Source organism: Cardiocondyla obscurior, linkage group LG01 (genome assembly GCF_019399895.1).
Source record: "Cardiocondyla obscurior isolate alpha-2009 linkage group LG01, Cobs3.1, whole genome shotgun sequence".
Classification (NCBI taxonomy): Eukaryota; Metazoa; Arthropoda; class Insecta; order Hymenoptera; family Formicidae; genus Cardiocondyla; species Cardiocondyla obscurior.
The window spans coordinates 5,488,746-5,743,135 of NC_091864.1; the positions used below are offsets into that span (position 1 = coordinate 5,488,746).

General features: G+C 41.9%; 10 protein-coding genes across 12 annotated transcripts; 4 read left to right on the top strand and 6 right to left on the bottom strand.

Annotated features, from left to right (window-relative positions):
• Nucleotides 1-43,823: 43,823 nt before the first annotated feature.
• Sfl (N-deacetylase and N-sulfotransferase sfl) lies at nucleotides 43,824-137,874 on the top strand. Its single transcript, XM_070656021.1, has 13 exons — nucleotides 43,824-44,019; nucleotides 74,079-75,870; nucleotides 100,082-100,279; nucleotides 125,914-126,166; nucleotides 127,422-127,613; nucleotides 130,802-131,145; nucleotides 131,663-131,951; nucleotides 132,320-132,448; nucleotides 133,765-133,947; nucleotides 134,023-134,243; nucleotides 134,321-134,599; nucleotides 134,716-135,013; nucleotides 135,086-137,874. Exons 2-13 carry the CDS (start codon nucleotides 75,695-75,697, stop codon nucleotides 135,194-135,196), a joined length of 2,673 nt encoding a protein of 890 aa, XP_070512122.1. The 5' UTR covers nucleotides 43,824-44,019; nucleotides 74,079-75,694; the 3' UTR covers nucleotides 135,197-137,874.
• LOC139102269 (signal sequence receptor beta) lies at nucleotides 137,874-140,732 on the bottom strand. Its single transcript, XM_070656056.1, has 3 exons — nucleotides 139,657-140,732; nucleotides 138,803-139,595; nucleotides 137,874-138,710 (listed from the first exon to the last, which is right to left on the bottom strand). The coding sequence occupies exons 1-3, from the start codon at nucleotides 140,365-140,367 to the stop codon at nucleotides 138,286-138,288; spliced, it is 1,929 nt and encodes a 642-aa protein (XP_070512157.1). The 5' UTR covers nucleotides 140,368-140,732; the 3' UTR covers nucleotides 137,874-138,285.
• A 60-nt stretch (nucleotides 140,733-140,792) lies between these two features.
• Nucleotides 140,793-189,716, top strand: Mcu (mitochondrial calcium uniporter). Its single transcript, XM_070656103.1, has 7 exons — nucleotides 140,793-141,045; nucleotides 157,577-157,760; nucleotides 184,209-184,385; nucleotides 184,506-184,624; nucleotides 184,831-184,977; nucleotides 185,620-185,823; nucleotides 185,964-189,716. Exons 1-7 carry the CDS (start codon nucleotides 140,956-140,958, stop codon nucleotides 186,294-186,296), a joined length of 1,254 nt encoding a protein of 417 aa, XP_070512204.1. The 5' UTR covers nucleotides 140,793-140,955; the 3' UTR covers nucleotides 186,297-189,716.
• Jv (javelin) lies at nucleotides 159,464-178,260 on the bottom strand. The gene is made up of 6 exons (XM_070666287.1): nucleotides 178,225-178,260; nucleotides 165,778-166,031; nucleotides 164,303-164,609; nucleotides 162,772-163,560; nucleotides 161,279-162,258; nucleotides 159,464-160,872 (listed from the first exon to the last, which is right to left on the bottom strand). The coding sequence occupies exons 1-6, from the start codon at nucleotides 178,258-178,260 to the stop codon at nucleotides 159,825-159,827; spliced, it is 3,414 nt and encodes a 1,137-aa protein (XP_070522388.1). The 3' UTR covers nucleotides 159,464-159,824.
• Nucleotides 189,717-190,305: 589 nt separating the features above from the next.
• Nucleotides 190,306-191,298, top strand: Pomp (proteasome maturation protein). The gene is made up of 5 exons (XM_070656140.1): nucleotides 190,306-190,461; nucleotides 190,534-190,634; nucleotides 190,759-190,819; nucleotides 190,882-191,057; nucleotides 191,131-191,298. Exons 1-5 carry the CDS (start codon nucleotides 190,459-190,461, stop codon nucleotides 191,216-191,218), a joined length of 429 nt encoding a protein of 142 aa, XP_070512241.1. The 5' UTR covers nucleotides 190,306-190,458; the 3' UTR covers nucleotides 191,219-191,298.
• Nucleotides 191,299-191,437: 139 nt separating this feature from the next.
• Cdk7 (Cyclin-dependent kinase 7) lies at nucleotides 191,438-193,754 on the bottom strand. Its single transcript, XM_070656114.1, has 5 exons — nucleotides 193,176-193,754; nucleotides 192,942-193,001; nucleotides 192,754-192,862; nucleotides 192,174-192,619; nucleotides 191,438-192,041 (listed from the first exon to the last, which is right to left on the bottom strand). The coding sequence occupies exons 1-5, from the start codon at nucleotides 193,227-193,229 to the stop codon at nucleotides 191,694-191,696; spliced, it is 1,017 nt and encodes a 338-aa protein (XP_070512215.1). The 5' UTR covers nucleotides 193,230-193,754; the 3' UTR covers nucleotides 191,438-191,693.
• Nucleotides 193,755-193,809: 55 nt separating this feature from the next.
• On the top strand, nucleotides 193,810-198,957 carry LOC139102257 (uncharacterized). 2 transcript variants are annotated; one of them, XM_070656044.1, is made up of 5 exons: nucleotides 193,810-194,045; nucleotides 194,701-194,930; nucleotides 195,524-195,806; nucleotides 195,993-196,176; nucleotides 196,261-198,957. In XM_070656044.1, exons 1-5 carry the CDS (start codon nucleotides 193,810-193,812, stop codon nucleotides 197,827-197,829), a joined length of 2,502 nt encoding a protein of 833 aa, XP_070512145.1. In that variant the 3' UTR covers nucleotides 197,830-198,957. The 2 variants fall into 2 exon arrangements, with proteins under 2 accessions (XP_070512145.1, XP_070512136.1); XM_070656035.1 differs by lacking the exon at nucleotides 193,810-194,045 and having other exon boundaries at nucleotides 194,788-194,930; nucleotides 195,326-195,806.
• A 94-nt stretch (nucleotides 198,958-199,051) lies between these two features.
• Nucleotides 199,052-200,166, bottom strand: Atpsyndelta (ATP synthase, delta subunit). Its single transcript, XM_070656125.1, has 4 exons — nucleotides 200,016-200,166; nucleotides 199,689-199,817; nucleotides 199,427-199,624; nucleotides 199,052-199,343 (listed from the first exon to the last, which is right to left on the bottom strand). Exons 2-4 carry the CDS (start codon nucleotides 199,806-199,808, stop codon nucleotides 199,176-199,178), a joined length of 486 nt encoding a protein of 161 aa, XP_070512226.1. The 5' UTR covers nucleotides 199,809-199,817; nucleotides 200,016-200,166; the 3' UTR covers nucleotides 199,052-199,175.
• A 1,184-nt stretch (nucleotides 200,167-201,350) lies between these two features.
• Prdm13 (PR/SET domain 13) lies at nucleotides 201,351-205,357 on the bottom strand. Its single transcript, XM_070656835.1, has 3 exons — nucleotides 203,453-205,357; nucleotides 202,963-203,256; nucleotides 201,351-202,497 (listed from the first exon to the last, which is right to left on the bottom strand). The coding sequence occupies exons 1-3, from the start codon at nucleotides 203,699-203,701 to the stop codon at nucleotides 201,505-201,507; spliced, it is 1,536 nt and encodes a 511-aa protein (XP_070512936.1). The 5' UTR covers nucleotides 203,702-205,357; the 3' UTR covers nucleotides 201,351-201,504.
• Nucleotides 205,358-208,264: 2,907 nt separating this feature from the next.
• Rsph3 (Radial spoke head protein 3) lies at nucleotides 208,265-214,474 on the bottom strand. Of its 2 annotated transcripts, XM_070656070.1 has the most exons (10): nucleotides 213,340-214,474; nucleotides 211,896-212,935; nucleotides 210,754-210,835; nucleotides 210,502-210,675; nucleotides 210,291-210,419; nucleotides 210,017-210,220; nucleotides 209,704-209,866; nucleotides 209,480-209,566; nucleotides 209,147-209,371; nucleotides 208,265-208,642 (listed from the first exon to the last, which is right to left on the bottom strand). In XM_070656070.1, the coding sequence occupies exons 2-9, from the start codon at nucleotides 212,678-212,680 to the stop codon at nucleotides 209,184-209,186; spliced, it is 1,812 nt and encodes a 603-aa protein (XP_070512171.1). In that variant the 5' UTR covers nucleotides 212,681-212,935; nucleotides 213,340-214,474; the 3' UTR covers nucleotides 208,265-208,642; nucleotides 209,147-209,183. The 2 variants fall into 2 exon arrangements, with proteins under 2 accessions (XP_070512171.1, XP_070512180.1); XM_070656079.1 differs by having other exon boundaries at nucleotides 209,167-209,371; nucleotides 211,896-214,474.
• Between the last annotated feature and the right edge of the window lie 39,916 nt (nucleotides 214,475-254,390).

Genomic DNA, 254,390 nt, shown 5'->3' on the forward strand with positions numbered 1-254,390 from the left:
TTTCACGATGGCACTCGTTAACGTCACATACTACATCATATCGGTTACGTGTCTATTCTGTCAAGATGATTCTCGCGCCCGCCTCTCTCCGAATCGACAGGTACAAGATTGGTTTCCAGAATGGTAACAGAAATCTTGTACGTGTGCAAACAACCGAATACCCTGAGCATATATTTTTCCGGCGTACGATACTTTCTATTATTCTTACGAATACATTTCCGCGCTCAACGCCGTGAGAGCGTATACTTGGATTTTCATATAATATTCGCAAAAAGCACGCGCTCGAAAGCGATCATGAATCACTCTTGGATCGAGTATTGTCGCGACGGCCTGTCGTTCTTTTACTCTGCACCGTCAACGAGCTACGAGAAATTCTGCTCTTAAATGAAATGAGAAATACCTGTAGGAAGATGTAAAATTTAACGTCGTTCAATTCGACATTGTCACCCCTCGCCAGACACTCGCTCGCGCTTTTGTCGCGCGGCGTACTCGTGAGAAGCACGGTTCAAGCGTACCTCTAAAATTGAACAAGCGCGATCGGTGTGGAGTGACAGACAGCCCTGGGCCAATGACGCGTGTCGCGATTGTAAAATTGAGTCGATTCGATTTATATGTGCGCCATAGTTATACTCGATACAGTCGATATTAGGGCGAAAGGACGTCGACTGATGGGCATAGTAAACCCAGAATCGATCGTATCTGGGAGGAACAGCGCGAGCGGGCAACGAGTTTGCTGGTAGTTCCGGGTTGTCCGTTCGTAACTACCGCGCCGACACGGCCAACAGGGTGATCCAACTTCTCTCGGATGCAAGCCCGGAGGCGGTAGTCGAGTTATAAGTAATAGCTAAATTAACATCTTAGTGCATCCCCGGAGCGTCATCTGCTATCTACGGGCCGTTAGTGCCGTAGGAGAGTCGTAAGATGCATCTAAGCGCATCGCGTACACGCAAACGGTGTCCGGTGAGCTCGCGCGGTAAAAGCATCGCGAAAATGCATCCCCCGTGGTATTATCGTCGATGTAATTCTCGCCCGTATACATTTCAACCTGCCGCCGGGCTCGTAAAGGATCTGTACCGCGTGGAATAATACACCTGATTTACTTTATGAAAACTTCAGGGCGGCTCGGAGCTGCATCAGTCATTTATTAAATCACTTTGCCGGCTTTTTTTTTTTTAGACACACATTTATACGAAACGGCAAGCACGTGACAAAATAAATGTTCTTTAATATCAATAGAACCGCGCGTGGTGTAAAATAAATTTATTTTACGCGTTACTTTTTCTGTCATGCAAGAAAAAAAAAGACAAAAAAAGATGAAAAATAAATACAAATAACGTTAAAAATTTTTTTAATTGAAACTATGCGTGTAGCAATGCGAACGATTGACGAGATAAAGCATGATTTTATGGATAACTAACTTTTTTAAAAGACAATTGCAAGGTTGGAATTGGACAAATTCACATACGAGTCTTTACGTGAAGAAATATTATTTTAAATTTACCTAATATTCTCAAAGATTCGTGAACAATTGCTGTAATTTGCTTTGCCCCGCGTCTGTTATTAAATTATCCCATTTTATTCCTTTAATCCTACGGCTACCTTCCTTGAAACGCCTCAATTAACTTAGTAAAGTCACTCTAGCGTTCCTCAATCAAATTAGAATATCGTTAACGCGAGATTACAGATCGATTTCAGGTTTAATGTCGCTCAGTTTATGGCAAGTTTCCAGACACCAACAGGAAACTGCTTTTACTAATTATACACGACTGCATTAGGTGTCGCGGCGCTTTGTGAATACTGCATAACGACTTCGCCAGACGGTATGCAAAGAAATAAATGTCAAGAGTTAATGAATAATACCAACAGACTTATTATTTTCCAGTTAGAAGCCCAAATGGAAAGTCAGTTCGAAAGCGACGTATAAGTGAAGGCACTTCACTTTGTACAAAATATTTTTCAGCGAATTCTCTCGGTGATTATTTCGCGACTCCAGCCGGCGCGAATTCCTTGGCGAATATCTCCGGAATTTTTTTTAAGGCGGGAGGACAAAGTTATTTGCGTAGATGATTTCGCAACGATTAATTAAACGAAGACAATAGGCACCGCCACGGTCGGGTATGAATTGGCAGGTCGTTATTCATCGAGGCGCGCCTAAATTAATTTAATAATTCCGCGATTTAATACTCTCCCGATCTTTCCCTCCGCCCCTTTCCTATTTTCCACCGCACTCGGAGCACTCCTTTGTACTCCGCCACGGGACATACTTATTGCGCATTGTTCTATTATCAATAAAGGCATACCTGCCTAATTAATTCGTGCCTACCTCAATATGACGGAAGTGACTAATTAACTGTGAAAATAAATTCAGGCGTCTTCGCGGGATCAGTTGGTGCAAAACTTAAACGATTACAATTCGTGTCGCTGAGTAATTTATTTTGGCAGCGATTTATTATCGCGATACTCGTCACGGTAATGCCTAAATTGCGTACTATTCGAAAACTTTGCTTGAAAGATCGCTTACCGTACGCGCGTATGCAATTCGGAGCGTTCGAAATCGAGATGCGGTAAGAAATAGTACGCGGCCTCATAAATAACAGTTTCGTACACGTGTGCGCTCGCACACGTACCAACCTCCCTCAGCGCGTACTCTTTTATCACGCGCGCTCATTTTCTTCATTCGCTTTCATGGCGCAAATAATGGTACCGCAGTCCTGACAGAAACCGGTACTTCAAAAGGAACCTGGTCGTACGATATTTTATTTTTGTGCCGGCGAATAATTGGCAAAGTCATGTGAAATATCGTGCAGCAGATCTAATTCAACGAGTCACTTTACTCGTAGCTAAAATATACACGTACGTACGTCGGTCGTTGGGGCAGAAAGAACCGTCGCTGATAAAAAGTTTGCTCTGTCGGATACAGACACGGAGCTCGTGCTGACAAATTGTCGTGATTGTAATTTCTCCTGCCGCGAGAGAGAAAAGCGTGTGTAAACTGTGTGACTTTCGTGAAACTGTGCATATCGTAGGTATTTCTTTTTGATAAAATAACAGCGTTTCAACGATCAAGAATTCGACTCGTAGGCGTAAAAACTTCAATTTGACGCAGTATCTTGAAGGCACTAAAATCTTTATCTGGCAGACAATAACGTTTGAAAATACATATTGCGATTCCGCCGCGTGAATTCGCCGCGGATAAAAGAAGAACATTAATCGCACGGCTTACCGATGTACTTATACATAAATTTCTACTTGCGGTAAGAGCTTTCTGTGCTCCGCCAGGCACCTTTCTCGGTTCCCAATGGGGCATAAATTATTTTCTTAATTACTGCCAAGCCGCGGATCGCGTAGAGGATAATCTCGGTAACTCTTCACTCTTTCACCTCTGTTGTGATTTAGTTCGATTTTCAGTGATACACTCTGATTTTAAAAAATTCCACGATACAAATTATTTTAATAAATGTTAACGAAATCAACTCAAAATCCTGAAATTATCATCGATGGTATACATTTATGTAACGTGTACAAGATTTATTACGTTTTACTTCCTCAAACTTTATGGAATAAAGGTTACTTTAGTAAACGATTTAATTTATTATAAATTATCCCTACTTTGATTCAAATAATCATTTTTAGAATATACAAATGCAAAAAAAAAATCACTTTTCAAATTATTCTCGTTAGACGCATTTAATTACTCCAAGAGGTTCAATCTCGGACTCAATCTCAGGCTTTGCGTCCTAAAAGTGACACGATGGTATTAAAGGTTAATCTTTCTGTCCCTATGAGAGTCATATGTACGTGTAAATTTTCATTTTGCTTCTATAATAGCATCAGTTAAGTACAACGCTACAAAGGGAATAAATGACGTCGGAAATTGGTTACAAAATTGCCGTACAAATACGTCAAATGTAAAAGGGCGAGCGCTATTAAGACGATAATCTCCTCATAAAAAGTTTCAAATTTATAATCGTTTATAATTCATAACAATTCAAATATAGAGTTAAATATATTTTACGTGACATGCTTTTTTTTTTTTTTATTAAAAAGCAATTAATAAAAATGAGTTTTAACGTTCGTTATTCTCTTCTATCAATGCAAGTTACCGTTTCCCTTAAATTGTATTTTTCCGCTGGTTTTTCAAATATTCCATCAGAATGTTATACACGTAGTTCCACAAAGTACGAACGACGGGTAAAATTACAGTAACTGGGAATTTCAGCTGCCGTCGAGCCTGCGCTAAAGCCTTACGAGCCGCAAGCCACAACCGCGCGTCATTTGCTGAAACCCATCGTGACATATCAGTGCACAAAGGGCAATGCACCTGTGCCGTGAAACGTGAACGTCCAACGACTTATCGATCCCACCTTCCGCGTAAGACCCGCCGGACGTTTAATAAAATACGAAGGGGGTTCTCGCGCGAGCGATGCACTTTCACGCTACCGGTCGAACACACCATCAAGTGCATCCATGTGGGGCAATGTACCGCATCGATCATTACATAAAAACTCAAGGGGCACTCGACGGGCTTCGGCTAAGGAGAAATATTCAAAATCCGGGCCGCGACTCCGGCAGTTTCGGCTCCTTGTGCTTGCGAGGGTGGGACGCGACGTAAAGTAAAATTCAAATGTGCGCAGCGCGGTAAAATCAATATCGCACGAAATCCCGGTTTTAAAATTAATTAAATAATAACAATAATTTAACGCGCCTCTCGATTTAATTGTAATTCAGCGATTACATTATCGTTAAACATATTAGCGATTTACAGCGTTATAATTATTGTCGTGGATAAGCGACGACGATAAATCTGTTTTTGTTTTGCTTTTTTCTTTTTTCTTTTTTTTTTTTACGAGATAACTGTTATAAAAAATCGTAGTAATGAAAAATCACGAACGTCACCGAGCGTAACATTTTTATCGTAGGGTAAACAAGAGTGTCCACGGTGAATGTAAACCGCTTTAATTAGGTAAACGTGTATTCAGACGCGGGAAACGAACCCACGTTCCAGTTAGCCAACTAACCGGAGACAGAGCATCCCAGGAGCACGACGGAAAGGCGGCTATATAGGACAAATCGAAGAACTGGGTCAAGTCGTAGCTTCCGCTATCGTAACGACGTACCGAAGTACGATAGAACCGACGAGAATGATATTACCGTAATGACGTTAGACGTAACAACGTCGATTGTAATTTTTCGCGACCAAAAGATCGTCCGAGGCCCGTCCGCGAAGATGAAACTCTCCGCAAACTTACGCGAAGACACAAGCGAATAAATGAAAATCTAGCGAATGCGGCTAAATCATGAGAGAAAGAGAGAGAAAGAGAGAGAGAGAGAGAGAAAGAAAGACTCGCAGCTATAAATACATTAATATCCCTTCGCAAGGTAGATTGTTCTCGGATGGGGGGGAAAGAGCGGAGTAGATTGTCGCTAGATTAAATTGTACGGGTTACGCGATGCTCTATAGAGAACTCGAGGGATAGCTCGAGGGTGGGAGGTGAAAAAAGGGTCAGAGGGCGGACAGTAAAGCGGTCGCAGTTACGGCCGGAAATTGGCGAAACTTTGCGGAAGGTAAATTAGCGGTAGTAATAAAAAGCGGCTTGGTGTTCTAGCCGAATTTTCTCGTCCTTTTTTTTTCCACGGGACAGGCTTTATTGCGCGAACCTCCAGCCTCATCCCGCCGACCACTTCCACAATGCACAACGAGAGCCCGGCGGGGAACGGTTGGATGAAATTATGACAGCGAGTTTCGCGAAGAGGCGTAAGAAATTCTACCTATTCCTGGATCTTTCTTTCTCTTTTCCTATTCTTTCGGCATTTAGTTGAAAAGAAAAAAAAATGATAGAAAAACAAAAACAATTTAGCTAATGCTTTCTATATCCGCCTCTGATAGCGTCGATAAGACGACTGGAAACCACCGGTGTTATTCCCCTCCGCTAAATCGAAAAAAGAGATCATCCTCTCGTAACGTCGTTGGATTTACATTTAGAAAAGAACGTTTAGACATAGGTACAGTTGAATATGAAGTATTACTGTTCGCAGCAATTTCTACCGCTCTCTTCCCTTTTCTTTCCGCGAATTAAAATAACGTCCAGCATATATTTATAAAAGTGGGCCTCGCAAAGTTAGGCGAATAAAACTTTTAGACCTCAAGTTATAGTAAAAATTTACTGACGTGTCATTTTTTAAAAAATAAATTTAAAAAATAAAAAGTTAAACTAAAATATTTTCGCAATAAGATATCTACAGCTGCGAGCTTTCTTTATATTTTGATTCTTAATTAAAAGTGCGTGCTTGAACAACATTTGATTATAAAACAGCCGGTTTGACAAGTTTCGTGAAATCACGGTGAAATTCAACAATATTCGGGCGAGATAAAATTTAAATGCATCCACGTACACAAACGTATTCGTATAATATACATTGTATAACATTATTATATCAATCCGAAATTTTGTATCGGGGCGAGATTCCAATTAGAATATATTCAGTGTATTTCCGCTTAAAACAGATTAAACTCATTTAATTCCAATAATCAGTTTGTAGTAATTATAGAGGAAAAGGAGAGGGAGGACGAGCATATTTGGTACGCGACACCCCGGGCTCTCTTTCAATTCGGATCGGTTCAGAGGTCAACTACGAATTAGGTTTAATCGCTGTTGAATTCTTGTGATCAATCTACTGTCAAATCCCTCCCAAGTGTGCACTTAATTAAGGTGAATTCAATTTCGGCCGACTCCCGCCATCATCAGCCCGTATTGTTCCGCGCGAGGCAGTCTCGGCGTTACGTTTCTTCTAATAAATGTGCCGCGGGAGTTACCGTGAGTAGCGAGATATACGGTTCGCGGAGCGAAAAATGAATTGACTCGTCGGGTCGAAAATTTTCATGTAGCCTCGTTACCCGGCAGAAGCAGCCGCACATTTTCTCGATTTCCACGTGGCCGTGTGCAGCCTGGGCGATTTATTCGCGAGCAGCTAACCCGCGGCTGAAAATTGCACTCGATACCGCCGCGCGACACGCCCGTATTGGTAATACCTATTACGTCGACGCGCATTTCGTCATTAAATGTCCATCAGAGCCCGCTCGACGGTCAGAATTGAGTATATCGTGTCGACGTGCGCTCTTCCGACGTGGAATGCAGTCTACTAAATTTGATTAAAAGGCCACTTGCGCTTGCGTGCGCGCGCGCGTGACCCAAGTGCGGCAATTTATAGTCCAAGTTCCTTTAATTAGTGCCATGAAGTTATTTAATACTTCGATATAGCGTTACCGAAAGATCTATCTCAGCGATTTCGTGCCGCGCCTGCTCTCCATTCGACCCATGAAGAGGATCGATCGCGCGATAGTTCCTTGCATAGTTTCGTCAATCTGACGAAGCTAAATGTCGCCCATCTCGCGCGTACTTAAATTTCTAACCCGTCCGTGCAGAGTCCTGTAATTCCAGCCCACAAAATTTCAGAATCTCCAGCTTGCAGCCCGCGCTCGTTCCCGCCCGGCGAAACGCTTCCCCGTTTCTGTCGCGTCGTATCACCACTTGAATTGGCGATTTACGGTATACTACGCGGGTAGAACGAATAATTGTGTTGAATCGTTTCTCGAGCGATCGACCGCGCGAGATTCACGTCGACCCTTCCGCCCGACGACGGGCCGCCGACAACGAGGAATAAAATGATCGTAAATGAAAACGACCGGACGTTATACGCGCGCGAGCGCTTGAAATCGTGCCAGATCGCATCTAATTACGAGCCTGTCGATGCTCATGCCCGGAGAAAAATCTTTTCGGTTTATACGGCCACCTCTGCCTGCGGAAAAATGCGCCAACAGAAATTTTCCACCTCTCCTCTCCCTCGTCCTCATAAACCACCTAATACTACCTTGAGCCTCCCTTTCGTTCCCTTCGCTCGCTCCCTCGTACCCTCCCTTGACGTATTTTCCGTGGAAATGCAAATTCCGGGTCACCGACATCGTCTCTCAAACTGGCGATATATCGCATCGACGACGTCGAAGGGAAGTGGATGTACGTGTGCGGAAAGATAGAAGCTACATCGTGAACGTATATCTCGTAGCGAATTTTTCCATATCCCCGCCGATGTCCTCGGGTAATCTCAACAGCGAGGGGGAGGACCGATCTCGCGCGCGCGATAAGGAAAATTCATCGTTAATCCGCCGAGAGACTAAAACTCGATACGGGGCTTCAACTTCGCAGAACAAGCACGGGGGAGGCTGCGCGGGTGGGAGTGTAGTTTCGAATTTAATAAAGCCGAACATCCAACTCATCCGGCTAATTATACACGTCTTCTTAACTGATAATGGGGCAAATCCATAAAACCGCGAGTGTAGTTGACGCTGTTGAATTCAGGCATTACCGGAAATCGATCGTGAAAATCGGCGCTACCGTCGCGGCGTTATAAATCACGTTCGACAAATACTGCTCATATAACTGTCTTTATCTGCGCCGGCAGCGGCTCTTGCCGAAAATCGCTATTCATGCCTTGGCAACCACCTGTCTTAGTCGATCGGCGCAATCCTCCTCCATCTCGGCCGCATACTCCCGGCTCATCGTCAAATGGACAACCGCGTCGGTTCTTGCAAATGGCATTTGAAGATCGCGTATGGCTATGAAAGGGATTCGAGGGTTGCGCCGGCCCTTCGTAGCGGTCTAGCGCAACCCCTTGGCGCAAATGCGGCGCGGTCTGCGAGCAGAGAGGATCCGGAGGCGCATAGAAGGGAGGAAATTCTTTCGGTTAACCGCAACGATAATCTCGACATCGATCCGCTGCGCGGAAAGGGCTTCTCAGTCTAATTCGGGGCGACGTGCATCTCGTGGTTATCGCGTTGCAACTGCCCGGAGTGGCCAATCGGAAACGCCGGGAACTACTACTCTGAGAATAGTGCTGAATTACAAACGCATATCCCCGTCGCGTTCGACGCTGCTGAGAGATGTTTGGCAATGACAGTCCCCGCAATTCCGAGATGAGCGTCGAACTTAACGTTTGTAAGAGTCTTCGTTATGCCGTGGAGACGCGGAATAAGAAACTGCACACTTCAACTTTCGAACGAAAAGTTTGCAACCAACGACTCAAGTTTTTTTTTTTTTTACGAAGTTATTATAAAAAAAAAAAAAACGTAGAAGTACCTGCTCCGAAAAGTTAATATTAATTTAATTGCAAGAGAGACGTAGTTTTGAAACGTCTCCGCACAAGTGCTCAAAGAAATTGCAATCGATACGATTTTAAGTAGAATTATGTTTAATATACTTATGAAAGCTATTAAGAGGAAAAAAAAATAGCGTAGTAAAACTTAAATAGATGAACAAATAGTTCATCTATATTGCAGAAGAACAGCCGCGTTTAAATCGTAATAACAATAAAATCATGCTAATCAGTACGCGGAAAAACTATTCTGCGAATTCAAGTGTGTCATTATCTTCACTAAGTCAAGTTTAAATAAAACATCAAACGAAGTTAATCGCGGCTCCACAAACGAATAATAAATTAAACGAGACAAGATTCGCAGCCCGAACTTTTTCCACGACTGCCATAATATTTTCAGGAAATAGAGTAACGTTAATGCTTATTTTTGTAGATTAACCATTAAGTTTTCTAGCCCGTAACTGGCGTCGCGGCGGAAGAAGCATGGCGACAGCGAAGCACGATGGAGCCATTCTTCTTTCCTCAACAACAAGAAACGGCGCAAATCTTGGAGAGTTAAAAAAGAATAAAAATTAATTACGCCGTCCGTTAATTACGGAACTTCCGCGGAGTAAGGGTGAAACAACAGCCAGTTGTCTCGCGGCAACTTCGGCTGAAATCAAGTTTCATGAACTTGATTACCCGCCCCGCGAGTAAATTGATAAGCCCGACGCTGAATTGTAAGTATCGAATATTGTGGAAACGAGTTACTTTGAGACGAGGTCACGTCGGTGGCGGCTACGCGTGGAAAAATAAATCAAGAAAAGGAAAGGCGGAAAGGAGTCGCGATTCCTCCTTCGGTGCCGCTTTTCGCTCCCCCAGCTTCCTTGTATCTAGATTTTCTTTGACTTTCAAATGGAACGTGACGTCGCGATATTCGAAAGTCTTTCAAAGTTATTATAGTTTTCTTCGGGACGGTGACGTTTCCCGTTTTTGCAATCTAATTTGTACGTAACATTGGAAACTAACTTATTGAAATTTGGTATTTTACATGTCTTTTAAAATAAATTTTAAACTTGTCTAAATAAAAAAAAATACGTACAACAAGTTTATAAATTTAATATACAAATTACAGATTAAAAGAACAAAAATATCACGTTTTGCTTCCGGATTTGATTCGCGAACTGATATGTGTAGCGGGCAATTAATCGCTAAATGCGCGAATAAAAAAATGGCGAACAACGAATTTGCGACCAAGCATAATGTAAATGGAAGAGTTATGTATAAGCTAAATGAAGGGTAGAAGTCGAGAAAGGAGAGCACCATTTACTCCCCTCTCGAACTTCTCCCTCGTGCGACTTTCTCCTAAGGAAAAGCGACTTCGAGAGGGCTTTCATCTTGTGGCCGATTCGCTAAGAGGAAAGTTCGCCGTATGAAAAATATAGCAAGTAGACGATAATCAAGTAGACGCTAGATAGTATTCTTTCCTAAGATTGCATCTCTCGCGAAAATGGAGAAGATTGAACGAGGATAGTGTCCACGATTTCCTAGCTGCGTAAACTTTTTTTTTTTATTCAATTGCTGTCTTGCTCTGATACTCTTATATTTTACATAAACTATTTTTTTAATAATTTATTATATCGCGGTCACAAGTTTGATTTAAATTATTATCGCCATTAGCATCATCGTAAAGTTATTATTTTTGTTATAAATTTCTCTTTTTCTCTAAAAAAAAGAATGGTTAGGTCAATTACGTATTGAGACGTATCAAGATATTGTTGCGTCCTTTGTACAATTTTTTTTTTTTTTATAGAACTATATAATAAATAAAAGTATACGATTCTAAACGGAAATACGCGAATAAATTTACACGAGAAAACGTTTATCTTGAATAAAAGGCTTCATTCACGTTTACATCGCGTATACAACGTAACGCATAAACGAAACTTTTTACATCGAGGCGATAGCGATGCTGAGCGATAGCAGAATCCCGTTTCTCAACAAAGAAGTTTTCAACAGGAGAAGGAATCACCTTCAGATTTGAGAATAAACACTTCTCACAAGATTAATACTACTATCTGAATGCAACTTAACGTGGGATCTAAGCGGTTTGCGAGGAAGAATTAAGTATCGATACAAAATACGAATGGCGGCGTCAAACGCATCGAGTATATTCGAATTGCATTCTGTAATTTTAGAGATCTGTAAACTTGAAGTAGAAAGTAACACCTTATTTAATGAAACATTTTCAAGTCGCTATAAACTGCAGATATTAAGTTACACGGTTTAATAATGAACTGCGCGATGGTATCGTATTCAAATTACTGCGCTGAACTCGATCAGGAAATTAAATAAAAGAACGCGGGAGGAAATTGGGTAACAGTTATTTTGGCTATGTGCGCAATTACAATAGGAATACACGTTCGTAACGTTAATCGAATTTGCGTGTCAAAATTCGAAAATGTCCCTGCAATATCAAATGTTGAAAGTTACATCTACTTGGAGTTCCATCAATTGTAGCACTCGATTCGCGTGAATATCTGGTTCTCGCGTGCCTCAAAAACTCTCAAAAATACACCTGCGAGTTTACGTATCCTTTTTATTTTACAATTCAAATTCATAACGATATATCGATCTTCCGTATTTCTATTTTTTTCCTCCTTTCCCCTTTTCTCTTTTGGAATGCAACATATGCACACGAACGATTCGCGCTTTCGTTCCTTCGATTGTATAAAGAAGCGATATGCATGTATCGATCAATGACGATCTACGGGCTATTCAATTTAGTTTTCACAATGCTTGCGTGCACGATTTATCTTGCTTCCCTTTCTGTCTGTCCTTGAAAAATGTATATTTTTAACAATTTCGACACGGCAATTATTCAATGTACCAAAGTTTTTTTTTTTTTAATTTGCGATAATTGACACTAAATAAAATAATAAAATGTATCACGTGTAATAATTTTTCCACGATTTAAAAGTTGTTCGTATGCACCGAGAGTCTCTAAAACAGTGCGCAATCTGAAAAATTCGCGATTGCATCCTACCCAATTTTTCACATAAAAAAAATAGAAAAAAGAAACGCGCGAGTTTCACACTTTCTGGTTGTGCAGTTCGAGCACATTTCGTCGATGATTTCGCATCCGTTACGAAGAGAACTGGAGGAAAGAGGGAAAGAGGCAAACGCGTCGGTGTATGAAAACGATGTAGGTTCGTGGCCGCCGATCGAGGACGATCTACGCTATTCTCACGATAGATGCACCCGCGCAATGCACTTTTATCCCGCCGCCGCGAAGTTAGATCGATAGATATTATTTCCGGCCTGTACGCGACACGCGCTGAATTCGCAATGCGCTTCCGCGTGCACGCCGTAACGCACCTGCCATAATAATGTCTATGCGCATTTCGTGCGCAGAGTTACGTACGTACCTGCGTGCAGTCCTCTCAAATTTTTTCCAAACGCATTTTTGCAAGCCCAGACGCGAGACTAAAACCTGCTAATCGCTTTATCGCGCTATCCCCTCTGTACACTGATATGAGCCGCAGGCTGTAAGATTATTTATAGCTTGGCGATTTAAACTTTTCCCGACCTCCCCGGCATTTTATAGAGGAGATTTATCATGTGACATTTTCGAATTTCTCGAAAATACGAGCGCGAACTCTGTTAAAATGATAGAGAAGTTAGTTTTCCGAAAGGAATACGATGTATTCGTCTCCGGCGAAAATGGATCTAACTTTGCTCTCGGTATAGCCTTAATCCTGCAGGGAGTTGACGAGGTTCGTAGTTCGCGTCTTCCATTTCGATTAGAAGATCTGAGCGCACTCGCCGTATTAGGTCGCAAAATTAAATAATCCTAAAATCGAATATGCGAATTTGTTCCCTGGGTAAAATTTGACTTTGACGACGTTTTGCGCAAAACGCGTAACAAAAAAAGAGAAAAAAATTTTTACTTTGATAAACTAAACGTACGCTTTGCACGCGCGTGATTACGTAATGTTCGTCATTTATTTCCGAATGCATAATAGCCATACCGCCGTCGTTTCCACAATTTCCACTTCAATTTCCAAAACCGACAGCAAACCGACAGCCGTGTCCGAGTCTATCTATTTGTTTGAAAAACTCATTTGCTCATTTTTAACTAGTTTTCCTCTCCAAACAAAATTTGTGCTCTCGAACAAAACGAAAAAGTAGTCCTTGCATTCTTCCTCAAAGCATCGTTAGGGTGGGTGAGATGCAATTATATCGACGGCGCTCGGCGAGACTGAGTTTGCTAGGTGTTTAATAAAATACCCGATTGCCGGCAATAATTTTGGAATCGCGAATCGTTAAAAACAAGGGCGCAAAGGGGGAAAGAGAGCGACAAGAGTCCCGCACGTCATTACCGCTGACAAATCGGCGTGCGAGCCGATTCGAAAACACTCATCAATTCTCGAAGGAGCCGCATATAGCAGGCCCCGCTCATCGACGGTGCCATCGGGAGCCATTAAGTTTCCCCCGGAATAGCCGAAAAGCATCCCGCGATACTCCGGCGCGGAGAACGGCGGAGGACGGTATGTACCAAAGCGCTTAAATTTAATCGGAGGGTGGAAATTCAGGGTGCAGCGTGCGAGCGCATCGATGGCGACATGGGAATAGGCGGCGGGAGCGGCGCGGAGGGGGGGATGGTAAAATTTATTATCGCGTCAATTAGAAATTGATGGAACGTTGGACGATAATCGATTTAGGATCGAATCGGTCCACCTCGAATGGCCCTGTTCCGCTCGCTTCCGGGGATAGTTATCGTTCCGTTGTTCAAACGCTCGCCAAAAATATGAAAACCGCGATAAACGTTCCTTCCGCCCCTTTTCCCGCGAGTTAAAGTCCAATTTCGAAGGGGAATGATATTCCTAACGTGTTTTCTAACGGTCGGCCATAACCGAACTAACTTTCGTAGTGTTTGTTCGCACTTTTTTTTACAACGAACCGTCGACGTATATAGCTGATGGAGCACAAATAACAGCCACCAAAGTTCGATTTAAAAAAAGAAAAAAAAAGTGTTTGCGAAGCGGTATTCTTTTTTTATATTTTTTTTTTAATATTATTGAGAAACATTGAGAAAATATTGTCCCTTGCAAATATTCATCTCATACGAGATCAAATAGCGGCAATTATGTTATGAATGGAATTAATTATTAAAAAGTAGTTTTTTGATAAATTTACAATGTCTTGGCTATTACGATATAACTTATGAACATAGTTGATTTCAGTCATTTATCATTCCTAACCATGTACACTAAGTTAGGAATATCGTTAAGGCTGTCACGTGGCACGTTAATTTATTACAGCTCCATCTCACAAAGAAAATCCTACTGCGCAGTCTGTTAGAAAATACATTTGTAAAACCGATCCGCCTGTATCCAGGTTTACCTCTCTTTATGTAAAAAAAGGCCTCTCTTTAAAATCATGTGTAACGAACCGCAACTCGCCGGTTATTTTCTATCGTGACCATTAATCACCAACTTTTTATCAGCTAATGTAAAATACACGCATATTGCACATACGTACATATCGGCACGGCCGATGTAAATCGAACCGAAGATCGCATTTGAAAAACGAAACAAATGGTGAAATTTCAGTTCTCGCGTACGCGCGTATTAACTACACATTTTATCATAACCTTTTGTCGTAACAAAATCTGAAAAAAAAAGAAAAAAAATGTGCAGCAGATTATAAAAATCCCTGAACGCGTTTTTGCTGCTTTTTTTCTGTCAAGAGCGGTTAACTACTGCAGATTAAAATAAGCATATCGACTCTTTTTTCCGTTAAATTTAAAGATATCCGTAGAGATTCTTCTTTCTCTTTCTTTCTCTCTCTCTCTCTCTCTCTTTTTAATCAATGAGTCGCTACAGAACTTACAAAATGACGAATACGCTATGGCATTTGGATTTATTTAAATTCACAGGGATCGAAACTTAAGCGGAACTCCATTGAGGTTCGGTTAATCTGCTCTGTGCTCCGTTCTTCGAATCAGAGTATCAAATTCTGCATTCTATTATTTTCCGACGCAGAGAGACCTGTTGACTTTAATTGCGCACACGAATATCAAGCTATCGGAATAATCCTTGCCGACCGCGGGCTTTTTTCTCTCCACCGCGACGGTCGGTCGAAACTTCGTACTTTAAGAGAATCAGGCGTGACGCTAAATGATCGGCCGAACGAATAATAAAGGAGAGAACAAGGAGGAGTAAGATCGTGAGGGAAATCTTCGAAGTCAATGAAGCCAACTTTACGACTTCCACGCGGCTGCGAAGAGAAAGACGAGACGCGGGGAGTAATCCAGTGCCGAGGAGACGAGAAACGGAGGGCGGTCTCGCGCGTCCGAAGTTCTCTACGTAGGACTCAAAGGCGTGCCATTCCTATTTTCTCCATTTTGAGCTGTCGAGAGGGCCGACTTCGGCTCTACCCGGGGGGCACCATACTAATTAGAAAACTTGGAAAGTCCCTCGGATCATAAGGATGACAGGGGAAGAAGGTTGAGATGAGAGGACGTGAATGGCGAGACGCGCGGGACGAAGTCCTACGTTCGCCAAAGTAACGAGAGACTTCAGTGCAAATATTTGCTCGCAACGAGCGCGCGTTCTGCGCCACGCCGCTCATAACGCACACGGCAAAGAAATTAAATTGTTAGTTAAATATCGCGCTACGCTGAAACGCGCGGGCGTAAGCCCAGCCCGTAACTTATCGTTACTTTTTCCTACGCGACAAAGTAGATTAAGCTGCGAGATCGATGCCCGTATACACGTCCGGTGGATTACCGTAAATAATGCGCTTTCCGATGCGCGGTTAAAGAACGCTGCACGGCGAATGCGAGCCGGCGAAAATAAAGAAGGTAAGAATGAACGAATGGAGCCGCGGGAGTATCAGATGTGCGCGCGTTATCGTACGGAAAGAAATGCGTATCGACGGGAATAAAGCGTCCCGCCTCCACCTCGGGGGAAACGTATTCGCATTACTCACGTTCGAAGGCTTGCTTTCACAAAACCAAATGACGTACCTTCCACGAGAACGATGTATCTGTTTGGAGAAATACAGCGGCGGGATACTTTGACGAAACAAAGATGTAGCGAGCAGCGTTTTGTAACGCAAATATATGTATAACGTAAAAGTTCATTCTTTATCGGGGAAACAATAAAATTGATCGAACGATTTTTCGCCGGACGATATAAACGTAAGCTGATACTTGTATGTATAAAATTCAGATGTGTTTCTAATTAAATACGTAACAAAATTAACTTAAAAAAAAGGACCCCCAAGTAATTGTAATAAATATAAAATAGCGATGTTGATGCAAATTGATGCAGTGAGCACATTTTGAAACAATTTGTAGACACTTTTGTCTTACGTATCACCCGGAAAATAACTCGAATTATCCAGCCACCGTAAACGCTTGAATAAATCTCCTCTATTTTAACAACCTGCTTTATCACTTGACATAGCAACGAAAGTTACTGGTTACGTCGGTTCGCATTTTTTGTCTGAATAAAATTATTTTAAACTTCCTCTTAGGAGAAAATATACACGATGCTCCAGGCGCTTTTTATAAATCTCCGCCTGCCAGCAAAAAAGGTATCTAACTTGGCACAGAGCCAACGTTTTTTTTTTTTTTTTCTACGTACGTACAGAGAAATATTCTTGGAGCTCGATAGAATATGTTGCGCCTATCGATCTTTTTCGTTTCTCTCATCCTTTCTTAGCTTCTCTACTGGTTTCGTAGTTATTTTTCATCCTTTATCTCGTCATCAACCCAAAAAACCTTATTCATCGCATTAAATAATTGCATAATTCCGATTTATTCATGCGATTTATGGAATATTTGGAACAATGCGAAATCGAGTGCCGAAATAATTGACGGATTTACTCGTCCGCGTAACTCGTCGAGGGTTGCCGCGGAACATTATCAAAATCGGTCACGCTTAGCGCGAGCTCCCCGCCGTGCTTATCTCGCAAATGAGCGGTAACGAGAGTCGACTGCGACAATTTATCAAAATGCTAAGGTAGCAATTAATAACCCGCTCGCGGGGCGCCGATGGAACTACCTGGCGGCAAGGAGAAAAACGAACCGTTGTTACGTATCAACGTGCTGACGCCGAATTAAGGAACTCAATTAGGAAAATTACAGCGTGGGTTATTAATATTTTGCAACGAAGCTTAAAGCATTTGATTTGATGACGAGACACTTGCGATCTCCGTCCGCGTGATTTGCACACGACTCGACGCCACCGAATCGATCCCCCAGCCCGCTATTTCGCGTATCTTCGGTCACGACAATAGCCACTCCTCGATTGTAGTCCCCACTCAAAGTTAAGCCCCATTGTAACCGAGTAAAAGTGAACACGGTAATTGGAGATTGACGCCGTTCGCGTAACGGCAACGATATCAACGTTCCGATGCTCTTCACTTCGATCAACACCGGCATCCCCGAGACGCTATCAACAATATCCACGTTCCAGCCGCTATAATATTACAAACAGGTTTCCTGGCCGCGTTTCAAGGCGCGCTCGCGTATCCGAAGAAGCGGTATCACGGCGCAAATTTATGAAACTATGCATATGTAATACCTACTCGGCGATGCGGCTTCGAGAGGGTGAGAGCCGAGGAGCGGAGCGCGTTAGCGCGGGGTTGGGGGCACGCAAAACCGTTCGTCGTTTTTGCCGACGCCGCGATATACAGTCTGCCCGCAACCGGAGAATTCCGCGGCATAAACAGACATGCAATTTTCTCGCCCGAAAAGTGGGCAGAATTCGTGCGCTCCTTCGCGGTCGCTGCACCACCTTCGCCTATTCGACCCCAGTTCGCTCGCCGCCACCCCCGACATTTCGCGGCGCGTTGGCACGCGAATCACGTTCACAGTTGGCGCTGAAGCAACATGCGGCAAAATCTGACCCGTTGTCGAGTTAGAGATCGCTGGGCGTTTGAATCGCGAGGAGAAACCGGCCGAGACGTTGCTCCCGAAACGGCTCGTCCGCGCGTGACTACGTAGCAGATCAAGTTTCACGTGGTCCTGTCGAAATTCTCGTTCCCGATTTCCGTCCCGAAATTATTAATTGTGAAACTTGCTGTAACGATAAAGAAGCAAAAGAAAAGTCCTACTAGAAACGCGCGTTTTGTAATCTTTATTTATTTATTTATTTACTTTTTTTATAAAAATAAAATACGAAACTTAAATAATATTAATCGATGTATAAATTTGTACGTCTAGAAAAATTTTTTAACGCTTAATAAATTTCTCGATTCAAAGAGGAAAATGTACATTTATTACGTACGGCAAACTTTTTCTTTCGACACCGAAAACGTGAGTCGCCGCACAATGGCGGGTGCATTATCCGCCTTCTATATGTTTTCACGCATCGTAACGTTTCGGCCGCTCAAAATTTCTTGCGCTACGGTGTCGCGAAAAATGAAAGAAACTTTTATCCTCGCGTTTCCTGTTCGAGTAAGTCGGACGATCCATCCTTCCTTCGCTCCTTACTTTATCCGCGCTTCCTTTCGGCGGGGCGCAAGCTTGCAACTCCCGAGCAAACTCTAACGGAGGCGCGAGTAAATTTCAAGGGTGGCTTTTGTAAGCGTACCGTGCCGGAAAGACGTCCCGTGTTCTCAACGCCAACGGATCAATTAGCAAAAGAGAGAGGACGATCCGCCTTTAAGGGGAATTTTACGGCGCCCAACAGCGTTCCTGCAAACGTTACTGCCGCGGTGGTCGTTACTTTTATCGTCTATATAAGGCCGAAACTCGGGAACCGACCGAGGATCACGACGGAGGCGTATCACGTTTTGTTGGTCTTGTTGCAATTTTTTTTATTTTATTTTTTGAAAAATTCCGATATCAGTCGAGATTAAAAAAAGTATTCCTACCGCGCGGCAGGTGCAAAAATTCGCACGGATTTCCGTGCGTTTCGCGACATTGTAAATCGAATATGTCGCGCGTATCGTCAGGCCCGCTTAAATCGAATTTTATGCGCTTCGCGTCGACTGCGTCGCGCAAACTTTAACCCGGCATAAATAATGCAAAGGCGTCCATGTAAAAACGCAACGGATAAGGGCAGCGGCCCGAGCGCAGGCTATTTTTCTTCTTATCTGAGTTAAATTAATCCCATCCTCCCTCGAGAAGTATCGATTAATTCGAAAGTCGCGACGATCATCCATCTTGAAGTCGCGCGGCGCTCATCCCTTCACGCCGAACTCCGAGCGGCCTCGATGGGACGGCAGATTGCTTTGACAAGAACCGGGAAATTTATTGGGCATTAGTCGCGTGAAAATAGCGAAAGCTTGTACCGACACGCTTTTCCTTCGGCTCTTTTAAGTGAGAGAGCTACCTGTCCTTCATGGGTTATCAAGAAAAGCGAACCTCGCGGATTTACGACGCCGAAAGAAAGAGAGAGGGGTAAGACCGTGCTCCGGGTTGATTTCGAAAAAGGCCACAATAATTCCCCGATTATTTCTCCGCTAGCTGGACTGTTACAACTACTCGGTGCAATAAGCATTTGTAATTCGCGAGTATGAGCGCCGAGGTGAGGGGGATAAAGCCGGATTAGGAGCTATTCCGACAAGCAACGCCTGGCTACTTGGGCGCGAGCGCTAAAAGCTCGCCGAGGGAGGGAAGGAAAAAAATCAGTAAATCTCGCCGGTTGTTTCGCCGGCGAAGAAATTAACGATGCTTCTTTCTGCGCGCCTTGAATGTTCTTCCGCCACGTAAACACCTACGCGCCCGGCTTCAGCGCATATTTGTTTAAAATAAATGTATGCGCCCGTAATTGATTTTCGTATGAGCGATTAAGCACAAATATTTATGTGCTCGTAAATACTTCGAGTCCTCGCACGAATTTTCCCATTTCGGTGCAATACGCACGTGATTGCCCGCGCGGTACGAATACCTCCAGCATCCGGTTACATTTTCGCGTATGATGCACACGAGAGCACCGTGTACACGTAAACACCAGCAGTGCGCCGAAACAACGGCTTTCTCCGAGGAGAACTTTACGCGGCGCACACCACTTATAGAACTGGCAGAAGGGAGCAGAGAGGCGAGCAATTACGAGCAGCTGCTCTCGAATCTACGTACATACATAGTGCGGCGAGTTCTAGAGTGGCTTTCATAAGCTCGACTTTAATCCTTAAACGCGTCCCACCGCTCGTCAGCGCCGGTAATACCCGTTAACGTATATCCGGGGGATCGTTAGACGCGACGACGAGGCGGTGCCGCGAGCGTTAAGACACGATTTGCGAACTTTTTGCCCGTCAAACTGGTCGTTGGCGCTCTTTATTTCCGAGCGTGCCACCCGCCGGCGCGCCGAAATACTGAATACGGAACGACGGGGCTATCGATTGTCGGCGATAAAATAAACTACAATGCGGACCAATTCTTGTTTACCCGTGCAATAATTTATTGCCTTCGAAAATTTTTAAATGCAATATGACTTTTTTTTTTTAAGCGCTTCAAAAGGCAATTACTTGTTGAATAAATGTTCACTATTTAATATCGCCGTCCCGACGTTGTAATATTATTATCCAGATGTTTATGATAAAGCAATATATATTCATATTGGATTAGTCCTGTAGAAAGCTTTTGCATAACGCGCATGCTAATTTGTTAGTCATTTAGACGAACAGACAGCAGGCGTGATTTATTTGCCCTAATTATTAATGTATGAAGTAGAAATATTAATTTTATTTAATTCACATGCCGTAGATCCTCCTATCTAAAAGAAAAAATTTGTAGCAAAAATGGAATCGCTTTCATTGTTGTCGCTCTTATCTCTAAATATTGTTACCGCTTTTTTGCGCTAAATAAATAAACAATTACACTGCCGACCAAGAGGACGCAAATGCCTACAAATTTTTAATTGCCTTTTAAAATGTCGGTTACACGAATTACTTGAGCCGCCATATAAAACAACATTTCTCGTATTACGAGCGCTATACGCGGCGAACATCCAGTCGGTGGTTTCTTGCGCCCTCGTCAGTTTGCACATATTAGCGTGGCTTTTGTCCCCTGTGGTTGGTTGAATACACCAACGAGATAGACACGCTGCGAATGGGCGGGCAAGCTGCTTTGATACTCTAACAAGCGCGAACAGCACCTCTGATTTATGTGTATTATACCTATCTGCATAATGTTGACTCTTTGTGCTCTAACAAGATGAAATTATGACGGAAAAAATATGCGCTTGACACCACTTGTGCAGTGTTTCTTTGTATAATTAGGAGAAGTCTGCGCGGTAAGTTTATATCAGGTGCGTTTTAACGATGAATAATAATAATGATAAATTTTATCGGATGCATAAACTGATCAAATTTTAAAAAATGCGTTAATGCGTTTAGATAAAGGTGATCCGTTCTAGATAAAGAAGCTACTACGGTCGCAAAATTTAATTCAAAAATCCGATTTTTTTTTTTAATAACGTGATAATTATTCGCATCATTGAGTCCGAAGTAATTTCTAGTAGCTACACGTCAGAAATTAATCTCGGATAACTTTCGCCGTTGGTGTTGCATCACGCCATTATAAACTGCGCCCTCGACAAGGATAACATAATTATATCTTAATTACACTACGCGTTCCCAAGAAAAGCCAGTTGATCGCTAAACTACTACTGCTAACCTCGTTTCCATAATACCGTAGTTATACACACCGTGCGAGCATTAATCTCTTTGTGTAGCAAAATAATAGCAACCAATATCAGTATCGCATATATGCACGTACGAAGTACAGAAATTAACATGTGTCAATCTTCCAAATGTGAAATCGTGCAAATTTTTTTTTTTGCCGCAAACATTTTCTGTTACGTATTTAAATGCAAAGAAGATAGAACGAGAAAGACTTAGAAGAAGTCTGCAAAAAAAATTCTCGCAAATATTATTAATGCCAATTTTGCTTTAAACTTTCGTCATTATTATTAAAATTTTATTTTGCAGATCGATATTTTTAATACGAAGAAACGGGATCTTTTATCATTTATCGGACGAAAATTGCGTATTTGGGATTATATCAAATGTTACATATCATTTTTACGCGATATAGCACGACTTTGATGTAAGCTGGGCTGTGAATACCCGGAAATTTTGTATGTTAGAAGGTGACAATAATGTGCAACCGATAGCACGAAAGTGGAACCGTGCATCCTGTTCGAAAACCGATAAACCGGTGGGTGAGACTATCGCCTCTTTCTCGCCGTCTGGAGGCTCAGCGGCGCCGTACCGTTTCTTAACTCTCTTTTCACTCTTTCTTCTCGCTTAGCTTTTTCACCTACGGTGCCGCGCAACGTCTATTTACCATAAAATAGAGTTTCCAGCTCTCTAGGCAGCTAGACTTGCATTTGCCGCCGCGCCGTTTATTTCTTTCCCTTCTTATCGCGCCGCGAGCGACATAAGGAAAGAATTCCAGAAACTCGCAATGGATGAAATCTCGAGTACATCTGACATCAGCTGCGCGGCAATTGAACGGACATTTTCGAGGGCGTCTCTAAACAATCGCGTTTGAATTTTCTCATTTCTTCGCTATCGCTGTCGCCATCTGCGAGATTCCGTCGTAAAATAAAAAAATAATAAAAAAAAAAAAAAATGAAAATATCACGAGTTCCTTTCTCGCTTATTTAATTTGCGCTCGCGAAATTAAATTAATACGAATTGCTCCGTAGAAATTACGGGTTATTAAATATCGACGTAAAAGATTAAAATGAATTTTTCTGTTGATACGGTTTCCTTGTGATATTTATTGTTGTAATGCAATTTGCAGCCGAGGAAGTTATTAAATACGCTAGTGCGCGATAAACGCGGACAATCCTCTCGTGATTTATTACGTGAGATGGATTTCTCATGTGGCAACAAACATTTTCAAATTTAATAGTATTTCCTTTTATTTCACCCTTTACCGGGGCGTCAGCGGGTATTTCCTTTAACCGTGGTCGCAATTTATTTTCAACGCGCTACCAGTGAATTGTAAATGGGGCACGAACGTGGGCGTAATCCCTTGTAACGGCAAATTGAAAGCTTCGTTCAGTGTCCTCTCGATGGGGGCTTGTGCAACGGGCTAGCCCCGATGATCCGCTTTATATACGATATATACTCGGCCGTCTCTTTTTCCATACACCTCTTAGCACGAGACACGTCTATCCGCACCTTCCGGTCGTATCTTCCGCTTGTGGAACGAAAGTCACCGCCTGTCTTATATCGCGTGATTTCTAGAGACGCGCGTAATCAAGATTATCACGCCCCGAATAAGTCGGACGAATAATCACCGTAAGATAGCAGCGTTTTATTCCGCCGAGAGACTCGCGTAGACGTCGCTATTAGCGATAAGTCTTACAGCGCGCACATAAATTTCTGAAACTGGGTGCCGACTTTATTTTCAATATCTACGAAACACCCTCGTAAAACTTGCGCGCCGCCCGCCCATCGCGCGAATATCACGCGCGCTTTTTAGTAGCCGTTTTCTGCCGATTTTATCTCCGACAACGTATCGAGGAGCAATAGACGAAACCTGTTCCACCCCGCATCGAGGCATCTCCTATGCACCCCCGAAGACGAATAAACAACGACTGTCGCGCACGCTCGTGAATTTGGTAGCGATCGGCACCGACCCGCGACCCAGCTACTCAACTCTTTTTGCAGTAAATACGTGACGAAATAAATTCTTTTCCTAAGCTTCGGGAAGAAGACCGGCGGAAACGCTGTGTCCCAATTCACGTTCAGGGTGACTGCCGGCGTATATATCGGGGACTCGCTCGTGTTTAGTCGACTTACCGCTTCGATGTGCTTACACGACGAATTACACGTCTCTCGTGAGAATTGACCTCAAAAGTAAAAAAAATAAAAAAATAAAAAAAAAACTATATATATGTATATTTCAGAACTTGATCGCAAAAATGGACATGCTGCATCATTTATTTATACTTGACATCGCTGACAGGATACCTTCTCGACTATTTCGCTCTCTCGCGGTGTTGACGGAGACTGATTCGTTTATTATACCATAAATAGCTCATACGTTATCTCTTACGGTGGGCATAATAATAAGCAGAACATAATATGCATATGTATTATTTTGCATCGTTGAGACGCGCATCAGGTCGCATTTATTTTCTTTTTATCTCAAGAAAGCTGTATTACATCGAATCGAATTTATTGTTATTCCCGCTTTTCCGCGATACTAATTTATGTCATGACAGTAAATGCTAGCTCGAACTATTATTATTCCGTCAATTTTTATTGTTTTATAGATTTTAATAATCATTTTTACGAGTACACTTTTTCCCCAAAACGCATATTGTAGAAAAAAATTATTTGACTTACCGATCTGCATGAGCATCAACGGAGTTGAAGATACTGGCGGTGACTGTAACATAAAATAAAAAGATATTAATGTAGAGATGCTGAAAATAGTTAATGTTTAAACAAAGAGAATTACGTGTGTGTAATAGATTTTTTAAATATTAAAAAAATAAAAATACAGTTAATAAAATAACAATTTTATTAAACAAAAAAAATTAATTCTTACCTAAAAGTTGCTCCGTTGATGCATGTTGCCCATCCCGAGCCTGCACTTCCTCTCAGTTGGAACGTGTCGAGTCCTTCTGCGCACTAGATACTCGCGAAACTCGCGACCGAATGAATTTACAGTTTACGCGACAACTAATTATTTAACACTTCTTTTCGTGCGATACTATGCGGTATTCCCGTTTTGAAAAAACATATGAATTTACTCAAATCGACCGACGAACCGGCTGCGATTCGTTTAATCATTATAGCGGCGGTGACGGCACTTCCTCCTGCGGATCTGTAAGTTGAATTAAAACTAAGTTAAAAACACACAGTTTTGTATGTAATTTATATTAATATTGTTGTTAAAATAGATATTAGTGGTTACAGATTATATGAATAAAGTGTCTTTATAAATTATTATGTATTAATGTAAAAATGTATACGTCCTTTTCAGTAATTTATTTATCTGTTAAAAAGGAAACATTGTCGATGGTGCATTTCAATTTTCAAATAGTAATAGAATACTATGCCGCGTAAAATTTAGCGAATGGGTTTGTTTTTCTCAAAAGAAAAGCACATCTCCCTCTCGGGAAGGCAAAACTTTCTGCGTGATATTTAACATGAAGTACGGATTTATAGTTCGCTCAGATCGTAACCGTTCCGTACGCGAGAAGTCGAAGAAAACTATATGCGCAGTGTTTGAAAGTTTTCATTTCTCGCAGCTATGGGTTTCAGATAAATAATCGTTTAGGCGAGAATAGAATGGCATTAATCGCCCGGGCTTACTTTTACGAGAAGCAATACGAAACTTTGAAGCGTCAAGAATGGAAAATAAATTGCTCGACAACAATCGTGCGAGATATGTGACCTGTAGGCGCCATCAGGTGTGCGCAATTAATATCACGTTCAAAATAAAATAAAAAAAGAAAAAAAAAAAAGAAAAAAAATTCCACTCATCGTAAAATTGAATTTCTGCTAGTCAGCATCAACTCAAAACGAACTAATAGCACGCGAGATTGCATTTACCGTCGTTCGCAAGCGGCCGCTACCACATTGGCAGAAATTTCGGTTAGAATTTCGATTGTGCGGCCGAATAGTTTGAATTCGAACGGCGCTATTATGTACACGCTTGCAGCTGCTAAACGCGCGCAAATACCGGCAGTAAAGTCGAAACTCGAAATAGTAAACGGAACCGAGCTTCTTATGAGTATAAATTTAATTATATTACGCGTTAAACAAAGGGAAATAGTTTGGCTTCAAGTATTCGTTGGAAGCGACACGTTGTTTGAACTTAATTGTTCGCATATGAGATTTTCACGTTTGCCCGTTTCTTGAATTTTTTGGTTATCTTAATTATTACTACCTGTTTACGTTTTATCTCAAATTATTATATAAAACTGATAACTTGATTCTTTGCGTCATTAAAAAAAAAAAAAAAATTACGTTTGACCTTAACCTGTTTCTACATATATAATATAAATATACAATTTTTGTTTTGCATTGCCGTTAAATAAACGTGCGTTGCAATAAAAATGTTACCCTCTATAACGCAGTTTGTCCAATTTTCGTTCGGTTACCGTGTAAATCAAGTCTCGATAAAATTTTCCGAACAGTTCGAAATCACTTCGCCGTAACTGTTTTGTGTTTTGATTCGCGTCGCGCGATACGTGTGCCGGGGGCTGCGAACAGTCTTGGCGTGCGGCGTCTCGCACCTACGGTAAGGTATTCCGTACTACGGAAAAGAAACTCTAACTCGAACGAAGTCTGGGCTACTTCGATATCGCCGGAACGTTACACTTTCGGCATATGCGCCTGTAGCACGCAGCTGCGCGATTCGGTGCTCCGGGCACGTATCGGTGTCGCGCTTGTCTGTAGCATGCACGACCGATGCACCGAACATTTACCCTCCCTCCCTCGATTCCTCGAGGCCGGTCCTCGCAAATGCTCCGTAATACGCTCTCGCGGGCTCTCGCCTTCGCCACCCGCTGCCGCCTTCTTCGCGCAAATTCTAAACGTTCGAGACTGTCGAACGATATAATAGCGAAGCTACCAGTGTACTCGTTCTATCGAGCGGACAGGGAGCGTTGACGGCGAGGAAACGTTCTCGCGGAGGCGAGAACCATGTGACGGTAAGGTGTATACGGCGCGCACCAGTCCGGGTCGCTGGCGTGAATTAACTGGGTGCAGCTGCAGCTTGCACGCCCGTCCGCCTCGTTTTAGTTTCACCGGCGAGGATAGTGAGTAAGGGCGAGGGGGAAGTTGTGAACGATCAAGGATGCAATCGCGTTAAAAACGGACGCGCGCACCTTCAATGCGATATAATTCGTTCGCGCCGCGACGCAAGACCCGGTAATGACTTGTTACCGCGACGCGCGAGGCCTCGCCGAAAGAGCGGCGGCTTAGCTCCCTTAACGACCGCTATAAGTTCCCCCGGGACCCGCGGTTCAGGACGGGAGAGAAAATATTGCCGCCGGTTATAACTTATTTAGCTCGTTATTTGCAGCAACGCGAGATTTATAATGGCCAGTTATGCGCGTGCGATAAGCTATAAATACGTTTAAGGGCATAACGAAACTCTTGCATTATGCTAATGAGTTGTGCTCGTGAAGGCGATTTCATTGAATAATGATAGCCCTTCCGTCTTACTGCACTTTGAATAATCGAATTCATTTCTTTTACAATGAAATAAGTGTTGTACACGTGTGTAGGGCTACCAATTTATTTAGGTAACAAACTGTTGATTATTTTTACGAATTATTTATACTCGGGTCTTTAAGCGGTTGGTTGAGACGGTTTATTTAGTTCAATTTTTAAAATAAAGACGTACGATCAATTAGAACCGAGATTAACTGGCGCGAGTATAAAACCGGCTTTTAATAGGACAGAAAATGCTTTTCGCGTGTAATTATATTCGGCAGCGGCAGCGGCGTACCGATATAGTTCATTTATACGGCGCGATAAATAACGGCACTATCTGCTTCTTTCTGGAATCACGCACCCGACTGTAAGCACAAAAATACCCGGGGCGAATTAAAAATAAAGCGAAGTCGCGAGACCATCGGAAACAGCCGCGGTCGATGTGCGACACATGAACGCGCTCCTTTCGGCCGTAACGTTTGTAAATAGGCAGCGTTATAAGGTGCAGAACGAACGGACAATTTGCGTCGGGTTGACCAGAAATTCGGCAAGTAAGTTATCGAATCGTAGATTATCGAGCTGACGTGCCCCGCATGCCGAGAAGTCCCCGACTTACCCCACTCAGGGTTATTGGACATTCCTTATCGCTCTCACGTCCATTGCAAATTCTGTAACCGCGCGCGACCTAAAACCACTGATTACTCGATTAATTTCATTATGCATTTTGGCCCGACGGTTTTATTGCGCCAGCATGAAACAAGTAACTATACTACCCGACCAACTTGCGTTTTCGCAATTGTGCTTTGTCACTTGTTACCTCGAACAATGGCTATTCTGTTCTTACTTGAAAAAGAGATATAGAAATTTCGTTGCTGCCCGATTGCTGCTTTTTCGCGGATGTAGTTCGGTTCACTTCGTGCCGCGAGAATAAATGTCAGTTTAACGAAAAACAAACAAGAGTAAGAACTCGCGCGTTAAATAAATTATAGAAATTAAAAAAAAAATACATGTACAATTTTTGCAACCTATCTGTTTTTAACTTGATAAAATATTAATTTTGCGTTCAAAGGAACTTGTCCTAATCGCAGTAAAAAAAAAAGAAAAATAGAAAAAAAAGGTACAATTATTTAACAGTATCGTGAAAATGGATTCAGTACGTGATGTCGTTTGAAGGAACGCGCAAAGCAACCCGCCGCGAGAAATTCCACGCCCTATTCCCAAAAGATTGTTGAATCTATCGAGACGGCGATTCTCCTAGAGGGGTATAGGAGAGTTCTCGAACTCGTAGCACCGCGGGGAGTTCTAGAGAGCCTTCCGAAGTCTCAAGACGCGCGTATCGTCCGAAGCGCGACGGCAGGGGCTTCCGAGGCTTACGCCTTTTTTCGCCGGTGGCAAGATTTTTCTTCCGAACCAATGACACGGGGGCCAATGCAATTTCGCCAAATTGTTTTTCGCACAATTTCACAGATCGTGCGAAAAACAAAGTAATACAGGGAGCGACGATCCATCAAAGGAGATCCTTTTAGCGCGCGGAACACGTAGCTGTCTCTTATCAAACGCGTGTGAGAACATTAACGCGGTGACACCTCTCTCTAATACCGTTTACCGAATACAAGAGTCTAATTACCAAAAGAGGTCGGTACCGATGTTACGGATAAGCGATTATGAGCCGAGACAAAGAGATCGCGAAGTGGCTGCCACACACAGGGGGCAGCTTTTGTCCGTGCGGCCACTATTCAAGGCATTCACGCTTTGTCTACCATTCATCATCCCATTAGTGACCGTATCCCCGTGATGCCGAACAAACGAAAGGTGCGAATGAGTCACTCCACCGTGGAAGTAAAGTGCATTCGTCATTAGGGAAAGCAATCTCCCATTATACGTTTCTCAATCAATTTTTTGGGGGATTTTGATTTCGACGTTATTACCTCGAAAATAAAATGTTCGCGTAGAAAGGCATCGACATTCTGACATAAACGACGATCTTCACGAAATAACGAAACGTAATGTTAAGGAGAAATATTTATTTTCAATTAAATCAAATCGCGCAGTTTTTTGCGCCACGCTCGGTACCCGCGTTATTACGATTATTCATGAAGATAGCATCGTGGAACAGATGACACGGTGGCTGTTCAGCAATTTAATTTCTTCGGAATCAGTCGAGTATTCGCCACGTGATTTAAAATCGGCGGAGCGCCCGGGAGAAATTACGACGACGAAGCACGTCGCGACGAACTTGCACGTCCAACGTTTATACGTCGGTCCGTGTCCGGATTAATTTAATGAACCGCGATGTTTGCATGCACGCCTACGTGCGTTTAATGCCGATTCCGATAGCTAAAAAGAGATGGAGAAAAAAAAAAGAAAAAAAAAGAAAAAAATTTGCAGCAACGAACGTCGACCGGCGCGGTGCATACGCGTGCATGCATAAATATACACACGCGCACGTGGCGTATACATACGTTCCAGCGCACACAGTCGTGACACTGCCGTGTGGCGATTATCAGATTTATAGTTTGCTCGCGGGCGGAATCGTTCGGGCGAGTAACGTCACATCGTGTGCAGAGGGGAGGGAAAAGGTATTTAGACGTATAGCGGCACGAAACGCGATGGCGGCAAAATGAAATATTTGCCGATATCGAGTCTCGCGCGCGCCCGCGGATTTATAAAATATAAATATCCGTGCTCGAACGTTGATTGAATTAATCATTCGTCAAATTGACCGTAGATCGGGCCGTTTGCTTGCCGTAACGATGATGGGCCCGTGAACAGCTCGTCTGAAACTTACGTGGCGTTATTGAGCGCGATCCTCAAATCGTGTTTCATCGCGTACACTTAACAAGCCAATGTTTCATTAACTGATTAATTCGGCGAACGTATCGACGAGCCCTCCGAATGTAACAATCCCTTCGCGAAACGTACTATCGAGCGAAAGCGTGGAGAGTGCGCGGGCACCGGTTTTTCTATTATTTCCCCGAGATTGTCGATTATTCCTTCACGTGACTACTGCTCCCCGGAAGCGGGGGAGGGGGGATGGGAGAAGGAACGGAGGAACCGAAACCTTTCCTACGAGCAAACACAATTTGCCTCTTACAATCAATCCCGCGGGTCGCCGGAAGGCTTGTTTTCCGGGAGATTGCATGCGATGAACAGCAGCGATGAGTTTGCTTTTCGCGGGGATGGCGGATATCGCGGTCGAGGGGAGGTCGACCTTTCTGCGGAATAAACACGAGCGCGGATGTGGAAAAGTCGCGGGAATGGAGCGCGACTCCGACGCGAGACGAAGGAAATTGCGGAGAAAAGGCGAGAGGCGACGGAAAAGGCGAACGAGCAGAAGTACGCTAGCACATGTGGCCGATTGCCTGTTATCTGACCGTCCGGATGCAGCCTCATTAGCCGAAACAAGCGTCGACTTTATCGGAATTCGTTTTAACAAAACCGGTAACGTTGCGCTACGAGGCTCGCAAGCTTGAGAATTGCGCGAAAATTAGGCTGCGTTAATTTTAAGTTGGATTATGAAGCCGCGAGGCGAGGACCCTCCACGTAACGCACATTTCCAGATGAGCGCCGTCGTAAATATGATTAGCCTTATCATTGCATTCTTGTTTGTTAATTAAGATTGTTATACTATAATTAAGACTAACGTGATATGAAGACGAGCGGCGTGAAGCGGCAGAATGAAAATGGAATGAGAATTTTATCCGTCCGATTTCCGCGCGCGTTCGCTCGTGTTTTTTTGAAAATTGTTTTACGCTATTCTTATACAAGTTTCGCGCAATACGCCTGGCACGTGTTATATTTTCATTTTCACTGACGTATTGTAGTTGCAGCGACGTAAATATTTTCGTACTGGAAACATTTCGCCTGAGCCACCCCCTTCCCGTAAGCTAATTTCGCGCAAGTCACACACGAGATTTCACAGAAATTCGCCAGATTAATTTAAGTATTACGTCGCAACGTCTGCGGTGCTCGCCGGGGAAAAGAAGGGCATTGTCCCTGAGAAGAACGGTGAAGTTACTCCGGAAACGAAGACGCGGACCGAGGAAAGAACAGAAACGCACATACATGAGCACAATACACAGAGACAAGAAAACTCCATTACGTTATGAAGCTGCCTTGTTTCATAGAACGATATGTCTGGCACGCAAAAGCTGTGCATTGTTGGCGTACGCTAATTATCCGCGCGCAATTTTGTACTCGCGTTATAAAAAAAAAAAAAAAAAAAAAAAAAAAAAATATATATATATATATTATAAACGTATTTTAAAAAAACCTGACAACGGTTAATGTTGCGAGACTTTTCCCTGCGGGGATTTTATTCGATTAGCTTTTTCGCCGATAAAAAATCAATCTTACAAATTGCAGAACGAAACCGCGGCACGTTCCGGTTTATGACGAAGCTTGAAAATTGCATACTAAAATTAACGTGCTATTACGAAATGGTACTCGGCTCATGAGACTCGTGAAGCGTTACAAACTTGGTCTGCGCGAGCTCAATTACTCTGATGAATTACGCATACCCATCCTACCGCGCGTACTCGAGAACGAATTCATCTTCGTCATACTCGCTGGCATACGTATCTGCCGGATAAAGTGGCATTTTGCTAGGTAATGCCGCTCGAAAATTTCTGCGCTCAATAAAGTGAGAGGTATATCGTGCGCCCGTTGTGCATCTCAATTACACTCGCGAAACGCAGACTGCGCGCGCCTTTCGCAGCGAGCCTGCTACGTCGAAGTAATAAACTAATTATTGTCGGGGCCGGGCCATCCCACTTCGCAAGGCAAACCTTTTCTCCGATTTTAATTACGTGCGTTTCTGCCTTCAACAATTTCGCGAGTAAGTCGGAAGCTTTGTATCTCGCTCTTGGCGTAAACTTTTCGTGCCACTTTTCCGTATTGGCCGCGCATCGCTCAGAATAATTTAAGCACAAACGGGAACGGCGAAATATATTTCTATCAACCTCCCTTTTCTCTCTCTCCTTCGATATTTTCTTACGGCTTTCAGCGGGCCTAATTGAAGCGGACGATCCGAGGGCTTTTATTAAGCGGAACAAAGAGCACCCGCGCCAAAGTCCGCGGGACACAGAACTCTCATTGCGGAGCAACGGCTGCGCCGGTAAAAAGCCTGATGAGAAATTCCGGAATAGAAACGATCGACTTTACTGCGGAAGAGTCTTCTGGGCCTCAGGGAAACGTGCGAAATAAAAGCAGCGTAGCGCGAGGGCACGAAGAAATATACGGGAAAGAATTTTAGCGCCGTCGCTGTTGGCGATACCCAATATTCCGCTTTGACACCGGGGTGCCACGACGATCGCGTCCCGCGTCGTTGTCGCGCGAATACAACGAATTTCCCAACCGGCGGGGAAACACCGCGGAAATTTCGTAATACGCCGGCGTGAAAATTTCAAGCGTCGCCCTCCTCGCCGTAAACAGCCAGGTGTGTTCAACTTAGCGCTACGGCCGAAACCGGAAATTTTTATACCGTCGAGAAGTCAAGAGTGCACGAAACCCACAGCATATCGCGCTCGCCTTTTTCCCCCGAAACGAAAAATAGGAGCATATTAAGAACTCGTTTAGAAATTGTTGTAACGCGTACGCGCAACAAATACACTCTATTAATTATGCAGAACGAGAAAAGTAAGGTGATACTTATTGTTAGTGCGCCATTGTTAATTTAAGCGGCCAACTTTCTGCCGGAAAATTTATGTCACATTGCTAACTAGTTACGTCCCGCCGTAGGAGTAACTCCGTCGTAATTACAAAGCGGGCGTGCGTACAAAAATAAAAACGACATCCCAGTCGCGTTTGTAAGTAAATAAAATCAAAAGTTCAAAATGCACGCTGCCAGCGGAGTACGCGGAATAAACGCGCGAACTTCGCCGCTCGCGGCAGGTACTTCCGTTTCAGCGGCCGGGACGGAAAAATTATTTTCTAACGAAGCATGTGAGAGATCGATACACAATAAATGTTTAAAAACGCGTAGAATGCATGATAATTGGAGTAGAATACAGTAGAACAAGGGGGAAAAATAATAGAGAATATTTTTCATGAAAATAATTTTTTACTCTCAGATTCCTTCAAATGAAAATATCGCGTTACGCATGCAATTGTTTCCTTATAAAAAACCCAACTTTTGCAGTTGCAAATTAAAGTGTGATGTGTAATAGTGAAAACAACGTATGGAAAGTATACTGTAAAAACGGCAGGTAAGTCCCGGCGGGTTAATTAAATATTAATCGCGTTTGTATGCGCTGTATTTTTAGCGTGGTTTAATATTCTTTTAGGTAAATACAGCGCGCAATCTATATATATCCTATTAATTACATTATACGGAGTTTGTCGCAACGACCCGTGCGATATTTTAAAATAATGTGCCCCATAAAAGATAAAAATTCTAACAGAGACGTACGATATCCTACAATAAACCCTAAATAACAAAAAATTTTAATTACTACAAGAAACAATGCGCTCACAGTTTTCTAAAAGATCCCCAATTCGCACAGGAAACAAACGTCGAATGTCGCATACCGTTGAAATAATGTTTGACGTGCTAAAATAATGTAATTGAATATTCCACTTATTGCATTTTCAGTTAATTATTAATAAACAATTGATGTGCCGCAGCTTTTCGTTATTTAAATCTGCCGATTCGGTGGCTGATATCGTATTTCAAAACGAAGATGAATGAATTACGTGGATTAAATAATTCGATGGATTAAAATCGAACATCACGCGACATGAGATATATACAGTGCTCGAGTAAATTCCAAATGTTGTCGCGAAAATAATTATTCCGAGAAATATATCATAATATCATTATTTCAATTTAAGCTTCGATTCTTTTAAATAAGTAAATTACATGACACGTACGACATTTATTGTGACGAACAGCCGCATTGACGCGCCTACCAATCGTGAGAATTAATCAGTTGTACGTGTTGAGAATCGCTGTCCATAGAAAATGATTTTCTCATTATATATATTGCAATGGCATCCGGAAGGATAATAACGCAACGGTGCAGTGTCTCGCATTGTTTCCTGCTTAAGACTCATCGCGCAAATAGCATAATGATTTTACATCCACAGTGAAACATTGTTACGTATTGAATATTTAACATTTATGAAACAAATTTTATTTTGCCGAGTATATTTGATTTTATTTTATTATTATTTCTTTTTTCTTTTTGAATATAATTACGAATAGATTTCCTATCGCGTGTTAAATCTATTATTTATTTAATGAATAACGTTTTGTGTCGATATCGACGATGTACAATGGGGAATATTGAAAGAATTGAAATAAATCAGGTTTGAAATTGGATTGGTAAGTTGGAAGATCCATAAACGAATGGGACGATCGTTGAAAAACTTTTCGAATTAAGATAATATGTGCGCGCAGAGACTAGAATATTGCGCGATCTAACTTGGGCCATCAATTTCTGTAATGTTAGACCTGTGTCGGACGTGCGTAGCCCGACGGCACCAAAGTATTTTTCTTTTTTTTTTTTTTTTATTGATAAAATATCCGACTTGCAACAATAATCCGCATAATAAAAGAAATCTAGTATGTAAGCGGAAGTAAGTTATTCCATATATAACTGGAAATCCGGCGCTCTCGAGCATCTTCGTTTACATTTTGCGATCGCCGGCGAGAGAGCTCGGCGGAACTATATCTGTCTATCTATGAAATTCTGCACACTTGATTCCGGAGAAATTGGACACTCGTGGCATATCGACGAGCAAGTGAGGAGAAAGAGAGAGAGAGAGAGAGAGAGAGAGAGAAGGAGAAGAAGCACACTGGTCACAACGCGGCCAATTCCGTTTCCGCCCTAGATCGCTGTGACTTTCGTACCGACGCGCGTAGACCGACCTAATTTTGCACGCCTCGGGAAAACGACCGTCCACGGCCAATTCCACGAACGACCGGCACTGCATCACAGACTACTGGTAATATCGCTTTCGATGGCGGAAACGCCGTTCGATTACCCTCGTCTACGACGAGGAACGACGCGGTACAAATCCTCCACCGGATGGTGTGGGGCGGAAATGGCTGTACGTGCGGCGGACTCGCGCGAACAGCATCCAGGTCCCGGAGTCGAGGATCGCCTTAATGCCGCCGGGGAAGCACTCGCTGATACCCTATTAGCCCGATTTCTTATCCGAATCTTCATTTTAAGCATCACTCGAGGGGGAACGTAGAGTAGTGCATCACCCCCGCGCCCCTTTCCGCGAAAACGTATGAGTTTGCTCCGCAACGAGGCAATAGGAACCGCTCGCGAATCTGATTCACAGCTTCCGCTAAATGTTTTCTTGCGGTGAATCCTAGCTTACGGTTGTTGCACCCTTTTTACTGATTCTCTAAAAGTCGCGAAAATTGCGGCCTTTTCTATCCACGCGGTTTCGAGATTTTGTAAAATAATTATTGTTTATGAGAAACAAAAGATATTATCGAATACTCTTTAATTATTTAACGCGTATTATTAAATATCGCGCTTGTCTTATTTCAAGATAAATTTTATTTGTCGTTTCGAAATAATAATAAATATTTCAATAAGGGTCAACATTTTCACGACGTAACAGTCACCGTGAAAAGACTTTAAAACATTTCGTTACTGCAAGTTGATCGTGCGTTTCCGAATCCCTCCGGATTCTCTAATGAACATTCGTCTTCGCTTGTCTGCTGATTTTCACGGTAAAGGGATAGTGAATTCCGGCTCCGTTCCCTCGAATCTCTACATTTGATTTCCCTTTAACCCTTCGTCTCTGGATTATTTACGCGCACACCTCTGTTCTCGGAGGTCGGGGAGCAACACGGGCACCAGAAATACTACTTTCGGAACTTGGAGAACTTCTGACGGAAACCACCACGGGCGCAGTAGGGCGGAAATTTATGGATTTTGTTTGGTACCTTCGTTCCTGGCAGGGCTGCGTTTTGATTTACGATCGAACTACGGCGCGATATCGGAGACACGACGACGCGCACATCGTCGAAGAACGAAGGGCAGAACGGATGCAGACGGAGGAAGAGAGAGAGACAGGAAGAGACAAAGGGCAGGAGGAAGGAAGGCACAGGAGTAGAGTCGAAGAAAGACGGTTGGCATGCAATCACTTTAGCCGTTTCGCATTTTGATCTGATCGTCTTCTCTCTCTCTCTCTCTCTCTCTCTCGTCCCTTTTTTTCCAGTCTTGAGATCACGCGATGCAGCGTGTGTCGATTTTTCATCGCGTCTTGAACTGCAACTGATACACTACGCGGAAACGCGGTGCGTCGCCGTCGTTGGCGTCTATCTACCGCTAGACGAGAGATCGGGAGTCTTGAAAGAAGCGTGCGCGGAAAGAAGCTTACGGCACGCCCGGCGGGAGACCAATGTGACACGGTGATGCATGAGAAATCCGTTTTGTAATAGAAATCGTTACCGCGACGTATCGACGCAGTCGCTCGCGGGACTACCCGGAGCTACGGATTACCATCCTCCGTCGAGGAATTTCGCAGCTCAACCTAAGAATTTGCAACCGCGCATCGGCGTGCATAAGACGCATCGCAAGGTTTTTTTTTTTACGAGAGCTCTACAATCTTCCAATTTTTGCTATTTTTGCGAGGAAAAAGAAGGACGGACTTGCGCCTTGCAGAAAGATACTTTATTTAAACGTACGCAAGTGTAGAAAAAATTTCACGTAAGAAAATATAATCTTACTATTGTTATTAATTATTATTATTTTTCCGAATATAAGATTGAATTATCCATTGTATTGTATAAAAGAAATATATCACCGCGCCTTTAAAATATTTTCGAATCTTTAAGTCCACGATTTATTACAACCGGTTTCCTTTATCGATTTAATTTGCAACTGTTTCATCAAGATCTCGGCACCGCGAGAGCTTTGTCATCGATAGATCATACATCTCGTCAGCATGATTGGAAACAAGCTAAGCTTCGCGGTTAACTTGTCTTGTCATTGATCTTCACTAACGCCACGTCAGAGGGACTTAATTAAATCGCATGCTAACTAACATAATCTGTCTCCGCTTGCCCCGATCGCCGGATAGCGACGGCTGAATTGGCGAAGCTGCAGAAACGCCGGGACTGCTAGTTTAAGGTAATTAGTTAATGTTCCATTGCCAACGGATTCTGTCCGCGAACCGCGCGCGCGATACGTACACAGTCACACGTACACGCACACAATCTGCCGTAGTCCATTTTCATCTCGCTGCGACTCACCAGTTAATTTTCAGACGGGGGCGCGCCATGGGTCCGTTGATAAATCAGACGCGGGCATGCATCTACGCGCGCGGGATATATAAACATTCGCGTGCGACCGTGTTTAATCGATCGGCGCTTAATGACTACGATACGTTTCACTCGGGATGGCTATAACTCCGCTAGTCGTAAATCGAAGAACTACCATTGTACGTTAGACCTGGTGCGTACCACTCTTCCTCCCGCGGCGCGAAAGATCCGGCAAACGATTATTAATGGTGCTGACGATGGAAACGAGCCGTTACTCGGCGGACGAATCGCCGGTAAATTTAGGAGAATGCAGGATTTGGATCCAGGCAAACAAGGGTCTCGAGCGCCCCCGGAGCTCTCTGAAGAAGCGCGCAGCTGATCGGCGACGTTAATCTCAGATTACATTAGAACGTATATCGCGAGATTTAATTCTAGGATCCGAGAGACGAGCGGTTTCATTTATAATAATACTTCCTTGTGGTGCGATTGCACAAACGGATAACATCTATTTAAGATGCGTCGCGTCGCGGCGCGCAGATTCATCAATGTTCAACTAACGTAAGCGAAAGCTATATTGCAGAAGCCGCGTAATAGTATATGAAACGTGACGCATCCGCGACACATTTGATATTCTAGCGTAGCGTCGCATTTGTATCTCTCCCTCCCCTCATTGTACCAGCGCGTAACTATCGATCGATATTACCAAGTGTTCATCCAGTGTGGAGATGCTTCACGGACCTTGCATCGCGTTAAAGGGCGTATTTAATTAGCACCTATAGTGTCCTTCGATGCGTCAAAGCTTGCCATACCTGTTTGATCACACATTTGCGGTATCCACAACAGGTGTGAAATGTATCGATTAACGAGTCGATAGGAACGGATTATCATCGCTTTGCCGGGGGCGTTAATAACGCATATTTAATGCTCGGGAAGTGCTCGCGGTTAATAATAATAAAAAAAAAAGTTACGTAAGAATGTGAGCGAGAACATAATGCTTACATTGTACAGACATGTAACATGAGAACACGACGATGTCTCCAGCGTTCTTTCCCTATAAAAATTGCAAGTACTACAAGAATCACGACAACAGGAGATATACGTTATTAGAGAGCAACCCGAAGCAAAGCAGGGAAAATTGAATCGCTTGCGCGGGAGGGAGCTTGGCGAGCGGAAGAGATGAGAACTCATCTGCGACGAAGCGCGGCGTTTCGTCGGCGCACGGCCGCGTCTTCGCGCGCACCTTTCGCTTTCCGATAGGTACTAGGAAAGTGCCCGGACGTCGTGGAATGTCAGCTCAAAGAGACAAGACAAACAAAAGGACAAGGGAGTTGTTTACTGACAAAGCCGTCAGACGCCGGTACGGACTATGTGTACACGGACGCGCGATCGCGGACCGGTCTGGCGTACCGTTGGAATCCATCGGAGGCAGAATTTCATCCCGGCTCTACGTGTCATTTCCACTTTTTTGCGCGATTACCAGGCACGGTGTCACGTAGCGCGCGCAGCCAGAAAAAAAAAACTGTTAGAAATGACAAATGAACTTGGAAAATTCTTCGTCGAACCTTTATAGACTTTCGCGTGTTTCTACGCCACCGGCGGTATTGGCACTTTTGATATTAGAACAATCACATTACTATTGATTACGATAATACGGTATAATTGATCAACGATTTTGCTTCTCACGCGTCGAGAAAAATACGACCTGCCGAACAATAAATTATTAGAAATATGCGGAACGAGAAGTGAAAAATCGTAATTGTTATTAACGCGTTAATTCTTCATCAATTCGTCACTGAATACTTTGTGCGCAAATCAGAGAGAATATATGTAGCGAGTTCTCATTTCTACCGTCGCGCTCGAAGAAACATGATTGTACATCCGAAGAGCGAATAAAGGAATTTCATTTCCTCCTGCAAACTTCAGGAAAGAAAAAGCTGTAATGCATACTTGCGTGTTTTCAGCAAACAATTTTACCCGACGCAACTAAACAGCATTCAGTGGCGTCGTAACATTAACAATTTAGACACGCTCTAAAAACGCGATAAATACGCAAGTATCTCGGCAATTTTTCTCTTGCTGCTTCATTCATTCAAGATTGTTTGAATGTTTCTGCAGTCATTAATAAAACGCTGCTTTGAAATTAAATAAGTCTTGCTTTGATAAAAGTTAATCGTACAATTCTAGTGCTATCTTTATTATTTTTTTTTTTATGCATAAATGTGCGTTCTTCTATTTTAAATAAAGCCAGAAGCAATTGTTAAATTTCTCGCCCGAGTTTCGCAATGCAACGCGAACTTATGAAGATAGGAAAATAATATTGTTACAACAGCGTCTATACACATACATAAAAGTTTGGCGCGGGCCGTTAGGTAACGCACCAACTTATGCAAAGCGATTGAAAATGCCTTTTCTTTCGGTAATAAACCGAATTCGAAGAAACGAAGGGCGAGAGCGCAATTGAGAAAAACGATGTCTGCATCGTGATTTTAATTGGCCATGACGATAAACGTAGCACTCGGGAAAGTAGGTAATAACGATTAAAAGTCTAATCGGCTGAAAACTTGTTAACTTTCGCGAAACTACCGGCATGGGATTCCATCTCACGCCGTGCGTTAGCTCGCATAATAAAAGAGAGTTTGGGGGCGCCGACGAGAAAATCGGGAATATATTCTAAGGCAGGAAGAGATGAATTGAAATCAATCGACCGTAGATTGGCGTAACGCGGAAGCGGCTTGTTGAAGGAAAAGTTACTTGCGCGCCGAATCGTCGTGACTAAATCTCTCGTAATTGCACAGCCACGTGCGCAATAAATACATACAATTTTCTACTTTTCTCGCAAACATGAGAAACAAATATGTTCTTAATACTGCACGTTAACGCAAAGATAAATTGAAAATGTTTTACGTGTACGTTAGAAAAATGTTTACACATTGGAAAATCGCGATAAGAGGAACGATGAGATACAATATCCTGAACGCCATACGCGAATTCTCTTTCTCTCCTCGCATTTTCCGCCCGTATGAATTCCCAAGTATTACTATGATCTCTTACCGACGATTCGCGCCAGGCATCTTGATACTCCGAAATTCAAGAACATAATCCGAATCCCGGGAGCACAATTTGAGATCCGGCGACTCGTGTTCGCGAGAAAGCAGGCGGGGGATAGACGGCGAGACGAGGTTCCTCTCGCGGCGGTATAAAATGCCTTGCACTTAGCGTCTTGCGCCTCGGCGTTTCTGCGATCTAAGAGAACGGGAGAGTCGCGGGAGACGTATATCGGATGCACGACGGGAGACGGCGTGAAAGGTCGAGGTTTTAGCGAACATCTGCCGGGTGAGCTGATTTCCAGCCGACGATAAGAACCTCGAAATGCAGCCGAGGCGAGTAGCAACCGCGCCGGAATTCATTAGTTAACCCCGCGGGTCAGCATTTTTGCAGACTCATTTCGTAGCGCAGCCCCGCACGTAGCCACGTATACACGAAATTGCCCCGTTGAAGAATTTGGGAAAATGCGAACGGGAGAAAGAAGAAGAGAAAGAGATTGCGACTATCGGCTTGAATACCAAGAGAAGCGCGGTATTCCTAGGTGCACGGCGAGGGCACGGCTCGCTGCGAGAGCAGATATCGGCATAATATCGATGCAAAAGATGCGACAATCGTTCGTGAACTTTAAATTGCCTCGTGTTGCGCGAGATAACGCGAAGTTAAACGGATAAGAGCGTGACATATGAAATTACACCATCCAGCGCGGTGTATAGATCGGCCTCTCCACGTTGCGCTCGAATTTGTAAACCGAACGGCTCGCCTTATAAAAATATCGAAGAGTATATTCACCAATTTCTGTTGCTCGGCGGAACGCGCATTAAAAAAAAAAAAAAAGAAAAAAATATCACGTCGGATTGCATTTCGCGGAAACGTCGCGCCGTTGAAAATCAATCGAATGGCGCTCGAATTGCTTGGATTTAGGAATCCAGGCCAATCACATTCGATTGGTGTTCATCCATTTTCTTCGCTGAAAGCGACCATTGATATACGCATGCATGTATGTATAAGTTATACGCTCGGAGAATACGCACGCCGGCTGACTTTTCAGAAAAAAAAAAATTTTGCCCCGGCGAACTTTATCTTCCGATGAGCGATACGCGCGCAGAAATAAAGAGTAATCGAGCGAATGCGATTATAACTGCCGAGCTGCAGAGGGTGTATATCGGCGCGTGAGAATAATGGGCGTGGAGTTATCTCACACTTCCTATTCGAGACGGCTCGGTCAGCTGGAATAATACACGAGTAAAACTCGCTCGAAATATAAGGCGGGTATGTATGTATGTATATCGCAGCTAATGCGCCATCGAATCCGTGATCCTGATTATATCGCCAATAAAGGAGCTTCTTCTCGAGCATCAAAAAAAAAAGTTGAATTAACCACGCTCTTCCCTGAGCTTACGTTCGAGATAATTACTGGAAACTCACGAAAACGGCAAGACACATTTATCTTTCAAATTGCGGAAGCACGTATTGGACCGTTCGACAAATTTTCGACATTTTAACGCGAGACCCTTCGCCAAAATTGTCATCGAATGGAAAGAAAATCGTACGGGCTGTCTATTTTAATTTTCACGTGAAAAGGAAATGTCTCCGCGGATTCATCGACTAGAGCGTTACTAAAATTATACCTTTGTGAATGTTTAACACTCATTACTTTTTGCGAAAGTAAATATAAACTTTCCTGATAAAAAATAATTTTTTATTTCAGGCAATTTCAGAAAATCTTACGAAAATTTAAAGAGCCGTCGATTAAAATGTAGCCGACGAAATCAATTTTCTCTTGCTGCTGATTAAACCGTCGCATATATACATATATGTATAACGTGCCACGTGCACGCGCGCGCAACCTCAAGCTGGCGAACGTGATAAGGTCGCCTACCCGGCTCGACGTAACGCGATACGCGGGTACACTAGGACGATCCGGTGACTCCCCTCGCATTCGCGACGGCCGCAATCGGCTCGCCGCGAGTGCAAGAGCGTAGTACATCAATATGAGGATCGCGAGGCGATGCGTTTGGGCGCGACCGCGTGCCGAGTTGCGCGTGCGGCGCAAGCGCGCGCATTCCGCTCGCGCGTTGTCTCTTTCCGGCCGACGAGAGAGCATCGCGCGGTAAATCTTCATCGTGACAACGAAAGGAGCGTCTTCTCTCCTCTCCGTTCGACCACCGAGTCTCGCGCGAGGCCCTCTCGACCCGACCATTCTCCCTCTCTCTCTTTTACTTACGCCATCTTCGTTCGGTCAATCGCGCGCATCCCTCCTCGCGGAGTTCTCTCCGTCGTAAAACCGGCCGTGGTCTCCATCCTGCTAAGCTCGTCACCTGCCGTCGCTTCACTCGCTCTCGTTCGTCTCTGTTTCACTCATACGTCACTTCGCCACGCACTACCGCTCGCGTTCTATCTCGCTCGTGGGCCGTTAACGGTGAATATTTGTCTCTTTGTCTCCCTAGTCTCGACGCCGCGACAGTGTAGCGGGGGAAAGCGTAGTCGTCGGAGAACGCGAAGGGTCACTGTGTGAGTCTCGAGTGGTGGTGGAAACTGGCAGCCGAGCGCCTGAGTGGGGACGATTGCCGCCGAAGGGAATGGCGAAGTGGGGGGGAACGACGGCGCGCGGTGAAGGAGACCGCCAGTCGACTGAAGTGCGTGGTAGAACGTAGTGCGAGCGAGATGGAGACAAAGCGTGCGCGCGCGATCGCGAAAGGGGAGGTCGACCCCTCTAGCCGGGCGATGCCACTCAACTGAATCCCCGCTCCGTTTTCGCGGCCAGTCCGACGCCGGTCGCGCAGTTAGTACGGCTGGATTTTCGTAGCAGTTTTTCGCCGGTCATCCCGTGCAGCGGAGGGTTCCGGACTTTCTCGTGCAACAACGTCGCACTCGCGTCGCCTTCCGTACGGTAACGTCGATCACGCCTTTGCTAACGGCCCTCGTCGTCGTCGCGTGTGTGGTGCCGTCCGACTTGCCGCGTATAACCAGGCACGAGAAGCCCCGAGAAAGGACGCCAGATGCCTGAACCTAACCTCCAAGCACGAAGACTGCCCCGAGGTAGCACGCTGCTCGCAGTTCGCGACTCGCGTCCGACGTAGTTTCCGTCCTGCTGATTTCGTCGCGTCGCGCGGCTAACTTTACGGCGATTCTCGCGACCGTGCACGCCGACTTAACCTCTGCCGCGGTGGCGCGAGCAAAACAATTGAAGGACGGCCGAGCGCTCGAGCTCAGCTGCATCCTCGTCACGTTGCGAGAGGCATCTTTCCCGTGTTCGCAAGGGGACGAGGGGAGGGGCGGGGGGGAAACGAAGACGAAGCGCGTAGAGTGACAGTGCAGTGTGAGAACGGGCTCGTGGACAGAAAGAAAGCTTTCGCGTCGAGCTGTTAATTGCGACCCTGGGTGGAGAGGAAAGATCCCCGCGTCCCCGGAATTCTTCCCTTCGTCTTGAGCGAATTGGTGGTCGGGCGCTACGGAATTCTCCCAAGGTAAGGCTTCTTGTTTTTTTTACTCCTTCCGTCAAAAATCGCCCCGAGGCTGTGCGAAGGCACATAAATAATGGCGTCGATCGTAAACAAACCGCTACACTTTTCAAACACGTGACTACTGGCATATCAAGTGCGCGCGATTGCAGACACGACTAACAAGTGAAGACGCCAGATGTTAGCCGTGCAGTTACAAACAGGATGGATAATTTATTTCTCGGCAAGCATAGCGATCTGTCATTCATTTCATCGCGCCCGCGATCGCCTAATTTCTCCTGTCGTCTCATTTAGACGCCGTCGAACGAGTACGAAGCTGCCGTTTAATGTAATACGACGCGCCGAAAGTATCAAATACAAACCGCTGATTATCTGCTGTTTATGGAGCGTAATCTCTCTTTTTCTCGCCTTCTCTCTCGCTCCGCGAGAGTCGACGCACGTGTCTCGGATGCTCGCGTCTTTTTACGACTGATAAGTTCGTGCGTTTTATCTCGAGAGCTAAGATAACGAAAATTAGCTTTATTTTTGGTGAATTATCGCTCGTTCCTCGCAAACGTCATTTCGCCAAGAGCCTTAAGTCTGATACACGCTTAGCGGGGGCGTCATCGTTGTCGAGCGAGCACCGTCGGTGCCGTTCGTCGCGCATCATAATTTCGACGAACTCTAAAGCGGAGGCGGCATTATTAAGCAGCCTCGCCGCAGATTCTTGGATAACGTCGACCGCGTCATCGGATCGGCAGGCGACCGAACGCGATAACGAGACCGTAATTCCGCAACTGATTCGCGGTATTCGCGGCGAGCGCTCCCCGTCTTTGTCGCGATGAATTTAATTAGCCGTGACTCGCGTAATTAAATATTCGATTCTACAAACTGAAAACGCGCGTATCTCCTGGCAAACACGTGACCAAAAGGGGGGAATTCTCGCGGACGTATAATTTCGGCACGCGCGTCTTACGCCTCGGCGATTTATTTTTAAGCGTGAGAAGAAAAAAAGAAAAAAAAAAAGAAACGTTTGAACGCGAACGTGGAAATTGCAATTTATTTTCAATTACTCACTTGTCGTTGGCACCGCTCGGCACGAGCTGCGCGATCGCGGGGAATAATAAATCGCGAATTGGCACTGATGACGTCGCAATTAGCTTCAAATGGAAACGAATAACGAAAATCGTTCGCTATCAATGGCCTCGAATTGGTTCTACAAGCCAAAGGGAGAGCTCGACGTGATAGCGTAAAAATCAGATCGGTGTCGAAGCGATAGGGAAAAAAAAAAAAAAAAAAAATACGCTCGCGCTCGATAATAGATCCGCGTTTTACGCGACGCCGCGCGCATCCCGCTATAATTAGATGCATCTGCCGACGCGGTTTTTACTTCGCTCGCTCGCGACGGTTTACCGGCGACGTATTATGTTCCGAAGCTCTCCCGGCTGCGCGAAAGTATCTTTTCCGCGCTGACGTGCTCACCTTTAAACGCCGCTCGCCTTTAATGCGACGTCGTACGAACCCTCGTCAGGATCTACACCGGCGGGGATGTCGTAAAAATTCCACGTTTGTAGAGTGGTTTCCAGGGAAGAGGCGCGGAGAAAGAGGCGGCGAATAGGTTGGAAAAAAGCTGGGCAAGGAACGTCCTACACACAGCGGGAGATTCTAAGGCACTGTTTTCAGCCGGACAAAACGCGGACTCGGCCCGCAGCTTGTTTTCCTGTCTCTTCGTTTCGTTAAGTCACGTGTGTCGCGTGTCTCTTACTGTCTCGGCGAAACAGAATTAAAAATTAATGATACGCGGAGCCCCGTCGGAACTCCGCACGAGTACCGGGAAACCGAACGATCGTGTGTAAACGCGATTAAATCGTCGAAAAATTTGCTCGTTAATTCCACCGCCTCGGTCCCATTACGAGAGAATTTTCTCATTATCACGGCCGCGGCTTCCGAATGTGAATTAGTGACGATGCAGAGAATTTCACAATGCAATGTCAATCTATTTAAGCAGTTGAGTCATGCCGCCTCGATATTATGATGTAACGCTCGCACCGATCGTCGCGTTGAATTGTAACGAGCTGATGCCAGACGTTTTATTTGCACGATACAGCTGCCGATGTTCAGGAATGCAAGCTTCGACGCCGCGCACCCGCGCTACCCAAAAATATTTATCGCCCGCTTAACGAAACGTACCTCGACATCGCCGTCAAACTCGGAACTCGCTTATCGACTCCGGTGCGCCGATCATTACCTAAAACTGTTCCTGTATGCAAGAGAGTTCGACGCCGCGTCTCGCGCGCTGTCGACCCCGAGCACGCCGCGGAGACGTAGAAATTCCGGGAACGCCGATCCCCGGCTGGCGAGAGCCGTTTTCGTGACATTTATCTCGCGGCAAGTTCGTGCTAACATTGCACACTTCTTGCCGGAGTTCGGATGCAACGCCCGGATAATTCGCATCGGGCTAGAAAAGAGAGACGGGGAGAAAGAGGAACGGAGCGGAATAGGACGAACGGGCGAAACGTGGCGCGGGAAACTGAGGCGAGAAGGCGAGCGGGAGAAAGAGGGAGGAAGGGTCGTTCTTTTTCGGGTTTTGATACGAATTACCTGAGTTTGCCTATCTTGCCCTCAAGATTACCCCTTTTCACGGTCGCCTTCGGCGCCGGGGACGCGCTTCCCCGCGTGATGCGAAAAGTTTGAATGGCTTTCGTTACCGGATTTTCCGGACGACGCGCCTCGCTACATGCAAATTCCGAGTATTTTCCGCGCGCGCGAGCGACGGTCTTTAGGGACTTCGCGAGGCGCTTCGAATTGGGTTCGCGAACCCACGGGATTTTAACGGCGGTAACAAGGTACGGCGCGAGGATCGTTGTAATCCGCATTATCCGCATCGATCTGCCCTCAGCCGTCTCGTCGGGCATACGGCGCTCTACCTACCTACTAATCAAACGACGCGAACGAATCCCGATGTACGTCTGACCCCGACAATTTCTGTGCAACGCGATTCTTAAGTGCAGCCTGACCGGCAACGCGTACTATTAAATAATTCATCGTGCCTTCTTCGGGATCACTTAGAATTCTGCATCCGCGCTACGAGAAACGATGCGGCTTGGTACATTGGTTACATGATTGGACTTTAGGCTAACCCAGTGAACGTTTAGTTCAAAATAAACATTTTATAACGTGCGATTACGATCTTTTGCGATTATGAGCTTTTAACTGAATAAAAAAAAAAAAATGCTTTAGAAAGATCGAATTCTTTAGCTCAAATTACAAAAGATAGACGTATAAATTGAGTAAAATTATATTAAAACAAATGTTTTAAGTACCATTATGAAGTTCATATAATTTAGGATTGATATATCAATTTATGACTGAATAGTTTATGAAACTTATGAATAAAAATCTGCTTTATAATTTTAACCACTCGGTATAATGATAATTTAATCAGGAATTAATTATTCTATTTTATATGATTAGTTATCACGTGTAATAAACTGAGAATCTTGTTACAGATAATTATTGCTAAGAAAATTAAATTTAAAATAACGATAAGAGAGAGAGAGAGAGAGAGAAAAAAAAGAATTTAAGATATTTTAAAGAGAAACCTTTTTCAAAATCGCATAGTAATGTCGCCCAGATTTGCTTATCACGGCGCGGAAATGTAACAAGGTGTAATCGCTTTATTCGCAAAGCGTATCGCTCGGAATCGGTAGTAGAAAGTACGCTCGAATAAAGGAGCAATTGTCCGTCACGAATTCGATCGGCGCGTGTCATTATGCCGCACCGATCCTGATTAGCGCTTCATACGTCGCGCTAATTGGTTCGCTGTCGAGTCGTCCACGTCCGCACTCGTTCGATCGGTTCGATTGTCAAATCCCGCGGCGAGTTATCGTCATGTCGCGTATTTATCCGCTTCCGGATTCGCGTACGATAATTGAGCGCGCACTCTGCCAGTTTGTGCCGCCGCTAAAACGACGAGTTTAACCCGGCAATAGCGCACCGCTGCCAACTCGCCGTCGATATCCGTATAATGTCGCGGATACAGCTATACACGCTCGTCGGCTCAAGGAGCGTAGGCGATGAACTCCTTCACCGCACCCACGGTATTATCTTAAGCCGGCACCGATATACGCGTGAATTCATTGCGCTCGTCTGTTGTTATGCGTTTCTCGTGAGCCGATCCCGTGAGGCTTGCATTTATGATTGCGAATCGCGACGCATCTCGTGTTTTTGTTCCCCCTCGTTGTTCCTTTTTTTTTCTTTTTTTTTTTATATATATATTATGGTGAGGTATTGAGCGTGAACAAAAGAAATATTTTTTAAATGAAATCTGTTCGGGACTGACGTCAATTAAAACTACGTTGTCAATCATATCACCACTCTCAAGCGAGACGCGATCTCGAGTTCTCTTCGCGTGAAAGAGTGCTCGAAGCGATAAATCAAACGAAGGTCTTTCTTCGTCCTTACTTGCCGCCGCGCCGCGAGTAGTCGTTTGCAATAAAAGAAACCGTTGCTTTTCGACAACGGCAACTAAGTACGTGTCACGACGCGGTATATAATTTTCCAATCGTCGAGCTCGTTGGGGTACGCAAAAGGACCGTTCGCATGAAGAGCGCCAGGGACACGTAACTAGAAGGCGCGCGCGATGAAATATCGAGATTCTATCACGTCAGGTCGGTCCGTTTGGCTGGCCGGGTCCTTCGGAGAGGTAACCATCTCGCGCGCGGCTCGGTCGATCGCCTCTCGATCGGGAAGTAAACGAGTTCCCGGGGCGAACGGTCGCTCCGTTCGGTCGAGCAAAAGCGAGAGGGGGACGAAAGGGAAGAGAAAAAAGAACGCGACGGTAAGGAACGATGGGACGAGGGCCGAGAGGGCCGCGGGAGAAACACGATGGCAGCACGCATACCTGGCGTGCATCGACTACCTGCCTATCCTGGTTAACTCGATTGCCGCGATTGCCGTAAAATGTTGATACAACACGGCCGGCGTTTGTCATCCACGAGTTCATCGACCCAATTAAAGGCGACGCTTAAAGAACCGCGACCGGTGTCGTCCGCGCATCATTTAGCGTTTCTCTTCCCTCCGCGTTTTTCCGCAAAAGATCATAAAGCATCTATTTCGGTGGTTCGCGCGGCGAAAGCCGGGCGAACAACGGCGGTTATGGAAAGGTCTCGGCAGGGCTGCAGCCGCCCGTTATTTTTAGAAGTCCGCGGTACGAACATCTAACCTGGCGGTTAGACGGGATTCTTGAATCAATTATAACGTATCAAACAGACGTTCATATCAATTATTTCGCCGCGGCACGTTGTCTCTGTTTGCGAGTTATTGTTTTTGCGGGATATTATAACTTATTTTTTATTACATTATTTTTTTTTTTTTTGAGGGGGCAAGTCTATAAACTGATATGCAAGTTCTGAAATGTAACGTAATTTATTCACAGTCGCGGATAATTATATACACCTACTTGTAGAACTCGCTTTATATATACATATAACTCTCTGAATCGAGGCGCCGTTCGGTTTCTTGATACTAATTTAACGAATCCGGGTTTGTAATCTCGCGAGAGTGATCTGAGAAGGGTTGTCGACCCGCGGGATTTTCGATGATGAAAGTAATACGGTTACTGTTTAAATTTGGAGTGCGGCGTTACCATCTCGGCTACGGAATACCAGGCGCGCGCGGTACATTTTTGCTGCTGTACATATCTAAATCTGCACGTCAAAGGAAGACGGGGAAACGCGCGCCCGACGTTAACGGCGCCTTGAAATAATCGCGCTGTTATAATTGCGAATTGCGCCGAGCATTGAATAATGGAAAGCCAGTGGGATACCATCGCATTCTTGACGTATCGCGAAGATTTACAAATCGAAACATGGAGATATTTCCTCAGTCAGTTCGCCAACGGAAATGTTTAATGCTTTTTTGAGGTGGGAGGAGGGCGGTAAGCAATAATCATGCGTGTTATTTGCATTGCTCATTACGCAGCTGCGCCGCGTACTACAATAGAGTTCGCGAACGTAACCGAAGGATGAGCCCGGCCGATTGAATTGCAGGAAGGGTGGTCGTCTGGGTTATAAATCATAGCCATTGTGTAATTTAATTACGTTTTCGGTAATCGGCAGCTGCAATCGATTGCGCTCAGCCGAGTGTAATTTGCAAACCTAATCGCCTGTTGCGGTTCGCGCGTAAGATATAATACCAGTTTGTCAACTATATTACTGTGTTTGATAAAGTTCATGTTAACGTGTCCATTAATGCAAATCGCGCTTCAAACACCGCGCGATGGAAGGAGACGGCGGTGTTGTTGGTAAACTCCAATTAAGGCGCGTTGTTAAAAGCTAATCTAGGGGTGTCATTCACCGACGAACGACTTTTACGCTTTTATTTTACAGCCGTCCACGGTGGAAAAATATATTTTGCCCCCCGCGAACGATGAATGCGTGAAACCTATTAAACCGCAAAAAAAAAAAGCGTTTCTCAATTATCTGACTTCTTAATCGGCGAGCCCGTTAAAGAGCGCGCGAATTTATCAAATTATCGGTACTTCGGGCGAACTGGCCGAGCCAATCAGGCGTGCATAATAGGTGAACAATATAATCGTCTTAACTTTGATTTTCCCATTGGTCCTCTTGCCGCATACAATGGTAGATGAAGTTTCTAAATTAAGCGGTGCCCACAAAGTTACTACGCGGTCTTTAATGACGTTTCATCTAGGTACGATTTAGTTGTTACACGTGTAATTTCATTAATTTATAAAAATAATATTGTGCAGTATAAAAAAAAAAATAGAAAAAAAAAGAAAAAAATTAAAAAACTGTGAAAACAAACAAAAATAATCCGTCGAGCGGAACTTTATATCGATAAATCTGTACGTTACGTTGCGTTCTACAATATCTCACAAATGGGAGAAGTAGTCCACGCGACATTTGCATTAAGCGGGAGGGTATTCAGCTTGCCGTGATGCGTCAATGAACCTTCATGCGTTCAACATGCGGAAACGTTCCTAATGTTTACTCGCTTGCCGATCAAATCGCGCTTGGTTGCACAATATTCGCAGATAGCGCGCGACGACGTGCTGATGATACTTGGGGATTGACCTGGCCGTGACGTGTGCAACCTGACCGCGGACGTATCTCGTTGTAAACCCGAAATACCAATATTGGATACGAAATTGTCATTAGTGGCGCGACGGTAAATGATTCGCTGCGGCCATCACGCAGACAGGTCCAGTCGCACGCGAACGCGGCAAAAGATGAGGCTCTCTGGCTCTCACGACCTAACTGGTTTTCGGCCGGCCGAAAATTACTCGATACGTATCGGGGACGCCCATTGTCGGCGATATGACGTTTGCGGAATGGCAATCTAGTTCGATGTATTATACGTGTTGTTCAAACTTTGAGCACAATGCTCCGCTGCGGCGAACGAGGACTGTATCGGGAACGATCGCGGGCTCCGAGCGAGTAAACTCTGTCTAAGGCATTGACAAGCGCACGGCGAATTCCAAGAGGTAGACCCGCCGGTCTGAAATATCTGGACGGGGTAGACTCGAATTATTGCAAGCCGCATGGACAAATGGGCGAGGAAAGAGAGATGACAAAGAGCGGCCGCTCGTTGCCTCGCGGCCGCGATAAATAAACCGCAAAATTTGATCCCTGCATTTGTCGGGGTAAAATATCGGCTCATTTCCTACGATAACTCGTTCTCAATCGTCCGCGCGCGATCAACGCGAATCTCCCGTGTCCGCGCGATAGATATAAAACGGGCAGCGTGCAACGGAAGGACCGTTTACGAGGAAGGATCGCCTCGCGATCGCCGGCCGAATTTAACAGGCGCGTTTGAATAATCCCTGCAATCTGCGTTAGCTCGTCTGCACAATGCTCAATCAGTCATTCCGCGGCTAAAATAGATCGCACCGTGTAAACGGTATTATATCTGTTTCGCGCACGTCATTGTCAGAGAACCTGCTTGGAGAACCATGGGTGAAAAGCTGACCTATTATCAAACTTTGATATTTCCGACATCCCTTTGTTAAGATTCGAGAACAGATCTTCGTCTGATTTCTGCAAATTAATTGCAGATTAATTACAGAGGAGTTGCCAAGTTTAACTTTTTTGCAACCTATCTCGATTTTCTTTGATATTTTTTTTTCTGCATACCAATTATAAATTTGCCTCTTTCAAATTTAAAGCAAAAAAAAAAAAAAAAAAAAAAAAAATTAATTGGTTTGCAGTTACAAACTAGTTACGTTTTATTCTATTTAAAAGTATTATGAGATCGACCGCGGGATTACGGCTCTGGATCGTTAACGGTTAAGTAATCGGTGACATAACGATGCAACGAGATCTCGCGTCGTCCCTTTTGTTTCCAAGACTGCCAGGGAAAAAGAAACGAGTCGGCGAGCGAAGGGGGGAAAAACGTGAGCGGTTCATTGGACAAAGAGCAAACGCATCAACGATGCAGTTGCGACAACAACGCGGCGATCTATATTCAACGAGGTGAAACGCGCAGACATTCCCCAGTTACGTCCGACTCGTCATTCGTTTCGTCGATTGGATTTATAGCCGTTCTCGCTCATCCGCGACGTATCGCTCTCTGCGTTAAAAGTAGCCCGGTCGAAAATTTTTTGTATCTCCTTTTCGAAACCGTTCGTCAAAATTGTGCCTAAGCACCCTCGACCGTTGTCGTCGCATTGGCAATTACACCTGCAGTTTTCTCTCGTCCGGAATTCGAGCTCGTAGGCTAATTTGAATAATCTTATTTCACTTGCTTCGCCGAGGCTGTTTATTGCGCGAGATCTGTACTCTGGCCGAGATTAAATCCCCAAGTAATGCGTCGCGACCGTCTTGATCGTCGCTTAATTGCGTTTCGGCGGTTTAGCATATAAACACGAATGCCGAGAGAGAAAGTCGAACGCCGGAGATCCTGGCGATTGAAAGTCTCAGTGGTTTTCCCTCTCTCTCTCCACTTTTTTTTTTTTTTTTTTGCAAGTCTAATCGGCTATTTTTTTTACGGCATAAAATTCGATTGTTGGTTATATGGCGCTTTAACGCCGGAATTAGAGCAAACGTAACCGAAATCGGATTGGTTTCAATTACCGACCTCTACGGTTTAACGTGGTTGTGGGAAATTTGTACGTTTGTTGAAATAACCGAACGAGCCCTTTTCCCGAATGCTCCCGCATTCGATGCGGTTTATTAACTTTTTGACTATAGCGCTGCTATAGAACGAGCGATGGCGAGTCCACCTATCCGATTTCGCGGATAAGCGAACCGCATTGCCTGGACCAATGGCGGGATATTACTTTTAATTGAAATCGGGTAAAATATTCAGTTACGTTATAGCGACCGTCGGTACGTTTTGTAATGATCGAGAGAGAAAGAGAAGAGAGAGTATTTCCAAGTTAAATTCGCGTTGATAATTCATCTTACCGATAAAATATTCAACTCATTAATCTACTATTTAAGAATTTTATATATTTCTTATTTTATAAGAAATTATTTTTTATAAATACTGTATGTATGCGTATATGTTCAAATTTGCGCTATCTTTACTTCGACACTCGCACGCTCGTTCGAGGCGCTCTTAAATTCAGCCAACGGACGATGTGATATCGTGATCACCTAGCGGAAACGTGTTGCTGTTTATAGCAAAAATATTTTACCAGAGCGAAATAACCGCGGGACCGCAGACCGGCGAGACCGTGCCGTTATGCCGGTCAGAATCGCGGCGAACGTTTGCGAAATTGAATTCTCTCCGTTCTCCAATTGGTGCGAATTTTGTGACCGGAAAATTTGCAGCTTCATTGAAACGCCCTGGGATTTTTCGTCGCGGACTTTGCGCCGCGCACGTTAACGTATTACGCGTGCCACGTTGCTTTTATCTGTAGACTTCAATCAACGCGGAAGTGTCGCGAATGCCGGGGTCTGTGTGCCAATTGCCCTCGGCCCGTCGCGCCCACGTCGATCTAGCTCGATCCGCGCGCGTACGTATACAACCGGTTCACGGTTAAGCGAGCTGTAAATACAGTCATTAAGCGCGGTCCACGCACGCGAGCCCACGCATTCGACACACATTTGACGGCGGGCGCGCGCGCGAAAAAGGAACGAGCAGGCGATCGATCTCTCGTCATGCCCGCCGAGAGTGGATCGGCCGGTATTGCGCGGTTTTAAGAGCTTGCGCTTCAAACATGTGCGCTTAATGCGGTACATCCATCAAAGTGCTCGCCACGAAGGGCTGCATAATAGCATAAACAGAGGCGGACACGCGACACGCTTCTATTGAGAATAAGCGGCAATAATAAGCAGTTTCGTCGAGTGCTTGTGAAAAGAGTCTTCTTAAGACTGAGCGTTATTCTCCATTGCGCGTTAGACATTTCATAACTTAATTGGAGAGCGATTTTCATTTTTAAAGAGTTATTTTTTTTTTTTTTTTTAGCTCAACGAACAAGCTTGGATTTATTTATTCGGTCTAAGCGATATATGTATACGCGAGGTCAAAAATATATTTTTTATTATGTGGACGTTGCAGCGGGGTTTCAATGCTCGCGGTATACAATATGTATATAACGCGTCGTTAATTATTTATTACATATATGACCCGATTTTGCAAAAAGTAATTTATTATGTGCGACGCTTGGAAAGTTAAAATTCTGTTTCTGTCTTTATTTTCCGTAATGTATATGCGCATAATAAATCCCTCGTTCAGTCGATGCCCTAATACACTACGAACTCTGTAGATTACACCGTCAAAGGAATTATCGTCAAAGGACGAAGGGTGCCGTTTCCGTTATGGTCGCCAGGGAACATTGCGCGCCGGCTTGCAAATTAACGGTCATAAATCGTTGCCTTTCGTACATTGCGCGGCCGTGTCGCGGAGGTACGGAAAAATTTGCCCTAACAACGCGGGATTTATTTATTGCTGGACCGGTGACACGCGCGGCAGACTGTGACGGTTATCTTGACGTCGTCGTAAATCTGGCCTAGTAACGCTTGACACAGTTTTCACCCAAGCATCATTGGCATATGCGCGCGTGTATGTGTGTACATATTTTATACGCTGGTCATATAAATGCTGAACGATTGGGTATAATAATCTGTAATAGTTTGCTAGATGAGCGAATCATCTCGTCACGTGGCATTTTAAATTAAACATGCACGATGTATCTGGGAATCAAAATGATTCACACACTTTTCTCGCGAATAAATTATTGATATGAATTAATAATCCTTTTAAATAATCTAGCGATATATTGATTTGAATGGGGGGAGGGGGGGGAAGAAGGATTAAGCTATATTAAATTAATATAATTCATATGGTGACGAATAGAATTTTGTTGTTGCTATCATCTCTCACGTTTCCTCTCAGTTGAGATAAAGGGCGATAGGTCAGGGACACTCGATATTGTAAGCCTGCAACCGCTTTTACGGGGTTCGTTGGCGCAGCACATACCAAAGTGGTGGTGCGGGTTTCGAGCGCGTGTTGCGCCCCGAATGTGCAGACAATAGTTTCGCAACGCGAAATGCAAATAAACGCGACAGGCCCCGCTGGAAGCGTTGTCGTCCGTGTCAGCTCCATAATACGGCGGAACTTTGACTCGAGTTGTCTTTGACTCGAACGGACGCGGATCTTGATGCTGCCAGCCCGGGGAGTTGCCGGAACAATTGTACCTCGGGACTCTCCTAATGCCTCGTCGAATTCAAGGCGGTAACACCTTTGTTGACGTGTTCGCGCTCCTCAACGAATTGGTAGTTCCTTAGATTCCTCGATAGTTTCCTAAGTTTCAACCGCGCATCGCGTGCACCGGCGCGCGAAAAGCGGCTTCATTTATTTAAGTGTCCTGCAAAATGGACAAAGTACGGAAGGTCGGTAAACGTCGATTAAGTTGAAGCGGCTTAATGCGACATCCTAAGCCGACCGAAATGTTGCGCGATGTAACAAAATTGTTCAACGCCGTGAAAAAAAAAAAGTTATTCAGTACCGTCATTTATTTCTGTTTGCATTTTAATTGCATCGGGCGTATGACTGCGCATAGTTCATCGCTCTTAATGTAAATGTAACGGCGAAAAATTATCGATTTCTACACAATAAAAAATTTACAAAGTGATGTTCTTTCGATTAAAAGAACAAAAAAATAGAGAGAAAAGAGAAAAAAATTTTAAAGCACATTTTTTTTTTATTCGACGAAGTATTGTTTAAAAATACAATCGCGAGATGCGCACAATATAGATTTTCTTGCAGCGCATCGAGCGGCGAAACCTAGTTAAGGATCAAATTGCATCTCAAATTGCGAAAACTATTTCTTTGTTCTCTGCGCAAAGGGGCAGAAGCTCCGAAACGGCACAAAAGCAACGCCAACTTCGTCGCATGGCGCGCACTCTTCCTTTTCACGAGCCCGAGCGTCTGTTGCGTATTCTTCCGGAAGGAAAACTGCGAAACGAGCGGAGACGCGAAAAAGAGGCGAGACGCTGGATACCTTCACTCTATTCACGGCTATCGCGTGCGTTTTCTTCGGTGAAAAACGACGAGTTAACTTTACGTAGAAAATGGTCGAACTCGCCGGACACATATATTCGCGCGGGTTTGTGAATGGGTCTCATTGCATGCGATTTCGAAGGACGAGGTACAATTCGCACCGGTGATCGAATTATATTTATGATTTTATATTTCAACTTCGGCAATAATCGCACGCCACGTCACGCGTTTGACGCAATATTGATGTGCTGACGATGACGTGAACAAATTTACTTTCGAAATAAAGTGTTTTTCGAAACTGCTGTCACTGTAATACGCATCGATACGCATGCTTTTAAAACATTTATTTCGAGAACGTTATACATTATTGTTTCAGTCTATATAAAACTGACTATATACAGTCTTGCGTAAAAAAAATTTAAGTACACTTTTAATAACCCAGAAATAAAAAAAAAAAAAAAATTTGTTTTACGCGTGCGATTAATTTTATTATTTAACATAAAAATTCTGATAACAATACTATTTCTTTAATACGCCCGATTACTTAGCACGCTAATAAGTATGCTTAAGAATTCTACTACGCTCTTGAGATTAAAGTGAAAGTTTTAATAGTAGAAAAACCTATATAACTTTATAAAGCTTGTATCTTAAGCTTGTAAACTTCGGTATGTTTACCGAACCGTAGCCGTTAACTCTTGGAAAGTTTCCGAATTCCGTATCGAGAAAAGATTTAGCTCTCGGGTAAGAATGCGAGGTCCGCAACAACGACGTAAGTCAGGCAAGCGTGGAACGTGATTCATGACGTATACCGCGTAACAGTGCCCGGTTCGATCGGATTAAGCTTGACGCCCGGCGCACTGGCGCTGCCAATACCCCCATCGTTATACAATATCGACGTGCCACCGATAATAGGTCCAAATTTACACCCCGCTACGATGAGATATGACCCTTCAGTTTGACACATTCGAGACTTATGCAGGCGCCACTAATCGAAGGATCGATTAATCCGATTTCAAGAATCCTTTATTACCAAAGAAAACGCACACGCTTCGCAATTAAATCTTACATACAACCGATATGTAATCAAGCGCCAATATAAAAGTTATTTACTTGATTAAGAAGTTTATTTTCGACGTTTTTTTTTCCGTATCAAATTTAAAAAAAAAAAAAAACTACTGATAACGACGAGTTACATTCCGATTAAGCTAGAAATAAAATTGCAAAAAATGGATTGCCAATATCGGGTTGTCGTTAAACGTCATTGCCTATCGTTAGTGTTTTCGCCGAGCAAGATATCGCCATGTAACGGCGTTTCCGATAAACCTTTGTCTCGGATCGCAAGATCATTTGCGTCGCTTCCGCTTCCATAATTACACGCACGTATCTCCCTCGATCCGGTGTTACGTAATTGGTGCCGTTTATGTCATGATTAACACGCACGAGCAGTAAATACCCGTTACGCTTGGCTAAACGCCATCGATCTCTCGCGCATGGCCGAATTACGCGATTAATTTCTAATGCGCGTGTCCACTAGCGAATCGACTGGACCGGGTTGCGCGAGCTGCGCCAAAAGCCCCGGGACGGGACACGTCTGTTTCACAAGGACATTCAAGTTTTAATGGAGGACTTGCTAGGATCGATCGCGCCCTCACACAGGTATCCGTACAGAGCGACGAACGTATATCTGCGTCGCACTCGTTGCGCTCGCCGTTAATGACACCGGGTCGAAGTGGCGGCAAAGTGGTGGACGTGTGGCAGTCGTGTTAACGAGTCTCCGATAGCGAGCGGGTCGACAGCTGTTAACGTGCAATTAAAATGGCGAGATAGAGAGAATCGGGAGAACCGTGGCCGTGGAAGAGCCGACGTAAAACCGTCGTCGCGCGCGTCTACATGCAACTCCGCGACTTGCCCGCGCGCTAATACCTGCATCATTAACGGCGAACGCGTCGCGCATCGGACATGCCCGCCTAATTACAGCTGACTAAAGCGTTTGATTATCGGCACGTGCACCGAGATAATGGCACCCCGTACTCCGGCTACGTGATCAAGCGCCGGTGTCCCGGTCAACGCAATATCCGTCCGCACCTCGGCCAGTCGCAAAATCGCCACGCACGCAATCGTAATCCAATTTGCCCCCTTCTTATTTTACCTCTTTTCGCCTCCGTCGAGCCGTTCCAAAGTCCCCGGCTCTTATTACGCGATCTTCCGCTACGTTCCTACAGGTAGACAGAAGAAGCGAGGTAGCACAAAGCGCAAACTCTTGCCCTTACATCATTAAACTTGTTCCGGTCGAGAGATATACCCGCTTCGTAAGTGGAGGAATCTTCTCTCCATCATCTACTCTTTCTCCAGACATTTTTTTTATCAGAATCGACCATCCTTTGACGCTGCGCCTCGAGTTCTTTGATACCCGCGAACCTTTGACCGGACTTCGGACAGCAGCCGGTGATCATTAAGAACGGCTGGTACCGTCTCGCGATTAAATTGCGTGCGTCCAAGCGTCGAATCGAGCGACATTATTTACCGTTTGTTCCGAGTTTCCCCGAACTGACCGCAGCTTCAAAGGAAACCGCGCGTTTCGCGTAACGTCGATCCGATCGCTGTATATTTCGTCGCGGTCGACCGATTTGTCGATGATGTATCGTCGCTCTGTTCCCTCGCTAGTTCCTTGAGCGAACACTTATCACGATCACCGTAACGCCCCGATAGTCGTCCAACGACCCTCCGATATTCCATACCTATCGATACTTTCCGAAGATCGCGATAGACCTCCTCTCTCTCGTAATATCCTCGCACCCACCGGATTTTCTCTCCTCTTTCCGCATACGCTTGTCGCGCGCATTTTATGCTTCTTGGCGCCACCATCCTTCGCCCTCCTCTCTCTCTCTCTCTCTCTCTCTTTTTTTTTTTTTTTTTTCTTTCATCTTATCCTATATGCGACCCGTCTCAGGTGCCCTATCGCGCTCTCCCTCCGTCGCCATCGATCAGTCGGTACTTTATCACGACGCAACGTGTGCGCGCACTTTATCGCCGGTGCCGCATTATGGCAATACGTCAGTGCGGTTTTGCCAACATCAATTGCCATTCAAATCAGTGCCGATCGTATCAGCGTGTCTCGGACAGGATAACTACCTTGCGCCGCGCGGGGAGAAAGAACATCAAAGACGTGTTATCGATATGTCAGAATCAGAGGGACGAGAAAAAAGATCGATCGCTTTCCATTTCTTTTGAATCAACATGTTGTCGGGTTTTTTATTTTTTATTTTTATTTTTTTTTTATTAACAGAAATTTAAGCTCTTTATGCGATAAATGAAATAAAAAAAGTGTCAATGCAAAAACACGAATTTTTTTTTTTGACTAATGGGGGAATTAGAACGCATTGATGCATGGAGTAGTAAATATCGAATAAATATCATCGCCGGAGCGTTGATTTCAAGTGCAGACGTAAATGTAAAAACCGAATTTTTTTTTTCTTTTTTTGTTCAATATTACTTCGAGATTCAGAGATAAACACGGGATGAAATAAAATCATTAGAATCCTCAGCGAATCTCGCTAATCGCATTATTTCGTTTTTCTCTTCCATCCTATTCGGAAAAATTACGCTCGTCAGAACGTGAGCTGGAAATAATAGTCGATTATACGACGTGAATATGATTTTTTTTTTTTTTTTTTTTTTTTTTTTTTTTGCGGAGATCTATGTTTTATTTATGTATTATGTATATATCTTTCCTTTTCTATGCGGAGCGAGCTCTCGTCATTTTTATATTGATAACATCACAGTGTTCCGCGTACGAAGTGCATTTATTATAAATATAGTTTTTCCTTTAATCTGAATACGGTACGGAATGGTTATTGAAAAGTTAGCGAATAATGAACGCTATATCCAGGCCGCGTCGTAAAACATTGAAAGTTTTGAGGATGGAGTTTCCAAATGGCTGGTACAATGCACTCCTACAAAACGGGAAGTAATAAGGGATGCGACTTTTATTGCAATTTCGTGTCAAGGCTTTCACCTACACGTGCTTGTATCATCAATAAAATGACGAAAGTTTCGTTTGCGACAAAAGCTTTTTTTTTTAAAAGTTAGCAGTGCGATTAATAGAGAAATAAAAATATTATAATTAGCGCTTTTCCATAACTTGCTGAAAGGATAACGTGAGAGATCTTAGCTTACAATCTTTTTGTCAGCTCGAGAGGTGTGAGCGTCGGGTTGAAAAGAAAAAAACAATTCAAGCAACTATCAACCTCTTGTTATAAACCGATAATATCGAATTTCTTTAACCGATCCGTTTTGCTCCCATGTAAAATATCGTAAGATACGTTCATTAAAAATAATAGCCGAATAGCTACTGGGCCAGATATTTCTGATTGGAGAATTAAACTTGTGGATAACAACGTTTTGAATGAAATTCAAGAGACGGGCGCCTTGAACAGGATTTATTTATCCTTGGAAGCTTAACGAGACTAATTTGGCGGGAGATATTTCGAGCTTTATCTTCCGTAAATACTTGTAACACTTGCGCCTTGCGCGCGTTGCATTAATCGTAATTACAACCTTGTGAATTAATCTGCGATCCGTGGCCCAATTGGATTACGTTTGCATCTGCCTCTGCAGTTTGTTTACATTTTTAGATGTTGCGCGAAAAAACATCGGAAACGTCGGCCGATATTTTCTTCGTTTGGTGAAAATTAAACAGCTCTTGAACGGGATGTTTACTGTTTAATAACGCTACTCAAAATGTTCTAAATTAGGGAGTAAATTACTAACGAGGAATACGTCCTAATTATCGCTTTTGTTTTACATCCGTCATCGATCACGCGTTTATTACTCGGGCAGCTTTTATTTTGCGCGTAGCAATGGTGTTGTTTCACTGTCTGCTGTTTGAGTTCCAATCATTTTATAATCATCTGGATCGCAGCGCGGAAAGATGAAACCCATTTTCGCATTAATATTCGAACGATATTAAATCGGGTCGATTCTATTACGGCTATCGTTATTATTTATATTTCGTGATATTGAACTAATTGTCAATTGATACATACATTTCTAATAAATGCCTCGAAAGCTAATGCAAATGTTTATACAAAAAAAAAGACATATGATACAAAACGATGGATAAAATAAATTTAAAATGAAATTAGTTTATGAATCAGTAAGTACACACAGTTATATACATGTTAATAAAACAGCTCGAAATTATTTTGATATGTAATCTCTCAAATCATTAACGGAAAAATAATTACACGTTTATATAATATTAATTTCACAAAATTCCATTTATTAAAATCAGTCGCGCTGCCCTGTTAGTGGAGATAATTATAATTTTAGAAATGTTTTTACTTTCAAAATCTGTTATAAAATATACAATAAAAATAAAAGTAATTTATTATGTTGTTCTTTATTTAAATTGGTAAATTTATTTATTTATTTATTATTTTACAAAGCTTGAGATTATTCAACAGGATGCAATTGAAAAAAGTAACGTTCATAGTAATTGTTCATCATTTTTATTATATCGTGATCGTACTATTGAATGATTGATCTAGAAGTGTAATGTGGCGGAACGAACGTTATGTTAGCTCATTACCGATGACGTAAGCACGAGCCTTTTAAAAAATCCTAACAGGTGTAACCGTTTCCGTATATATATTATTATTATCTATACAACATATCAATTTTTAAATTATTCAGTGACGCAAACTTTCTTTCTGTATTCGCAATTAAGCCACGAGCTATAACGACGACGTTATCGCAACTGAGCGCAATTTTTTACACGCCGCAACGTGCCTCTCTGATACTTTACGTATCATCATCGTAAATAAAAAAAAAGTACGACGTACATTTATGAAAATTACGATATAATACCGCGGCAAGAAGTATTAGAATATTTCAGTTATATCGTAAAATGCCACCACGGTTTCGCGAAATACGAGGCTGCTTTTGTTAAAATAGTTTTTCTTCCGAACGATTCGAGAAATCAGCTCTAATTAGAATGGCTATACGAATTTCCACTCGGGTAAATTTTTTAAGCAACGATAAAATGTTTTGAATATATCAGTACGTAGCTCGATTGCAATTGTCATAAAATCAATATTTTTGAACGATTTAGTTGCAGAAAATGCGATTGCTTTTAAAGATAGTGTATAAATAAATCATTGCATGGCTCATTGCGTTATCAATCGGTAATACTGACAAACGGTCCGATAATCCTCGTTCACTTAAGAGCTGTTTTAACTTGCGACAATTTTTCTGAGTTATCGAAATGTCTTTTTTTTTTTTTAAATTACCTGCCGCTTTTAGAATACAATGAATGAGTAATTATCTGCTACGGGCACAGAGCTTGACTGATCACACACGATTATGAGATGCATCATGGGTTGAACTTTAATTTTGTAACATGATTACACGAAAAAGTTATAAAAATATGAATAAAATTTAAAGAAAACCGCCTCGATTTTTATATCGCCAATTAAATCATTAAAAAAAAAACTATTAATTCTTAAAGAGTGTATCTGACACATTATGCGTATCAATACATCACGGCCAGGTTTGCTTTGTTTAAACAGGGCTTAATTAAATCTTTCGATTTTATGTCTATCGAAATTAGTCACGTCGTTAACGCGTTTGTGTTACGACGTAATAACAATGACGGTACACTGCCGCCATACGTATGACAACTAATTATGATACGGCACGATTATTGCGTATTATTGTGGCTATTACGTATGATAATAATGCCGCGCGTTATATCGTCTCGCGATGCGATGCGTTACAACGTCAGCGTAATACAAATAATACGATATTATCAATATGCAACGTGCTTGCGACAGTTCTATTAATAACAATAGAGATTGATATGAATCTGGTAGCGTGCCACCTTTGAACGGACATTTTTTTTTCTAATGATAAATAACCGTACTTTGACTTACACTTTGCAACCTTAAATTTAAATCCCAAAGAACGCGGCCCTGCTTATTTATGTTAAGCTGTTAATACCTCACGCGTATACTCGTACTCGTATGCATGCCGGAGATTTAAAGTGCTTCTCTAGTTATAAATTTAAATATAACTCTGCGCTTCGGTTATTACGCTCCGGTTGAATCTTTAAGAGGACTCGGTCGAATACGTGGCCCGAGCTTTTGTTGCAAGCGTCTGATTACACGTAAGCCGAACAGTATTACACAATTTTACTAAATTATAAATTTATGCGAGTTTACGCAAGGGGAGTTACGTACATCCGAGTAAGTGCTTACGCGTTAATAAGGCCGGGATAGCACGGGATTTATCATAATTACTTGTACATGCAGATTTTTGCTCTCCGGTTTTTTTTTTTTTTTTTTTTGCGCATCCAGCGGTTTAATCCGCAGAAGTAAAATACCCCGCGGGTAAAGACGACGACGGTCGACAACAACGACAACGACGAAGCTTTAAGCGACGACGTCGTGGACGAGGGATCGTAAATCCGCGTCGCGGAAGTTGGAGAACGAAGCGGAGCTGTGCGAGGTGAACTCCGGAATGCCTAGGGGCAAAACGAAAAAGAGAATGTCGAGCTGCGGCGGGAACGAGAGTCGAAGATGCGCTGGTAATGGTTGCAGCGGCGGCGGTGGCTGCGAAGGTGTGCATCACGGCGTGCTTGGTACAACGTAAGGGGGGGGGAGGAGGGAGGGTGGGTGAGGAGCCGAGGGGGTGACCTGAGCGAGCTCGGGATGGTAAACACGAGAACCGTGCATCATCCGAGAATCGAACCTTCCCTCTACGTCCCCAGTGGGGTCTGAGATCTCCGCGCGAAGCGAAATTCAATAGGCCATTCCCTTTTAAGAAATGCATTTCGATGCCGACCCGCGCCGGCTTTGACGCGGAAAGGTGTGAATTTCGCAGTCCCTTTCCGCGTCACACGCGAAGAAGTAACGAAATCGCCGGGCGCCACGGAATTTACCGCTATCGGCTGAAATTGAATTTTCTTCTCGGGCCAAGAAATGCGACGGCAAATATCTCCCGATGCAAGGAAATACACATATAGATATGTATAAGCAGCGCCGGTGAAATTTCTTCGTCTTCGAATAAACGTTACATCCGGAGCCTTGGGTAATTGCGCGGCACGTTAATGCGCGAATTCGCCGCTTTGCATTAATTAACGCGACTGTCTATTAAGTCGCTGTATGCATTAAATAAGCCTGAAACGCACGCGTTTACTCGCGGTAACAGTGCGCTTACGCGCCGCTCCGAACATTTCAATAGGCTCCGTCAAATTGAGTTGATTGAAGTCGAATAGCTCGTTATTGTCGGCGGCGCGGGCGCAGCAATTTCGTCGCGCGGCATAAATTACTATCACTCGCGAATACGGGCGCTCTTGTTTCCCGGACGTGTGCACGGTAAGAATTAATATCGCGACGTCTGATTTCGATGCCGCGCAGAAATATTGTTCAAACGGGCGCGAAATCCTGAGCAGCTTCGAGGACAGCTTCCGGGCATGTCTCTCTCCTTCCAGGGCAGCACACGTGAATTTAATTACCATAAATCGTGGCTTACCGGTTCGCAGCGCGGGCACGCATTCCGTTTTACAGTGCCATCATTAGTGCAAATATCGTAGCTAACGTTCTATCCCCTGCAAGTCGGCGCACACGACAGATGTTAACACCGAATTAACACGTACAACGTATGACTACACGGCACCGTGGCAAGTTAACAGCGTTGCCGGGACGTCGATATGATCGCAATTTCAGCTTACAACCATAATTATCGCGCACTGCACCCAGCCGTATGCCCGAGTGGGCTCTACTAAAATGTACTTTACCGACCATTAACTGCGAGAAATGTATCTCGTCGGTCGTGAGAGCGCATCGACAGTTAGAAATAGTTTTTCTGAGACGAGGCATTTGTCATCAGTTTTACGGACGTAATAAATTAAACCCTCGCGGTACGTTTGTCGGATTTATTTAAAATTTACGTCGCGAAAACACGAATTTTTTTTCAATTCAATAAATTACCGCGAAGTAAACAAGGGAGATATGGTTCATTCGTTAATATTTACAGCGTCAGTTGGGTGCCGCGAATAAAATTGGGAAATTCTTTAAACGGAAATTGTGGGAGGAAATGGATTTATTAGGATTGATGTAGAAACTGCACATTGGCGTTTAGTAAATAGCAAATATTACAATGCACCCTAATCATAGCCGGCATATAATTACGCGAGTTAATAGCATCGTTTATTATTAAAACGAGCAGGAAAGAGTTGCTGTATTACTAATCCACGTATAATATTAATCAGCAATATTAATCGTCGTGCAAATATTGTAGTTCTGGTGAATTTAATAACGACATCGATAACCCCGCCTGCCGCGCGCGCGCACGCTCCTCAGTGTGTTTGAGCAAGTACTTCCGTACGCGGATACAGAGTCGTAATTAGACGCGCTGTACTCGTCGAGAGGAGCACTCGAAAAGTAAACGAGGGGACGAGTGAGCAATAATCCAACAAAGACGGACGTGCTCACCCACACGAAGCCTACGGTGAGGGACAAGCGCACGTGCGTTCGCATTTTCTCCTTCGTATACCGTTCGTCGACTCTTCGGCCAGAGGTTCATTAGAACTTTCGCACGTGTGATCTAATCGAATCGCAAAAACGTGGCAGATTTTCGGCAAACGGCGACTAAACGCAAAATAGCAGCGATTATTTAGGCCGTACGTTTCTCCCCGCCCTTCAAAATGCACGAGGTCTCGTTTGAGTTACGTTCAAAGCAGTATCATATCTTTCCGCGTTGTTATTTCCTCGGAAATTTCAATTTTAATTATAATTTCAAACGACTCGTAAATGAGACGCATTTATTACCCGCGCTTTATGTCGCGCGCGCTCGTTTCTTGAATGTCCCGGTATGACGTACAGCGCCGGCGGCAGCTAATTAATAATCAACGTAGCAGTTCAGAACATGATACATCATACTTACTCTCCTCTAGAATTTTAACGCAAAAATAAGTTGTTCATTTTCGCCGTAGCGAGAGGATCACGAAACTGACGGAGGAACAAATGGGCCGCGGAGTAAGCGATACATCACACTGATTATGCATTTTATATTCCCTTTTTATTTTATTTTATTTTTTTATTTTTTTTTTTTATCCTCACGCTCATCCGCTCGTGCGATTGTACATATTTTACGCACCTATAATGGCGAAGGTATATACTCAGTTTTCTGATTTTATCGCGCTGGTACGCGTCATCGCTGATGCGTTCACGCGCCGCGTTCGCATCTTCAGACTTAAAATATTAACTGCGACGCGAGTTCGATCGCGGATGAAGCACACGCAAGATGGAGCAAAGCGGGATGGATATATATTTTATGTGTCGCTTTTCTGCATTCTTTCCCGAGCCCAGGCTCACGTAAACTCCCAATGTGCGCGCGAAATCCCGTGGGCGGTGAGCAAGAACGAGCGACGGGTCGCGAATTATGACGACACGTTAAATATTGCGCGATATGGACAGCAGTCGTAAAGAGGCGTTACCGCGCCCGTCGATATGCGTATGCGTCTATCTATCTCCAGCGCACATCTCGGTTGTCCTGTCCGTCTATCGCTGTGTGCGCAACAGCGTTGAAATGACAGCAACACTCCCGATAGATCCGTTTTCCCGACTGTGGTCACGACGGGTAAAAATACGCCGGCCAGATATTCCGCGGCAGCCACAAATGCGCCAGAAATTGCAACAGTAAAATCCGAAAACTGTCTCCGCCGCGAAACGACAAGTGGAAATAATCGCTCGCTTTAATCCAAGAAATCCCCGCGGCTCGCGCGGAATAATAAAACGCGTTTAGTTTAGTAAATTAGCAGCCACTTGATTCTCTTATTTTTATAATTTTTTTTTTTTTTATACTGTGCATTTTACGTGTGTTCATAAAATAGATGTTTTAATTATCACAAAATTATTTATAAATGATAAATATTACAGACATTAAAATTTGATAGCTCGACGTGCAGCTAAACTCTGGATTTTTTTAACTGGTTAAAAATAAACAACCGAATGCAAAAACACTTTTACACTTGTAAAATATACGTATCTTTTTACGTATCGAATAATAAATATTAATGCAAACGTTTAGTATCTGTTTGTACGCTACGAAGATATTACATGAAACATAAGAAAAATATTTTCTTATCGCAAAGCACCTACGCACAGTATCATCGGCTTCCGTTTTTTCAAGACTTTATCTTCCATCGCGGTATGTTAGGCTTCCTCTCGTCTCGCGTTTGTTTCCATAATTATAATCGATATTTTTCTATTTGACGCAGTAAAAACACGTAAAAAATAATATTAAATTTCTTACTCAACGCTGCGCCCTCGAAAAAATAAAAATGCTATTGGACACGTATAACGTTTCCCTCTTTTTTTTTTTTTTTTTTAAAAATTTGAAAAAAAGAAAGAAAAATAGAGACTGCTAGTTTACCCAAAACGATCGTAAAAAGTCCGATGTAATATGCGCGTGGTACGAAAAAAATCTCCCGCACGCCTCGTCGGCCAGTTAATTGCTTTTTAAGTCGAATAATATGCGGAGGTCATGCTTTATTCGCTGCTTTTAAACCACTATCGCCCGTGATATCTTTTTCGCATTGCCAAAATTTTATCTCCGCCAATGATTGCGCTATTTCGACCGTTTAAATCCTCGAAACAATTTAGAACGTCGAACGAATTTCGATCAGTTAAAGTTCGCATCTTTGCACGTCTGAGACAAGTCTCAGTTTGTTACTTGGCAAAATGTCATAAATAAAAGGGATTGGATTCTGATATTATTGAAATTTTACGGTGAGATTTTTTACTTGTTCAACTAGAAAAAATCATGCGACTTACCAATCTGCATGAGCTTCAGCGGAGGTGTAGAGTTCTGCCGGTGACTGTAACATAAAATGAAACATATTAATGTAGACATGTTAGTATTTAAATTAATGTAAAAGTAAATCTCTATTTTTATAAAGATTTTATAAAAAAGAATTAATTCTTACCTAAAAGTTGCTCCGCCGATGCATGATGCCCTTCCCGGGCCTGCTCCTCCTCTCAGATGGGACGTGTCGAGTCATCCTTCCGCGCACAAGTCACTCGCGAACACTCCGACCGTGATTTTACAATCGCGAAAATTAATAAACACTTTCGCGCGTTATTTCTCGACACTCCCGTAAAAAATCAATCGTAAAAAAACGCCGGAAAACTAGCGACACTCCCGAAACGACCGACGAACCGGCTGCGGTTCGTATAATTATTAATTATCGGCGGTGACGACACTCGTTGATGATGGGCGGATGCAGCTGCGTCGATCTGTAACAAAAAAAAATATATATATATTAATTTTAGAAATGCCACAAGTATAAGCTATTAGTTCTGCGTTTTATAAAAGTAATTCTTACCTCTGGGGTTGCTCCGTTGATGCACGATGCCTTTCCGAGGCCTCCTCCTCCTCTCAGAATAGTAGACCTTCCTCTCAGATCGTCTGGACATCGTCCTCGCGCTAGTCACCTGCAACAAAAGCCCGGATTGTTAATTAGAATTGCGCGAGTCTACGCAACACATCTGAAACAAAAAGATTACTGCGGAGAGATAAACGCGGGATATAACTTACTCTACGGAAAGGAGATATACTCACACGTGTTCTCCTCTCACGGATAATCGAGAGGAGAAAATAGTTCTCGCGGACCGGGCGGTTTTCGTTAAACGGAAGTGCGAATTTCGGTACGGAGACACGTGCTTGCTGTGCAGTGCGTAGTACGTGTGTGCTCGCGCGACCGCTGGAGAAGGACAAAGCGAGAGTGGGAGTAGTGGAGAATATACCTAGCGCGCGGCACGTAGGCTCACGCTCGCTCTCACCCCGTCTCCCCCGCCTCCCCCTGCCTTCTCGCGGCTATCTATTCGTTACACTTGTTTGATTTAATTGTAATATTTAATTAGTATGTCCAGACAAAGACCGTACTTTCACCAGATCGTCCTCGATCTCGAAGATCGCGAAGACCGTCTTTGCTTGGACATATTAATTAAATATTAAAATTAAATTAAACCTCAGAATCGCCGACTTGACAGCCGACGTTGACTCTCGCTTGGCGTGAAGCAAGCCAAGCGAGAGAGAACTAATCAGCGTCGGTTTTAAGTGGCAACAATTAAAAAATTAATTTATGCGTCACCCACCAATTTTTTAAGATAGGATATTAACTTATTAATGCTAATTTCACACCTTTCTCTCCGACTTTAATTACACGTGCAACGTTACTCCGCTTACCCCTACGTTTTAATATATGTTGTGTTCTTCTCGTGTTACTCAATGGATTGCAGGTGTCGCCTTGACACTCGAAAGCCTTCCGTGTAATCGCGTTGCTCCCGGGAGCGAGCGGTATGTAAATTCCTAGCTAATTTCCTCACCCGTCTACGCGACACGCTCATTTCTTACGGCACGTGGGCTTGTAATTATCAAGCAGGATATTTGATTTCCTTTGCGCGAAGGCAAAGACACGTTCTCGTGTCCATTTCCCAGCGTCTTCTCGAAATGCTCCGTGGCGCTCGCGCATACTGATGCATCTTGGAACACTGCAGCCTCGAACTTTGACGTTTCCGGAATGCAATTAAAAATACGTCTGTTTGCTTCGCGAGTGCGTCTAGCACGCAAATTGCACATAATTTAATTGTGTTTGGCTGGATAACAGTTGCGTATTAAATTTTGAAATAATTAGTCAATCGTGTTTGATTCTTTTCTTTTTTTTTTTCTTTTTCTTTAATTTTGATGCAACTGGTCAATTTTTTTACAGCTCAGTGGTTATACTTATCGCAGATTTAGTCTCGCAACGTTGTATTATAGTACGCGTTCGAGCACGAAGACTCGCTGACAGTTTGACATCGCGACGTACTTTGAGGCAAGTCGAGTGTAATTGGCACATCGAGCGAGATCGTTCGTCAGTCGTGCATAAATAATGAACGCGTGTACATAACAATAGAACGTCCCGTGCGGCTCGTATTTCGCGAGAGTTACGTTTGCACACGGGCGCGAACCAAAAACCGTCCGTTTCTGGCAAAAGTCACAAAGAGACGTCGGGCTGGCCGGGATATTATATCGCGATATCATAACGCGCAGCAACCCAGGGGTAGAGGGAAGGGAGCGGCGGGCCAACGTGCGAGATGACTGTATGCATATACACGTTTCTCGGATTTAATTTTGCGCTTCCATTCTGGCCGAAAATACGTGTACGTATAGGCATTCATTTCACGTGTGCGTGCGGGAAAAACGGCGCGTATATATACGTGCAGCGAATTGCGCCGGAAAGCGAGAGACCGGTCAGCCGAGCGAGCGCAATAGGCGTTATTTCCGGCCGTTGTTTTTTCGTGCTCGCTGCCGAACACGGCCGACAAGAAAAAAAAAAAGGGAAAAAAAATAGAGGTATGTGCGCGATAGATTATAATCCAAGGATCACGCGGCGGGACGTGACATATTGCTACCGGCGGAATAAATATTTTGGTTATCAGTCGGCACGGAAATCGTCTCTCGTGCGACCCGGCGACGCATGTCGTATTCGCGTATTACCGATTTCTTTATCAATCCACTTGCGATTCAATTGAGTGGTCAACACAACCATGCATAATGCACTAACGCGTGGCCAACAATTATTTTTTTCCTTGAAATTGTTGCAAAAACCGCTCGATTGGATAACGAAAGTTAGCCTACGCGTATTAATATGTGATAACATTTTTTTTTTTTTTGCAGAGTATAAAATATTTTATAAACTCGGAGTCGTTTTATTGATAATATCTTATGCGCGGTATCGCGATAATGATATCGGAAAATAAGAAAAATCGATCTTTGTTATGCGGTGCGACAGCAGGTTATTAATTATCATAAAATTCGGACGAGCTCGTTAATGCATCTTAATTCCTTCGTTGGTGTTGCACGTTTTAATATAAAAACTTACGCTTAAATAATTGTATCGAAAAGAGAGGAAACTATTTTTGCTTTATGTTTTTTTTTTTTTTTTTTTTTTTTTTGCGAAAGACGTGATGAATTTAGCGCGTGCCCTATCTTCGAGAAATATGTCTCGCTTGGGAGATTTCTATATGTACGAAACACTCTCCTGGGAAAGTCCTGTTTTCGCAGTGCTTTGTTTCACGCCGAAACTAAAAAGGAGCGCACCAATCATGCCGCAAGAAACTTCGGCGTGCGACACTCGTAGATCAGTATCGTTTTTCTCTGCCCAACATGCGATAAAACATTTATAAACGAGATTACCCGTTTGTTTTAAATTTAGGTTATCCGTGGTTTCTTTGTTTTTACTTTTTATTTTTTTTCTATTTAGGTTATCCGTTTTCTATATTCGATATTATTTATCATATTTATGTGGCGTAATTTAACTTTGTTCGCATACCAACGTGTAGATCGATTTCTCGCTTCGCATTAATATTCAAAAATATTCGAAAACTTTTCTTTGTCGGGTGTCCCTTTTTATTAATTACTGATGCTAGTCTCATTTTTAATTATAAAACGACAGAATTGAAAGAAGCGGCTGAAGCGGATTCCGTGGAATGCACTTTGTAAAATAAACCTCATCAAGTTGCACTCGGGTACTTATAAATACATTCGTCGCGGGCCGGTGTGCGTGCGTGCATGTGTGTAGAATATTCTATGTGGCCCGAATGAAATTGGATCCGGGGGTTCGCCCGGAGAACGAAGAGAAGGCAGCTTCGCCAAGACTCTTCGGCAGGGGCGAGGAAGAAAGATGGTTTCGTTCGAACGAATAATCAGGAGGAACCTCCGGTAATCATTTTGTGCCAATCGAGTAGTTTCCTCGTGCAATCTCGGCCCCGGTGCACCTACGTGGCTTCGCCCTCTAAATCTGCGCACGTGATGCATCCGACTAACGACCCTCCCGGGGAGCCAAAACGTGTCTCTCGAATTAAGCACCCGGCATCGGGTAAATCGAGAAGGAGCTCCGTAAGGAATTATTTCTGCGCGATAAACGAATCGACTACGCGCGGAGGCGGAATTCGCGTGAAAAAGCTCGGCTCTTCGACGCGTAAAGCGGAAAAATATTATGAGATTGAACGCGCTTGAAAGAGTTTGTTGCGCTGGCGTTGTCATATATCTAAATAAGAACGAAGTAACTACAGCTATAAATTTTATTTACTGTCGTTGTTTAGCAAGACAAACAACTTTGAGGTTGACTAAAGAATGTCGGATAAGTAGCTGGAATACGTTTTATGACGTTACGTATGTGGAAGGCTTTGAAAGATGCTATCTTATGCTTTATTTATAGCGTCATTTTCCCGCATCTTATGTGTTAAGACTTTTATACTACCTAAATTGTTTATCATATAATCAAATAGCACAAATTAAAAAAAAAAAAAAAGAATTATAGACGTTTATAAATGCATTTATTTTAATCGTTTTCAGTAGGTACATACGTCATGTAGATTTGAAATTATTAATATACTGAATAATATGGTATTGAAAAAATAATTCTTTATTTCACCTCTCTGGTGTAAGAATACGTAACAGTTTTCATTTTCACGCGTAGTGTTCAGGCATTCGTATTGCCATCAAGTTTCATTTCGATGAAACTATCCCATCATTACACGTCACTGAATCAAAGAACGGAGGATCTCTCGATCTCGAGAGGAGAACGGGGGGGGGGATAGAAAACCGGGGAAGGTATTGCCAAAGTTCGACAAGCCATCCCCGTCCACCCATTAGCGTGTCAGTCATTCCGGCCGTGTAATTAAATTCCGTGCTCCAATGTCGCCGCGCGGGTTTCCGCTTTTCGCGAACAAGTCTTTTTTGAAGCTGCGGCATCCATTTCCTTTTTCTCTTTCTCCCTTTTTATGTATCTTTGCCTTTTTTTCTCTCTCTCTCTCTCTCTCTTTCTCTCTCTCGTTTTCTCTGCTTGATTCCTCGAAATCAGCTCGGCGTTTTCTGTGGACGGTATCAATATTTTTCCTGTAGAAAAATGTCGGGTCAGCTCTCAGGGGATGCGGGGAGGTGGAACGCCGAGTTGCGCGTAGGGTGATATTCTTCCGGAGGGTCTCCTTGATGTCGATTCTATCCATTTTCACGTTTTCCCCGCATTTCTTACCGCTCCGCAGTCTCATTTTCAATTTATCCCCGACGCCTTTTATCGCATTTTTCGTCTCTCCCACCCGGTGCCATAGAGTCCGGCGAATGGACTCGCGCGAATATAACAGAAAGTTTGTATCGCCGCGGGGCCGTTCGTTTAGGACGAGAGGTCGAGGGAAGAGGCTGATTAATGGACTTCTCGCTGAAGGTGGATATGTAGCCGGCGAGGAAAAAATTAGCCGGGAGGTGACCAACGACACCAGAGAAAACTGCACTATTGTTTTATGTACTATGACGGGATTAATTGAAGTTGTTAGGCACCGCATTTAGTTGGTGTCGCCTAATTGTCCTTCAACAATCGTCTCTTTATGCATTATTAATTTGCGCGACTATCGTTATCAATACTTATTTTTATTATCTTGAAATAATGCGTACGCAAGAAAGATTTAGAGAATTATACTTTTTGATTAAATTTTTATTTACTACAATTAAATTAATAATTTGCTGTTTTATATGTTCATTTCTCAGATATTTCTTTTCTACGATTGTTACAGAGCGATATCATGGGATTGTTCAGCGCCGCGCGAGAAGGATCGTCGACGCGAAGAAATAAACTCCGAAAATTGTTTCGCGTAAGAAACACTGCGCCTGTACATCGTTCCTAATTGACAGATAGAGGAAGGTGCCCAGCGACGGGGGGTAACTAGAAGCGGGAATGAGAAGAAGGTCGGGCGGAAGACACGAAGCAGCGTTCGAAATTTACGAGTGAGTTGGTTTGCTTGCACATTGCGGGGTTCAAGATGGTGTCTAGGGGCGGTCGTGCGCCGTAACAAATGGTGCAGCCGTGAACCCGCTCGCCGTGCAACGACACCGGAAACAGGCGGCAGCTATCCGGCAAGCTGAACGAACGAACGAACAGGGAGATCCGCAAGAATCTGCGAGGACACGGATGTGAAGCTTGCCCCGGCCGTTTCTCGCGTGGCGTATTGTTCCGCGGCACGAAAGCCGAACTGCGGGTGCCGCGTTCATTTGAAACAAAGTTGCACGGAAAGACGAGACGACTCTGTGAAATGCCGGCAATGGTACGACGAGCGTTACGCGACGATCGTCCCGCGAGAGAACGTCTCGCGACCTTCTAACACGCTCGTTCGCAGCTCCAGAAATGACGCGGTGGTGTCGCGCGTCTCGACATTGAAATTCCGGTAACCATGGTCGATCCGTAGTAACCTGGCCAGATGGGTTAAGAAATCACGAGACACGCGGTTCACAGCACGGTTTTGGGCTGACTTGCGAAATGCCGATCGCGCCGCGAAAGTGCAACAAGTGTCCAGATCTTTAATGCCGAGATATCATCGATGTTATTCGACAGACAGACAGGGGGATTTGATCCGGGACCGATCGGGTTCGCGACCGCTTCGATCGAGAGCCTCGAGCAGGGGAACCGCCGTTGTTAAGTTGTGCGTGCGCGACGCCGGCAGGATTAAGCGCGTCTAATGAACTTTGAATCCGTTTCGCTCATCGCGGATCGTCTCGAAATTTCTTCGTCAAAATCTCCTTTGGCGGTCTAAGTAGATTTACTACCGCTGGGGGGAGGGGGGGGGTAGAAAACGTTCGACCAGCGCATCAAGAGTAAAGAGGTCTGACGCTGTTCGTTAACCTCGTCAAAGAGTACCTTCGTCGTGAGATCAGTGGACGTCGAGCAGTCTCGAGCTGGGATTTTAACTTAATTTTAACCGTCGGTTTCCCACGAATTCGAGGATTCGCGTCTACCGATATCGTCTCCGTCAAGACGATAGGTGGAAGAAAGGAGACATTAATCGTTTATACGACACGTCGCTCACAATGAGAAAAAAACTAGCGTCGTCGATATGCGTGTCGATGTTTGTTGAAACGTTTCGCTGTTGCACGCTCGACGAAGGATTCCAGACGCGAATCCATGGCGACGAAAGTGCTATATGCTGCGCAGACGAAAGGAACGTTTACTACGGATCGTCGACAGTTCTTGGAGCTGCCACCTGATTTCTCGCTGGCAGTTCCGTTGGCTAACGTAGCAGTGTCGCTTACACACGGCAGGCAAACACGTCCTGCGAGACACGCTCGAGGACAGAAACTCCGCGATAATCCACGCTGAGGTGTTGTCGCATCCGCAGAGACGTCGTCGAATGAGACGATGGTGACGAGGATAACGATAAACGAAGCTGGCGTTCCTCTACTAGGCGCCGTCAGCCCGCGCTATGTCGTCAAGCAGGCGACGGTGAAACGATGCGTCCTGGTGCTGCTGCTCGTCTCCATCATCAGTATATTATACTACACTCACTACATTATCAGCAGTGGACCGCTGTCCAGGTAAGTCCGAGCAAACCGCACTATTATTTTGAATGCAATCGTCGATCGGCATTAACAATTAACGTTTAGGAAGTAATCAATTATCTTCTTTCCGAATCTCGAAATTAAATCATCTTCGTGGCCGATAAGATATAATCTCGCTAACTCTCTGCCACTTGTTTCGTTTTAAAGGTGTAATTAGAAATTTAAATCGTCTCAGGTACCTTGAAAACAAGCTCTTCAATTCTGAATCGGGAAAAGCTATTATTTGCCCGAGAACATTTGCAGCATTTGCGTAAACAGAATAATGCTTAATTAGCGGGAGATTTTTATGCGCGGCATCTGCCGCTGATGAGACTTTCGCGAACTCTTTTTGCACAATAATCCGACGTGTTTATGGAAAAACGCTCGTGCAGCTTCTTCAAATTGTTGACTGCCGTGGTCAAAAACGATGATAAGAATGCAAAACGACGAGCGTTGCCTTTGCGTATCGCCGTGCAGTAATATTACGTAAACTGTACAACACGTGTAGCGTCTGTTATTTATAATAGCCGCAATAATAGCATGCAAATGCAACGAGAAAATATACGTCGCTAAAGACCGCGGAGGCGAGCTTTAAAATAGAGAGAGGGAGATTAGTAATTGAATGGCAAGAGACGAGTCGTTTGACGATAGATGAAATAGAATGGCGACACTTTTAATTACTTTGTATGCAATCAAGCGGCAAAGCAGACCAATTAAAAGCTGCGAGCTGGCTAGCCGTCACGCTCGGCCAGTTCGTAACTTTGAAATTGCGTGGTCGCGTGCTACGCTGCTGATGGAAGATTCTTCAGCAAAAATTTCGCGCGTCATAGACAATTTCATTGACGTCTTTTTTTTTTTTTTTTTAAGCGGTAGCTACGTATAAAAAAAGTAGTATTGTTATAAACAAACAGCAATTATTTGTAGTGAATATTATATTATAAATATTGATAATTACGAGATCAATAATCTTCACTGATACCAGTGACCAGAACTCTATTTGTAGCAGAAATTGGTAATTTTTTTATTTTCTCATTAAAAAGGTGAAATGTTACGTGACAACGCGATCGGAATAATTAAGGTAATAATGTAGACAGATCTCGATAATCAATGATAAAACGTCTACGAGCTTATGATTTTAATAATAGTCGAGATAAACGCCAGTCGCTTTTATCTGTAATCGCGAGAAAAGCTTCGAGAACGCGACGGATAGTAGACAAGGGGAAAAAGGGGCGCATAGGTATACATAATTTTTCTCGTGGCTTCGCGCGAAAAGTAATGAACGCGCGCCGGAATTCCGCGGAAAGCAGTTTTTATTGATGGAAAAATATCGGCAGTATCAAGGCGCGTTGATCTCACTTCGCGGTAACGTATTTCCATGTTTTGCGGTAATAAAATATTTTTGTCACGCAGCCGGCACACCGTCCATTACACGTAAATACATACGCCGCCGCCGTTATCGAGAGGATCGCGTACAGGGAAATTATACTAATTACTTGCGATAATCGAAGAATAGGAGACGCACGAAATTATCATCGGCGATGTTGCGGGATGTTTCATATCTTTAATTATACACCGCGCAGCTGAGTCTGAAACGCCGCATTAATCACTATTAATTACAGCCTCGCCGGCTTTTTTTTCCGCGGCAATAAAATCTTCCTCGGCCCCTTTTAATTTTTATCGTTCAGCGACGCGAAACGTTCAAAAATATTTTTCAAAATCGCACGGAACGTATCTTTGATCGCTCGCTCGGCAAACGAGCAGTGCGCAAACGAGGGGAAATAGTCGTGAATTTTAGCGGGCACAGATCTCTCCTACGTCGCGTTGATAAGCTATCTGAGAATTCGTATGTGAGGAAGCTCAAGCGATCTGCGCAAAAGACGAAATAGTTTGTGAACTCAGCGAATTGGCAGGTACCTTCGGTCTTAGAAACGATCCTATTTAAATGTACGAGCGCAAGTACATCTGCGCGCGCGGGGGCGTACATATGTATGTATAAAAGTTATACATGTTTTCCGCGATATAACTGGCCCGATTCCAGTTTTCTTCAGTATATATCAGAGCTTAGTAAGATTGCCTGGCTGCGATGCTCGTCAGGGAGAGAAGTAAATTCACAGTTAATTAGAGAGAAGACGAGCAGCCACTCGCGATTCAAGACGCTCGCTCCGGCTCTTCGATTCCATTCAACCCCCGGAGCCACAATAGCGGGACGACACGCAAGTACGGAAACTCCCCGTGTATGCGTTAAAAAATATAATAACGATCTCGCGGAGCGGCGTGCTTTCAAAATATAGTGCCCTGAAACGAGACGTGTGTCGCGTGAGCGGCGGCGCTCGCCGGTATTTCCAAAGGTGCGGAAATTATATTGCCGCCGATGTTTTAGCTATTACGTACACGCGAAGCTTCGCATTTTTCTCGCACGGGAATCGAAGTAATTAAAGTATAATTTCCCGGCCACGCGCTACGCGACCGGTCTCGTTGAGTGAGAGCTTAACAAGTTTTCTTCGGCGCGTAGCAGGCGTGATTGTTCCAAGAATCGATCTCCTCTCCGAAATATCGCCTGTTGACGGGGGAAGGGGGGGGGGAAAGTTTGGAATACATTTTTCGCGTGGCGCGGACCGGAGTCATGAGAATTTAAACCACTCTTTTACGAGCGGCAAAAACTCTTTTCCCAACGACAGATCGTAATTCACTTAGCCGTGATACTAACGGGCGTATCTGCTGTCATAAAATATTTTGTATAATCTAGCGCGGCGTGCTTCATATTGGAGACCGTGGAGTCAAGATATACGACTCGTAGCTGCGCTGCCGTGCGCATAGATCGAGAGAGAAGAGAGGCTGCTGGCGCATAAATCCTCGCGCTATCGAAAGCCGCTTGATAATGCCGTGATCTTGCGCGGATCAATCTTAGTAGATAAGCGGCGACACCGTAGAACTCTGTAGTCGATCGCGGGACGCGAGTATCCGCTCCTGTCGTCAATCATCGAGTTTAATACACTCCGATACGAACGTGACGTGTAATATCACATCCACACCGTGGCGCGCGGCCCTTTACGACCATCCATATAATCCAGGCCGAGCAATCCTATTGGCAAACACGCGAGATGATATCTTGGAAACAGTATTGCGAGACATTGCATCTCTGTATTTATAATTGCATTGTCAATTTAGATAAGGCAAGACGGACTACGCGCGATTTATCCAAGTCCGATACGAAGCTCCGGATCCGGGATTGATCATTCAATCGAGCCCGACCCCGTGCCTCGTTCGTCCGCGTTCGATGCGAAACGAGATTGTTTTATTATCCGAATTTATCTTCCGTTTCAAGTGAGTTTTAGGAAGACCGTAGTTAAATTGGAGTTGCTATTGAATGGGTTGATTGTGATTGAATTGCATTTGTATTTCACGGTGTATCACGGTGAAAGTGTTATAGCGCAGGCTCCTCGGGCGACGAATATTTTTAACACCCGTGTCCCCGGTCGTCCTGCAAAGGCGCGTTATCGCGGCGGTGGTAACAAATTAGCGGGATTCACGAACGTTCCACGGTAATTTTAGATCGCCTAGGATTCTGCTTCGTCGCGATAGTGTCAGCTGTCGCAGCGTCCGCAGCTACGCGTCGTCCCTTTTTGCGCTCGCGTGCGCTATCGCGCGATAAATCGTTGTTTTACATTTTGGACAGTGACGCGTAAACGCTATTTAGTGTGGGACGCCGGGGTACAAAGGCAGCGGCGGGAAATTTATCGTTAACGGTGCCGCGGCACATTTTTGTGAGGGGTTTTTTTTTTTTTTTTCCAGCGCCGCAAGTCTTCCCCGTGAGAGCCGCGAAATAATATCTCACTTCCGTCGGTCGCACCGCCGACAAAAAGTACATTCATCTCCGTTGAATAATTCTTTCGCCATTAATCTAAGAAATCGCGATTACGCTGTCGTCACGTTGTTCGCGATGTACACACGCGTCAACAGCGGACGGAGGAAATTGCGCGCGAAGCCCGATGGTGCCAGGAAAAAGCGTCTTTCCCCGTTTAAATGCGTGCACGCGTGCTGAGAAAACGGCGGAAACGCATTCGTGCGAGATACAAAATACCAACTTTTCTCTTTTTCTTTCGCTCTCCCTGTAAAGCGAGAAGCAATCGCTTGATCTGTTTCACGGCCCAAACGTACTGTGCAACGTTAGTGAAGAAAGAGAGGCGCATCCCCTGTCGTGGGACGTGAAATGCGACCGGATGTTTGTCGCACGCCCAATCAGCGTCAATTCAAGCCTTTTTCTCTCTCTCTCTCTCTCTCTCTCTCTCTCTCTCTCTCTCTCTCTCTCTCTCTCTCTCTCTCTCTCTCTCTCTCTTTCTCTTTCTCTCCACTGGTCTTACGTCGGCGCTAAGCTTCCCACACGCACGTACGCAGTTCCTTCCTATCGCTAGCCACGCGCCTTTTGCATGATGCATCTCGTACTGCGTCGCGCTCTTGAACTCCACCCGGTGACCGCGCCCATTAAAACTGCCGAGCGCGATAAAGCTTTTCTATTTACGTTTCATAAATCAGCTAATAACATAAAAAAAAAAAAAAAATGAAAAGGAAGTAGAATTTAAATCCTACAAAATTCGACATAAGTGTAAAATAGCAAAACTTTCGATTTTCGTTAGCAGTTATTAGCTTGTTAATATTGAGTAATATGTATTATTTTATTGGCAGTGATATCTATTGATAGAAAATATTGACATCTTTCGTAAACTTAAAGAAGATTACGTATACTAAAATTTTATTATCGCGACGAATTCTCCGATGACATCCGCGCAAATGTTAATTTAATTTCTGAACTTACGCCGCAAATTACAAGTAGACTTATAGTCCGGCTTACAATCTGAAATTAACTAATTAAATTGCGAGCACGCTGCGAGAGCCCCGCCGACGCGGCGACCAGTATCGCGAGTATCAGGGATAGAGTTTGTTCAACGTAGCGATGCATTATTCATCGCGTTTATTCGCCTACAGAGTTTCGATTATTTTTAACAATTATCCTCGCGAGTAGTAGTAATTGAATCGTGAAAACTTTCGGTCGCAAATTTCTTCGAGAGTCTCTTACAAAATTTATTCCGACATTGACTTAAAAAACTCGAACGCGCTGGTCCGCACTTAATTAGAGATGTTCTAATAATTAGTTTTTCCCCGCGATTGTCATGTAAAATCTCTGTCGAATTTGCGAAAAGAATATATTACACTTGATTTTGATTAAGAAAGAGAAAAATAGCATTTCCCTACGTCGAATGGATTGAAATATTTTATTGAATATTTCGCGTATCGAACGTTCGCGTTTCAGGAATAAATCATCGGTGTAATTAGAAATCTTTCGATATATTTGTTGATTGAACTTGACTTGTGTATGTTCGGGGGCGAGGGGGAGAAAACAATTTCCAATGGAAATTGCGAAATGGCGGTATATCGGTAAGGATTACCGACTGGCTGGAAGTTTAAAGAGGCGGAGACGATATACTGGCCGAACAAACATAATTTTCGACGTATCCCGATTTCGATGCTTGTTCTCCCAACAGAGCAATATATCACGGAAGAAAGTAATATATGGTACGACTTCGTCTCCGCGAAGGATAATCGCAAAGGACGACGACAACGGAGGCGAATCTTTTGCTTTATCGACTTCCGGGGCCGTTCGGGAGTGGTCGACGGAAGTCACATTCTATATTTACTCTTGAGACAATCTAGCCATTGGTGAGCTATCGGCTTTACTTGCGGACCTTTAGAAATTGATTTTAATTTTCTATACGTATTTTTCTAACATCTAACGTTGCTCCACCTATATTAAATAAATCCCCACATGTAATGCTAAACTTATAAATTTACATAATTATAACATCTTTAATTATATTTAATATTTTTAACGACAGTTAAGTATTTTGAAAGTACTCTAAAAGGCAGATATGGCATTTGCTGCGACGAGCGGGGACGGCGGCTGGCGTACGTGACTTCCCCTTCTTTCGGCCGCCGAATGTGGGGAGGTGTAGTAGGGTGCGTTACCTCTCAGTTCTCTGTGACCGGTGCTCCGCAACACGTCTACGCACGTGCTTCGTGTGAGATTCGACGCACACCACGCCAAGGTCACGTACGCTAGCCGCCGTCGCAGCACCACGAATGCCATTTCTGAAAGTGAGTGTACAAACCCATTAAACGTATTAAGCGAAATGTAAGAGCTTCTTTTTCATTTACGTACTTCTCCGTCTCCTTCGCTAGCTCTCGTACCGCGCAGGTACTCGGATACTAACAGATACTTCCTATTTCCACGCACGACTGCGCCCTAACTCGTTTTAGGCTCTCGTTCGTCGTACGAAATTCCGGCACGGCGACATTTCGCAGACGGCATCGAGCGGTAATTGCTGGCGTGCCGGCAAAAAGAGAGAGAGAGAAAGAGAGACACAAAAAAAAAAAAAAAAAAATGAGAAGAAACGAAAAGAAAGAAGCGCGTGCCGCATAGACGTGGCGTAATTTCAGATCCCCCGTCGTTGTGCCTCTCGCTTTTTATTCCCCTGTGCACCACTACGCCAATTTACGCCCGAGTCTCGTGTGCGGGTGGAGTACGTGCATCGCTTCATCCCTCCCCTCCCCTCTCCTCCTCTGGTAAAGAGGAAAAGTAGGAAAAAGTAGGGTGGCTGCGGTCTCATTAGCGACGGCAACGGCCGGGCAAAAACTCGAGGAGCACTCGACCGAGAGCCGCCGGTCCGTCCGTTTAAAAGATGGAGGAGGGCCGCTGTACGGCGATTTAATCGGGTATCGTGAATACGCGCGTGCATACTTGCGACCAACACACGGGCGCGCGATAGATAAAAAACTCGGCAATTACGGCGAGTTAAATGAGGAGCCGTGAGAGGCAGCCGCGCGGGTTCCGTTGGAGAACTAATCGCGATCCCCTCCGATCGCTGATGAAACGCGAGCACGTTTGCATCGTTACCCTTAAAGGCGTTCGCTCGAACCCGCGCCCGCTTCGATTTAAAGACGAGAATTGAATCGCGCGATTCGAAACGATAATTAATGCGCCAGCTGTAAATGCATTACAATAGACGTTGTTTTCCGTCAGTTTTATATACATCCGTACTTCGATCCCTTTGTCAGGGCGGATCGCCTCGATCGGATATCGTTATTTGAAAATATGCCGGACGATTACGCGAGAGTTCTCTTTCGTCGAGTAAAATTGCATCTTTGCGCTCGCGCGTTCCAATGAATAAAATAGCGGATGTTCGATCAAAGTTACACCCGAGATCAAAGTGGTCTCAGCTCGCAATATTTCACGGCGCAACGTGCACCCTGCGCCGTCAAGAAGACGCTCGATCTTCGGTCAATCCCTCCATTGATTTTTGTTGCGATAACGAGGAAGATGACTTCTATCGAATTTCAAACGAGGAACGAGAGGGGGGGGGGAGGAGAGGAGAGGGCATAAAAAACGCGACGCCACTCGTAAAGTTAATTAAGCGCATTTAGGCGCTCGCAACAACGAAGACGAAATCCATTTACCACTAAATAATACACGTCCCGCGTCCGTATCGCGAATCGTCATGCATTCCGGTCTGGACCGGTCGCGGCACAATGTGGTATGCACATCCAGGCCATTAACATTGTCCTGTTGCTTTCGCGAGTGCGTGAGAAGCGACCCTAATTCTGTCAATCCTGAGGGTGGTCTCCGGTACACGAGGGCGGCCCCGCCGTTGGTGTGCCGGCGATGTTAACTCGTAATTCTCATCGATTCCGGTGTAAATATACCCGGGAGCATGTATACCGGCCGTGCAGGATTTCCGTTACCCGCCAGATATACCACGGCCCGGCATGAATCGCGGAGAAAGGGGCCGACGAAAAGGGAGGGCCAAAACATGCGTATACGCGACAATCGAGACGTGAAATGCAACTCGAAAGGCAACTAGATAACCTTTTCCGCCTTCCCTTCCCCCTTTTTGTTCGCCCTGCGAAGAATTAATAGTTGCGAATATCAGAAGTTGACCCGTCGATAGCGCTCCGAAGTTTTCCGATTTTGCGAGCGAAAAATATCAGAGGTGCACGTTGCTATTGTATAGATTTTTTTTCCTCTTTTTTTTACAGAGTGTAAAATTAGCGAGTAAAGCTGTACACAAACCTCGATACCGCTTTTTTCTCTCTCTCTCTCTCTTTCTTTTTCTCTCTTTCAAGAGAGAAACGAGTTTCCACTTGGTTAGCGCGAGCATGATTCTCCCCCTATTTGCAAGACCGTCGAGCGCGAAACGGAAACGTGCTTACTCGGTTAATCTTGGAATGTAAAGCTATAGAAAAATACACGGCACGTCGGTGATCGGGCTCCCCCGCTCGGCCTGCGATTTGATTTGCATCGCGATTCGAGCCCGCAAGTGCGCGCATGAAACAAGATCCTGTCAGCCGCACGTGAAATTTTGCCAATAAAGCGGCGATCGCGCCCGGCTAATCGCGCTCGCTCGCGTAACATATGATCAGACGCATCCACCGGGCGACAATCGGCGTGATAGCCTGCCAGGCTCCACAGTTGGTCCTTGATCCGTGATCCGTCGGTCGACCATGCGCGCACGCACACGTACACAGGCGCACGTGTACCGTCGTCCACTCGCGTCCGTTATTGGTCACCGGCCGTGGTTTCGGTGGATTTCGATGAATTAGCTGTAGGATATGACGCAAACGCACGGCTATTGTACAATGTCCACTTGCGGATATCTACGTATCGGTTGTGCGGCCATGCAAAGCTCCATTCAAAACGTTTGCGATAGCCTTGCAGCCACCGGCCGGCGTGTACGTACAACCCGATACCTTGTACCCAATATCACGCACACACGGGGAGCTACGTGCTCAAAGAGACTGTTTCACGACGGACCGCCGGCGACGAATTAGTCATCGCGCGCAATGCAAGCGAAATCGCCTTTAAGGCTTTGCCGCTAGTTACTGTATCGAACTGCGACGTTAGAAGCGCAAAATTACGCGAGAAATTTTCCCTTGTCTCTTGTACGTTTGATCGTATCAACTTTGTCGCTTACTTATCGCAACGGAATTTAAACGCAAATTAACTTGATTCTCAAAATAACGTGCGTGGCTTATTTCGCTTTGAAGTTGTCTCCGATTTCATCGTAGCAATTAAGTATATCGTGGTATCATTTATTTCGAGGTTCGCGCTTGCGGTACGGGAGATGAAAATCAACGGTTGCCACGTAGTTTATCAACTCCAAAAGCTGCGGACGGTCCGGCCATAGAACTCTCTAACAGATTCGGTAGTTACTCTCTCGATACGGCGGGGGAGGAGGGGAGGGGAGGGGGAGGGGAGTTAGGATCTTCGCGCGTCAACGAACTCCAGATCTCACATCCGTACAAGCAGTTTCATCGAACTTGGCGAACTTGCTGCAACACGTCGCGGTGCGAAACGCGCGCGCGATCGATACGAAAAACGCCACAGAATTCGTAGCCGAAGCCTCGCAACTGTGCCCGCTCCCACGAGTCGGGAGGAAGGGAGATGCGGCCGCTTGTGGAAGAAATTCGCGGCTCGCGCGAGCAACAATTAATAAAGCGCGCGAGGTAAGAGGTAACCGGGGCCTGCTTCGTGCAGCTCGCCGCCGCGTTATCTCGTGACATGCAATTCGTTTTGAAGGGCGTGGCTCAGGTGGATTTCCATGAATTAACCCTTGGACGCCGCACAAATCTCCTGCAGTGTCGCTGTTATTCTCCAGCCGATCTATATATTCGCCGTGTCGGTGGAGCGCGCGCCCCCGCACACACGGCTCGGGCTCGTCGAGATGTTATACTGTGTCCTATTTAACGTGCACGTGGTATCTGATACTCGTTGCGGGGAACACGAACACACACATACGCGTATACATACAAACACGTCTACCTGGGCGCGCAAAGATCGCGGCGCTGTGGCGGCTCAACCTACATACAGGTGCGCCATGGAACTTAATATATCCGTTAAAAGACTTGTGTGCAGACACGCGGGCGCGCACCGGCGTGCGGTCGCAACGGCAGACGCTAATCACGTGCTTAATCATACCGTGTCTCGAAATTAACGCGAGAACGTATCGGGATACTTCCGCAAAGGGAGTTAAGTGGGTTCTGTGAACCGACACGGCGTCATGGAGCTCTTTGCCCGCGTAGATTTACCTACCTTCGGAAACTCCAGCGGGCACGGCGGCGGTTGGAGAACCGCCCGAAAACGCGCGTCGTGAAAATACGTGACAACATTTCGCAACGAGGTACAAAAGTCTGCAGTCGTATTATTGTCTAGATTGCATTTATTTCTATGTCAAATCGACCATCATTCTCGATTATTGGAGTTAAATTTTTTTTTAATAAAAATCAAAGAAGCGATATCGGGCAGTTTCAGATATTTAATAAATGTAAAACTGAGACGATTAAAAATAAAAAGAAAGAGCGGTATCGGTGCTCGTTGTCGAGCGAGGTTTATACCGTCATGTTTTTTTATATTTTTTTTTTTTTAGCTGTATAATTGAGATCAATTGCGATACACAATTACGACGTCCTCAATAATCGAATTGGCCGGACGGTGATTGATAAGCGATATCGATTGGCCCGCGGTATTCAATAACACGGCGGAATTGACGCCGAAAGAACGTTATCAATACTGTCGATACGAGCGGCGTGGATCCTCAGATGGCAAATTCGTTTCCAGCAACAATGCACGGGACGCGATATAAGTCATGTCGCGCATCGGGCGAGTTTTCTCCCTCCCCTTCCCCCCGGTAAAATGTATCGCATCGCCGTGAAAAACATGGCGCGGCCGGATTTCTCCGTTCCCGGGTTCCCTCTGAAAGCCGGACTCAGGTGATTTCTCGTCGCGACTGCACGTCCTCCCGTTTCCTCCCTCTTCCAAGCGCGCCGTATCGCGGTAAAAGGTCCCGAGGCGCACGGCGAGCGATAAAAACGGGTTTTACGCGAGAAGAATCGGCGAAGACACAAAGGGGAAGACAGCGGCGATATGTTTCGAATTGTGCGGAGTTGATATACGGGCGCACCGTCGGACGTAGGTGGACGCAAAACTTGAGGGTGGAAGGAAACCCGGCGGACGGACAGATGCCGTCGGGTAACTCCCGGGGCGGAATGGGAGCCAATAATTCTTTGTGCTCAAGTGGAGCTCTTCCGCGCGGAATAGAGATACACGGTGGCGCAGTATGCATCTCTCCTTGCACGTGCGCGCCTAGACATACACGCGCGCGTATATAAATTGCATCTCTCCCTTGAACGGCGCATCATGGTTGACTGATTGCGCTCTATTGATTACGTTTCCAATTATCGGCAGGCGGGTTGTTTCCATTTTCCCGCGCCCCCTTTTCAGAATTTTTCGCGCGACGACCGGAGCCCCTTTATTTGCCCGGACAAAAGGAAATTGACGGGACGCCGTGTTACATTATCGGGCGCCTTCCTTCTTTGGCGTTTCCGCGCGCCGAGAGTGCTCGGCGTCCGCGCGGGTCTCATTATATCGCGAGAAAAATCATTGTATTTACGCGGCAGCCCCGCGCGTATCGTGCAAATAAACGATCCCGCTTGTTAAATCGGCGCGAAACGTTTCGTCGGTTGTGTTTCGTATGTTTCTGGGATGGTGTCGTCGAATAAATGTCGGTTGAAATTGGCACCGCGCGCGGAACAAAACGAAAATCGATGAAAATGATGTTACGAAAAGCTCGGTGTGTTTTGCGTATTTCGCGCGACGTCTGCAATCGGAATAGCGCCAGCCGAGTGCCATCGTGTCGATCGTCAAGTACTTATCGGTGTAAACATGCCTGATATGGAGTCGCATCGAGGGATTTTCCGCCGATAAGCCCCGCACTCTTTCGCCTTTCTTGGCTACAGTTTTGCATTATCGATGAAACGCCAGCGGACTCTCCTCTTGTCAAGCAATTGCCCCGCGCCTCGTTACAATAATCTCGTTGTGTCGCGCACGTCAGTGCGACCCGAAAGAAACGCGGGTGATTGAGAAACACTTCTACGATAGCAACGGCAATCGATTTCCATTCGTCGTTTTCCTGTTTTCGTTGATAAAATTTGACACAATTTTTCTCGGTTGAATCGATTAATAAATTAATTTTTATTACACATTATTTGCTCGCGTGCGAACATTTTCTATAAATAATTATTGTATCGCGGCGTTTAATAATTTTTTGTGCTATAATGTTATTTTACAAATCAAATGTTTTCGATCATTAATTAGATATAAGTCAATGGATCGACTGCTTTAATTATACAAAGTCACACGTCGGCCTTTTTTGTCTTTTGCAGGATCGAAAGATATAAAGGTATTACGTTTGTATTAACGGTAAAAATGAATGGCTATTGAGAGATTATTTTTCTGCCGAACTTTTTGCTGTGAATACATGAAAGCGGAATAGTTTTTTCCGTTTGCCATTGAAAGCTTTTTCGAAAAATAAAAAAAATATCACGCGGTTGTTCACAAAATGTTATCGCTTCGGATCAAAAAATATGACAGCTTAATCCAATCTTTTATTACCTTTGTATGTTTGAAGCCTTTTATACGCGACATGGAAATGTTATTAATAGCGTTTTAATTGCACTATTACCCGAATTATAGAAAAATAAAGCAATGTGCACGTATAATTTTATATTTTCAGCTTATACGACAGCACTTTCGGTGCTTTACAGAAATTTTCTGAACGATTACGATTTATATGTATAAAAAAATCAAAAGTACATTAAATTTCTACTAATCTATCGTTGAATAGATAAATCATTTTTAGACGCGCGAGATGTTGCAATAACCGTTTCCGCGGCATTTCGAATAAATTAGCGTCAATTCGCAATGTTATCTCATTGACCTCATTAAAATCTCTCAACACGTTAGACAAATCATTTATGACGCGAGCAATTATAACCGAAGTTTAAATCAAGCTCGTACGAACAATCTGCGCGGCAGATAAAATAGAACGTGAGACAAATTTGCTACTAGAACGACCAAAATTATAATTATCACAAATCAAATTCATATATTCCCCCTATTATTAATTTTATTCTAGGATGTAAAATTACATTGTTGAGCGTACCTAACTGCAACTCGTGATTTTTTTTCGCGTGATTATTCGCGGATTGATACCCACCCGCCTCGCGAAATCCCATCGTGAATAATGCCGTCAAAGCAACTGTCACGCGGCTGCAGAGCCATGCATTAGACGCGGATGAAGATTGAGGAGAAACGCCGTCAGGAATTTTGCCAGTCAAATTCGAGCAGCTGCCGCGCCATTAGAGGCATTTCCGCCTAATTGTTTCAACGCCCGAGCACTCGAGCGCGCCGGCTCACGTTTTCCGCGGGCCTCAGAAATTGCGGGCGTACCAAAGTGGCGCTCCTTTGACGACATATTAATCGTCGCCCTACCCCACCGCGACCGACTGCGCGATACGTCGCCGCTTATTAACGCTTCCCTCATTTGTAATCTCGATTACAGCCAAGCGACTACGCTCACGCGACTCATTGTAATTACGTTACCACGTAATACGTCGTAAATAAGACTTCGCTCGGATTCTCGTCCTCGCGTTGATGTCCGCGGCGACTACACGGCACGCAGAACAACCGGTGCAATTATTGAAGCGGCAAGAATTATTGCAAATCCGCGGAGTAAATGGAATCACAGTTACTTTGCAGGAAACGGTGCATTGTCCAAGCGGTACCGATCGACCGCACTCGTGCATGTAATGCGGCGCGTTTACACGTCCGCGTTGTAAACGCGTGGAAAACCTTGCGAGAGCTCGCGCGGGAGAGAGGAAAAGGCCTTTTCGCGCAGCTCTCGCACCCCGGTCAATTTATCGTCCGTACGTTGCCGGGGGTTGTGGGTGCATTTCACGGATCGATTGGTCGATATCCCGGCCTCTAATTAGCGCGGCGCGAATTAAAAACTTCCGCGCGACCAAATGCAAAAAAAAAAATAATAAATAAAAAATAAAAATGTCGCGTACGCACGGAAACGAGAGGGAGAGAGAGACGTAGATGAATCGATCTGTGAAACGCACGATTATATTTACATGAGGTATCCGAGCTCACTACATTATGTAAAAGCCATTACAAAAACGCCTTTGTCACGAGAACCTTTCTTCCCTTCCTCCCTTTCGCGTTTTTGTACGTTCTATTTGAATAAACGGGGGAAGCTTGCGTGCATTGTTAATTAAAAATTAGAAACGGCCATCGATGCCCGAAATGCAAGTTGTCACGGACCGTTGCAAATTCTCCTCGCGAACTGATATTCACCGAAAATTGATGTATAAAGGAGAAATGTAAAATATGATCGGTATTGTTTGCGCGACCGGAATATATTTTGACATCTCGCAAATCTACGATAAAAGCCGCGGGAACGAAACGATTTTAAACCGCCAATTCAGATAATCGCTTAATGGTGGACCACGGGTAAAAAGATTGCGAATGAAAATCCCGGCGGGTCTCGGTGTATTGGCGATGTAACGAAGTGAAAGCATTTTGCTGCAACGTTTATTTCGTTCAATTACATTTGGCAGCCATAGTGAAACTACACCACGGGCTAGAAAGTAGATTCCCCAGGCTTGTTTATGGTTTCCCATATATCAGCCCTGCGGAGCAGTTAACAGAAAGAAATGGCTCGAATCCTTTGTTTCTAATTCAGTCATTTAACTGTTGGCCCCGATGGCGATCTTCTCCACTGATCAACATTATCATTTACATTTTCAATTCAATAATGCATTAACACATTTACTTAATTAACGCTTAAAAACACGTATACGTAATATTTCGTAATTAACACGCGTATTGGAAAATTTAATTAAGAGTGAAAATGAGAGGAACGTTTTGTAATGTATGGCGCGAGTCAAATATCGGTCCGCTATCTTCGAGAAGTGTATTACGAAAATTCACCACGGCTGCCGCCGGTCTCGAATCGATGCGGCCACAATTCCGATGCTTCGCCCGCGGAAAACCAATACGAAGAAACCGCGCGCTCGCCGTAGGCGAATTCGATTGAAAATTGCAAGAAAAAGGTCCAGGTTTACTCATTTTTTTTTTGTTTCTTTTTTTTTTTCTTTAAATTTGTCATAAAGTTTCCGCACTATTTTTGATAAACTACTTGAATTTCTTGTACCTTACTTGTCGAATTAAATACGTTGCACGACGTCAGCTTTGACACATAGTTCAGGGACAATAATAGTGGTAAGAAACAGAATAAAATGGTCTCTCGCTCAATATATAATAGAGAAAAATTGGAGAATGTGACTTCTGTTTCCGCGCAATTCACAATTCCCAGCGCAGTGCCGCGACCGAACGAGAGATTTGCCGTAACGCTGCAAGTCTGTGGAATACGGTACCCTGGAGGCGAGTCACATCGCGACGAGAAGGAACCAAAAAACCTCGGTATGAGAACGAATAGCGAGGGAGACGGAGGGTTGAAGATGGAAAGGGAGAGACAGAAGGCCTTGGGGTGAGAATCGCGACTTTCTGAAGAAGTAATTTCTGTCGCCTCGAAATCAGTTTCGCCGGACGTCCGTAAATTGCCGGATGCCCCTCGCGTCCCCTTCGAACCGATCGGGATTTTACCTTCTGGTCACCCTCGCCACTCAATCAGAGGGTAGAAGTTCGCGCGCGGGCTACCTCGCGAAAGAAGGATCTCTTTTCCCCGTTTCCCCGTTTTTTTTTTTTTTTTCTTTCCCATCTCGCCACGACCAAAGGAGCATCCCTCGACGATTCCATTCTCCTTCAGTCTCTCTCTCTCTCACTTGATTTTCACCCTCGCCTCTTCCACCGCCAACTCACTAGCGGCCGATTGACGGAGCAGTTTCAGTCTCCCTCGATTTTCGCCCCCTGTGCCGACCTCCTTTGCGGCCATCGCGAAGAGCTAAACCGCAGAAGCAATTTACTATCGTGTACCTTCGGTCACGTACCCGATGGAGAGACGCGTGTAGTCGCGCGCGAAATGTGAGTGCACCGCGGGAAGAGCCGGGCTGATCGAACGGCCGGACACGAAGGGCTGTTCCGATTCTGAGGGCTATATGCGAGAGCTGCGGCGCGCGATAACAAATGTGCATCGTGACGCGGAGCGTACTTCTGAGGCTCGTGAAATCAATGTGCCGATAAAATGCATTACTTACACGGCGTCGTGTATCAATACATGACAAAATGACGAATGTGGATGCGCTGAACGATCCGAAATCACTACTTGATTTTAGCTCACGTTGATCCGCTGGCGAAAATAATTTTTGCAAGCCGCTCACGTTCTCGTCAAATTATGTTTTTTTGCCAGATAGTTCGGTGGTACTTCATCACGCAAAATATCGCCTAGATATTCAACGTTTAAATATTCAAAAATTACTGTAATTTATTTATTTTTAAATAATTTAGGAAATAATGCAAAGCGTAATTAATGACATTATTTCGCTCAAAATATTTAACTGATTTCATTTATTTGATCTTATGCAGAGAGGATTAATGCGACCGTTACATCAATGCCATCGATGTTGCCTCTGCAAATAGCTCGCTATTCCATTAAGCAACTGCAGCCATTACGGTGGTAATATCGTAGTCGAAATGTCTCAAATATGGATCACGTCATCGAATTGCATTTTGCATAAAATAATTGGATTAAATTTCGTGAAAAATCGAATTACGTTAGATTACCAAGTTAAAGGATTCATTTTCGCAGTTATTATGCCAGTAGTACATCAGCAGTACATCATTTATCTCGCAAAGATGTACATATATTTTATTAACTTTTCTGTTTTACGAGCGACTGCAAGTAAGTTTTGTGTTCCGCCGTAATTCCCATGCATACGAAGTGACTGAATTAAAGTAACGTGGAAGTAGATATAAAAACTTATTAACAAATTCAAGTAAGCAAGAAGAAAGATAGATAGACGGTGTATAACCCTGAGATCATAATTTTCCTTCACTTACCTCGAGCATGATACAACTTTACTACGCGAAATGAGAAATACGTAGAAGTTGCTCTCTCGTTTTCATATACACGTTACTTTGCACTTCGTTTATACTTATGGCGGGTCTGTTCTCACGAAGAAAGTTCAAGACTTTATTTAAGACGTAACGCAACATTGGATATTCCTCAAAATAAGTAACACTATTAATTCTTTAAATTATTATAATTAATTCTTTAAAATAATAATATTAATATCTTACAAATTGTAATGTTAGTCAGTTTAAAGGAACATGTTGGGGCTTTATCAAAGTTGCGTTAACTTGCGTAAGAAGTTATACAATTAGTTGATCATTTATTTTCATTGAGATAATCTCTATATATCTCTCTGATGTATGTCAGTTAATCTCTCTAATTGATGTAGAACATATGTACCCGTATACATATACGCATATCGATAAATTGATACCGCGTGTGAGAATGCCTCGAGTGCTTGCGGGAAGATTTTGAATGATGTGGCCAAGATAATCTTAATATTTGATTACTCGGTTGATCACGGTGTTATTTTCGGCCCAGGGTAATTTCTTACGGAAGGCAGCTAATACATTTAGCCACCGGACAACTCTATCTTTCTCGCGTCGACGATTTCGTGTCCGCGCTCACACTTGCGCACCTGCGCTCATAAGATAGATTCCCGGGTAACTTGAACGACCGCGTGTGCGCGAGAGTTAAAGTCGTGCAGACTGCCGCGCACCGGTCGCAGCGATAAAGAAAAAGGAACCCCCCCTCCCCTAGGGACCTTTCATCACCGCGCTGACGTTGAATTCGCGTGCCACGGACACATTTTCTCCGCCCAATTCTGACTGCAAAGCGTCATTGCTCCGCGGAGTTGAAGGAACGTGGTGTCGAGATCGATGGTTTCATTGCGTTGCTCTTTGACGCGTGAAAAAGTCATTTTTACACTTCGAATGATTCAATTTTCACCAAAACAAAATTATATGTATTACGTATAATATTTGGTTTTGATATTTATATATACATTGCCAGGAAAGTAAATATTTGTAACAAAAATTTAAGTTTTTTTTTTCTCTAACGGAAAAAAAAAATTGACATAAAGGTGCTGTTAATTGTCGTTGAACTTGATGCTAATTTATAGGTTTTAAGGAAGGACGTGCGGCTCGTGCATAATTTTTAAATACTTGAAGGGCCGCCGTTAAATCTGATCGTTTCACGTACAAAAATATGATCCTGAAACACCGGCGTTACGATTGCCCCGCGGGTGTTCCACGCAGCTCGAAATGTAGTTGTTCCACAAACATGCATACAAATATAATCCGCAGGCGAACTTTGTTCTAAACATGATTTCTCCATTGTGCATACGTATACGCCGGGATAAGAAAACTCTGAATATTATTTTAATATTGAGAATAAAATTATTGAGAGATCGCGAGGTATTTTGAATCGTAATGAATGTTATTGCGACTCTAATTAACTCTGAAAATTTGATTTCAACACAATTGCTGTAATAACGTTTTGTGCAATAATGACATTTCTGCTTATGAAAATTTCATTAGCTAATCCAGAATATTAACGTACACGTGTCCTTGTTTTCGGAATGATCGAAACGTTATCCGCAAATATTTCCGAATTTGCAGTTCCTATATTTATCTCGTATTGCCAGGCGAATAGGAAATCAATCTGTATTAATAAACAAAATATTACCGAGCGAGAGAGCGCGGGCGGAATTTCATTCGGCGCGCGTATTAAATAAGCATTAAAAGAGGCAGAGGAATCGCGCGCCGCGTACCATTAATCGACGCATTGTCTCCCGCAACCGGCATTTATGCTAAACGAATCGTGTAACGTTGATCCCTATTATTCTTTCACAAAGGCGACTGCGGACACTTGCTGCTAATTAACATGAGAAAGAGGATCGCGAGATTCTGCCGGTAGTAATTCAAATAACGGAGCCCAAGCGGGTAGGGGTGAAAGGGAGAAGGGCAGAAACGGAAAGAACGGAGAGCGAGAGGAAGGTCCGTCAAGGTTAACGAACGGGAAGATCATTTCGTTTGTCATTTAGCCAATTGACGAGTGACCATTCGCGGACGCCGTGAGGCATCCCGTGCAGTCGCGCGCGCTGGATGCAGCTGCAGCAGACAGACGTTCCGAGCGGTCAACGTCGGCTCAGGTTAACCAGGCTAAAGCGTTCCGCGCGGAAAATACCGATTATGATTCATTAGCGTCGGCATTCTAGCCGAGAGCCTCTCGGCGCTCGCTAACGAGACCGTATGCGCCGCGAAAAGAGTCGACCGGTCCCGCCGGTGTATTCGAACGTCGTGAATGCGCACCTTCCGCAGGAGTAAAGCGCGGCACAATAGCCCTTGTCGACGTCATACGTCTGATGAATCTAATATCGCGCCGCGTTACCCGAGCAGCTACGCCAACCTAACGGCACGAGTGCGTTGAGCGCCAAGACGTGGAATCGATGCGGATGCTCACCTTATTATAAGCGCAGGGCGTTATGCAGCGCGTGGGGAGGGTCGGCACTTTGAATAAGCTCGTAACTCTTTAAAGCGGGGAAGAACGCTGAAAGAATATTGTTCTACCGCGCGGGGAGATAAAGGGACGAATACCCCCGTAATTTTCTCTTTGATATTCTTAATTCCCATTTGCAGAACTTGCGTTGATCATTCCCCGTTCTCTGCGAATATATTTAACGTTCGCGCGCGAACGCGACGTTACCTCGCGCACCGGTTTTAACTGGTCTTTCTTGAATATAGCTTGGGCTTCATGGACGTTCATCTCCCTCGCGATTCTTCCCAAGCTGGCGGAGGCTTCTCGTAAGAATGCCGTGTAAAGGGCGGACAAACGACGCCCTTCTCGCCCTTCTGCTTGCGCGGTAAGACGCGAAAAGTGCCGGGCGACTCCCGTCACGGCCAGGCAATAAGGAGACGAAAAGCGAGAGAGGATCATAAAGACGGCATCGGACGTAACTCGATTATCCGCGCGAAAAGTACGAGACGGGGCCGTTATATGACGTAGTAATTCGAGAGCCCTCCCTCTTCCCTTCGTGCCGTTCTCTTGTGTCAAGAGTGATTCTCCACTGTAATTTAATCGGCTGTCGATAGACGACAATGGCGGCCGTAATCTAAAATTACTTTTTAAGGAGAGCACATCTCTCCTCTTTTTTTCTCCTAATGGCGTTTATTAGAGCCAGACGGTGTCGAAACTGCCGTTATGAGCTGCCTGCTTTCTTTTCTTTTTTCTTTTTTTTTTGTCGCACACAAAAGTCCCGCAAAGACGAGCAGAAGCTGGCGCGGCTTGATTTGTGAAAAGCAATTCTCGTGTGATGGCTCCTCTTTGACGGCTCGTAATGTTACACTTAGCGCAACGGAGGGTTGGTTGATGGGAGATAAAAAAAAAAAGAACCGTCAAGCAGACGGCGTCGTAAGCCGCGACGACTCGTACTTGACAAGGATCTAAACTCGCCTCTAAAACAACGTCTTTATATAATTATAGCTCGTTCCCTGTTGCCTAATTGTACGGTTAAAATGTTTTACGGTGCCAGACACCGGCATTGATTTCACAGCCGGTCTTGGCTGGCCGGAGATCGCGCGTCTGATATTCGGCGAAGCAGGAGAGGACGATATAACGGCGATCTCATTCCAACAAGACAAATGCGTGTATACATTATCTTTTTGCGATCGTGGACTTGAAACAGGATATCCGCAATCGCACGTTTTCGTTCGTAATTAATATCGATATATTTGGGTATCGATAAACACGGGGACTTATCGCGAATCTGTAATTTTGCAATTTTCACGAAAGAGCCAAAGTTTCCGATCGCAGCCAGCAATATCGCACACATTTTTGTGTCGCGGACTTTCTCGAGGGGATTGGTCGTACGTGACGAAACAAACGCGAACTAATCTTTCCCGATCGGCTAGGTCTGTGTCTTCTGTTTCGCGGTGTCTCGAAAATTCGCTCGTCGTTTCTCGGTCGAGCCATATTCGCGGTAAAATAATAATCGTGCAGTGAGTGCATCTCGATCGAATAATCCGTGGAAAAATCGAGGCCGGATTTCGGCAAAGCGCAGTATATTTGTGCCTTATCGTAAATCCCTGTTAAGGATATCCACGCGCACACGTACGCTTGTAACCGATAGGTACCCGGAATTTAGGTCAGATAGTATCCTCTAATAACGCTGCGCACTAATAGGCTTACTTGCGGCCACGGCTAATGCGCGATAGGATGATGCATCATATCTCTCCCGTCCCAGATTACCAATGTACTTGAAAGCCTCCGCGCGGACACGCACGTGCGGATTCACGCAATGCGCGTGTAACTGTCAGACGTTAACATCTCGGCACCGCGACATCGCCATTGAGTTCACTAGTGTGCGACACTTAAAAATTGACGTCGACTGCGGCGATATTAAACATAGCTTTAGAAATCCTTATAAAAATCTTCCCCTTTTAAAATATTCTATGAGATTCGTTATTTTTGTTCTGAATAATTCGTCAATTGTAACCGTATTATCGATTCCATCGCAATTATATGAATGCTTATTTGAGATAATATAATTACTTAATATAATTTTTGCTTAATTTAATTTCAAAAGAAGTAGATAGCACGAGGTATTTTTAACGGCGAAAATGCGACTTGTTTTCTTATATTAGCTTTAAGATCCCAACGTATTTATTGGATTATTCAAATTAAATCTAGGAAACTTTATAAACTTCGAGGATATTACAAATATAAATGTAAACGCGTGGCACGTTCAAAGCGTATACGAAATTTGATATATAAAGCATATAAGAGATCGCATCTAAATATTATCTAATGGAATAGAAATGAACCCAGTTTCTCGACCCTCTGCCAAATGAAAAGAGACAATGCGCATGCAGCGGGCCGAGGCCCTTCATGTTCTCGGACGTAGGTGGGATTGCGGATTCTCGATATTTACAAATGATCCCGCGTGCATCGGATAAACGACTTCGGTGCACGCGAATGTCAAGAATATTGCATCGATAACCCGCGCATGAAATGCAAGAGGAGCCCGTTCGATGTACCGGCGGTGGTGTGCATACGCGTATGGGCCACATTCGCGATCGATACCTCTGTTTCCTGCTACGTGCATTTCCATATCTTTATGAAGCCATTGGAGAGAAGCACGAAGTCGAAGACGAAACGAGAAACTCTGATAAGCGGAAATCGATCACCGGCGAGTTTCGGCAAAATTATCCGGAATGCGAACGGGATTGATAGCAGCGTTGGTCGTTTCGAAAGGGGGGGAAAATTTCACGAATATTTTACGTCTTGGTAATTTGCGCGCGGCACGGTGGATTATGCACGTCAAAGGCCCTCCACACTGCGGCACGGTTTACGTCTGTGATTACGTTACGCGGAAAATATTTGCTCGAAATTTAGTTACATCAAATACTCCATAACAACGACTAAAGCAGCACCGCGCGAGTAAATGTTAGTTCGACCGAGGGCTCCGCTTCGTGTACATGCTATCTATTGACGCGACCGTCTAATGTGCATAAATTGTAAACTGGAGAGGATAAGAGCTGCGAGGCGCAAGTGCATCATCGATAATCTGTTTCATTCCCGTCTAAGCCTGGAGCTCGCGACCCTTTCAATCTCACTCATCGCTTTATCCATCAGTTTCGAAATTTTACAAGTACGTTTTTGTTTTTTTGTTTTGTTTTCTTTTTTTTTTTTCTTTTCTTTTATTTTTTAAAGAAAAAAGAAAATTGTTTGAATTACAATAACGCGTAAAATTTCTTTTTTTAATTACAAATACTTTATTTCCCGTTATAGTTTAGCCGCTTTGGCGGTCCTTCGAATTTCCTCGCGTCTGGGAATTAATGATCTGTTTGATACACAATACCGTTAATTAATATGCACTCGTAATATCCACATTCAAATTTCTATATAATTCGGCACGCTGCACGATAAACGTTTTTACGCATCAATGAGTGTTACGGCATATATAGGAATTATGAGAACGATTGATCGTGTTGGCATCCCAATTAATAATTCGATGAATTCGCGTACCATAATAGTTATTGCTGTCCCATTATGAAAATGCCCCCGCGTGTTTGAATGCCGACCGGGTTCTGGCTTATTCCACGTTGGTAAAGGGCCGATTTTCGGTTTACGGTGAGAAACCCGATTGCCGAACACATATCGATTTGATACGCGCGCCAATAATACCAATGAATCTTCTCGTGACAAATAAAAATACTAAAAAAAATGTCTACGTTACGTCTAAAGAGAATATCTCAAAAAGTTAAAAAGAAAAAATTTAGTTACAATTTAGATATAAAATACGCAGAGGATATTAGTTTTAATTAAACGCGATCTGAAAAAAGATTTCACGTGGGTGTCAATAAAAGTTTGAAAGCAAAACTTTTTTTTCTGTTTTTCCTTTTTCTTTTTCGGACGTTGAAAATTATAATTCTAAAAGAAAAAAATATCAGGTATCAAAGCTTTCGATCTTTTGTGATTTGAAACTAGCGACGTCAAAATGCAAAGGGGGAGAAAAAAAAAAGTCTCCTTTATATTTACAGCGGAATAGCTTGCTCGCGGTAAATACCAGGAGACTTGCAGAATGCTCGATGTTAATAGCTGTCCGGAAGGACTCGTTGCAGCGGCGCTAAAGGGTCCTTTGTGGAGCTACGCATACGTTCCGAAATTCCTGCGTCGCTGCTACATCCGCGTTCTCACGGATATACCCGGCCCCGGCGTTGTATCCGTCTACTGAAAGCGGAACTTTGAGGACAGGTTGAAAGAGCTACCGTGCATTCTTCGAGGGCCGCTCGTTACAGGGCTTTCGTTACGAAGAATTTGACGGAAGAATTTTTGCTTCTGGACTAAGTCTAATCGAAACGTTCTCCTTGCCCTTTGAGGGAGCATTTAGTATTAACGAAAACTATAACGTGGCGAGTAACTCGGAAACGCGGGGTCTCCGTAACGAGGAAATATCTCGTAAATATGTAAAACTTCTAAGGTAGATGAAAGATAAGGGGTTCAAGAAAATGCACTGTGCGTGTGAAATCAATATCGCGGAAATTCTTCTCTTGTGATGTATAGGATCAATAGTCGAGTTTCGTAAATATTGAAAGATATTACTGGCAACTTTTTGCGCTTGCCTGTTTTAAATGATTAAATTGGAAATAATACTTAAAATTCGCAATTTAATAATTACGCGTTCAAATAAAGTTTTATACATTAAAAGTTAATATAATGCGTATAATGTCTTTTTATGATATTACCTGTAACAAAGTATTAACAAGTGACTTCTATTCTTACAGTTTAATACACCGAGATACAAGACCAGAACCGGCGATACGATGTTCGACTCTGAGAGGAGCGACCAGACTACCGTCAGCACCAGACCATCGCAGTGAGGCTCGATTAAGGATAGACCCGAAGGTGTTGGTCTTCGTTGAAACTCTATATTCGAGGCTAGGCCGAGAGATAGCCGAGCTCCTAGTTTATAATCGAATAAAGTAAGTACACTCTTTTCTTTTTTCTTTCTTATCAGCCAGATGCGAATTGAGCGGCGTTTCTTATTTATTAACGGAACAATTGTTCGTACGGATTTAATTTACTCTTATTACAACTGATAAATTATAAAAGAACTATTCTAAAAATACGTTGCGAAGAAATTTATTTAAAACGCGACATAGATGCTCTGACCCATTTGCACGCGTTGCATTTCGCACGTCTCTTATACGCTCCGACCCGATTCTGGAAAAAGAAAAAAAAAAAAAAAGATTTCACCCCGGCGCGATCTGAAAGTAGGTCGTCGATGTAAGCTTTCTTCGGAGTTCTCGACCGCAATAGTTCATACTATTAGGCAAAAAGTATTATGGCTAATGGCACCCAGTTGCTGAAGTCGATCAATATCGTGACACATACTCCGCTACGTGCCGCGAGCTTGCGCTCGGTTCGCGATTCCTTTTATTTGTAAACACTTTGCCTCCCTTTCGCGAGAAGGGAACGAACGGCAAATGATGCGGTGCTCTGTGATTTGAAAACAGATATACTTTATTCTCGTATTTTTAAACCGCTGATCGATAGCGCATGTTTATTTTAATTTCACAAAAGCGTCCACCGGCGCACGGCTTCCATATACAATATAATAAAACGCAAATTATATTTTATTTTCCGACCTTTTTCCATTCATTTTTATAACAAAGTTCTCTTCTCAGTGTTGCGTGTTCATTGAGAGAAAATATTTCGACGTTTTCCCAGATAACAAAAAAAAAACAAAAAAAAAAAAGAAACACTATCATCTAGATCTTGTTGTAATTCCCCCGTACCGCCGATTCGAATTTTTCAAAAAATTCTCAGCGCTTATAATTCCACGATGGAGATTCCACAAATCCCGGTTTTACTACATCGTCGGCAATGTTATTTCGTGAATGTCGGTATAAAAATTAGAAATGCAGATTTTCTCGACCATCGTAAAGTCCGGGCAGTTTTTTACGTTATTATACGGGTTCCGCGAATATTTTAAAACCATTTCTCCGGTCTAGGAAGTTAGAATTGGCACAAACGCTGACGCGGATATCGTGAAATCACTTCGGCTCTTAAAATCCCCGACTAATTAACTTCCATACTAATATATTCGATTTCAAAGCCTTATTATTTTGAAGAATCGAAAAGAATTCAGAAATATCTTTCTTCCGCTTTACCGCAAATTCAGAATAATATGGATTAATAATAAACGAAGGTGAAGCGTGGCGGAAAATTATTGTTTCTTTTAAACTAAAATATTAATTTCATATTGCAAATATTTACGTGAATATTGTTAATATATGGTAATGGAGGTATTGTTAATAGGTAAACGTAGAACTATCAATCCTGTGCGATAGTGCAATGATAGTACAGTGCTCCAATATTCGAATGACTCGTTAAATAAATATGTTCATAGTTGCATTTACAGTTTGATAAACATATATATATTTAATATATGTATATGTATAAAACATGATGCAGCTACATAACGAAACCCTATCAAGCTATATATATACAAAATCCGTGTCTATTTACAGTGCGCGGTGCGCAAGATTTCACGTTTTCATTCCGCGCGAATTACGTAACGCGAACGTGCCTGAAAAGTTCAACGAATTCGCTATCGGGGACACGGTGTATCGCGAAATTCACCTCATTCACTATATGCGCATTCCTTAAACGGTAATAGTCTGGCCGAAAGCCTGTTATAGGAGTCGATGTATAGGGTCGCTCGAAACTTTGATGTTCGGCGAGAGAGCTTAAGCCGGATGTGTCTTCGGATTTCGAAATAGGATAATGGGATCCCGAGAGAAAGAGCAAAAGGGAAGGAAACGAGGAAGAGCAAGAAAGAGAGAGAGAGAGAAGATTAAAGCGGAAGTCGCCCAGGTATTCTCCTGATTCTTCCGCAGTTAATCAAATAATAATGATGGGTTAATGCGATCGGTGGCCTCTGCTTCCGTGGGTCCCGCGGCCTATCGGGAATTATAATGACGCAGCCGCGTGACACGATGCACACGAGAGAGCATATTGTAGTTTAGAGCACAACACGAGATAGAGACGAATAGCGATTAGGGGAGTTCATGCCATCCTTTGCCACAGGAGGCGCCAATACGCGTGGCGTGTAACACGGCTCGATATGGAGCGTACATGCAAGGGGGTTCGCTGTGAACTGGTGAACGACAGAGGCAGTGTTCTCACCTGCGTACTGGAAGGACCCAGGAATTGATACACCGATATGATCGGAAAGGTAACCAACAGCCCGGGCGTCGGTTGATACGCGCTCGCTAGATGCACGAGGGAACGAGCTCGTCGCGGTGGTATCTCGTTTGCTTTATCCAGCGCAATTTCATAATCGATACCGGCGCCTGGGGGCAGGAGGAAGGACGGGTCGTCCACGCCGACCGCACAATGTCCACCTGTGTGCGGCGGCGTCAGGGAAATTTTGTTACCGGAGATTGCGAGGCGCAGATATGGAAAGCGTCGCGCCGGATTGCGCTTCGCCGCGAGCCGCGTACGTGCCCGCGTCCGATGCACGCACGTCGAACGTATATATAATGAAATATTTATTGACGCGTGGGAAGTGCTCTCTTTGCGCGTGCAAGAACATCGCGCGTCGCGTATGCCACACGCGCGTAATGCGATATGGAAAAGTTTTGAATCTCTGGGATCCAGCTGCGTTAGATAAAATGCGATACCTCGCCTCGGGATACTCACTCCAGTCGGGGGGACGTAAGAAAAATAGGGGACGAAGGGAAGAAGTTTCTATAAAGCGAGCTGAGTTCTCAACCCGTTTTACCTTACGTACGAGAACGCGGCGTTTGTTTTATCTTGCCTGCAGCTTTTATTGCTTATTAACTGCTTTTATGTGCACTCGTATCGCTTTATCGATTACGCCCATATCGCGGACGATGAATAATGCAGATATGAAACACACGCGGGATGTTTTGAATTACCGAAGGTCCGTGTTCCGTCAGGAACTTTTACACGGATAAGAATTCTGTAAGATACTACGGACGCTGTAATACGCTAAGGATCGCTTTGGCGCTGAAAATTAATCTCTTTGTCGGAGCAATTTTCAACGAGCACGGAGAGAACTCTCGACGAAGAAGCGCAAAAATATTCGAATTAGCATGAATCTCTATTGCACGCGAGAAACGAAGGCAGTCACATGTCGATTATATTTATCAACGACGTTCCACTCGACACGTAACAATCAAACGGATTTCCTCTTATTCGACGCGATATTTTTCAGTTTATTTTCCGCTGATGGGGTTTCTTGTTGCATATCCGTCTGCTGAAGGAACCTTCAATAAACGCTCGCGTGTTATCAGCGTGCAAGAAGAAGTCTTCTATTTCTCAATCCAGAGAATGGCGATATCGATCACGCTACTCCAATACCGGCATTCCGTTCTTCCCTTCCTCTCCCTCCGGTCACGTTATACCCAAGACTAACATAGACGGTCCTTCGTTACTCGCGACGTTATCGATAAAGGCGGATGGGCGACCGTGCAAAGGGTAAACGCACCACGTCGCGTGTCGTAGTGAAACACGCCGATCAACCCCCTTGTGACGTGTATTTTTTCATCGCACGCGCCGGCAACTTTCATCTCAAATCCTTCTTTTCATTTCGCGACTCATCTCCTCGTCCCGTCTCGCCTTCCGGCGTATGTTGTCTCGCGCTATCGCGATATTTTTCTGTTTTTTTTTTTTTTTTTTTTTTTTTTGATTCTTCGCCCGTTTCCCGTCGAGATACCCTCGCACGCCCGTTGGCTCGTAAGAAAAATAGATGAACAGTGTCGTCGCGGATCACGGGGGTGTCTCTCGCCGAAGGGACGCGGCGGAGACGCCGAGCCATCTCACCTTGTCGAGCGCGAATTGCAGTGCATTTTTAGCTCCTCCATTATTTATAGGCGGCATTATGTACACGTGCTCGTTGCGTACACACGCGCGCGGGTTGAATTTTTAATGGCGGTTGCGACCGTCTCCGTGATTTCCGGCGTACACGCTGTAAATATGCGCTATGCCGTTCGCGCGGAAGTAATATCTCCCGGTATTTCGAAATTACGGGAGAAAATACGCGGCCGTTTGTTCAGCCTTTCGCGGAGGGGAAGAAAGAGAGGAAGGCACCGGGAGGAGACGTTCGAGGGAGTGATCCTGTGCCGTCATTTATTTCCCGGTACGTAAGAAAATCAACGTCTGTCACGTAAACCCTGCTATTTATATCCGGCCGAGTGGGTGTTCAACGTGGTGCAAGTGTGTCGCATAATTACTTGAAATATTGCCGGCTTGAGGAAGATGAAGAGGTATTGCACGCTCTCGGGAAAAGTACAACGCGCTTCCGCTTTCGGTTTGATTCTGTTCCTTAAGTCGCTACAAATGTGGCGCGTTTCCACCTAATGCTAACGTCCGGGATTCTTAATACGTTATCGGTAATCCAAATCCCTCAGGTTTGAGTAAATGAATAAGAGATAACTGCACATTGTTTCATATTGATTAAAAAAAAACTCGTTATTTTATTCGAACACACGTTCAACTTTATCGTCGCGGCGGAGAATCATACAATCTCTCTCTTTACACCGTATTTTTTTCTATCCGCTTTTCCGAGTTCGTAAATATACTCGTGGCGTAAAAATAACGTAGCTACAGACTACTGCTATTTTCATAATTAAATGGGCGACGCGGCTAATAATACGACCTAGAACGGAGTTATCGTGACATAAGTAAAAGGTGAACTTAGTAAAAGCGAAAAGCATCCCGCGCGAGAAAGACAGAATATTGATTTAGCTATGTAGAATATTTTAAAACGCGACAATCGTCTATTTTTACCATCCAATATATAATACACAGATATTTGCACAAGTATGTCTTGTAAAATTGTCTTGGACAGAATGCTGGCTATTTCCTTTTTAAATAGTGATTTTTTTTTTATTTTGCCCTAAAAGGTGTGCCAATTTTTTATATTAATTAAAAAGAAACTGGATGTAAAAAATCGTGGACCATTGAATTATAAAACGCGCGGAATTTATGACAATCGACTTACATTCAACGATTTACTCGCGAGAAAAATTTCAAAATTCGGATACTATCGGTCGAAATGGAGTGATTGACGATCTGGTAAAATGCGAGTGGATTTAAGGCTCTCGGAAACGCAGAAGAGTAACACTGTCACATGATATACTTGTTCCTTCACGTGGATTTGCTCGCGTTTACGCGAACGTGACAGCCCGCTCGTTTGTATTCGGATCCGGTGGCTATTAGAGATTTCTGCCTGTCGCCTCACCAACCCGCTCACCTCTCAAAGAATTATACGTCGTTGAATACATTTTTGGGACATTACGGCCGTCGTACATGTGCACGGCGCTCGCGTCCGCGCACATCGCGACATGACGTACGGCCGACAACGGCCGGACTTCGCGGATTTCCGTTCGAAATAAATATGTATCTGTCCGGCGCATCGTAATATACGACATGACGAAGGTCTTGCGCTGGAAATATATTTTTCTCCGCCCAACGCTCGCGCACGAGATGAACAAGCAGGCGGGGAAAAAATATTGGAGCGGCTTCGCGCCAAGCCCACCGTCACAAATATGCGAATCACATTAATAACTTTCCGACGTGCGTGATGTTCAGTTATCGAAACGACGGTGGTTTTGCACCCTTGATGATATTAAACGCGCCATCAAAAAAAAAAAAAAAAAAAGAACAGTCGATCGATCCGTTACGAACGTTTATTATGACAAGAGAAAATTTAATTCGCGTTTATTATTTTAATTTTTTATTATTTTTTTTTTATGTATATACCTATATTGAATCCTTTGCTAAGCACATATCCAGGGCACGATAAATTTTTCTCAGCGAGGAATTAGATCGGCTGGAAAACGAAACGTGGTATCGCCGAAATAGTGGCGGACGTAAAACAAGCTACCTGAGTAAGTCGAGTGAAAAGTAGGAACGCGCGCGAGAGAGGGTCGCTAAATTAAAACCCTCATCAAGGATTCAAACAAATTCCAGCGCTATGTCGAACAGATTAGGGACCCTCCCACCGGGCCGCGTCGATTCGGGACCGCCGTTTTAAGCCGGTGGAAATCAAGTGGCTGAATTACCGGCTTGATTAATACTTTCGGCGGTTCTCGCCTAATTATCCTGGGAGCTCTGTAATTAATAGCTGTTGGGAAAGCGTTGGCCGAGCTAATCCTATTTTTATTTCCACACACGGGAATGTTGCGGGCTCCCGGATTGATAAATTCCCGTGGGACGTGGGCGGTTTTTGGGAGGGACACCACGGTGGGAATAAGACGAGCAATTAATACGGACCGAGGAAAGCAACGGAAGAGCGAATGACGGTCGATTGGAAAACAATTATGGTGGTGATCGATACAAAAGTGTCGCGACGGAAAAAGCGGAAAATTCATCTCTCTCCCTTCCCCCTCGACAGAAAATTGATTGTAGTCTGCTTGCCCGGTCCGAGAACGGTAATAATTATCGCCATGCTCAATTACGTCGTTGCGTACCTGTCCGATTGTAAAATCCTTCATTTATTTCGGCCTCGCAATGAATACCGTCGCCGGTCGTTTCTCGTGTCCTCTCGTATTATCGTGCCGATAACTTTTCTTAATTTAACTTACGTATCGCATCAATAAATAATATCAAGTTAAATTACATACACTTATATTTTGCGTGATAAATTTTAAAAATTGGTTAATTGTTTTAGTGATTGTTATTTATTAATTTAAAATACGGGTTCTTTTTTTTTCTAATATTTTCAAACACATGTACAGTGCTAAGATAAATAAAGAAAAAAAATGTCGATATAATTTTCGCCAACAGAGGTTTCTTAACGAACGAAAAATTCACGTCGTTACAGCACTCTATTCCGCGGCGAGTTGCTCGCGAAATTCCTGCATTCTTTATTGCCTCCATTGTTGGATCACATATATACGACCGTACTTTTTTTTTCCCCTCTCACGTATACAATCGCGGAGCGATTACGCAGCTTTCACACGTGTAAAATTGCACATTTCCACGCCGTTGAGAGAGAGACCCTCTTGTCTCGTCGCGACTGACCCGCTTAATTGTCGCGACAGGTTTCACCGAATTTCCTTGCGGTCGTTGCACGCCTCCACCAGCTCGCAATCTCCACCGTCGCACCAGCAGATAGAGTGTCGGCGTAATAAATATGTCTCCGAAATGCCACACTGTCTTCGGGCGTCGCGGAAATTCGGTAAACGAGCGCGAGACGCGGCGAGACGGCGTAATTCTGCAGCGGCGGTCTAGCATATCTCGCGTCGGCCCGCACGAACGTGTTCACGCTCGGGTCGTTTTATGCGTTCACCGCCACGCGGATAACCTTCCGTGCGAATAATTTTCGACGGATTTATTAATTACGCATTTCAATCATTTTGTATGTTTTCCGCGTGTTTTCGCGGTTCAACGAGCGACCGGCACTGCAAATTTATTACTTCCGCGCGGCGATGAGAAGGGGGTGAATGGAGGGATGGAGGAGAATGATTTATTTGGCGAATTAATGAAAAGGCAACAAAAGCGATAACCACCTTTGCAAAGATACACAGTTTCAATATCGCGCACCGAGGTAAACGCGTAACAAGGAGTATTTATCGAACACGTACTAACTACCTTCGTCGCGAGTATAGCCTTCAGTCCTGAAGGGAGGAGATCGAATCAATTACTGAGATTCTCGTCAAAATAACCCGATAACCGTGAATCGCAGCGGAAAACAAAAAATAGGTAGTGAAATAGAAAAAGAAGATAAATGAAAACGCCAACGGGATAGCGCGCGTGAGCCAGCGACCGCGAGGGCGTCTGTTACTCTTTGATCCGCACTTCTCTCAGAAAATGGAGTTCCACGGGTGAAATGCATAAATGGCAAAGTCATATTTCTTTGTGATCGCGTTCCGCGACCCCTCGATCGGGCCTCAAAACACGTTTGCCGCGTCGAGCGTCGAAGAGTCGGCGGGAGACGAAGGGAGGACGAACGTGAAAAGGGGATCAAAGGCGCGGGGAAGCCCGAGAAATTCATAAAGCGCTTCTTAAGCCAGGCATGGAAGAACATCAGTCAGTGACCTTCTTGCGCCGCCGGTGAACGATCCGACTTGCCCTCAAGAGGATTCGCTGGGGGAGTTCGTTTGGCCGAACGCAGTCGATGGCTCCGTACGCCGGAGTTCAAAGCTCTCTCCCTCGGAACGCCGACGGATATCACCCCCTTTTTGCCAGATATCCCTCGGAACTTTCGAACCCGCCGCTTCCGAGTGGCCCCTCTTATCGACCTCCATTCAATCGGCGAATGGACCCCTTCCCACCCCCACGCCTTCCTTCTCGCGGATTCCCCATTCTCGCTCTTTGTCTTCGGCTAAAGACTGGAAGGGATTGAGATAATACGACTTGTCCGTAACCGCGATCGAAGCCGATAGAAATCTGAGAAGCTGGAAAAATGTGGTTAAGCGGCGCATTATACTGCGCGCGAAAGAGAATAAATTTTCTCGCGGCGCGCCCTTTTCTGACCAGCAAATAATTTGAATCCCGAGACATGTAATGTTTTATATAGCGACATTGATAATCAGTTATTATGATTAATAATCGCATACATGGTTGACATTTAATATTACGAAAACAGCATAAAAATATGAGTATATTAAGAGAAAGAAAATAGATATCATTGATCTTGTTCTAGTTCGCGTGATATTTACCCGGTCGCATTTTATTAATCTTGTACGAAGAGAGACCGATTTAATACTACAATTTATTAATAACATGCGCTTTCGGCAGATTGGTACGTGAAAAATAAATATGGCCACCACCGTCAATTTCCATATTCATACCTTTTTTGACGAAATCACACTGTTATTTCTATTTACATTTAACCTTTTTAACATAATTATCGCATTATAATATTAATTTACGAACTGCGCAATTAATTACGTTGGTCTGTATGTACAAAATAAGCTATATTTTTTTTCCCCTCCCGTTTATGGAATTTCTAGTTGATTCGCTAATGCGATTTATTTTCCTTTTTGATACAATAAAATCTAATAGAGCTCTTTAATTTATTACAAGTACTCTTACAACGGAAAGGAGAAATTTTTCATTAATTTTTTTCAAAACTTCTTTCTATCAATAGAGATTTTCCGCCTTCGCTCGAATGGGTCTTCCTTTAACAAAAATATTGAAAGTCCGATGTTGAGCCGTAAGCGACCTGCCTCTAATTAAATTCCCCCTCTTAGGAAAAAATCTTAACTTATCGATTTATTTTATCAACAGAATTTTGAACGTGCACAAAGCTCTATATTAAAATGATTAAAATAATCAATTACGATGCTCTGTAACACTTAACGGTACGTTTAAGATTTAAAGATCCGACTGAACAAAACTATTCTCGGCGGCGAAGTTGTAAAATATTGTCAAAGAAATCTGACTTTTCGTTGTCACCGAGGAAAAAACATCCGGCGAATGTCGGCGAGGGCTTGAAACGAGTGAATCGACGTTACTCGAGGCGAAGAGGTTTACGGCTGTTCATCAAGATTTCAAACTGCACGCGAGCATTCTCCCAACTTTTCGCGAAAAGCTAACTTTTGTAGGAATACGTAATTTCGCTCTCTGGGCGCAGTAGAAATGGTTGTTGATGAGCGACACTCGCCAGTCTGTCGGCGCTGTTCTTTCTACCTCGCAAAACGAGTTCGCGCCAAGTTGCCGGCATCCGCGGGAATTCCGCTGCGATATCGCTGTTTTCCTCGGACCGCAGCTTTGCACGGGGAACATCGGCGAGCCGGTCATGAAATTACCGGCTTAACTTTCGTTTGTCCATGCCTCGCCCGGATAAATCGCGCGAGACTTAAACACGAGAATCGCGGGAAATCGCTGATTCACTCGGCGGTTTTATTCTGTTTTTCGCGAAGTCACATCAAGCTGGAAATCGAATTTCAACTTCGAGAACAAATCAAATATCGCTTGTCGGTATATAAATGCTCTCCCGAATGGATTTGAATTATACATGAAAAAGAAAATGAAATATTCTCGTAATATTATTTATTCTCGATGTGATGTCTGAAATGTATTATCTTCTTGCGAATCTCTTTCTGGTTATTGTGTTCAACGACTACGAAAAGGTTAACAGTTTGTTGACTCTTTTGAAAATCATTACATGTATGTAAATAGAGATTGTTAAATCTGATGGAGTAAACGACGAGACTATAAAAACGCAGGATTCAATGTTAGGTTTAGATATCGATATTCTCTTTGAATCTGGCTCCCTTTTTTTCCCCCTTTAGATCCAATCAGCGAAAGTTAGGAACAGCTACAAGCTGTTTTCTTTGCTCGCAGCTGTTTCGAAAATCTCATAAACCATGACCGAGTTAAGGAATTAAATTGCGCAACTGGCGAAAAGTGGCGAATTGTCGAAAGAACTTCTCAAAATCCAATAAGTGCGATGTGGAGAAAAGATTGAAACGTCTTAAACACGGTGAACGAAACGTGAGCGATCACAATATTGCTATAATGCTCATATAAATTGGTGCGCGAAATTTTTCTCCATACAATTACAGCTGGGGATCGTTTCTCTTTTTTTATCATTCATTAATCTGTCGTTAATAATAAATTAACGATGCATAGTGATACTTATCCGTAAATGAATACAGATTTATTTGAAATGAGAAATGCATTTTAAAAGAAAGCAATTTTTTTTTTTAAATTGCTTTCTCACGAAACCGATTCACCGTTTCCAATTTCATTTATTATTTAAAGAAATTCGCATCCAACGTTGGTTGGATCAGGAAAGATCTCCCCGGCCCCCGGTTAAGCTGGAGATCTCTCTTGAACCTCCGAGCACCCTTCTTTCTACCGTAAGACTTCTATTCAATTTCGAATGAATTCGGCCCTCTTGCATGCTTTCTATTTAGCACTCCGCTTTTCCCCGCGGAAGGGGTCGAGCGCATACAAAACAGCATAGTAAAGTCCACGTAAGATTGCATTCTATGGAGGGGCAACCTTCACTCTCTTTTCGCCACAAAGCTACGAACGCAATTATTCCGTGAATATATTACCGCTATTCGCGTGTGCATTTTCTTGAATTATTTAAAATATTTTTATATTACAAAAAAAAAAAAAATATATGCAACAATTAAACGATAAAATTTATGAAATGTACAGTTTATGAGAGCTGGATTCAATTTTACGGTTTATTTTACGGTCACTTTAGAGAGAGAGAGAGAGAAAGAGAGACTGTCTCTTGCCGCTTACTGGAGAACACAAAGCGTTCGTGAAACAATGAACGTGGCGGGTGCGTAACCCTCTTTCGATCCCTCTCGTAAGTTGATTCGACGAGAAGCCGTATCATCTCGTGATGAAGAGTCGTCATGGTTCTCATACCCTTGAAGAACATTCCCTCGAGAGCGCTCTCGAAACCCTCGCGCTGATCCGAATATCCGTTACATCCCCCAACTTCGTGTGGTTTTCTGCCGCGATTGGCACTCTTGCTCGTAACTTTGTTTCCCAATTTCGTTGCCGCGTCGCCTACCAACTACACGAACTTACGGATACACGAACTTACCGGACCGTGCATGAAATTTCGCGAAACTTGCCCGAGCAAATGGGGTTCCTCAACGAAGGGAAGAAGCGCGTACCACCGACGGCGGACGACGGCACGCCGACGGGGTCGTCGCTTTTCTCCCGCAGCGATATGATTTATTCAGAAGGTGGGAGGACGTACACTCGGTAGCTCTCAAAGCAGAACCTACAACCGAGTACACGATCTCGAATCGCCTGCCCGCGTCAGTCGTATTCTAATCAAAGACGTATTTCGGTATGCTTTAATCTAATCTAATTTCAAGCCGAGCATGGAACGAGAGGAGAACGATAGACCTTTCGCCGGGATTGGGTGGCGCGATTCATGAATTAACGAGTAGGTGATGTCTCGGATTAAATGCCGATTTGTTGCAGCAGGTTGATCGAGCTATTCGGAGAGAAATTAATTCGGGGAATTCCAGTGCCCCGAAATATAATTACTTGCGACTCGAGTGATCGAAATCGGGATCATAAAAAATTCGCGCGACAGTCTCGTGGGATTAATTTCGGCCGCGTTAAGTGTTTGACCCTAACGTCACGGTACTCGCTCGAACGAGTACAAAGGCCACGCGTGGCACGTGAATCGTTTCTGAATTATTCGCCGCATTCTCAGGAAGTGGACGCGGCCTTTAGTACGTACGGTAAATATCTATGCAGCTGCCGCGGACACGGCCATGCGAGACGTCGCATACGAAATAACAGACAGACGAGGTGTGCGTCTCGCGGGATCCAAAATTTTCCTTCATGAATAATTCCCGATGTTTCCCCGTGCGCATTCGTTTTCTCGGACGGGTCGCGGGGTGCGTTTTAGAAATCCAGAGGTGTGCATTGGTCAAACCGTGATCCACGGCGTTCGCCAAACACGCGGGGAAGTCGAGTCGCGTCGATCATCCGGTTCGATCTCGTCCGCGTATCTCACCCCGGCTTGTTTTCCCTTCATCGGAATTCACCGTACGTACGCGTATCTCCTGAAGGGCAGGAATGAAAGTGTAAATGGGATATAGGGAGGTTTATACATCTTGATGCCTACAAGCAGCATCCAACGGAATCGGACATGAAAGAAAGAAGAGAAACGAATGGAGGTCCCTTGAGAGAAGAATCGGCTGTTTGTCAATTTTAGTTGGCAATGCAATTAAAAATATGAGCAGATCACAATCTAATGTTTGCTGATACGGACATCGCTAGTTTTTAATTAATAAAGGGATTATTTTTCTGTCACATTTTTTTTTTTTTTTTATTAATTTTTTCACGAAAAAGTATACAGTGTAGAGTTATTTTCTGTAGTTGAAAGTTACTTTAGTTATCGATAAACTCTTCGAGCAATACACCGCGCGGTATCTGGGGTAACACAGTCGCTCGAATGAAGTATAAGAAATATAGTCTATGCTAGGCAGCTGCAGATGTCGGAATTGTGTGTAATCTTCCCATTACAACGTCTTTTCAATTCTCATTCTCGTAGTTTGCGAAACGAAGTGCTTCGCGACATCAATACTTCCATCGATACTTCCCTAATGGCACTTACACAATCATCGAATCTTGGAGAAACGGATTCCTCCCGGGGACGAGGAACTACTTCGTCATTAATTTCGAGAGTGCCTGCGATCGATATCGCTCTTCGGCCTCCGATATCTATCCCGGAAAGTTTTCAAACCCAATCGAACTCTCCCCCGATCTGTTTTACAATCGTGGGAATAAAATCACGATAGGGATACGAGCATCGAGACGTCGGTCGAACGAGCGTAACCCTTTTACAGAAAAGGGGGCTTTTAAAATCTCGGTGCTCGCGGACAGAGAAACGAAAATTAAATATCCGCTAAAAAGCGAACGGGATTTCGCTAGAAGTGCGGTAGCGATCAGTTTGTCAGGAGGAGAACGCGGAAAGGAAAAAAAAAGAGATGGAAAGCCAATGCAAAGGGAAAGGGTGATGGGGACGAACTGTCACCGCGGTACTCGCGCTCAGCCGTTTCGCCCCGAGATCCACTTTTTTTTTTCCGCGTGCTCGCAACAGAATGCAAATCGAATAGGAGAGAGAATTTAAAGTCCGCACGGTCCTGTTGACGAACCTGCAAATTAGTGCGCGAGCGTCGCCGACATCGACGCCAGCGTCAGCGCCGCGCGGCGTTAATGAGATTCCACGTAGATGAAAGGGCCGCGGACGAACGTGGAATTAATGGAATTGTCGAGTCTACAGTGTACGAGGCTTCATCGATCCCTTTTCCGCGGCACCGGAAACGACTGGCCGACCGATGTTCCCCATCGGGAACGTATCGAGAGACAGCTCGTAACGTCGGCCTGGCTTTCCTTCATTATATTCCGCTGGACAATCCATCGATTAATGACTATCGCTCGTGGTGGCGCGCGGTCCGTTTCCCGAAACGGTCGGACGCAAACGTGATTTGCATAGTCGCCGATAAGAGAACCGATATCGCCGCGCCCGCGATAATACAGCTCGGGGTCGGCAAGTTCGAGGACGTTGGCACGGTTGACGGGATCGGCGAATCGATTAATAGATCAATTTGTGGCATCCCGCCGGCAAATAGAAATTGAACAATCGTTGATTAAATCGCGGCGGGTAAATTCGACATGTCCTTTAAATTAAATCGCTGATAAATGTTTTTTTTTTTTTTTTTTCACGAATATTTTGCGATAATCTGCCGAAAATTCCGATAATCCACAAAAATCTGTCTGGATTGTTGTTCTTTACATTTACAATATAATAATAATATATATAAAAGTTAGAAAGAAATTGAGAAAAAGTTTTGTCTGCGCCATTTAAATTAAAATGTGAGATATTTAGACGCGATATCGTTGTTGCTAATAATTACGAATGTTAAACGCAACAACGAATAATACTTATTTTAATTGAAACACGCCGCCGTGAATGCACTCGACGGGAAATTAATGCGGAAGATTAGTTTTGCTTTTGCGAACTTTAAAAACTGACCTTTTGTCTCTCGCTAACTGCGTTACGAGGGGGTAAAGAGCGGCCGTCTCTCAGCATCTGCATTTACTATCTCTCCGAGATAGAGCGGCGCTTCGGCGGTACAGCTTGCACCATTTGCATTGCCGATAAACGCGTGTCGTTGACGAAGTTCACGCGCGGGGCGATAACGCTTTGTTACTCGAATTCTCAAGAATCTCAGCTTTAATGGAACCGACGTGGGCCAAAATCGTAAATAGAATTAGCTCTACTTTGCTCGCCGCGGAATCGCCAACGCGGAAAACCTCGCGGAGGTACACGTGGACGTGCGATAAACACCGTCGAAAACATTTGCGCGGTATTATGCGGCACGTACGTCCGCGATAAAGCCGACAATCAGTACACCGGCGCTGTTACATCGTCGTAATTAGGCAAATAAAGCGGCCGCGAAGTAGATCTGGCGCGCGGGCCTGTTTTTGCGCGCTCAAATGCGCCGGTTCGATAAATTATTCATTCACGATTATCGTCGTTTTGCCGCGCGAATAATCGATTTTACGCGACGTGGTCGCGATGATATCTTCCTTAGCTCGTTTAACCCTTGATCGCGATTAATTTGTATAGGACAATCGCTCGGGGAGCACTTGGCTTCATTGTGCTGCTTTTCTGTTAATCTGTGGCTCGAATAGAAAGTTTAAAATGTATTTCAAAGCTGGAACGGTCGCAAGTAAAAAAAAAATTCTAACACGATTAGACTTTTAAGTAAATGTCTTAAGTATTTAATTCGTGCGTCCGTTCGTCGTTTGATTTGCATAATTTATATATCTTGAATGTAATACGTATTTTCATCACATTCCGATTACAATGCGCTAATCTCCTTTGAAATTTCCGTTCGCTTAGATTAACGATTTTACCTACTGTGTGCCGCGGCGAAACGTTCCGTTAGCACCGAAACGACGTGATTTGCATCGCACCCGATAAACGCGCGTGCCGATAGCACCGTGCATTGCCGATAACGTTGATCGGCGGCGAACTTCGAGGACGCGAACCACGTAATCGAATCGACAAATTCAAATGAGCGACTTGGCTGATCCGCCAAGTCCTTGACGCGATGTTGAATCGTTACCCGAATCCGCACCGGTTACCGAACTGGTTACCTATTTAAGGAGACAAAGGAATGATGCGTAATTGACTTTGCGATGGAGGTATTCAATACTTTACCAAATTTCATATTCACTCGCGTAGAGACTTTTGACTTTCTATCTCGTCAATTTTATCTCTCCAAAAATTTTAATCTGTCCACGATAAAAGTTATATTTATATTTTTATTGTAAAAAAAATTAGTCTTATCAGTCTACAAAACAGTTGAACTTATCGGAATATATTTTGCACTCCATAATATTGATAAAAAGAATTGTGCGATCGCTATTTAATTTCGCTGGTGTCTTGGGGATCTCGAGTTTGGGCGCAAGAAGCTGGTTTAATGTTTGAATCGGAGAAAGAACAATATGCTGGCCGCGGCTACCTAAATATTCTGTAGATCAAGAATAGCACGTGTAATGGAGCGCAGAGATTTGTTGCGATCCTAAGCCGATTATTGGATTCAACGAACTCGATAGAATTGTATGAAGCCGATTAATGGTATTGGAAAACACGGCTCCACCACTGAACATCGATGCACATTTATACAACCGAGAAAGATAGCGCGGTTATCCATACGGCCGGGCTTGATTTCTCACGAGAAGTTGTTATTTATTAATTCGAGCCTTTCAGTTTATTCATTTTTATTTGACAGCGACTTACAATTTGATTACTTGTTTACTTTCGCGGATAAATCTATCCGCCACGTGAAAGCCGATTAGCGTTATTTCCTCTTTCAACAAGAAGACGGTATCTCGCGAATTATAACACGATATTTTACTTTTAAAGAAACTGTTATATATATTGCATTATTTCGAAATAAAAAGTAACTGATTTTTATTTACAATAAAAATTTTTAGCGGTTTCGTCATTTTTATATAAATAAGACAGTGTCCAATTTAAACGGACGTGCTTTTCCTTGAATTAATTACTATCAAAGTTTCAGAATGGCGCGACTTGAATACACTTCCTAGTCAGGCCCGGTTCTTCGTTTACTACCTTTCATCGCGACTCACCGAACAGGTGTACAATTAGCAGCCTCCACCCCCGGCCCGTCAACGTCACGTTTTACAATAGGATACATATATCGCAGCCGAACCGGAAGATGATTATCGCGTTTGCAGATAGGCCGAACAAATTCACGCCGCCCTTTCTCACGGTAAAACAAATGATCGATTGATCGGGCGTTCATCGGTCATCGTTCAAACGGCGTTGATCGGCATATGCCAGGACGAGCTTATCGTCGCTCCCGTCTAAACACGAAGATACCGTCGCGTCCGATGATCCGTCTTATGACTATGCAGATTTGTCGCGGATCCGCTTTTCGTACGTCACGTTTCGGCACGGCTCGGCGATCGATCGATTGATTACGCGCCAGTGGTCATCGGCCGTTGTCGAGCTGCGCCAGGATTGCGTGATTTGCATGCCCGCCAGTAGCCCGAGAGCCGACAGCTTCCCGTGCGATCGCTCTTCCGAGGCAATCGGAGGCAATTGGCACGGCAGCGCGTACGAGGCAGCTTTCGCGGCTGCGTCATCCGCAAATCTTTCTCTTCAAAATTATCTCACCCTCGAGAACCTACGCGCGGATGTATTCGCGTATGAAATTTTAAATTTTCCATGCGAGCTTCAAGGCGATGACGGCACCGGGACTTAACTAGTTGGACGAACTTTTAAATGAAACGGCATTAAATTTATATGCCGACTTAAGTAGAATGTGCGCTTGGGTTTCGACAAAAACGCCCTTGCGAGTTTAGCTGAAAGGCAGAAGAAAATGTATATTTTACTCCTAAATTGTGACGATCGAATTATCTTGCGTTATATATACAAACGTTCCGAGATAAATGAAAGAACAACGCGTTTTATACGCTGTACTAAAAGGAAGTCGTGTCGAGGCATGAATAAAGGACTCGCAGTGTCGGCTAATGCATCGCCTTTTCTTACGGTGTACGCCAGCGATAACGTAAGCCGAAAACATGCCGGACCTTGGCCGATTAATGGTAGGACTAACTCCGACGGAATTAGCAAACTTGGAAGTCAATTTGAATCGCCCACGAAGACCGCAAAGTCCATGATCGAAGCGGCTAAACTTGGAAACTTGCGGCGGTAAGTTATTGTTGGCGATTAAGCTAAAGCATGCCGCATTGATGCACGCCCGAGATGTTGTTTCGAAGCACGAAGAAAAATACAAGCGCGGAGAAGCATGGGGCGGCATGGGACAACGAAGACGGATTACCGTGAGTGTTGCGATAAGTGAAGCGAGGGGACCGCGCCGTCGACGTTGGTCGTTCAATAAACGTGTGTGTGTTGGAGGGAATTTTCGATACGCCACCAAGGATAATAATATATTTAATTCATAAGACGTCGCACGTAAAAATATACTTGATTCGCAGGCGCTTTCTCGAAGGGTTCCGCTATAAAGGTTTCCGATAAAAGTTGTACATCGTGTCAGCGGGGCACTTATTATCAATATTTAAAAAATTTTTCTTTGACGCAAAAATTGCCGGAGACCGTAATAATTTTTACGGCATTTTCGTTGCCCGTTGTCCTTTGTGTCGTCGCAACAAAAAAAAAAGGGGGAAAAAAGAAAAAAAAAGGCGCGGTATTCTTTACAATCATCGACACGGACGAATTTGGCGTTGCAAAATTCACGAAACACAAGGGCGACTTCAAACTGAAAAATAACGTGCATAGGACAGACGCCGCCGGGTGATTTTATTTGTGATTCGTTCGCGATTCAATCTGACATCGTACAAAAGAATAAATGCACGTCGCGTTTCTGGAAAACCGTGGCTATCTCGGCGCTGTAAATACGAGCGAAAAACATTTCTCTCTTTCCCCTTCCCCTCAGTAATCTCTCTATGTCCAGCATTTCGTCACAAATATGTGCTCCGCTAATTAAAGATTATTATCAAGCAGACCACACGCTTTTTCAGCATTTTTGAAAAAGTAAAAGCCAGCCATCGTTACGGGCACGTCCGGCATAAATACGCGTGGCCTTTTTCGCCGCTAATTAACGCGATAAATTAGATCCATAATGCAAAGGCTGAAAAGTATTATCGGCTAAAAGTCATGAATGACATTAATCCGGCGATATGTATCTGTATGGCTTTACCTTTCCTCTCTGTACATGCGAATATTATATTATTCTAAATGAAAGCGACGTATTGACACCGGGAAAATAAATTCTTTCAATATATTTTCGATAGTATGCATATAGTATAAACGGCGAGAGTCACAGAAAGAAGCGTTCTATTCCTAATTTGAGGGAAAAAAAAAGTGATAGAGCCGACCGATTGATCGGCCGAAGAGTTAATCTCACGGCGCGTTATAATGGCCGCGTTAATTCCGCTCGCATCGGCTCCAAGCTTACGCGCCCATTATACAGGATAATTGGATTTTTATCCAGATACAGATCATCAGCGCAGCTGTCTGCGCCACGATAGAAAGATCGCCGTCGGGAAATGGTTCTGCACCGCCCGCGCCCGGTTTTATTCGCCGCGGCCCGCCGTCGCCTTTTTACATTCTGCCGTCCCGGCACAAAAGAATAAATATACGTATATACAGCCGCCTCTTGCGGAATTCGCGGGATCCTGACAATATGCGAATGCGGATTCCGCCGCGCCTTCCGTCTTGGCCGAAGGCACAATGGGCCAGCTGCGGTGGATCCTTTCAAATTAAATCCTACCCTAATAAAGCGTCCTTGCATGCGTAATCTCCCCGTATAATGAAAGGGGGACGTTTAAGTGGATTAAATCTCGTACAAATAATACAGTTCCGCGATACGACGAAAAAAGTCTCGATTGCAACGTGACAAATTGACCGAGTCGAAAAATGTCTTTTGAACGTCGCGCTTGGTTTTCGCGAATTTTTTTTCTCACTTTTTTTTTCTCTTTTTTTTAAGATTTAACGCACCGAAGGCTTACTCTTACGTTTTTATATTAAAGATGTTAAATTATGTATAGACGTATAACATAGGTATTTTGATATACGAATCTAAAGTTTTATTTTCTGCAAAATAATATGTAAGGCTTCCGAAAAGAAGAGCCCAGTCTGCACAACAATGCAGCACGCTGGATCTTCTATTTGTACTCTTGCATAGAATTCTCTGGGTATTCATTTCTCGCTTGAAAATGTATTTTCGCCTTATTACTGTCTGTCGGCGAGTTTGTTAAAGCACGCCCGCGAGTGAGGAAATTTAATCGGCGAAAAATTCCTCCGATGCGGAGGTGTGGTAAGTTATTTTAACAATGATAACGCCGTGCGGACGTTCTCCGAAAGTATTGCCGAGTGATTTCTACGTTCTCGATTATTTGCGCAAATATCATTTTTCGTCGAAAGTCTCAAGAAAGAATTATTCGAAAATTATTAAATAAAGATTTTATTGACCGGATTTAAAATCTAACCATATGGCGCTCGATAGATTTAAGACGTTCCGCTTGTCTTTCGCGAAAACATCCCTTTGTATTTCTTCGGAGGTGACGACGGTCGCTTCCGCCTTGCCAGCTCGACAAGCACCTTATTTTCTTATACTCGCTCGCGTCGCCGTTCCTCTTCATTCCGCGGAATGCACTTTCGGCAAATCCGCCTGGGCGACGACTTTTCTCGTTTGCGCTCGTTCCCGTTGTCGCCACACCGGATGCGACCGCCGCCAGCCAGGAAGATAAGTCCTCGCCGGGAGTAAATCGTGTTTGCCCACCTCGTCTACGACGACGCTCCGTAGGGTGGCCCGGTTTCCTTCTTCGTTTGAGCGCTCTCCCGACCCTCATCCGCCTTCCGCTTTTTGCTTTCAGCTCCGCCACTCGCAACGAGAAGCGACAATGGCTTGCGAGATATCGCAGCCGGCGAATGACGTAGCGGCGTTCGTCCTTTATCGTTTATCGGCGCCGTTATCGCGCTATCCGCAAATGCCGTTAAGAAAACGCGCTAGTTCGCGAATAACGTTTCGCGGCGCTCGATACGAGCGTTTGAAAAACGCCCGTTCGATACGTTTCGGTAAGGTATTAGACAATCGTTCGCTTTGTAGTGAATGGCCGTTCCAGTTTCCGCTATGGAATATCGATACTACGAGATAATGCATTGATAGCACCAGCAGGGCTGCGACTAAAAGCACCCACAGTCGATACTTTTGAAGATCTCTATCTAGGCCGGGAGTATCGGATATCTTCGCCAAGACTCAGGCTTCGTGATGAGATGGTGTTACCGCGATCGTCTTTCGTGTCATTTTATTTTGTCTGCGCGAAGCTCACGATGGCGTTGACGTGGTTCTTTCTGCAACGGCCGTGTTGCGCCCGGTAGCGTTTGAGCGCGCCTAACCAGGTCGTCTCGACAAACAGCAATTTATAATGCGTAACGAATGGCGGTAATCCTCTGGGCTTTTCACGTCTTCCTTCATCTTCCTGTTTACTTAATAGCTCAGGCCCGTTTATTGTAATCGCGATTTCTTTTCGCCTCCTCGCGAGAGGCAAGTATAAGTCGATCTCCCGTTTAAATCCGGAGGTGAGAAAACACCGGCAGCGAGGAATGAAAGATTCAGGAAGTCCACAGGCGTCGGAGGATTAATTCAATATTTTGCAATGCTAACGTGTCGCCCGTCTTGTAAATCTTCAACGAAAACTACGAGGCGACGGAAGAACTTCCGACATTTATTTTCGAAAGAAACATCCCGCGCCCGAGGGAGGAAGCGCTATAGCATTCGGCGACGAACACATACGCGAAAATAGGACTCTTGGGCAATGGCTATCGCGAATCTATTGCAGATCGCGGCGGAGCTCTTAAGATGAAGAAAATTGAGACGTTAAGAAACAGCTTCATCTTGTGTGCATCACGACTCTATACTCGGCATCTGTCCTTTATAGAGAGATGCGATTATTACTCTTATGTCTATTTGTAAATTATGGCTGGAAAATGAATTTTATCGAATACATATTTGATGTAAATTTAGATGTAATTCAGAATGTGACTTGCCAAGGTTTCGCCTGAACGCACTCTCGTACAACTTTTAGGAATTCTTCATATTTTTCAGCGATTTTAATAACGCTGACGGGAATTTATCGAGTCGCTCGCTCGTAACGTATTGCTCCGGCATTCTTTATAAATTTTTTGAATTTATTTGCCATTAGTCCAGTTAGACTCCCTTCGATTTAAAACGTCTCGCGACCGTCGAGCGCCATAAATGTCACTCCCGAGCCGCCTTTGGTCCAATTTGCGTCAACTATGCGGCATAATTTCATTCGGGGAGTAATTTAAAAAGTTTCGCACGGTCGCTTAAAGCGAAACGGGTCCGCGAAGAAGGCGATGTCCGGTAACGCGGATCGAAGCTAGCGAGCTTCTAGTTGGAATTTCCCTCCTCGCTCGGTTGTCCCGGCGTTCGCCACTCGCGCGGCGAAAATCGGAAAGATTTTAACGAAAATTACGAAGTTGTTTTCTCAGGGCTGCTCGCTCGCCGCTTTTGCAAGTTTCTCGAAAAGCGTCGGCCGGTCGAGAGGGACGGAAGCGGAAACGTGCAAGGGTGGAGGGTTGTAGCACGCGTCGCGTCGGCCAGAAATTTACGAGGCGACTACGACTTCTTTGGAACACGCCCCCGGAGGGGGGTAAATTATTTTCCCTCGAGAGGCCGCCCCCGCCGTTGCCTTCCGGTGTTGCGTCGGTGTTCCGAGAGAGCGAGAGAGAGAAGAGGGTCGCTTATCGTTTTTGCATCTCCTCGACCCAAGAAGATAACTTATGATAACGGCCGCGGAACGATTGCGCACGTTTGAGCCAGATTCGGCGCCGTTATCCAATCCTATCATTTAATCCGTTTAATTAAATTATTCTTCTTAATGAAAACATACCTAGGCCGCTTGTATGCCGCCGTTACGATTCGGACCGCTCGGCACTTTGCGCTTATAATATCTGCCCCCGTACGCCCGCGCGAGTTTCCGCGAATTACATCTGCATTTTAACGTGAAATTCGCTCGGCGAGTTTCCCCCCCCCAGTCTCTCGCCCGCGGATAATGAAGCGCCGTGAGTTAGATGCGTGCTCGCATAATGACTTCGTAAAACTCCTATTTTTTAAACAGATATATTAAAAATAACCGAAAATTTATGTAGCTAAAATCGAAAGGGAGATGAGATGTATTTGAAAAGGCTCTTTTGCCCTTTGCATTATTCTCTGGAAAACTGAGCAGCATTTTATTTGATTAAACGACTCGCCAGAGAATCCGTTCGGACGCTGATACGCTTCGCTTTCACGTTTTAATAACTTGAATTTAAGATAAAATTACAACTGGTTAATTAAACTAGCCGCGTGGTAGTCTCGTTTTCATAAGATTAGTTTCTTTCACGATATTGCGATTTACTACCTGAAGCTCTCTTTGAAACTTTTGAAAGATGCAGTCTTTGATTAACATGATAAGTCGTTATTCATTTTAACGATATACCTCGCGCTATTATATTACGTATTATATTACAGATTGGATATTACATTATCAAACACATTTCTTTTAAATTTATCTCTATTAAAAAAATATATTAAAAAAAAAAAACGAGGAGAAAAGAAAAGAAATTCTTTCATATAATTTTCATACGAACGACTAATTGTAAAAAATGATTAAATTATCTGTCTGTAATATTATATCGATTGACGTTAATTACAACCAATTATAAAGAACCGGATGTTAATGAATTTAAGGATAGTGAGAATCCGGTAACCATCCGGAGACTTCCTGACTGTATCTCTCGTTTCAAATCAATAGTCTTGTTCGGTAATGCCTATCTCTAATATCAAGACGCCGCGTCAATTTTATCCCTTCTGATTTCGCATTAATTAAATTTAATTCAATCTTCGTCTTCCGGACGAGGCAGGAAAGTTCCCTGTCGTGGATGAGGGCCGGGATGAACTTTTAAGGACAAGGAAGTTCGAAATATAATTAACGAAACTGCCGGGCCGCCGCGCCGTGCGAATTTCGAGGGACCGGGATATCATCCTCGGCACGTACGCGCCTTTCATCGTTTCGCGATTGGGGACATTGTGCCCGCGGGGAGGTAAGGGGGATCGATACTTCTGAATTTCGCTTTCGGATTCTTCGCGTGACGCGCGCTTGGATGGCGAACTCTCAATTGTTAGCTAGGAACAAAAGGGCCCGATCGCGAAAGGCGGGACGGGGACGAAGCGGGGGGGCGGGATGGTTCGTTATGACAGTTCGTTAGTCTCGTAAATTGGCTAACTCGCCGTTAATGGGCGGTCACCAATTATCGAATCGATTACGTCGCCAAATTATACCCCCGGTCATTCATTAGTTGACTCGAATTTTCTACGCTCGCGTACGGTCCGTTAGCGCGAAAATAAATTCCGCGGGCCGAAGAGCGCGCTCTCACAGTTTGTTAACAATGCTCCCCCGCTCGTTATAAAACTGTTACATCGGCCGGATCGCCCCGTGGCTCTTATAAACTCGCCCGTATGTCGGTTTGCCGGCGTGTCGTTGCACCGCGCCGAAGTCATTTGTCTTCATTGTTACGAGAACCTAGCGAATTACGCGTTTTATAGCCGTAAGTGGCGAACGAGGGCGAACATCGGTCAGCCGACTTGTCTTTCGAAATCGCAGTGTGACTTGACGTTCGAAAATTTAAATATCTATTAATATACGCGGATACACGTTTTCCCGATGTTCATCAGAATGTGCTTCACGCCCGTTGAATATTCATCTCGCGAACTTTACGAGCGATGCTTTCCCGAAAAATCCACTAAAAACGCCGAGCATAAACTTGCCATTGAGCGGCTAACACATTTCTCTTTTATTATTTATTCTTTTTTAGTTCTGGTTTTTTGTTTCTGTTAAATTTTTTTTATCGGTACACATCTCCCGATAAATCTAATATTCGCGCCTCTTTACGACGCGCGACAGGATGTGAGCGAGGACCCGCCGGTGCGATTGACGAGTGAACTCACGTTGGTTTATTTTCGCAATAAAATCATTTTATTGCACGCAACACGGGAGTATTTGTCGATTTTTTTTTTTTTTTTTTTTTTTTTTTTTTTTGAGATTGAGGAAGCGCACTCAGATGATAAAAATGCAGATGAGGCCGAAACGCGACTAGAAGATAGTTGTAGCGGCGTCAGGGTATAATTTTGCATGGAAAAAAAAACAAAAAAGAGCGCGATAAATCTCCCAAATGTTTCGATGTCGAGGGGAGCGTGTATCATACGTGTAATTGCTTTATTATTTGCAGGACATTTTTTTTTCTCTTTTTTTTTTTATTTTTTGGATGCCACATAAATGGAATTTCGATATAAAGTGTCTCAGTTTTATCGTTTAACAATACCGGCGGCAGCCTCTCCCCCGGGCTACTTCTTTTATCGATATTCCATTTTACTTCTATTTACTACGGCTCGCACTTTAAACATCCGATACACCGTCCTCGGATTGAAATTGTCAAAACACACGTTGACGGCTGTATCTTACACGAGTGGCATTCTCGTCTAAATATTTGCGGTGAAATATTTGCGCGTGCAAGAAAGGAAAGAGACAGAGGGAAGAAGCCCGTAAAGGGAGTATCAGCCACTGGCGAGCCGGAAGGAAGACGGAGAGCAGAATTTATTCCATTTTAAAGAACACGTTAACGAAACTTCTTTCTTTTTTTTCTCTCTCACTTGACTTATATATAAACTCTACGAGAATAATGCGCACCTAGGCGAACTTCGCAAAAGTTCACATTCCTCTATGCTCAATTCTTAAGACCCCGAAGGCGATTAACAGAATATATATCGCTGCAGTTTTAATGGCACCCGGTAACAGTGAATGTAGAGCATACGAAATACTTATAAAAATCATAGCCCTTTCGAAAAACTTAGAAGAAATATTTTTGGCGGAGTGCATGCATTATGAATCGATCGTAGTTCCGATTGAAATAGACAGGATGTTTTATTTTTCGTTAATAAAAGCTTTTTTTTAACTTCAAAGCGAGTCAAAATTTTTACAGATCACTAAATATGAAAAATTACTGATATGCTTTCAGGTACAAATTGGAGGTAGCCGGTAAGTCTTTACCGGTGCTGACAAATCTCGATAAAGGTCGGTACGGAGTGCTGATCTTTGAGAACCTAAATAAGTACCTGCAGATGGACAAATGGAATCGCGAGCTACTCGACAAATATTGCAGGGAATATTCAGTTGGCATCATCGGTTTTGCTCCTCCAGGAGAAGAGAGTCTCGTCGGTGCTCAGCTTAAGGGCTTTCCACTTTTTATACATACGAATCTTAGATTGAAGGTTAGTTGCAGCGTTGATTAAAAATTCAAACTTTAGACACTCACATTTCTTTCTCAAATATCGAAATCTTTTCACAGGCGACATTTAGTTTTTAATTTTATAAATACTTAACGCTTCTACGCGTATAATTTCTTTTCAACATTCTACATATTTTTAACACTTTTCTTTTTCTTACCAAATCGACGTATAAAACATTGAAAATTTATTTCCTAATTAATCATTAAAAGTAAAATGCTCGAAGTATTTTTCTCTTTCAACCCTTACATTTTATCGCGATAGAAAGTTTTTTTCGCAATCAATATTCGGGATTAATTTTAAAAAGAATTATGTTGATAAAAAAAACTGTAATGCTGGCGATCAAATTTGTATCGCGAGAAGTGACATCAAAACAAGGAAAAAAAACTGTCGTAAAAGAAGTAATAAAAGGCCTGATTCCTATAGCTAGCATTACGGTAATAAAATAATCAATATTTTACGTTTCTCTGGAAAAACGATTGTAGCATACATTCGTCAATCATCCCGGTTAATTATTGAACACGGTTTATAACATCAATCACCAGCTGTTCCTTATTACCGCAATGTTTATAATGGAAAATAAATTACAATCTTCTTAAAAGTTTGGAGCATTGATCGTGCTCCGAACGACAGCACGTCTCATGAGTAACGATCGTTTCGCGCAAAAAAAAAAAATAATAATAATAAGGCTAATAAAGCCAGTTGATGTTCGCACTCATTGAGCACGAAATATGTCATTTCTGTTTAAATATCTAACCGCATAACCACAAAAGCGATTTCATCAATTTTTCCGATGTATTTCGAGCGAGCGTTTAGATTAATTTTATTTCTGGCATAAATTTGATAAAATTCAGAAAATTATTTCGAGCGCGCGGAATAAATGGAATCTAGAACTCGGAATGCTTAAAATAATTTATCAAATTCTGATCGGCCTTTCTCTTATTGTTTAATATATTCTACAGGTTTTTAAATAATTTTTCTCATAATTATTATCGCATTTTATACAGTCTCGTCCATTTTTCTCTTCCTTTTTTTTCAGAATAATCGCCACGTGGTATTCCGAATATAAAATTGCGTGCAATCGGTCTGAACAATTCCTCTCTTTAACAAAGCGCTAAAGCGCGCGTGATGCCCTCCCGAAAATTTGATTTCCCGAGAGCGAGAGAATCTGGCACGACGGCGAAGCGAGAGCGGTACTCTTTGTGCGAGTCGCATAGAATCAGGTCTTTTCTTCCTTCAGGATGCCCAGCTGAATGCGGCGTCTCCCATTCTTCGATTAACCAGATCGGGGGAAACGGCCTGGGGACCACTTCCTGGCGGCGACTGGACTATTTTTCAGGCCAATCACAGCACCTACGAGCCGCTCGCTTGGGCGTATCGGGACAGTCTCGACTATCCGGCCAACAAAAGTCCCCTGGCTACTGTCATTCAGGTGAGCCGTGCACTTTATTTGCCGCGGATTCCGGTCACGTATCTCGTCCCGGACAACTCGAACGACTGCGGAATTAATGCGCCGAATCACGCGCCCGTGTCTATTACTGTTCGGTGAACAGAGAGCGTTTAAATCATTTTCTCTTTCCCTCATCGGGTTGCACCTGGCGTACCCGCCGTGCCAGAAAACCGCGTTATCGTAATAGATGCAAGGGTGATAAACGCCCTTTCGCTGGACGTAAGAGCCGAAGTACTTTCACGGTAGGCATTGAGGGGAAAAATCGTAGAATCCGCGACACAACGGGCTAAAATATTATCTCTCGGTATCAACTTTGAACTCCGGGCCCCATTATCCCTACACAAAGCTCCAAGCGTGCCCTTTGGGAATCCCTTATTAACTCACGCAGCTCCGTGCGCGCGTAGCTTGGCTTTTATCTTCTCGGCTACAAAGGTAATCTCGAAAAACGAAAACGCACGCGGTATTTCCGCGGAGCGATCTTTGTACTGAAAGGGTGCACGGAACCAAAACCGCGCGGAGATAATAAGGATAGCTATGACAGCAGGAAGGAAGGTATATGTAAACAATTTACGAAGTAAGTTGTACCCGACATTTATACTCGCATGGGCACGTTTGGGGAGAACCAAATCTTTCTTTGTTCGTCAGAAATTCAAGAGTCTCGCGGAAGGAATATATATGGTGGAGGCAGCGTACTAAGGAGTCGGCAATGAAAGATGTTACACATACAGAATAACACGGTTATTTAAAGTTAATCACATTGAAGTCATCGAGCACTTTCTTGGCGCTAAAACTGTTCTGTTAATTTATACAAATATTGTTTTTCCCTGCTTCGCGAAAATATCGCGCGTGTTATTTAAAATGCGGCATAAATATAATTAATGTTTGAATAAATATATAATTTAAAAACAAAGAAGAGTTTTAAGTAACGTGTAAAACATGTGCTTACATTATGTAATGTCTATAGCAAAACGCAAAAGCTCTCGGTTCAAAATTTTTCGAGTGGTGATTTCGTGCGCCTTTCTGAACGTTGAAAAATACACAAAAAAAAAAAAAAGCCGGTTGAAAACGCGGAATGCACCCCCGATACGCCACTTCACTTTGCGGTTGCGTGTAATGAGGGGAAGAAAAGAGGAAAGGCGGCCAGGCAGGAAACAAGAAGCTGAGTGGCTGTGTAAGATCTGCCGTTGGCAAGGGGTGGAAAACAAAAGGAAGGCCCTGAAACAATACGCACGGTGTGATTTTACTCCGCGCGTTTGTGCGAGTATTTCTGTCGAGGAGACGAGCCCTCCATGGACCCTCTCTCAAACGTTGCGATAAGACGAGGCACACCCTTTTCTCTCATGTTAACCCTTAGTCGATGCGATAAGGGGCTTATATATTTCCAGCGGGAGATGTAATTGCCGAGTACCATGTCGAAAATAGCTTCATATTTCTTTTTTTTTTTTAAACCTCGATTTTTTAAACACTTTGAATATAAAGATATTTTCAAAATTTTCGAGAAACTTTTCCTTTGACTTTCTCGTTGCGCTTTTCAACAATAATTACTCTAATATTAATAGAAATCACGAATACGTACGTTACTTTCTCATTTACTCCCGTACATTTTTCCTTTTCCGCTGTTTCTCTCGTCCCGGCGATTCTTCCTGCTCTGCCAGCGACGGTGCCGGAAAACGAAAACAAATGTGGAATTTCCGCGATACGGCTCGTGGCCACGTACGCGGAGACGAGAGAAAGAAAAAAGAAAGGAGACGGTAGGGACGGAGGCACGGGAAAGAGGGACACACAGAGAAAGAACGAGGGGAAAAAAAAGAGGAAATGTAGAAGGGATCCGCAGTTGGTGGAGGTAAACTGAAACAATTCGTAAAGCCGTCCCGCTCCGGCGTTTACATTCGTGCAGGAATTCGCAACTGCAAGATTCCGGACGCAACAAACGCGGATAAGAGAGAAAGAAGAGTCGTGTGACAGTGGTGAGCGAAAAACGCGCTCGAAGGAGTCGCCGAATTGCGGACGATATGGAGGAAACGACGTTTTCGCCGGACACGCGCCGAGATATCGTCGCCGTGATAGCGAGGAGCGCGAACGCGTGCTACATCGTCGGTGTTTTTGGCGTGCGCTCTGTTTCCGGCGCGCAACGTTTTCCTATCCGCTCGGCATGCATATCTTACACCGCCGCCCGTTTTGTCTCCGGCGGGACGGAGCTTATGAGATATACAGCGAGCTTTTTGTTAACTTTTCCGTACTTCCGGCGCCAATTGACGGCGCATCCAGTTTGTCTCTCGCTCGCCGTTGCTTTTTAGAAATCAAGTGTTTCGAATGCTTTTCCTTTTACGCTTAGATATTTCGGTGATTGCGGCTGGTTAATCGAATCGAGCCGAACGATGGGATTTTGCCTGCGAATAGAGCGAGGCTCAAAATAGACGCTTTGAATCCCCGCCGTGAATCCCGCGGTACGTTATATTCGGGATACGTTTCGCGTTCGTGACGGTTCAAAAATATCTCGGGCGGCTTTTCGCTCATCTCTGGCGTGTCTGCCTTTGGCGTTTGATCTGTTCGACGGGGTAGGGTCAATCCCCCCGTTCGCCTCGGAACGAAATAAATTGGCGGTACCAATGGTAGCAAATGAAGCGCGTCGCGCAGTCGCGCTCATTAATCGAATGAGCCGAACCGGCTGATTGGCTTCTGATTTAATCACCTGGGCTACCTGCGCGATCCGCGTATCTATTCCGGCGCCCAGCCTCGCTCGTACAGACGGGGATTATCCGTGAGATTATTATTGTTGTTTACTGCTAACAAGCCCGGTTCATGACCGGGGTCGCGAACTTGCCAGGGAGTTTCCGTCGAACAATGCAATTAACACGTCGGACGCGGCCGATTATTCGCCGCGTACCGCCGCACTCTATTGAGAGAAAAATAATGATGCTAGTTAACGCGCTGATGATTAGGTCGGCTGAGCCTGCATACACGTGCATGCGTACGGTGCTTCGTAATCGGTGCACGTTTCCGCCGAAAATTAAAACGCCAACCAAATTCAACGGCCGTTCTGAAAAAGCAACTCGAAGAAATTGAAACGAGTTAGCGATTGTCAGACAATTATTTCGTATAGGCAATTTGTACGCGTTATCGAACTGGTCCAGCGTCGAGCGGTTCTGAATAAACTGTTTATTTTACAGGACCATGGCAGATACGATGGAATTCAAAGGGTCCTCTTTGGTAGCGGCTTGCGGTTTTGGTTGCATAAATTGCTGCTACTAGACTCGCTATCTTATCTGTCGCATGGGCAATTGAGCCTTAGCCTGAACCGCATGATTTTGGTGGACGTCGACGACATACTCGTCGGCGAGAAGGGCACCAGGCTGAGGAAGGACGACGTGATGGCGTTGCTGGCCACGCAGCAAAGAATTCAAGCTCTCGTACCGGGGTTCAAATTCAACTTGGGGTTTTCCGGGAAGTACTTCCATCACGGGACGACGGAGGAGAATTTGGGGGACGACATGCTTCTGGAGAACGTAGACAGGTAGGAGGGGAAATTAATTGCGCGAAACCGATAAACTCGAACTGGATATTGCGCTATGCTGGAGGCCCGCGTGTGTAATCCAGAGTATACATTAATAGATACATTAATCAACTGGATATTGTGTTTATTGTGTCACGAGTCGAAATATTTGCGTAGCTTTAAAGGTAATTTAATTAATTAGAACTATAGGCGGTGACTGCTGCAATTATGCAATTTATTATTACGAGGCTGCACATGTATGGGCATAACACAAACTGAATTTACGGTCACGTCGTAGGAGCTTTTATCGTATGATGTCACGCAACAGTTTGTTATAATGCTGCCATAATCGCCCGCGACAAAACGTTACAGTGCTTTATTCGCTGCGATCGCAGTTAATCATGTTTGCCGACATCAAAAAGTTGAAAAAAAAGGGGAAAAAAATAAGAAGGTTTCCAAGCGCTTTATTCTCTCTCGGCGCGGCTCTCGACGCGCTTAAAAATGTTCATCGCGATCTCAAGCGTTCACGATTTTTCAGATTTACGTGGTTTTCCCACATGTGGAATCACCAACAGCCGCATCTTTACGAGAATGTAACTCATCTACAATTCGACATGGTGCTGAACAAGCAGTTCGCCAAGGACCACGGTATACCAACCGTAAGCGGATACAGCGTAAGTCCGCATCACTCCGGCGTTTACCCGGTCCACGAAAGCCTGTACGAGGCGTGGAAGAGAGTGTGGAACATCAAGGTCACGAGCACCGAGGAATATCCGCACCTAAGGCCGGCTCGTCTGAGACGAGGCTTCATTCACCGTAACATTATGGTAAAAGTCACGCGAAAAGGATTACATTATTGATTATATTAAAAAAAAAAAAGATTAACTTTATAAACGTTTATTGATAATAATTTATAGTGTACTTATTAGCGAACATTAGCGTGCGTAATTTTTTAAGCGTAAAAATCTCAATGTTGAACGCGAACGAAATTCTACGCGTGCATTAAGCGCGTAATCGATCGGTCACGAAATTTCGTTGATAATTAATTTCACATTTGTTTATTGATGGATATGGACGTGTGCGTGAAACGTTTCCACTTATTTTGCCGGATGCAATATGCATTATAAATTGATGATATCACATTCCCAAATGTAAAACCGTACCTCTTTTTTTTTTTTTTTTTGCGTACCTCAAGGTTCTACCGAGGCAGACATGTGGCCTTTTTACTCACACGATTTTTATCGAGAGGTACCCGGGTGGAAGGGAAAAGCTGGACGAGTCGATACAGGGCGGCGAACTTTTCCAAACGATCGTATATAATCCGGTAAGTAAATCTGTTACGAAATCAATCTTTGCCGAGCTTGTTTGATCTCCTGTGGTATAGGCATTTATTTTTAACAACCGTTTATCTATAGCAAATTGACTTTTGTCATTAATCATTTTCAGCCTGACGTGTTAATCTTTATTGCACTAGAAGAAACTTTGCGCACCGCTTAATACGCGCGCACAGTTTTTCATAAGATCTCAATTCGCGCGCGTCATTATATTTGGGGTCATTAATTATAATCATTTCTTTATGATAATTACAATTTATTGATCTACGACCAACAGCCTATTGTTAGTTTACTTACATTTGTAGCTTTCGATTAGGTTAGGGTAAGTTATTTTCCGACTGTTCGTCCATCCGTCCTTCCTTCCTTCCTTCCTTCCTTCCTTCCGGGGCAGTTTCTGGATTATCCTGAGTGTCTTGCAGCACTTTAAATCACTCGACACTATATTACACTGCTCTGCTTTTTTTTATAATCACTATCACTCGAGAGACGAACGATCGAAAGAATAACGCGGGGATTATCGCGACGATTTTTTACGATTTAAATTAAGAAGCGCGACGAACGATTCGTTGGATAACTTTGCACTCTCGATGTTCGTAGCGTTGCTTACTTCCACTGAGTCTTCCCTCGATTTATTCTCGATCGCGACACAAGAAGCTGGTTGCGATGTAAAGCGAGGTCACTCTTGATCCTTCGGTCAATTCTCGTCGGTAGAATGAACGACGTCGAGAGTTCGCTTCAAGCGACGAATGAGACGAGCCGCGATGTAAAATGTTCTTCGCGCATTTTATCTGTCTCGTGTTTCGCAAAAATCACTTGCTCGAAACGGCATGAGAATCTCGGCCGCGACGAAGAAGACGGGCAAGGTGTGGATCTCCTCACACTCTGACACTGACAGTTGCCGGAACCTGTCGAAGAAAATTTTAATGGAAGCCAGAAGTCGGAAATGCCCGAGTAATACGCGGAGTAACACACGTCGGACGCTCTGTGCGCGCTGCGCTCGGAGACATAACCCTTTCTTGCCGAAGTACTTTTTTCGACGCATAAAACGATGCGGTGATTAGAATAACAGAGGAGTGCAGAAAACGATCGTTCGTTACAGAGTCGACGACTGGTTGTCGCGGGTGAGACGCGGTGAGAAGAGAGGAAATTGCAAAGATTGTTTTTGTCTGAACAGTTAATTCAAGCGTCACATCAATTTTTTTATTTAACATGTTAGATGTATTTTTAATTTTTTTTATTTCAACAATAGAGCCAATAAGTTTTTTTTTTTTTTTAATTTTAATATAATACATGCATTTTTTTTCAGATAAATATTTTTATGACACATATGTCGAATTATGGAAATGATCGACTGGCATTGTACACTTTCGAGTCAGTTATAAAATTTATTCAATGTTGGACGAATTTAAGGCTGTCCAGCGCACCACCGCTTGTACTTGGAGAACGTTACTTTCAATTATATCCTGAGGAGGCCGATCCAGTGTGGGGAGTGAGTAGCTTTGATATTTGATAATGTTGACTGTGTTTCTATACTATTATTAATTTTATTTTCTTCTTTTTTCAGAATCCGTGTGATGATCAGAGGCATCAGAAGATTTGGTCCCGAAATAAAACTTGCGATCAACTACCGCGATTTTTGGTAATTGGGCCGCAGAAAACTGGTACCACAGCTTTGTACACGTTTCTCTCTATTCATCCAGCAATAAGTAGTAATTTACCGAGCCCCGACACCTTTGAGGAAATACAATTTTTTAACGGAAAGAATTATTACAAAGGTCTCGATTGGTAAGTAATCAATTGAAAATATTAGAGATCTGATGTTCTGGCATAGAGCAAAAATATATGATACATTACTTTTTCAGGTATATGAGCTTCTTTCCAGCATCAAAAAATGAGAGTTCTCGATATCTCTTTGAAAAGTCTGCCACTTATTTCGATGGAGAATTAGTACCGCGAAGGGCTCATGCGCTTTTGCCAAGAGCTAAACTAATCACCATTTTGCTCTCTCCAGCAAGACGTGCTTATTCATGGTATCAACATACCCGAGTGCACGGAGATCCGATAGCGAACAATTATTCCTTCCATGCGGTTATTACAGCGAGTGATTCTGCTCCAAAACCCCTGCGAGATCTTAGAAATAGGTACTGAATTAAATATAAATAATTACCCAAGACATATTTGTTTAATAATATATGAACCACATAACGACGCATAATTTTGACATAAATTTTATTCACAATAATGCGTTCGATTTTAGGTGTCTAAATCCCGGAAAGTATGCCCAACATTTAGAAAGGTGGTTATCGTTCTATCCACCGCAACAATTACACATCATCGATGGCGAACAGTTACGACAAAATCCCGTGGAAACATTGCATGAATTGCAACGATTTCTAAAAATTACGCCCGCCTTTAATTATTCTTCTCACTTGAGGTATGATCCGAAAAAGGGTTTCTTCTGTCAAGTGACTAACGAGGATCGTACTAAATGTCTTGGTAAAAGTAAAGGTCGCCAATACCCACCGATGGAAGATAGATCATATAAATTATTACAGGTAAAATTCTCATAAACCTTTTGAGTATGTAAGGTAAACGTATCTGTTTGCAAACGTTTATATCTTTTGCAGAGATATTATTTGTCCCACAACACAGCTTTAGTGAAATTATTAAAACGGCTTGGGTCCAGAACGATCCCGCAATGGCTGAAGGAAGACCTCACCGACACTGTGATGACCTAGCAAACGCCAATTACATGAAACTTTAATATTTCTCGGTTGCTCGCTTCCGCTGTTAGCGAGATACACCGCTTGTTAATGGAAGATTTGTAAAATAATTGTACATTTGAAACTCCACTGGATTTCACATCTTTGTAGAAGAAGGACCATGCTGGCCTATCTTAATGAACTGGCCTAATGTAATTGAAAACTCTGCAAAAACTAGTCATATAAGCAACTTTATGAAGTCCGAGTTGTAATTGTCGATCATTGTTAAGCAAATAATACTAGTTTTACGTTATTATTTTCTTAATTTTTTTATTATACTATTATTATATCTTACCATCGTTACCGCGTTATAGAAATCAGGGATAATTTACTAACCAGTGCCATTATCCAACAATAAACAATTAGGCATCATTTTATTTATATATATTTATTAAAAAAAAATTTAATACATATGAAATATAAACTTGAAAATTATACAAAAAAAAAATGAAATAAAGACGGACCTGTTTTTATAAATTTTATGGTGTAAGAATACGTAACAGATTTCGTATATCAAAAAAGGTGTCCATGATAGTAGAAATTTATAAAGTAATATCTAATACTGAGCATAAATAAATTTTTGCTATTAATGCGATACACGTGTTGTAACAAATGATATTGAAGAGATACTCTCTTTGGCGAAATCCAATATCTTAAAAAGTTAAAATGCAATTTTCTTAATAACAGACTGTCCAAATCATATTGTTTTGAGAAATGTATATTCTTCATGTGTCGGAGGATCGTCGATGAATTGTACCTCAGATTTTTTTTTTTTTAGTCAGACAGTTTATCGATCGTTCTTCTCGCACCAATCATCAGATCGTCCATGCGAGTGTGAGATTTTAGGATTTTGAGAGTTTTCTTCTTGAATCCACCACTTTCGGAGATACAGTGTATATTAATTCTCATTACATATTTAAGAGATTAATGACGACAAGAAATCTATGTATATTTTGACAATACTATTCTTGGTATCCGTGGTGGAAAAACCAATAAAAGATATATGATGATCGCGTCCGTTTGTACATTAATGTAACGTATTATTTTAATGTTAATATAGATGTATCATAAAAAAAAAATAATAGAGTGAAAATTCGAAACAAACAATTTATGTGTATCTGAGATGAATTTGAAAGTTTATCGCATGCGTTGACGAACGTATCACTTGCAATAATTAACAGTATCAAAACTGATATTTATGCAATTATTACATTAATAAAAACAATTATTTGGCAAATTACCCGTTGACAAGTTATACGAAGTTATGCATATGTGAAAATATTTAAGATTTGTCACGATTATCATATATTATATACATTGATACGTCATGCATTTAATAAATGTTATTAAAAAAAAATTTTTTTTAATAGAAATAGAACTCTTTCAGCGAGTTCAAGTAATTATATGACAATTTTTCGAAATAATTTCTCGGCATATCTTTTATTTTCGATATACACGATATCTACACTGTGTGTTAAACTGCGTGTTTTAAAATAGCATTGTTGCAGTATCTATTTTACTGCTCATTAAAAGAATATACATTTAATCGACCTAAGATTTTGTTAATTGTGGGAATAACGATGGGATCTGATTATTATATATGTATATTTTTTTATATTTATTTGTCCTTTATACATGTATATATGTATGTAATACATATATATATATGTATTATCTCCAGTAATACGAACTATATGTACAAATATTTTTAATAATACTGATTGTATCTGTGACCATATCTATTTGTACATTATAACAAATTCGTGAGATTTTAAGAATCTCATGGCAGTTATCTGCATATAATATCTGCTTGCCACTTCCTATATAGAAAAGTGTATTAATATCATATGTCTGATCTATTAGGAAAGATTTCAGAACGAACAATGTATGATCAGAAGATAAGTTTTTTTTTCTTTGCATTTTTTGTCACTGTATCAGTTACCTCGCATTACGAATGTCTCTGATGATACCATTGCATTAGATCATGTTGTATTTAAAGTCTTTTGTTATGTTTGTATGATTTGTTTTCATTTTTATACTGCCGTTAAAACTATGCCATGTAACGTTTAATAAATCGTGTACAAAGTTTATTGTTAATATCATAATGATAATTGCTAATAAGAATTACAATATCACAACTGATTGATCTGTTTCGTCGAATTGTGCCATTTTATCAATGTTGTACATATGATTACGGTTATAATAATGTATCAATTATGAAATCAAATTTTTAAAATCAATATCTATAATTTCGTTCAGTATATGGCGGTAGCAACAAATGTCCGGATTGCTACTACCTGACAATAACCTGACGGCAAAAATAAGTAAGAAATCTCGCGAAATTTATTAGAATCACGTATGTAAACAAAATTAGCATTATCTCATCACTGGTTCTCTGTATATTTTTGGGGCTTTTCCGTTTTATATTTTTCTATGTATCTTTTCTAACTGTATCTTTCTTCATAGTGGGATAAAAATTATCAGAAATAATGAAATTAATAATTTTGTTAATAACGAAATAGAAGCAGTAATTAGATATGTAAATTTTTATCGACTTTCATATTTAATCAATGTCAATGATGATGTACTGCTAATTTCTACCAAATTTCGCAGGTTTGTTCGTTTATGTATAAACGCACAGAAATGGCGAGCATTTTGTAAATATTCTATTACAATAGACTGCCCAAGAAAAGAAAATGCCATCGTTGTACGAATAAAAGAAAACCGCGCGTAGGATGTGTGTATGACACTTCAATTATTTAACTTATGACTATTCTAATGTAAAATACTGTAATAATTGTACGAATAGTCTGTAAGTTCTAATAAAAGAAGCACCAAAAGTCCTACATTGGATCGTTTTGTAATAACATATTGAAGTGATACTATGCAATATACATTTTTTTCTAGTACACAAACTCTGAAATATTTTTCTTCGTTTTAGTTTTATATATTTTATTTGCAATTGTTTTATAAAAACAGTATTACACAATTCTCTTTGTTCTTTTCAGATGCATTATTTAACAGATACTTGTGTTCTGAATGTACGAGTCATTATTTTTTATGTCTTATGAATTCACATTGAAATCTGGCGTTTTTACAAAAACACTGTTATCTCTTACCGAATCAATTGATGAAGAAGTCAAACGTTTCGGTTCCAACACAACTTTTAAATCTTCTTTGATAAACTCATGATGTAAATTTGTTAATTTTATCGTTCTTCGAAGTTGATAATTTGATTCGACTATGTCCCCGCGATCTCGAGATACGTTTAAGTTTCTTGCCAGAATTAAATTTCTGTCTTCAAAGTTGCAGTCATCGATACTTAATTGAACGCTACTTTTTTTGGTTTCATGTTCTTTTAAACTTTCTTCGTCTATTTCTTCGATAGGATCTAGAGCGTATATTATTTTCTTTCCACGAAATCTTTTCCTTCTAATTTCGAGATCTTTGTCAGCTGATTCGCCAGTGTTACCTTGATCCTCCGATAATTCTAAGCAATAAGAAGTGATAAAAAATTAATATACAGATATAAGATAGCGAAGAAAAATATGAAGTATCTCACACTTTCTACATTTTACCGACCTGACATTTGAACCTTCGTAACACCATCTTCGATGATAATATTTGTATCCGGTTTATGAGCAACGATAAGATTTTCCTTTTCAAAATTATCTATTTTTTCTTCATATTTACCAAATTCAGAATCGATACTTGAATGGCGTCTCGTGTTCGAAGTTGAACCCGGCTGCAGATAAAAGCTACCAGTGTTAGAAGAAGTAAGTCTTCGCAAAAGTGACTTTGGCGGATCTCTTTCAGCAGCAACAACGGATCGAGCTCGGTTCAAGCATTCCGATCTATTGCGAAGTACATCGTAGCACTCCAACATACCGAACATTATTAACATTGCTGCTCCAACTAAGGCCATTAATGCAGCCAGGCAAATTAATTGCCAGGAGAAGCTTAACATCGTTCTGTCTTTGTTAATACATGTGGAGTAGAACGGGGCCAGGATGCTGCCGACAATCGCACAAATCAGGTGTACGCTTATGGCATTGCAATAGTCCTGCAAGGCGCTGTGAAAAATACATGTGGAGGCAAAATAGAATACGATGCCACCCAGACAACCTAGACCGATAGCTACTTGCGGCGAGTAATCGTTCGCTGCGGCTGACACAGTTACTACGCCGGCGATCGTTCCCTGAACGAATCTCGTTATCGTCCAATGATTGAAGGTCGAGCGTTCGAGGATGAAGTGTAGAGCCACGGTTGTCAATGTACTCGAAGCCGCGGCCAGTAAATTGTTAATATACGCGCGTGACAGGTCCTCTGTAAATATTCGGTAGTTCTCGTGGCCGTGCACGCTTGCATACATATCCTACAAATGTAATAAATTAAGTAACCTAAAAGATGCGTTCACTTGAAAGACATTTACATACTTGAAGTCCGGCGAAGATCAAGAGTGAACCTACGAAGACGGTACCGGGGGAGAGATTTGCGTCATTTAAGTCCTTCGGTCTGAGAATTCTTCTGCCAAGGACGAGGCATCCGATCAGGCCGGAGAGTCCTCCAGCGACGTGAATCACTCCTGTACCACCTTGGTCTATAAAATTCACTGACCTTCCATCTAGTTTGCTCTCAGTCATCCATCCTATCCAGGCCCAGTGAATGAGCAACGGTTGGATCAAACCTGACAAGAGGGCTCCCACCATAAGATATCCCAGCGGGTGCACCCTGCCAGCGACAGCTGCGGTGCAAATCGCCGATGCGATCGCTGTTGCTTGCCACCCGACGATCGCCTCGTTTTTATCGATCGCCGGATCGCCGATCCAACGGCTCGTGCCGATCAGACCGGCGACGTCACCGTTGAAAGCGATAAGGAAGCCTGTTAGAAAGTACATGACGGTGACGCAGCACAGGTCGAGCACATTTTGAACAAGTATCAGGTTGGCGTTGCTGGCCAACGACGGTAGTCCGTTGCCGAGCTGAACGAGGACGAAGCCGACGCGCAGCAGGATCGTCAAGACAATTCGAACCAACGAATGACGGTGATGATGAACGCCAGAAGTGGCGGTGTAATTGCCAAACGTGCGATGCTGAACGGCGTAATCGTCGGAGCTCTCGGTGTTAAAGTAGTCAGCAATCGACATTCTCTTCTTTTCTACAGCTGGAGATCACTTTCGTGCGTTGTCACGTCACCATATTACCATACGGCGTAGCCGAAGTGCGCTTCAAAATTCGGTACATTTCAGAGGTTCTGTCTTAGGAATTCATACAACTGATAAGGTCCCGGATGAAACGTGCAGCGCGACAGTCTACTGTTATATCGAATCGATTCGTGTAACAATAAAAGAAATTTATTTTAAATTCTCGTGAAAGAAGCCCGGGTCACCGATTCGAAACGTGCCGCGAACCAGCGATGGCAGCGGAGGGGTCGCTGGACCAATCAGCAACGGGCGTGGGGTGGAGACGCGCATGCACGTCGCCGGTCGGCGCAGGCAGGCGCAAGGTCGGCGGAGTCTCGGGTTCGCGCGCGCAATGTCGCCCGTCCGTCGCGCACAGCAGTTGTTCGCAGCCGGTTGTCGGTTCGCCGCGCGTCGCGGTAGAGGAGACTGAGCGTTGTCCGCGGCGTCGACTCGAGAAGTGCGGTAAAGGGCGCACGGTGCGGCCCTCGTGTGTGTGTGTGTGTGTGTGGAGAAACGTGCGCCCGGCCCAGCAGCGGCGACGAGGACGACGGAATGGCAGCGCTATCGTGCCGGGTGATATTCGTTGCGAGGTGGTGCGATATGAGCCGCGTGTTGTCCGCCACGACGAGGAGGTGCCGAAAGGTAAGTGGACGCATGTTATGTTGGGACACACGAACCACACCTGCGCGGCCCTGCGCGCCTTCCCCCTGCGCCCTGCGCGATTCCCTAATACCTGCTGGAGATAGTTATTCTCATTTTTCGAAGTACCGTGCAGCGCGCGAGTGAGAAGCACACGATGGAGGCCGGGGTTTATTTTAAATGCACGCGTGCGAAAAGGGAGCCGAGATTGCTCGAGCTTGTCCAGCCCCCCATGGTTTTGCTCGCGTTAGCTGCGATAACGCGCCGCGAGCTCCGCAGATTCCCGATATCCTTCTCGCTCCCCCCCCCTCTCCCCCCGAAGCGTACACTGGTCACTCGCGTGCGCGACCGCGCGGTCTTTGTCGCACGCGCGCTTCCCGGACGCACGCGATGCCTCCGGCGTGGCACCGTGTCTTCGTTTCGATGCATGACTGTAATACGCTAGTGAAGTTAATAAAACCGGTATTTTACACGGGGAAACGAGGTCTCGTAGTGTGAGAAATGTAGTCACGTTCGGACCCAACTATCATTTAGACTATCTCAACATTTTTTGTACTGACTAATATTATTGACTTATTTATAACAATTATATTTGAAATTGAGTCAATCATATTTATTTCGTATTTTATAGAACGCTCGAGATAGTATGCCATTTGAAAGTTAATCTCGGTTTAAATTGCGGTTTATCTAGTTCCAAGGAACAGAACGAGATTAAAAATAATTCAAACTAATAGAACTGCGCGGCGGTAGAACGCTTCGAAAAAATCTCCTATTTTTTAAACTGCGTTTTTTTTTTTTTTTAGTTTTTTTTTCTTTAAATTTTTTGATTTTAAATTATTAGTATAGGTTGGATGTATTAAATATGTATTGTATTAATTATATCTATTAAATTAAATTTGATTAATTGAATTATAATAAGTTACATGATATCGGACAATATGTACGTGTCACGAGCTGTGCTAATTGCTAATAACGCTGTTAAATATTAATTATTAATAATCTCTCGTAATCAAAAACGAATCTCTAAAGCTCTGTAAAAATGAGCATTAGTTATTTCATTACCTGTAGTTATCGTTCGTGTGCCATCATATGGAATACTTTGATAATTACAAAATGATAACGAGAGTAAATATCCTTTCCGGGAATTTAACGCGAATTATACTCGTGATATTACCAGAAAAAATTAAGCTTTTTTTTTTTTAATTTTAAACCTTGTCGTTGTACAGTTAAAAAATAGTTCTTGTTTAAGACAGTTGAATAATTATTATTTAGAATTAATTACAAATTGCCAAGCGTATCTTTATAGGATTTCTAATAGAAATTCTTTAATTTCTGACTGAAAAACGTTGAAATTGCAAATATTTTGTCACCATTAATGCAAGAATTAACGCTGACTTGAAACTGCATACATGAATATATTTCCGATATAAATATTAAACAATTAAATCTTTTTTACGCGTTTCTAATTCGAGGAAGGACAAATCTCGAATATTTTCCTAGCCAGCATAAAAGATACACAAATAAAACGTACTAATAAATGCTATCGTGTTTTCTAGTTAAATTCGTTTATCGTTTTTCATTGCCACGCAACGTGCGGTGAGATAAGTGGCCGTGCATGTATCCCGATGCGTACATGCGTTTGCGCCCGTCTTCTTTACGTATATCACATCTGCAGTACGCCGGCATTAATTACCATAACGTTTAATAATCACAAGCATAGAGCGCAATAAAATATTTTGCGACTCTCATAATTTTAATCCGCTTTTTATTATTTCAATTTTTATTTACACGCCGTATTTTAATTATTTTGATTAGCATCTGTGTAGGTACTCGTGTTTAAATTTATATACGATTATAGTTATCATAAAGTATACGCATTTACGAAGCACTAGCAATCGGGATAACGGTGAAAGGAAAAAAGAAAAAGAAAAAGAATATTATCAGTTTATATTTATTAATTCTGTAAATTAGAATTTTACGCCCGACATTACATTGCAGTCCAACTTGTGATATTCAACATCCGTACAATGTTATTATATTTAGCGCGCGATCGATTTTTAACATTCTTCCCGGCTTAAAATAAGCCGCCTTCGCAATCTTCTATCGAGCAAAATACAAAAAGCGCGATGTTTCAAATAAATTATCGACTTTATAGCAATACGGGGAAGGTAATAAATAAAAGTTCAAATTCGACAAATTATCACGTGGAGTTGAAGGGTCAGAGTTATCAGACATCGCATTGCATAATTGTTTCCTCGCCGAATTATGTAATCCGTTGATTTTTTTTTCGGCGTTCGATCGTGTAATACGAGAATTCAATTCAATTCAATATCTGACTCGGCGTTTATCGCGCATTCACGGGAGGTCCAATTACTAGAATGCTCGCGACGAACAATATGCCCTTGTTCTCGGCGCAGGAAATTTCGGTAATCGAACCGGTTCCCGATGATATTCCCGGGCACGCCGAGCTGGTAGCATCTTCGGTACAGAGGTAGTCCGTGCTCCCAGCCGTAGTAAGCGATCCCGAGTTCATCTCCGGCGTTGCGTCGCCACGGGGACAATTTCGAAAAATACCAACACCACCTATGCTCGTAAATCAAACAGCGTCGCGCTTTACCGCCGGCCATTACTTCATCCGACTAATAGTAATGCCTCGTTCCTTGTTTCTGACGTGCGCGCAGATTAAAGTGCAGGGATAAAACTCGCCGAGGCAGCCCCGGCTAAACCGGACGAGAAAAATATATGGGTCAAACATATTGTGCTTCTCTGAACTGTCGTACCGTGGACGTGGGGCAGCTTTGCTCGTCGAGTGTCGTGTACATCAGTACTTTTCGACAGGCCCGTTTAGCAATTTAGAAACGACGTAGCCGACGATAGAAAAATATGCAAAGCAGAATTAATAGATAAAATGGAAAATAATAGAGTAAAAAGTTTTACATACGTAAAGCGGAAGTTAATTAAAGCAGCCTGGAAAATGAAAATGCGCGAAATCCTTAAATACAGGCCAGCGGAAAAAAAAATGCTTTTGCTCGCGTTTCCCGACTCGGGCTTGTCTGTGCCAGCGATCTGGCCAGAATCCAAGAACTTTGCGAACGATGTGCTATAATTTTGAGGAGTTTCAGGATCGCATAGAGCAAAAGTGCTTCGCGAGCCGAGACATAAAGGAAATTCGCGAATGTTTATATGCGTCAATAAAGCGCCTTTCTCATGTTTCCCAGCTAAATGTCAAAGGAGATAAATCTATTGGCGCTCTACACGGTATTTATAAATATTCAAGCGCTTCTTCGGTCGTCATACCGAAAATATACCGCATTCCTCGAGACCTGTTTTCACCTCGAGAGCATTACAAATTGTCGATAGTCCGATTTTGCTGAATCGAAGTCTACGAATCTATGAAATTGTCGAGAGGCTGAGCTTCCAGAGGAGCCTCGGTTTTTATTCGGCGTTTCTTAAATCACCGCCAAAAATGTAACAGGTTCTTACGTCATCGCTCGATTCTAAATCGTTCGAGTCGATGGTTGTGATATAAGTTTTTTTTTTTTTTTTTCTTTTAAACTAAACTAGTTGTATTGATCCAGAAATTATTTTTTCTTTTACATATTAGAAAAAAAAACAAACTCTGAACTAATGCAGCTATAGTTTATCTTAAAAAAATTTATGATTGGTATTAAAACATCATTAAATTCGTATCGAATTTTGACGAGAGTTTTATGTAAGTATACGTCAGCGCGTTGATTTTCTTCGCCGTTAATGTTACATTAGTATAGTGATATGTAAGATGAAAGTCTGCGAGGATGATTTGTAACTTCGGTGAATCATCAGTTGCGATATCGCGCGTTACGTCACGCGATTGCATTTTTCTTAAGAGACTCGTGTAGTTAATATTCCATTGAGCCGTCGCCGATTCTCGTTAACCTTTTTACGCGTCACCTAGTACAATGACAATGCATAATTGCCGCTTCTTCAAGAGAATTTGCGAGAGGTCCGCTCATCTTTCCACACGTCTCGCACACGTGAATGAAACAGCGAACGAGATCCGTTAATTAATAGACCACGAACAACGCGCGCGACCTGATTACTTCGAAGCCGGGTCAATTTGTTCTTCAATTTTAGAAAAAAGAAAAAAAAATCTATTTCCCAATTCGAGAGAAAAGCTTCGTTCGTAAATTGCGACTCGATGAAACTCGATCGTCGACGTTTTGTTAAGGGCAACGTTGAAATTAACAATCTCGGCAAGTGCAAGGCGACTTTGATCAATCGATCTTCCGGTTATTCTCGTCGATGGTGATGTGTGTCTCCTCGACAAGACAGATAATCCGCATAATTTTGTTGACTCACTTAGGTGACAGACCTACTCGGAGGCGTGACGAAGCGCCGATGTCGTTGACGCCTTCGTCCACGTAAGTGAATATCGATACAACGGTACTTATCTTCATTCCATTTCCCAGCTTCGTTTTCTCTCGATTACCTGCCGTTGAACACAATTTTTTGTACACGACATGCGAGGCACTTAAATTCAGAAAGCTCGCGCCGTAATTATTGTTCAAGTTCCATTTCGTATCCTGTTTAGACTTTAATAATCTTTTCGCGTGTTTCGTTTGATCGTTTCCCGGAATAAGTACGGTGAACAATAGCGCAATCCGTTTACCTGCGAAATCGCGGATGAAACTGCTAACTAACTAGGTAATTCAGTAATTTAATTATTTAAATGCGAACAGACGAGCTGAATAAGAACAACAACGTTGCGTTTAGATCGGAATGCGCGAGGTAGACATCGCACATGATTTCAAACTTTTCAGCTGCAAATCACTTTACGAATGAAATTCAGACGACATTTTGATAATTCGATTGCGCGATCAACGAAATGTTCTGAATAATTAACAGTGAGCGACGCATTATATTCTCTCAATGAATAAACTCGCAGCAGTTAATTGTAGTGGTAAAATGGTTTTCCACGTTGCTGACCTATTTAGTCTGCCAATCATTCCGTTGTCGGTTTAAAGTTGAAACCAAATTCACAATATACAGTTGCACACGAGTCGCCGATCTATCATCGTACGCTGAAATCCCAAAATCGTTTTTCGTAATACGACAAATCGGAAAAACTGCTCTGCCTCTCAGCAATATTAGAACACGCCGCGCGACAATTATTGAAAACGTTACTCTACTTTTTTTTTTTTTTTTTTCCGGATTATACAATATTCGCAAATATCGAACAAAATCTAATTCAGTCAGTAAAGACTAGATCTGCAAAGATGGAATAAATATGAAAGCAAAGATTAATTAATTTCCGATTGAAAATAAAAAAAAAAAATAATTTTCTAGACGGGGGTAGATTAACTAGTCGAATCTGTTTTTTTTTAAACTTTGCGGAAACTTTTCCCGTACCGTTATCAAATGATTCGGCAGAAACTCGTACGACCGCTCGGACACCGCGGAGACCAAGTTTTTTTTACCATGACACCTTTGAGCACTCGGAGTTGAATATTTAAAAGTTAGATTGGCCGCGGAAGAAGTTATTTACGGTTGAATCTGGAATTACATTTCTCGCAAGTTTTCAACATTTTTTAAAGCCGTTAGCAATTTTTTTTGTCGGACTGTCAATTTAATTATGTGTTTTTATGATACACGTATAAGCTAGATTTTATCTTAGATACATTATGTTTCTCCCTGGAATAGCAATAACGATTTTATGAAGATAGAGTGCCGTAAAACTTACGTAGGGGAGTTATCAGGTCTGTTGAGAGATTATACGGTTATCTGGGACCAGAAACATCCGATCTTAAAATTTTAATATGGCATATTCTTTACACGTGATATATATTTCATTACGTTACAATTTAAATATAAAAAAATATATCTATATATAAAATACAGTATTTGCAGATTAATTACTAATTAATTTCTAAGGTTTCTGAATAATAATCAAAGCAGCGTTTATCACCCTATAACATTTTCCACTCGACTTTTACTGTTACGACTCATGACTTATGACTTATGAATGTATCGTGGGCTCCATTAGTGGGGATAAATTTCACAAATACACAGCTCCATTGCAGCGAAGTCTATTTTCCGATAATACAGCCTGTCACTTTCCCGCGCTGTTTTTGTTAAAGTTTCGCGGTGGAACGCGCACGTAATAGCCGGTACTTTGTTAGTCTTCGCGTCGTATATTTAAGCCACTCCGCATTGTCGCGTGTCTCTCGCATTTTACACTTTTCACAAGCTCTATTCAGGCAGTACTTTATCCCGTGGGTTTCTTCCACAAACATAGAGTACGCTCGAAATAAGCACGCTATTATTGGACTGACCGTACATCGGACAAATGTCGTTTATCAGAAGAAACTTCGGCAAAGACCGAATAGCGAGATTGTTATTTTCGTGGTGTTTTATATCGACACGTGGTTTTCAGCAAGGAGACCGAATCCTTGTAATGTTTATAACGTCACCCCATTGCGAACGCGAAAGTATACGCACCGTCCTTGGTAACATTTGTCCAGACAATTTGCCAAATAGGTCAATGTGTCTCTCAATATTTTACTCGTGACTGCGTTAATATTGTACTAGGGGAAAGAAAAAAAGATTTCTACTGAAGTCCTTGTATTATGTATCGGGCAAAACTAAATTTTGCGATATAAAATACCGAACACCCTTTGATTTTTTAAATATTTTCCTTATTTAACGCCGAAGTCTTCGAAAATCACTTGTGCCAAATAAACAGTATAAAAATTGCAGAAAACGGCGAATCGAATTGAACGGTAAGCGAGATAAAAATTGCGTATTATTTCAGTCGAAGTATGGATGAAAATTAATGAGAGATCTGACGTGTCATAGAAGTGAAGTGAATGCGTGATGTGTTTTAAAGAATATTAAAGTACAAGATGAACTAATAGGTCTCACTTGTCACCCGTCATCATGTCATTTGGCCGCTGTTGCGTGGCTCACTAATCCAGTTTTAATTGCGACCCATCTTGTTTACCCAGCTTTATGCCTCGACATCAGCGAACAATGTCTCGTTTAACGAGCAGAGCTTATTAGCAAACACCACTTGCGTAACTTTCTAAAATTTTCGGACAGACGAATAAGGCCTTAAGGTATTAAATCTCAGTACTCGGTACATTAAAATCGAAAAATATAATTATACTGAATCTGATTAAATGCAATTAACGTGAATGTGCAATCCGACGAACTAAAACACTTGACCTGCATTTTTAACTTCGATTTTACATAATTTTTTTATTTATTTTATTATTATTAATTTTTTTTTTATTAATGTAATTTATTTATTCGATCTTTCATCTCTTACGTATCTAATTGTGTTAATGGCCATTACTTCCCACTAAGTCGAATTGAACAACGGGGAGTGAGAGAGCATTAAGTAAGTGCCAGATGGGGTCAGAAAAGCCTTCCTCCATCTTGTCAATAAATATTGAAAGTTAGGGAGCGCTTGTGGAGAAAGAGACGTGCACTCTGGCATTTACATCGCGAAGATAAATTCTCAAAAAGGTTTCCGATATTCTAGTAAAGTGGCCCGTTAAAGCAGTCGTTCGGCATGCTTAATTTAGTTATATTCAGACATCGACGCTCAATTTTCTCGGGTAGTTTCTTATTTGCCTCGATTGCAAACAGATCGACTTGTTTAATTGAAGTAGACGGTAATTAAGATTGCTTAAACAATCTATGCCGCGTTAGAAGACTGTTAATCTCCGTCGTTCTCGCGTTTACCTAAACATAATACCGTTCGCATCTATACAAAGAGAGGAGAGCGTAACGTTACAAATTATATGATAAAATCCCACCATAGATGAAACTTTGTCGATTTTCGATACTAACAAAGTTCGTGCCGCTACGATGTTCAGCTACAGTTTCCAGTTTCGTTAAATTATACGAAATAGCAGTCGTATTAATAATGAATTAGCCTAAGCAGAGGCCGTGAAAATAAAACTGTCGGGCGCAGGCATTGTGAGATCGTCATTGTAACGATTATGAGTTTCGCAATGCTGTTTATTGAGTATGCAAGTCGCTAATAGCCGCAGAGAATGAACGGGAAGTCGTAGACGTGCTCGAAGCGAAAAGTGCCGGGTGGTAATTGTTAGGTAAAAGTTGCCAGTGTCGCTGTTTACAGATTAGTACGGCTGTCATGGAAGACTGTTATCAAAGGTGCTCCGGACTGCGGAGGCTGCGGCAGGCGGGCGCCATGAGCATCGATCTGCTCCACTGCACTCTCTCTCTTTCTCTCTCTCTCTCTCTCTCTCCCTCGCTTGTTCGTTCGCTCTCGCTACGTCTCCCGGCTGACTCTGCGGCAGAACGATCCTTGTTAGCTTTACTCCTGTAACCGAACACGCGCCGTTTTCCTCGTGCGTTGGAAGAAACAACGAGCGATGCCAATATATTAGTTCCCACAGCTCGAACGACACGCGCAATTGGCTGCACAAACGTTTTAGTGGCTCTCGATCGTCGCGATCGATCGGCATTATATCACTTGGCGTGGGCTTACGCGAGTAAAATCTCATTTACGATGGAGAATTGTGCGAGATAACCCGGCGCAAACTCTCAGACGCAACAAACACGAACGAAAGCAGCCGCAGTAATTTCCGAGATTGACGTTGCGCGCCGTGAGACTCATTCCCCGTTACGTAATTGAAATTTTAAGTCTACCGTGGATAGTCGGAGGTCGCGCATCGCGTAGTACAAGACCTCGGGATTTGTCCGCGACGACGGCTTTATTCTCCGGGAGAATGTGCGACGTGGCACGCAGTAATTAAATTAATATTCAACCGCAGAGAGAAGCGTTCGAGTTTCTCGTTTGACAACGATAGTTAACGCAATTAGAAGAATATTGCCGAAGCTTTGTCAATTCCGAACAACTCGCTTTAAAACGACGGACGTGAACCATTACGCCCGGATACACAGTTTTATCTGTTTGATTTTTGGTAACGAACTTGTTTCGCCTGACGATCGATAACGTCAGAAATTGTTTATTTTATGTATTGCATTAAATAAATGAACGAGAATGACAGGGAAATTAAGCGCGGGTAAAGGCTTTGTGGTTAAAATTGTCTCTTTATAAAGATATTTTTCAAGCTAGATACCAGTAATCGGATAAAGGTAATTATTTTAGAATTATTACTGTAGTTTGCTACGGCAATAACCGTTAACGCACAATGTGGTCGTTTTTTTTTCTTTTTTTTTAAGTAAACAAAGTGCATTTAGCATGTGTTAATTTATTCACCGTTAACCTACATGATATATGCATACAATGCTTTATGAGACAATTTTAAATTTTAAAGTTTGTTTACGAGAAATAAAATATTATGAAAATAATATTAAAAGGCATTTATTTAGTTAATAATTTTTTACAAATTTAAATTTAATTATCTAAAAGTTACGCAGAAGTTTTGGTAATTAACATTAAACTGCGATTACATATAACTACGATGAAGTTTACGAACTTGAAAGAGGCTTCATAACAATGTTATTTGAAATTTAACATTTCAAGCATTCTACACCCTGATAAGAATACTATTTTCACAGCTTATGGCATTCCGATGATTATATAGATTGAACTTGTCTTAATTAAGGGGTTATTATCAGTTTTACACAGTTCTATTAACGCAATGGCAATTAATTCGACTTGATATCTTTGCGCGTTAAATTGAAAATAATTGGAACATAAAAAAATTGCAGCTGCACGTTTAAAAAAAAAGAAAAAGAAAGAAAGAAAGAAAAATAAATCGTGACAAATATGAAATATCATAAAAATACTTTCGATTGTTCGAAGTGAGCATTACGCTCAAACAGTTTCAATGAGCGTTTTCCTCAATAATATTTTGCATCGAGAAGATAAATCGCTCGATCTACTTATAACGAATAATGAATGGAAGACAAACGATAGTCACAGTGGAATGAAGCTGATAATTCTGCAATACTAAAAGCCATTATGCGAGATAGCAACAATACCGGTGGGATTCTGAGGTGACCTAATTTGCAGCCGACCAAGAGTGACAATTATTAACAAATACTGGACATTCGCGTTTCTATCGATCTTCATTGACGTAAGTCTCATTGGCGTAATGGGCGCATGATTAATTTTTCGGTTAGAGATTTTAATTCTTCGTCACTGTGCAACGTTGTAATTATTTGTCCGAGCGCAACATCAAAAAATTGCTCACGAAGAAAGCGATTAAATTAAATTAAATTACGTTAGTATATGTATTCGTTTTCCGTTAATTTGGTATATTATAAATTTATACACAAGAACAATCGTACTTAGCTCTTGTAATTAAATTACAACATTAATTTGAATGTAGAAATACTGAAATATCTGCGCTCTGATAAACGTTCAAACAATATTGATTTAAAATACGAACGAGGTATTTGAATTAAATGATCGTCGATTGCTACAAGTTGTGATTTTTGTGAAATACATAAATTTGTAGCCAAATAGCAGATGCAAATCTGTATTATACATGCGTTTTGCATTTACATATGTATATTTTTTTTATAGTATTCTTTTCTCGTTGCAAACAATTTAAATAAAAATTTAAAAAAAGAATTTTAACTTGACAATACGAGATTACCCACCGGAATCAAATATGTTAAATATTGTTAGCTCTGATACTGTTTTTTTATCGAAAATATTTAATTTTTTTATTACCACTTAATGTAACATGACAGATATTTTAGGAATTTGCATAAAAATTCGGGATTAAAAAATATTGATAAATAAAAAAAAATTGGATATACAAAAGACAAGTAAATGGATATGGAGATAAATTGTCAGTTCTTCTCTTGTACAGGATTCGCTCATTATTCACCATGTATGCTCGTTGTGGAACCACTGAGGGATCGTAAATTCAAACCTCGCGTATCGCGGATTAAGAGCTCTCACGGTGAAATAAATCCTCTTCCGATTACTAACGCTTCGTCATATTATTCTCCGTGTTAATATTCGCATTTATCTTGAGAGGGACGCATAACCAAATTATTTTCGCAACTACTATAGGCTTACTAATCTCGGCACTATCGACGTACAATTCCGCAAAGCTTTTAAAACGTTATCTAACATTTTTATATCCAGATAAATTTAATTGTGGGAAAGGCGTTTCTCAATCCCGTTAATCTTATTCCGCGAGACGTTTCACTTGCTATAAAGACCACGGATCTTAAAGTTGAATCCTTCAGAAGCAGAAATCAAGTCCGTTCTTTCGCATTTTGTATTGCCGCGAGTATTCTTTATTCTTTACTGTCCCATTACCCGAGTAGAATTTATCTAGCAAATTTGACTTTGCAGTTAGTGGTTTATTTAGTGACTATCTTCATAAAATAAAGTTGTCATTTAAAAAAAAAAAAAAAAACAAAATCTGTCTAGTATCGGTCGTCTAGACTAGACGGTTTAGTCACTGTCCAGCGCGGACCATGTATTTAAATAGATATCTAAACGTTTTTTACCGCGTACTTGTTTACTGTTGTGCGCTGACCATACGCAATTCTTGCTCGACTGCCGAATTCACCGGGCAAATCGGTTCTTGCTGTCCGCTGCCCGCGCGTCCTCCACCTTGCGAACTTGGAACGCGAAGATTGTCGCCCAGATGTAAACACACGCACGTACTCACACTACCGTGGCGGTCGGTGGGCCCGGCGAACTCGACAGTCGAGCGTTGCATAAGATCAGCATACAACAGTAGACTAGTACGCGGCGAGAAACGTTTAGATATTTAGCTTTTCTAGCTCGTTATTAGCTAGTAATAATTATTTCGTATCTGGTGCGTTTTGAGTGAGAATCAATTTTCACTTGGGTACATCTCTCATAACTTTTAAGTTTTTCTCTAGAAAATTGTGAAATGGCGTGTTATCTACATTTCGTCGCCGCGATTCTATACATTAAACTCTTTCGGAGATGGTGACAAACGATCGCGGCAGGGAAACGCGTAAAAAGCGATATTTCATCAAAATTTCAAATATTGTTTGCCCATTCTGAATGTCCACGAATATTTCTGTCCATCGATTTTAAATTATTTATTTTTGAACAAGCACAAGGTTATTCGAACACCTATAACATATCGGTTGACATTAATCGGAAAAGAGTTACGCAGTTTAATATATATTTTTTTTCGACTTATTTAACAAAATATTTAGTTTGTTTACTATGAAATATATTTTTAATTAACTGAATAAATACATAAATTTTATTCGAACTTGCGATTTTGATACGTACCTAATATTGTCATGGAAAAGAAAAAAAAAAAATACAGCTGAAGTACAGCTGAATATACGTAGCATTAAAGCATATTTTTTTTATTGCATCATACGGCACGTGCATGCCCTAAAAAAAAGAAGAGAGAATTCAATTTGACAATCAGAATTGCGATAAAAAAGTACTATTTTTTTCTACCTGCTAACTTTTAATATAATAGAATCGTGCGAGCAGCGATTTCATTTAATATTGTTTGTACCATTTGACAAACCTTTTAACGACTAGGGCGGTTTAACAACGTCAGTTTTAACCCAGTGATTTTGTCGATATCTCTTTAAGACTTCGAAAGCAACGTACGAGGAAAGTTAGCTTGTCGTTAAATTTTCCCTCGGTTTTTCGTCGGAAAACATTTCCAAAATTACATAAACCGTGGAAGTTTCGTCTGGCTGAAGAAAATTACGTTTGAGCATCGATACAGATGGAAAATAAAAACATTCATGACTGTCACATCGGCACGTGTAATTGATGTAATGGGACAGAGAGAGAGAGACGGCATGGGACGGTCTTTTGTATCGCGAAATTCGAAATTTGCGAAACGCGAGAGTAACAGCATCACCGTTTTTTTTTTTTTTTTTTTTCTTTTCGCCTGACGTTTCGTGGCGCATATCGAGGGCTGGAATTTAATTGTCGTGGCATAAGCATAGCGTGCGCGCGATCCTATGATGTGTGCCCTCGCAAACACCGACAAGCGGAAAGGCCGCAAAGTACGGATTAATACGAGGGGACTGGGTTTGAAGCTCGTGCACTTGGCTTTACCATTACCACATCACGCCATCGATCCTGCTCAGCGTCCGGCACCGCTCGACGTACTACATACAGCGTAGGAAAATGTTTTTAGCCCGTGTAATGGTGGTCGGGGACAATGTTGATCGAAAGGGCTCATATCGGTTTTGCCCATGAAAACAATAAAATATCGCGCTTATTTTCGCTCATCCGAAGGCCATTTGATTTCTGCAAAATATCATAGGTTTAATCATTTTTTTATTTCATCGTATCTCCATTACCTAATCATTATTATAAAAGTTTGATACTTCTCGTCTCTCTTTTATTTCCCGTAAAGAGTTTACACGCAAATTTTACATTGTCGTAGAATAGATTATTGTTTTTAATGAGAAAGATGAGCGATAATGTTTTTCGTAATTAGGTAATTTTTCTACGTCATTGTGTAGCAAGAAAATATTTCTCTCAGATTTTATATTATACTGCTACGTCTCCTTATTTCTTCTTTTTATAAGACGCAATTTGTGTCATACACGGGTACGAGAAAAACGCATTATCTTTGTAAATACGCCTTATCTTTTTTTTTCCTACAACAGTTACAAACATGTTACGCTGCCGGTTATTTCGCTTCGAGTAGTTTAAAAAAAAAAAAAAAAAAAAAAAAAATACTTTACATCCTTTAACACCGTTCGATGAAAAACGGTGTCCCGGTTTGAAACAAAGTTACAATGATAACGTGTAATTCAAGAGCCAATGGAAGATTAAGCTGCGGATGCACGTAGTCTCAATACGTTAATTAAAAATTGCGAAACGCCGCGAATTTTATTTCAACTTCGTTATGTGTATAACTTTGTTACTGGATACATCGGTACAATATACCCCCTGATGAAAACTCGAAAGTTCGCTCGTGCGGATTCAAATTAACATCCTTGTATAAATAGATCCTCGATCTATGACCGTTAATAATGCATGAGACAAGAAAAAGTTGCGGCGGTGAATATGAATCGCGCTAATATTGAGCTCCGTCGTAATTTCCGCATATATATCTCAGAATTGAGCGGCAGGGAAACCGCATATGCGCGAAAATCAGCGTTTCACATGAGGCCTATTAAGAAACCAGCCGCCGGGTTAACCGAGCACCGAAGTTACAATTTCTTTTTCTTTTTTTTTTTTTACTATGGTGATTGCGTAATTTATTTTACTCCGCACAGTCTTCGAAATGCAGAAGATAATATGCGATTTGTTAATATACATCAACGAATTTATGCGAAATTATATTCGTCAAATTATTTTCTAATTAATTTTTTCATCAGGATAAAAGATTTTATCCTAGTTGACAATTTTAAATTGTACGGGGTAAGTTGGGCGTAGACATACATATACGCATGTTGAGCGCTCGTAAACTACAGACGCTATAATTATAGGAGTGCCGCTTAAGTTAAGAATACGGACAGTCACCTGACAAGTTATATTTCAGGAAAACCGTAGGCACACCCAAATTTATTTTTCGAAGTTAGATGCTCTGCACGGTCTCCGGAAATTGAAAGAAAGTAAGCACGTAGATAACGTTTGATTTTCTGAACAATTCAGGTTTTTATTTCCGCTTCGTAAAATGGACATTAAATGTGTCCATAAATCAAGAAATGTGATACCTTAAGAGATTGCGCGTTTTTGGATAAACAGTCTGGTCGATCTCCCATTTCTAGTTTCTATTAAGTCTCTATTTATTCTCGATTATATAAACTCTCTCTCTCTCTCTCTTTTTTTTTTTTTTTTTTTTTTGTAAAACAATTATATCTATTCTTTTTTCTCTTTCTTTGTTTCTAGAAACTATTGGAAAAATACGTCAGCTTATTAGATAATAATAGTGTGTCTGCCAATGTGATTTACACTAACTTTAATAGCCGTACACCAGGACTTATCGATCGAATTTTTAATTCGCGCTATAGACATCCACGCATATCTTATTTAAGGGCGTTCTATTTACAAATTCATGCCGTTCGATTTGTACATAAGTAATGTTCGCAATTGAGATGTACGTCGGACCCCACGCAGTGATGAATACCGTCGATATAGCAAAGCACACCGGACGTATCTGAATTTCTCACGCAGCTGCGAGCTTGTTGGAAATTTTAAAGTCAGTCTTATTACAAAGTGCATAATTCCCTGTGGGTACCGCAGTGAAATCGATGGTAATGCTACACTTTAAACTCGCGCCGTGTCGAGGTAAACGCATCGTCGAAGTAAGAGGAGATACAAGAAGGAACTAGGGCATCAGGGCAAATACTTGGGGCAAGAAATGAACGTAAAAAGGGTTAAACGTTTCGGGCAAGTGAAAAAAAGACGGGGAGAGAAAGATACCAGCGCGATTTCCGAAACCGCGCGCTTATTTATTGGACGCTTTCGATCACGTTTAAGAAGAAGCTTAGCTACTTTCAACTCAACGCACGTGGGGTTGTACATCTCCACTTTGCGATTCGTACGAATCCCAGAAGCGACGTTGTTCGTACGCGAAGCGTATGTTTGATTTATTTATTTATATATTAATGTTGCGACGCATCTGTCGTCGAAAAAATTAGAGTTTTTATTTTTTTTATTTTAATTATTTAACACTTCTGTTATTTTGCAAAGTTGTTATGATTTATCAAAGTTCTTCTTAATACCGCGAAACTTAACAGATTTAATGATAAACTTCAGAGGCAGTTTTTCCAAGTTCCGCAATAAAGTGAAGAAGAACGACGCGCGCTGATTTGCATTTCGAAATGCATTATTACATTTTATTTCTCTCTCTTTCGGTCTATCTATCTCTGTCTTTCTCGATTGACCCTTTCTACATCCGCCTTTATCTAAAAATAACAATGCTCTTTGAAAAATCGATGCAGCGCCATTGAAATAATGATATACTTCCCCGAGAACTCAAATTCACTTTGTTTTATCCGATTTGCTTAATTCGTCGGCGAAAAGATTCTATTCCACGCGTTGCTTATTAATTGATAAAATTCATTCGTTGTTGTTTTTTTTTAATTTTTCGATTATCTTGACAATTAGGTCGAATATAAAATATTGTTCGAAATAATTTTTTCGATAAATACATTAAAATAAAATTTTTCAGATTGCATAAATTCTTTAATATTTAATACTAATAAATGTCTTTAATACTACGAGTTCTATATACACTCGCTAGTTTTGCGAATACTTTATGGTGATGTTAAATGTAAAATAATTTAATATTATAGTACGTGCGTTTGTTCCACCGAAGTTAATGAACGTTTTAAGCGGATTAGAACAACCACGGACGTTGTTAATGAAGGGCATTGAATTTATCTATAAATTATTTTAGTTTATTGAATAATCGATTGGCGAGTCGTAAAGATCGAAGCTGTGCACTGCTGATGAACTTCGGTGATTGCACGCTTAATTGAAAATCCGCGTTCGATCTGCACATATTTAACGACTTTGTTGAACTCTGTTAATACGTCAATCAATTTTCTTTACTCATACGTCTGTTTACGTCCGCGAGGTCTGCCGTGTAAGTAACAACGGAAATTACTGTTTTAGGAAACATGGTGCAGACGATGGTGGCATATTTCTCAGAGGAGCGTTTACCTGTCGGCTAGTCCCTACTCGCCGAAGCTGAATCCCTTTCTGATGAAGCAACTGAAAGAGCCTAAAGCTACGGAAAAAGAGATGAAGAAAACCGCGAGGGTGACGTCAGCAGAAAAAGTGGAGACCGAGAACAGTGGTGAGTTTTTACTTATTCTACCCGTTAAAATCGAACGAATATACCGCGCAACAGCGATAACCGCTAAAATCATTTTTCTTGGCACCGTTTCACGGCAAGGTTTCTATTTTAATATATAAATAACTTGGAATAAATCCAAAGGATTTTTTAAAGAATTTTTTTTTTACTTTTTCATTGAAATTTTTCTTAATTGAAATATTTCTTTCAATCACTTGACTGTACATTGTTAAATCTTTACTGTTAAATAACGATTCGCAATTAGTAACGCGATGTGCAATCTTAATATTTAAATAAAAAAAAAAAAGAACTTTTAATTAAAGAACGAAGATGCATGCATATGAAACTATGTACTCGATGTTGCTAGCATATTTTCAAACGCGTCGGTGTGTTAATTTGTATGCGATATGAGATATGCAAACAACTCTTATCGTATTATAATATAAAACGAGGGCATTAAATCACTCTGTCTCCCATTCCCGGGTGAAAGATTAAAGGAAGTGAGACATATGAAAGGATAAAAGTATATACGATACGAAAACGCCCGTGAGTTTTTCAGTTCTGCGAATAAAGGATAGTAATTGAAAGAGAGCTTTCTCGCGCGGATGCGGAACAGTTACGCGATACTCTTTACTCGGGTCCGAGATCATCTATGCAAGGATCGTTTTACACCGTGTCGGCTGTCATACCGTGTAAAGCTCGCATTTTACGAGCAGCCCTCCTGGTCTGCCAACTGACGTTAAAGCTTGACATCGAATTAACACCGAAAGCCTTTACGATTTTCGCATTTACGACCCGTCATTTGCCACCTACACTCGAAAACAAATCAATAACTTAGCTACTTTTAGCGAGCTTTTGGAACATTACGCTTAAATAATTTCGCTACTGCAAAAGATACTTAATGCGTACAAAGCAGAGAGTTCTGCTTGTTTGCGTATAAATTAATATTTTCGTTAGTTTTTCTCGCGGAAAGCTTCTTGTTATTATTATTATTAATACCTTTTGTTGAATAACGATTAAGCGTTATCCTACCATTGCATTGTAAATTTTTACAAGAAAACTGCGATAATATTATTTAATGCGGGCCGCGAGCTCGCATTAAGATATTCCGGACTGCGTAATGAGCCTCAGCTTGCCAAGATTCTCTAAGGTCCGCTGCGGTTAAACTTTCAAAAGAATCGATAAAATCAACATGTTCCGAGAATATGTAATGTCGAAAATAACATCGTGTCGTCTGGGCCGTCGATATATCATTTAACTAGACGTGCGTTGCACAACGGAGCGGCATTCGAGCTTACAATTTCCTGGCTTGGTATTTATCTTGTTTGTCATCAGCTTGTGATGATTTGAATGTAGATTGCGAGCAAAATGTTGAAGTAATTATCTAATCATTTAAAGCAAATTTACGTCACAGTACAATACGGCGGATATTAATTTAATTTTAATAATGTCAGAAAGGAATATCAATGACTAAATATTTAATAATTGTTAAATGTTACGGGCAGAGGAGAAAGAGAGAAAGGAAGGAAATAAGGAAACGTAGGGAACTTTAGCAAATAAAATTATATGATTATTTATAACACATTTACTACACTCATATTAAGATGGTTCATGTTTGGTGCATCGTATTGCAACGCATTGAATCTTTGATATGCATTGTATTTTCGTACGTAATAATTTACCTGTTATAGAATGACTCGTGTGGATCTGTCCACCTGAAATAATTAACTAATTTTGCACTCGCGTATCCAATAAATTACTTTGACTATCAACGTACTCTCGCGATATTTTCGCCACTTGTTATCAGAAACATTTGCCGGTAGCACATCTTTCAAAATGTCTTATTTTATTTCTAGCAATGTTTCGTGAATTGCGATTGAATTTTTCTTTTCACGCACTGAATATTATTTTACCTTTTTACAAAGGAAATATCATTTCCAGTAATGCCAAGAAATATCTCTTACGCAATACTTCGTTAAAAATATTAATTACGTTATCTATTATTTTTATCCCCGACGTAACAGAAAAAAGGAAAAAAAAAGTAAATGTACAAAAGGTAATCCTCGTTCAGGATGCCTGCGCGTATTGGTTTTGTCCGTCGATCCCGTTGAGACTATCCTCGAGCACCTCGAACTCTTCGAACTCCATTTTGCCGAAATCGTTGCCGACCTTCCAGCTTGAGTTCACTTCCCACCTCGTCAACGCACTCGGTATGAATCTATTCGGGTAATTGGATCTCGAATCGTTCAGATCGCCCAGCTTAAAGTCAGCTTTGAAAGTCTTCCTCGCTTCCTTAGAATCTTCTTTTTTCGGCTCCAGACCAATTACCACCGGCGGCTCTCTCTTTACCTGCTCGATTTGCTCGACGTCCTCGTCTCTCGGTGCCTCGTCTTTCTGCCTATTATCGATCGTCGTGATCTCGATGCTAGGTGTTTCCGCGATGGTGCATTGTCTGAGATCGGCACACCTGTCGCGACTACGACGCGACGATTGTCCCTCAATGAGTCTGCCGGTCAGTTCCAGTCTACTGTCGCAGGAGTTGCTCTTTACTAGCTTGAACTTCACATAGTCGTTCGATTTGTCGATTCGCTTGAACGCGTTACCGATCAACGGCGATACAAATGGCCCGTTGTGCACGTTGACCACCTTGCCGCCGTAGTAAGTCACGGAAGTGCCATACTCGCGGATCTTCCTTAGCACATCTTGAGACACGTAGTGTCCTGAGCCGTTCGCATTCGCGACGTCGTCGTTACAATTTATCTCCTCGTCGTCCGACGACGTGCAGTGGACACCGCTTCCGGGATCGGTGTCGGGATAGTCGCTCGATACACCGGAGCTGACGCTACCGGAATCCCAGTTTTGATGTTGATGGTGGTGGTGATGGTGGTGGTGGTGATGATGATGATGATTGTAACGGCCGACCTTATTCTTCGAACAATTTGAGCCACTCGGTGACGTGTTTCCGCTTCTAGCTTCGAAACTTTGTGCGAGAATTCTCGTCTTCGATTCACACCGCGGACTTCCAAGTTCCTCCTTAGCGACAGAAATGGTCGAAGAGGCCGACTTGGTCTCGAAGAGTCTCGTGAGATCTTTCGCTCTGCTGGAGCATCTGGATCTGGACATAATACATCGGTTACGACTATTCACGAACGAAGAATAAATAAAGTTTCTAAAGGCTCCGATTACATTAATCGATGATTTTAATATTATTAAATAAAATTTTTTACTAGATCGCTCGCCTGTAGTTTTTAACGAAATTTTGAAAACAACAGTTGTCTTAGTTAATAATGATCGAATCACGAATTACTAAACGCTCAGACGTTTCGACATAAACTTTGTCACCACTTTCTATTAAATTTAACGTCTCGCGTCGATTTACCCAGATATACTGTCATCTCGTATTTAATTCATCCCGCTTACTAACGCGCCGAAGGCAGCGTAAGCTGTGCTTATCAAAACATTCGCATTCGCCTCGTAAATAATAAAAATTTATCTGTCGATGGCATTCAATACTACGCTACCTGGATTCCTCGCGTGTCTTGTCGGACATTTCATCGTACCGAGTGTCATCGATGCTAGTCAGATCCTTCATGCTGACGCTCCTCCTGGTCTTGTCATCCCTCGAGAACTCGGTGTCGGTTATTTTCTTTTTACCGAGAGTGTTCTCGAACATGCGTCTCACGTTTCTGACGGTATCCGGATCCGGTAGCTCTTCGTCAATCAGCTCACGGTTCACCCGTATAGGTTGATAGAAGAAGTGCTTTCGTATGGACGACTGCCTAGAGCTTTTAGCGCCACCGTTCTCGGATCGTTCGAGGTTCCGCTCGCGGTTCTCCATCTTTTTCTGAATCGCGCCGGCGATTTTGCACGTGGGCTCTGTCCTTGCCAGCGGCGATTTGCGTTCCACCGGTTCCGCGCGCACCGGCTCGATGATGACAACGTTATTGTCCATCAGCAGTTCTTGGAACGAGTACTCGCGCAGGTATTGCATCAATCCTTCGTACGTGACATCGCCCCGAGCGCTGAACATGTTCTTGCTGAACATATGCGACTTGACGATCTTATAGCGTACGTGATCGAACTCCGGACCGTCGTCCTGGCATTCTATCGAGTCTACGCAGCTTCTGGATCGGGTGAGATTAATGTGCGGCTTCGTGCCATCGGCTGCTCTTAGCGTTGTAGAATTATCGCAGCCGTCGACGTTTCTCAACGGCCGGTCGTCCTCGATACCGTCGTCCACCGATCTCCTGCGGGAGTCGCCGCTAGATTCGGAACCGAGACCGAGATCGGAGCTTTCCGACCTCGCCTCGAAACCTAGACTGCCCTTCACCACGCTACACGCCTTGCCGAGGATGTTGGACGTTTCTTTTACGATCCTCTCGAACCTGCCCTCGTTCTGCTTATTTCGAGCCGCTTCTTTCTCGATGCTTTTCCGCTCGAAGTAGTTCCTCGCGTCCTCCATCGTCGCCCCATTTTCCGCGCTTTCCAGTACCGTGGCTTCCTACAAAATTAATTTGCCAATTGATTTAATGCGTCACTGCTCCATTTCCAACGTCGGGATGGTAGTTTTTATTAACGGGAAATATTAGGAAGAAAACGAGGTCGCGAAATTGCAGCTACAAATTGACAACATTATGAATTGCTTAACGAAAACGAGTATTTAATCGAATAAAAAAAAATATATATATATTTTATATACATATATACTACACATATTACGAAAAGATTGACGTTAACGTTGCAACGCAAAGTTGCAGAAACTGTTCAATATTCAATGCGCAACATATGTGCAGAGAATTTTAAATCCATATTTTATATTGCTCTAAAGAAGATTTCACTTCCGATATGCTTTGGAGAAAATACAATTTCTTGACATTTTGGCTTACATTTTCACGATCTCAAAAGTCAGAATCTTGGAAAAATTTGAATATTATTTTATTTTATAAAAAAAAAGAAAAGAAAATTAACATTTTATTCTAATTCGTGCGATAATTCCATCGTATTTTATACTAACTTTCGCTTTTCCTCCACGAATCTCGTGCTCTTCGTTCGCGTTACTAATTGATTCGATTACGTTAGCATCGATACGGCCGTTTGCCTCCTTCGTGATTTCCCTTTTATCTCTCGATACGTCCTCGACGATAGCATCGATCTCCACGACGGAACGTCGATGGCGTTTCCTAGTGACGTCATTGTCAACGACTTTCAGAACCTGCGGTCTCCGTGACATCTCGCCGCGATCGCTTTTTGATGCCCAGATCGACTTGTAATGTTCTACTTCCTCGATCTTCTGATCCGCCACGTCGCAGGAAGTTACGAAATTTTCAACATCGGTTCCTTTAAAATTCGTCTTAGACGAGGATGGAGCGTACTGACTCGTGTACTTGTCCGCCGAGCTAATCTCCGACTCCGCCACGAAATTTCCGTCGGGTTCCTGATGGTTTCGCCGGTTCAACTCCGTCAGCTTGGACAAATCGAAATCGCGAAATTCTCTCTCAGGTTTGTCGTCGGCTCGGGGATTATCCTCGCGTACCGTGTGCTCCTTGCACTTCTCCTCGTCCGTCGCGTTGCTGCTGCCCGTCGGTGAGGCTTCGCACGGCTCGTTGTACTCTACCACCCTTAAATCTCGTAAACCGTGCACTTTCTTGCGCCCGATATTACCACCCCTCGCCGAGTCGGCCTCGTATTCGAGTCGTATGTTGGAAAGCGGCAGGAAATTCAGTACGTCGAAGTATTCCAATTCCCCGTCGTCTTCGAAGAGAATGCTGTCTAAGCTTCTATGCTCCTTACGCTTGCGCTTTACCTGAATGGAAAAGCACATCTGAGCGCGTGCTTTTCGTACGCTTTATCCTGCAGAAAGTTTTTTGCCCGGGCTAACTTTGGAAGCTAGTTTTCTTACGAGATCGAGCTTTTATTATAAAGAAATATTTTCGCGGTAAATATAACGATGCGGTGACATTTTTCAAGAAATAGTTTTAAATTTAATCTTCCCGGCTAGTTTTTGACGCTTAATAAAGTTTAATGAGAGTCCGCAAAATAATAATTCAACATTGTTTTAGCTTCGCGGAACAGAAAGACGTTATTTTATACTTAAATTGTAGGAGATCAATTTTCCCGATGCTCAGTTAAAATTTAATTGACCAACTTAAAGATAATGATAATACTAGGAAACTCGCGGTCGGAACATAATGATCTCTATCATTTTAATTAATGTTGGCAACAAACTTCTTAATCTTGCTACAGTGATGGGTCCCGGAACGGTTGATCTCGAGGCCGATACATCACTACCGAGTAAACTTTGATCAAATTAATAATTGGAAATTTCATCGTAGTCTCCAGCATGTTATATCGTCATTGGCGTAAATTAAACTATCTACATGTACTCTGCAATTTATTATAAATTAATATCATTAATTCACTAATTCAGTAAACTCTTTGGTAATAAAAGGAAAGATTTTGGTTTTTTTTTTTTTTTTTTTTTGTACATGTGATTCGATAAAGCTATTAAGCTTTTCAACTTTTTATCAAGGAAAAATGTATTTCACCTGCGTGTATATGCAATCGATACTTCGGTTGCCTTCAATGGGGCAGTTATCTTCCACAATGTCGACCAATCCGCTCACTGTATCCAAATTTTGCACACTGCGATAACGCCTTGGAGGATCCGGCCAATCGAGAATATTTAGCCGATTTGGATCGGTAGGATTTTTTCGATTGTAAGGCAACGGGTCTGGAAGAGACACGAGACTCGACGGGATCGAGTGTAGGCCGCACGTTGATCGCGAGTGATAAGACTTTGCCTCGTTGAACCTCTCGTAAGAATCTGAAAGATGCTGTTGGCTCTTGTAGAGTCTGAAACAGGTTAGGGAGTCTCTTGACGTCTTTGTGGAATAAAATTTGCATTTGTAAAGCTCGAAAGTACTTGTAAAACAAGCATATCAAATGTAAATTGAATAAGATAAACGTGAAATCCACTTCGATGACTCGTTTGAGTTTATTAGATCGATTTGTTGAGTGATAATTCGCAGATAAAATAATCAGAAGAAAAAATATTTAATAAATTTTCTTTTTTATTAAATTGAAAAATAAACATTGCGAAAAGTAAAAAATCGAAATCGCCCGTTATCATCGATTGGCATAAAATTTAGTCCATCAATTTAGTCGAGAAAAAAATCTTGTTAATGTATAAGATGACAGAGATACTTTTTCAATATTACTATCTCAATTAATTATCGTTCTATAAAATCTTAAACGCTGCGATACAAAACCGCAAGAAATATGGCTGATGTATAACGCTTTTTTTTTATTACTTGACGGCGACTTTTATTTGCCAATGCATCGAATTAGATTGCCTCCAATAGACCGTAAATGGATGACGAAAATAAAAAAAAGTCAGTTGTTCTCCTGCGAATTGTGGACAACTTTTCGATTTCATTCCGCAACAAGGAGATATCTGCTTGGAATCGTATTTCAACAAAGTTTTTTTCGTAAAGTTCTTATGTCACTTCGAGAAGAACTCCCAAGTCGTTCGTTCGTTTTGCTGGGGAGCGTCGCTCGTCGTTGACCCCGATTAAATTTCCACGATATACGGCATTTGCAATAATAATTTTCCGCTCGCTGCAAGCGGATAATGCAGGTTTACTGTTCACAGCAACACAAAGAGATTAAATTCGTCGCGCATAGAGAAACCAACATAATTGGAACTAGTGCTTAATTATTAACAGATTAAGTGTTACCTTATTAACATTAATGTTAGAAAATCGTCAGTCATTGAAGTGACATTAGAATTTTTATTTGCGATCTCAGATATTTCGAAAGTGATCAATCGTCAAATTAATTCGCCGACCAACGTTCATTTTACTGACAGCTACTATTAAATGAAACACCCTTTCGGACGTTTACTATCTTTTTATTCCCTACACGATCGGGCCGTAGTCTATTAATTGAAAAAAAAAAGAAAAAAAAACGGGTCAAGAGCGCGATCAGCGATTGAGACTTTTTCCTGATGGAAAAGGCTCACCTGTCCTTCAGAGAATTCCGATCGATCAGCTTGGCTCTCGGTATCAACTGATATCTCCTGGGTAGGTCGAAGGTCGACTGGCCTAGTCGAAACTGCGCCGCTTCTCGATCCTGTCGAGAATCATCTTCCGATATCACCGCGAGGCTCCTCGTACGCTTCAGGAGTTTTCTGCGATCCTGAGTCGACTGAGTTGAGTGGGAGTCGTAGCGGCCGCCCTCTCTGCAATTAAAATCATGCAATTGCGTGGCAACAGGCTTAAATCACTGGAGATGCAATCATAATAAAATCATACGCTGTGACAAGCTTCCACCGGAGCACAATACCTAATTGACGCGTTTTGCGCGGGCTGTATCGGATGGGACGTGCGCTTTCTCTCGCTTAGGGATCCTCGGGGGAAAATTCGAAGTCACTTTTACCTCGGTAAAAACCCGGAGTTTAGAGGCGCAATTAAAATGTTGTTTAATTTAATTCGAAAGTCTCGAAAATCGAGGGGGACCGCGAGCAATAGTCTAAAACTTTCACTGTAAAGTGTACACCGATTCGTGTAATTCTTGGTTGATTCCATTTACAATTAAATACCTCGTACTTGCTAATGGATTTTCTAATATTCGAAGCCTCATTAAGATAGATTTAATATTGACTCAATATTAGACACTTTAATTAATTTCACGCGCAGCGCGGTATGCGATGGCATATTTGCGTTATCTACGCGCGTAATGCGTGGGTTTTTTTTCTTTTCTTTTTTCTGAATTTTTTTTTTCTTGAACACTAGCAGACGTACTGAAAACGGACGTGTCCTTTCGGCCGACTGCTCGTCTTAACAAACGTGAATCCTTGAAGCTCGAATGCAAACGGCGTATCGTCGTCTCATTGTGTTCGTCTGAGCACGGCATAGTTACGTAAGATTATCACGAGTTATCTCGAGTAACTTTGCACGTCGTTGCAAGACAAATGTGCTGATTGGTTTCAGAATGGCTACTTTTTCTTTTCTGGTTTTATTTTTTATTTTTTTTCCTTTTTATTTACAGTTAAGTTATACCGTGTCACACGTCATTGACGTTTGCTTTTTTTATTAATACTTTCATGCAAATAGTTCGCAGAACTGATCGCGCGTTTGCTGGAAAAGCGCGAGTCTGTTAACATCACGAGATTTCTGTTACTGCATTTGGATTACCTCGTTACTCTAATGACTCGTAATTCGATGGCGCTTGTAAATCGGAAGCCGCGCTGTATAGGCTTCTCGAGGATCGAAAAGAACATCGATTGCCTCGTATACGAAACATCGAGCAATTAATATCCATCCGTGATCTGATATTTTTGCGCGAGCTTGGAAATGGGAGCGCTCGAACTGCGCAATTGAATCAACAACATTAATTATTGCTCGAATGCAGACGAGTTATTAAAATCGTGATTGCACGGGTGAAAGTATTGTGCTATCAGTGTTATCGAACCTGAAAAAAAAATCTGAAACGCATGCCGGACCGTTTCTGCCAAGCACTCGTAAAATCGCGAAGTATAAAAGTGCTTTCCACGGAGAAGAAAATAGTATTTCCTTAAGTAGAATAAAGTTATTTCTGACATGTAATATCAAGGGAAAAGACAAAACCTTCTCTCGCATTCCATTTCGTTGGAGCAAGTTGAATTTTGCTTTGATGCAAGATATCAAAAATGGAACAATTTCGCGGTGCGATAGTATATTGCGGGCTGCTCGTTTTATCAAGCTTTGGGAATATGATATATACACTTCGAGCGGGGAATAAAACAGCTTTATCACGCGCGTGTTAGCGTTTCAATATTTCCGTACGTTTATTCTGCGCGCAACCCACGGCGGAATTAAAAATCAATCGTGATTTCCGGCCAATACTAGACTCGACCGTTGCACCTGTGCTCAAGCAGCAGAGAGGAAAAAAAAAAAGAAAAAAACGGAGTCTTCTGCACGTAGTGAAACGCGACGAGAATATCGTACGTGCTGGGCCGGAAGAAGTTCCGCAGCGTGAACAGTCGATGGTTAACATCCGACCGACGACGAAGTCGCTTGTCTCCACGAGACTTCACGGGTCGGAGCCCACCGGTTTGTATCGCGGTATTTATGAAATAAAACTGCGCAATAAACACGCATAATTTCGCGTTTTAAGGAAATTAACATTGGCTCGTGTACAGAAAAATTATTTATACATTTGCAACACTTTAAAATGCATAATAATTTTTTTTTTTTTGTGCATTAAAAACTTTATTGTAATTAAAAAAGTAACGCGAAGTTTGTCTCGAAAGATACGTATAATAACTTTGTGAGTTTACGATTTCATGCAAATTTTAACACGAGAAAAATGAGGTATTGTTTACTTAGGAAACTATATCTTCAATTTGTCTTCCTCTCGGTTTTGTTGCGCGTCAACTGGAAAAGTTCGCGTTAAAGTAATATTCCCTCGCTTTACAGGCATTCAGCATCGTTAGGTCGAAATTGCGAACTTAACGGAGAAAAATTGTACAGCAGATTATTACCGGAGATAGAAGAAATAAATTTAAATTGTCGGTATGTTTATGGTCAGAACGGGTCGAGTGAGTCATCGTATAGATCTTTTTTATCCCCTACTTGAGTAAGAAACGTTGCAACCTTGATCGTAAGCGACTTCTGCCTTTGGATGTTGTCGACGAAAATAATTATGCATAAAGTATTATGCAATTTGTAACGTGGAAACTGTGAACGAGGCTCAACGTCTTAATTAATTAAAATGGAGTCAAGATTAGGTAAAATAATTAGCGGCGTTAAGTGTAGAAATTTATCTGTCAAACAACACTAAATATCTTCAAACGGTGAACTTTCTGTTTGCTTCGAAGAATTATTGCATTTTTAAATTAATATTTAATTTCTATTTTCCGCTCAGTTTCTTTAATCAATAATTTAATTTTTTTTTTTTTTTTTACTAAAAGTTTATCGTGGAAAAAAATCAAGTGAAGTGTCCGATTACCGCGTTATCGATTTGTATATTCTTTTTCACGTCGAACATTTTGTGGTCACACAAGGGGTTCCTACTTGACACACATGCCGTGAAAGATATTCGATACCATTGACGTACGCGATATAACATTAGATAAATTAATCCAGATAACTCACGGATTTCCATACGACCCTTAAACAGCCGACACAACGAGAACAATGATGAAACGTGAGGCGACGTCGCCGATAACTATAATCACCGTTCCCTGGCACGTAGATTGATATGAGATTTGGTCCTTGAGACGATCGTCGGCCCCGATTACGTTTAATTCAGGTCAGGCTTTATTCGTCGATGAGGGAAAGACGTCGAAAACGGAGAAAGACTCGATGCACTCGCGATTGCACGAACATGAAATTTCGGTACTCGTTGGACCAGATCGAGAGCGGGTGATCGTTAATCTCGCGCTTTATCAATCTGCACGTTACGTGCCGATGCCGGGTCTTCACTTTCTCGTTTGCACGCCGACTGGCGAAGAAGTATTGTTGTACCTGATCGCCACTGTGCCACCAGTTCCCGCCGGTGCACGTAGTGGGAGCAGAACATACTTCGGGCAGACAAAGTGACGTCACTGGTCTTCGGAAATATAATGTGGTAATCGTGGTGGGTCACGCGAACAAACTTTAAACCTCGGAAATATACCGCGAATTAAAACTTATTTAATAAATAAACAATTTTTTTTTTAAGGTACTTTGTTAGAGTATTTTTTTTAATATTAAATTGTAATTACATATACATATTTACGGATGGACAAATATCATCTTTCTTCCACTTAAATCTCTAAATCTGATACTCGAGTGCGAAAGAAAAAAAAATTGTGTTTGATCATTACGTGCGCTCGCGTAGACTTGAAATTCTTTCCGTGTCAACTTTGTCTTTACCATTCAAAGTTGCTGAAACGTTCTTCTATAATTCATTTTAATACGTCGGAGTAGTAAGTCCTTTCGATTCACAAAGTGCTAAATAATCTTCGAGAGGAACAAAGTACGGTGTTTCAAGTTGCGAGTGATCTCGAGTACTTTATCGAGAGTGCTCCGTGTTGGAAGCTTGCGCATAGATGCTCCTCGGGAATCCTTTGAACGTACACCTTCGTTATCCACAAGGCTATCATTTCTCTTCCGCGGAAGTATATTTTTTACGAGCGGAGTTCGGTTTCTGGAGGCTTAAACTTACGACAATGTGTCAAGGTTATGACACACGAAGCAGAACGGTGTTCCACATCTGACGTAAAAGCGAAAGAAATCTTTCTTATAAAAAGGCGCGCGACAATCAAGGAATTAATGTGAATTAAAAAAAAATCAATCGGTTCCGAGATTAATTCAAGCATGATACTAGGAAGCAAATAATTCAAATAAATTTCTAAATGCAAAGGTATATATTTAAATACGATTTTCTTATTCGAGTAACATATATATTCTCTTTTATTATTTTATTTTTGAGTTTAGGTAATAAAAAAGTTTCTTGTACACTGCTGAGGCAAGTACCATGAATAAATACATGAATATTAATAACGAAATATTTAAATATTAAAGACTTTCTAAAATTATTTATTTTAAAACGGAAAGCTCCTTTTTAATATTTATTATTTTTCTGATACTTTATTATTCTAATTGTTGCACGATGCTGCGCAAAAGATTGTGATATTTAGATTACACGCGTTTTACGTTTCACATTCTTGCATCTTATAATATTTCGCATTATTCTTGCATTATTATCTCAAGTACAACGGATTTGTACGCTTCGATAATTTCAAGTAAGAGAAATTACACTCTCTGGACCACAATTAGTGAAATAATACAGAAATTTCGATTGTTATATTCTGTAATGTGCCGCAGCAGCTTCGATCAATTATTACAAGCAGTTTATCCGTTGTAAAACAATTAAAGCATGGGAAACGGGAATACAACGGATGCACCAGAAGTTTGATAGTCATATAACCACTATTTCTCATGATTAATGCGGGCTCTCATGATCCTTCGAAGTTATCTTCATTTAACACCTTGCAGAAACATTATCACTAAAAGACACGAGCAACTTAGATAATTAATGAGGAACACGCAAGTGAGCAAGTTGTTATATTATTATTGTCTGCATCGACGTGTTCCATCCGAACCAAAAGTTATTTTAATTAATTCCAAAATCAAACTTACCGGTAACAACAAATTTTTGTATTTATGTAATGAGAAAATAGTTGTAATGTAATGGCAGAATTTTTTTTTTCTTTTTCAAAAGTTTTACTTGTTAAAATTTACGTTTTTGTTAAAGTTTAAAAATTGCAGTTAAAATTTCCTTACTTGATCGTAAAATGAATATTAAGTAAGAAACGAAAATGAATAACACGGAATAAAGTGATAGTAGTATATCGAAATCATGGGATGATACAAGATTTTGTTGTGGACCACGTATCATCAGTGTAGAACTCGCTTTCTATCGCGAGTCTTTTTCAGAGAAATGGGAGCATCGCGATTCTCATGTGATATGATTCGGATTGTATTTCAAATTGACTGGCGCGTTGCGTGAAACCGCGAAGAAGAAAGTAATCATAGCACTTGACTTAGGGACTGCTTGGACACGCAACTGCGGGATATCGGATAGCTATCTCGATAGTTAAACTTTTTTTCGGCTTCTTTACCGATTTCCTGATCCAAGTTCTCACTTCACCGCGCGTTTCTTTAATAATTTTCTTTCTCTTTGGTCATCGAGTACTTTCACAAAAATATCGAGACGTTAATAATTACCGTCCAACATTATAAATATGTTATTTTTATTTTACATTGTAATTAGAATTATTTTTTATTATTTTCAAACTTAAATTCGCATATAAAATCTTGTTTTTTTTTTTTTCTTTTTCCATTGAATGCATCTCAACATTGAAATAGAAAAGAAGAAAAGAGATTTATACACATCTTAGATTTTTATCTCGGAGATATACAACTCTTTTTATTTTAAATTGTTTACTTAGAACTCGCTGCGGTTCAGTTAGATAGATTCCTCACGGATCTTTGTAAGAGCGACGGATTAAAAATCTTAGGTTTATAGCAATCGGAAAAAGGCACGTCGCCCTGTCGGGCTTTCAATCGAAGTCTCATCAACTTGAAGAATTGCGGCGCGTTTCCTTGAAGTTTTATTAACTCTGACGAAGTGAGAAGGGATTACGGAAATCGAGTATTTCTTTCTGCGAACGGAACAAGTATTGAATATCAAACGTTCGGAAAATGCAGCCTTTATCATCTTCTAGGATCTCAACAAAGTTCTGATAGGAAAAGCCCTTTGGAAAATTCTGATGGTTTTTAAAGTTAAATACGAGAGTGAATGAAACTTTCTCGCATTTTAATACTTTGCCGACACAATCAAAATGTTAAACAATCTTTTGCGAAGTTCGCCATCCGCCTGTGTCGAAAGTTGTTACTTATAAGGCGTATCGTGTATTCGCGAATGCTCAAAATAACTTAATGTCCATTATTTTTACATTTTATTAACAACGACAGTGATAAGTCATTCAATATTGGCCAGATCTCAATACAAGAATGTTGCTTCTTTGAATATAAGTAGTTGACCGCTTAATTGAATTTAATATAAATAAAAGTAAGTTTCAAGTAAAAAGCATTGTTCATATTCATGAGTGAATGATACGAATCTACGTTTGCAGCATATTCATGGAGATCCGATCATTGTGAGCACGAAATGTCCATAATACAGCTCGTGGCGTGTAATTTTAACGATGCAGGTATTGAAGTGATGTTTTAAAATATCGTATACGCTTTCTCTGATGGTTTAATACAATGCCTGCTTTTTTTTGCGTTTTTTATAATGAACACTTTTTAAGAAATTTAGGAGAATAGTAACAGAAGATATATATATATCTTTTTTTTTTTTTAATTAATATATGCAAATTTAATCAATGACTTTGGAGACAATTAACGTTAGTAAAATACAGTACAAAATAAAGTAGAACGGAGTGTAAAACAAGAACGGAATAGAGAACGAAATACGTAATTCAGCGAAACTTTAGCTGCACCGAGAAACGGAAGTAAAAGTTCCCTGTGGAAATTTAAAGTATACATGCGAGACACCATTTCAGAATTTTGAAACGTACCTAGATGTCAAGAAGTCTTAACTAACTAAACTTTTAAAACTCATTGTCTTCGCATTTGAAACAAATCTAAAATAATTTCCAGCGCTATAAAATTACATAAGCAAATCTCACCGATGCGTAATCAACTATTTTTCTTTTTTTTTTTTTTACCGGAAGAATGAACTTCGAGTATTTTCCTGCATCTTGATGATTATGGAACAAGACTGATATGCAAACGAGACGCAATCAGTTATGCAAACGGTGGAAGATTGCTTTCTTGTTTCACATTTGCTATAAATACCTGAAATATTCCGCGCAACAATTTCTTCGAGTGTTCTTTCCGGTTGTATTTTCAGCAAAGGATACTTCAACGTCACATAGGATACGCGTCCGCAATAGAAATTGCGATCGAATGACATCCCCGGTTTGACATTGTATGCAGTCGATATGCAACTAGGGTATCAAGTTGAAAGAGAAACGCAAACAACCGCGGGGTGTTCCATCCCCTCCGCGCGCCTTTCACCCGATGAATCATAAGGTTGTCAGGTAGGGAACCACTTCACCCCGTGTGAAATAAAATGTGTATACTGGATAACAATTGAATGCGACGCACACGAGTGACCTCCCCAAGTTCACCTGCCTCCTTTGGCTCACCTGGCCGCAGTGATTCGTGAAAAGAATCGCGAGAGTAGTACAATAGCTTTTTCCTTTTAGCTGATATTTTAAGATATTAATTATAACTGATATTTTAAGATATTAATTACAACTGATATTTTAAGATATTAATTATAAAAGATCTTACGATTAAAAAAAAAAATTTTTCTCGCATTACGAAAGTCGTCCGGATTTTTCCCGATGCGAATTTTATACTTTACTATTTTATTTAGAGCGCGTTAAAAATTACGGTTATCTCGATACAATTAATTTCCAACACGTTTTGATATCACTATCAATCTTGCACCTCGGCATTCTTTTTCTTTTCGAATGTTACGATCAATAATTGTCAGAACAAAAGCAGTTATGAATGTAATAGTTGCAATTGTAAAACTTTCGCACGTAAAACGATCCTCTCTTCCTCTTTTTTTTTTTTATTGTCCTTCCGGTTCTCACCGTTTTCACTCGCGGCTCCCAATCGCGGAATTTCCACGAAACACTTCGAGAACCAATTACGTACTCCCCCGATAGTACACACGATGGAATCAATTAAGCTTGATTATCCGAAACGTCGTTAGGGATTCCGCACGGCCGACGATCCGCAGTTTATCGCGAGAGAACTACGGAGAAATTGATGCTCACAGCAGAAGTGCGCCGTGAAAGCGAGTGGTAACGCCAAGTGATACGCGTGTAATTTAGTCCTCGGTCATTGGCACTTACAAAATTTCGAATTGCCCGATTCACTTTCCATCGACTATGACCGCCGAATACTAATGCATCTCTCAGGAAACATAAAATTCCTCGATTTTCTCGAAAGTAATTTGCCTCTGTCTTTCTTCATTCACGGTCTCTTTAATCCACTTATCGAATTTTTTTTTCCAAGACGGAGTTTAATGAAATTTTAATAACGTTTAGGTTAAGTGATTAAGACCTTGCCAGCAAGGCAAAATACTCCCCAAATAATAACCTAGACGCTGCATAATTTACATAACTTGTCTCTCTTTTTCTCTCTCGGAAAAATAAATGTTTATCTTTCTCTTATAATTTTTTTTACACTTTTGCAAATTAATTAAGACTTCTAGAGGAACAATATGGCGCGAATAAATTAGTTTATTTATCTTAATCATCTGGATAGATCACGAAACGGGTAAATTCACCGAATAGTCGGCTAATCTTTCGAATCTTTAGAAAAGTGTTCCTCGCTGTATTCTTGTAAAAAAGAAAAAAGAAAAAACCATAAACCGTGATCAATTTTCCGAGAAATATTCCATTGTTTGTGAATAAATTCAAGACTCCCGCGATGTCTATATATTTTCCGATGCACTTTATTATGCGAGCGCAGCAAAACAGTTTTCGAAACTAGGTCTTGGATGGACCAAGAACGAAGAATTGCTCTTACCTAATCTAGTCATCGATTTTAATGCTACCGTGCTTCAAGGATGGTTGCTTCCTTTACGTAACGTTGCACTCATCGTGAAAAAAAAATACAAAAAAAAAATAAAACATTACTGTGTAATAAAGTTATTATTACGTAAGCGAGAGAATCCACGCGAGGCCGATCGCAAATTGTATCTAAGTCGAAGGTAAAACAGAGCCGCGAGAATTCGCGTCAATCTCATACGAAGCTCCGTGTTGACGAGCTCTTGTCGTCATCTCGTTAGAGCGATTTGGCACGGGAGCTGAACTTGAGCGGGGTGCGTTTAAATTCGTCAATCAACGGCGGAGTCGCGTACGGGATTCGTACGACGAGACGGAAAAGTAGGGCCGATCGGTTTGCAAGATTTTTCTCGCTATTGCGGAAAGGTCAGGAAACGAGGTCGCGACAGGAAATTACACAATAGAGAGCATGCTCCTATTCTCACAGGGGAAATTCTATATGTACGTGTGCGTTGATAATGTTTTTTAATGAGGACTCTCAATTCTCTCGTTGTGCCGATCGACGAGTTTCTTTCCCGTCTCGCAGGATATTCCGGGAATTTTCTCGTGCTTTCCGGTCGACGGTGAATTACGAAAGTGGAGCTCGTTGCAAAAATTAGCCGAAGCCGAGTAGCAAGTCTTCGTACGCGTTATGGGGGATTCCGCAAACGATCGCGAAATTGCGCGTATGTACATTGGCAAATCGCCATGCTAATGCGAGCACCGTCGCTTCGAATATACGGGCGTTCTGTTCGCCGAGCGGAATTCTATGACAGCAAAAAGTAAAATAAACAAGGCTACGCCCGGAATATTCTGACGATATTTGACGGCGACAGACATTACATCACACGTTACGAACTCTCGTTCTACTGCAAACTAAGTTTGTATTGTGAGCCAGTTGCGTTATGACGCGTCACAATCGACCGTTATAACTTCGAGTAGCTGACTGTTAAATCAGCACAAATCTTCATTTGACTTTCTACGATAGCTGCAATTTGTCGAAAACCCGATGGTATTGTTTGCATTTCTAAATTCAAAGAAGTTTCATTAAAAATTCGCTGCTTAGGTATCAACGATACTATAGCCGTTTTCCTGCATTTGTTACTAATTAATAAATCGTAAAAGTTTCACGCGCACTAATTTAATAGAACAAGTTTTCAATAAAAGTTTAACAGTACTGCATAATAAAATTTGAAAAGTCCCAGAAAAAGACTGTACAAAAAAAAATATATATATATATATATATATATATATATATATATATATATATATATTCACGTTGGAATTTCTCATATTTCTGTCATACATTTCTACATTTCATTTCTACATTTTTACCGCTTTGTTACAGAAATATTAAAACGCAATAAAACGAAATAAAAACAAGATTAATCTAAACAACTCTAGATTTTATTAACTTTTTAATAATAATTATAAAAGTATAAAATATTTTTATATAATAAAATGATTATTATGCAAAATATGGAAATGTACAGCCTTTTTGGAGCGGACGTATAAAACTACTGATCGCGATCTACCTCGGTGTCCCAATATCACGGTCGACGAACTCCATCGTCACCTGGCAGTAGACAATCTTGACGACGTACATCGCGGTCCAAATCGCGCCGACCACACTTGCCACTGACGACACTCCGCGTTATGCTCACTCTCTCCTCGCGTTGCGAGTGATTTTTGATGCGCGGGTGACACACGCGGTTTGTCACTGCCCTTTGTTGTCGCGCGGCTTGCGTACGTGTGCGTACCCATTGCGGACGAGAGAAACGGAGGAGAGAAAGGGCCGGGTGAGGAGGGAAACGGAGAACGCTGGAGAGAAATACTCGGACGCGAAGACGGATATCCGGTGTTCCGCTGCTGCGATCACGGTACGACGCACGCTGCCGTGCTAATTAGCGATATTCGCGGCACATCGCGCGTGTTTGACACGAATCGATCCTCTGCGAACAGCTGATATCGCCGCGATGAATACCGTCGGCATTGTTATACAATGTGGAAACAGAAAAGAGATTAATTTTAAAATTAATTATCACAAATGTTGCATATTTGATCCCTCATTAATATGATAATACGTACATCGGCAATTGCTGTCGCACCGTATTTATTCGGAAGCCCGCGCTGAAATGTAACGCGCCAATATTACATTTATTCACGTGTAATACAACGTTCCAGTTGCAGCTTGGTCCTTAATTAACGGGAATTTAACCCGGTGTGGTACGGCGCACTTTAGCTAAGCTAACGAAAACGTATCTGCAAGGTTTTTTTTTTTTTTTTATTTTATTTTATTTCGTTCGTTATTTGCGACAATAGTACTTTTTTCCAGCGAAGATTTTTATATTGCAAGTCTACGTAAAATAAGTTTTCCTGGATTATGCGCGTTCGCTTTTATTTATCACATGGTTTAACCGAAATAATTTAATACCGGCGTAACGAACAAATATTATTTGCTGCTGAATAATATTGCAAAAATGTTAAAGCGCGCGCGCGATGCTTTGTTTGATTTCTCTCGTACGTAAAACGGGAACTCTCTCGCGCGTTTTGCGGCACCTTCTTGTGTTAGGAATAAACGCACGGACATTTAAACGAAGTCGCGTAATTAGACCACAACCGTATTAATAAGCGTTGTCTGACCGTGGCAATACGGCAGTAATTAACTATTAACCATTACTAATTGTGACGTTTCGTGAAACCGCGGGACGAACGGGACTCCGGATCCTCGAAGCGAAGAAGCTCGGAGTACCGCACACGCGCAAAATTTCCTGGCGGTCTTTTAAATTATTCGCGACAACCTTGTCCCAGTTAACTGTTTTATCACGGTTTTTGCGATTGCAGAAAATAGTCCGAAGGAAAGCTGCATTTATTTCCGCTAAGTGCAGCGCGCGCAGACGCAATCGCAATTAAAACGACTGCAAAAGAAATTTAAAATGATTTCGGAAGAGGATCTTTGCGAAGGAAGATTCCACCTTGTAATTATCGAAACTTTTTTGATGCTCGGAATAATTACCAACGCGTCGGCAGAGATTGGGGAAAATATTCGTACCTATTAAAACACTTTCGTCGATATAAAATCGGAGTGCATATACCGCGAGTGATCGTGAGACGTGATAAGATTCCGATGGTTTCTGGGTTAGTAAGAACAAAAAAAAAAGAAAAAAAAAAAATTAATTCGGCGGTCGATTTCCCTTCGAAACTTCGCTTCAGAGCTTGTCTCGAATATCTCAGTGGACCGGATCTCGTGCGAGCAACACGGCGAAAACACTTTCCGCATACATTATTAAGAAATTCGCTACTCACCGATGGCACTTTTGCCGCTGTCGCTCCTGCACCCATAACGCCTCGCCAAGATTATGAGTCCCGCTCTGCACCCCGCCCATGGCCGAATCGCAAAAAGACCTGAACAGAAATCCATATTTAATGACAAAGCTATACCGCACGGACCGTACGACGGTATCTTTCTCGCCGCATATTTTATAAGCATCGCGCTGCACCAGAGCGCGCGGGTTCAGCATCTCGTTTTGGGGAGAATTTCATCGGTAAACAATTAATCTCTTGAGAGCGAGATATGCCCCGGAAAACAGATTAATAAGATCGAGCATTATTAATGACGCTGATTATTATTTCCCTACAATCGGTGGTTCTGCTATATTGATTTTGGCACGCAGTACATCGTAAACTGGCAATTGAGATGATACTGAATTATATCGTTGTCGAAATTTATAATGAAGTGTTCAATATGTTTGTCATGGGTCATTAATGGAGCGATCATTTTTTTAGTAAAAAAAAAAAAAAAAATACAAACTTGATCACTTATAAAACACTTAAAGTTGAAAATTCTGAATGTGAAAGCTTTCAAAGTACTCACTATTAACGTTAAAGGTTTAAAAGTGCAATTACTGTAAAACAAACGTACGCTTAGGTTTCTAAGACATGATTAATCACGCCCCGAAGTCACTTATCACAATTCGGGACCCCGGTTTAGGAGTTTATGACATACTTATTACACGTTTGAGCTCGGCTTTCTTGGCGTAGATAACGAAGAGTGTTTACCCGTAATTTGCGTTCAACGTATAATTACGTAATGCGTAATCGGTCGGCGCAGCAATGTAATCGGTTAGTATAACAGTGTAATAAGTCTGTTTCATACATCTTTAAACAAAGCGGACGGTAGTAAAACGATGATGTAAGTCAATTTTTTTTCTGCGCTGTTTATCTGCGTAATGACAAGCCGGTTGCACGGGCAACTACGTGAAAGGCGTCATTTAAAGGCATATTGTCAGCCTGATTTTCGAATGAGTTTAGAGCTGGCTTGGGTAGCAGGATATTTAATTTTTTTGCCGAAAGACTGAGCACAGCAATGTAAAATTTAACACAGGAAATACAGGTTGCCGCAGCGCGTCTAAGTGCATAGATTTTTAGATAGGTACGGAACATTTTTGAAAAAGAAATGTGAGATAAAAGGTATGCTGCAACGTATCGCGGCATGGGTGAAAAAGCATTTACCCCTGTCTCTACCCTTATCTATCTCCCTCTTGTTATGCAGATCTACGTAACATATTCGACCAGTTTTTCGATTACCAAGACACGTTACTAGATGGCACTAGAGTGCAGCTTTCTCGCAAATAAAATTGATTCAACGAGGATATAAAACCTAGGTGACTCGATCCCGTGAAATGCAATGCGAACTGAGAGGATGTTCAATCGTTAACTTTTTCAAGAAAAGGTCAAAACTGTCAAGGTTTTGACCTACTAAGATTAATATAAAATTAATGAATAGAAAAAGTCGGCGCCAATACTGTTGATAGTCTCTTATATTTATAGTTTTTAACAAATCGAGTTAATTAGAAGGTTATCCACTGTGAGTTAAATAATAAAATTATACATTTATTTGTGAAAGTTATTATTATATAAAAAAAAAAATTAGACGAGGCAGATGTATTTATTACCGAAGGACTCTCAATAATGAATAATGACAGAAATTCGAAATGCCAACCTTTCATTTATATGAAGGTACAATAGTAGACGGAACAGCGCTGGTCCAATATCTCTAACAGAGTTGATCACGTAGACCCATCACACGCAGCTTTGAATATCCTGAGTAGATTCTCACACGTGTTATCCATGTATTCCGGATGCCTGATCCATGTGCATTCGCGTTACGAAAAATCGACTTGTTCTATACGTACATACATACATCACACTCAGTCCGCATAGTCCGTGTACTTTGATAAAATAGCAAAATTAAAATATTGATTTCTGAATTCGCAAATAAATATTTTATTAAAATTAAAAATTAAAGTTAAAAATGGAAAATTTTGTTAAAATTTTTTTTTTGTTTTGAAACTATTATATATTTACAAATTTAAATATATATTTTTATGTATTTTTCAAGTATAATCATAATTATTTTATAAATATTAATAATTTATAAGAGGCATAATGCAGCTTCCCTGTCAAAAAATGGAAATAAACCGCGGCACGCCAGCTACCATTGCACGCGAACTGTTAACGAGTCCGAGTCATGACTTTTTGTTTATCCACCACGTTGTGCGTGATGACGTGAGCCACATACCTATTCGTTAAAGAGAGCGATGAAAGAATTTCGCGCTCGATAATTTTTCAGGCGTATATTTGACTCGCACGTGCGCTTTACGCAACAATATCGCTCCTTGCTTCGTCCGATTCAATAAGATATGTATTTATGCGTGTCAGAACTTTAGAGACTTTCTAGACGATCATCGGCGCGTAAATTTCTTCACAATTTGGCCTCTGTTGAAAGTTGAACAGTAATTAAAAAGGAAGAAGAATAGAAAAGCGTGCGCGCGTTTGCGAAAGACTTTCTTACGACTTTTTTTTTATACAGAATTTTCCACGTCGATGATATTATTAGAGATAAAGAAAATCTCGATTTGATTTATGAGTATTATTGTTGAAAGATATTACTTCGTTGATACGAAGAGGCATTTAATATTTTACGAGACTGCTCCACACGAGATTGCTGTCATAGCAAATTTAACTGAATCGTCCCTACTTTCGTATTTGCGTTTAATTTTATACAGCATGTTGAGCAGCACACCGACGGCACAGTAACTGCATTTGCACAGATTAAAATTAAGCTTAACGTGTTTTCTTTTTATTTTAATCGCGCGCGCGTTTGGCCGCGATCAAAGTATTCGAGCGTGCGACGTTCCACGTACTTAAATTAGATTTTGCAAAAGCGACTACGATTAAATTTAATAACGTGCAAAATTGCATGAAATGACTATGTTTAATTCATCGGTTTCAGAGTTAAAGAGATACGCTGGGACCGTGTTTTAGACTCTGCTAAAAGTGTGAACTCCGCGCAATTGCGACTGCACGATTCTGCTATTCTTCTTTTTTTTTTTTCCTCTTTTTTTTTTCCTCGCCCTCGATTTACTATCCGAAGAATCTTCCTTAATCTCACCGCATGTTTCAACGACAACGGTTTCTCGGAAGTGCCGTAAATCGAATGGTCAGAACGAGTCTCGCGTCGTGGAGTATCCACCTACCCTTGGGAACTTCCCTCGGTGTGTTCATCAATAGTCGTGCATCCCCGAAGAATAATGGAGCTCGCAGGTCTGAACTTTAAGAAACCTCAGGGGCTGCTGTCACCAGGAGAGAGAAAGAAAAAAAAAGAATCACGTATTGCAAAACACGTCGACTCGGTCCCACTGGTCACGCCACTTATTAATTGAGCAGGATCTTATGGTAGACTGATGCGGCACAGAAAACCTCGCCACCGCGTTGCACCGTGGCCGCCGGAAGAAGGGAGGCGCGATGGCCAGGTGGTGGTAGATTTCTTGCCTCTTCCACGTGCCTGGCAACCTACTACCGGGCGAAATGCACGCCACGATGCACACGGAACATCGTCGTCTTCGTGGCGGGAGGCGCACTAATTGTCGAACGTTGTCGAGGAGACATTAACGACGGCACCAAATTCCCATTTGGGAAAATCGCGGTCGCTTGATCGCCGCTGATCGCACCCTCCGCGATCGCATCTTCGAATAATTGAAAGGCATCTTGCCCGCCGTTTCCCTTTCGGAACAAGAACTCTCAATGATAAACGATTTACAACAACGCGGAATTCCATAAATGGAGCAGTACATCAATTGATAGTACATTCGCACGATTAATACTGCAAATAAATGTGTTTCGCATACACAACGGATCTAAAGTGATTTTATTATCAATTCGCTGCCTACAGTTGTATGCAAATATCCATATCGTATACATATATGCACTCGGAGCGAAATAAACGTAACGTAATATTTCTTTTTTATGCGATTTACATAAAAAATAATATATATTTTTATTAAGAATTAAAAAAAAAGACTAAACATGTTCTTTATGGATTTGCGGTTAATAATATTGAAAAATACGATGTTACAACGTGTCCGCTTCTTTTTAGAATAAGCTTATTTCATCGAATGCGATATAAATCCTTTCATATATCTATCTATCCATCATAAACGTCGATTTCGTGCATCGTATCATTTTATAATACCGGCGTCAAATATGAGAAATTTGCATGTCTATCACATCTCCGTGTATTTGTTGAAATACGCAATATTTTCATCATTTTCTCGATAAAGATATTTTCTACTCATAAAATTTTCTCTTTTTTTTTTTTTTTTAAATTATATATCGAAGTACATATACATTGGATTATAGATTATTCAAAATTTTTATTTCACCAAAGCACTGTCGCGCTACCGTCTTCTCTAATTTCGTTCGTCATCCGTCAAAGCCATCGGTATTTCAGGACGCTATGACACTTCGGAATTAAGCTCCCGCTACTTTATTGGATCTTCGCGGCTTCAACGTACTCACCACCGCGGAAATTGACGAAGACGGGTCTCGCGCCAAAAGATACATTTTCAGAGATCGTTAGCGCAGGCGGATTAACGCTCGGTTCCGTTCTGCTTACACCGGGAAAGATTCCCGGGTCGTCCCATTCCGTTCTCCACACTCTAATACCTTCCATATATCAACGGCTCGTAACCAGGTTAATACAGTCTAGCTCTCGATTGCGCGATTAACACGCGAGTGGAGTCGCGGAAACGGTGTACTTGGCCGGCCTTGTAGGTCCTTCCTCCTTTTCCCAGCTTTTTAAGTAGGCGTTGTGTAATATTTTCCGGGGACGTTCAATTCGTCATCGGCATAAGATCTGCCGAGACAGCATTCAGAACGTTTTAGCGAGATGTTAATTTGCATATTAGATCAATATTTGCGAGGGGCACGCGTTTCCGTCGAATCTAATAATTATCCAGAGTTTTAATTCGTTATTTCATTCCCGGCGTAATTTATTGTGCAACTACTCGTTAGTGTGAAAATACTTTTAATTAAAAAAAATCAGAACTGTTATCAGAGAAAACTGTTCGACTGTTCGTTTCGTTGTAGCTGGAAATCTTTTCCGGGCTTATTTTGTATACGATGCGATATGAAGCGTATATATTATATGCATAATATGATACGGGTATGTAGTGTGTAACTAATGCTTAACGTGTTCTTATAATTGCACATTTCGTACATCTCTGTTGGCTCATCGGTGCATTATGCGTTCCGTCCTGGCTATGTTGTAACTTTAATTGTTGCGCAAAACCGATTAATGCTTTAATATTATTTAATCCAATTGGCGGAAATAAATTTATGTAAATATTAATTGACCGACTTCGGAAGGAAATTAATATTGATACGAAGCGAAATAATTTTGCGTAACGATGTTAGTTGATTGGATGGCAATATGATATACATATATGTATAAGCAAGCGACAAAAGTAATCTCAAGGGTCCACAGTGCTGAGTTTCTCGTTGAAGCTCGTCTCACACACTTATAATAACGAGTGCCCCCCGCAAAATATATTCACGAAACGTTCATGCGTGTTTTTCCTCGCATGCAAGTCGCAATTCTATTCTTCAAGCCGTGGATCCGCGTGGTACACGCGATCGAATACGAATGTAAAAAAATAGAAATAATATAGCTATTAACGCTAAAGATTTTAAAAAATTGTCATTAACATCGGGGAATTTGAGAGGAAACGTAAAGCAATCGGGAGAAAGCGAGAATTGCGTTACGAAAAAAATATTTATGCGGAATCATGCTTTTGCGAGATCTGTTGAAATTAATTTAGAATGTAATTTAAATTAAACTTTTCATTATACATATATTTTATTTAATTCGAATATATTTTAAATATTCAAAAACGCAGTTATGTCTCTGCACGAAACGATTATACATATAGAAATGCGTGTTGGCACAGGTCTAGCTGTCACCGTGGACTATTACCGGGGACTTCCGAGGATCACGGTGCCCCTTCCGTCCAGGAGGGAACACTGCTCATTCACCATGAAGCCAATAACGCACACGGTCGGCAATTTTATAGACATGCTGAAGACGGAGGACCGCGGCATCGATCGAGCTTGCATTACGGCGCTAGGTGAGGTGTTAAAGTTATTTCGCTCAATCAATTGATATGCGTCGAGAGCGCGGAGAGAAACCAGACAATGCTTCCGCGCTCTGCGAGTTTGCAAAATAAAGGCCTTGATTGATTTTTCAGATGGCGTCAGGATAGCTTCCAGTAACACGATAGAGTCGCTTTTAGAGGAGGATTTTAAATTGTTAATAAACGATAATGAATACGTTGTCTCGCCGCCGTTGCAAGAAAGGTGCACGACAGTGAGTTATCACGATAAAGACGAGCCTTCTTATCGGCTTTACGTTTCTATAAATGCGATCCCGAAGCGCGTGTAGCTACGGCCCCGATCTCGATCTTGTGATCTTTAGCGATATCTCTACGCGCGTGATAGATTTCGGGGTCGCGCGGGATTCGCCCCCTGTCGTGCCGTGTCCCGTATCGACGTGCATGTATCCCGCTTTTACAGGAGGATTTGCAGAAACTCGGAGACGTGCAAGCGCTCGTCGCGCAATTATACGAGGCGTTCCAAGTGCGGGAGTACCACATCGACATGGAGAGATCAGTGATCGCCGAGCTGGAGGACATCAGGCTGCAGCTGGTGCCCATGGAGCAGGTAAAGGCAGATCGAGCCAATCGTCCTATAGCCTCGTGGTGCAAACAGAATTAAGTAGCGGCCGCGCGCGTGTGGCAAACAAGATTTTGGTAACGTAAAATGAGATTTGTACCGAGTTGAAACGAGACACACGGCAATGAACTGGCGCACGAGCTTTCTATCGCCCGTAAATCAGATTTAAACGCGGGCACATTCCCATTGTCCGTTTTCTCTCGCCACGTCTCGCCCATACGGCTTTTACGGCTCGTCTTAATTGCCATATTCTTGAGCGTTCTAATTAGCACATTCGCGTCGCGCTTCGCACACGCGGCCAAACGAGCAGCGATACTTTTCTAATCCCACCTTTGTGCGCATCACGTTTATTGTTACGCAACGCCACAAAAGAAAACGTCTGTGAAATGTTCCCCGCGTCTTTTTTTTTCTTCTTCTCTTTATGAGATAACAAGCCGGGGGTGGAAGAAAAAAATGCCGTTTCAACTTGCGCGATACTCCCCGACGCATTCATCCGTCTCCGGTCTCATTTTCTCAATTCCTTGGAGAACGCGATGAAAGAGCTAAATTATATCTTCGCTATATAAATTATATCCTTGCTTGAAAGAAACGCAAGTGGCGAGTTATCACGGTACTCTTTAAACGTTGCAGACATTGCAGGAGATACAAAACGCTGCTTACAAGAAGGCGAACTTTTTCATTTGGACGTTCCTAGTCATGATGTCTATCCAATTCGGGGCGTTGGCCAGATTAACCTGGTGGGAATATTCATGGGATATAATGGAGCCCGTCACTTACTTCGTCACTTACGGCACTACCATGATGTGGTTTATTTATTACCTCGTGACTCGACAGGTTGGTTTTAGAGATTAAAGTGCGTTAAACGAAACCGAAAACTCGTTGCGGACGACCGGCGAAAGTAAATTGCGAAAATTGCATGCGACGTAGCGTGATACAATCGATATCTTTTTTTTTTCTCACGTATCTTCTTTTAGGAATACATGCTGCCGGACGTGCTGAATAGACGTCATCTGATAGTGCTTCACAGAAGAGCGCGAAAGGCCGGTCTCGACATTGACTTGTATAACCAGTTGAAGAATCGCGCGTACGAACTGGAGACCACGCTGAAAATTATTCGCGGCCCTCTATACGACTATAAGATGCAAAGGGAACAAAAGAAACGCGCCAGATCAAGCTCCAGTAGCAGCTCAAGATCGCCGAGTTCCTCGCCTAGCCCTAGCCCTAGTCCTAGCCCCGAAAGGGATATTCCTAAAGTTATACCCGACTCGACCACGCCGCGAAAGTATGCGGAGGAGTATAAGATTTAATCAAGGTGTTCAACGACGGTGCGTGCGACGGTGTCAGAATGTGATGGAGTCAACGATTGCCGATCGCTTAAATATCGATGTTTATCTTCTTCCAACGAAGTACATTCTGATAAAGACTTTGCCCTTCTCGAGTATGAAAGCGATGCACTCAGGGTAATTTTCAAGTCCGCAAAAATCGGTGTTGAATGATCAGAATTGTGCGAGATTGAAAATGGGAATGTAATTTATTTTCGTGTTTGTGTGCGTTTTACGTAAGTTAAGAAACCCCTCAGCGGTATCTCAGATCTCGAGTCAGTCTTCCAAGTAGTATCGGCGGCAACCAACTTTCGTCACGCGCAATGCAATTCATAAGCATTAAAGTGTCGATTTATCGAATGCTCAACGCTGCCGACATGTTTGGAAGACGTTATAGGAAGATATATAGAAAAAACAGAGAGTATACTCCAAAGCGCCATAAATGTTTTAACTCTCACTAGATACGTGTCTTTTTCAGTTTTCAACTAGAAAAATGCGTACATCGTACACTTAAAGGTTTGATAAGAATTTTGTAATAAAAAGATGAATTTTATTTCAGATACTACGATTAGAATCATGTCAAACATTTTATATCTTGCGTAACATGTTTTTTTTTTAAACATATGTTTCTGAAAAACACATCTGGTAAACGTTGAAACATTTATGTCACTTATGTGTAACTATTTTGATTAAATCTTTGTTGCATTTATTATAATCAGTGTTACATCTTGAGAGATATCAACGGATTATTGTTGTAGACACGTTATCATTTTATCGGTTGGAAGGAGATGTAATTGTTTCCTCATTACAATGTAACGCGCCTCGCAAAAACTGAGAAGATTCTACGAAATGTTAAAGTGTTAAATGTAAATCACATTTATGATTAGTGCATAAACATTAAATTATGTACATAAAATAAAAATGTATTATAAAAAGTGTATAATATTGAAAATTGCGATTATAATTTCAAATCGAAAGACATAAATTGATATAGTTTTAAAAAGTATGTATTTTCGTTGCATCTTTTGAGATTGCAAGTGGTATGATTTATATTGAAAAACTTCTTATTAATACATTTTATAAAAATAAGCGAACGCAAGATTCTCAACTGTTAAAACGAATTATTTTAATTATTGAAAACTTTAATTGTTTATTAACATATAATTTGGCACGTAAAATTTAACAAAGTTACTAGTCATTTTGTATAATATTTTAAAACAATATTGTTCGCAAAGTGATACTACGATATACATCGACGTACAGACATTACTGTATATATATAGTTTTTCATAAAATCAACGAAATTTCATACACCATAATGTTCACACTATCATAAACGTAATGCACTTATTATCACTTTTCTCATTGACCACATTTGAATTCTACATTAGAAGCACAGAGAGAAATATCTAAAAAGAAACTTGTTAACGATCTGGAGATATATAGTATGTAGAAGATTAATTCTATAATATATTCGTTTGTTCACTCTCGTTATTCCACAATTAATGCAACATGTTAATGCAACTATAAAAAGTATTGTACTGTTTCTTCAAAATTTTATCTTCAAAAATTTCTAGCTCTTAAATAATCAAACTCTATATTATTAATATGATCGGAGAAAAGGCACTTACACTACTGTTTAGCATTATTAATTATTAGCTGTTTTAAAGGCAGCGTAAATAATACCGCTACTGTTATGCTTTTCTAGGCAGTTTTCACGAAAGTATCATAATATAAGAATTCATATGTAGATCACATTTCTAAACTATGGGAACTCCTTCTCGCTTTCATAAAATCTATCCGTCCGCTAAGGTAGTTATAACGAAACCTAGCTTTGTTGTTTTCTTGTAACAATCCTAACGATTAAAAAAAAAAGGAGCTCAATAGACTCGTATTCTACTAACGGCTTGTGTTTTAAATTGATATAGTATTTCTATAACTAATCTACCGCAAGATTTCAGCTAAATTTTCAACTCTACAATCTTTCAATCTTTACAATTGAAGCAAATAGAAGTACACTTAATAGAATTTAAAAGTATAAAGCCTATAAAGTTAGCACTTTTGAAATATTAGCTTTTGTTATTTTTAATTAGAAAATTAATTTTTAGGTAACAGCATGTATTATTTAAAAATTATATACTATCATAGAAAAAAAAAAAAAAATTCACACCGTATTTCTCCCAAACGTAGATAATACGCGATCTGGACTTGAAGTATTAGAGATACCGTAAAATTATATATGCTACTAACATTAGAAGCTAACGCTTTTTGCGAAAAACGAACCATAAAAAAAAAAGATATTTACCTGTAGGGCCTTCTCATCTTGTAATAAATTTATCCTATTTCTCGTATAAGAATTTTACGTTTACGTATAAAGTGCTAAAAATTTATATAGATTGTAGTGAATAAGCGACAAGTTACTTAGACTAATGCGAATGAAAGTATCACTTTCCTATCTCCGATCGGTCACCGCGCAGTTATCTTCCTCGAATATTTTGTACTACTCTTAGACCTAAACGAAACTTTTGTACATACTTTAAATATATTCGTATGCATGTACACGCACACGTATGTACATACATTGTGCAAACGGTTCAACGCACGCGTAAACTTTTGCGAGCGACATTGCCTTAGCGCATCTTTCCCGCAAGCTTTATATCGCCTAATTCTCGATTGATGCATCTTCATATTATACATAATCAAAGATGGCTATATGTATAAGACTACTGTATTATACATCCGCGTACACGTACAAAAAAAAAGTCGCTCCTGTATCCTGATGTAAATATTAAAGAAAGAGTCGAAGAGACGGACCCCGTTTGTGTGAAAGAAAAAGAAAAAAAGAATTTTAAAAAAATCCCACGATATCGACGGAACTCGTTGCCGATCACCTCATCTCGTTGGATCGCGCAATCGAAACGATCAAACACCGAATTTTATTTCGCGGAAGTACTCATTCATTTCTCATACATCGTTTCTTATATATTTTGTATCGGTATACAATCGTTTTCGCACACGCGCACGCTTCGAATTCGTGCGTAATGCGGACAAATTTAATTTAAAATCGAACTCCGAGTGTAAGATATATGTACGTATGTGTATATGAGACCGACGGACGCGAAGATGTAGAGACGTTGAGTTATCATACGTACAAATTTTATTTTTAAGTATTTCGAGGAGTAGTCACACGATGTGTCATATATCGATACTGTATAACAGGCGCACTTGCATTCGTTTTATTTGTGTACTTGTCTGGATAAAATACCATTGACGAATGAGTATTTATTTAAGCGAAGATGTGCTGTGATTTACGTCCAATGTACTTACTTCCGTATGAAGAGAAAAGAATCGAAAATAAAATAGAAATATATGGGTGACATCAAATTGAAACGTAATCCAACTGAACATCTCCGTATATTCATTCGATCCTAATATTTAGATTAATATATGTAAATTCATTGCATTATATGCAATATACATTTATTGAACTTGATAATTTTTGACGAGAAGTTATACGGCCGGATGTATATGTATATTATATGTATATATCTCTTACCTTTAACCACGTCTCGTTCATTTAAATCAAATTTATACACTCGGACATTAATCACTTATGTGTTAGAACTAAGTTGAGACACGCTATCAATAAATAAAAGTAAAATAAATTTGATTAGACTAAAGATTAACTTTCACTTTTTCAATTAAACGTTGATCTCCATCATTACCTCGATTTGCTGGTGGTGACAATGGCAATCGTAACGGATTTTCTTGGAACTAAAGAAACTTAAGTCCACTATCTCAAATCTACGTCTAGTATCGCTGTATACTTCGTGTGACTGACTACCTAACTTCATAAGAATCGATTTGTAAAATGTAATAATAAAAAAGTAATAACTTTTTTATTATTAAAAAGTGACGATTGTTAATTTCAAATTTATATCCTACGCGTCAGATTCCGACCTTCGATGAAAATTTAGTCTATAAAAACCGGTCCAAAATTTAGTGAATTTATGAACACCGTGACATGACAAGATTCATAACCTGATCGTCTTTTTAGCTTGCAGTATCTGGAGATTTTAGTGTGTTGTTTTTAAGACGTATAAACGTTTCCTTCGTGTAATTTTTATTGTTACTTCTAGACAGCAAAATGGTAATAATCAGCGTTTTATAAAAGTTGCTTATAATTTTGAAATTTATATATTACTAATTGATATAATTTTAGAGTTTTGGTTTGCCGTCAATTATACCCAAACCTACTGTACCTGAGCAGTTCAACGTTAAAAGTGGAACTAACTATGATTTACCTAATCCTATGATATCAGGGTAAGACTTAATTGCACTCGTTTGAAAGACTCAAGTTAATATATTACTTGTACTTTCTATTTCATATGTGATATATAATTTATTTCTTTTATGGTAATTGTTAGCATTAATCTTGTTTGTATAGTTTATCAGCAATTAGACAAAGTGTTGGTCATGCACATCCTTTGGAAACTTCAGAGAAAAATGTAAGATTTTTTAACATACATCATCTTGAAGCATATAAAATACAATTTTATTCATGTTTTAGTATCAAAAGAATCAAGAACGCATGGATATGATATTGCTTAGAAATACTCAAGGATTACATGCACCATTACGCATAGCAATGGAATTAAAGGCTACTGAGAAGATTGGAAGACTTCCATTTCTGCCATCATCTAATGTAATGCAAGATGTTTTGCGTGGAAAAGATCAAGATATAGGGTATTTAAAACTATTATAGCATTTATTAATTTGTCTGATAATTTTTATTATTATTATTATGTAATTTTTGTAGATTTGAAGATGTATTTAATACATCAGAATTCAGAGAACAAATGGGACAACCACATGCTATAATGGAAAACCGCATTGGAATATTATAAAAATTCACAAAAATTTTGTCTTATTTAAAAATGGAAACTTTATATAAATTTAATAATAACTATTATTGCTCCGTCTAAAATTGTTTTTAAATAAATAGTTTTTTTATTTCTTAATACTAATTTACAGCTTATATAGCATCAATCAACTGCAAATTTGATTTAATACGTGAGATAAAAAAAATTCAGTATTAGAGATAACCCAATAATAAAGTCGACAAGTCAGACTTGAGAAAAGACATTTATTTAAATTTTAATTGTATAATATTAAAATATAATCACATATGCTTTTTTTGTACATTGTATGGGTATAAAATGTTACAATCAAGTAATACTTTACAAAATTATTAGCTACGCCGTGATACAATACTTTAATGTATAGTATCACAATGCAAATTTTTTCTAATTTTGAAATTGGCACTATTTTATCTAGTAAAGAATTTTTTATTTTGTTTATTTACTTTAGTATCAATAATATTTAAAACTGCAATCTTTTAGCTAAAGAAGCTCCTTCCATCGATTCTAGCAATTTTCTTTTAAGATTGGGTCTTTCTTCGCGTTGACGCTTGATGGTTACAGGCAAAGGTAGTTTAGGACCAGGAGTAGGTGCAGGTTTATTACTGAAATATGGCATTTGCAACGCTTGATCACATGTACATCTTTCCAATGGATTAACATTCAAAAGACTAGCAATTAAATCTAAAAGATCATCGCCAGCAGCAGTAAATATGTGTTTTAAAGGTGTGCCAGGGAAAGGTTTAAATTGAATAAAGTCTGGTAATTCAGTCATTCCCTGCCATGTTTCTTCCGTTGGAGTACCTAACGTCTAAATAGAGAAATGCAGTATAAGTATTATATTAATAACAAAATATGTTAGCAAAATTATGAAATATGAATTGATGAAAAATATTCTTTGACTAAAATAATTTTATAATATTTTATACAGACGTATTAGTACCTGAAATATCCTAGTGAGTTGATCTAAATCCGATTCACCAGGTAAAAATGGTACTCGCAACAAAAGCTCAGCTAATATACAACCAGCTGCCCACATATCAATTCCAGTTCCATAAAGTCTAGCGCCGTAAAGTAATTCAGGTGCTCTGTACCACCTTGTGACTACTTGATGGGTATTAATTCGATTAGGTGATCCAAAAAATTTTGCCAGACCAAAATCTCCTATTTTCAGAACACCTTCTGAATTTACTAGCAAGTTGTTTGGTTTTAAATCTCTGTGAAGTATCCAATTGAAGTGAAGATAATCCAGACCTTGTAAAGTTTGAATCATATATGCCTTTATATTAGCTGCAGTTAAAACTATATTGCTATCTTTTATTATTATTTCCAGATCAGTATCCACAAAGTCAAATACTAATGACACATTTGACTTATAGCCAAAAACATCTGAAATTTTAATACATACATATAATTATAAAAATATATTTTTATATAAATTATACATGTTGTACAACACATTGAACATTTAAATTTATTTCAATAAGCTATTAATTAAGCTTTTCTATATTAAAAATAAATACCTAACAGGCCAATTATATTATCATGCTTCAACTCTTGCAGCAATTTGATTTCTCGCAAAGCAGTCCTGTTTATACCATCTCTTGCTTCTGCACGACTTCCAACTTTAATCTATATTTAATATGAAAGCCTTATAATATAAATTGGGTACAATAGAAATTATTAATTTTTTTGTAACGTGAACACAAACCTTTTTCACCGCAACAATTTTATTTGTTTCTATATCCCTTGCCTTGTAAACAGTGGCAAACTATAACATACAGCACAGTATAATTGCTTGAACATATTTTTGTAATTAATAATTCAGTCATATATTGCAACGTATCGTACAAGTGGAGGTAGTAAAATGCATAAAACATTAAAACAAATTAGTAAATACACGAAGCAATACTAAAATTTTTGAAATGACAAAAGGTATCCTAACCTGTCCCTCGCCCAGAAAGTCGATCTTCTCGTATCTCCGTACTTTCTCCGTCATTTTCAGTGAAAATTTATTCTTTTGTGAGTTTCTTTTTACAAATTAAAAAACAACTCCGATAATTTATATAAATTCAAACAAAGAGTACGAACTGGATTTAATTTTTAGACTATTTCACGTTACATGCATCGCACGTTATCATACGTTATACAAGTAGAGGCGCTGGAATTTGATTCTCACAAAAAAAAGAAAAGAAAAAAAAACGACCTGAGAACTTTGCTGGAGATCACGTTCAATGCAAAACTAATTGATTCGGTGCAATGGCACTAAATTTAAAGTTAGTAAAATTTGTGTTTTACAAAAGACATAACAAGCTTAACAAATTGCATTGTAAAAAAAAAAGTTTTTTCTCAAATATTAAATTTTATTCGATGAGAAGCATAAATCTTTTTGTTGCTATAAATAAAAAACATAATAATAAACGGCAGGTAGGTTCTACTTGTCGCATGTCGATAACGCACTATTATCGGCGGGCTGCCTTGCCAACTGTGTGCCAACTGTGCTGCAATTTACAGGTTATGTCGGAGCGCGGACGGGAGGTTCGTCGCGCGATTTGTTTGTCGCGCAGCCCCGAAAAAGTATGGCGATGTGGGAGAGCGACAAGTTCCAAGGGGACGGAAATGCAGACTGCATCGGCGGGAATTTCGACAATATCCTGGTGACGCACGATCTGCAGGACTGCCTGGACGACACGTCTCTAGATCTGTCCAGTTTCGAGAAGGTCTACGAGCAGAGCGCGGTGTTCGATTACGACAAGTACTCTGACGATGATGCTGCTATCAACGAGGGGCTACCTGTCGATGACAACACGGCCGAGTGAGTCCCAGACTGATTTTCAAAAACTCTCTAAAGATCTCACGGAGTTTTTTCACGTATTCTCCCCTCCTGAACCACGTATGCGGTCCCTTTTCATCGTTGGTCGTTCCGAATCGAATCCACGGAGTTTACTTGCACCGTCAATATTTCGTACATCTTCGTCGGTGTTCCTTATCCCCTCCTTATAAGGCTATACGAGCTTCGAAACAAGAACTTTAGCTCGTAAACCGTTTGGAGAAAATCGCACACAGAATGTATCTTCGATAATTCATCGTCGATATATCTCGTCGTCTGTACTCCCGGAAGTTTTAAATTTTGGCCGCTACATAACAATTTCAAAATAATCCATATGTCACGTATGCATTGGTACGCGCTTGATAACGATGATAACATCGCAATTTACGTTTATAAAAGAACGGCGCACAATGCATTTGTAATTATGCACGATTTCTTATTGTTCTATTATTTAAAAATGATATATTATTTGTTACAAATTTAGTTTTTACGATGCTCACGTATATCGGATGAATTACTCATATTACCTATATTTAACCCACTGGCATAATTTAATAGTAAAATTGGCATATGTGTTTTTGTATTATTTTATATATTAAAATAAAAGTATTAAAAGTAATGCATATTTTCGTTTATACAGGCACATCCATCATGTCATTAGTTCAGATGAAGTTTATATGCGAATTCATCAGAATCAAAATGAGAAACTACTCGAGGATCACGCAGCCTCTCACGAGACATCCACGATTGAAAATACGGATCCAGATATTAACCAGAAGCACATTAATCGTTACAATTGCCAATATGAAGGCTGTGCTAGAACGTATAGTACCATTGGAAATTTACGTACTCATATGAAAACACATAAAGGTAAGTTTTAAAATAATTTTTTACGAAATATTAATGTATATTGTGGACATTTTTCTAATAGATATTAGACAAAATTAGAAGAGAAAATTTTTTTTATGACAAAATAAAAATGTTTTTAACATATAATTTGTTTAAAAAAATATAACTTGATAAAAATAGGTATAAATATATATGAATATAAATTTGCTGTGTATTTTATTCCTTTGTATTCTTGTGTATTTCAATTTCAATTTCATTAATATATCATGTTTTATTTATAATTGTGTGACTTATATCATTACTAAAATTACAAAAATCATGCTTTGCATGTTGTGCTTATTTAATGTGCATTTGTTTTACATGACGTACTAACAAATTGTATGTGCTCTTGTTTTCGCATATTCCATGGATAAAAGAATCCAGGTAAGTTTAAAAGCTACTTTTATGTGTTAACACTAGCAATAAAAATATTTTTTACATCTGTCGCATTTGTTATTATTAATTCGTCTATGCTGGCGTAAAGGGTACGCTTTGACCTGCATGGCTTCCAGATACTGCAAGAGATAGGTAGACCTGCAATCTTTTTATGCGGAAGGAATTCTCAAAACTTTCAGGCGAGTATCGATTTAAATGTGCAGAGCCGAGTTGTGGCAAGGCCTTTCTCACCTCCTACAGTCTAAAGATCCACATTAGGGTACACACAAAAGTAAAACCATTTGAATGCAACCACAAAGGCTGTGAGAAAGCATTCAATACCCTTTACAGACTGAGAGCTCACCAAAGACTTCATAGTGGCAACACATTCAACTGCGAAGAGACTGGATGCGTTAAATTCTTCACTACTTTAAGCGATCTCAAGAAACATATACGTACTCATACTCAAGAAAGACCATATAAGTATGTTTTTCGATTACTTTTTATAGCGTTAAAAACAAAAAAAAGAGACGTTACAACCATAATGTTAAACACATCAAACAAATAAACAGAAAAACGTCATAAAACTCTCAGCTAACTTATAAAAATAAATACGCTTTAAATGTTTTACAAGTATTTCCGATTATCATTTTTTATTTTTATTTTAAGATGCAGAGAAAAGGGTTGCGGAAAGGCTTTTACAGCTTCGCATCATTTAAAAACTCACAAAAGGACACATACAGGTGAACGACCATACGTTTGTACTTTTGAGAATTGCAAACGACGTTTTACTACTCCTCACAGTTTAAAAAGCCACATAAAAACACATAAGAAAACTGTTAATAATGAAATGGTAAGTATTAATTATAAAAATAATAAATATTAACGATAAAACCTTATATTAATTATTTAAATTGTAATTTTATCTATTTTGTAGCAAAAACATGAAGACAATAAAAGTGATGATGTAACTGAGAAACAAAAGAAGTTAAGTCAATTAGAATTAAAACTTATAAAGGTCGCCGCGAGTAACACTGCTATACCATCGTACGCCATCATACCAATATCTACAGATCTCACGCAAAGTGATGAAAATATGCCATACGTGCCTCCAAAAGATGCAACAGAACAAATAACTTCCACTAATGCAATAGATGCTATTACTCATCACAAGTTGGATTCAAAGCACGGTTATATTTCTACCAAAGATAAGGAAAGTCCGACTAAAATTACTGAAGTTGCGCTTCTTGCAACGAATATCGCTTTAAATAATTTTAACGAAGTCAATGTTTTTAATAACAACGAAGACTATAACGAATTTAAAGTATTTAATCAAGTGACTGAATCAGATGTGCAGCATGATAATTTAATGGATATAGTTGGCCATCAGGATCATTCGCATAAGTCAGCTTCGTTATCGGAAGCACATAATGACAGTATAGTTAAACCGGATCAATCAATTCCGATAAATTTGGAACAAAAGATTATGCAGGACGGATTGCAAAACGCAATAGCACACATTTCCGAAGGAACAAGTTTCACAAATAATGTGAAACAATATAAAAACGAATCCATTACTACTTCTGAGAACGTAGTATACACAAATCGGTCAAATACAGACAATGTATCTGGTAACAACAATACGTTGTATAGTGCTAACTGTATTACTAGTCATATTACTGATATTATAAGTTCCTCGAACGAAGCCCACCTTTTTGACAGCGAAATGGATACTCTCTCGTTTATTAATGATGCAAATTTACAAAATGAGTCTCTTATCGCGACTTCAAATGACTTGCATGCGAATGTTGTTGCAAATGCTCGATCTGAAGCCCTTGAACTCGCGATAGCGACAGAAGAAGAATTACCTTCCTCTTGGATAGATGTGATGGCATTGGCAACTGCACCTGCATTGAGAGCACAATCTTGGTCGGAATTGAATGCTTTTCCTACAGTTCATTCTTTAGTAGATCTAATAGGTCCAGAGCCTTATCCGCTAGAAATAGAGACTCAATTATCATCTATGGAAAACTTAAAAAATATTGACGCGATAAACTCGCAACATAATTCAACAAACGTTGATATTGCACAATCCCAAAAAATTACAGAACATGAGCATAAAACAAGTAACGTAAAGAGCAAGGAGAGGAATATTTTACAGGAGATCACAGCAGATGCTGATATATGTAAATGTGTTGATTGTAAATGCGATAATTTACAAAATTGTCAAAATTGTATAAACAATCCGGTTACAGAAGTTACGCGAAAAGACACGGTACAAATCGTAAATGATTTTATGTCATCTTTGCAACATAAATGTTCCTGCAACACCGAGTCCGGTGGTTGTGATTCTTGCTGTGTTATAATCTGTTTAAAGACGCTGCAGCAGCTACAGAAAATATTTAGCAACTGTTGTAAGAATACTAGCCACGCTAGTACAAACGCATGTTGTAGAGAAAAGTCGTTACCATCTTTGATAAAATGTCAACTAGCTAAGAATCAGTAATTCACAAATATTCTTTATTAATTTTCAACTAGTCACGCAGAAAATAATATCTCTATGCTAATCACCAAAAAGATTTGTGATTTTACGTCCAATAGCTTTAAATATAGGCAATTTTTACCTTTTGAATATTTTATCTAGGACGAATCGAGAATATATGACTGTACATACATTGTGCTTTATCTGATAAAGCTTATTAAGAGATTTAACATATTCTATGTAACGTATTCAATTATTTTGTGCCAAATATTTATAGACTAAAAATGTATTGATACAAAATTACTGTTGCATATTTTATATTAACAATGAAAAAATTTAATTTAAAAATAATTATTTACAGACGTAAATTAAAAAGAAAATTGACGATACTACACATGCAAAAATGCATAATATTAAAGTATTTTTTTAGATAAATAAGGTATATATATTGACATGAACAAATAATTTTTATAAATATATCCAATTTCATAATTTTTGTGCAAATAAAAATAAATAACTAAAATATTTGTTCATATATCTGAATCGCAAATATGCTGTTTCTTATATAATTGCTTTATAATATTGCTGAAAAACTTGTCACAAATTTAAGTGTTAAAATTATGTACAGCATTAATGATATCCCTTTTTTATTTTTATTTATAGTATATATAAATACAAAAATGTAATAATAGTTCTACGTTTAAAAATGTTATTTATTTAACTTTTAAATGTACGTTCCCAGAGAGATCATAACGTTAACCCTAGGAATATTACTCTTACTTTATTGCTGTTTATATATCTTTCTGAAAAAGCCTTTTGCTATTGCACGTTTAATAAAAAAAAGAACTTAATATTTCCTTATTTAATCACGAAGTGCCAAATACTTATAAACATCCAAAGTATTCGTAATGTTACTGTTGTAACGTTACTAAGATACTAAGGTTTAAGTTTTAATTAGATTTTAGTGTTTTATGTTGCATTATTATGAATAGATTGGAGAGAAATATTAGCTTTTAACAATTTTAGAGTGGAAATTTTTATGGCTGTTACAAGTACTTGCAATAAAATCATTGTACCTAAATAGCTTGTAAATAGCATATTTATTATGTTGTTAATGAACAAATATGAAAACTAACTCAATAAAGACTATGACAACTATCTTCTATATTTTATTTCTTTTCGTATCTGTATTAATTTTAATATTAAATAAAATTTGGCACAATGTCTGTAATTAAATTAATGTACATAATTTAACATATTTTTATTGTTATATGGTTATACAACAATTTTATGACAAGAATGTGTCTCATGCTAACCAGTAGTGTGTTGAAATCTATATGTATATACATATAATTTTATATTTATAATATTTATTGTGTAGCTTGCACAAGAGCCTCAGCAACTTCCACAGCAATACCTGCTTCAGCTTTATCTACATCTGATGATGCTGAAGAAAGCTGTTGTTGAGCTTTACTAAGAATATCCCTTGCTGCCGAGTTATCAAGACTTTCTACTGGATGGGCTTCCTCTGCCAGAATCTACAGGTGAATAACAAGCTGCTTTATAATCTAATAATAACAAAGTAATTTATACTTTATTGCTGAAAAATATTGTAACATACCTGTACACTGTTGTCATCATTAATGGTAACCGTACCAGAGGAGACAAAAATTTTCTTGGTTGAACCATTGTCCTCATAAACCGTAACTACTCCAGGTTTCAAAACTGCTAATGTAGGCACATGTTTTGGTAGAATGCCAAAAGCACCAGAAAAGGAGGGTACATCAACTTGCTTAATCACAGCTTGGTCGTAGAATACCTGACGAGAGAGCACATTAAACGGGCAATTGTATCTTGTCATTTAGTATTTTCAGTCCACGTACCTGATTAGCGCCAGCAAATGTAAACTTCATTTGATCGCTAGCCGCAGCGTCAGCATAGGTTCTCCTCTGACTACGGACACACCTCAAGAAAGGGCGAAACGTACGAGCGAGGTTGGACATTTCGGCACACTGAAAACAATTAATCTTTTATCTCAGAAAAAGAAATGTAGTTAATATTAGTGACAACGGCGGGGTTGTTACATCACAAGTATGGGACACTACGTGTAACCTTGCATCTCGCGCTTTCGTGAGACGACGTTGCGAACGCGAGCTGAAATTTATACGCGAGATCACGTTGATCGTTTGTAATAAAATTATTGCGCTCACCTTGTTACGATCACTTGTATCTGAGCTTTAAAATCTTCCAGGTATCACAAAAGCATATACGTGAGTGCAGATCCTCTGGCGACTCGGATCGACCGCGCGTATCAAAGCGATCAATGCAGAGGTTCGAGCCGTCCGACGCAGATGTCGTTGACTTCGCTTTGAAGTGCGGTAGTTACACTTTCCGGCTGTTGCAGCCGGGCTGCACCATCTACTTCTCAAGCACTTTCGAATACAACCTGCACGACGTTCGTTGAACGTTGAACTCGGTGCGTCGAAGAAAGGATTTTGCTGGTCAATATGAGAAGTAAATAGGTATTTCAAAGATCTCTACGTTCTCCAATATTAGCACTGTTGTGGATTTGCAATAATTTGTAAGAAAACTTGCTTTTCTGCTTTCAGCGCCTGTCGCACACCGACGTAGTGAGAAGTGCAACGGTCCAACGGTACAACGGTTGATGGTGAGTAAATTTAAAATTGTTTTATGATTAATTAGAGACTTATATGTTGCTATTAATTGTGTATATCATTTTTCTTGAATCTGTTTTGATTTATCTGTTACGATAGTACGAAAAATTTGATAGAAAATCCATAATATTCAATATTTCGCGACAATTCCATTAAGTAAGCTTCGTGCGATCGTAGCGATTTTTGCAGGATATAATTCTTTTACAATGCGTATAAAGTATTGTTTGCAACGCAATATTTATGTTAATGAACGGAAAACGACACAAGAAAATAATATATTTAAGGAAGGAGTTCAGGATGCATGTAAATTTTTGTTTTTAGCAACAATTATTTTTTGTAATAAAATATTACACTGGGCTTAACTATTTATATTTAAGTAAATAATTTTTAACATGCACTTTTCTTAAATTTGTTTTGATATATTTGTTACGATAATATAAAAAATTTGATAGAAAATCCATAATATTCAATATTTCGCGACAATTCCATTAAGTAAGCTTCGTGCGATCGTAGCGATTTTTGCAGGATGTAATTCTTTTACGATGTGTATAAAGTATTGTTTGCAACAATATTTATGTTAACAAACGTTTAACGACGCAAGAAAATAATATATTATAGAAAGAGTTCAGAATTAATGTAAATTTTTATTCTTAACAACAACAATCTTATAATAAGATACACTGGTTTTTGGCTATTCACATTTAAATAGAGAAATTTTTAACATGCACATAAAGCTATATCTATAAAGTGCTTTATAGTTTCAATTATGTTAGAAAAATACATTTATAAATATTTAGACATACTATAGAATATTATTTCTTGACTAGTTTCAAAATAATGTACTTGGGTTTTTAACATCACAATATTTTAAATTAATTTAGAGTTAGAGAAAAATTTCATTGTATACGATTATTGATTCTTCTCCAAATAATCTGTTTATCACAGACAGTGAGATTTTTCAGCATTGAGAGGTAGAGCTTAATCGCTCATTGAAGATTACAAGAAATTGTAAAATTCCATGATTTTAATTACCATCACTGAGTACGATATTTGAAACATTGGTGTCATTCTTTTCAGAGTGCCAGGAATTGATGTGTCTTTCTAGATCCCTTCTTCGGACTAGAACTTTGTCACATATGTTGCACTTATAACGACTGTCGTTTGTCGCGTGCAATCTCACATGTTTATTAAGATTACTGGGATCTCCAAATCTGTGCTGACAAAAATCACACTTCAGAGGCTTGTAGCCCGTATGCGTCCGGATGTGTATCCGCAATCCATACTTTCTTGAATATATCTTGTCACAAAATATACACCTATATCCAGCACCACATTTGCCCATATCGCTGGCAAGTGTTTCTACTTCTGCTGGATCTTTTTTTCTTGATTCCGCTTGTATGCTGGAATGTATTTCATACGGTATAAAACTGTGCCTGTAGACATCTTGACGCATTAGGGCTTCATATGGTCTCAATGCCAAATAACGATTTCTTTCTAAGTTCTCAATGGGTGATTCGTAGGTTGACGTGCTCGGCAAGATCTCTACCGACGAGGACTTTGTTGAAGAATATGGAGGTACTGGTGACGGCCCGTTTGAAGATACGGACGATAATTGATTTGACGAGCATGGTGAATCGTTTCTCACCGAACGGCTAGTGATGTCAGTTGTTGTTTGCACTGGATATGATGAAATGCCGATCGGTAATGTTATTGGCTTTGGAACGGACAAAGGTTTCAACTCAAATGTGAAGCTTCTTCCTGGATGACTTAAGGACAGATCCGTCGTCGAAAAATTAATAATCTTATTCGCCAAGAGCATCCAGATGTAACTGTTGTCCATTCGATTGCAATCCAACGCCAAATGCAACTTTAGAGGATTCGGATAGTCAAAGCAGCTGTTGCAATTGTGACATGTATAAACTTGACCTACAATAGAGATATTATACAATAGAGATGACGTATAATTCAGATATCGTTTATAAAGGTAAATTTTATATTTATCGAACATTATAAAACGCTATATTTCTTCTGTTTTGTATATATACGTTTTTATATCAATTATATATATAATTTTTTTTGTTTTTTTTTAGATTGAATCGTTGAGTGTTTCTTTCGAGAGTGTCGTCATGTTCAAATAAAAAATTTTAATCTATAATTAGTTTGCACGCGTTTTTAAAAGTATCGCAGTGTGCAAGAAAGAACGATATTGCCTGACGTTCTGAGAGGAGGAGCAGGCTTTGGAGAAGCATCGGGCTTCGGTGGAGCAACCCTGGAGTGAGTATTTTTTCTTATATTACATATTACATATATTTAATTGGGCGTCCCTTTAATTCAAATTTGTTTTGTTTTAGTATCGTCGCAGATACGTGCTTGCGAAACTCCACTATTGCGGTTCTGTGAGTCAATAGTATTTTTTACAGCTTTATGGGGAATCGTACTTTATATGTGGAATTCTTAAATTAATTAATTATTATTATAAAAATATATATTTGAAGAACTTTTCAAAATTCTTACCTTGAATGTTGCAATTTATTGGTGTTAAAAATGGAATGTTCAACATAGTCAAAATAGAATCTTCAAACCACATTAATAACGGTTCCCCTGTTGCTATGCTTTTTATTGCTTTCAATATGAGTCCACCATTGTTAATAGTGAGTAAAACATTGTAATTTTGGAAATCAGTCGCCAAGGTGATGAGTTTCAACCAACAGGGTGGGCTTATAGATTCATTGAGACAATGAAGACGACCGCCGATGTCAATTATTTCAATAACATTCTACAACATTAAAATTAATAAGTTTTAAAATAAAAATTAAATTATGTATTTTATATTCTAACGTGAGATAGGAATCGTTTTATTGCAAACGTTGAACGTGTGGAAGTATAATGTCATTAAAAAGAAAACTCATGATAGAAATTTTTTTTTTAATCAGATAACATGACATTTTTGTAAAAGTTTGTGTATTACGTACATGTTGAACGATTGATGTATTTCCTTCAGTTAACGTATTGACGTGGATTATTTCTGTCGTAGAGTTTTCTTGAAGAGGTCCAGCGGATCGAACGAGCGGTATGCTCACGAAGAAGTTGGGCCTTCCAATCATAGATAAATTTACTTGTGCTAAATATTTTTGTATTTGATATCTATAAGATAAGTTAGTTTTTTCTGGTTCTTCGTTTCTTCTTGTTATAGCTTCGTGCTTCGAGGTTACAGGATACATCACTTTTTATCACAATTCTTTTGAGAAATTTTAATATTTCTTTATACAAATTTTAGTTCTACTTTAAGATGTTTTTTTTTTAACTATATTGCCGAAGAACACATTAGAGAATATTATTGATACTTTTCTGATAACAGTAAAAGTATTCAATGTATCTTAAATTGCAGTTTTACATTTTGCAAAGTTTTATAGAACATTTGTACGTGTTATTGTCGCGAGTTTTCTTCAAGGGATATCTTGAACTGTCGCACGTCCGCATAGTCGCAAGTTAAGGTATCAACTAAGGTAGGGACTATTTCGCACATGCTTTAAATCTGTACTGGAGGTGGTGTCAGATTTGGTCATTGGTTTAGCTGCGTGTTCTCTCCCTTCAGTCTTTCTTCGTGTTGGTAGACACATACACAATTGTATTTAGGGCCGGTAGTAGATAGGTCCTTCGGTTGCTTGCGAATCATGTCGTTGGTGCAACCGCGTGGAATGGGAGGAGCTAACTGGTCATAGGTTCGCTTTTTGAGATTTTCTGCCTGTTGCAGCAGGTGCTATTTTCTCGTCACGTGGTTTTACGAATAACTTGTACATTATTAATAAAGCAGCAACATTTTACAACAGTTAAAAGATGAAAGAAATTTATAAATACGTATATAAAGTTTATTTATTAATAAAATTAATTAAAATATGTAGTTTGCATTATATTTAAATGTTGTTTAGGTGTAGTAATCAACCTATTAATAATCTTGTTATCTTTAATTTATTATCATAAGTACATTGCAAAATAAAGCGACGATTTAGATGAAGACGAGTGCATTTCGCGGATCGGTAGAATAGGATCGGGAACAAACCTTCAATACTCTCGCTAGGGCTATAAAAGCCTCATGTGAAAAGACATTGTTTGGCTCAGCTGCGGCCCACTACGCGTCTCCATATTACTAACGCGAGGGATCGACCGAAAGGTGCATCTGAATCAACGGTTGATTAGGAAATTAAGTGGCTTATTCTTCCCGGTGGTCCGAGCCACTGATCGCGTAGGCGCGATATCATTCTGATTTGTCTAATCGTCGATCTCAATTGCACCCGGTAGATTTCGGCGCTATCTTGCCAATGTGTCTCTTCTCTTTTTTTTTCTATGCACGTAATAGATTATCGCGTAATACGCTTTTCCCGGGACACGACGCGCTTATCGTTTTAACGACAAAATTAATCTTATGTGTCATGAATCGACTATGAATATCAATTTAAATGTTGATAGAAATAATAAGATAAGACTGCAATATTTTGCAAAGTCCTAAAATACATTTTCAAGAATGCTCGCTAGCCTGGTTCGGGACCAGAAGAGGGGCATGGTTCCTTTGGGCCGCGAATCTTTCATGAATGACGTGATTCATCCGCGTGTACGATGTCGGAGTAGGGAATGACACGAGTGTTCACAAGCCGCACCATCCCCTGCATCAATCCCACCCTGCACGCTGGAAACTCGAGCACGAGTGTTTCACCATTCTATCGCGCCCTAAAATGTATGCGGCAAGTGTTTCGGTCCCTTGCACGATTCGTGAGTAGAAAGTGAGAATAGGAAAGATTCGGGTGGGCTTACAAAGATTCTATTAAAGGTGTAAACATATAGGAAAATTTGATAACATTTTCTATCTATAATATTTAAAAATAAATTATCAAAAAGAAGCCGTTAAAAAGTAAATTATTTTTTATCTCACTAAAAAATTAGTGAAATAAATTATATACATTATTAGTAATATTCTATTTATTTCTTTGTAGTTTATCGACAAATTTCGTTTGTCGCTCGTACATTAAGCGAAGGGTCATTCCCTCCATGTGTCTCTCTCTAAAATCAGGGTGCAATTCAGACAACCGCGAAGCCAGCAAGCGAGCAAGTGTTCCGCCGTGACCAATGGGCCCCTTGCACGCATGTGTGCGCTTCCCAATGCGATATTAATATCGCGATTATCATCTACGTATTATCGCAGCACCCTTATGGGTGGGATGTTCAAAATAACCCTAAGCGGAAACACCCCTCCGCGATCTTGTATTCGCGTATACCACCAAGCTGTGCACCAAGCACCCGGTGTGACGGTGGCACGAGAAGGCGCAAGTGCATTTCGGATTTTCATAGGAGAACGCGAGAATACCATTCATTGTTTTTGGTACTACACCGCGTGATCGCCACTAACTTCTTTAAAAGTTTGCCTCTAACCGCGTATCCATCTATGCGTTTTAATTTCGCTTGTTTGAAAACCTTTTCGATGTCATCGATCGCCTGTGCTTTTATTAGTCGTTCTGTCATTCCGGTTTCTTGTTTTTCAATAGCATTGCACTCTAAAATCGGGTTACGGCTTAATGTATTTACGTGGTACATGCTTTTACCAGAACGATGCTCGACTTTGTAATCAAATTTTTTTTATAAGATCGCCCATCACGCAACGCGATATGTAGATAGCACGGTATAATTGCTTACTAAATATTGTGAACTTTTTGCATTATATCGTTATTATCGATAAATATATATTGCATTCACTTAAAATTGTATAGAAGCAGTACATGCGAGTCGTAATAATAAGAGATGCGCGGAGATTTTTGCTACGGGGACATGGAACCAATCTTATTGTTCTGTCCCTTTACTGAAATCCTGAGTTATGGTTGCTTTTGCGGGGAGTCATAAAGGTGATTCGTCTCGGTTCTGTATGTATCGAAAGTTAGACGCTGATTCGAAGTGGCTCATGTGTTGTTCATATTCGTTATAAATTAAATTAGTTTCAGGTAGTTTCAGGTTAAAGTAGTTTAGATATATAAATAATAGAAGAATAGAAGAATCGCTAATAATTGCCTTTGTAAATTTTGTTATTTAATTTTAATTATTTTGTTGAATTAGGATACTTTTTAATTAAGAGGCACAATATAGACACAGTATCTGTATGCTGCACAATGTCAATTTGTAGTTGAAACATTTCTTAGTGCTATCAAATGTAAATGCGATATGTTAGTATGCATAACGATCGACACAGTCGAATACAGCATTTTAATTGTAAACGACTGTGTCGACTTATGTATCATAGTTGAAAAGCACATGGTCATGTACTGTGCTACACAGTGTAGCCTGTGTACGTTTGTGGAAAGTACCTTTAATGTACTTAAAAAAAAACTTTTTGCAAATTTTTTTGCATCGCATTCCATGTCGGAGAAGTTAAAGTGCACTTCCGCTGTTCACGTGCCACATCGACATATTGCTCGCGTCCCGCAGAAACGAGTGGCATGTAACACGACACGTGACCACCATATACCCCACAGATATTCTCCATTCCGACCACGCACCCCGCGTTCGAGGCAGTATTTAACCATTAGGAACTGTTTACTTGATTTTAAGAGTCAATCCAATTCACATGATTGTCTACGGGTAAATATTAAAATATGATAGTGTTTCGTTTTCACTCAAGCTAACAGCTTCTAACTAAAGAGACATTTTTATAAAATATAAAGTAAGGTAATATAATACATTTTAAGGACTTATTGTAACATAAATACACACAAAAAAAAATTGTTTTCCGGATAAATGGAATTTTTTAAATCTTAAAGATCTTTTATCTTATACATGGTCTCAAAAAGAATTTCTTTAAATGTAGAATAACATTGTTTAAATAGTTTCCCCTTAATACAAAAAGAAAGAATAGCTCATAAAGATATATAAAAGAATATTTCATAAGATTAATGGGTCATATTGTTAAAAGAAGAATGTAAAATATTAATTTTAGAATATAACAGAGGAAAAATTACTTTGTACGAAAAATACTTTTTTTTTTTTCGGGTGTATAAATGTAAAATTTAATTAAGAAGAAAATAATATATATTTCGCTCGGCAAACTTTGTTGTAGCTCGGACGTTTGCAGTAGGTAAAATTTGCACGTGTCGTATTCGCAACGAGAAAAATCACGTAAAGATGCAGGTGACACGGGTCACATGATAAAATGATGTCGGGGGTTTTCGCGGCGTACCGGTCCTAGCGCATTGGACATCTTTTATCTCTTTTTGTTCAACGTGAAGCGACCCTTCCCCCTCCCCTCAAAAAACACGACTCACTTGGCACACAATTTTTGTGCGTATTATAATACACGGTACGAGAAAGGAGTCCCCTTGCTTAATTTAATCCAATACAATATGTCCCCTTGTCTCACCCCTCGTCCGCGGGGGCTCAGTTAAAGAGGGTGGGTGGCTTTTTAAAACTGTGCCGATCTCAATTCAGCGTGAAACCTCATCCCATTACGATCGGTCTAATCCTGATTGGAGCGTACAGGTTTTTTTACTTCGGTGGTATATCGGTGGCTTATGATATCGTGTCTAAGAGAGTGAATTTCAGGAATAATCTCTGTTCAATATTTGTCATCCGTTAGACGAACGCACATGCAAGTCCGTATGATTTTTTAAATTTTATATGCAGGACCTTAAGGTCCTCTTATTCCATCCTACTTTCTCTACTCTTTTTTCGCAGACGTATAGCCGCTAGGAACCCCTTGCGTCCGCGCGTCCGCTCCTCTCGCGAGCGGTATCTTTGCGGTATCTTAAATTAGAGAGGCCTCTTTCTTATCTCGGACAAGGCCACAAAATATTGCGCTTGCGCTCGGAAAGGAATCGTACAAATTTTTTACGAAAGAATTCGACTGTATTTAGATCAGTACACAGAGCATTAGGACACATCAGCTCGCGTTGACAGCTCGCACCGAAACCTTCATGTTGTTCACCAACATATTTCCTAATTACGAAGAGCGGTTTCCCATCGTCGCGCAAGATAATCGCGCGCGGGTCGTAAACTTTACGCCGAGCAGGGTCGCAACAATATTTAAACTTTGGAGCTTTTAAAATTACAAATTATGTCTTAGAATATAATCAGCTTCTTATTCTCATTCTTGAAAGCGTTGTGCATTGTTTCCATATTAATCTAAACTGTAAATAAAGTACTAGTTATGATATATATTACAAATAGTGATTAACATTACAATTAAGATCTCAGCAACGGAACAATATTGCATAGTTCAGAAAGATTGGTTGTGATAAATTGATGTTGGTAAAGCCTTATCTTTATCTCTTGCATCATTTCTGTGATTGCGGGAGCGATAATACCGCGTTGATTTCTAGAATCGATAATTAATTTCTGATGGGCCTTTCTCGTTCTCTCGGCGGTCACTGTTTGCGATAGGGATTGTGACCGCCGCGGTGACCTGTCAGAGGGTGCAGGCGAAGGAGATGGATTTGTTGCACAGCTGTGTATACCGCTTAATGTAGAAGGTACCGGGGTCGGATATTGCTTTTGTGCTGGTTAAGGTAAATCCCGTTATCCAAAAGTTAATTATGATTTACCACTTTTAAATTACAAGTTAATTATTAAATTGAATTAAATAAAATGTTGCTGAGATTTTAATTTCGTAAATTTGTTTGCTAATCTTATACTTTTTGCCAGAAATATATACAGGAATATCATATCGAACTATCCATCACGCTGAATTGCGTGATTATTTTCCATTGCGGGTGATTCGTAATTCGCGAAATTGTTATCAGTTCCATCTTCTTCCAAATTGTATACGTTTTCTGGTCTTCTATTTCTTGAATTATCGTAGTCATCACCAAGCTGTCTGTACGTCTGTGCGCGATTCTCCAAGATCTCTCTAATAATTTCTGTGGAATAATTATTATATAGCTCGATATATAGAATGCCTAGTTTTGTTATATAAATCTCTCTTTTGTGCTTGATTTTTAAATAACATTTGAAAAGGAATAACTCACCCATTAATAATTCTCTGCTTTCAATCACACTGCCCATTTCCTTTTTTACTTCTTTCATTAACCATGGCATAAAACCCTCTTCGACATCTGAAAATGTGTTTAATATGTTAGTATTTAAATAAATAACAAGCATCTGAATAAGAATAAAAACACAGGACGAATAGACAGTATTAAATTAGAGACGGTTATTATATTTGAATAAAATTACGTATCCGCAAGCTTACCAGCCTTAATTTCGTCCAGTAAATACCCAGACATTTTTAGATTCTCTAAAACTGCTGGTAAAAGTTCGGCGATATATCCTGTTAACAATACCGCAGCCGCAACACGCTCCTCTGTTTCCTGTTGAGCTTTCATCGTCTCTTCGTGTTGTTTCAGGCGTTGATCCTACAGAAAATAAGTTTGCTTTATTACTTTTTACGCGTTTTTAGTTTTTCTACTTATAATTTCTACTTATAACTTATATAAAGAAAATAGACAATGGGTTGAAAAAATAATATTAATTTATTAAAATATTAAAAAATTAAAATTTAGCACCTTTTCTTTTCTACGTTTTCTATGCTCTTCTGCTAGTCGTTGCTCCTCAGCTTTTTCAGTCATGCGTAATTCAAGAAATCTTCTTTGTTGCTCTTTAAGAGCAGCGATCTCCTCCTCTTCTAGAACCTCGATTAAGGCTTGCTCGATAGTTTTGCCTACCAAAACCTCCAAAATCGGCTGGACTTCAGTATCATAGTCGAAAAGCTGAAAAACGCAATTATTTCTCTTAATAATACATTTCTGTCTATTATAATAAATTATTAAGAGCATATACTTCTCCGGGTTCAATTTGAGTGTACGCGTCTTGACCAATTTTTCCCGGATGGTAGGTTGGCAATATCGGCTTTTCTAAATAGTAATCGGTTTGCGTGGCTACTTCGGATTCGTCTGGTTTCTCTGTCAACTTGATCACACATTGAAAAGTTTAACATACGTTTAGTTTTGGCTTATTAATCTATTAATGAGAGATATAAATTTCGATTTACCTCTTCGAGATAAATTTCAGTCTGCACAGGTTCGTGTTTTCTTCCAGGAACCGGAGGAGGTGAACCTGTTCTGGCAACGAGCGTTCTGCAAGCTTGCACTTGAGCACGTTTCCTTGCCAAATGTTTTCGTCTCGCTTCCGCTTGTCTCGCTGATATCGATTGTTCCCCATCGATCTAAATAAATACGATAATTACGGAAAAATACCTTTTGTTAAAAAAAAAAAAAAAAGAAAAAAATAGTAAAGTACTTACGAGAGTAGGAACGGAAGCGAAGGTACTCCCGCGAGCCACCCGACGGTCAAACATAATATTCCCGAATGGAACCGATTGATCGCTGTAAAATAATGTTTGATTTGTAGTAAAATTCCATTTTTAACAATAACATCGAACAAATGAAAAGAAAAACTCAGTTGAGCATGCTGAGAAATAATTATGAAGTCCGCTCTTGGCAAGCATCGGCAAATTAATAGAATTATTACAGAGTAGAATAGTTATGTATTTTCTTCCATTAAATTTATTTGCATAGCTGATTATTAAAAAAGAAGCACAATACCCCGTCCTCGCACTCGTTCAGCTACCTATCTTTTCATACTGGTCTTTTTTAAATCACCCAGCAATTCTAATTATATAAATTCATGACGTTTGAATGGAAGCCACGTGAAGTTTTAGAGTTAATATAATTTTTTGGAAGACATTGTTTTAATCACGACGACGGTCTAAAGAAAAACTCGAACGCGGTTACAGGCGCACGAGAATAAAACCGGGTCGACGAGGAGGGAAAAAAGCGGCGAAAAAGCAGCTGCTATCAACTAAAAGACCAGTGATAAGTGTGATGCCAGTTGTAAGATATTTTCGTTACCCGCGGAATCCCGGCAGCATATTCGTCATGCCCTCGATCGGTTCCAACTTTTTCGGTAAAGCTCGCGGCGTCTGCGGGAATCTGCTAGAAAAACAATTCCCGCTTTTCTTACATACCCTTTTCCTACTTTTTCGAGAAATGCCTTTTATTATTTTAACTTCACGCGCTTTAATTAAATGTATTATCTTTAATTAAATTTATGATCAGACTAGAACAACAAACCATGCGCGCTGCTTTTCAAATCCTAATCTAAAATAAATTGGTGGCAAGAATAGAAACAAATTTATTGTTGCCTCTTCTGCGATGCTGAAAAAAATTAATTTAAAATTGAAATTATTTTATTCTAAGGAATATGCAAGGAGAAAATCGATAGATATTTCTGCGAATAGAAGCGTTTTGATTTTTTGAAAATATGACTCTCTCTGTTTCTTTTTTTCTCTCTCTCTCTCTGTCACTCTAAATTTATTTCTAGAAATGATTATGAGAATTAAACGGTGCATAAGGTAACTGCCTCCGTAACCTCAACATGACTTACGCTGGATCGCTTCTCTTGAACCTTCTCGCTTGCTCGCTTAAGGTCGAGGCGGTAGCAATGGTAGTTGCGTTCATCATGCCGAGAGAAAAATCTACGGTAGCTTTTAGGGCGGCTGGGCATCTGGCATTGTGGCTACTGTGACGTACCTCCGGCCTTTTGGTAAGCGATACCAGCGATTTGAATCTATACCTCAGAGGGCATCCGTCCGCTATTTCTTCCTCGTTTTTGCTGGGCGCTATACCGAGCAAGGCCGCCACTTCCGGCGGCGGCATTAGAAATTCCCCCGTCTTCACGGTCGTGATAAACGGCTTCTTCTGCGGCGGGATCGATTTCTTAGGTGACCTGCGGCCTTGCTCGGTCTCAGTTTGCTCTTGAATCTTCTTCAGCTTTGCATTTAGTATCTCGTTGAAATCCTCCGTTGATAAAACGATGCTCGCTTTCGACGGTTTCTCTTCAGCAATCTCCAGATTGTCGTGGCTTCTACTCTGATGCCTTTTTTTCAAAGGATTGATTTGATTCGATTGTAAATTAGCCAGGACCAGATGTTCGTTGGACCTGCTAATGCGTCTGCGATTACAGAGGTCGTTTCTTATCGTGTTCTTCATGTTCTCCAAGTGAGTGAGCCGCGACGAATTCATCTCGTCGTCCTCGTTGGCATGCAAGAGAGGTAAACTCGAGTCCAAGCCATCTTTTTGTAAGATTGTAAAGGCCGGCGGGTCCTTCGGTTCATAATCAAAAGATCCCACATCCGTCGACGGCGCCAGAGTCGAAATACCGGCCGGCATCCTTTCGATTTCTTTAGACGTTCAATTTTGCGATGGACATGGCAAATCGATTGAGGGGGATTAAAATCGCGCTTTGTGTTCAATTTTTCAAGGACTTTCTTTTAAAAATTTAAAAATTATATTTTATTTATTATGCAATTTACATTGTACAAAGAAAGGCAATTTGTTTCTTGAAAATCTCAGCAGCTATTATCTTGAAATTCAATTTATTGATCGGTCATTGATTGTCCGTATTTACGAAGTGAGAACATGAGTCTGAAACGTAAATGTAGCGTTCGTAATTATTTCTTTAATTATTCACCGATGAAGTCACGAGAGGTTGAGCTATAAGCCAAATGATGTAATTCGAAGTATAAGCAGCAATTTGCAAGAGTTAATGATAGAAAGTCATGTAAAAAAAAAAAAAAAACTATAAGAAAATCAACGTATTAAAATTCGACGAACGATTTATTTAAAAAAAACTTTATATTTTTATTACTGTCAGATCATATTTCGGACGCGATATCGAACCTCCAGACGAGAAAATATTTTATAATTTATCTTTTGTACTATGAATAAACGCGAGTATTATCTTCAACGGTTATCAATGTGGGAATTAAAACTCTTCGAAATTATATTGACTTTAATCCCTCTCGCAATCAGTTCACGTTAATACATACTGGGCAAAACTGGCGCCAAACCGACGGTTTTGCTGCTGTGCGCGGAAGCTCGAGGAAAACGTGATCGTTCGCCGAGTGTAGCCACGGCATTACTGACTCGCGGGGGAGTTTAGAGAGACTGGACAATGTCCTTAGAATCGACCGATATAGACCACGCAGGCCAAGTTGCACATATATCTTCACCCCGCGGCCGACCACTCAATAACGCTGACCACTGCGAACGTTGCGCATGCTTAAGTCACACCGACTGGAATATTGTCGGGGGAATCTACCTGCCTGGGTAGGTAGCGAACCTGCCCGAGAACTTCCGACCCTACCAACACTTCAAGGTGAAACCCGCACTTCTAATCGCGGTGGCCTGTCGCGAAAACGCGACTTGTCACTCATATTCTAGGTATAGAAGAGCAATTTTTTCTCACCTCGTTCCGCTTTTAAGGGAACACACGTATGAATTCCTTTTCGCCGTACCTAAAAGAAATTGCAGTCGCTCGGGGTAACCTTGGCGTCGAGGTTTCTTATTCCTCAAAACACCATCGAAGATATATGACCAGCCGCTCCGCTTTGCAACGGTAGTTATTTACTAATGCAGGTGTGTACGTGCTCGCGCGATAGAACGTAGGTGAAAAATGAATTATGAGATGAGTAAGGCATTTTGTTGCCGCATGACTTATGCAAATAGTGCACATGGAAATTCAGATTCAGAATACAATTAGACGTAATATAAGTATGAATCATATGTAATTATTTTGCAATAATACTTCACGGCAAATTTATATTTTGTCGCATATTTTATTTGCTTCAATGCCTCTTTAAGAAATTCAACCAGAAACTCCATTTCATATATAATTATATGTATCGCGATCACACGTTTATAATGGTATCGTGCCGCTCGAAAGTACATTATATCCGACGTATATAGCGCTTATTAATCTAACTATAAAATCTATTCTCAGCAAACAAAGTTGCAGGCTAAAGCAGCTTATGTCCCTTTAACATAATTCTGTAAAAATTATTTGCATAAATTCCACTTGAATGAGAGAGACATAACTTTTGTACAATCACAGATTTTATCTTAAAATATCGAAGTAAAATATAAAAGGTGCTTTTCAGTCAAAAGATACGGTGTCGACACAGTGTTCTGCGCAAATAAATCGGAGTAAATAATTTTTTTTGAGAAATTTTTTTATAATTGAAACTACATTAATTCTTTTTTTTTTTTTTTTTTTTTTTTTTAAGCAGCAGTCGCCTATGTACATTGATCGAAAGCACTCATTATAATCGTAACATAATGTAGATTTGCGATATGTTAATCTTGACAAAGTTTTGACTCGAGAAAGTATTGATTTGAGTAAAATCTAAAAATATCAATGTCATTTAACAAGTAAAAATTTATGTTGAAGTTTGTAAAGGGTGTAGCAATAGAAGTTTTTTTTTCTCGTCCTTGCGAGCGCATAATTGGTTGATTGGTTACCTTATAGCCGAATAACGTTGGAAATAGTAACTGGCTGTTTACGATCGTCGATAGTGGCTTGCAAAATTCGCATTATCGCCTCATAAATTTTTTAAGAAGTCTGTCGATCGGAATTGACTGTGCGAGTGAAAAATTGATTTAATAATCTCTCCGTTTATTTTATAATTCCGCGAGAGAGAGCCTCGTGTCGTCGACCCCCTTCTCGAGACAACGAGTTTCATGTCTTAATTATTTTATAAAGAATTGACATTCTCTTGATTCAGGAAGGTTTCATGTAAGAAATTATTATTATTAATTCATGATCGAATGTCTGCATATAATGTAAAGCATACGTTTCTTTATTCTGATCAATATGACTTCCTGGATATTTTATTTCGTAACACGCTAATGGCTTTATGCTAAATATAGTATGTAACAAACAGACAGAAAAATAGTTTTTAAGGTAATATTATTCCGGTGTTAATAAAAAAAAAAATAAAAAAAAAATTAAACGGTAACATGTACTGTACGCGACGGAAAAGGAAAAAAAAATAGAGAAAATACTAATTCCGATCGATTTAATTGTTTATCATCTGATCGTACATTACTCTAAGTTATCGACGCGGCTTTTTTTCCCTCGACCCTAATTTTCTTTCTGTAGTTCGGCCATTCTGACACCGCATTCATCCTCGAATACGTCCCTTCGTTATCCCGCTACTTCGAGTTCGATGGCTCCCGTGGTCATACTCGCAGCAGCTCGTTTTTTCGCCCTCATCGCGTGTTCGCGTGCCTCCGAATCATACGCCGCGATATTTTCCCGGGTCGAGCTCCTCCCCGCTTGACCACCCTAGAAACGCCAACTCTCGGTCGCGACAATTGCTGCTGCCTTTCCGTGTACTCTTTTCCCTTGTCCGAACAGCTCGATAAATCGCCTCATCGCGCTTTCGCGTGCCCTTAACATTCTTAAATCGCTCACGTCGCGATATTTTCCGACTTTTTACAAGCCGCTTCGTCCAACGCTCGCTTTTCCGGCTTCTCGTCTTCTTCAGGGCTGAAATCAACCCTCGCGAGCGCACCTTCCCTTGGCAGCCCTAACTGTAATACCGGGGACACATCCGGGTGTCCCTCACCCATGAAAGCGCACGATCGAATCCCTTTAGTCGACACGAGGTCATTCGCTTTGTCGTCTATAAGCATTGTAATCTATAGATTAAATAGCCGCTGCATTATCTATGCACTGTGCTTTTCCATTGACGTTTTTTCTTTCTACTTTAAAGATTAATTTTAATTTTTTTTTTGAAACATTCGCTGATAGGTACTCAGGCTTGGTTCGCTTCGTGCCAAACGAGAGTAAACGTCAGATGTTAAAAAGAAGGTTTTGAGGTTTCGTTCAATTTGCGATTAAAATCTTTTAAAAATCAGTACGCGCATGGTTTGTTTTAATAAAATAATAAAATTTTAGAAAGATATTTTTGCTGTATTAATATTTAGAAAATATTAAGAAATATAAAGAAAATATTTAAAAAAATAATCAACGTGCAAGAAGCAAAATAAAATTTTAAGTCTCGATATGTGTGTGTGTGTGCACCTTTATAAAGCTGAAAGTTCACACTTCGCGTATACTTAGCACAGCGTTAAATATGCAGGTAGAGCGTGCTTTACGTAGAGAAGCAAACATAATCGGTATGTTTCGTATCATGCGCTTATGACATTTGGAATCATTAATTCAAAGTATGATTAGGGCGTACCATTTGCACAAGATCGTTACAGATATAATAGTTTACAAGCATATTGCACACTTGTTGCATCGACAATATGAAAATTTGATCTACAACTCTGAATATAAAAGATTTTCCCTTCATTAACCACGTAAAATGACCTACACAATTTTTAATGCTTGTTTAAACGACTCGTATACGTCTTTTTAATTTTTTTTTTTTTTAATAAATTAATTTATCTGAGAAACTTTTATATAAAATATGCCGATGTTTGCCAAGTATTTTTTTAACTCGAAACTTCGCACGTCACGTTATGTCATTACGGCGTTAATTATTTAATCTGTTATCGAAAGTGGCTGTACTTACATAGGCGGATTTCTGTATTTCTTTTGAATATGCAATATCGCCCTTGGACTTTTCACAAAGGCGTAACTTTCCCTTCTCTCGTGCGCGTCGAAGGGTATGTTGTAAGACTGCAATCCCCGATTGCACATCCGGCACTGTTCCGTCGTTCTCGTAATCATTGTTGATGCTTTTCGTTCAATTTAATTACGCAAAAATTTTACTTTCGAAATTGTGATATTTTATTATGCCTAGCCTCACCGTAAAAAGGTATATCTCGAGGTGGTTCTTGTTCGTTACTGAACTCTTTGTGTCCGTCGTTATAGAAACGGATCAACTCTGAAATTCCCTTTATTGACTTGCTGCTTTCGTATCCAAGATACGTAATTTGCATTTCACGATTCTCAATTATCGTATTAGCGAATTTGAATTTTAATTAGCATATTAAAGAATAAAGGACGTTACTTTTATAAATTTAATAAATGTATTCAAGTAGAAATTTTAGACGTGTTACAATATTAAAAAAAAAAAATAATTTAATTATAATCGCCGATTTGAAACTTTCATTCACGGCGGCGAAGATTGTAATACTTCTCACTTGACGGTGAAATGCGCGTGCTAAATTTACGGGTATTAATTCGAATAATTTGTTTAATTGTTGATGTCTCTCGTTTGGTTTCACTGCGCCTATGGATGGCTCGTCGGAGCTCGCGTCCGTGAATAAGAAACGCCGGTGTGCATCCGGTTGCCTCGTCGTCGACGGTATTAAATGTGAATCGAATTTCTGGAAGAAAACTCAATCGCTGGTCGACGTGCGGTCTTAATTTTCCAAAAAAATTCCTGAACGTCTCGAAAGCAACGAAAATCTCACGGGGATAGGTCCCGGAAGATTCATCTCGTGGGCTGGCTGTAAATAATTAAAGAGGTCCGACAAAACAAATATATCGTTTCGCGCAGTGTGATAGATGATGTTGCTTATTCAGCGTCCTGCGTGAAGAGGAAGACGAGATTGGGAGGAGACGAAGTCGGCAGTGAGGATACGCGGAGGAAAAGAAGGAGGAGAAGGAGAATCGAAACTCGGTGAGTTTTTAGGGGCCTTACATGGACCCACGAGAAGGTTCAAGGGCGTGCTGGATGTGGATGTTGCCGAGGCAAAGAAGGCGAGGCAATTAGGAAGCACAGCAGGGTGCCAAAATCTCTGCCCTCTTCGTTCTCCTCACCCACATCGAACCACCACCTACACCCTCTTACCCAGAGTTTTTTTTTTTTTCTACGTCTTCGACAAGCTGCGCCTCCTCGACAAGCTCGTCTTTGCCGTTCATATAAATGTCATTAAAATATTTTTGACACTGTTATTTGGTGGTGGGAACAAAACCGGACTTTTGTCTTCAATTTCTAAACCATTCATCATAAAGCATAAAGTACTTTAATGATATTTGTAATGGTACAAGAGACCACCCGCTTTGTTCTCTCAATCTTTACTTAACCTCATACTTTTGTAAGAAACTTTTTTATTTATTATACATATATTTATGTTAGGATAAAAAGCATGTTTTCCCTTTAATATCCAATTATTATATTTTTATTAATTTTAGCTAAAAAATTATAAGGACTTATTCACATGCTTTATAGTTATACCTTTTTTTAAAACGTTGTTTTTGTAGTTTCTTTGATTCTTTGTGTATACTAAAACATTATTTAAATAATTTTTTTATTTAGTTAACATTAAGAGAACTGAAATCATTTTAAGACTCAATGCGCTACTGTCGGCAGTAAGCGCAAATTGATATCTAACCAGGATAAGGTAGAAAAATGTCTGTTCACACCCGATATAAAAGCATCGATCTGTTCTTACCCAGTATAGGTATTCTTATCGACTTGATATACTTATCTGTAGACAGAAATTGATCTTTCGTAAGAAAACTAAATTTATTTTAATAAAATAAAAAAAAAAAAATAGTTACGTTACTCTTATGATCATACAGCAGCTCGATTTTTCGCTTTCATCGCGTGTTCACGTACCTTCGAATCGCACGCCGTGACATTTTTCCGGCTCAAGTTCCTCGCCTGACCACCCTAGGAACGCCAACAACCCGGTCGTTTTCGGTCTCCGTGGCGTCTCTAAGATCCAGGAGCACCGATACTCCTCGTTCGTCTCCATCGGTTTCTATTAGCCCTTCTCTTTGGTCCACGAACACTGATTTTTACTTTTCGTTCCGTTGCGTTCAAATCCTTGACGAGCCCTCAAATGTAAGACCGCGGACACATTCGGATATCCCTCGTTCATGAAAGAGCATGTTTGAATTCTCCCAGTCGGCAAGAGATTCTTCATTTCACTTCTGAAACTGTAAGCGACGGAAAAATTAGAAAAGATAGACGGTTTTAGTACACCTAGTTGTCGACACTAATTTCGATCGCTTCTATTATTTATGATCTGATTGTAAACTACTCTAAGTTATCGACGCGGCTCTTTTTTCCTCGACTCAAATTTTCTTTCTACACTGAGAAAAAAATTATTTAATTAAAAAAAAAATTTAGTTGAATACGTTCAAACAACAAATGTTTATTTAAAGTAAGCAAAAATATATTTAAATGAGTAAAATATGTACATTGTCTATTTCAATATATTTTATTAATTCAAATATTTTTATGCTTACTTTAAATAAATATTCGTTTGAATGTATTTATCTAAATATTTTTTTAGATTAAATAATTTTTTTTTTCTCTCAGTGTACACTTCTAAAATTATTTAAAAAATTAAATAAAAACTTTTACCTTATTTTTTACATTACATTACTTTATTTATCGATAGTTAGCATTTTTATAATTCTAATTATTTTATTAAACGACACGTTCGAAAGCTATGGCAATTGATTAAGCGATACTGTCAGGCACGATGTTATTTTTAAAGTATGCGTAACTTAATACGTGCAATGTACATTATAAATACGTCGATTATAAAAGATTAAGATTCCACGAGAAAGACTTTGCACATATGAGCGAATGATGGGTGTGATTATCTCCGTGGAATGTCAGTGTCGGGATTCCTGATGAAATTCGATCTCGGTATTGGAACCACCAGATAATGACTAGGAAGTCTGGAGGCGTGGTAATGAGGGTTGGCCCGGGGCCTCTGAGAGGCCTAAGAGAAGTGCATCGCAGCACGGAGCGCGTTCATATAGTCCCCTTTTTCGTATCTCTCCTCTTTCTCTATTTTCTGTTCGTGTTCTCTCCACCTCGTGGGCCCGTGCGTTCGAGGGCCCCGTCGGTTTTCTAGCTGGTCTAGCTGGGTGATAAATTACGGTTGAGATATCGGCACCTCCTCCTGTCCATTCGTCAGGGGTACGTAACGTTGCTCCGTTTAAAAGACAACTACACCACCCCTTTCCCCGAAGCAGCCCGAAGCACGTTTGCCATCCTTTAGGTCTCTCATTCTTCTTCTTAACCCACTTCGTCTTCTTTGGCAGTCTCATCTCGCCGGGACTGACTCGAGATAAGACATCAATCTTGCGCCTTGCGAATTAGCCCCGACCGCGATTATCACGTTCGGTGCCATCCGTAGACAGAACCATAATCGATTTACTCGAATACCTTTTACGATGTATATTATAAAAGCATGCAAATGAAAATAATGTTAAAATTAAGTACTTAGATTTTTCTTTTTTTTTTTTCTTTTGTTTTATCGATAATTGTTCACGAAAATATTTGGAATATTTAAAATATCGAGCGAGAAAACTTTATCTTCACTTCTATCATATCGTCTGACTTGAATATACCACCTTTTGCATCACCATAGAGTCAAAATATTTTCAGATCTTAGCTTCAGTTAACGAGGGGTTCCGACACCGACACCCCGACGAATCGGGCTATTCTCGTATTTGTGTCGGCACGTGCAATATTTTCACGCGACACGAAAACGAGCTTGTTTGTTTTACCGCGGCGTAGGTAAAGAAACCGTGCAGGTAATAGGCGAGACGGAAGTGTGCGCTACTCATGGCACAACCCTCGTCTTTGCCACGGTGTGTGTCGCTATTCGTGCGATCTCGTTTACATGAGTTCCATGAGGCTGTTCTACGAGCCTGTCCTCCACTTTTGTCTTGCTCTCTCGCCTTCTCGCCCTCTCCCCCTTCGCTTTCTTCTTTCTCGTTTATTCTTTCTCCTGGCCGCGCGGCCCTTCGAGGGCAAGCCGTTGCATTCCTCGAAAGCGGTAGGTCGCGCACACGAATCTACCTTGAATTTGGAACAAGGACAACCTAATGCTGTGAACAATGTTAACTGATGAGCTGGGAGCTGAGAATCCGTTGTAAGGACAATGCCGGGGCAAGGGAAACGATGGGGAGGAAAAAACAATGGGCGCCCATTAGCATCTACCTGAATCTTTGGGGACTCTATCGTTGCTGTTTTTCTAATTCGTTCTTTTTCTCCTTATTTTTATATTTCGGCCCTTTACTGTCGAAGGACTAAACTGTTATAAGGAGGAGTTTTTTTAACGTAGACATTCGTGCAATCGTATATTCAAGCGTATTTTTAAAAGTTTTTCTTATCAATTAATCGATTCTATGTATGCGCTGTTTTTGCCAAAACGTATGTTTAGTAAACGGCTCTTTCTTTGAATATTTATTTCGAGCTATTTGCATAAGACGAAAACTCGTATTCTTTGTTTACATAGTTTTTCAGAACTGTTAAAAAAAAAAAAAAAAAGAAAACCCGAAAAATCGAGAGGAAAAATTAAATTGTTTTGAACAAATTTTATCGGATACTTATAATGAGTAACAGATATGCTTTTTTATTGTGGTTTAACATTTAATTAGTAGCTTAATTACGGTTAATTATTAGTTTACATTCGATTACGGTTTTACAATGCTAATAGCTTCGTAAATGCACAATTATTTTCCTTCATACTCATTTGAAAAAGTAATTCTGTCATAAAATAAACATTAAATGAACAAAATAGTTAGTTGCTATATTTTTTTCTCAGTCTTAAAAGGTATCCAATAATACTGATAAAATATCGTTTAATTATAATAATATATCAATTTTCACAAATTATTATGTACGTATTAATCAAAAATAAGCCTGCCATCAGGAACTAGACATATGCATAATGAACTGGCTCAGGCGCAGTCGGGCGATGAAAAATGTTTAAGTTTTTTTCTTTTTTTTTTTCTTTTCACTTTTCGAGAATTATCAATTTTTCGCTAAGCGCACGTACATCGTACGTCAGTCACGGCTTTATCTAACGACCGTTATCTGTTGGACATTATCTACCCAGTCTATTTCAGTATAACGCGACCCTGCATAGTTACAAGAGTCTTGAGTCTTCCGCTTCTTTTCGCCTTCAATACAAAATATTTTCTTTTTCTTTCGTTTATAATATTGAACGGGAAATACAAATGTCTCAAAAGCGAGACGGCATTCTTTGTTCGCTATCTTTTTCGATGCGTTTAAAAATACACAGAGCCGCGATAATTTTCCATAAAACTACACCTATATGTATATATATATTACCAAAATATTTTTTAATGAAATGCTTCCGGACGACTGGCTCTTGAAAGTTAATAATAATTATTTTTACCTTTGGCGGCATTATCTGGTGCATTAATTTTATTTTAAAAGTAGCGGTTGTTTTTTTTTATTTTTTTTTAATATTGCTCTTTTACGGTTACTCACTTAGTTTCGCTCGTGGATTTTCTTTCTTCGTTTACCCACGTCCTCTGTTGCGATTTCTCACGATCCCACCGTGATCGACCTGACCCATGAAGGAGATTAGATAGCTCTGTCGACTCCGAATTCTGCAGGGTAACGGACAATCCACTTTGTCATTGCATCAATTTCACCTTCGGCGCATCATCGGTTTTCCACGATTCTGTATCGTATCGATGTTGTAATTTAAGTGCTCGGCAGTAGGAAACGTGCTCGTTTGAAAGCACGTTTGAATAATCTTGTCACAACGCATTCGGCTGCCCATGTCGTTCTTCCCTGCAATTATACATTAAATAAAAGATAAATAAATCTCCGCTTTGTTTTTAAAGCGAAATTCGAAAGAAGAGATAGCTGAATTGTTAATTATTAATTAAAAGTTTGTTGTCTGCCCGTTCGTCAGACTAACCAGACGGACAACATAATTTCCCGCAAAATTAGATCTAATAACGGAGATTATTTTGATCCGCACTGCAGTCGCTATAGTTAGTTACTAAACGTATCTTAAATGGGCTGGATCCGCTAATGGGACGAAGAAAGCGTTTATCACGGACCTTATCACATCTTTGACGGGTGCGCCTGTCGTCTCTGTGGTAGGTGCGATTTCCGACGCACCTGTACGATCGTTTTTCTCTCTGCGGGGTGCAACAACGTAGGTTGAACTTTTCCGGCTTTACGCATCACGCCGTGACGCTGCTTTATCCGTGAAGGAAAGCACTGGGATAACCTGTCGTGGCCCGGCGGTGCTGATATGCGACGTCGCACCCTCGGAGCGCTAAGACTGTCAGACAGGTATCGCCGTGAAGCGTGTTATTAAAATTAATCGAGTCTCGCTGCCCTCTGACAGATCATTAAAATATTAAACGTTCGCGAACTGCGCTTAAACGTAACGCATTCATGCATATCGAGCGTTATTTACTTTCGCGACTATTGATACTCGGGTGTCACTTTTCACGTTTAATTAATCGTTTAAGAATTTATTACGCCGCCTGTTCTTTTATTTAAGCCGCGTGTTTAAAATAATTTTGCCTGCATTAAGTATTAGCAAAGTCAGACGCCGCTATTTTAAGTATATCATTTATTTTTTGAAGGCTGTTGAATACACGTGTAAAATTTCTCAATCGCTATTCCGTATCAAGTACGTTAAGGTAATCTCGATAATGACAGGTGTTTTTGTTTCTATCGCGGAAATTAACTATACGTTAAGTATTAATAAATTATGAAAGTTACATCAAATTAATAATCTAGATTGATTTTAGATGTGTCTTGGTAAATAAAAATATATTTTCTACAATTAGCAGCAATGTAATTATTTAAAAAATAAGTTTAACGTTTTGTCGGTTACTAAACAACCTTTATTTGCCTAATAAATGATTATTTGAAACGCTGCATGCGATAGTGTTTTTGGTCATTCATATGATCTATGTTTTATTCACGTGTGTGTTTCGCGCGGCAGTTACAGTTTTAATTCACGTGTCGGCTAATAAATTTCGACAACGTAAAGTCGCCGATGACTCGAGTACGCGTTTATTCCTGCGTGATCACCGAAGGGTGATTTCTTTAGTAACTCGCGATGGGTGACTGGATGCTGGGTCGCCCACGAGGAAGTAATGGCTCGGTAATATGACAGGGGGGGAGAAACACGCGTCGACCGGAAACGATTCAATCTAGGAACGGGGTCTTCTTTCCTTTCACTGTTACTGTTAATTTATCGTTCGATAAATGACGCAGCTTATACTGTGATGAATAGGAGTAGTTGGTTCGCCTAGGGATATACTATATATTGCTATTTTGTAAATGCATTTATGTATTTCGCGTGATTACGATCTGTCGCTATTCGCCTCCGTGTTTTACCGCGATTCTGCGGAACGTACATTTCATAAGCAAGACCTTTGAGACATCAGTTGAAGACGGTCAATACATAAAAAAAAAAAAAATTAAACATAAATACCATTTTATTCATGAACAACTAAAAGAATTTTTTCTCTTTTCTTAAAATATATAAAAAATTGATTATGCTTTTTCTCTGCTTGTCATCTATCTCTCTCTCTCCACGTAGTTAGGATTTTATTTTCCTTGATTCTGCGACGCATGACCGCGTTTGCAAGCTACGTTGAGAATCCACAGCGTAGATCGTTCAAGATTCACGAGGATTCATTTTATGACGCAGGCTCTCTGGTCGACACGAATTTGCATTGCGTATCGCGACGCGGTAGGAGAGAGAACCGATCGATTTAGGTGATCGATCTCGAGGAAAATTCAAAGTACCATTCCGTGCGCGAGTCATACGAGTGGTCACTGCGATAAAGATCACCCCGATGTCATTTGCAACGCAAGTCCCCTGTACAAGCACTTCGAAAACATCGAGCACGGCGGAGAGAAAAAAAAAAAAAAAAAAGAACTTCGAGAGGATTAGCTGCGGATATAAGAAAAGATGTTTAAAATTAATGTTGTAGCGAGATTAACAGATAAGATAGTGTAAGGAACGAGCGATTTGTAAGGGACTCTTGTCTGTTTCACGAGAAGTTTGCGACCTCGGCAGGTTCGGGAGCAAGTGCTCCGGTTCGGTTGCTCCTCTTTCCTTCTTCGGCTTATCGATCACCTGATCGGCAGATGATCGGTGATTTTCTACTTGCGTATCCTTTGCTAGCGGTCACGTCGGAGCAGCCGGCTGACGCGTCTTATCTTAATTCTGTACTTTATTTCTTACAATAGAATTTAAGGAGGGATGCATCGGTGTCGCAACTGACCGTAACTGTTCATGGCACGTACGACCGTCGTGATCATGGCGAAAATCCATTTTTCACCGAGATCGCGTTAGGATACGGCGCGCATTTTACCTGACTTTGACAGAGAGCGGACGAGAGACAAAACCGGGCAGGTTGAAACGCGAACGTGCCGTTCTCGCTTTCCGGTATCGGGAGTCGTCGAGAGTGCGGAACGAAAACGTCGAGGGGGTTTTTTTTTTTTTCTTTTCTTTTTTTCTTCTCTTCCCCCATTTTCCCCGATAGGATTATCTGATCTCTGCTCTCATCGCCGAAAGAACAAAACGCGAGTCGTCCTATCTGGCCACCATCGTGGTCATGGTACATGATCTACGCGCCGCTGTCGTTATCTTCTGCCGATCGAGGATACTTACTCGTTGGACCCGAGAGAGAGAAATCTCTTCCATCCCTCGGGACCGCGGCTACCATCTTGTAGAGATCGTACCTTGTCCGACATGTCACGTCGGAGTTGCAAGCTGGTGACAGATATAATAGATGTCCCGCTTACCTACAATCCGTTGTTCTACAAGAGCCCTGTGATACCCAGAACGTACAGAAATTGATTTTAGAGATAGCGCTTTAAAAATCGCTGCCACTTCACCCTAGCTAGTGCGATTCGGCCTAATAAAACATCACCGGAGTACGATGACGACGTTGCGGAAACGGTCTTCGAGAGAGGGGAGCTGTACCGGATCAGAACGAATCATTAGTGTCATCGCGACACAATGGCATGGCCACGTGGACCCTCAGGAAGTTTAGCGCGGGCGGAGATTGCGAAACGCGCCGTAGAGAAAGACAGAATTGCGCTCTCCCCTTTTTTCGTCCTACGGCGCATGCACGTGATATCTAAATCTAAGCACCCGAGATCCCGGAACGAAAGCAGATCCCGGACATTACCGGGAATAATTTACGATTTGTTATTCCGTTTCAACGTGCCCCTCACGCCGAGCGTTCCTGGCTTTTCAACTGACAAAAAGGACCGCCCGTGACAGAAATTAATGCGAATTTTTATTTTTTTTATTTTTTAACACATCTGATTTATTTTAAAAGAATTAGAGAGAAATGTAAAAGTCTTCGTAATTGATTTAGATCCATTAAATTGCCATATTTAAAGTAGCTCAAGGACTTTCGAGAATTAATATTTTTAAGTCTTTTATTAATTAATAATTTCTAAAGCGAGCGTGTTAAAAAAATTTTTACCCAGTAAGATAAATAAAAATAAGCTCTCCGTTCGTACGATTCGAAATTGTGTGCGAGCGATCCTCGTGTTCAACTTTGATCGGAATAAAAGTGCATTCAGAGGCTGCGCTGGACCGTGAAGTCGATCGAGGCGCTCGGTCTTCCACTCCTGCCTCTTGAAGAGGCCAGAAAATATTTCGGTATCCCACATTGACATTAAATAGCGGTTTTGCAACTACATTCTCTATTTCTCCCGGCGGGTACCTTCGCGACGCGTAGACGGCGGTACAAAAAATGTACGCCGCGTAAACACAATGGCCGCGTCGGAAAACGATCCTCTGGCTTTTCGTGCATTGTGATCGCGCTCTGGGAACAACTTTCCCTCCCGCTCTTTGCCCTCATGTGCGCTGACCCCCGGCGCAACACACGTCGGAGGGACAAATTTCACCCCTAAACGCGCAAATAAAGGATAAAAGCCGCTAAATTAGCCCAGCGAAAGCGACATAAATCAAAATATTAGAAAACAGCCGCGCGGATGGAAGCGGCCGATGCTGGATGAAGGATTTATGGGGTCGGGTCCGGTGTATCGGGTCAACGCAAAAGCGAGGGCGTGCCATCCACCGTCTCCCTTCCCCCCTCGCCCTCTTTCTCTTTTTCTCGCGCGTCATCTCTTTCCTCTCAACGGCCTCTCTTTTCACCTGCACCCCCTGGCACCCTCTCTGATGCATCCTGCAGCGCGGATCAGCGCGACTTTTGTTTAAAACATGATCTATCGCTTAAATACCTAAACCGGAGTATTTATGGGTCTGCCACCTAGGGAGGAGAGACGTCACCCTGGCAGGACAGTGGCAGGAGCCCTCCTCTCTCTCCCTGCCCCTTTCTTTTTTTTTTTTCTTTTTTTCTTTTTTTTCGCCAAGAGCGATGCGCTTATGCAGGTGAAATCCCACGCCTTTGAATTCTCTCTACGAACGTGAAACGTTCTCTGCGTCCCTCTCTGTCCTAACCCCCTTCCGTTCTCTTTCATCAGCGAGTACCCTGTGACTCCCCTCGAATGCAATGAAATTTGACACGTTCCCTTTATAACGGCAGATATTCTTTTATCATTTGGACACACTTTCCTAACAGCGCGATTGAGAGTTTGGAACTCCCTTTCCCTCCTCTCTCGGTCTCTCTTTCTCTTTCCCCCATGTTTTATTCTTCACGTCCTTACAAAGGTGCTATCTACAGTGATAGCGACGACAATATGAATTCTCGAGCTATACAAAGCGCGGTCAAAGAGCGAATAGAGATAATATTTCCTTGGACATGCAAATACCTGTCGCAATTACGCGCTACTGCGCATTTTTAAGGCGCTTCAAATTTTATCTGAATGTGTAGCTTTCAAGAATTAAGAATATATATATAAAAATATATATATATATATATATATATATATATATATATATATATATATATCTGATAGACAATTTTTGTTTGAATTTTTAATTCTATTATGAATGCACGACAGCAGGAAACAGAACGCCGAGTGACGAGACCTTTGAATTGGCATCGTTTCTTTGCCGAAAGAATATCGCGAACGCCTTTAAATTTTAATGCGCCGCTCTAAGGTGTAATTTTACAACTGTAGACGCACAAGCGCACCGCGTTTAAATTATATGGGAGATCCACGATCGGCAGGCAGACATCGCGATTCATTGGTATTGGCAAGTAGGCATCGTAAAATTAATATTATTGCAATCATTAAGGCGGATTAATTGACCCCTAGTAATGACGAATACCGTCAAAGTTGCATTTCAATAGGGACCAGCTCTTTAACGGGTTTTTTTTAACCGAGGGTATAAATATTTGTAAAAAAAAAATAATCAGGCAAAAAAGTTTCTATTCTTTCTTTTTCGGAAGCATGCTACGAGACAAACGAGAGGTAGCAGCTGTTATTTTCAAAACTGCCATTAAACTGCATAAAAACCGATCGCGTATCGGCCGATTGCGTTGCAATTGCCACCGAATCTCGTTTTCGAATTTCGCGAGAACGGCGACGTTCGCCGGCGACGTACCCTTACGTAAAGGTACCATCGAGAAGCGATACGGCGACGCCGATAAGACTTCGGGCTACGCATTGTCGCGATACGTAATATGCGCGAGCGCGACGTACTCGCGTGAATAATGTATATAGCTCGCCGTTATCTATGTGGCGACCGCTCGCCATCGACACGGGATATATAGCGCGATAAGGAACGACAGAATCGAACAGCCTGATGTCCCGGGCCACCGCGAAGATAAGCCGCGGAATAAGAAAAAAGATCGGGAGGCGACAAAACGGTGGCGTGACAAAAAGAAGGTGACGGAGTCCGGCGGGAAGAGAAAAGAAGTCGTAACAACCTCCACCGTTAGGGTACTCTTATTCCGCTCGTGGAAATAACGTATTTTTATATTATTTTTATTGTAAGTACTGACAAAGCGCAAGGAATAAATTAAAAGAATACGACGTACATTTTAACGCTGAATATTAATTGATATTATCGGTTTAACTATTAAAAAAAATATACATATATAGATTATTTAATATTGTACGTATAGTGAATTTTTCTCAAGCGGATATTTCTCCCTGCATTTCAATTATTACGGGAGCGCATTTCTATATGCCTTCGTTTGTCGTTGCTTTTCTTTTACGAACAATTCAAACAGACGGCATCTGCCTAAAGACTGTCATTATGCCACTTTCTGTCGCATTGCTGCGGGCTATGTTCCTAAGCCGGGTTAAAAATCGGACAATAGGCATGACAAAATCGAGTCCGCGTACGTCGCATCTGTCTGTTGAAATTTAAAAAAGGATTCGAGGACAATTTCGAGTAAGATAAGCCACCAGTGCGTTGGTCGACTTGTTTTTTTTTTTTTTTTTTCGCAATATTCTTACAATGATTGGAAATTAATCACATGTCGCGTCTCTTTCTATCTTTCTCTTTCTCAAGAAAAGAGTTTTGTTTCGAGTTAAAGTAATAGTTACAAATGATGCTTGACGTTCGAGCTTCTCATACTAAGTCGACTTCCACGACGTGTTTGATGTATTTGGATAATTTTTTATGCCGGTTTCACCGGACGCATCGATTCCCGGCGTTAAAGCGTGCGCGTTGCCCGTGGAGGATTAATTCTATGGACTGATGATCTTTTATTCCTTAAACGGCGATACGATCCGCCGACTGCCAACGTCGAGGTAAAAGAAAATCCTATTTAGAGCCGGGGCGAGCGTTCCATAGGCCCGCCACGTAGAAGAATGGACCGTCGTTTATCAGCTGGGCGTGGGGCGTAATAAATTATTTAATTAGTGCGATATTTAATCAACGCTCTTCGCGCGCTCTTCGTAAATATCGGACAGGCCCCTCGTGGGTCACAGAAGAACGGTAAAGGTCAACGATTGGTTAGCACCGGTTCGGTCTATTGTGTCCAGCGAGACGCGAGCAGGTACCTCAGGGTGAGCCTCCACCGTCTCGTTATGATAAGCAGTTATCGCGATCGCGCACTTATATATATAACTTAAATAACAGAAATTCTTTGCATACTGCTATTTTCTTCTCACACTTATTAAGAAAAAAATTAAATTGTTTTATTTTTTTCTGTATGGTATCTTAATTTTATTTTGCCTATTTCGAGGAAAGACGTGTGCTTATTTCTCTCGTATCGATTTCTATTACGGCCAATTAATTTGCGGCGGCGTATAAAGACAAATTAAAAATGTGCCGCAAAAGCGATCAGCGTATCGATTATCCCGCATACTTTTTCGGACGAGACGTTTGATCAGAGATAGAGGAAAATAAGACGGGGGAGGGAGGGAGGGGAGGGGTGCGGGCGCCGCGCGAGTTCCGAATCCAGCGCTGAAGCAGGAATATCGGAATATAATGCATTGGGGTCCAGACAGGCCTTGTTTATAATGGGTTGAACAAGGGTGCTAGAAGCCAGTGGGGGCTCCGGCCCCCCTAAGGCGCGGGTCTTATGGGCCCCCATAGGGACCGGCGGTGTTAACCGGCGGGCAGTCTCACTGCGGTCGCTGTTTGCTCATGAGCCGCGCATGGTATTTAGGGATAACAAGAGGGCCACTTCATCATCCGCAAGAACGACGATCCTACGATCCTTCGGCCGCTCTCTCTTTTTCTTTTCCTCCTTATTCCCTTCCCTTCTTCCCTCACGATCGTTTGTCTCGCACTCGCCATCGTCCTCATCATATCCTTAGAATCGGCCCGCTCCTCTCTTCATTTTTCGGACCGTCAGCTTTTGTCTTTCACGAGCGGAAACGCCAGTGATCGCTAAATTTTATACGAAAGAGAGTCAGAAGCGCGGCAAAAGAATGACGATTTGTTGCGCGTAAATCAAATCTCCCTCCTCCAAGGCATTTTAATAATCCCCAAAGAGATTGCATGCTCGTTACCGCGAAAATAAGTTAGCTGTATTTCTTCGAAGCTTTATACTTTTTAGATTTTTGTGTGACTACGGTCAGAGTTGAACGTTATTATACGATCTGTTATCCATTGGTCTAGGTCGCCGGAAGCCAGCTCGGCTCAAAAAATGGATCGCTCCGGGAATAGATCCCGCTTATGGTAATCTCGTGTTTATGCGTTGACAGTCGTTCGAGCTTCCGAAGCGTCGGGGAAAGTATGCAAATTCGGCGTAGTCAAAGATTGAATTTAATTTCATGCTTGCCGGCCGGCGCGCGGCGCAGCGCACCTAGAAGGTAAGGGTCACGGGGAAAGGGAGGGTTTCTCGACCGTCACTTCGTAACGTTTGACACATCCGCGTCTGCCGTGCGAGAGATAACCTTTCGTCACCCCGGCGAAATGCCGAGTGACCTTTCGACGTCGCCGGTTTCCTGCTTCCATATGCATTAAGCGCTTCGAACGTCGGGAGCCTTTTGATACGTCGCATCGGCGTAGTGCAACCGTTTTTAATCGGCTGCGACAGATCTCACGGCCGAAACCGTAGATATTAAAAGAATACCTCGTTTGAAGCGAGATTCTAATCTGCTTTTTTCTTTTCTCTCTTTTTTTTTTTTATTTATTTTTTTAATAATTTGGATTTTATTAATCAACTTTTGCGACTTTTTCGCTGCGGTTATACGCTGATTTATTTTTTTTTTTTTGTGTGGCAATTAAATAATTAATTTTAAAACCGTGTTTTATTACATTTTTTTATGACGATAAAAAAAAATTGTTTAATCTTATTGTTTGATAAAAGTCTTGCCTCGAAATAATCAGTACGATAACTATATGAGCGACGTAGGTATTGCTTTTATGATTTGAATAAAAATAAGATTTACTTTGTTGGTTGAGCGCTTTTGATGCATAAATGCAAGAATGGACTTATTTGACCTATAGCTGGTTGCTTTATCAGGTATAATATCAGCCTTTCCGGTTTACGTCGTATAAAATCCGCGAACGGCGGTTTATGCCCTCTGACATTCTAAAACTACGTTCGCCGGACGCTGTAACTCGTTCCAATCCACTTCTAATTTGCATTCGATAACACGGGATCGCGCGATTATTTGTAATCTCACTTGAGATTATCGTAATATAGTATTATTTCGTAATATAGTAGTACATTTAACAAGCAAGACAAAAAAAAAGTGGCAGCGTAACTTTGAAGATTCTCAAACCAATATGCAAGTAGAAATAGATTTTTGCTATTTTTATCCCGTGTCACTTATTTTTTAAAAGACTCGTTGCTTTAATGAGAAATTAACCGTTAAACCTGACGAACCGTTTACTCGACTGCACGCCTTAAAAATTACAAAATTAATAACGCCCTAATTGACGCGTTATGCTTTATTACAGCCGTGCAGTAGCGGTGCGTCGTGCGATCGCGTCGAAATAACGGGCGTTCGCAAGGCGCGACGTGCGACCTGTAGTTATCCCAAATCGGATCGGGTTCGAGAATTACACCGGTATTACGTAAATTTCCGTGCGCGGATTAACGTCGGCGCGAGGCGACACGGCGGCCGCTCGCGCGCCTCGATCGTACGATCGAGATCTTCGCGGTGCTTCATGAATTTCAAGAGTCGTGTAAAGGAAGCGCGGCCAGGGGGAGGAAGGAGAGGAGGAGGAGACTGGAACGAATTTTTCAACGGGCATAATTTTTCCATTTGCCCGTTGCGCGAGTCCGATCGTGAGATCGTCGATTTCACGTCGGCCGGGACTGGCATACGTATGTTAAACAAGCTAATGCGAACCTAATGCGCCACCGGTTGTAAACTAATGACCCCGCTTAAGAACGAATGTCACCACCGGGTTCGAGGGTACGAGCCCTCTGGCAGCCGGCTTCGATCTTTCGGGTGGCACCGATCTCTCGGCGGCCTTCTCCCTTTTGCATTCCTCCTGTAGATCATGTCAACGATCTGTCACTCGTCAACGTTCTTACAGCCCTAGATATCGGCGATATCGTATACCTACGAACGGTCCGCATTGTCTCGATCGCGAGTCCCTTACCCGCCTGTAGAAGATACCGACTCGTTAATCTCTCCAGATCGATGGATCTCTCTCGTGATATTGCGCGCAAAGCTCCGCTGGGATTTGAGATGCGGATGGTAATTTATTTGTGGTTCTCGATGTTGAGGCATTTAAGAGAATGACGGAAAAGTCGTCAAGTTGTCGAATCATAATGTTCTCAGAGCCCAGGGTTGCATTAATTCATTTTTTAACAACACCATTTATTTAAATAATTATTTGTACAAGAAAATAGTATTAATTGTTTTTAACATTATTTTTATTATATTAATTTTGTTACCGACGACATGTTAAAATCGCGATGTAATCGAGTAAGATTTTAACAATTCCCGCTGAATCGGGAAAGTAATACGTTGACACGGTTAGCCAACACGTGTACGCTAGAGAACCGTGTTGTTTGCCGCGATAAGATCGACATAGACAAGAGATCTATCTCGCCAGCGTGCCCGTCCGCGTTTCCACCGATCGCGTAGCCTCGCAGTGGACATTTTGACGATCTTGCCAACCCTCCGACAACATCGGTGTCCTCGATCGCTACGTGCGTGTCGAAGGAATGACCGGCGATTTCAGATATTGCGCGAGCTATTTCTCACCGTTTTTATTAATACTCCAAGCGCGTTCTCGGGCCGTCACGAGAAACGTCGTCCCGGCAAATTAGGGGTGAGGCGTTGCTCCACTCGTGAATCTCCTCGACCCCTCGTTCGGAGGAGGAGATGACTATCGTTTTGTTCTCGAAGAACTACCGTTGCTACCGATATGTGTCTTGTCGACAAAGTGAACTCGCCGCTAATTTATTATCAAGACCGGCACTTCCCGAACCTCCTCCAGCCATCGCCGCCCCTTTATTCGAGATGACTCTTCGCGATCCCGCGGTCGAAGTTCACGTCACGGCGCCTCCAAAGATTTTCCGTAACGACCGCGCGAGTAATTGATGATTACGCGCGGACTTTACAAAAAGTAATTTATGGTTAGAATTTAATTATTTTTATTCCAATGTCGCGACTCGTTTATCCGTCGTTCTCGAATCTCAAATGGCAGACGATTCTCGCGGAGATAGAACCGGGTGAAGGAGAAAAATCGTAGACGAAGGAGAGGAAGGAGCGACGCTTCGTGACGCGCTCGTGATTCCCTTTAGGCTCGAGCTGCAGAGCGCTCGCGATCTCCGGCGCAGCATCACCGGTGCACACAGACGCACGTATACGCGAAGGGGGATAATAACCAATTATTTTCGAGTATATAATTAGAAAATTATGGAGTGTGCTCCGACACAACGGGAGGGACCCGGGCTTCGTCGTTTCCCCCCCCCCCCTCTTTCCCCTTTCCCGTCCTCCCCCGCGCGGCCAACTCTTTTTTTCCCCGTCCTTTCCACCGGCTTCCTCTCTGGCTCCATCGTCCTGTCTCTTTCTTCGTCTCGTGTGTGCCACCTTCGTATGTTACGCCGTCAGAATTGAGATACAGATACCACGACGCAAAGTATAGACCGTGTAAGCTCGAGAGTCGCATGTGGATCCCTTCGCTCTCTTCTTCTCCGTCGTCCACGGTGGTTTCGCTGCCTTCTTATTCTCTTCTTCGTCTGCTACCAATCGTTGCTCTTCCTTCTCCTCTTGCACCACCCGGGCGCGTGTAGGTGAGGGAGTAGAGGAGGTCCGACCTTATGGCCCTGGGCTACCGGGCTTCGTACCTACGCCGGTTCACGTATACGGGGTGTCCCGCATTGAAAAATGTGAGCGCGCGCGCAGATTATTTTTCTAGACATTTAATTAATTGTCGCGATAACATTTTTTTTTTTTTTTACTAATTGTAATTTAATAAATATTAATTTAATTTAATATCTTTGACGCGGACATATAGCGTTGCTAGAAATTACGATGATTGCCGCAACAATTGACGCGCTTTATGAGTAGCTAATTGTTATTTGATTTTTTTTCACCGCCGACTTGTAACGAGATAGTTCGAGTTAGCTCGTAACGGAGGCCTCGGATTAATTTCTCGGATGGTTTTACGTTCACTCTGGTGCACTTGTAATTTAGAATCAAGTTGTCGTCGTGATGCCAGCACGACTGGTCGTGAGTAGCGAAACAGGTTATTAGTCGTGTTTCGTAACGAGGAATCATTCGCGTGGCACGATTAGAAAAGAAGCTGCTTGTTACCGGGAGATAATCAACCGATATTCCGCCGAGTTGATTACGTCCTATCGCCTCACTTCTGATTTCTCGGGTACAAATTGTGCTGACCTCTCGGTACCCCGTGATTTGTCCGAAATCGATTGCGCAACAATTAATGAAACGACGACGCAGAGTCGTCGACCTGTCGCGTAGTTCTCGCCGAGGAAAAACTTTAGTTTCACAGGCACTAGTTAGATCTTAGGAAGCAAGCGTCGTTCGGTAAATTCGATCGATGAAATTTTAGTAACGAAGCTATTTAGAAATTAAAGAGAAATAATTTCTGGAGATAATTTGTTGTTTAAAGGTTTGCAAAAATTCTTAATATATTTCCGCGAACGTATGTCGTGCTATTAATTCCACGATGGCTTACACACCCGGTACAGAAGCTTCACCACCCACTCGACCAGCAGGAACAGCCCTGGTGGATCGTGATACCCCGCGGACTAATGCCGATAATTGCATTTTGCAGTTCGTGAATTCCTCCTTTTCTTCCTCGTCTGCTCCATTCCTGCCCTCTCTGCGCCCGGCTCCTTTGCTCATTCTGATGCTCGAGTCCTTCGAGCAGATACTGGCTACCGACGGCCATCCGCTTTGCATTGTTCTTTAGAAGTAAAGAACTATGGGCTTCTTCGCGCGTCTAGCGCGTACAATAAAAATAATCGTTACGTCTCTCCCAATCGCGATATATTTCTTTCGATAATCCGGTTTAATTTTTCTTGCACTCGAAAATTGAATTTAAATTTCATTTACTTTAAGCGCAGTTCGCTCGTTGAAGTTCCGTTTATCTTCGCCGCGTTTTGATTAATAGGTTATTTTAATAACTCTCGCTTGCGTGCCTGTTCTAATTGCGTAATTTCCTTATCAAAAATTCGCGATCTCGGCTAATCCCCGATAATTCATTCTGCATGAATGCGGACGACACATTTCCACAATTTTATTCGACCGCCGATCATCGACTCGTTTCGACGGGAATTATTAATCGCTTCCGCAGAAAGTACTATAAATAAATTGTGTACGAACAGGCGCGAATAAAGAGCAACGATTTCAGGATAACGAGACTAACGAGCCTCGACGGAGTCGCGCCGACGTTCAAATTAAAATTGCGATTTTATTTGAGTATAATTGAATATAATATTCTTACTTTTCGTAATACTCGCATTACGAAGGGTTTTCGATCAAATAAAATATTATCTTCTAATTGTAGCACTTCTATCAAGAGGCACAGTATTTATTATAACGACGGACTCTTCTTTAATTATTGTATTCAATAAAAAAAATTTCCGTTTAAAATAATTCGTAAGTTGCGAATTAAAAACACATGATTTGCAATATCGACTTAATGATTTGCAAAGTTCTTGCTAAGAGCGAAAATCAGTAAATAACAAATGCATTTTATTACGCCGATGAAAATATTTATTCTTAGTGCATGGGCGAGCTCGGTATTTTATTAATTCTTATCAACGCGATCGATTCTATATTGATCGAGTCTTTATAAAACAAATTGAACGGTCGCCGTTCCTGGGAGCGCGTGGAACGTTAAGAAGAATCGGCGAGCTCAAGCTGCCGAGGAGTGTCCGACTTATAATAACCTGCTACGTTTGCTTAAATTTATCGGTGCCCGTTTGTCAATTAATTATTGCGACCGAGAAGCGGGCGTCTTATCGATGCCGCTACCTATGAGAACGGGAGTAATCGCGAGTAATGACGATAACCGGCGATAATGACGGTATGCAGGACCGGGGAGCTGAATGAGAGCGACCGGCCGAGCGAGAACTAAACTCTTTGGAAATAATTCATCGGATTATGTAATTAATGAGTTCGAGACATGCGGTTTGATAACCACACAATAGGTCCTTTAGATGATACATATTTCGAAATAAAGAATTAAATGCTTAATGATGCGGGTAATTTTTCATTTTCGTGTTTTTTTTATGGGTTCTGGTGGTTTTAAGAGAAGCTCACGGTCCCGATTTTCTAATTCAGGATACGCGGCGGTATACCGATAGGGATGAAGACGGAAAAGAAAAGAGCAAAACGGAGGGTGAAAGAGTCGGGAGTAGGTAGAAAGAGAGTACGCGCTCCTTCGTGTACGTGCGTGACGTCAATATGTCGAGGGTAATAAGATGGCCGGCGATAAAGTGGTGGGTGTAGATACAAGATAACAATCAGCTGCAGTAGCTCCTGGCAATCTCATGATTACAGGCTTAGCCTCCAGTCTCTCTTTCTTCTTCGCTCGCTCTCTCTTTCTCTTTCGCATTCTCTTTTCCGCTCGTTTCGTCTCGAAGCTGCTACCTTCCTAACCATGCCCTCTCGAGCGGCGTCTCTCAGCCCTTCCCTCCCCCTTTGCCTTCGCGAAACTTTACGATATATTTCATAAGCGGTATAGATCGTCTACCCACGAGGGCACACCGATATTCTCCCTTTCTTCTCCTCCTTCCGTTCGGCGATCCTCGAATTCCACTCGTCCTCTTTTTCTCTTGCAGCTTCTCTTTCTCTCTTTCTTTCTCTCTTGCTCTTTTACCGTTCTCCTCCTCCTCTCCCGGCTTTCCGATTTTCGCACATCGAATATTATAGGCTGATGGTGCAAAAGGAGCAGAAGCCGGGTTTCGGTACGCCGGCGTCGACGCCGATGCCGGGGTACCGAGGGCCTCCACTCCTCAGGCTCTCTCTTGACCACAGGTACCTCTTAATAATAATTTCGATCGGTAAATTGGCGTGCTGCATATTTCAGGTTTCGATCGTTATCTCTCGCGAGTCGGCCGCCCGTGCTCTTACCGCGGTTCCGTTTTCGTGGGGGATGGTAAGACGACGCAGCCTCGGGGCTGCGCACGAACGAAGGACGAATCGTTCTCGCAACTCTTCGGTCGGAGCTGAGAATCGAAACGCCGTTACGGTAATTTTCGACACGCTGCGGACACGAAAACAATGCGCCCGATATCAGTTTTTGGCGTCGATGCGGCCGAGAGAGACAAAGTTTTTTCCTCATTCATTTTTTTTTTTTTTCTCACCTTCTCGTCATTCGTTCGTCGTTGCTCGCGCGCCTCTTCAAGTATTAATGGATGGATTCTCGGTATGAAATTTTATTTGATTATTCGCGATACACGCGCGTTGAATGGTGAATATGTTGAAAGGTTTACAAACGCGTCAAATATTAAAAAAAATTATTAGTGCGTGATTATAACATTTTTGTTTTTTTTTATTTATTTATTAATTATTAAATCTGCGTCAAAAGTCCGTTTGTGAAACCTTATTGGGACGTAAGTTATTTCAATTATCGCAAAAACAGTGATTTTTCGCAGTATTCTAGTCGGCTATTTTTAGAGGCCGAGTCACACCGACCGGTCTCCCACAAGGCTTTTCGCTTCGACGCGACACTCTCGCACGCACACACGCGCGGCATGCGTTACCCACGGCCGTGCCGGACTTCCTAGTTTCGAGAAATCGGTCATCTGCCGATTCCGAGCGCCGGCACGCTTTCGCGAAGCCACGGAACCGTTCTCTTCCTTCTGCCGTTCACGCCGCGCGTGGTTCGGCTTTCCCTGAAACACCTCGAGTTCGAACGCGCTCTCGACAGCCGCGAAGTACGGCACTACGAACAATCGTGCGAGATTTGTCTCGCGGAGGCCGATATCGACGTACGAGCAACGTTTTCCGCCGGACGACGACGGGGAAGCGAGTAATTTTCTTACGAGGCACAGTTTTCCGAATTCTCGAATTCCCGAGCAAAGAAGCATATACTTGACCGAGCCTCTGTATTCGGCGTGGTGATAATACGTTCCCCGGCGGCGTGTGTAACTCGATGTCCACGTGGCTCGGTTGCATGTTTTGAAAGAAGGTCGTCCGTCTTCGCCTAGCCGAGCTGTCAGGAATGTAAATCCACGAGCCGACGCGCACGGCCGGGCGAAGGAAAGCGTGAAGGAAGCGGGCGAGACGAGGTCGAGGATGAGGAGGAGTCCGAGGCGCGCGAGGAGGCGGGCGAGCGGATCTTTTCAGAAGCGGGAATGTTTATCGACGCAATATTTGCCCGTCCACACCGCCCGAGTCGCGCTATACGCGCCAGCGGAATTTGTTTAATTTGTTAAGTGTTAATCTTATTTAATTTTTTCCACAAACCACGCGCGCGGTACTCCCGGGGCTCTACTCTAAATACCTGGGCAAACATCGGGAGCGGGCTGGCGTGTTATTGACTCCTTACCGTTGCGCAATTCCGTCATTCGCGACGACGAATCAAGAGAGAGAAAAAGGAAGGGAGAGAGAGAGAGAGAGAGAGAGAAAGCGAGAGATTGTCGCGATTCCGGGCTCGATTTGCTGCTTGGCGAATCGTTCGACGTGTTATTAACGGGAAGAATATAATTATCATGTCGGGCATCGCGACTACTAATGAAACGCGTAACCCTAACTAGTTTGCGAGGAATGCCGTTTAAACATTAACCCCATTTTATTCGATATTTATACGTTCCGTTTCTTCTCCTTTCAGCGAGCGCTGGAAAAAGATTCGGATGCCTATTTCAATCGTTGCAATTTTTAATTTTTTAAATCCTACTACGTAAGAATTTTTTTTTCTTTTTTTCCATGGTAGTTACATTTCTAAAATAAAATATGCACGTGTGTTCTTTAAAGACTTGTTTACAAGAGCGTGATGAATGTCTCGCGTAGCGGCTTTCTCTTTCAATGTTAGACGCTGTGAGCGTCCGTGGTAAATCGACGGGCGCTTGCGAAATATATCTCGGTGGTTTTTAAAAAGTGTCAATATAGATCGCATTAATTAAAATCTGTGAAGCGAGGCGGCTTTCGTCGTCGACGCTGAAACCGGTCGATGTTCGAAGCGTAAATCCGTTATCGAGAGTACGCTCCACCCGGAGTAAGTTCGATCTTACGCATTGGCACGGCGTACTACTGGAATGTCCTTTCCACTCTCGTTATCCGGGCACGTTTCACGGTCCGTCAGGTACGAGAACGATGACGCCGAAACGTCGCTCTGTCACCGCATGAAAATCGACTCCGAGGATATCGAGAATCCGCGCAAGGGGAGCGACGACTGCTCGAGGATTAAGTCTCTCGAGAAGAGTAAGTGCTCTCTGTGCTCCGGCGAGACTGCAGATAGCGAGCTAAATGCGTTCGGTACCGTGCTACAAATTGCGAGTAATAAACAGCACACTTTAGAGAGGACAGATTATTTCATTTAATTTTTGACAATTTTGCGAATCTGTTAATTTAATTGTAGGTGACGAAAAAAGTAGACGAGATAAGTCCGATCTTGAACTTGGTTTCATCTTCGACGCTAATTATCTACATCAGACCTACTATTAATTACGATCGTTTCTATTGTTATTGACGCGATTTTTTTTCTCTCGACCTAAATTTTTTAAATATTTTTTATTGTTGAGTATCAAACTTAAGGGAATAAAAATCTTTCTATCGCGAGCGTAAAAGTTGGTTATTTTAATTGCGGCACAATTTTCGCTTTCATCGAATTTCCGATATATATATAGATATTAGTAGAGATTTTCCTTTCTCAATTCCTCGTGAGGTAACTGCGCACTGGTTTAGATACACGGGCATTCATTAAAGTCGTTCGTTTTCAATTAATTTCGCTGATTAACGATAGCGGTCGACGGCAACTTGTGTCGCGGCGTGTGAAACAAAAACCAGTTATCCTCCGATAATTTAATTAGATTCAATCGAGAAACTAAATCTCTTCGCTAGTTTTACCTCTACATTTTACGCGAATTAAAGAAACACCAGAGCACAAACGTATAAAGTTTTCTCGTTGTTAATCCGGTCAGAATTTCACTAAAGTCTTTTATACGTAATGCTTATGCTATTTTTTTTTTTTTACTAATTCTTCAAGATTTATTGGGCGTTATATTTTATGTTATTATCATATTTAAGACAATTGGAAATCACCTGGTGAATTCGGACGTGAAATAACGCTGTCGGCAAAGACGGGCGGAATGCATTAATAACAATTTTGGCGATTTAATTTTTTTAAATGACGGATGTCTTTACATAACCGCCGCTTATTAAAACCGCTATTGCGTTTCAATTAAAATTTCGTTGCTCATATCGAATGCCGAGTTCGTAGCCGGCGAGAATGCACGGACCCGGCGTAATACGTGGCCGAATATTGGCGTGCGTAACGCGAGCTCGCGCGTGAACATAAAATCGTTAACGAGTGCGCAATTACTTTTTACGCCTTTCATTATTACGTTGTTGTAATTACGCGCGGCGCGCGAGTTACTGAAGCGCGCTTGTTTATTTGCGAGCCGACTCGTAAACTGCAGCCGCGTCATTTCGCGCGACTCGTCTGTCCGTGGTCGATTGTCGTCGAATTTTTAACGCGGCCTTGAGTCGAGCTAACCGAGAAAAGCGTCTTCCAGGCATGAATCGCGCTGAATTCCAGGCCGCATTTCGGTGGTTGAGCACCTTCCGGAGGCTGGAGGAAGCGGGATCGCGTCGGATTTAACGCTTCGGGGCCTCAGGCTGCGAAGATCTGACCCACACACGTGAGAATTCCGCCTAGCCGACCCGGCCTCACCGCGACACTCGTACTCGCGTTCGTATACGCGTAATACACGCAAACGCACGTATACGCGCGCACCAGGTATGTCACCTGTAGAAGCGGCGCGCCCACGCTGGTACACGCGAGTCGTCTGGTTTTGGCGAACATAACGGGCCGCGGATAAGACGATGAGAAACCGTTGGCCAGGTCGATTTTGCGAATATTTATTATAAATACTACGGCGTGCTTTTTACGGTGACACACTTGGCTCCTTAAAATCGCAGACCGCGGACCGCGAGATCAAAGGGCAAAGGCCCCGAAGCTTATCGAGATGCGAGATGTAAAACAAGGCACGACGTGACTCGACGTGCATTCTCCACGCGTTTTTTTTCGAAGTCGAGCCTGTTATTTAAAGCAATAACGCGATTTCCGCGATTTTAATAACGACGGCTGCTCGCGATTGGCGCGACGCGCGCATAACGCGAATAATTAAATCCCGCGACGGCTTAATCGACGGCTGGAAACTGGTTACGTTTCCCGGGCCACGCAAATGCAACATTTGCGCATTGCGAAAGACACCCGTCAGAGTTTCCCTCGTCGATCCCGCGAACGCCTCATATTGATTACCGTCGAAACCGCGCGCTTTTAATTAACGTTTCCGGCCGAGTGCAACGCGCGTTTCTCGCGGGCAGGCAATTTTGATAACGCGCCGCGCGCTTTATTACGACCATAATTCTCCTAACGCGCGAATAAACGTTTCGCTCACGAGCGCGGTCTCGCGAGCTCAGTAAGATGTCAAGTCATTACGTTCTTCTATAAAAGCGCGCGTCCCGTTTTGTCACGCTTAATAAAGTTCGCGGCAGCTCCTTGAATAACGCGGTGTGTAACAGGCTTTCATATTCAGCGGTCAGTTCGCATTAGCATTACACATTCACCGATCCGGTGGGAGCCGGTGGGGCCGCCGTTAATCCTTCACCTTACCGCGCCGCTATTAATCACCGCTTTATCATTTTCATATCAATTTAATGAAAGATATTCCTCGGGACAGGTGCACGGGTCGAATCGGTTCCCAGACCAGTCCCACACCGGCCGATTACGGGTCCCCTCCGCACCTCCCGCGCGAGCTATTTCGAACCGGCCGACTAGGAAGCTGCCCGAGCGCCTCGCGCACCCGAAGATAAGAGCGCAACGAAAAAGTGGGAAAAGCCTAACTTCCCTCCCGAGTGTTCGCGCGGGAATGCACCGCACGTGCATATGCACATACGAATGACGTATACGCGGCATACATTAGCATAGCTTTGCCCGGCACGGGCTGTTTCATAGGTGGTTAGCTGGCACGCGACCGTGAGAGGTTCGGCATGGACGAGAGCATGAGCGAAGGCCACGCGAGAGGAAGGGACGCAATGAAACGAAAGGAGATAGACAGAGAGAGAGACTTAAAGCGAGAAATATTTTTTGCAGCCGTCTAAACAATGCCTTTCACGCACATCACTTGACGCCGTGTAACTCGCGAACAGAAAAAGTGTCGTGGACCCCGAAGACGGTAGCCGCGCGAAAGGAAAGAGAAGAGAGCGCATCTCCCAGTCGGCCTTAAAGGTTTTAATGTTATGCGGGATTCCCTTACCCCGTGAATGAGACGGCAAGTGAAAAAGGGAAAGAGAGAGAAAGAGAGAAGAAAAAACAGAGCGCGAGGGCCAACGAAAGAGGAGGGAAAGAGAGGGAACGGCGAGGCGGAATGAGAGAGAAGGTCCGGGCCCCCGAGTCTCTCCGGCGCTCGTAGGAAGCCGTTAGCCTACTTGTTCGTCGTATACTAATGAGGATGAAAATGAGATGACTGCGTTTATTTTAATTTCATCAGGTGCAAAGGACGTCGGCCGCAGCGGCGCGGCCTACACCTGCTGGATGCAAGTGTAAAGCTTAATGAAAATAAACTCGAATTTATGTCTCGTCTGTCCGGATATTCGCTTTTCCACTCATGCTATCCGAGCGCGCCGATCGTCGAAGGAAATTAATCGGAATGGAATAATTATCTAATCAAAGTGTTCGACGATTGAAAACCCAGCTATCTTGATTAGATCGCTATCGCAACAATCTCCGTGTAATTTATATATAAATCTTTGGTATTTGCAAGCCGAGAGAGACAGGAGCGCGTCCGCGGCGAGGTTTAAAGTTCACGGCGAGAAGTTTCGTGACGCAGTCCCCCCTCCGCGAGTACTTCTAGATCGCCTACCGCTTGATAAGAGCGCGGCGCGAAAATAGCATACTCGTTGCAACGAGCGTGTGATTTATCGCGGGAACTCCTTTCTCTGGAAAACGTGGACGGGCACGGTTTACCAGGGCATGGTCAATGTATCAAGGATAGAATCCTTTTACACCGGTCCGCGTCGCTTGTTAGCTCGGCGCAAAGGACAAAGTTCAAACGGCGCGAGGGCGCGGGCTGATAAGTGTCCGGTCGAGGAAAAATATTCGAAGGGCCGTGAAACAAGATCTCGTTGTTTCTTCCGCGTGTGACGTCTTCGGCGGGACGCGCGTACTCGCAAAGCTCGCGATGTGTAGCAACATCCGGTCGCAGCTTCCGTGGGCCGCGCTCGCCTTCGCGAGGGCGCCCGTAGGGTCCGAGCTTCCCCTTCCCAATCTCGCAAATCTTTTTCCCGTCTCCTCGCGCTACCTGGGCCGCGCTTCGTTCCTCCAACACGGCCGGATTCGAATAAGTCAGCTGGATTTTATTCTTGTCCTCTTGGATTTCTTTATAGCGCCGGTCCCCTCGCCCGTTCCTTCGCCCTCTCCCGCGCCTACACGTGCACACGCGCCCGTACATTACAAACGCGGGGAACGTATGCGTCGAGGCACAAGGAGCAGAGGCCTACAAGCGGGGCCCGTGTTCGGGACCTTACTTATTGGACAGTTTACACGCCGCGCATTTTCATACTTCGCGGCGCTCCCACAGGGACGCGCGTCCACCGGTTGCCATAAATCATCCCCCCGCTTCTCCTCCAGACACGCGGCGCGTCTCACCGGCGACGAATGAAGTAATTATCTTTTCTATATCTCGCTCGCGGGTCTTCCTAGTCGCGCGGGAATACGCGATCGACATTTCGACAAATCGATAGCGCAGGCGAGGCACGGAAGCTCGGTCGAACGGAGACGAGCGTTTTGATATCTCACCGAGCCAGGCATCCCTCGTACGTCATCGCGTTCGTATATCGCGATTAAAATCACGGCAACGCGACGGCCCGGGGGTACCAAGTCCCGCAGATGTGAAAGATACGTCTTCGATCCTCCGCGCGGGTTCTGCGGATGTATCGACCCCGGGGGCCCTCACGGGCCCGCGGTCGAGGGGCCGGCATAAGTCTCCGGGAATAGCGGCTAATAATATGCGCGCGAAGTTTATTTCGCCGGTGGATTCATACGTCACGGCTTTATTGTACGTCCGTTTCTCCGTGGGTCCTCCGGCGGCGGCAAAAGGAGGGAGGGAGGCATCCCCGTGAGACGGCGTTTGCATGAAAATACGCCGGGTGATTGAGTACTTTAGAAAATTTAAGCGCTATAGATTACGCCCCGCGAGGGAAACAATATTGCCCGACGGTGGCTTTCGATCCGTTACACGACCGGCGGTTCCCGCGGACGGAAGAGTCCGCGGTGTCGCTTCCGAAGAATCGAACGAGCAACGGTGATATTTGCATATGTAATTATTATACACGGGTACTTTTTTCATTGAGAACATTCGCGCCGTTTGGCAGCTAGATAACTACTTTTTTTTTTTTTTTCTCTCTCGGCGCGTGTCGAACGAAACCTCGCAATCGGCAGTTAATGGTGGTTAATGGTGACGCAACGGCAGGACGAAGAAGAGCATTTTCTCCTTTTCATTCGGCCTGATAGCCGTATCATTTATCCCACGGTATCATTTATAGCGATCGAGAAGCAATAACGAGTCGGTAGGGCTAGTCTCCTGAACCGTCATCGATAAAGGATTTATCTGGGTCAATCAGGGGCTCTTCGAAGGGAAGCTGCGAGCGGACCGAGCCGCGTGCCATATACACGAGTCCGGATGAAAAGGTGTATATACATTAAGTATATTGAGGGAGAAAGAATATCACGCGAACGGCAGTGTCCTCCCGCGGCGAGATCCGGTCGGACAGATGATTATCGGGCATATAGGAAATTGAAAGGGTGTCTGAAGAGGTGTCTAGGCTCCGCTTCGCGGGGGCGGTTTTCTCGACGGGGTGGCTCTCGACTTATGAGGTCTTAGGGGCATTCGGACACCCACACTGAGAGATGGTGCACGCCGATAGCCGATTGCCCGGCCGCGGATAATAGGTTCTACGGTTTCTTATGGTCCCGCAGAAGTCACCTATCTGCCTCTCCGGCTGTCTTTAGCTTAGCTGACCGAGGATAACCTTCGCCCCGCCGTCTCATAGTCTCTCCGTCTTTCTCGCGCGATCGTTCTCCCGTCTCTCTCTTTCTCTTTTTCGATCAGGTGCACATCTCCCCGCGTTCCTAGATCGCTATCCGGCAAATCACTATCAATCATCCGGGTGATCCGGACACCGGATGCTTCGGCCAATCTCCTGTAAGCCTCCTCTCCGCCCCTCGCTCGCGATAAATAGATCGATCGATCGGGTTTAACGCGTCGTCCTACGCGACTCCGCTGCGTGAACGAATGGAAGAGTGTGACGTGGTAGGAATCGGCAATCTCTCGAGAAAACCGTCGAGGTATTCATTTTTGTTGTAAAACTTATTAGACTTTTGTACAGACGCGTTTAAGCGGGCATAATAATTAAGCGATTTGTTTAACTTCGAAGTAAATCCGCCGGCGAGGTTCACTGCGAAATCTCGAGAACTTCTGTGCCGCCCAGATCATCGATCACGCACTCTTAACGGCGGAGATCGGGGAGAACACGACAGAATTTCGCTGTTCGGCGAAAAGCCGCGGGCCAAGCGAGCGCGAGCTCGTCAAATCGCAATTAGACGGGCGATTTAAAAGAGATTTTTCACGATGATGATGATAGAGTGCTGAGCACAGATCGTCCCCGAACTCGTTTCGTAGCAAGGTTTTTTTTTTTTTTCTCTTTCTTTCGCAGCGTAACATCGTTTAATTAACAGTTTATCAATTATTAACACGTGCACGTGTTTTGTATAATAATCTTTTGAATTTCTGGGACACGCTCTCTATTTGTATTTATGAATCGATGAGTACGAATGAGATTTATATTAGATATAAACGTCCAGCGCGTGGCGCAATCGTTATTAATCCGCTTTTTGTAAGTGGACTTTTTACAGTGGGGAGATCGTATTGCGCTGCGCGATCTAGAATGAAACTGTACCTTCTCATGCCTTTATCACTATCGCGTTCCGATCGTATCGGCATTTCAAGTATCTAAGTCTAACAGCGCGACCTCACACGCGGACACCGTCGCACACGTGGCCCAACTTTTACCGTTAAATACACGAACCCGACGTCGATCGTCGAACGCCGCGCGTGAATGATGGAGAGAAGAAAAAAAAAAAAAAAAAAAAAAGAGAGAGAAAAATCAAATCTCGCTATCGAGACTAATATTTCCGGCACATCGGACAGACAAACAGCGGTAAAACGCACGACGCGAAAGACAAATTATTGATCGAATTGGATACTTTACCCCACGTGTTAGAAACGTTTGATTGGAGAACGTTAATCAACTTATGAAACGGACCCGAGATACCTGAAAGCTTGATTTATGGCAAAATCGAAGGTAAAGGTCCGCACAGAAATATAATCGCGTACGGATTTCGTCGAGAGGTCTTACGAGATGATTAATAAAATTAATATTGCCATAAATACTCCACGTAGCTGCTAACACCATCTCGAAGAGGCAATTTGCGAAAAAGTATTAGTTCCTCGAGTCCTCGCGGAATCTCTTTACGAAGCGAACCCGATACGATCGTTCTTTTCAACGCGAAGGACGTTCGGAAAACGCGGTGGTTATCTCACGAGATCCATTCAAGCGGATTTTATTTTATTTTTTCCACGGGGCGCGTTCCGTCGATCCTATCTCACGACGCACCCGTTCTATCACGCGGCAGCATCCCGGCCGATCTCTCGAGGCTCTCTGCAAGTCGAATCGTGCGCGGGTTCGAATCAATGACACCGCGAAAAAAGCAATCGTTCCCCGCTCTTTCCGGCAGCTGCTGAAAACGAAGAAGAAGAAGAAGTCCTCGAGTTCCACGTAAAAACGAGTTTCACCGCGTGTCCGGTTTGGCAACGCCGATGGTCCATTCACCGTTAACCTCTGTCTTGACAAGCCGGGACCCGGGTCTCCGGCTCGAGTCATTGTCGCCCTGCCTTCTTCATCTGCATACAATACCGGAGACATCCGCGCGGCACACTAAACCGTCCCTCCGCCCCTCGCTTTTCCCCCCGTCGCTTAACTGACTCTCGCTGCTCCTCTCCACCGGCGTATCATCGAGATGTTGTTAATGCGACCGCCTGTCGAAATTATCCGAGGAGGACTAATATCCGCGGTGGACATGGCTGGAGTAAGACTCGACTCGGGATTAAAGATGACGTCTAAATTAATCCGGCAGATTTTTCGACCGACGAGTGTCGCAAGAACGGTTTCTCGCTCGCGAGAGGAGCGGCCTGGCGAACGTCGAACACTTCCCCGATCCGCTTTCAATTTTTATTTAACATTTAAATGAATTGATATTTAAAAATTTGTGAACACGAACCGAACAACTTTTCATGTCCGATGCTATTGACAGCCGACCGCAGGCTGCAATTTTAGCCCGGGGAAGGGGAGAAGAACTCGATTAAGAAACTGACGCAGGGATCATAACTATTAGTCGCGCTCCCATTCGAACTGAATAGAGGCAACAGTTGCGGTTTATGAAATTAAATCGCCGCTGACTTTTGGAACGAGGGTTAGCTCGGTCAATACTATAAAAGCTCCAGCGCGTTTTATATACCTTCAAAAAAAAAGAAAAAAAAAAGCCTGTTTTTTTACTTTTTTTTATTTAGCACATCGTAATATTCCCGTTTCGCGAAAATCATTTATTATAACTGCGAAAATAAAATCGATTTAAATCTGAAAAACAGCACCTAAGATATTATAGAAAAACTTTGTGGAATAACTGACATTATCCAGTTTGAGAGACTTCCGTTTTAATAAAGATTCAACTAGATCAGAGTAAATCGTTTTTTACATCTCCATTTCGTTGCTCGAGTGTCTTATTCGCCGTGAAATAATGCGAAAGTTTTTAACGACGGCGACGGGTGAGAGGGGGAGGGGGGATCAAAATACTCCCGCATTTGTCGGAAAGGCGGGATTTATTTTTGGAGGGTGCTGTAGAGCGACACTCGAGCACGACGTATAATATCCAGCCTGAGCGCAGTCACCTTTATCTCGTCTATTAACCCCCGCGAGGTAATTAAATTAAATGATCCACGGTCCCTCTCGATCATCCGGGCTCGTAAGTGCCTATTTATTCCGACACCCTTCGATGAGAATGAAAGCTCCCGCGGACACGTGCTACGTATCAATTACAATTAAAAATAACGTATGATTAATTTTTCATGAGAATCTGTGTAATTGTTTTTCCCTTTCTTTGATTTTCAAATATCATTAATTGCCGGTATCAATTGCCAGCGTGCGGTGGTAATTAACTTCAACGTTGAACTGCCCACAATCGAGCGACATATAATTACGTGCGCGGAATAATTCTCGGAGCCTCGTCGGTTCTTTTTTTTTTATTCATTTTTATTTTTTAAAATTAATTCTTGCCCTCGACTATTCGCGTGCGAAAAAAAAGGTCAGGTCGCAAAGCAGTGATACGTTGCGATTTAAAGTCCCAATTGAATATGCTAATGCGGACAGTTCTCGTGCGTCACGCCCATGTTATCATCTGCCATGCTGCAGAAATTTCGGAGGATGAAAGAATTCTGAAACATCTGGGTCGGGAGGAGCAAGCGGTTCGTTTCTTCATTCGCTCGCACGTTCGTCCGAAAAATACATAGGAAATACGCGTCTGTGAGGCACGAAGGGCCCCTTCTGTCCCGAGATCGACCTCCCGACGAGCGCAAGCCACGAAAAAGAAAACGGGGAGTGCGACGAGGGGGGAGGCGAGGTGGTGGCACCGAGGGGGCCCCCGGCACGCCACGGTTGCGCACGTGTTAGATAGAGGGTCGACTGGGCTGAGAAGCTCCCAAGGGAGCTACGTACCATTTTGCATAAATCGCGAGACACCCCGTCGTACCAGAACCTCAGGGAGATTCTGGAATAGGTTGAATCCACCGGCGCTGCGCGATCACGAAGGGATGAAAGTGCCAGAGGTACCGAAGGCACTCGATATTTCACCCCCTTTTCTTCTCTCTCTTTCTCCCTTTTTTTTTTTGTATTTTTTTTTCTTTCTTTCGTATCGTGGTGAAAAATACGAACGGAAAATGTTGAAGCGGAATTCCGTCTCTTTGCGAAGGCAGCGCGAGGCTTAAACGACGATGCTATCGTCGACGACTCGTTAACGGTCGGTCGACAGAATTTTTCATAGAAGTCCGAGATCGTTAAAAAATAAAAGGTAAAGAAGGAAAAAAAAAATTTTTTTTTTTATATTTTATGAATCGTATAAAATAATCGAAAGTTTAAAAGATTGAATATATTACGAATCGAAGGATCCTTTACGTTGTAAATTAATGTTGGTCACGTAAGCGTCACGGAACGACAGCCGAATTAGCGTTCGTGCGGCAAAATTACACCCCTCCAGCTTATTACAACAATAACCGCAATATGTTCTCTCTCTCGTTGTAACGGGGCGGTATTGTTTTATAGCCGACGCGATAACTTCGAGCGAGTACTCCTGGCGCAGGGATGCGTCGTCCCCGCGCACGTTCAACGGGGGTGTGAGTGCCCATGACGCCCCAAAACGAAACGGAACAATAGCTCGGGGTGTAGTTAATGCTCGTTTCCTTTCGCGGGGTCGTCCCACCACAAATTACGTGTCTCTTGGAACTTCTGCGCCGAAGGGCCGCTTATTTTTCGGCGCGTCCGCGCGGTCTATTTTCGTTTAACTCTTTCTACATTTGTCTCGCTAACGTATGCGATCAGTCAGCGATTAGATCGGTACGCAGGTCAACTACGCTCTTAACGTTTTCGGAACAACAATGTTCGCGCTCGCCGACTTCTATTTGCGGAAATTCGTTTTCTTTGCTTTTAACATTGACCCTACTTATAACGCGTCTTCTTTTTACGAACGTTCGTAGTGGCCATTTCGGGAGACGGGATCATTCACGAGCACGCCCGATAAGGTGACTGTCCCGTGGAACCGGTAACTCGATATCCTTAATTGTACTTTCAGATACCGCGGCTGTATTTCACGATTGCGTCATTTTAACGGCGGATCGCTATCCTCAAACCCATGATTCAGTGACGATTTTCTCCCGATCGATTAAACGCCGTGATTCAACCGCGGGACTTAATGAGAATTGAATTATTTCCTCGTATACTTACATTAATTTTTTTTAATAATAAAGAATAAATTATAAACATGTTATATTTTTAATATTTCTGTATGCGTATATAATAGCGTCGCGGAATATTTGATTACAATTTTGCAGCCGTCCCCTCGAATCTCTCCTCGTCGAGCGGTCGCGGTAGAGCCTCGGGGTCAGTGCCACGATTTACCGAATGTTTTCACGAAAGAGGAAAGTAGCCCTGTACACCAAAAATTAATTAGCTTATCGCGCCGATTAGGTTGCAGCGACAGGATCATTTATCGCGGTTATCGGCCGCTCGACGGGCATTTCAGAAATTCGTGCCACTTTGCTAGATTCAGGTGCGCGAGGGCACCTCGGGAGAGGTGCCGGGGAGCGGTGGCGGCTGTTCCGGCAGACGAGCGGGCGAACAGGCACCGGTGCGGGCAGGTAGTCGATCTGGGCACAGGCTTACGCAAGCCTCATGCCTATAAGTTAAGATTAACCTTGCTTAGCGATGCCCGAGAGAACGGCCCGGGCGGAGAGGGGCCGCAGGATCGAGTAACGAATGAGGACATTTGACGGGATTAATTTATGTCCAGTTTGGTAACCGCGTGCAACGATACGCCCAGCCGTATCGGCCGGAGAGACGACGGCGGGACGGAGAAGGCTCGATCGAAAAGAAAAAAGGGAAGAGAGAGAAAGAGGAGAGGAAAGAGGGAAAGAAGGGAAGAAATACGTACAGGTATCATCGTACGCTCGTATGTTCGACCAGAGACTTCGGTTTTAGGGAATAACAAGTTTTGTTCCCCCCGATTCGCCCCACCCCTCGCCTGTAGATTCCGGTGTGATCTTCGAGCTCTCGCGAGCCAATTATACTTGAGTTTGATTCCGTTTAATGTGCGTCTCACGCCTTGGTGTCCTCTCGGTGGACTGTCGTGGTGTTCTTTTAATATTTTGATTATTTCCTCTTCTGCGTATTTTCTTGTTTCTTCCGGTGCGATAAGATGTAATTACTTTGCAACATGGGGGGACTGAACATAAACAGATTAGCCAGCCTGCGCTTTTTTTTCTTCTTTATTCTAATTATAATCTTAAAAGAGCTGACTGGATTTGATGCTCGTAGTTGTGGCGCGTACGATAATCTTTATCAAATATCTATACGCGACGCATTATTCGTTCGCTGCTTTTTAGTATTGATCGGATAACAAAGAGAAAAAATTGATTTAAAAGATGTAGAAGTAGTAATGAAGTGAAGCTTATAAAATTATTACGATTTATTAATTTTCTTCAGCTATTTGCATGCAAAGTATACACGCGTTATTGTGCCAATACTTGGGAAATGATTAAAATTGCAACGAGATAAACGGTCTTACCGCACACGACGATTTGCAAGGTTTAATTTGAATTCTCATTTAAATATCAATGTTGCATTTAAACAACTAATAATAATAATTCCGTTCAAATTGCTATTAATCTAGTCGAAAGAAATGATCAAATAAATATTACAGAAATAATCATAATTCGATATAAAAAAAAATCTTATTTGAATTCCCACGACGTGGTTGTAATTTGCATTACACGTAAGCTTGCGTTATTTTATTATTCGATGTTTTTCGTGCGTTTTTCGCGGCGTGATCGATCGATTTACGTTGCGCGTAGTCGTCGCGTCGGTCTGACACCCTTTTTTTTTCATTTTTCCTTTTTTTTCCTCCCCAAAAAACGAAATACGCGCCCTCGGAATTTTCGCAACCCGCCGTCTCTATTTGCGTGACGGCAGATACGCGAGATAGCTCAGGTTTGAGCACCTCTTTGTAATTTTACGTTGCCGTGGGGTGGCTAAAGCTGACGCAGTGGGGTAGATAGTCGGCGGTATGCCCAGTAGCCAATTCCCGGCTTTGGGCTCGACTCGGCGGGTCCATTCATCGCCGTGCATTACGTGACCGGTTTACCAATCCAGCCCTTCCTGCACCACCGCCTCCGCCGCCTCCACGATCACCACCATCACCACTACCAGCGCCCGGTCTATATACCTCTTTTCCGCTACGAGAGCTGGCGCGGAAGGGCCGGCCGGCGTGTACGTGTATCTGCCAAACAACCCCCGGAGTCATATCGACCGGCCGGAATGGCTTCGAGCTCCCTTCGCGATTCCGAAATTCTCTCGTAAACGATTTTCCGAAGGTTTGATTCCGCCCGCCGGTTCCGTTCTACTAAAAACGGATGGGCAAGCCGCTCGCTCTCTCGTCTTGTCACGCGGCGAGATATCTTTTATTTGCACCGCGCGTGGAAAGGTCGGGTCGCGCTCGCGATTCGAATCACGCGCGGCCACGTGAATTTTTACGTCGCTGCCCGGTGACCGATCGCCGCCTGGCTTGCTCGTATGAGAAAAGTAAATTATGTATTTATTTAATTCTTTCCTGCCTTTCGTGCCTTAGACTCGGCAGACGCGCAGCTTCAACGTAATAGCGACTTGGAATAGAGACGTGTAATTTCGGACGTCGCGGTGCGGGAAGGACGGGCAGATCGACCGGCTGTTGCAAAAAGGACCGCGCCGACCGCAGGCGGGCGGGATCTCCAAGTAATTATTCCGTCTATAAAACGGCCCGGGACGAATTTCCGTGACGAATCGCCCGCGATATCCAGCGCGAGCAAACGAAACGCCCACGAGGCAGAGGTCGGTTGGAACCGCGCGAGAGGAAACTCTTGTGAGACAAAGTCTTCACGGGAGGGCGTCTCGCGTCCTCGCGTCTTCGATGACGACGGCACGTTCGACTCGCGGATACTCGAACGAAGCCTGACCAAGGGGGCGGGATGCGGCAGCGGGAGGAGAGGGTTCACCTCGATCAGCTCGGTTTCTACACGATGAAAACATGTTAATGTATGGACGCGTAGTACATAAGCGTGTCTGAAAGGAGGTGCCGGAGGAAGGCGAGCACGCTGGTGCCAAGCACGAGCCAAAGCGAGTTGAGTCCCCTTTCTGCGCCCTCCCTCGGTTTCTTCGTCTAGACCTCCGCCGAGCCCTGCGACACCCCTTTCGTGGCGAATGAATTTCTTTCAGTCCACTTGTTTAGACTTCACAAAGCAATTCGTGGTAACGACGCCTCCGATTATGCAATCGGAAAAGAATCGACAAAGAATTACCTGCAATCGCGGGGGCCGTGAAACATTTGAGCAAAAATCCACAAAGAAAAAAAAAAAGAAAAAAAAAAAACTCGCAAATAAATAACGTAAACGCATCGCGATATAAGTACATTTTGTTAATCTATTCTCTACCTTGGCATTAAAACTCCGTCGCTGCGTTGC

Coding starts and splice junctions, on each gene's coding strand:
- LOC139102257 (XM_070656044.1), top strand. CDS start 193,810: ATGGCGATGTGGGAGAGCGACAAGTTCCAAGGGGACGGAAATGCAGAC. Junction 194,931..195,523: donor TCATATGAAAACACATAAAG/GTAAGTTTTAAA, acceptor CAAAACTTTCAG/GCGAGTATCGATTTAAATGT. Junction 196,177..196,260: donor AAACTGTTAATAATGAAATG/GTAAGTATTAAT, acceptor TCTATTTTGTAG/CAAAAACATGAAGACAATAA.
- Mcu (XM_070656103.1), top strand. CDS start 140,956: ATGGCAGCGCTATCGTGCCGGGTGATATTCGTTGCGAGGTGGTGCGAT. Junction 157,761..184,208: donor AGTGGAGACCGAGAACAGTG/GTGAGTTTTTAC, acceptor GTGTTGGCACAG/GTCTAGCTGTCACCGTGGAC. Junction 184,386..184,505: donor AGCTTGCATTACGGCGCTAG/GTGAGGTGTTAA, acceptor TTGATTTTTCAG/ATGGCGTCAGGATAGCTTCC.
- Cdk7 (XM_070656114.1), bottom strand. CDS start 193,229: ATGACGGAGAAAGTACGGAGATACGAGAAGATCGACTTTCTGGGCGAG. Junction 192,863..192,941: donor AAATTGTTGCGGTGAAAAAG/GTTTGTGTTCAC, acceptor TATTAAATATAG/ATTAAAGTTGGAAGTCGTGC. Junction 192,042..192,173: donor AACTCACTAGGATATTTCAG/GTACTAATACGT, acceptor TTCTCTATTTAG/ACGTTAGGTACTCCAACGGA.
- Prdm13 (XM_070656835.1), bottom strand. CDS start 203,701: ATGTATCCTGTAACCTCGAAGCACGAAGCTATAACAAGAAGAAACGAA. Junction 203,257..203,452: donor ATACATCAATCGTTCAACAT/GTACGTAATACA, acceptor TTAATGTTGTAG/AATGTTATTGAAATAATTGA. Junction 202,498..202,962: donor AAAAGTTCTTCAAATATATA/TTTTTATAATAA, acceptor GAAGAAATATAG/CGTTTTATAATGTTCGATAA.
- Pomp (XM_070656140.1), top strand. Junction 190,635..190,758: donor CCTAATCCTATGATATCAGG/GTAAGACTTAAT, acceptor TTGTTTGTATAG/TTTATCAGCAATTAGACAAA. Junction 190,820..190,881: donor TGGAAACTTCAGAGAAAAAT/GTAAGATTTTTT, acceptor TTCATGTTTTAG/TATCAAAAGAATCAAGAACG.
- Rsph3 (XM_070656070.1), bottom strand. CDS start 212,680: ATGCCGGCCGGTATTTCGACTCTGGCGCCGTCGACGGATGTGGGATCT. Junction 210,836..211,895: donor TTCAAGAGAAGCGATCCAGC/GTAAGTCATGTT, acceptor ATTATTTTACAG/CGATCAATCGGTTCCATTCG. Junction 209,372..209,479: donor AAGCAGAGAATTATTAATGG/GTGAGTTATTCC, acceptor ATTATTCCACAG/AAATTATTAGAGAGATCTTG.
- Jv (XM_070666287.1), bottom strand. CDS start 178,260: ATGGGTGCAGGAGCGACAGCGGCAAAAGTGCCATCG. Junction 166,032..178,224: donor CAGCGGCAAAAGTGCCATCG/GTGAGTAGCGAA, acceptor CAGTGATTTAAG/CCTGTTGCCACGCAATTGCA. Junction 162,259..162,771: donor TTCGTGGAGGAAAAGCGAAA/GTTAGTATAAAA, acceptor TTAATTTTGTAG/GAAGCCACGGTACTGGAAAG.
- Sfl (XM_070656021.1), top strand. CDS start 75,695: ATGGTGACGAGGATAACGATAAACGAAGCTGGCGTTCCTCTACTAGGC. Junction 126,167..127,421: donor ATACGAATCTTAGATTGAAG/GTTAGTTGCAGC, acceptor TTCTTCCTTCAG/GATGCCCAGCTGAATGCGGC. Junction 132,449..133,764: donor AAACGATCGTATATAATCCG/GTAAGTAAATCT, acceptor ATTTTTTTTCAG/ATAAATATTTTTATGACACA.
- Atpsyndelta (XM_070656125.1), bottom strand. CDS start 199,808: ATGTCCAACCTCGCTCGTACGTTTCGCCCTTTCTTGAGGTGTGTCCGT. Junction 199,625..199,688: donor CATTTGCTGGCGCTAATCAG/GTACGTGGACTG, acceptor CTCTCTCGTCAG/GTATTCTACGACCAAGCTGT. Junction 199,344..199,426: donor ATGATGACAACAGTGTACAG/GTATGTTACAAT, acceptor ATTCACCTGTAG/ATTCTGGCAGAGGAAGCCCA.
- LOC139102269 (XM_070656056.1), bottom strand. CDS start 140,367: ATGTCGATTGCTGACTACTTTAACACCGAGAGCTCCGACGATTACGCC. Junction 139,596..139,656: donor TGATCTTCGCCGGACTTCAA/GTATGTAAATGT, acceptor TTACATTTGTAG/GATATGTATGCAAGCGTGCA. Junction 138,711..138,802: donor TACGAAGGTTCAAATGTCAG/GTCGGTAAAATG, acceptor CTTATTGCTTAG/AATTATCGGAGGATCAAGGT.